General features: G+C 38.7%; 1 protein-coding gene across 2 annotated transcripts; it reads right to left on the minus strand.

The window, feature by feature from the left end:
* Positions 1–26,687: 26,687 nt before the first annotated feature.
* On the minus strand, positions 26,688–202,995 carry lrfn2b (leucine rich repeat and fibronectin type III domain containing 2b). Of its 2 annotated transcripts, XM_067572746.1 has the most exons (8): positions 202,270–202,995; positions 170,026–170,114; positions 169,809–169,884; positions 144,870–144,930; positions 104,709–104,818; positions 91,896–91,994; positions 49,812–51,208; positions 26,688–31,969 (listed from the first exon to the last, which is right to left on the minus strand). In XM_067572746.1, exons 7-8 carry the CDS (start codon positions 51,200–51,202, stop codon positions 30,994–30,996), a joined length of 2,367 nt encoding a protein of 788 aa, XP_067428847.1. In that variant the 5' UTR covers positions 51,203–51,208; positions 91,896–91,994; positions 104,709–104,818; positions 144,870–144,930; positions 169,809–169,884; positions 170,026–170,114; positions 202,270–202,995; the 3' UTR covers positions 26,688–30,993. The 2 variants fall into 2 exon arrangements, with proteins under 2 accessions (XP_067428847.1, XP_067428846.1); XM_067572745.1 differs by lacking the exon at positions 169,809–169,884.
* Between the last annotated feature and the right edge of the window lie 85,363 nt (positions 202,996–288,358).

A 288,358-nucleotide genomic window follows, 5' to 3' on the forward strand; every position in this document is an offset into this window, starting at 1 on the left:
CAGGAGGAGTGGTGGGTCCTTCTTAGCCAATAGTGAACTAGCAAAACAACCTCAAAACTTTAAGCCCCATATAAGTAGGATTTGAACATTTCAGCCAGTAGAGGCATAAAAAATAGTCATCAGAATAATATGAAAGACTGAAATCACATAGAAACTCCACACTTTGAAGCTTTGAAGGTGTTCATGCAGCAGTGAGACTTTTCTAGTTGGTCTCGATGGCAGCTTCAGGGGTTTATGCATGAGAGAAGTTTTCTGCAGGCTTGAATACTTCAAATGATGAGTTTTTTTTTTGCCACTATAAATCAAAGGCTACACAAACAGACAAAGAAAGACAGAATTCTTGTGTTTGTTTGTTTCTTCATTCCCTGCAGTGGGCCTTTTCTGCAGTGGTGGGGTTTCCTTTGAAGTACTTCACTTGAATACTACAATTTTATGCTACTTTATGCATCTACTCCACTACATTTCAGAAGTTAATATAGCACTCTTTATTCATTTACAGCTATCTGACAGCTATGGTTGCTACTTTTCAAATAAATGTTTTACATCTGAGCTGTATCATCATCTTATAAAACATGATGCATTGTTATCAATTACCAACAATAGCTCAAACTAGCTTCACCTCGACCAGTAACATTTCTTCTTTTTTGTTTGTTTGCATGAGTATATTCACAGGTAGATGCACAATTGTTCACTTTAATACAAAAACTGAAAGAGAAACTAGCAAATACATTATACTGTAAATACAAATCACTTTTCTTTCCCCAACCTCAAACCATCCCACCACAACCCCATCCCCTTCTCAAAAACCATCTGACTTACCCCAGCACCCCCACTGATGGGGAAGAAGAAATAAATGATAATAATAAACAGAATATACAGACTTGTGTATCTTCAAGAGTATCTTCCCTACATCCACAGGTTTATCCAAACACAAACCTGTTTAAATATAGATGCAGACCTGCATTTGCAAGTTCACCTTAAGAAATTTGAACAACTACATATATACATATTAGGAGTGTTCCCGAATACAAATACATTATTCGGCAAAGCACAAATAATGGGTTTTTTTACGAATATGTGTTTCATACAAATATTTTAAAAAATATTTGTTAGTTAGAGGTCCGTCTGCAATGAAGCGATGAGTAAAGTTTTAGCTCAGTAGTCAGCACAGTCGTCTATGATCTAGGAGACTCCAGTTCAAGACCCAGTGTGGGGACCTCCTTCATAAGGTAGTTTATTTATGAACACTTATCGTAACAGTTTAATTTTCTAAAATTAAAAGCGTAATAAAAACAAAAACAGGATTTTTAAGCCTCTTTCCACTTTCATTCGAATACAAATACAAATACAAATAATTTTGCTGGCTCAACAAATACAGATACAAATACAAATACTGGGCTTTCTGCACATCCTTTATACATATACACCTATAGATTTACAGTAGGCGACAAGTACAGCTAGTATGTTCTCTCTACAGCATGTATGCACCATGAGTGTTGTGTAGTGATCATCTTTAGTCACACAGTGGCAGTAGTGATCTATTGAATGTGGACTTGTGTGTATTGTAGATGCTGTACACATGTCTGCCAAAGTAGAGGAAACACAGTGACAATATCCACAGTGTGAACAGGATCTGATGATGTCACAGTTTGAACGCTCTGCTGAGTGCTTCTACATATATCAGTTTTCTGCTGTGAGAACACACACAGTGAGGTGTGTCAGTGTCAGCCTCAGTGCCAGTCCATCAAAATTAAACATGTTGCACAACTCTTCTCCAACACCATGCTTTGTCCACCAAAAGTCAGAATCATGGAGGGTATGGCAAGTTTAATAGACTATGTGACAAAGACTGAACAACATGCTTTAAAGGGAAAGTCATGAGCTCCCTGCACTACACTCAAGTCATCCTCATTTACACCACCTATAATATTACATGCAGTGTCTCAATGGGTTTTACAGTCCCATGTTGACAGTGATCCAAGCATTGAAAAGCTCCCTAATAAGACAAACTCCTGAAAAAAGGGACAAATCTTCAGAGAGGCAATTCAGACAGCCGTGACTGCAGCTGGTGGGAGAAATAAAAATAAAATAAAGGTAGAAGCTGGGATAAGGTATTCCTTCTTGTACCCTGCTGTCATCAGAATCTTCACCCCAATAGCACCAGCTCTTCCTTCTTGAACATGGAAGAAATCAATGACTACATCAGTAAACAGCCTGCGTCAAAATAAACCTCTGGCCTTGAGGTTAAGGTAAACCAGGACTGCTTCAGGTATGACTGCTGAATCCAGAATGATGTTAAACAAATGTGTTTGCGTCTTGGGGCTATTGCTATCTCATTTTAATCTCACATAACTGAACACACACTGGTATTCTCATGGTTGCAATCCAGTAAGGGGAATTTGTACTCATTTGTTTTTGATCCCAGACAGCTGTACTTTTTACAAGGTAAAAGTACAACAAGGCTTTTTGTTCTGTTGTTGTTCTGATCACATCCATATGTTCAACATTGACTTCATTCTACACTTGAAGTTACAGACTGGTCCACCTTATGTCTAATTACTAAAGTTATATGCAACATGCAATTCATAACATTACTTGTTGTCAATGACTATTAAGATGAATACATGGAATATTTGGGGCTCTAATAACATGATAAAGAGGAAATCTTTTCTACAGGAAACAAATTTAAATGATGAGGATCATAAAAGGTATTGTAGGGAACGGGTTGGTCAGATGTTCTTCTCATCACATTCAACAAAAAGGAGGGGTGTGATTACCCTAATACATAAAGCTTCCATTTCCTGTCACAGCTTCCTGTAAAGACACTGAAGGAAAGTATGTCCTAGTTAAAGGGGAACTACAAGATGAATTCTGTTAGATTCTGTTAGGAAATGTCTGTGCCCCCAATGTCCAAGATGAAGCCTTTTACGCATCTTTACTTAGTCAACTAGCTGATATGGACTGTACCAATATGATAATAGGGGGTGACTTTAACTGCATAATGATGGAGAGAATCTCTCTGAAAATGCAGAGGCTGGCTTAAATATTAATAATGAGTTTGATCTTTTGTACATATGGAAATATTATAACCCACTTTCAAAGCAATATACATTTCACTCTCAGCCTTACCTGTCAGCATCACACATTGATCATATTTTTGTTTATAGATGTAGATATAGGCCATATTGCCCTTATGGACGTTGCTCCTGTAGTTACGTCCATTCAACCTCTTAGACCCAATGAACATTCACTTTCTTGGAGAGTGAATACAATGTTGCTTATGGATGAGAAATTTATTATGTTTTTGAAAGATAAAACTGACTTATTTTTAGAATTTAATGACAAGGACAGAGCTGACCCAAGAATTGTGTGTGACACTTATAAGGCTTATATGAGGGCTTATGATTATCTCATATACAAACCAAAAGAAAAAAGAGAGAGTAGCAAAGTAACTTGAAATTGAAAATAAAATAAAACAATTAGAGGAAGCGTACTGTGCAACAAAATGAGATGTGACCCTAATTGAACTTAAATCAACTAAAACAGCACTGCATAGTTTGATAACTAGGAAAGCAGAAAAGGATATTCTATTCGTTAAACAAAAAATCTTGGAATTGGCCAACAAACCAAACCACCTCTTAGCTCGGCTGGCAAGGAATGTCCCTGTAAAGTCCTTTATATCAGCTATACAGGATGAGAATAACCAAAGGCAAATAAATAATCGTCATTAATGAGAGCTTCAAAAGATTCTATGCTATTTTATATAGTTCAGAGATTGACTTGGAGAGACTCAGGACAGGTTACTTCTTAAATAACTTACCTGTTCCACAGATATAGATATAGAAGTTGATAAAACTATCTCCACACTTCAGTCAGGGAAATGTCCAGGAGAGGATGGCTTCCCAGTTGGATGAAGGGGAAATCAATAATCTCTTGTTAAGGGTTCTTAATAAATCATTTAAAGTTTCAAACTCCCAGAATAAACTTATAGGGCTAATATAATACTAATAGTAAAGAACAATAGGAACCACAAAAGGCCTTCAACAGAATTTAATTGGAATATACTGAATGTTTGAAGTAATAAAGACTTTAAATTTTGGGTCAAATTTTCTGGAGTGACTTAAGCTCTTATATAAAGCACCTACAGCCTTGGTTCTAACAAATGGTCTGTTATCTGCTCCCTTTAAATTAATCAGAGGCACGGCTCGAGGAAGCCCACTGTCTCCTATCCTATTCACTCTGTTGAGCCCTTAGCAATAGCAGACAAAACAGTAGTAGTACAAAGACAGTAGGAGTAACGATTGGTCCAAAACAAAATAAGATTTTACTAGACGATGATATGATGATATCCTTTTAATGGACCCCACTAAATCATTATCAGCTTTAACTGAGTATAATCGCAGAATTTGGCCTAATAATTATCATTTAATTCATTTATTTATTATGTAAGTGCTGTGCCTCATTTTTTTTCCTTTTATGGATCAGTCCTGTGACATTATGTTTTGTATGTATGCTTTTTTGATAAAAATGGAATAAAATAAAAGTAAAAATGCTCCAGAACAGCTACTAAACCATTAACAGTTACACAGCTTTCCATTAGACTGTATCAGTATAAATGACAGTAGAAAATAACTGAATGCAGAATTTCCCACAATTTTAAACATCATCATGCCCCCGTCCAGTAGTAGTTTATTTTTTGTTTGTACTTCTGTTTGTTTTTTATATATGTTTCAAAATAAAGTTTTTCCAAGCAAATCAAATAATATGATATAGATATTTTGTGACATAAACAGATATAGATAGCAGCTTTGCATTGCACATTACTTCCTGCCTTTTCTCTGGAGACACATCAGCATAAATGTCTTGATGCTGCCTGAGGAAGACTGCCAGGCTTTAAACGTGTTGCAGTTGAGAGTAGCTGCGGATCCTGACCTTTTCTGTACTTTTCATGCCATTGAGTACTTGTATTTGAGCACGTATTGAGCATGTTCAATTCACTCACTTTTTGCATCCCTTCTTTTTCTCTCACTGACTCTCTTGGGAAGCCTTTTCCCACCATTTCTCATCAATTTTTCAAGGACTTTTTTTATCATCCACTGCCAATTTTTTTTTTACAATTCTGGCTTTCTACAATATCTGAGCATGGCAGCTGCAGTATGGTTAGATTAAGGGGAGAATTATGGTTAAGGTTAGGCAATTAAAACACTTTCCTCAGGTTTAAGGAAAGACTGTTCTAAAAAGGCAAAAGTTAACTGCAGGGACCAGATGCATAAAATTCTGTGTAGATTCATGACTAAAACTGTGTGCACACACAAAGCCAGAAATATGCAGATGCGTTCTTTTTATCAGATCCATAAAGCCATATGTACGCATGGTTCTGTCTTATAAATCATTGTAGAACTGGGTGCACATGCATGAGCCTCATTTTCTCTCCCACAATGAGCCATAAATGGATGAAGACACACACTGAACCAGCTGTTTTTATATCAACATGATGCCTCCTCTACCAGTCTGTACACCTGTCAATGAAAGAAACGGGAAATAAAAAGTGCTGTTTCGCCGATTGTGTTGCACCAGCAAGGTTCAGAACAGCTGTCATTACACACGACCGTTACACACAGCTGTGCGACTCTTTACAGTGTCCATATTGTTAATTCATCACCTGGACTGTAAACCAACGTAGGCAGTGATATCTCAGAAATGTCATCAATGATTAGTTTGTAGTGCTCATATCTAAACTGACTTCACAAGGTGTGACACAACTAAGGATAAAATAAAAAGAATTAACAGCAAAATGAAATGTTGACTCCTGTGTAAATGAAAATGATAGAGAGTAATTAATCCTTAATAAGTGCGCCTTATTGATTGGCATTTTACAAATCTCTGTGTAAACACAAAAACCAATCACACAATCAGTGCTGCTGGTTATCAACCTAAACAAACATATTTTACTAAAAGATTGCGTCTCTCGCCTTATATTTCATCTCCACGTCATCACCTCATCCTCAGATCACTTTAGAAAAACGTATACGCTGGTCTAAAGAATGCATGCGGTGCTCACATTCTACTTTTATAAATACCAGTTTATAGAAATGGCGTATGCATGGTTTTTGTGTTTAGGCCCCTGGTCTGTGACAGAACACACATGCTCTGCATGAAAGTCAGACATGCTAAACTCCACCCACCACCTTGACCTCCACACACTTACTGTTCACCTTGCTACACAAAGAACACACTATTTCCTGCTTTGGCAATTAACTGTATGTATATTGAGCTGCCAAAGCACATCTGGCATGAGGTGCGCTCACACACACCTGCAAATATTCTCCTATTCACTTCAAAAAAGGCCCGTACGACAGACAAATTCAGGCTTGCATGTTTCTGTGCATTCTCTTGTCCGGCTCAGCTCTATGGAACTCAGGGAGGATCTTTGTTTAACTTTGACCATCAAATTCTTATAGTCAGCCAAATAGAAACGCAGAAGCACTGTGTTTGAAAGGGAGAACTCTTTATTCTTGCAATGTGCCATCATCATGTTTTGTCTAAAATTACACAACCACACTACAAAATGCAGCATCACTCCCATACATGGTTCACAGTTTGTGAGCACTCTGCTGAATGTTTATTTATCACACACATCAGAAGTGTGACATCACAACTTTTTTCAGCAATTTCCATTTCATGCATTTCATGCTTGAATTTCTGTTTCTGACAAATTCTGAAAATTGGCCTCTTACCAGCTCTTAGAAAAATGGAGAGAAAAGAGCTGCATAACTGTGATGACAAACAACAGCCTTCATAAAAAGCTAAAAACTAAAACCAATGATCATCCAGTGCTACTACTGATCATTAAATGCTGGCTGCAAAAATGTCTGCTCTTCGTTCAAATTTGAATTTTCTGAGTCCAGTATGTCTAAACACACAATCTAGGCCCAAAATGTTCCTTCAGAACACTGCAGTATATGTGACTGCAGAGACCATATTTGTCATGGACACATGCAGATCTGTATGGGGTCTCTTTGTATTGCCTTACTAGGGTAATTTCAGAGTGTATGGCACTACAGATTACATGACTAAATTCCATTCAGTATTTCAATTCAACTCAGTACCTTCAATGATGTGATGAGACATCAGGCAATTGAATTAAAATCTGAGACTTGGAAACCTGGAAACTAGCAAGTTAAATGAGACATTGTCCTTTCTTTAAATTAGGATGTTATCAGTTAGTCTGTCAATTGTTTAGGAAGTTTGCTGGTCACAGTCTAAAACTGTATCAATGGCTTCATCACTGAGAAAATATATTAGAAAAGCACAATGAAGACAGTTAATTGAGGATAGACATCAACAAACAACATGACTATCAGGCTTTAACATTCACATCTTGTGGCCTTCTTTAGTGGATGGAGCTCAGTTGTCATGGAGATGATTTAGTTATCATCATGTGATAACAGGTGGCTGTATATGTGGTAGATGATCACCTCTGATGATGGTCTCTGGTGTCAGATTTGAATGTCATCCTTGATGTTTTCTCTGGTTGTCCAATGACTCCTGCTTGATGACCTTTGACCTCTTCTCAGTGGATGCTGTGAGCCTTTATTGGTCAAAATGACTTTACAAGACAAAGATGTATTCTGATGATCCATTAACATACTGAGTCTGATGCTATACTTTATTAACAACATTTACCCAAATGTTGATTAAACATGTATCTGACACATTGAAATAACACAGCTGTAGAATTGTACATTTGAAACACCTTATCTTACACAAGCTACTTGATCCAAAAAATTAAACTGCTATGAATGAAAGTTTATTTTTTTGCATCAGAGTTTAGCAAATCCATGTTTTCTGCTAACCTGTGGCCCATTTCACCAAATTTGCAACATGCAAACTGCAACTTACAACATGAGATCATTTCCTCTTTAATTAATTTTGACATGTTTAACTAATCAATAGAAACATCATACTTGTGAGCCATGCATGAGCATCCAAGAAGACTGTAGGACTGATCTTGTGAGTGACAGTCATGTGTGACATGGAGCACTGGCACCGTCTGCAATCTTCATGGAAGCAGAGCTTACAAATCACTTTTATGAAATGGACTCCTGGGTGTCTGAATTCAGACTCACTCACCCCGCTGTGCCCAAATAATTGTTCACATCAGAGACTCTAATATTCACTTGTATGTGGTGAAATGCTGCTCTGCTTTGCAGAACACTGTGGTGGAAGAAACACAGCAGAGTACAGACAGGATCAGGGTCATTTTAGCAGATACGATCCTTTAAAATATGCTCAGAGAGAGCCTGGTAGTGGTCCTTTGGATCAGCTTGGGATATTTCTACTTACTAGCTTTTCCAGAGCTTTCAAGTGCATCTCACTGTTTTCCTCAACAAATAGAGTTTGCTCAATTGTCTCAGTTGACATAGAGCCAGTTAATAAATAAGCAAGTAAATAATTAAGCAGGGATAGGTGCAAAATCTTGTGAGGGCTTTTGAACAAGGCACTCAAAAACCCTTTGCTCCTGTGATATTAATGAGTGTCTGATGGGAGATAAAATGTTTTATTACTAATATGGCCCTGACAGAGTAGCAAGTGCACTGTTTAACACTGAGGGCTGCAAGTTTGAGACATGGCACTTTGTTTTTCTCTAAAGGATTAATTACAGCTTCTTTTTACAATCCAGTTACTGTAATCTGATCACATGTAATCGATTACACACAGACCCTGCTGAGATAGCTCTCCACACACAGGACCTCTGGCACAGGGTCTGCAGCTCTCAGTGTTTGATTTATTTGTTTTCTCCCTGGATCTCACACTAGAGCAGAACATGGTCGTGAATATTTCATATTTCACTGTGACAGATCAGATTGCTGTGAGTATTAAGATTCCTTTGATTACAGCTGGTGTGTGAGCGCAGCCTCTGATGACCTCTGGCTAAGCCTTTGATTTAATTTGCATTTGGTGGTTGGTCAGTAACACGCTTCAGCCGTGACCACGTCCCTTTTATCCCAAGTAATTACACTCTTCCATCCTGACCAATTGAATATTAAATGTCAGAATGAGCCGGCTCAACGGGCACTTTGGCACACTTTGAAATACAACATGAACGCTGCAGATCTCTACGGGGTCCCGATTTCTATGCAAAGCGTTCGTTTAATTCTCCCGCCAATTAGTGTAGTGTCTGGTGGCCCCTGCTGCTCACAGATATCAGAGATCACGGCTGCGTGAGGCTCCGTCTGTGATGCTGATCCAGGAGCAGCGCCTATGATGACACAAGCACCATTTCAGTCTGTTTACCGGGGTTAGACCTTTATCTGAAAATATAAAAGGATGATATTTGTCTTTTAAAGCAAACATTCAACACAAAAACTCAGAGGGCTCAAATATACTTTTTTCCTGTTTACAGAGGTGGTTGTGCTGCCTGGGAGGCTCAGCTCAGGGAGAAGAGATATGTAAGAATCTAAAATGAGAAAAATTTAGTTTCACAAAAAAATTCAACTCATCACAAGGTAAATGTACTTTGTGTTTCCAAAGCTTTCAGCCACATCTTCCTGAGTTACTCAGTTGTCATGACCTTTGGAGTTGTGGTCATGTGATAACAGGTTGTGACCCCTCTCTCTGTTCAAAGGTAGTCTAGTAGAAGAAAGTGAAATAAGAACTCCAGGACTTTTGAAGATGCACAGCTCTGAGTCGCAAAACTGTAAAACCTAGAAATTGCAGTTGGAAACAACTAAATTGCAACAATATGTTTTGAGGAAAACTACCCAGATTCATTTTTTAATCAACATAATGAGGCAATGTTGTAAAATGTTCATACTGAATGTATCTGCAAAAAAAAATCATTGACAATGTAATTTGTTTTTGTGTTTGTTTCCCTGAAACAAATGTAAGAAAATGGCGGCTAATAGTTGCATTTCAGCATGAAAGCCTTCATTAGAGCATATATGACAGGAATTCAAGCTGTAGTTTTGACAGTGAAATGATCCAAGACATGAGATGATTCTTTTGCTACTCTTGCACTAGCACTCACTGTGAGTGCCTTTACATGCATGTTAGTATCTTGGTTTGGAGTCTAATTCTGCATATGGTGTTTATATGGAACATGAGAAACTTGGTTATTCATATCTCTATACACATGATTCTAACAGTACCCAGGTTTCTTATCATCTGTGTACAGTTGTGCCTTGATTATTAAACATCTCCTCTCATTTTCTACCAACAGAATAATCAGAAACCTGGATCAAGTGTTTACATGTCACATTATCCTGGTTTCAATCTTAGTAATCTTGGTAGAATATCCCAGTTTCCCAAAACCTGTCATAGGTGTGAGTATGAGGTAGCAGGGCAAACAGGAGGACCCAAATGCAGACACCAGGGCAGGACAGGTTAATAAAAAGGGGCTTTAATAATAAAAATCCAAAAAAGCAGGCGTACAGGTTGGCAACAGGAAGGCAGTCAAAACAGGCAAACAAGTCCAAGACGGCAGGACAGGTCACAGACAGGGAGAGGGTCTAAACCACAAGCAACAGACAATTGGGTAGGGAAATCAGGAACATGGAAACAGGTTCAGGATCAGGTGAACAGGTAACAGAATGGCTGGAATACAAATATACAAGAAAGTAACATTGGAAATCTGGCAGGGAATGGATGGCAGAAGACCGGTATATAAGCTACTGAGACAATGTGCAGCAGGTGAGGATAACTGGGGAGAGACAACAGGTGAGCAGGTGAGAACAAGGCAAGAATGTCTAGCGGCATCTAGTGGACAGGCGAAGAACGACAAAACCAAGAGAAGAGAGTGTGGGGCTGGCGGCAGGTACAGAGGCAGAATATAACATATAACACATTAACATAAATGTAATTCTGGGGAGATGGGTTAGAATTTGTAGGAAGGACAATTGTAAAGTTGCTTGGTTTTAGTTGGACATGTAACTAAATTGAAACAAACGTTTTATTTTATTTTAATGTTTAAAGGATAATTAAAACTTGGGTCTTGTTTTTGCATATTTTAAAAAAAAATTCTATTCATCATATAATTTCTATGTTATAATAACTTTGTGCTCACCAAGTTAATAGCTGAAAATATGGGAACAAAGGGACATCATTAAAAAAAGAAAGAAACAAAGCTCCAGGTTAGACAAACTAATTTGAAAGAGAAAAAGAAAAGAACAACAAGGCAAACAGTAAAATTATTACTCAAACATCCATTTACAAACACACTTCCTGCTTCAATTTTGACCTACTTCACATAGTTGTGCACACACAGTTTTCCTTTGCATTGAGGGATTGTTAGCCACATTTCAGCAGTGTACAGATTCAGTGTCACCTGCTAATAAAGATAACCTGTTCTCAAAGGATGTCAAAGGGCATTTAGAGGAATATATAAAATCACCAACATATATTTAGGCAGGTTGAATGAAGTGTGTGTACCAGCTGGTCAGCATTGTTGACAGGTGATATGATTGTGTTAAATGTGAGATTTTACTTTACTGTAGCTAACTCTAACCCTTTCAGGAGTGACAGTCTGTAAAAGCAGCTGTGAGTCCTGGCTCAGCATGGCTGGAAGAAGCACTAGCTCGCCTACAGTATAATCTTTTATTAGTCTTGGTTTCATTGGAGAGCTTTAGTATCCCATAATGCTCTGACTGCTGTTTTACACACCTTCCACTCAGTTGGGAACACAATTCCATAGAAATAACTGAGTATTCAAACTTTGGTTGGACATTTTTGACTTTTTTTGACATAAAATATTTATCACAACAACATACTAGTTAATATTCATTTGACTAAAAAATAAAAACCTGGATCAGTAAACTCACAATATCCTGCTCAATGATCTGCTTACATCTCTTTTCAAATGAATACCATGATCATCAAGCAGAGTTTCTCAGTTTTTAACAATCAACCAATAAATAGTAATAAATTCATTATTAGAGTTCCTTGTTGTCAAGGCAAATATGTTGTTTTTTTTTGCATATTTAGGATATGAGTTCAAGAGGTGTTCAGACTGAATGTGAAGCAGATTATTTGCTTTATCTGTTCAAGTTAGACTGCTGAGCCACCAAGCCTCTAAAGTCTGTGTTTAATCTCCACAAACAGTCAATATATACCCACTCTACTAAGGCTAACTATAGTTAGCTAGCAACAAAAGCACTATTCATTCCCATGGACATTGTTATTAAGTAATGTAGATTTTAAAAAGTGTACAATTTAGCCAGAGGGCACAGACACAAATAACAGAAGAGCAGAAAAACATCTTTTTATACAACAAACTGAGCATAGGAGCAGCACAAATAAATACAGGACCAGTCAAAAGTTTGGACACACCCTCATTCAAGTGAATGGGAAGGTCCGTCCAAACTGTTTTCTGGTATATATGACATTTTAACAGAGGTTGTAAATAAAAGTACATTTTTCAGAGCCTTAATATAATGTATTTGAAAATATATTTGAATCAAAAATACTTTAGCGCTCACTTTTAAAAGCAAATTGGATCCAGGCAAGACTTACCAAGTTTATATTTATGTATGTAAACATTACATTAACAAAGACATTAACAAAATATAAGTAATCATAAAATCTTTGTTTTGGCAATCAAAGATACTAAAGAAAACATCTTTAAAAGAAAAACAAGTCATTTAAGAAATATCAATCAATCGATCGATCAATTTTTATTTATATAGCAACCAAATCACAACAGTCATCTCAGGGCACTTTTCACATAGAGCAGGTCTAGACTGTACTCTTTACTTTACAGAGACCCAACAATTCCCCCATGAGCAGCACTTGGCGACAGCGGTAAGGAAAAACTTAAAACTTAACAATAGCAGACCAAAACAGATGCACAGGTGTTTCATGGGTGGCTTCACAGAGGGAGCAGCAGGTATAATATCTGTTTTTTATTTAAAGGGAACATATTATGCTTCTTGTGATATTCTGTTATTTATATATTGCTATGATGCCGGTTAGGGTTAGAGAAAAGAACAAGAAAAAGAAGTGAAATCCTACTACTGTTTGTTTCCGGGGCTGAGCAATCAGAACAGTGTGGGTTCATCAGGAGAGCCTAAGGAGATAGAAGCTAAAACAGCCTGTTTTAGACAGAGGCTGAAGTGAGGGGCTGCATAAAGGACTATTATAACATAAATAAGGAGTTTTTGAATTGTAAATCATGCAACGATATTCTAATAAAGCCCCAGATTAAAAATATAGACATAGAAATGTGCAGAATTTGTAAGAAGAAGTTATTTACTGTAGCAGGGTGGAATTTATGGAGTAGTCTGAAAGTGACTTTTCCTGCTTTATTAGTGAGTGGGTACTTGAAGGGCAAAGTTTGTCATTGAAAATATATATCATTGAAAAAGAGCTTGAATCCTCTTCTTGTGACAAGCTGAAAACAGATTTCCTGTTGAGGATGGGATAAAGTAATTCATAAAATCATGAATGAGTGGTTCACACACTGATAATACCAAGAGTCATTTTGAAGTTAATGACACTCAGGAAAATGCATTTTTACAGCTGCTCCTTTTCCAATGATTGTGAATGGGAAAAATGCTCTCTGGGTCAGTGTGAGTCACATCAGGAACCCAGAAGTTGCAACACTGAGTTTGGCCACTATGCCAAAATCCAGGCAAACAGGATCATGTCCCTTCTTTTCGCTGACTCCTTTAATGTTAAATTGATGATCTGTTGCGATGGTTTGCATCATATATGTTGTATTTCATCTGAGAAGAAATACGTACTCATAATAAGATAATGAAGGCCTCTTCAGACTCTCAGATCCATAAACTTATGATCCATCATCTGTCTAGAGATGAAACATTAAACATCTGTCCTTTCAGGTTCTCAGATACAGGTTGAGTGGAGCAGCCGCTTGTTGAACACACTGCTGTTTCTGTCATAATAAGAGAAGGAGGCGCTGCCATCATCATCACCATCATCACCTTCTTCATCATCATCATTATCAGCAAGTTGTTTTTTAGCAGCACTATTATCTGTAGAATCAACTGTAGGGAAAATTTTCCTTTTTTTCTTTATCATTACTTATTATTTAATTTTCTTGCAATGTTAACTCTCCCCTCAGCTACCACTGCTTTGAGAACTGTTAGCTCACATATCTTTGTACTGATAGGGCCTTTACACAAAGAGGAAGTGACATGGGTTGTTTACTGATGACGTGTACATCAGTTGATGGGTTTTCTAGTTAAGGAAAAGTCAACAGTAGAGATATAATTTGGTTTTTATTTTCTTCCAAGTGCACAAAGGGACAAACTGGAGAGAAATCAAACTTAGCCAAAGCTGTTGGAAACACAATATCTTGACATAAGTTTATGTACCACATAAACTCAAGACAACGTCTGGAGAATCAGGTCCAGACATTATCCGGAGTTGCCCTTTCAGGCATGTAGCACACAGCAGGAGATTGTCAGAGGCATTCTCACCTACTGGAAATACTTTGTTCGGTTTAGGCAAGGCACCTGCCTGAAGTGTGCAGGAGGCAGGACATGGTGCAAAAAATAAAACGGCTTTTATTTTAAACGAAATCACAGGAAGTCCTCTCTCCCATTAGCGCTAACTTCATAGCGTAGCATTCAGGCCCAGTCAAAACAAAACAAAACTGCTGCATTTATCCAGTGCCAGCAACATGATAGAAGCCTGAGCCCAATTAGCACGTTGTCAGAATGTATCAAGGATATTTATCATGATGTTTTCTAGCAATTTTACAGTTAAAAAATGACAAGACGGAAATCCTGTTTATCAGGGCAAAGACAAGCAGGCAGGAGATGTCTTCTAAATTGGCTAATCTGTCTCTGGAAAGTGTCACACAGGTCCTGGACAATGACTTTACTTTTAGGAAATATCTCGAAGGTTACAAGCTCTTTATCCCAAGAGGACCCTGAAAAACTCATCCATGCTTTTATTTCCAGTCAGCTAGACTACTGTAATGCGCTGCTCACAGGAATACCAAAAAAGCATTTTAACCAGCTGCAGCTACTCTCAAGTTGTTACAACCCTGCAGATGTCTAGGAATAAGGGGAGCAACACACTGCTGATGTAGTCAGAAAAGTACTGCCATTTATTGTTTGGCAGACCGAAAATAACAAAAGTTACAAAAGTACAAGCTTTCTGCTCAACAGTTAAATGGGAGTAACCACCAGAAAATGGAGACAAGTGAGGCGAGGAACAAAGGAGAAGGGCTATGGGTTGAGCCAAGTCATGAAACAAACAAAACAAAACACACTTCCTAACCCATCAGATCCACACTGACTCACTACAGCTGGAAACAGCTGAAAGAAAAAAAATAAAACCCTACCTAGCCGCACTAATCTTACCTGTCAAAATAAAAAACACTCGAGCAGCCATCCACTCAATCTACAGCCAATCACTAAACTAGTGTCTCAATCGGGTTAACATTATTTTACACACCGAAAGACTCAAGTTATCCTCAGAGCAAACTATCACACGAGTTAGTTAAGTGACAACAGGGAGGCACAGTGGTGGACTGCTCAGGTTAAATCACAGCAACCCTTGGTATTTTTACGAAGCAGCTTTTATCATCTTGAATGATGGATGGGGCAGGCTGGTGATTGGTGGCTGGAACCAGTGATGAAAAGAAGAAGGACCAGCTGAGGACGGGGAAGACTGTGGGCACAAAGACAGGTGAGCGGTTCAGAAGCGTTGACCAGAGGGGAGTCCCTCCGGAGAAGCTGATGACACCCTAATTGACGAAGAAAAGATTGCACCACATCAAAACGTAACAATATGAAGAGCTGTGACCCGAAACCGTAACACAGGTTTTAACTAGAAAAAAGAAATATGACTATATCACACCAGTGCTGAAGTCGTTACATTGGCATCTTGTAAATTTTAGAATTGATATTAAAATTTTAACATTAATTTTTAAGGCCCTACATAGTCTGGCTCCACAATAACTGACTGACATGCTTGCCAGCTATGAACCTGTTAGACCCCTCAGGTCATCTGGAACAGAAGGTCTGGTTATTCCCAGGGTCTCCCAGGGATGATGTTGCTTTTATCTTTTATGCTCCCAGCTGCTATAAGATCTTACCCAATCATGTTAGGTCTGCTCCAACACTAACATCTTTTAAAACCAAACTTAAAACATTTTTAAACTTATTTTAAAGGGGACCTACTATGCTTTTCCTTATCTTAAGTCATATAAATAAGGTTACAATGTTGGATGTTCATATTAAACCTGGCCAAAGTGTCAAATAATGAGGTAAACGTATGTAGAAGTAATCCCTGTGAACAAAGAGCACCAGCTTCAGACTGCTCTGAACACTCAGTTTCCAACAGTTTTTTCTTCTTTCAACCAGAGCTGATGTTAACTTGTGACAGAGTCCACTGCTCTGCTCTGCTCAGCTAACATTATGGCATTTCTGTGGCTTTTTCTGCTTGTACTACTCCTCCCTGCATTATTTCTAACTAATCTGCTGAACACCAAGCTCCAATTATCTCCAGATTTCGTTGTGTTGACTGGTTTTATCAGAAGATAAGCTCTGCGCCGCCAACAAATCTCTGCTAAAACTGTGGATAAATACATTTCATTTCCTATAAATTTACCATCAGTTATCAGTATGTTATTTGGTGATTTAAAAGCTTTTAATTTCAAGCAGAATAAGTAGGAAATGTTGGGTTTTCATTAGCAGTAACTTAACACAACTCTGATACGGCTGAAAATGATCAGCAAAGAGTAAAATGAGGTTGAAAAGTACAGGAATGCAGAGAGAAACTAAACTTCAGACCACAGAGATTCTGTTAGAAGCTACAAAAGTACTGAGAGCTAACAGGTAGGATAAAGATGTCATAAGCAGGTGAACAGAGATGTCCTGCTGTAATCTTTGTTGCTATGGATGTTCGTTCTGTCCACTTGCATATTTCGAATCGGATTTCAGCTCCAACAAGTACAGATGTATTCGAGAAGTTTAAATTTTGAGTAAAGAATGAGAACAAGAAGCAAAATTCAACTACTACAGTTTGTGTGCGCTGCCTCCTGAGCCTCCTCCCGTAGCAGGGAGAAGCTTCCTGAAGTTGGCCAATCAGAACACAGTGGGCTTTTAGCGAGGAGGGCAGAGTGGAGGAGAATCCAAAACGGCCTCCTTCAGACAGACCCTGAACTGAGGGGCTGCATAAAGGGCCAGTATAAGATAAATAAGGAGTTTTTTGAACTGTGAATTATGCAAAGCTACTCTAGTGAAGTTGCAAAATAAAAATATAGACCTGGAAATGAGCATAAGAGGCCCCCTTTAATTATTTTGAGTTTTTAATGGTTTTTAACTCGCGTCTTATTATTTGTCTGTTTTATTTTATATCTTATTTACATCATTTTTGTGGCTGCAGCTTCCCTGGTAGCACATACTCCATGAAACACATTGTATTTTCACCTGGAATTAAATGAACTATATAAATAAAGTTTATATAACTAAAGACTTTGATCAAGAACCACACAGATGATCGTTTGTTCATGTTGTCTTTGTTGAGATGATAACCAGTTAAAATAACCAGTGACTAGACTGTCATGAAATTTGCTGTGGATATTGATGCACTTAAAATTTGTACCTGTTCTATAATGCTATCCTGAGGTCAAACCCGGCGTTCGGTTCCCGCAGCGCCAGTTTTTCTTACCAAAAGTGGCCCATTAGGCGGCTCGGAATCCAAGCATGACTCCAAGTCAGCAAGCCAGGCTTCTTACCCATTTAAAGTTTGAGAATAGGATGAGATCGTTTCAGCCCCAAGACCTCTAATCATTTGCTTTACCAGATAAAACTGCGAGACTCTGAGCGCCAGCTATCCTGAGGGAAACTTCGGAGGGAACCAGCCACTAGATGGTTCAATTAGTCTTTTGCCCCTATACCCAGGTCGGACGACCGATTTGCATGTCAGGACCGCTATGGGCCTCCACCAAAGTTTCCTCTGATTTTGCCCTGCCCAGGCATAGTTCATCTTTCAGGTCCTATCACATGCGCTCATACTACACCTCCCCCATGGTGCGGGCGAGACGGGCCGGTGGTGCGCCCGACCCCGAGGGGCCAAGATCCCACCTCAGCCGGCCCTCACTTTCATTGCGCCATGGGGTTTGCTTCACCCTCTGACTCGCGCGTGCATTAGAATCCTGGGTCCATGTTTCAAGACGGGTCGGGTGGGTTGTCGACATTACCGCAGACCCCTGGCACCTTTGACGTGGGCTGATCCCCGCCCTGGCGACATGACGCGGTTGAGGTGCACTGAGGACAGTCCGCCCTGGTTGACAGTCGCGCCAGGAGCAGGGGGCCCCGTCCCTCCCCAAGTGCAGCGAGCACTTTGTCCACGGCCCCGGGAAGAGGTGAGGTCCGGGCCGCGAGCCACCTTCGCCCAAGTCTTTCCAAGCCGACCTAGAGCCGGTTGCGGCACGCCACCACGGAGGCAATGCACCCAGTGGTGGCCAGCCAGCGCTGGGGAGATGTCCCACAAGGGGATCCTCCCACGCCATCCCTAACCCGCCGGGGTGGATTCCCCCGGGCAGACGGCTAGAATGCTAGCCCCTCTTTAAGTAAGACTCTGGGAGCAGCAAAATCATCAGTATGTTTATTCTGTCTGACACTTTAATTTTGTTTTGACCATTGTTCAAGTGTTTTAAGGTGGATTCTGGCTTGAAAGAAGCGCTAAGCCTCTAGTCTACCTCCCTCTCAGCGCTCCCAGCACAGTCCCTTGGATCTTTTACCTGCCACAGTGGGATTTGTTGGCTGGATATCAGTAAACCAAGTAAGGCTGTTAACAAGACAGAGGAATCCAAACAAGAGGTAAGATGCTGTTCTATATCTTCCCTCTGCCTGTTAAAAGGACAGGGTTTTTGCCTGAGTTTGCTGGCTGGCATCCTGCATCCTGTATTATGTGTGTACCACTCAATACCTGCCATTATGTGAATAGACTTTGTGATGCTGTGTCAGTTTTGTTTAGTATTCTTATTCTTACAGTCAGTGGAGTGTTTAACCTATTAATTTCCCCTTCAGTGGTTTTTCAAATCAGTATCATATTCCCTACCAGTTTGTTCCACATCTTTATTGAAGTTTGTGATGGCTGTATCCACAGCTACACTATTGAAGGTCTAAGGTTTCATGCACTCCTCCACATCATTACCACATGTTCATTCCTTAAAGTTAGTCATATCTTTGCCTTTGAGTACCTGACTTCTGAGTTCTCAATGTGGCTTCTTCTTCTTTGTCTTCTTCGTATTGCTGCCCTCCACAGACAGGGGTTAGCTATTTATCCTATATTTTTGATTACAGGCCAGTCGTGTGGAGAAATTTTAAGATTAAAAGATGTGGCTGATGGTGGAGCCTGGTTATATGCAGAGGCCCAAGCCAAGGACCAGACCAAGAGCTCAGACAGTTCAAGGGGGATCAGGGTTTCTTTGTGTTGAGTTTTAGTTAGTCCCCTGTATGTGTTTATTGGTTTGATCAGCCAGTATATATGTGTCCCTCATGGGTCATTCTGTTAGGTCTGTTAGTTGAATTAATATCTTGTTTTGTTAGGCTTATTTTTCAGTAGAGTTAGGCTATGTTTTGTTGACCTCTTTTTAAAGTTCATATAACTTCACCTCCATTTTTTTGTATTTGTTGAATCTTTTTGGGAAAATAAAACCCAATTTTGAAATTTACTGACTGTATGATCCACAACAAAGTTATGATGTTTACACTGAGTAAATATTCAAACTCAAGACTCCCATGTTTTTTATGGCTGCACCATTCCATCAAGTATAAAGATTTTACATGTGTGGTGTATCATTGTAGACACCTTTCCTCAAAATCCAGCCTGACAGATTTGGGATCTTTGGAAACTTTGGGATCTCCTCTAGAATTTACAATCGAGTTCTGTGGATTTAAACAATGTTTGGGAATGCTCACAGACAATATGATACTTATTGGCTTTTACTATTCAGGAAGTAGTTTCCATTAATTTCTGTGCAGTATGAAAATCATCTAGGAAAGCTTTTAAACTTTCAACATTGTAATGCATTGCAGAACTTTCAAATAACTGTGTATTCACAACTGCAGGATATGGCAAAGATGATGTAACTTCAATACATGGATTTTTAAAATCCAAACATTGATCCACACATGATGTCCACAGTGATGAAAGTTTCAGGTCGATTTCCATATTCTAGGGAAATGAATTCAAACAAATGGCTGACTGAAATGTTGGAAAAACACATTGAAACCTTCTAACCCCCCCCCCAGGCATGCTTTGAAAAATGTTTGGCAATAATTGGTTGGTTGAGAGCTTCCAACTGCATCTCAGTGAATTGCGTACTGAGCCCCCAAAGTCCCAAATGATGATTTTGTTTTATCTTGTGGTTCTGTGAAGAATAATAGTAGGGAATAGTGCATTTGTTGGGGACTATTTTCAGCAGCGGATTAATCCACATTTGGCGCTCTAGTGAGTATTTCTGGCAGCAGGATGGTGTGTGTGGGGTTGAGTCCAAATAAGCTACAGTTGTGTGTTCATGGTAATGAAGGAACATGTCACCCAGTGCAACAGTATGGCTCACTGATGTGTTTTTAATAGTTTTAATAGCTGATATATCAGGCTTTACCCAACAATACTTGGTTGGGTTTGTTGACAAGAAGAACAATATAGAATATCACCAGACTTCTCCTTTGAATGCCTTGTTTAAAAGCTGGATGGTGTTGGCAGGGTGTAAGGTCACATGCTGTTAAAGCCTCTCTACCTTTGCCCTTTGCTAAAAAAGCAGTTTGAGGATTCTTTGAGTTCACTGGAATACCGTCTTCACTCTTCACATCACGTCACAGAAACACCCATGATGACATGCAGTTCCTCAAAAACACAAGCCAAATCCCAGTGCTGTCCTGCTCTGAATTCCTGAGCCCAGTGTCACATCTGATATTAAGTTGTGAGACCTGGTCGCAACCCTCTGGTGACATCTAATCCAGTGTTTTGTTGCACATGCAGCACACGTGTGTAAACAATTTAATGATCTTTATCTCAGGATCATATCAGCAAAATACTGTGTTTTCTCCAAGAGGCTTGTCGGCGCTACTTAGGATAGATTTTTTGCTAAATTATTGGGAATTTTCAGTCCAATCTGTATGATCATTGGCATCACTATAGAAGCAAACACATACCCCTAATTATATGTTCTTTTGTTGTATATGTTTACATAGACATCTCATACTAAAATAATTCTAGAAAAACATCTGTTTATTATAACTTGGATTTTATTTTCATAGTTTTGGCAATCATTTCTATTAGAGGTGATAACATTGTAGTTACATTAAAAGAATAGTTCAGAATTTTGGGAAATACACTTAACTGATTTCTTTCTTAGAGTGAAATGATAAAATGGATACCACTCACCTGTCACTCACCTGGAGTCAGGCTGTAGTTAGCCTAGCATAGCACAAGGACTTTAAAGGATTTGAAATGATCTGGGGCTAAACCAAGTTAGCCCAGGGCTTTATTTATCTTTTTTGGTGGTACCTAACACACCACTCAAATGTTATGTTATGTACCACTGACCTGTTTTAAACTGATTAAATATAGTTAGTACACCACTCACTTTTTCTTTTGATGAACTAAAACCCAACCATCAAGTCCCAAAACACAATAATAACACTGAAATAATGACAGGTATATATGTCAAGTCAGACAGCAACTGTAACTTATGGTACACTAAACTGTTTTTTGTTTTACAGTTTAATTTAATGATTATAGAGGTTGCAGTCAGTAAACACTTCCATGTGTGCAATTATGCCACAACAGAATATACTGTAGTATAGAATGTACTGTTTAAGCAGCAAAACTTACAACAGCTATTTGTATTATAAAGCTGAAAGGACAGAACAAACTTCTGCTTCATTCCAAACAATTCACAGTTTAAACTTGGAATCTGTGTGTGACAGCTGACCCGTGTTGTGCACTAAAAACATAAAACATTAACTGATGTTAGATTCTGATTCATCCTGTTGGCGTGTTGGGAGATTTAAATCATTAATGAAGTTACCACTGCTGGGCCTCATGCATAAATGTGCACAACACCTCTTAATATTGAGACGTGCTTATCGTTTCAGCTGCCATGTGATCACTGCAAGTATTTAATAAACTCAAAGGAAAGAATCTGACACACAGCCATCTGTGGAAAACAAATAGAACATGAGTTGGTCTACTGATGTTTATGCAAAATCCCAGATTACATTCAATGACATGTGATGGACATTTTTAAGATTCAGACATTGATCTAAACACAGACCTGTCTGAATCACATTAATAGTCACTGCACCTGGCTACTGTTCACAGAGAATCAGTTCCACCACATAAATCCCCCTAAAACCACATTGTCCTTTTTATATTTCTGATAGTACACAAATTAAATAAATAAAACACAACATGATGATTAGCAGGCAGTGTGAAAAGGCAACTCCTTTCCTTTTTCACTGGGTTCTGCTTCCCAACATTACCAGTTGTGTGTGTGTGTTTAATCATCAACTTCAGTTTCATGTTTCAGTTAATCTATTCATGTTAAACAAATAACAGAATACAAGTTTCAGTTGAGTAATTTATTTCACAGCATTATGTTTTGTTGAAGGACTTGCTTTTTTGTGTTTTGTGATGGTAGGGCAGATCTGATAATAATCAGTGATAATGAAATCAGGTGTGCATCATTAGGTCCTGTAAGCAGTGAGTGACTGAAATGTCAAGTTGAGGTGGATAAAGCTGTTCTGTAGTTAATTACATTCTATGATATGAGCACTCATGGCTGTGTGTGTGTGACCACAGAAAGTTGTGATTATCAGCAGAGAAATCCTATAGTCATTTTTCAGGGAAATTTAGTCCAATTCTTACAAACGGCTCTTTACTGTGCACTGAGCTGAGATGTTATTATAAGCTGCTCTACAAAGAAATTGAGACTTTAGAAAAAACAGAAAATAAAAGCCATAAGCTTCTGCACCATGAAATTAATTTTACTTTCATAAATCTCATGTTTTGATAGCATTCTAACTGTACATGTACTGCTAAAGACCGAGTGATCCGCTTACTGGGCTGATAGTGAACCGCCACCCCACTGATCTCTTGTAAGCTACGTACTACAGTACATTTCTTGGCCAAAATTCCACTTTTACAATATCATGTGTTTCTGATTTTTTTATTAGCTTAAATGATGCTTTTATTAAAATGAAAGAAATCAATCAGCAATTTATTACTGCTGTGTAAAATGAGCTACTCCACACTTTAACATCCAGACTGGAGATTGGACAGAAGCTACATGAATGTTATTTTTTATTTTTTATTTTTACAAAGCTTACTAATTAATCTCAGACTAGTGTTTAGAGACTGAAAAAACGTCCACATTCACACAGACTATCTTCATTTGTCATCTCTGCTTTCACTGTCAGTGTAAACATGGTCAGTTTCACTCTGTCACTGCAGGAATGGCAGCAGTGCTTGAGAGTGCAACACATAAATCAGCCGGTGGTTTTGTCTATATGCTGTGAAAGCTTTGGTTGAGGTAGGTGAGGGAGGGTGTGGGTTGACCTGTCATTCTGGAAATATTGTTTGTTTATATTCTTGTTTTATAACCACACAGTGTAGTAATACCAGCAGCAGAGAAGAAGAGATGCTGTTTGACTGGAGTGTGTGTAAGGACAGTGGCAGAGCGAAGGGATAAAATGCTGTATAATTTTATAACTTTTTGGACTGTTGTTATTTGCACCTGCAGTTTATGTTTAGAACCCTACCCATGCTAGGGTGGGATATGATTTGATTTTAATGTGGCACAGAAAATCCATGTCACAGTTATTAAAGACAAAAAGTTATTGTTGTCCTTTTAACATGTGTGCACCTTGTCATAATAACTACATTTTTGGTCAAACATGTTGCAGCGTACGACATCAACCAACTCTAAGACATAGTGGAATCAACCTTTGGCTTTTGCCTTTGCCAAGCAGTGGCACTGACAGGTTTACAATACCTGAATGGTCAAGAAGAATGTTTCATTGGCAGTGGTGGCATTTGAACCCACACCTCATGAGAGACTGGAGCCTTATCCAATCCAATATCTTATCTGTAGTGCAGTCAGTGTGGATGTCGTTGGATAAGAAGGAGACAGCACGGACCCTTGCTGTTTGACAACAATCACTATTTTCAGAGGATGGGTCGATCCATCGACTTACCTCCACTTATGTGGAATTTTCAATGACATTCATTCAAAAGAGATTTCCCACCTTCATGTCTTAATCCACAGTTCATGGCCAGAAATTCCAAGTACCAGGAGTTAAAATATGGCAGTGGTGGTATTTTAACCCATTCTTCCAGTGAGACTGCAATTTACATCCAGCACCTGATTACCACAGCTTCTAAGCCATTCACTTTAACCAGTAGTATTTTCAAATGAAAAGCAAAAAGCTTGAAATTCTAAATGTCAATGTCCATAGCTACATTACCAAGGTATAGTGCTGCTATGCAACCATATTGTGCCAGAATTGGTATGTATAATTCATAGTTGTGTCAGCTTTGATGAGCTGTATTTCTTAATCCTGAAAACTCCGATATTCACATTCACACTGATGTCCAGTTCATGATCCAATGGTTATGGGCTCAGCACAATTGTCTTTGTTATAACATATAACTAGGCTGCTCTTTGCTATCAGGATGACATCAGCAATTTACTACTTTTTTTTTTTTTTGGTTATATATGTTTTTATTGATATTTATAAGTATAGAAAAAAGTATGTTATTTACAGTGTTGGTTTTATTTAAAAAATATATTCAAGTTTTTTTGGAAATACACTTTATTGATTTCTTTTTGAGAATGAGAAAATGTATACCACTTTCCTTTCTCTGTATTGTGTTCAGAGCTGAAAGCTGAATGTGGTTAGCTTTGCTTAACATAAAAACAGCAGTAAAAAGCTACCCATGTTCTGTACAAAGTTCAAAAATACACGTACGAACATGGTACTCAAAAACAATTAAATAACAAGTTGTAGAAAGAAATGGAAAAATGACAATCTGGGATTTTAGCTGGAGTTACGTGCTGTAAGTATTTTTTAAAAAGGCACTGTTTATCGATCTGCCCAGCACTTCTGTGCAACGTCTTCAGCTATTGCAAGGGTTGCTAGAAACGGTCAGTGAGCACAAGTACAAGGTTTTGGTGTCTGATATTGCAACTAGTTGTTGTTTGCCAAGAAACAGCCCCAGCATTCAACTGCCACTGCTGTTTCCCCTTGCTTCCAGTCTTTATGCTAAGCTAGGCTAACATGAGAAGTGTACAACCACTCTGGAAAACAAAGCAGTCGCTTTACCGGACGACAGGAAGATTCATCAAGCAAGCTCTGATTCTGTATTCTCCACATTAGTTTTCACCCCTTTATCTACCATGCCAGACCTAAATCAACAGGAGGGTTTCACTTGTTAAGGTAGAAAATGCCCAAAGTCCAAATATCAAGCTATCAAGTCTAGTCTGAAATCTAACTCGCACAAGATTCATGAAAGCCCCACCAGACACCATATACATTCCCTCCACCCTCAAGAGTCACTTCTTACAGACATGAGATTGATATCAATCTTCCCTTTTCACTCAAACCCTTAGATTAGCTAAAGTTATTTGAGAAAACAAAGGTGAACAATAAAATTGTAACCCAAAATTGTAACCATCACAGCTTACAGAGCCACTTCCTGCTTCCACTTTGACCTAATGTACTTAATGTAGTTGTGCACGTAGAGTTTTCTTATACAATGAGGGATTATTAGCCATATGGGAGAAAAAGATTAAAACCTTTTGTAGCTCCAGAGTGACTAGTTGCACAAAATCTGACAAATTGCGAGAGTGATGTCACAAGACTACAAGTTTTAAAAAAGAAAAATATCTGTGGGTGTAGAGTTAGAAAGAAGTGAGGTTATCAGACATCTGTAGTCCTCTCCTCATCTCTGCTGGAGGCTACATTAGCTGATAGAACAGTGAACATGAACATGAATGTCAGTCACAAACACAGCTAACCTCTGCAGGACTTCTTTTAAACTGAGACTGGATGTTTTATTCTTGGCTTCCAGTAGCTTTAGGGATGTTGGGTATCTGAGCTTCAGGCGAGGTGACAGCTCATCAGGATGAGTGACGGGTGCTGGGGTAGGAACTTGACCAACTGAGAACTTAACACTAAGTGGCTAACTACACAGAGCTCTGGTGGTGCTGAGTAGCTCTCTGAAATCTATGTGTCAAAACCAAATGACATAATTAGATTCTTTCAAGCAACTGAATATCTAACCTTGAAAGTTAACCACTATTGAATAATTCATGTTGAAATACAATGGAATTTCACTGTAATATTTCACACATTTTACACATCTATCTGACTTAATATGGTCTGAATTCTTCTCTGTGAAATTTGAAATATGTAGTTTCAAGTATTGCTGAGACCTAATTTTAAGTTTTGGACAGAGAGCAATAATACAAAATTATTGTAATGAAAAATATTTTTAAAATATCCATAAGTAGTAAAATTCTGATCTACACATTCTAGTGACAAATGTGGGTCACTAGTCTTCCGGTCTTTAGAGCATTCGTAAGTGTAATCCTTGCAATGTTAGATAACAATAAGTGTATAAATAAAATAAAAATATATCTGCAAATAGTATGATAATTTTATTATCTATCTGTCCATCTGTCTATGAAGAAAATGCAGAAGTGAACAAAATGGGTGTAAATCATAACACTTCTTAAATTACATCTGGAATTAAAAGGTGTAGTTTGTCATTTTTACATTTTTTTTATGTACAGATCAAACAAATACAACATGTTAGTCAGTAAGCTTTACAGGTGTTAGTAAGTGTATTTTTGACTTTGGACAGAGCCAGGCTAGTCGTTTCACCCTGCTTCCAGTCTTTATGCTAAGCTAGACTGACCATGTCCTGACTCTAGCTCTGCACTGAGCACACAGACATGAGATTGATATCCATTATCTCCTCTCACTCTCAGAAAGAAAGTGATCAGGCATATGTCCCAAAATGCAAATTACATTAGTATTTTGCAACTCCTGTTCACTTTTATTAACTTTTTTCAGTTTAATACATAAACCATTTTGTGTCTCACATTGATGACCACCTTGATCATGTGACCTCCAATCACATTATAACCCAACTGCTCCAGTCATAGGAAGAATGCTTTGACACCACCACACTGTCTCAGAAGATTTTTAGTTTTTATCTTAGTAGCAAAAACAACAAATTTGACCACACAAACATGTTTTATAGCTCCAGGGAAGAAGTGTGCACAGTTGCGCTGCAACAACACAGTGAAGCTGCTCATCTGCACCTCTGCTCCTACTGTTCAGCTCACCTGCAACACATTCCAGCTGGAGTATGATACAAAAGAAATCCAATATACAGAGACACTGTACACACGCAGTCATATCAGAAATATCACAAAAAGTCATTCAGACAACACGTGAGAAATGACAGTATGAGTGTATACACTGGGCTAAACTGTCTCATGGGTCAGTTCAGCAAAAACATGCAACTTGAACACCTGACGATAAAAGCAAACAACATAATACAAACTGTCTGGACAATGAACTTTATAGGTTCATTAACTTATTAAACCCATATTTCCCCCAGATGGTTTAATACCATCAGTATAAATGCTATGAACATCGACCGGTGTATGAGAATCAAATGGAGAAAATGCAATGTTCACCACCAAAAAGTGATTTTGACTATCTTCTTACAAAATGATTCAAGTACAATTGAAAGATGCAGGTATCTTACATCCTTGGTAGACAAAATAAAGAGACTTACTAACTGGAATTTATATATTGGACAGTACAGATACTGAACAATTAACTTCAGCTATCTCCCCCTGCCCCCAAAATGAATGTAATGTTCAAAGGGAAATTCTAGCTTATTCCAAACTTGGATCTTATTTTTGTAGTTTTGACCATTATTTATATTGGTAATAATAACTGATGAGATCTCAGCATACAGCAACATCACTTAAAGGTACAGTGTGCAGGATTTGGTGTTTGTAAACACACAGTATTCAAAGTTGGCCCCTCCTCCCTGGCTCAACTAGCAAATGAGAGAGAGAGAGCCACAGTGATCAAGTAAGCTAGAGAGTGAATGAAGAGAGCAAGTGGCTGGTGAGAATAAAGCCGTGAATCAGATAAATAAAATATTACTTTCTGATTGTTTCACAGCAGTTATGTTCTAAAGCAAAAATAAACATGCCCACACCGCTGCACAACCCTGTGGGAAGGTGCCGCATTGCTGGATTTTGTCTGAATTTTGTGTGATTTTGTCTGTCCGTTGTGGCCTCTTTGCGCTGTGTATGTGTGTAGTTCAGCCCTGCCCTTAGTCAAGCTGTGACACGGACCTGAAGCTCTCTTCATACATCAGACAGAGAGCAGAGCAGAGCAGAGGAGAGAGACGGAGACAGCCATGTAACCTGGTCTCTATGCTACGAGTCCCGACCTCACATCCTGCATGCTGTTACTGGCTGGGGGCTACACACCCACTGCCCAAAGGTTGACGCCCAGAAGCATCCCGAACACTATAAAATAGAAAATACAGGAAGACAGCAGAGTCTCTGCAGATAAATACACAGCTACACACTTCTAGTGGGTCATAAGTGATGATTGAGAGGGATTACTTTTTTTTTATGAGTCTATACATTGTTTTTAGGAAAATCCTGCATAATATACCTTTAAAGATCCCCTCCAGACATGTATTAAAACATAAAAATACTCTGCTTGGAACAATAATTTGTGTCTGATATGGAATTTCTGCAAAAAAACATTAAAATCCTTAAAATAGCATCTACTCTTTCTCCCTCATTAAAAATTTCAGAATCTGTAAATATTAAAATATTGTTCATTTCAAAAGATGTCTTCTATTTCACTGAAAATCCATTCTCAGTCTATGTGCACTGGAGGCTTCAAGTTTCCACATCACAGTTGTGTAAGTTGAATATTGGACCAGGATTGTCTTCCAAACTAGTTGTAATGTCACAAATCCTGCTCATAAGCCCATCCCTTAAAATCAGATTTTCAATGAGCAGAGAGACACCTCCTTCGGCAGATGAATGTGAAAACAGCCGCCTAGTGTCAAACTGTGCACATACATCATTCTGCACAGTGAGGCTAAAACATTCGATTGTAGGAACAATAAACAAAACACATTTTTGAGTGGAGGGGATCTTTAAATGAAGTCTGACACAGCAAGAAGCACGAGCAGTGAGATGATCAGACAGGTTGGAAAGAAAACCTCAAAATTACTTGGAAGAGACAACAATAATAAAATGATTACCCTGTACTTATTATTCTGTATTTGCATTTCCTTATAATCAAAAATAATTGACATTGTTTACACCCACCAGCTGTTGATCAGTGGAATAGATTTTAACTGTCACAGGAATGTGTATCATGTCTTCGTGCATGCACACATTGCTCCATAGCACTGGTAGTGATCAGAAACACCACAGGGTGGCTTTAAACGATTGTGACCCCTCATCATAGTTTATGTCCCTGAGGTGGACATGAATTATAAGCAGATTTCCCTTCTCAGATTGTTTCATTTGAAGATTAAAAAAATAAATATAGTTTCAAATTTAACAGTTGTTTTTTCTCCATTTTTTCTCTTTACTCCTCTTGGGACCCCGAGATTTACCTTAAGACCCACTTGGTGCGTCAGCTTGTGGTACCTCAAGTCAAACACAATGATGCTGTAGTATGATGCTGCACCCAGATGGAACCAGTTCTGGTGATTTTAAATACACTCCACTTTCAAATCTAATTTAAAAATGGTCCTGTTCTTTTATTAAATTGTCTGACTGCTCGTGTTTCTTCTCTCATCCAACTTCACCTTTGTGATGTCACTGTGTTGCAAGATCTCAGTACAATGATTTCATAACTGACAGGAATGATGGCCAAGATGTAATAAACTGTGAATTTCCCTTTAGAAATAAAAATCCTGATTTTGTCAAATGTTTGATAGTAGCCCCTATGTGTTGAGCATTAAAACAACAATAAGCTGGGAAGGGATTTTTATAACAAAACAGGGAATGTATTGTTTGAAAAAATACTTTAAAATTACTTTTTTAAAAAACAAAACAAAACAAAAACATTTATTTTGCTACTGGACCTACTGTAACAAATCTTATGAACACAAACCAAACAGGCCTAATTGTATTGGAGCATCCTCTCTGTCTCTTCAATCATTTGGCATTTTTTTTTAACAATTAATGCTTTACTGAATCTTCACATACAGTACAGCAATAGTTTAAGAAATTATGGGTTTTATAATCTATGCAGTCACATAAAATTGTATATGGATAGCATACAGAATTATTGAGTGACCCCTCAAATATATACTCTGGATAGAAAGTAAATATATTCACATACAACTTTGTCAATAAATCTTTTTCTTAAATCTTAAGGAGTCAAAGCATCACATCTACAGTATATATACTGCACCATTCAGTCAGAGAAGGTTAAACTGCATCAGTAGGTAACTGAAATGAGGATGAATTTACAGTAGAAGATTTTATAGTGTAAGTACTGGTCATGTCTTGCTCATGTGTCAAGGCAGAGGCCAGTGGTGAATCATTTGTGTTTGACCAGCAAAATAAAAAATATAAAACTTTAATTTCATTACATACTTTAAATGTACACAATATAACAGTCCATGGGCATGATGATATATCTCTGTAGAACGGTTCCTTTCAGCTCTTGTAGACATATTTAATCCATCTCTGTACAAAGTGTGAGGCAAAAACAGTCCGAAGGTCTTATTCTTAAAGTTTGTATTTGGCTATGACATGAAAAACCCCTCACCCTGTCTCCCTTAACTCCCAGTGGTGGAGCCAGTGACAAGGGATGAAAATTAATGTGCTTCATGCAGAACAAAGGCTGTTAGACCAGCAGGTCTGTCTTGGTATGGCTGTTCGCTGTCCATTCAGGCAGTGTTTGACAGCGTGACAGTCCTCCATTTTTCCTAGACAGTACTCTCCATCACCCAGTCAGCACTGTCTATTGTGCCCTTGCTCCCCCCAGTGTCCCCCTCCTCCTCGCACTGCAGCAACATACCATTTACAGACAGGCTCCTCTTAGTCCAGATACTGCTGATCCTACGCGGTTTGTTGCACAGCTGAGCGGCGCCAGCGCCTGTTACGTCTCCCATGTCAAAGGACTGGCTCCTCTTTGGCTTGGTGTCCAGAGGTAGCATGAGGAGCCGGCTGAGGCTGGAATCCAGCGTCCGGCCCAGCAGCGGCTCCCTATCTGTGTGAGGCTTCGCTGCCGTCATGGCAGCACTGCTGGAGGCTCCTGCATCTCGGCCCTGTGCCCCCCGCAGCTCCAGCGAGGTGAAGGCCCCGAGGAGGTGGTCCAGGTTGGACCGGGGCTTGGAGGGAGCTGACCTCCAAATGTTGGCAAGTGTGCTGTTGGGGCTGTATGAGCCCCCATCCATGGAGGCTGAGGAAGAGGAAGAAGAGGTGAGGCTGCTCTGGAGGGAGCCACACTTGAACTCCACCACCTCGTCCTGCAGTGTCACTTTGGCCTTGACCTTGGGCTCCGGCTGCGGTTGAGGTTGAGACTGGGGCATGAGAAGTCCATTTTGCCCGAGCCGACCCCCGTTAGTCTGAGAGTGTGTGTCGCTGACGCTGGTCAGCTTCCCCACTGGAGGTTCTGCATCAGCAGCTTTGTAGCGCACCATGAGGATGACGATGAATACGAGCAGGGTGGCCACGATGATGCCTCCCACCACCAGGATCATGGTGCCTCCCAGCAGCTGGCTGGGCAGAGACTGGCACTGAGGGTAGTCGTCCTGCGTGAAGAAATGCGTGCAGCCCACAACATTGGTGGCCGTGAGCGTGGTGGCTGTGTCGTCCCAGGCGGCCAGCACACACAGATCGTAGCGGGTCCCGGACACCAGATTTGTCACCAAGAAAGCTTTGCTGGAGGCCGGGATCATCCTTAACAAAGACAGAGAAAACAATTAAGACCTGCAGGTTAATTACTGTATTAAGATAAAGAGGCCTTTCTCTTTATAACAGCCTTGGCTGATATCTCTTTTAATGACACAGAGGCAGCTGTAAAAAGCTAGAGCAGTGATACAGTAAATGCTATGAATGATTGAGCCATCAGGATCTGAACATAGTACAGATGTAATTTCAGCACATGGAGACTAAACTGCTGCGGTTGGTAATGCAAGCTCTGTTCACCATGCAATTTCTCATTAAAGGAGAGCCAGGATTTCCATTTGCATTCCCTAGGAGTTTCTCTCTGCTGCTAAGTCTCTGTGGTTACTGCATTAACAGACAGCCAACAGTAATTGGCTTTATCGTGAAGAGCCATCTGTCTTGCTGCAGTGAACAGAGGGTCCATTTGATATTGGAGCTCTGGAGCGGTGATAAATAAATAAGTAGAAAACCCAGGAAATGCAAGAAAGACTGGAGAGTGAGGCACATGTTGTATCATTCAGTCCATGATGGATTTGGGCCTGTAGGAACTAACAGGCGACCTTGTGGTAGGAACAACACAAGGGAGTGTGTCAGGTGTTGGGCTATTAAGCCCTGAGCTGTAAGCTGTAATGCTGTATGAACAGGTGTGTGTGTGGGTGTGTGTGTGTGTGTGTGTGTGTGTGTGTGTTCCCTCCCGCTTCAACAACTACCATCAAGATGTCGAGGTGCCCCAAGTAAGACAGCAAGCCTCCACAACTGCCTGAGGCAAGCTGCTCAGCAGCCAGCAGCAGAGGACTGGAGGTTGTACTCCTTCAGTTACACTCATACCTGCTGTTTAAATGATATTACTCGTTCATTTCCAGGCCCACAGTTTCCCCTGCAGAGATTCACATCAGAAGAATAGCACTTGAGTCATGAATCTGGTCATCTAATCTGTAGGCCGTGTGGTAAAGCTAATATGACACTAACATGCCACAAAAATTAAATACCAAGATACTAGAAATGTTCAGTTATATCAGGCCGAGTACATCATGTCAACCTTTATCTCTGCCAGGAAACTGTCAGCTTTGTCTATTTTTCAGCTTCACAGCTCAAAATCATTTGATTGTAAACTGTTTTTGATGCTGTGTCAGTTGCGTATTAGCTCATATATATTGTATAGGGCTGGTTATTTTCATTTTCTGTTTTCCCTCCAAAAAAAGAAAAATCTAGGGCAGGGCTGGATTAACCCGTTTGGAGGCTGTGGGGCAAAAACAGAACACAAAACAAAAAAAAAAAAACAGCTGTGGACTCCTTATTAAACCCACTCCCAACCCTTTAAATACCCATCTGGAACAATGCACTCAGCAGCTTCATTATATTTTTCCTCGAGCCCAAGAAACCAATCAGTACTCCTATATTGGCTGTTTGCTGTGTGCCAATTAGTTTATAATATTATGATCAAACTAGGGCTGTCGATCGATTAAAAAAAATAAACTAATTAATCACACAATTTGTGGTGATTAATTGTGATTAATTCTTTTCCTTCTTAAGACTGAAGCTTGAAATAATGGATATTAAAATGTAAAATAACTGAAAGATAACTGAGAGACACAGATTCTCTCCTGTGATCTACAGATTTCCTAATAAAAGGCCATTAAAATTAGTAATCAGCTTAGAAGGCACTAACTTCTTGTAGGGCTGCACAATATTGGGGAAGAAGCTGGCATTGCAATTTTTCCTGCGATATAAAAAAAATACAGGAAATTTCACCAGATACATGCAGTATGTTATTGATATACACACAAACCCCCCCTCCTACTTCTACCACACTTGGTTCAGCTCTCTGCCACCCCTCCAGAAATCAGCTTGGACTCCTCCACTTTCAGTATCAAACAATCAAAGCAGGCCCCACCAGTCGCCTACCACAACCTGAAAATGAGTGCTGCCTGTTTTGGTTGTTTGATAAACTGATCAAGCGCACCCCTTCACTAGAGCACATAGCAAACTGATTGCGGTGCATGCAGAGTCTGTATATCACCTGCCTGTAAACATGCACGCCACGCGGCTACTGTCACAGATAATGTCACCTGGATGCTAGAGGCAGGCGTTCAGTCAGACAGCTTTTGAGTGTGTGTATTTCCGTTATCAGTGGCACCTCATCCCAGTGCTGGCTAAAAGTTAAATGCTTAAGTAAGAAATGCTTAACACACACAAAACACACACAAAACTGGCAGTATCCATCTGTACTTTAATCTTGCTGGCATATAGATAAATCTGTTTGTTGCTTGAGTTTGAGAGTTTTACCATCCTCAGCCGTGCCAGGAGGCCTGTTTATCTTCCACCACGCAGATTAAGCATACATTTGAACATCATTAGAAATGGTAGATTACATGTAAATAACACAACTGTGACACACAAACTGTGCAGATTACTGTTGTTTTCTCCAAAGATCCGTCAGGCGGCTTATTAAAGTGAAACTTTTTGCCTAAAACTACATCCTTGTCCCTATCCATCTTTAGCCTGTTTGGTTCAGCAGCACGGGGCAGCACACGTCACCACACCCTTACATCATCAGCTGCCACAGGACGTAAACAAAACGCAGCTTAATTTTTTTAACATGTTAAATATTTCAGATTATCACAAAAATTAACATGTTATGGTATTAAAAGTAGATTTAGACACAAGGGCCCCTAAAATGGCGTCAAACTTTCTACAGATAAACTCAGATAAATCCAAGATTATCATAGGTCCAGACTCATCCCAGAATTTCATTTCCTCACATCTTGGTCCTCTTTTATCAAACATTACTAACTCTTGCAGAAACTTCAGTATTATCTTTGATAACAACCTCTACTTCGACCAGCATATTCATTCTGTTGTCCAATCATGTTTTATCCAACAACAAATTTCAAGAATCAGGTAATTTTTATCTGTCAGGAACTTAGAAAAAGTAATTCATCCATTCATTTCATCCTGGTTAGATTACTGCAGTGCACTCTACTCGTACGTTACTCAACAAACCCTCAGTAAACTGCAGCTTATTCAAAATGCTGCATAACCAGGTTGAACAGGAGAGAACACATCACACTGGTATTACTTCTCTGGCCCCCAGTCTGTCTTAAAGTAGATTTTGATGAGAGAGAATGATGATGCTTTAGGCTCAAAGGGGTTACCTCCTGAATATATAGCTGACCTCCTGACCTGCTAGGAGCCTGAATGAAACCTGAGATCCTCTGGTAAGTCATTCCTGGCCGTTCCTTGGTCAAACCTAAAAACGAAAGGTGACAGGGCCTTTTCTGTTTGGGCCCCTCGGGTGTGGATTGACCTGCCAAAGGAGATCAGGGAAGCTAACACTTTGTCTTCTTTTAAGTCATTTAAAAACTCACTATTTTAGATTTGCTTTTTATAAATTTATGTAAAGCACTTTGTAACTTGTTCTGAAAAGTGCTATAGAAATTCAGGTTGGGTAATAATGCAGTAGCCATTTTAAAGACTTATCAATGTACCAATAACAGCTCAGCATAAACTCAGACAACCTCAGTCATCTTTTTGCTCTAATGTCTCGTGCCTCTATTCATGCTAGCTGCTACAAACTACACAGACATTTGGAAAATGGTAAAAGATGTGACGGAGCATCTGTAACGGATACTCTTCTTCATCTTCAAAGACTAAAACATCTTTAGGTTGGTAAAAAGTGTAGATGTCACCATATTATTGACTGAAAGTTGTAGCAACAGGAACTAACTGAGGGGCGGTCTTTAGGATTGCCACATGGTGAATCCAGGGTCCTAGGGCAGTTGCCCTCTTTGCCTGCTTGGTAACCCCACCCGATTTGACTGTTATCAGCCTATTGAATATATGTTGTCATCACACATCTGTCCCAGATATCTGGGCTAGTAAGGGCCTATTAACCTACTAGTAGGTTCAGGAGGCTGATATCACCCATTTATTACAGTGAACCAATGTTGGTGGAGCCCAGTAGGCGCAGAAGGCTTGTTTTCAGCATGTGCTGTCACATTACTGTCAAGTTTCTTACTGTGAAAACAAGACCAAGGCTGCTGCCACTCCTTTTATTCTCACTGGACAATGAAATATTTTAAACAGAGTATTTTTATATGTCTTAATACATGTCTGGAGGGGATCTTTATTTAAAATCTACTCAGATATACTCACGAATGACTTTTGGATTGTGTTAGGACAAAACTTCACTTTTCTTCACTTTTTCCCTCTTGTTTTGGTTGTGATAAAGTTTTTTATCCATTTGTCAGTTTTGAATGGAGTGAACTGTTGAGCTAACCCCAGCACATTTACACTGGTATTGTTAAAATGTCATTGTTGATTAATGTGCACTGTCGCCTATGTATTCAAACAGATAAATAAACAAAGAAATATATTGATGTTTAGAAGACCTTTTGAGTTAAGGTGCAGAAATTTGTCACATGACATTAATATGAGCAAGTATAAGCTGCAGTTTCAGATCCTACATTTGTTTGCTCATTGTTACCTGCCATTTTCTCTCACATTCATCACCAAAAAGACATTTATCTGACATGCAGCAAAGATCACAGATAGGTTCAACACCAGAAACATCTCAACCACTGCGAGGTTGAGATGTTTCCCAATTAGTCACCAGAGCTCAAACAAAAGAAGCTGTTTCCCAATAAAAAAGTTCTGCTTCTCAGACAACTTGTGCTACAGTTCATTACACGATTATAATTGGCTGCCTGGGATTGGGAGCAAAATTCTTTAGCCTAGTGATGCTCCTGCTGTGTGCTGCTCACTCCTGTGTCTGGGTCTAATTGATTTCAGGTTGTCTGCATAGACGGGCTAATTCATTTTAATTCATAGGAATAAAGCCCAAGTCCAGAGAAACCTATGCCCATGCTTATCATGGGTAGATAAAAGTTTTTTCCTGCCCCTTCAGGCTGCAAAAGGCAATTTGTGGAGTGGCCTGCTTAGTTCCTGACGATGGCATGAGGCCACAGCAATAATCAGAGTGAAAGCGGAAGAGAGAGAATAGAAGAGTGGGAGAGGAGACGGAGGAGAAGATGGGCTCTTGGCTTAGGCTTCTTTAAGCTTTGCGAGAGATTTGTCACTTACAGTTTTAATATTCTACAAATTTTCTCAGTTCAAAGAAAGAGCTGACAAAACAAATAAATCACCACTTCAGGCTGCATCTTCCCTGTCCACAACCATTAAACTATGTCATGGCTCTGAAATGTTTTTTCCAGCTACAAAGAATCACTGAAACATTATTCATTATCTCTATTGATTCCTTAAGGCTTTTTTCCCTGGACAAATACAGACAAGGTCATGCCAAATGGTCTCCTGGCCCATTGATTCAGCCTAAACATTGGGGTGCTGCTGGGAAATTTGATTATGCTTATATAAGCAAAATCCCTAATGGCCTCTCACTGGCTGCTTCTCACTCTTAGACTCCACAGCTGTATTGTATGGGATTAATGGGCCGTGACATTTTTCTGTGTCTGGGTCTATACCCTTGAATATCTCCTGGTTGCAATAAAACATCCCCTCCATCTAACTGTAATGGATGAATGCATTAGGAAGAGGACGTCGTGCTGAAAATGGTGCCACCTTAGGCCTGTTTTTTGTGTACACTTTCTGCTTGATGTAACTGTGATAACACAGCACAGCTCATGTAGACCTGCAGCGTGAACAGTGGAGAGCCTTCATGTATCTGGCAATATGCTCTCATTAAAGAGAATAACAGCACAGATACAAGTGCACAACTGTCACAAGACTGGTTCAAAAGCAACAGCTAACGTGAAGGGAAGTTTTTCTTGACTGTATCATTGCATGAAACTCAAAAGTAGTTTGAACTTTAGACCTTCACAATAACTTCAATAACTGAAGCTGAATTAATTTATTTTTTTAGACCAACTGGCGGCAGCAGAACAAGATGAAAACATAAAAACATGCGAGCTTATAAGGCCTCATAGGACACAATGACTGAAAAGTCTCTTCAGTTCTTTCTTTTACTGCACAGCCAAATTATGTTAAGATGATGTCTGAGAAAGTGGTGATTTGTTGACGTATTCAGAGTTCATTCTTGATCCTCTTATACTCCTCTGACCTAATGCTGACAAATCAAAATGACAAAAGCTCATTTTCCGCTAAAATTGAAGTCATGACCTATTTTGCTTTGTGAAACAGAAATGTACTTCCTCTACAAAAAATCCACAGAAGTAATCTCAAACTTTATCAATGGAAACTCTATTAATGTAGGGACTCAGAAATCAAGATCCAGGTTATTCTGACTTGTGACATTTATGAAGATGACTGATCGAAACACTGGTTGCTGGAGTAACCTGGTTAAACAATACACCTGTGTCCTAAAGCTTGTGTAAGGCACACTTTACGGTCTAATGAAGAGATATGACTCTGTTTTCACTAATGTAAAATTGGATTCAATTATGAAGTAACAAACTTTTCTCACCTAAGAATCTTCTGGTTTGTAACTCACTGGAACAGGGTCAAAAAGGAACTCTTCCTATCTGCATTACGGCTAATTTCCTGGACATTCCAGCTGGATTCTAATATATGATTATACACTGATATATATGGCTTACTGACATATTCATTATATATGTAAAAACTGGTATTTTAACAATTTCATGTACACTGTTCAGTTGTGGTGGTGACAGCAGCTTTCAACCATATCACATAGTCTTCATCAACACTTTGCTCAGTTGTCATGGACTTTCCAAGGTCAAGAATGAACATTCAATCTTAACATTTAAAGGAAAACTCTATTATATTTAAACCTGATGTATTTCCCATTAATGTGGCCATTGTGACTCTATGAGTCATGCTAACTTTGCACTTAGCAGCTCTGTTATAGAGATTCAGGGAAATGAGGAGTCACGCAAAACAGCGTATATCAGGGCAAGCTGTGCAAGCCTCCTACAGCTTTCTAAATAAACATGATTTTTACAACAATCATTTTACTTGACCTATACAACCAGCAGTGGTCAACAAAAATTGCAGTGTGTATTCTGTCATTTTATTCCTGTAATTCATAAAATTACAGGCACACACCATTTATCTTGTTTGCTACTACTCCTCTTACAGGAACACAGGCTAAATGGACAATGAGCTACAGCCTCAACATGTAAACAAAGCAGTGTGCAAGTTGCCCTGGCTGTAGATCCCCATGCAGTTAGACATAATGGCTGTTCCAAGCAGCTACTTTCTGAAGTGTTCCCTGAATTTCTACAATGGAGCAAAGAAGCACAAAGTTGGCATGAATCATAGAGTTCTGAACTTTCATGTCTCCATTTAAAAGACATGGGAGTCCATCCTGGTAAAGGTGTTAGGATTTGATCACATTGACACACTTTGATGAGCTGACAATACTAAGTGCTTTTTTTCCCCCTTACCACTGACACTATTAAGTTATAAGAAATGTATACTTGGAAGCAATTCCTGTACATTTATCGCTGCTTGTTGAGGTGCACAGACTCCCAATCACCCACTCATACCTACAAAAACAGCTTGACATTTCTAAATGACCTGGTATGGTGCTGTTTTTGAGTTCTGATCAGTGCAGTCCTGTATATTTTCTAGTATAGAAGCCATAAATCCAAATACAGGCTTTTAGGCACAGCTAATACCCAGTAATGTTGTCCTCGGGAGCTTGCTTTCAGTCCTGACATACGTACAACTCTGTAACAGAGCAGCATCCCATGACATGTGAAACTCAAGCCATTATGTGCTTATACTGTAGAGTTCTGAGAAGATGTTGCAATTTCACTGAAATATCACTGAAGGGTTACGGCTGACGTGTAACTTCCATTACCACAGCACATGAAGAACCATCCCTCTGTTCATGGCCTCCCAGCTCAACATAATGACCATGAATCACCTTTTTATGAGCAGGAATAAGGTGGTTCATCTTCACATCTTACCCAGAGGTGAGTTACATATGTCGTTACATATACTTCTGTAACTTTATGAGAGAACTGTTTTTTCAAGAATAATTTTAACTCAGCATACTTTTTACTCAAGTAAATGTCACAAGCAAAGTAAAGCTTTTAAAATGTGCTTACCTAAGCTGGGCAGCAGTGGAAGGAAGTAACAGTACATTCACTAATTCACTAAAGTACTGCATATAAGTACTATTTTGAGGTACTTGTACTTTACTTGAGTATTTCCATTTTATGTACTTTGTACTTCCACTCCACTACATTTCAGAGGGAAATATTGTAATTTCTACTCCACTACATTTATTTGACAGCTGGAGTTAATTGTATTTATTTATTTTTTATGTTATTTGTTTATTTAACAGGGACAATGGATAGTTACTGACTGTCCCAGAATTTTCTAGATAGCTAAATTTCATCGGCAGTCCCTGGGCAGGCAAATTTGCAAAGGAATTAGGGCAGCAGTGTTCTAATTCATACAAGGGTACAGAGAATAAACATTGCATCATACAAAACTAAAAGCACTTTCCATTTAAAACATTACACCATAGACAAAATGAAATAAAATACTCTATGTTTAGTACTTCTTGGTTAATGGTCACATGATTGGTTGTGTTTCAGCCATGATTTCAATTGTGATTTACAACTAGAGAAGGTAGAGTATTGTCTGATAGTGCTGGGTATTGTGTTCAAAAAGTTTGCAGCTCTACTGTAGAAAGCTGACTGGCTACAGATGTGTGTGCAATTCTTTATCTTTAATCAAATAAGATCACCTGTGCTTGAAACAATATCAGTGATAAAAAACTAAAACAAAACTGATTAGTCATAAAGTCAGTCACTTCTCAAGTTGTTTTTTCCATATACTTTTATACTCTTATTCTAATTACTGTTTTGTTGACTACTTTTCTTTTCACTTGAGTAACTCTAATCATAAAGTAGCAGTACTTTTACCTGAGAACAGTGGATGTACCTCACTCACAAACTTTGGAGCATCTCAAAATAGTGCACTTTTCAGGAATTTAAAAAAGAAAAAAAACAACTTATTTTCAGCTTTACAATGGCACATTGTTAAAAGTCTGTTCTGGTTTTGAATTTTGAAATTCCCTGGGCCCTCAGGCCTTCATTCACCCATCCTACATAAAGGATCACATAGAACCTTTAGTTCAAGTAACAATATGCCAATCATGGAAAGTGGAGCAGTGATAACATTGTCCTCCAGCTCCAGTGTTTGAAGAGGAAACAGCTGACAACTCTTACTGTACCTTTTCTGCACAACAGCGGGACACAGCTAAAACGATTAGGTTGTCTGGATCCCTTCCATCCCAGCAGCTACAGGCCTATTTCCAAACTTCCACTCTTATCTAAACTTTTACAGAGTTGTCTCCACTCAACTTTCCTGAATTCAACTTGGCTTTCATGAATAACTCTGTGAAACATTTTGAGCTGCTTTCAGAACAACACACCACACAGAGACTGTCCTTATTAAGGTAGGAAATGATATTCTCATGGCAGCATGAAAGCTCTGTTAGAATCCCTCTACTGTAGATTTGGTGCAGCTTTTGCTAACATCTTAATTGATCAGGCAAATTCCTGGGTTGTCATTAGGGACTGTTGGTTCAGCTCATATCTGTCTCATGTTCCAGACATCCAGACATCTTCAGCAGACACTATCAGTGGGGCTCAGCAAGGTTCAGTTTAAGGTCTCTGCTATGGAAGCAAATCTGTCTCACCAGATTTTGAATTCAAATCTTCCTATCTTCAATAACTAATTTTCCCAATTACCAGCATCATCTGCACACAAAACTTCACTTTTTCTTTATTGATCATATGCAGCAACGGCCACAAGTAGGACCCAAACCTCAGGGAGCATAGACACTCAAGAATATTGTGCAAAAATGTATTTAAAAGATTATCTGAAGTTAATATGGAGCTACCCAAATGAGTCAAATCAAGTAGATATCTTTCCACGTTACAGTCTTTTTAGTGCCAAAGTCCCTCTTTTTGTTACTATTCTTCCACCGCAGCTCAACAGGGAAACACAAAGACGGAATTTGATGCTAAAAAGACTGTATATGTGTCAGATATCCACTTGATATGACTAACTCAGACTGCTGAAGCCTCATATAAGCTTCACATCAACTTTTAAATGCATTTTCACACAAAATGACTGTGTGGATACACTGTGGATTTTGGCCCCCAACACTTACATTGAAAATGTAATTGAAGGGGATATTTAATGCTTGTTTTAAGCTGTATGCTTACACAACTACTTCTGTCACTTTTCATTTGAACAACTGATTCTTACACCATGAATGCCTTCTAGAGAGAATGTCTGAAAATGTGCGCAGTGATCCTCAACTGTATTATTTATCATTTCAAGACTATAAAGACAAAAAAAGAGTTCTTGCTGTAGGGTGAGGAAACAGTGTATGTAGCGCCAAAGAGGCTATGATGGCAGGCTTTCCAACCTGCCTTTGGGTGTAAACATTCAGAATAGTTATGAGAACTTTTCATTTAGACATGAAAACACGTCATACAAACTAGTTTGTTCCAAGCCTACTGAACAAGGTTAAGGTTAGAGAATGATCAGGGTTAGGAGCTCCCACCTAAGATCTTTTGCAGCATGTCATGCTACTCCTGGCAGTTATATTTCACAAGGCCTTTTAACTCTATTACCAGACAAGAACATCAATACTGGACTATTAGTTTTTATAACATCCAGTGTCAATCTTTTAAATTCTTGCTTTCAACAGTATCTGCGCATGGCAACTATGGTAAGGTGAAGGTATGGGAAAGATTGTGGTTGAGGTTTGGTTAAGTTTAGGCAACTAAAACACTCGCTCAAGTTTAGGAAATTATCATGGCTACAGTCTATGATGGGACATGACTCCGGTCTTATGCATGAAAGTCAAACGCACTACATACCCATCTACGGCCTCAATCTCCACACCATTACTGTCTGCCTGACTACATAAGAGGCAAACTACTTACTAATTAACATTGAATGTCAGCATTGGAGGTAAACTCTGAGGTGGGGAATTGTCAAATGTGAACATGGGGATACTTGTCTGTCTGAAGCGGCTCTAATTATTCATTCTGAACCACTAATGCAGGCTCATTCTAACTTTATGATTGTCAGTCTGTACTGTACATTTGAAGTAGCAGTCACAGTAGCATTAAGGCATAAATCTTTGCAGCTCATAAAAAATAAAGGAGAAACTAGATGGTGTTCAGATTGAAGCCACACATAAATGATGAAGGGAGGAACTGGCTGTTCCTCTGGGAACTTATTATTACAAGTCGATGTAATTTGACATGGGGCTTAAAGAATAGATTGAAAGTGCCAGCAGAGCATTTTAATTAATTTCACTGTTTTGCCACCTGAGTCTTTCTCTTCCGCAGTCCAAAATGTGAAGGTAAGCACATTTGCAATTCACTTTGTTTTTTTTTATATATATCACACTTTAATGTAGAAGGCAGCACACTTAGAAAATCCTGATTTGCAGGGATGCAGTGTTTATAAATGAGCCCTCTGGGAGTGACTTCACAACAGCTGTCATTTCTATAAGTACTGGGTGTGCATATGCTATCTGAATATTTACATAAATTAATAGTGTCTATATTATATAATCTTTCTCCATAATCATATCAATATCATGACTGCCAAATGAAAATAATGATTAAAGTTCTTGTAAAGTAAATTCATAGATTTGTTTCTAAATACATTATACATGAATAGTGTATACAAATAATATCAATAATACTGAATATAATTCAGTATGTTGTATTATGCTTGTAACACACTTTGTGACTAATGTCTATGATAAGCGCTGTACAAATAAAATGTACTTGCTTACTTACTAGAATTAGTAAGTAAGTGAGTAAACATTACATTAGTTTCCTGGACTGAAAAACATTCTTCCTCTATTATTATCAGGATAAAACAAGTAAGAAAATATGCTTCATAATGGAGGGAAATATTGCAAAAGATGGATGGCCGCAGCCCTGAGGCTACAGCTCTAAATATTTTGCTTTCCACAGTTGTGAGAGGAGTAACTGATTTAAATGGCATTAAGTAATTGGATTTTACTCTGTCTGGTTTCACATTCGTTTTGGAGGCTGTGGCAGTAGAATACAAGCCTCATCTAATACAGTTTCATCCCCATCAAATGCTGCTGGATTGACAGAAGCTTTGCCTCCCGAGCTTTGAATTTCCACTGGTTCTGGACTACTGAGCATAATCAAACTCAACACAGCACAGTGCTTACTGAGGGAGACATCAGATGATGAAACAGTGTTGAAGAAGGGAAAATAGTTGTTTTTGCTTGCCGTTTAGCAATTTGATGGACAATACAGACATGGGATGATGGATGGATCCCTTGGGTTTGCCAACATGAGTGTGAAATATTATATGGAACTCTGCAATATACTGATTCCTCTGGGAAGTCTTGCTGGGTGACTCTGTGAACACTGCACTCTGTAAATAGGCATCATTATATGTTTGACCAAAATGCATCTGTCTTTAAGATCTCCAAAGCAAATCATTCTGTATATGTAGTTTTATAATGCACCTTTCATTCAGACTCCATGTCCTTTTTACTATACGCCATTCCTTCCTCATCTTTCAGTAATGAAGATCTACTTAGTGCTGTACAAACATTGAAAAAATATTGACACTGCAATAATGACAACTGTAATTTACAAATTGCACGAAGCTGCTGTGATTTCAAATCAGATGGAAGCTATTTCAGACAGCTTCCTACACAAACTATTCCTGCTGTGAAAAATGCCTTTTACTTAAGGTAAAACAGAACAAATTATCAGCATTAAAGCCAAATAAATTTAATGTTTAACCACCTGGGGGGCAGTGGAACAAGCTGAAAACACATCATCTGATATGTTATAATCTTACATAGTCGTTATGGCGAATGTTTAAGCGAATGTAGTGATGAAAACAGAGCTACTACATCTGCTGCTGTGGAGGATGGAGGACCGTGTGCTGAGGAAGAGGCTAGAGAAGTGGAGCAGGCAGCCGGAGGAGACCACGAGCCAGTAGGAAACCCCTCTGCTGCTATGGAGGAGGATGGAGGACTGAGGTAGAGGAAAGAGAAGGAGTAACACCAACTACCGGAGGAGAAGCACCGGTAGGAGACATGTCAGATCCCTACAGCACTGACCCAGGTCACTAGAGCAACAGAATAGACCAAAAAGTGGGCGCTTATTGGGCCAAAATGGAACCTGAATCTTGCAAGAATAAAAACTCCAACTTCTTCACCTCTGAGTGGCAGTATAAACTACAGAAGAGATAAACGAAATCTGGGGAACAATTTTTAAAAGTAGACTGTAGTCAACTATGCAGCAAGAAAGACTGGGCCACCTCATCCTAATGTCAGTTGAGCATGACATTCTTCAGGCTGTGGATTCACATTCACAATCAAGGACTTTGCGGTGAAGAAGACTGGAAGAAAACACTTCTGAAGGTAAGGCAATATGCTCTTTTCATACCGATTCTTTGCTTGTGATGTTTGCAGGTTTTTAATTGAAAAGACTGATCTTCCCATGTTGCTGCCATGCACACAGGTCTACATGGCTGATGTAACCTAGCTTTGTTTTGACTTATTGTTCACATATTGTCTTACATTGATGAGTTTCATATCCTGTTTACTGTTTAGGAGGGCACTTTATTAGGGCCCGAGCACCGACCGGTGCGAAGCCCTATTGAAACTGAAGGAGTTATTATTATTATTCCTCCGAAACAAACGCATTTTTGAGGGCCTAAACATGCACGAAAACTCATGAAAATTTGCACAGATGTCAGGACTGGCGAAAATTTCGATATTTTATGGGTCTCGAAATAAAGCGGGACAAAATGGCTCGACAGCGCCACCTAGAATTGATCCCCTCGATACAGATTGTCGTAGGAGAACGAAATTCGGTATGCATATGTATCATGACCAGACGCACCAAAAAGTCCCAAGGACACATAGCCTAACTCCAACAGGAAGTTGGCCATTTTGTATCAAAGTTGAAATTTTGCACCGATTTTGTCATTTCCAGCCCGCATACTTTAACGAACTCCTCCTAGAGATTTGACCCCAGGACTTTCAAATTCGGTCCGTATTATCTACAGGCATAGGAGATTAAAAGTTATTAAAACAATTCTCATTAGTCTTTCCTAGGGGGCGTGGCTGGGCGGCGAATTTCGATCCTTCGCCATGAAAAATGAAACGGCTATAACTCCGGCATACATGATCCTAAGAGAGCCAAACCTTTTGTGCTTCATAAGAGTCCCGCCCTGAACGGGTCCATGTGACAATACAGGATATGAGTCATAGCGCCACCTCCTGGCAACAGGAAGTTACATGTTTTACGCTCTGACGCCCTGTGGGCAGCACGGTGATGGAATCCAGCTGAAATTTACTGAGAATAGCCTCAAGACCTTGGAGATCTTATATTATGAAGTTGGTGACCCTTCGTTGAAAGGTGTTGCCATGGCGACGCGGCGAATTTCGATGTGACGCCATGAAATTTCAATGCCTTATAACTTGACTCCACGTGGTCTGATCTTTTCCAAATTTCATATGCTTGTTAAGAGTCCCAATCTGAACACATGTTCAGTCTCATATTTAGCGAAAGTCATAGCGCCACCTACTGGCAACAGGAAGTATCATGCGTCGTACTTTGTCTAATTACTCCTAGGAAATTTGGCTGATGCACCTGAAATTAAGTCAGCTAATAAACAAGACCTTGGTGATGCTACATTTGGCAGCTCATGACCCAAAACTGAATGCTGTTACCATGGCGACACATCCTTCGCCATGAAATATGATACTGTTTTTCAGGGAGAAGGGATTGCTCTACAGTCATGAAACTTGACACACATGTCTAGAGTGATGTCAGCTAAAATCCTATGTGGTCGCTTTGAATGGGCGTGGCAAAATGGCTCAACAGCGCCCCCTTTAAAATTTCAAAATTGCAGCCCCGCCTTCCAGATTAACGTAGAGAGATGAAATTCACAGGGCACATGTATAATGTCAAGACGCACAAAAAAGTCTGTTGACGCCTTATTGTAAGTTGAACAGGAAGTCGGCCATCTGGAAAAACTGGTCAATTTTCGCCTTTTTTTGGCCATTTCGCATACCTTGTATTTTAACGCACTCCTCCTACAGATGTCATCGTAAGGACTTCAAAATCAGTGTGTGTCATCTAGAGTAGTGTATGATCATGATGGTTTGGCCGTGGCGTGGCGTTGAGTTTTGATGTTTCGCCATGACAGAGGAAATTGATATAACTTGAGTGTACATGGTTGGATCTGCCTCAAACTTTACACAACAAGTCACTGACAAAAGCCCTTCGACTGAGCGTCACTTCGACATGCGCTGGGGTGCGAGGGCCCGATCATCGCTGCTTGCAGCTTTAATTATTATTATTATTCCTCCGAAACAAACGCATTTTTGAGGGCCTAAACATGCACGAAAACTCATGAAAATTTGCACAGATGTCAGGACTGGCGAAAATTTCGATATTTTATGGGTCTCGAAATAAAGCGGGACAAAATGGCTCGACAGCGCCACCTAGAAAGTCAAGAAAATTGAGCCCCTCGATACAGATTGTCGTAGGAGAACGAAATTCGGTATGCATATGTATCATGACCAGACGCACCAAAAAGTCTCAAGGACACATAGCCTAACTCAAACAGGAAGTCGGCCATTTTGTATCAAAGTTGAAATTTTGCACCGATTTTGTCATTTCCAGCCCGCATACTTTAACGAACTCCTCCTAGAGATTTGACCCCAGGACTTTCAAATTCGGTCCGTATCATCTACAGGCATAGGAGATTAAAAGTTATTAAAACAATTCTCATTAGTCTTTCCTAGGGGGCGTGGCTGGGCGGCGAATTTCGATCCTTCGCCATGAAAAATGAAACGGCTATAACTCCGGCATACATGATCCTAAGAGAGCCAAACCTTTTGTGCTTCATAAGAGTCCCGCCCTGAACGGGTCCATGTGACAATACAGGATATGAGTCATAGCGCCACCTCCTGGCAACAGGAAGTTACATGTTTTACGCTCTGACGCCCTGTGGGCAGCACGGTGATGGAATCCAGCTGAAATTTACTGAGAATAGCCTCAAGACCTTGGAGATCTTATATTATGAAGTTGGTGACCCTTCGTTGAAAGGTGTTGCCATGGCGACGCGGCGAATTTCGATGTGACGCCATGAAATTTCAATGCCTTATAACTTGACTCCACGTGGTCTGATCTTTTCCAAATTTCATATGCTTGTTAAGAGTCCCAATCTGAACACATGTTCAGTCTCATATTTAGCGAAAGTCATAGCGCCACCTACTGGCAACAGGAAGTATCATGCGTCGTACTTTGTCTAATTACTCCTAGGAAATTTGGCTGATGCACCTGAAATTAAGTCAGCTAATAAACAAGACCTTGGTGATGCTACATTTGGCAGCTCATGACCCAAAACTGAATGCTGTTACCATGGCGACACATCCTTCGCCATGAAATATGATACTGTTTTTCAGGGAGAAGGGATTGCTCTACAGTCATGAAACTTGACACACATGTCTAGAGTGATGTCAGCTAAAATCCTATGTGGTCGCTTTGAATGGGCGTGGCAAAATGGCTCAACAGCGCCCCCTTTAAAATTTCAAAATTGCAGCCCCGCCTTCCAGATTAACGTAGAAAGATGAAATTCACAGGGCACATGTATAATGTCAACACGCACAAAAAAGCCTCTTGAAGCCTTATTGTAAGTCGAACAGGAAATGGGCCATCTTGAAAAACTGGTCAATTTTCGCCTTTTTTTGGCCATTTCGCATACCTTGTATTTTAACGCACTCCTCCTACAGATTTCATCGTAAGGACTTCAAAATCAGTGTGTGTCATCTAGAGTAGTGTATGATCATGATGGTTTGGCCGTGGCGTGGCGTTGAGTTTTGATGTTTCGCCATGACAGAGGAAATTGATATAACTTGAGTGTACATGGTTGGATCTGCCTCAAACTTTACACAACAAGTCACTGACAAAAGCCCTTCGACTGAGCGTCACTTCGACATGCGCTGGGGTGCGAGGGCCCGATCATCGCTGCTTGCAGCTTTAATTTACTATTTGTCTCTGTCCACTGAGCAGGGTGCTGAATTAATGTTGCCATTGGCATATTGTGAAGGGAGGCATGCACTTGGAACTTGTGGTAAGCTACTCAATTAAATGCACTTGACAGCCTGGTTATATGAGTGACAGAACTTTTTGTTTTTGTTCTTAGAAACATTGTGGGAGAAAGCCACAATACTTTACAAGAAAATGGATAAAGTCCAGTCTAAGTCTTTATTTTTTATTTTTATACCCTTGTCTGCAATAGACATTCTGCCTATCAGCTCTTCCTGCACACCTGCCCTTTATTTCCCTAATCAGCCACTCCCTGAACTCCACCTTCACTCATGTCTGCTGTGAAAAAGCCTCATGGCCTTTGCTGTCCAGTTCTTGTTCTGTCTGTCTGTCTGGATTTTGCTTGCCTGCCAGCTCCCTTTTGCCTTTGCTAGCTGCCTACTTGTTACTGACCTTGTTTTTGTACAAAGAACAGGTAAACTGCCTTTTTACCTCACCTACTCTGTCTCTGCATCTTGCTTTTGGGTCCTCACAATTACCAGATTTGTCACAGCAGGCTTACTGGAGCTTTTTCACTAAAAACAACTGCAGCTGACTCCATAGCACTGAGGGGAACTGCAGAGTTGGTGATAATTCTCTCATCACTATGAGCGATCCCTTTCACATAACACATAGTCATTGGATGCATTGGTAATATAAAAATATTAATTATCAATCAACCAATTACATTCTATACCTATTCAGAATTTCCACAAAAAAACTGTACCTATATTTCACATTTCCTACAAAAATATTGAAGTGTTTACCTGTAGATCAGAACCTCATCGTCAGAGCAGTTGTACTGGAGCTGGTACATCTTCACCTTGGGTGCTGACTTGCTCACCATCCACTTGACCAGCGCTGACACAGCTGTTACCTCAGAGACAGATACAGCCTTCTCTGGTTGGCTCTTGGGAGCCCCCTTGCTGATCCTGGTGGTGCCTGTGATGTCAGAGAGACGGGACTTTGGCTGTGCTGGCTGCCCGGTACCGTTGCTAAGGTGGGGGAGCTGGACTATGGACACCTCCACTGAGGCAGTGGACTCCCCGGCAACATTAGCGGCAATGCAGGTGAAGGTGCCGTAGTCCTTGGAGGTGGTAATAGTGATGCTCAGGGTTCCATTGCTGAACACTGCGGTGCGAGAGGAGTTGCCAAGCAGCCGATCATCAGGGGAGATCCAGTGGATGGTGGGGGAAGGATCTCCAGTAGCTTCGCACCTTAGGCTGGCTGTCTGGCCCTCCAAGACCAGCATTCTGTGGGTGTGTTGGGTAATGAGAGGTGGCTGACACACAAACTCCTCCTCCTTTATTTTCCAAAAGTAACGACCCTTAAGTGCAGGAGGGGAGGCACAAGTCTCCAGGTCGTCGTCTCTTTCAAGTCTCCGCAGCCACAACATCTCACAGTTGCAGTGCAGTGGGTTCCCACCCAGGCTCAAGGACAGCTGGGGAGCGTAGGGTGTGGTCAAGATCATCGAGTCCTGGGCGCGGGCAAAGATGGGGTCTGGGGGTAGCTTCTGCAGTCGGTTAGATGTCAGGTCCAGTCTCGCCAGCCTTTCCAGGTCTGTGAAGGTGCCCTCTGGAATGAAGTCCAACAAGTTGTGGTCCAGACTGAGCTGGTGCAGGTTGATCATCTGGCGGACTGAGTCCCAGGGCAGAGACATCAAGTTGTTGTAAGAGAGGTCCAGATCCTCCAAGGCAGGTGCAAGGTCTTCAAATGCCTTGTCATGAATGCGTCCTAGTTGGTTATTGTTGACAATGAGGTGCTGCAGGTTTACCAAACCTCGCAAGTCATCAGGGCCAAGCTCCATCAAGCGGTTGTTGTCCAGATGAAGTGAGCGCAGCGTTTCCAGGTCACCAAAAGAGAAGGGCTGGATGTAGCTAATGGTGTTCCTGGAGAGGGTCAGGTCTACTAAGTCAGTCATATTAGCAAAGTCCTGCTGTGTGATACGGAGGATGTAGTTGCCTCCCAGTCGCAGCTCCACCGTGCTGCGGTCAATGTCCGGAGGCACGAATAGAAGGCCTTTGGAGGGACACAGTGTTCCCAGGGACTCTGACAGATTCTGGCATACACAGTACTTGGGGCATGCATGGGTGATCATCACTGTGGCTCCCAGGACCAACAGGCAGCAGATGATGTGGTCCATGGTAGAGTCATACATAGGAACCTGTGTGAGAAACAGAAACATAAAGACAGATGAGTTAAAGTTAGCATTCATAAACTCTATCAGCACTTCAACAAGACCCCTCAGACCTCAGAACACACTCAGGCATAAAAGAGATTAAAAGATGTGAGATGGAGTCACAGGCCCAACTGTGTCTCAACAGAAATGAGTAAAATGTTAAAATAATTTCCCCAAAACATCTGTTAAATGGAATCACTTTAAACATACCATCATTGCCTCATTTGAAATCTTTATCAGATACCTTCAGGGATCATTAAACTTTTATCTTATCTCACAAGTTCCTGTGGCAGGCTCACAGGGGAGTGTGCCTCAGTTTTAAGTAATCTCTGTTGGATTTGGCCCAGAGGACTGAATCTTTTCCAGTCATCTTGAGGTGTATTGATCTGACAAGACTTTGGTCCAGACAACTGCTGTCATCACAGCTCCAGGCATTAGAACAAAGTTTTGATCCTTGACTTTTACAATCTGCTTAGGGTTTGAAGGTAAGGGGAGACAAAAAGGTGGAAAAGGCAGGAAGAAAAAAACGTAACGAGATAGCAAGAATTGGTTTAAAGGCCCCAAGTTTTATTATTTTGAACCAAAGCTTTAACGATAGTACAAATTCAGTGTTATTTTCATAGTTTTGGATATAATTTCCATCAGTTACGATAACAATGTACTCACAAAAATAATTGCTGAGAAAAAGTAGTCATACCATAAGGTAGGTTGTAAACAACCCAAAAGTCTAGCCAAACTAAAAGTTAAGCCATACCACTTTTCAAAACTAAGTGCACTTGAAAGATAAGACACAGGTAATTTTACCTTTCCCCTTTGTTATCTCCACCAAATAAGTTTGGCTAATCTAACGTAGCCATCGTCTGACTTGTTGCTCTTGCCCCCTTATTTCAAGTCATGTTGCTGCATAATAATTAATCTCAATTAATATGGTTTGGTCAGAGACATGTCCATCAAGGAACTGACCATTTATAGCAAATAATTACATAGTTTAGTGCCAGGAGTGAGAACTGACACTGGTAGCCAAGCAGCTGATGGTGAAACATGACTAGCGCAAGTATGACTTCAATGACTCTGCCTGAATTAACATGGTGCCCTATTATTAGACTTAGGAATGGTGGCCAAAATTATGAAATCAAATCATCCAAACTGTAAAAGTAATTTCCCTTTAAGAAGTCACATATTCACAGGCAGGGTTATGTAATATGGTGACAATAATTACATTTTCATGAGATATAAAGCATCTGGACATTGACTTTTAATTCAAAACAATATAAATTCTATTGTCAAAGCCATATATTTTGTGTTTGTCTTGTACAGTTTGTTCCATAATGGAGCCTGTCAGTTATCAGTTCCCAGGGGACACTGGAACGGTATCTCTCTGGGAAGTCATGTGACCTAGGTCAATTTCTGTGGGTGGGTAGAGCACTCAGGTATAGATTTATGGGACGGCCATAAATTAGCATATCTCAGTGGTCAAGTAAAGTGGGACCTATCATGCATGCCTGCTCCCATGTAACCTCACTTATTTCTGTAAAGACAAAGACGCACCTTCAATTATATTTATGCATGTTTGCACATGTGATAATCCCTCTGAGATACAGTGTAATAACTCAGATGACAGTCAAAATAAAAAGGAATGAGGAGTCAGAATAAATTCAGTACACCACTGTGCACATTTGCGCTTCATTTCATGGGTAGTGTCATTATACAATATTATTATTCAGATTACAAAAACATGCAGATAAACAGCATGAAATAAAAACAGCGTGCTTTCCAATATAAACTGAGATTATCCCTTTTTTCCTTGCTGGTTCACACCCACACAAGTATACACATATCTACATCTGTACAGAGCAGGCATACACTCAGATATGGCTGCACATACCCACACTCACATGTCCACCTGCACATACACTCCATTGCATTATGCAATATTTTTTTGTGAGGAATCATATCTTTGCATTGGGTTGAACTTTCCTGTCAAGCTAGGAATGCATATGCTAATGAGCATAATGATGGTGAGTTTACTATAAAAGCTAAAGGGATGAATAGGAAAAGGTTTAGCCTGTGGCTGACTGTAGGGGCTAACTACCTCAAAAATGATGGACATTTGAATGCAGTTCTGCATGTATTTTGGAACAAGGAATGACAGCGCTTTTCAACAAAGTATAATGTATATATAGCACGAGACATAACACACAAGACACTAATATGACTCACTGGATTTAGAGGGAATTCAGACGGGGAAAAAAATTGTTTGTGACTGCCTGGCAGCTTGTTTTGTGTGTGTTTGTGCGTGTGTGTGCATTATTTGTCCTAGATTCCATTGTTGTAATATAACAACACTGAAAATTTACATTGCAAATGTACTTTATACTGAATTTACCATGTGAGACATTATAATTCAGGAAATTCCACCTTATTGTTTTTTACCTTGGCTTTCGTTAGCAATCGGCCATTATTTGTATACCTGCTGTGAGAATTTGTGGTATTCTTAAGAATTATATTAATACTGAAATGACAGTGAAGTTTGAATAAATGTACCATTTTTTTTTACAGTGCAATGATTTTTCATAAAATCTTTGGTGAAAAACTTACAACTCCTTTCTACCCTACCTCCTTTTTTAAAATTCATATGCTGTATCCTGTGCACCACTACTCAAGATTTAAGGTACACCACTCTTTTTGTTTGGAACAACAAACGCAAAACTTTTCATCAACTGATGCTATCTCTTTAAATCAATATTAGATCAACAGATTGATTTATAGAAGAACAATGGTGCAGATTATTACTGTATCCAAGAACTCCAAACTGCCTGAAACTGTTATTACTATACAATATTTCATGTGCTGTGGATAAGTTATTTTGCCCCAAACTCCAGCCCAGAATAAGGTACATTGCAAATGACCTGCAAAGTCCTTTAGAATCTGCTCAAAGGCCTGGGGAACACAAATAGGAGTGTTCCATCACATAGAGCAGCACAGCGCACTGAGGAAGGATGTTTAGTAAATCATCCGGTCAAAGTCAAGGGCTCTCTGTGGAGGATAGATGGTGTGGAGGTCACAGTGTTAGCAAAACGAGATGTCTCCTGACAAGTCAAGCATGGCGGCCATGCAGGTGGCTCTCTCATATGCTGAGCAGAGCTGGGACAGCAGTAATCAGTGGAAGGCCTTGATGTGAACACTCATCACAGCTCCTGACAGACGCCGCTGCGCCAACCCCAGGGCTGCCAGACTCCAGCCTTCATGCCCTGACTGGCCCACAGGTGGACGGGGAGAGACCGGGTGCAGAATCATTCCATAGCACTACTTATCTGAACACAGGCAGGCCCATACTGTTACAGTAGATAGACTTGGAAATGTGGGTCTCAGTGTTGTCATGATAACCACAATTTCAACACTACTTCCATACTGTTGTAAAAGATTGAAGTTGATATTGATTTTCCTGAACATTCACAACTTTCCTGACTGTGTTGTGCATGCCGAAATTTCATTTCAGCACGAGCTCCAGAGGATATAGAGTCTGCACAGACAGCACCTGAGTTTGAATAGTAAAGAGAAGAAGAAAAAGTGGCAAACTGAAATATACAGAACCACAGTCTGTCTCCTGACAGCACACTGTGGCAATCAATGCAAAATTTATCTAAAAAAAATTCAAATGGGAATAGACTCAGTGTAGCAACAAAACTGGATCCCAGTACACCTACACTGATAAATATGGACACCAAACTACATATCAGAACCACTGTGCCACAGGCATTGCAAAAAGTAACTTTTATCTCTTTTGTGTTGTATCATCACAGTAAAGAACATTTAGATATAAAACTCTGTCTTGGTATCCATGCCTGACCTCTGGTATCATGGCAACAGTAGAGTGTTTCATTCGAAGCTGGAGGAATTCAGAATGCTTATATATGCTATCTAAAGGGTCCAGCTCAGAAAATCCCCTGAGCACAAACAAGTCATCATTACCCCATATTGTTCCCCGTACAAGTTTGTCTTTTCCGAGTACTTCTAGACTGTTCATGAACCAGCATGGGAGTCAAGTCTCTGTAGTACTAGAGCAGTAGAGTACACCAAAATGATACACAAGAAGTCCTTCTACTTAAACACAAAATGAAGCCTTTCAAAACTATGCATCTGACTGTTGATGATTTGTATGAGCGTTTTCTTATTTGCCGTGTTTATGGTTTGTTCTAATTTAGACAACTAAAATGACTTGCTTAAGTACAATTCTAACTACCACTTACAGCATCAAAGATTAGTAGTGAAGACAGACCATATAACATATTAACAGAATTACCATCTCCCTCCATACACAACCACCTGTTATCATATGACCTAAATTTCTTCTTAGGGTATGTGATGACAACTGAGCAAACTTGAGATTGCTGATGAGGACTGTGTGTGTGTGTGTGTGTGTTCAAAGCTCTGGACAAAGCTAGTAAGTTAAGAATCTTTTCTTAAATCTCTTGGTCAAGGTTAGGGAAAGATGTTGGTCATGAATAAAATAAATCAACTTTAACTGTTGGTAGGAGAAGAGAGTAAATTCTAGTCTCTGGTGTTGAAGTCAGCCACTGCATGCTAAAGCATCTACCACAATCTCCTCCCTCAGAGGCTTTGCGGTACCATAACAACATCTTCAATCTACCTCTGCTTTTACTTCTGAGTGAAGACATTATTTGCAAGACCACAAAAGATTTGCTTGTCTTGGTTTGAGACATTTGAAGCTGACATTGTTAGCTGATGCTAACATTTTTCTGGTCAAGAAAATGTGTGTGTCAGTGTTACCACTGACCATGCTAAATGTACACTTTGTCACAGTAACTCGTACAGTTACAGGGTTGAAGTCTGAGAAGGTGGGGTTGATTGAGAGTCGTTGTTGGACTCGGCGTGGGAGGATGTATTTTCGTACCACTGTAGACCTGAAAAGTACCAAACTCCAACATGAATCGGCACAAAAGAGTTCATTCATTTTTAGTCAGGCACTTATCTATTCATCCTGAACCCAATGAAGATAATGGCCCTTTAGGCTTTCAGGCTCCCCCACATTACTGTTTCTCTTTTTGTCTAAGTGACAGGGCCAGTGTGTGCACACACACCAGTGTGTGCTACATCATATGCAATACACTAATGAGAAATGATGATTCAGACATTCATGAGTAATTTGCCTCCATGTCCTTACATCGCTAGTACAAGAATACATCTCATTAGTATACAGCTGATGGTGGGAGGTTTCCCTGTTGGTTTGTTATTTCTCTTCCATATCACAGACAGTATGTCGGCTTTACTCTGCCTCATTCACAGGTGTATAATAGGTGTCTATGGTTTTTCTTTGGAGTATATTTGAGTAAACTCCAAGGATTAAAGACCGGATGATGTGAGGTGATGCACACTCAGTGACTGTGGCAATATGAACCCTGCTCCTGGGAACAAACTCCTTGTTTGTTCAGCTATTTTGTTACTGCTTCTTGTCTAATTCTCTGTGTATTGTGGATGAATTTAGTCCATAAATCTGCTTCTTCCAAGAAATGCTCATGACAGGTAACATTATTGACAGAGACAGAAAGTTAGTGAATGCAAGATGCTTCTAATTAACAGCAGAGCAACAGGTCAAACAGCTAAATCAGCTTCTGAATAAGAGATATTATTACTGGAGGAGACTGTTTTACTAATCAGGAGTCGCAGTGTGTGCCTCCACAGATACATGCAGCTCCCTCTATGAGACTTTGCATTAAAACAGTAGTCAATTAATTTGTCCATTCATCAGTCTTTCACATTATCATTAATTTTCTATTCGTTGACAAAAAAATGTAAAACATTTCATTGCAGTTCTTGTTCACAGGTCACTTTTTATTTAGTTGTAGTGTCATTATGTCATGAAAAAAGGTTGTCAACAGATAGACTCCAGATAGATACTGGATACTAGATAGATAGATAACAGATAGATAGCATTGAGCAGATATTCAAATGGCATCAGATCACAGGAGGAAAAAAACTGTTTATAAAATAATGCATTGCTGTCATAGCTTCTGGACATGTGGAATTAATGACTCAGTTTGCTGTGGGCAAGGTACCCAGATGCTAATCTTACCCTGTTCTATTGTAACAATCAAATGCATCCTCCAGCTTCCACTATCATTGAATGCTTTAAGTGTCACATGCGAATGCTGTTTCACTGCTTTTTCCACTCTAATGAATATTAAAGCACTGAATTTCATGTAATTATAGCGGTCTTTTAACCTTAAATACTGGCATTAAATATCTGCTAATATTCAGCAAAGAATACTACAGCTACTATACTAAAGAGGTTATATGACACTTTTATATACCACATACCTTTGTGCCTTTTCTGTATATTCTGCTGCACTGAGGGTTTTTTGCTGCGGAGGATTCAGCTCGGATGTGACAATCAGACTTATCACATCCACAGACATGAGATTTGGATGTAAGTCTCCGTGTTGAAACGTTTGTCTGCAGGAGAGCAGGCTGCAGAAGCAGGATCAGGGCCCTGATATTTAATCTAATCTCCAAGACATGGCAGACTAGCTCCTATTAGCATTCTGCCGCCGGTGGGTTTTGTGAACAGCTCTAAGTAGCTTTTGGGCAGAAATCTGCCTATCATCTTCTGAAGGCTGCAGACTCTGCAAGACATTACATTGAGTTTGCACTTTAGCAGATGAATGCAGAGTGCAGAGCTTAATAAAGACAGTTGAAGTGTGAGCCTGAGAGGGTGTGACCTGTGGAGAGAAGCTGGTGTTTAGGTGAATGCAGGCTGTTTAGAGCTGTTTAGAGTTTAAGTGCTGGGTACCATTTGTTTTACATTTGGTTTTTGTTTGCTCCACTTTGGTCCAGACTGAAATATCTTAACAACTATTGGATGGTTTGCCATGAACTCTTGTACAGACATTCATGATCCCCAAAGAATGAATTCTAATGACTTTGGTGATCCTCTGACTTTTCCAGTAGCACTACAGGCAGGTTGACATTTTTGGATCGGAATGAAATGTCTATTGGGTTCACACTCATGTCCCAACAGGATGGAACTTTCGATCCACTGATCCAAAGTTCCAGGTCAAAGTATAGATTTGTCCAGTACTTTGCTTTATGAGGAGCAAGTCTAACTTTTTAAAAATATCATTTGGGTGAAGGGTTTTTGGGTAATTGGTTGCCTTGTGCAGCAGAGCAGGAACTACCCTGATCCCTTGACTTTTCATCAAACACCATCGTCAAGTCAGAAATTTAATTCGTCCAGTACTTTGATTTATGACCAAATACCTGCCAATGTTAGCATGCTAATGTGCTAAACTTTGATAGCAAACATTATATAGATTACCTGCTAAACATCAGCAGCTAGCTTCACAGAGCTGCAAACATGGCTGTAGACTCTTGCTGCGAATCCACATCAAAAGCGAGATGTGAGCGGTGCATAAGCACTATGGAAGCATTCTGTCCATTTAAACCACACCAACTCCGGCATCTGTTTGGCTGTCACTGTCTACAGACCCAGCAGTCTGTTAGCAGCAGCTCCTGACAAGCTGAGTGGACAGCTGACTGACAGCAGAAATTTACTGAGCGAAAATAGTTTTCATGTAGGCTCCATGGGAAGAGAACTATTGGTCTGATTTTTTTCCTTACTAAATGTGACGATGATAGACCCTTGTAAAGTTTGATGGTAAGGATGCTTCAGGATGTTCAACCAGTGGGCAGAAGGCAGCAGGCAGGCTAGTAAGGCTGTTTCGTGTTCCATGACTTCTTCAGTGTTTCCGACTACCTAGTAGACAAAGTGCGTAGAGAATCTAAAAAAATACATACACGTAATTAGGATAAGAAACCGATGCTTGCACATTGGAGCTACTAGAGTTATAAACTGTACCTTCTATTTATCTGCAACATTCAAGGCTCACTGAAAACACTTTGTGCTTTCTAAACTTGGAGTCTAAACTAATGAGTCAGGTCTTACTTAAACAGTTAGTTGTGAATCAAAGTTTGCTGGAAGGAGGAAATATAAAGGTCATTGCATCCATCTCCTCAGGTCATTGCATCATATATGGTGGGTGGATTGAACTGATGACATTACCAACAGGCCAAGAGTCCCCCCTCCATAAGGATGGTTACTTTTTCTGTGTATGCCAAACAAGCAGTATGGAGAGTGTCTTCAAGGTAATTTGACATACAAATGCTTGCGTCGACATTTGCACACAATTGTGTCAATCACACAAACCCAACAAGCACATGCATGCACACTGGCTGTGCCTGAGACACACACACACACACACACACACACACACACACCTCTGCAAAGCACTACATTTTGGAATGTGTCACTTTCTGCTGCAGTGCCATTTCGAGTTCTCCCACGTGGCTGTGTGTTTTTTTTCTAGTTACACCAATCTCATTTATCAAAAGTGACAGGGAGGGGTTTTCATAAGAGCCACTCGAGGTAAAGATCAGCTTATTCAGCTAACTAACAGAAAGAAGCAAAAGAAAACACCCTGGCAGTCATTCCGCAGCCCCGTCGCACTTCTGTTAATAACCCCCACAGCTAGTTCAGTGTCTGCTCAGCTGTGCTTCTCGCCTCTCTCTCTCTCTCTCTCTCTCTCTCTCTCTCTCTCTCTCTCTCTCTCTCACTCTCTCACTCTCTCACTCTCTCTCTGTAAAGCAGGTCTGAACCCTGCTTCCAGGAGGCTCTGTTCAAAAGATTAATAATTTCAGTTGGAAGCAGAAGTGACATCATGAAATTACTTTTCTATTGTCTGGCTAATTAACCTTCTTGCTTAGCGCTCTGAATAGTCTCTTAGATTCCTCTTTGGTGTGACAGCAGTACTATGGGGCCGCTCCGCTTCCAAAGAACAGACACCAGCATTTCAACAAAGACACTTTCCTCTCGACAGAGCAGCAGGGCTGCGAGCTGCCCTTTTGGGTGGAAATTTTTACCAGCCACAAAATGACAAGGAATGCTTAGCAATGGCATTTTACATTTTAGACATTCTGCTGGCGATCATGCACAGAAACTTCAATAAGTACGACTGTGAAAGAAACTTTAAAAGCCTGGACTGGCAGCAACAAAAAAAAGAATGTTATAGTCAAAAATGTGTGTTTAGACCAAATACTCTAGAGAAACATGTCCTATAGGGATGTTTCCTTAAGTTTAAAGAAAACTAGAGTTTATTACAAACCTGTTGGACCTATTTTTACCAATGCTGGGCAAGTTACTGAAAATGAGCAATAAGTAACAGTTAGTAGCTACTTCTCTCAAAAAATAATTCAATCACTTTACCAGTTACTGCATATAAAAAGTAATAAGTTACTAGGGAAAGTAACTTGTGCATTACTTTTAAATGTACCACTAAATCATTTCAGTTGACTTTATGCTCTATATGAAGCATATAGTTATTAAATCTGTGTGTAACCAAATTATCTCTAAATGGCTGACCAAGTGATCTGAACCTGATGTTGTGATTATATGTTTGAATTATTTCTTTTTTCTCCCTGAGAAATGGTGTATTTTTTCTAGCTTGTAATGGTGGATATTTTTCAATATCATGATAACCTTGAGTCTCATCTGCTGATTTCAGTCAGAGTTCTGTATCAAATTGGATACAATTGACTCAGAATCTGAACGTAAACTAATTTAGCCTGCTGTATGTCTATTCAGGTTTCTATAGTAGCTAGCAGCACATGCAACAAAATTTTAAGCTCTGTGATTGGATGTTTCTTACTGAAATGCTCCTTGGAAGCTGTAGTTGCTCAAGGACACTTTGACATGATCAGGAACCAGAGCCAGATATTTTCCAATACAGTTGTTCATCTTGGTTTGTACCGAGAGAGTTTCATTTTCATATAAGCCTTGAAGCACTCCAGCTGTCAGTCACCTAATATTGTCTATGAGAACATAAACTGGATGTTTTACTATTGGAACACCTGAAACAGCTCCTCTCACTTTATGACTCTATAGAAAAGGGACCGTTACACACATGACCATGACAGGCTGTGACTTCTGTCAATCAGGCAACACCTTATTTACACTTTCATATATTTTTAATGATTTCAAACAATTGATTTTTTTGATGATTTAATTTTTCAAAATCAACATGAAGCCACAAAGAAGAATTTAGCTATCATTATAGATCTTTTGGCAATGATATATTGTTTTGTATTTCAAGAAAGAATATGAACGCTCTCCCAAGCACTTCAGTGCAGACTTCTAAAGCTCTAGACCTTCATGTAATATTGATAAAGGTATCACATGTGCAAATGTGCTGCCAAATACTGATAAAACAAAGGACAAATGTCAAACACCACTTTAGAAAGCAGCGCTGTGCACTCTGCTCACATCTGAAAATATGAAAGAGCCTCTCCTGTACCTGTAATGCAGCAGCAACCTCTAACCTCCCTCTGTACTATAGATCACATTGCCACAGATCACTGACCTTCATGGTCAAGCCTCTCCAGGAACAATACTGAGAGAGATAACAGACTGCAATGAGAGGAGTCTCCTCAAATGCCAGGGCAGCTGAGTAGAGGGCAACATTCACCATGGACTGTTTACTGGCATCACTGCTCCCTGTCTCTGTTTAGTTCTGTTGAGCTCAGCTCATGTGTGTAGGAACATGTGCAGGCAGGGTTATTTTTGGGAGGAAACAAGAAAGATTTCAAACTTAGAGTCTATAAAATATTGATTTCAGGCTTCAAAAGCCCATGGATGGAAAAAATTTAGATCATATTTAAAAGCTGACCAACTGAATCAGTAGTGTCTCTTTTAACAGAGGAAGAAAGAACAAAATAGTTGTCATTCAACAACTAATTCCAATCTTCCTTTTTCTTCTTTTCTTTTTTTTTCTTTTGAGTGCTTTCTTTGCTCACTGAGATGCCAGAGACTCTTAATGTGAAACATCAGTGCAGGAAGTAATTAGTTTCATTGACAGTAGCTCAACGAAAAAACCCAAACAAACAAAAAAAACCCGACAGCAAATACTTTGTGAATTAAACCAGTATTTGTGTTTACATGAAACACTCAGAGCTGCAGAGTGCAGAGTATGACATAACTGATGCACTGATGGAGTTAGAGCTGTGGAAATGTACAGGGTGCTTCAAACAGAGAGCGTGGCGGATTGTCCAACAGCATCTTAAACCTGACTTCACGCAGCTATTGGACAGGTGTGTGGAGGTGTGAAAATAGGCAGGCCTGGAGCCCGCCCTCTCAAGCTCTTTCTTTGGCTAGACTGCAACAGCGGGGCCAGCCCAACCATGGTTGTCCATGAGTGCCTGAGTGAGTGAGTGAGTGAGTGATGAAGTTACACCATTGGTCAGCCGGATGTGTTGGAGTTTCCCCATTAGCCGTTACTCTTTCAAAATGAATTGGTGTGAGATGATGGAAGCACAGGACAGCAGCGATGCAGAGTGACTGTGTTTCTGCTCCGAGCTCTGACGCTCTCCAGCTCCTATATAAACAGACGGGCACCAGCGTCTTTACCGTCCAGTGTGATCGACTCTTTGGGTGGCAGCGCTGGCAGCAGCCAGCAGGAGAGACGCTCTGCGGTGCGTTTAGATTTTATAACTGAACTAATACCAGGAAAATTTTTTTTTTTTTTTCTGACATTTTCACATCACAAACAATGAACAACAGCATTAAAACATGAGTCTTGCAGGTAAAACATGAGACTCAAAAGCTGTTATATCAGTTTAGTGTGAGGTGACTGCTCTGCAGGTGCGCTTGATTTGACAGTAACTGCAGTTACTGGGTAGAGATAAACCTCCTGAATTTGCAACCAAAAATGCTGTCAAAATACCACAGCTTCCTTAACTGGGAAAGAGGCCGAAGAAAGGTGCATAGAGGCATGAAGGATTTAAAGCAGAATTAAAACACTCAAACAATCACTGTGACAAAAACATTCAATGTACAGTGAAAAACAAGAGACATTCACCGAGTGAAACAGCTGAAAGAGCAGGGGCACTTAATAATAATCAGAATAGTTATAATTCAATAAAATCTGTTTTCTTTCTAATCAAACATCCCAAGATATGAGTGGAAAGTATTGTTCTTGCAACTGCATTTATAACCTTTTTTTTTACTCAAACATAGCTTAACCTTGTCATGTGATATGCTACTTAAGTGAATATTACTGGGACCACTACAGAAAATTGCAGATTAATATTTAATATCCAGGAATTCACATTATAGACACTACCACTGACTATCACTGTAACACACTGGCAACAATTTCACACATCGACCATACACAGTCCAGCCATATACTAGGTTTTGACCTAGTCTTGTTTTTTCATTTGTTCACACCACTACTTCTGTCATTTTTCATGTGTACAACGAAGTACAGCATGATGACTGTCCAAAAGTGTGTGTCATTATCCCTATTTGTATGATTCAAGTGTGGTCATGTGTAAGGTGTAGCCAGGTATAAACACCTTTGCCTTTAGATGCAGTACACAATAGAAACTAGTTTGTTTTATGTCTACCTAGATGCTAACTGTTACAGTATTTGGCACACATCACTTTTTCTTCTTATTAGCCAGCTTAATTTCAAAATGTGACTGTTACTCTTGTACAATACAGTGGACTGCCAGTAAGAAATAGCATCTTTGTCTACAACCAAAAGACCATTCTCTGTTTCTCACTGCTAGTTCTGTTTGATCCATGCAACAGCCCCGATGTGTCATCAACATCCAGCTGTCCTATGGAAGTTGTCCTTTCGCAACACACTCCATTCTCAATCTATTGCTCATTCACTGTGAGTAACTCTGGATAAGAGCATCAGCTAAATGTCAAAACTGTAAAATGTAAATTACAGGTTCAATAAAGCTTCAGGACATTCAAGGACACAACAAGCTTTTTTCCATGACACAACCTGAATACCTATTACTGTACAAGCTGAACATAACTCTACTTTCCTGAGTTTGTGAACACACCTGCAGTGCTGTACAGCACAAACACACATACACCCCTGTGTACACACAAAATGCAAACTTTGACTGCAGATCATCTTACTTTGATATTCTTTACTTTCTGCTTCTCATTATTTATGATGTGCTCCCTGCATTTCTCTGCTGTACAGAAGGGAAGCTCTTGCTCTTTAAGCTATGAGCGAGCCATAACACACATACATTATGCATACAGCTCAGCTCATACATCTCAGCCCCTGGACTCTGAGGCCAATCACATGAGGAGCCAGAGAGAGCATGGGGAGCTGTGTTTGTGGAATTATCTTCCAGATAGGAAGCAGTGAGCTAACTCATTTGCCTGCCAGCATCACTCTCAGCATCCTCCTCCACTATGCAGGGAGCTGTCCAACTGTGAACAACAGTCACACAATAAAGGCTACTAATCAAAGCAGGAAAGGTTGATACAAGAAGTTTCAGCCAGACTTAACTTCTCTTTTAACGTTTTTATTTATTTATTTATTTCTTAATTTAGCAGACATCATTCTATGACTACATACAATGTCGATTATTTTACCTAGAAACATCTTTCCATATCACACAAAATGTATAAATAAGTAATAAAGAAATCTTTACAAAAATGAATAAATAAGTAAGAGTGAAACGTGCTGGCAGAAAGAGCAGCACTGGTATCTGCAAAGACAGCAGTAACGAGACTGAAAAGGTGGAGCTTATTAAAAATAATGAGCTGTGTGGGATGTCCCTCCATCAGCCACTTCAGCTATTGATTTCATGAACCTCATCACACTTTGACTGAACTTTATCACTTCAGGAATATGAAGTATCATTTGAAATAATGTCTTAACACTACATTTTGATAAAGGAAGGATCTTGAAAATTGCATTTCATAAAAACACCACAAACTAATAGCTACACCGTGAACCTAGTGGGTCTGGGACTCCTGGGAAGTTTCCTGCTTTGTTTCCTGGTGATAATCCAGCCTTGAGAAGAACTGCATGAAAAATGTAAGGAATATGCTGTAAACACTAAAATATATATATATATATATATATATATATATATATATATATATATATATATATATAAAAGTTCTAACATCTTTTAACATCAAAACAGTATATTTTAAATTATTCCTACACAAACTTAAAGTTTTAAGATCACCTCAAAATGTGTTTTTCTTCTTGTTCCTTTAGTTGGATGTCGGAGCATCACTGTGATCTTCAGAATGATGTACAGTATATGCAGAGTTTAATTTCACATTCATCTGCTGAAGGAGGAAAGTTTCTTGTGTTCACTTTGAATCTTTTTAATTTTAACGTGTACCTACAAGCAGGGTTTGTGACTAGTTTGGATCCAATCATGGTCCAGTATGCAACTTAACACAAGTGTGGAAACTTGAAGCCTCCAGTGCACAAACACTGTGAATGAGCTATATTGTGTGCAGTAATTCAACTTTTGAAATGAAAAAATATTTACATATTCAAAGATTAAGAATGTTATTATCAAAATGTATGTAAAGTGTGAAAAGTAAAAGCACTCAAAATGCAGAGAAATGGCAAGTACTATTATAGTATATTATGAATATTAATGCATTACTGTGTACATAGCATTTCACTGTTGCAGTTGATTGAAGTGTAGTTAATTGGTTATATACTGTTGGGTGATTTTATTTTTCACAAGACATCTACAGGAAAACAGTGGAAAAAGGCTTCCTAAGCAGATCAGTGAAAATACTACCATCATAAGCAAAAAAGTGAGAGAATTTAATATGCTCACTATGTGCATGAGTACAGACATTAAATGGTATGAAGAACACAGAAACAGCTTGGATCAGCAGCTACTCTGGTTTGCAATGCTTTTCAAGTTTGGCGCTCTTCCTCAGATGCTGCCTGAGGAAGAGCACCAAGTTTAAAACACTCCCTCCCTTTTTTCCCCAAGTATTTATAATAAGGTATCACCATATTTTATAAACTCATATGTTTTGTATGTAAAATCTAAATCTGAAAAGTAACTAGTGACTAAAGCTGTAAAATAAATGTGGTGTAGAAGTATCATGTAGCATGAAATGGGGATACTCAAAATAAGTACAGTATCTTAAATTTTTATATAAGTACAGTACTTCAGTAAATGTACTTGGTTATATTCCACTACTGCAGTATTGTATGACTTTACTTTATCCAACATCACTGTTTGGAGTTTTAATTTTTCATACCATGTAGTAATATATGCTCTACTGTAGCTACTCAATAGTGAATTGATGTGTGTGTTTGTGTTATGTTTAAATTTTTTATGAATATTATATGAAATGTACGTTCATGATGATGTACATTATAGTCAGTAAATGTTGAAACTGTCCTATTACTAGTGTAAATGTTATGTGATGTGTAAAATCTTAAAATTGACTTAATTTTATCTTATTCTAAGGCAAATTTTAATTACAAAAAATTCTCCATTAAGAGGGTTTACTAGAGAGTTTACCATCCTGAACTATTTTTACTGCTGTGATGTAATATACACATATTAGGACCTATAAACCCTCTTTCATCCATTGTTTCTCTCTCTTAACTTCCAACCACTACTACTACACTATCACTTCCACTCCACCCTGCCACTGAATATAGAAACACTGAATACCACACCTCACGCTTGGATCATCCCACACTCTCTATTACTGTGTTATAGGTCAGCCCATTGTTCCTTGTTCACTCACTGAGCTGCCGTTGCCGTCTGCACATTCACAGGACATTGAGCGCTTCAAAAAATGCCCGCCCGTGATCTCTCTATATCAGAGAGCATCCCTGGATTGCCAACTTCGCTCTTATCTGTGTGTGTCAGATGCGTCCTGCATCCTCCCACACAAAAGCCTGGCAGGCACGCATGTGTGCACAATATTTTCGCTTACACTTGAGCACAGTTGGAGAAGATCACATTCCTTTTTTGAATGCAGGATGATTTGCTGAGTGCAAATGACAACACCCCATTTCACACGTATTCAGCTGCAGACATTTAAGCCAAGCAGCAGAATGTGGAGGGCTCACGTTGGCTGACTTGGCAAGCTGATAACTACAAGGCCCATATGGTTGATACTGTTGGCTAGGTTGCAAAGTTTGCAGCAACCCTTCAAACACAGACTCAAAGAGTGGCTCCGTTTGAACAGCCAAGCCAGTGCTGATCTGTTTATGGTGTGATGGTGGAAATGGGCACAGACTCGCCATCGTCATCCTGGTGTCAGGCCAATGTTAGCGGAAATGTATTAGAGAAAACAATTTCTAATACATCTTTTACATTTTATGATCATCAGTGTCCAATTTTAGGGGGCATGTCCTTGAGGTCCACATTTCCATAAGGAAAACTTAGCATGTCTGTTCTCACCAGAAACATGCAGCCCATCATCCCTGATAGTTCTGTCCATATTAGATGATTCTGCGCCTCACAATATACATCAATGTCAACGTTCCCCACTTTACAGTACATTAGCATTACTCGCCTTGTGTTGATGGTACTTTCGGTAACTTTTCTGTCAGCGCACACATCACCTTCATAATTTAGTAGCAAGATGTGAGGTTCCCCCGGATACTAACACATATTTTGAAGACTGCAAATGTAAATATCAGGCAGCAGTAAACATGGTAGTACAGACATTTCTTTCAGTGTGGGAATGAGGTGGGTGGTTTGAAGCAGGTGTACGACTGGGAAACGTTGCAAGGCAGCAGGAGAGGTCACATACACTAACACACACACACAGGCAGGCACAGTGCAGAGAGAGAGACAGAGGGACAATTGGTTCTTGACAGTCTTATTTTTTGTATTTTTTACACATAATTTTTTGCAAATTTTGTGCAGAATTTGGGATGGATTTTTGGTTCTTTATCGATGTAGCTGAATCTCTTACTCTTGTATTGGTTTTCCAATTCATATCAGTTAATCTTTACACTCCTAGTAACCAGGTTACTAGAGTCTGAGTAATGCCACTTACAAAATGTCACTGGCCAGTGTATTTGTCATTTGTCATATTCTGATTGGTTGGTTTCTAGATGTAGGTCGTAGCAGCAGTCACATTGTGAGAATTTGGTCTCAAATTTCTGTTTGGTCTCCCAAAGTTCCGAATTGTCCATCAGTGGACAAGTCTTACAGTGAGGTCTAAGAGGATAGTTTTGGAATGATGAACAAAGATTTGTGAGAGAAATTTCTCTCATAATGATAGACTTTAGTCTCAGACAGCCCAATATCATACAGTGTAAAGGGGCCTTAAGTCTAATTTCATGACAAGTTAGTATACAGTAAATAACATGTTAACTGTTGATGTTCACAAAGTAGGTTCACTGACTCACTGGGTAACCTTTTCATTCTCTCAGGATTTGAAGCAGCAACTCTCCAGTGTCACTTCTCTCAAAGTCACCATGAGACTTTCAGCACCAGCACCTCAGAGATCCAGAGGAAGATGTGCAGAGAATGACAAACACACCATTTTTTACCTTTCAAACCAGAAGTAATGGGCATGGTGGGCAGAGATTGGCAGTCACGGTGGCAATGATGATGGTGATGATGATGATTGTAGTGTTACTGCTGCTACCAAATCCATTCATCCTACGCGGCTCTCACCCACTGCAGCGCTTTTTCAGAGCTGCAGCTGTAGAAACACTGTAATCTCAGTACTTAGACACGAGGAGCAAAAAGCCTACAGTTTTGATCAAAGTGCTGATGTGTAGCTTTGAAACATTAAGGCTATAAACCCCTCATGGGATTTATTATTATCACGGTTACTGGTAGATAATGCAGTCGTTAGTGAAGGGATGACAAATTTCAACATTTGAGCAAGGCACCATACGTAGATAAAAGCTGGTCTTTTCTGTTGTGTGTGCATGAGCCTTTCAACTAACCAAATGGAGGAAAAAGGTATTTTTAGCATTATAATTTAACATTTATATAACTTTTTTTTTCATATACAGTATATTACAGCCTGAGCTTAATGCTTAGCAGCCACAGCACTCCCCACAACACCACATACCATTAAACTACAATGAGACAAGACAGGAACTGTTGTTAACTGGTTTCCTGCAGCTCTCTCAGCGCTGTCAGTGAACCAGGGGGAGGTTTTTCGAGATGATTCTGAGATGAATGCAATCCTCCACAGGGATCCTGTCTTTTGTGGACCATGAACCGTGCAGAGTAGCTGACCCACTTTACACTGTTTACTGTTTGTTGGGTTTACTTTTGTTGAGATGCTTCACAGGACGTTCAAGGGGAGTATTAACGCCCTGGATTGTGGCTGCTTACTATTAAAGAAAGGGATTCATTACCTTATAAAAACGTATCAGGAGAACACAGGGTAATCTGGAGGTAATGAGAGCAATTAAAGCACAATGAAATATTAATAAGGGTGGATATTTCTTCTCTGTACTGTGCCCAGTCAATACAAGTCCCATAAAGTGCTCTTTCTCCTTAGGGGAAACTATGGCCTCTCTCAGTGCAGTTTTCATTCGTGGCAAACACAAGGCAAAAGAGAGAAATTCAAAGAGGCATTAAATGTCTGGAGCACACTGTTCCTCTATAAACACTCTGTAGATAATTTATGTGTGGCTCTCTGCTGTCAAATAAGTCATCGGTGTAATGAAAAGCTGTGTGTGTGTGTGTGTGACCAGCGGGTATAGTTAGCCATGGAAGCATTGAGTGCATGGGAATAAAATGCCATTCTATTTTTCATTTCAAACCTCTACTCATAATGATAAAGACATGTTCTAGGCTAAGCTCAGTGGTATAAAGCAGAGATAGAAAGTGAAGATCTGTATATACACACAGTGAAGCAGGAAAACACACACTGGCAGTGTTTACTATCTCCCCTTACTCAGATTCATATCCAGAGCCTTTATTTTAAATCAGCAGTGAAAGAAAACTCAACATTGATTTTGTATTTTGTCAGCCTCAGCAGAGAAAATGAAGTGTACTCTTTAAATTTAGTGTTCTCTCACAACCAGGATGTGGTTTGAATTCTTGTTCCCGTCAAGGCAGCAACTTTTTCCACCAATGTTAGAGCAGCCATCGTTGAGTAATTGCTTTCATAAGAAAAAAGAAACAAACACAAACATTAAACTGACAAAAGTTTGAATGAAAACACAGAAAGTCTAAGTGATTTTCAAATCTATTGTACTTTTTTCTTTTACTTAAAGGAAGATAATGGATCTTTGGAGATACATCAGACATGCTCCTTTGGCATTTAAGCCTCTGAGTGGATGGGATGTGTTTGTTTGATTGATATGCTTGATCGGCAGATTGAGATCTACACCATTTGGCTTCTAAACTGACCGATGCTGACATTTGCGGGTATATTTTTAAGCTGTCCAGTGAGCCTCAGCTGACTAGAAAGCTAATGTAGGTTGTTGTTCAAAGTCTGAAGCTCTAGGACATGCAAGTGCTAGTCAGTCACAATAGCTGTCAAAGATAGCTAGGTTGCTAACTGAAAATTAGCAGGCTAGCTAGTTATCAATACACAGTGAAATGTTGGAAAAGGTGGGTGAGAGTTCTTGTGGAAGCCAATAATTCATGTTAAATGATGTTTTGATTGATCACCAGGCCCTGCAGTTGGTATTCCGCTATGCCAACATAACTCTGCTGGGCCTTCTGACAGTTGACATTATTCTCTTTCCCTGACCTAACGTACCTTTAAACTGCCTTTGAGTCCTACCTCATCCAAACAAAGAGCAGCTACTCTGCTGCTCTCCTTGGCCTTATATCATTGTTTATTGTATCTGCTTAGGCTAAACTACCGTGGCTGGCCCAACTGGCTTGAAAGGCATTTCCCACTTAGTAGTTCAGTCATCATTCCTGCTTCTAATTACACTGGTCTTACAAATAGTTACTAGTTACATCAGGAAATTTTTCCATGCAGTTCTCTCACCTATTGCACCTTTAAAGTGTCCTTGCATCCTATCCTCACGCAAGCAAAGAGCAACTGGCTCGATAGGCAGTATCATCTGAATTGCAATACAAGCAGTACCCGAATACTGGAATCACAGCTCCCATTAATGTTATTAGTGATGCTGAAACCAACTACAAGTCTTCCTCATTCTTGACTTTGGTTTAATTGATTTTTGTATGCAGCACCTATCCCACTTAGGCTTTGTGGATCTGCACAAGACTACTCTAACTTAAGCTTCATCTGAAAAGCATGGCCTGCTCGGTTGTCTAACGGCCATCACTGTTCATCTAGTTCCACTTGCCTTTCCAAGAGCCAATGGAGCCACTAGTTGGCAACACATTTCTTTTCAAGACACATACAGTATTTGTGACCATGTCTCATGAATGTCCTCATGCAAACCATGTAAAAAATAAATACATAAAAGTTGTGATGTTAACAGGCGGAGATGTGTTAGCTTGGACAGCTCATTAATACTCATGCGATGAGCTGCTGGCTGGCTGCCCGTCTTTATAAGCTGTGTGCTGAATCCTTCACTCTTGGCACCAGTTGTGTCAGACAGTTTAGTTGGACAGGGATCCAGTTCACAGTGTGTTGGACTGTTTGAAGTTGCTGCCATTTTCTCAGCTGTTGGACATCAGTCTGCAGTCCAGTGTTCAGAGCCTGCAGCTCTGTCTGTAAAGTGTGTTACACTCTTTTTTTTTCTTTAGTGTTCCAATGGAATTTTAGCTTGCAGAACATTAAATGAAGCTATGAAATCTTTATGAAATTCACTATTGTTTGCTGAATCACAAAAGCACAGTGGTTTGTGTGTGCTTGTAGGAGGAACATGGTGTAGACACACACACACACACACACACACACACACACACACACACACACACAAAGCAAAGATGCTCAACAGAGTGAAATGAGTGAAAGCCAAAAGCAGTGATGTGTAGACAACCGAGAGATGAGGTTATTAGCAATGACAGTTTTTATTAAGCTACCTGTCTCAAACACACTGGCTGAGACTCCCTCTCGGCTCAGCCTTCTGACCCTTTGATTACACATAGTGATTTGAAAGCACCGCAGTCTGATGGAGGTTTAAATGACATTTTAAATTAAATGTTTTGTTGTTGCTTTATAAAACTCTGCAATGTGTAAACTTTACAAAAATACAGGAAAGAACTGGAAGAACATTTTTCAAGCCACCTGTAATGCCATTCTGCATTTCCACTGGCACTGACACCAGAACTTTGAAAGCTGAGACCTTATGTTGGTCTCACTGATGGTCTCTCCAGCTCTGACAAAGTGCACCTTTGCAAAGCGTGGTTGTGCCGCATACTGTACCATCCTTGTGTTAGTGCCAGCTTACAACCAGACAGTATGTGCTGGAGGTTTGCATTGCTGGTCTTGCAGAGCATACACATGTTGTTGCTGCCGAACCATTGGTGGAGATTTCGGGGGCAGGGCAAGCTGTCATAGGTTGCTTGGATTAGGAAGCTGAGTATAGCTTGTGGGATTTTCTACATATCCGCCCAACTGAAGGCCCTGTTGATGTAGCCTTCTCATGTAGTCTTGGCTTTTTGACGCTCCTGAGCAACTGCAATTGCATTCACCAGGTTCTGCTCCTGTTCTGCTTTGGACCTGAACAGTGTTGTTTCTCCCCAGTCTAGGCTTGCTCACCCAGTCTCTACCCTGCTTATGGCCTGGTCAGCCTCTGCTTGCGCATTCCACTTTCAACTGGTGCAGACAGGTATGTCTCCTTTTGCTACTCGGTGGTCTGATGACTCCCTCAGTTCAAGCACAAGGCGAGCTTTCTCTTGTTTGTACCAACCATTTATCGATTAACGAGTTGGAAATACGATCCATTTTGGTAGCTGTTGAAGAGGGGACTTTGCATGTCTTCAGTGGCCACATCACCTGCTGAAACAAAGGAAATTGATAGCACCACACTTAATATTTTCCAAGGAGGTGGCTTTGATGGATTGGTTGTTAGGCCAGTGTTGGAATTTCCTCATGTCCCAAAAGACAAAGAGAGTGTTGTTGTGTTTGATTCATTTCCCGATTGGCTTCTTGATTTGGAGGGCTTGATTTTCATTCCTTCCCATGATACAACCTTGTCCATCTGCCTCAGGAACCTTGACGTACAAGGAGGATTGGGTAGATGGAACACTCCATGGCTGTATATAGTTGCTGCCATCCTGTGGGCCAGATCCACAGGACGGCAGCATAGGTGAGATCCAGCCACATGACATGAAGGTTGCCTTTCTCTTGCTTTGCATAGGATCTGTCCCCATATCATAGATGAGTGCACAATACATCCAGGGAAATCTGGAACTTCAGCCTTCTGACAACTGGTGTCTATGTAGCTATTGCTTGTCAGGTACTGGGTTATCCTCCTTGCCAAGATGAAAAAGAATATTTTCACCTTCACATTCAGTTGGGAAATGCCACTAGTTTCCATTCAGATGGAATACACTCGGTTTTCCAGGCTGTTTGCAGTCGCTTCCACAAGATCTTCAACAGTTGGGGGCAGTTCTTATAGAGCTTGTAAGGTATTCCATTTGGCCCTGGAGCTGAGGCCAACCTTGCATTTTGTACTATCTCTCTGTCTTCACTGAGCTTGGGCATGGAGATATCAAAGGGCTGTGTTGGTGGAGCAGGAAGTGGAAAATGCCCAGGTGAGCTGAGGTCTGTCACCTTTGCTGGTTCTCCGTACTTCTTCTGGATGCAATCCTCCAGCCCCTCTTTGGAGATATCAAGCTTTCCACCCCTCTTTTCTTACAGCAACTGGCATAAAATACTGGAAGGGATTTCAGAAGAATCTCAAGCTCTCCTTCTCTTTCTGCTTGTCTGCTTTTGGATCCACCCTGCTCTTCTTTTTCATCCTGTGCAGCTTTCCTCCAGTTCTTCTGGAGCTGGTGCTGTGTTCATACAAGCTCCTTGATTTCCCTCCTGCCTTTCCCTCTAGAGCCCGCGGGTTTCTTGCAGTTTTCTCCAGATCTTGCTTTGCACTCCTAATACATGATGTTGCTGCTCAACTTCAGTATTTGCTCCACTTTCCCTTGGAGAAACAACTCTAGCACCTTGCTCAGATCTGTATCCAGCTTTTGCCACTCTATCCGATCGTTTGATTTCAGCCACCTGATTGGGTTGTAACGTCCTGGTTCCTTCGCTTTAGCTTTCTGGCACTGATGGGTATCTGGAAGAGAGATGGATGGATCCTCACCACAGAGAGAGCTCTCTAGGCTTTCTTGACTTCTGCTAGCACCGCTGGTGCCTCTTACACTGTGGTTTTGTACCTGGCTTGGGGTCCCTCTCATTTCACCTGCCGTGGCAGTGCCAGGTTCAATGTTCACTTTGCATTTCATTCTCTCTTGATGGATGCACAGTATTCTGTGTGGTGTGACTTTCTGACACTCAAATGAACACTTTCAGAGGATCCTTTCTTCATTGTCCGTTTCAATTGTTAATATGTGGTCCATCCTATTAGGCCCATCTTTCAACCCACCTCTCAGATGACCTCCGGGTTGTCTTTTCTGTTTTGGTTTCATAGTCAATCAGGATTCAGGTAAATGAGGGGGAAAAATGACTGCCAGACCCAAATCTCAACAATGCATTTTGCCGCCCTGCACATCAAGCAAGCTGATTTGTTGACCCAACTCATGTCAGAAGGTGCGTTCAAAATGGAGAATTTATTTAAAAAAAAATAAAATAAAATAATTACACATGAATATCTCCTAACGATCCTACTGCATGATAGGCATGTTTCAGCCTAAAGAAATGACAGCAGTTCTGCTTATGACCCTTGGTGGACACTGACACACTGGCTAGAATAACAGCGAGACAGCGACTCATCTCTGGCAGCTGTGATGGAGCCATAATGCAATGTGCTCTTCAAGTCTGACCATTTCTTTCATTCAAAATTTCGAGCACTAATGACCTAGCTGCTTAAGGCAAGTTGATCTCTTGCATTTATTTAACAGGGGCAGCAGTGGAGCAAAGGAATTGGTTTATTACTCTTATTACTGCCCTTATATTAATAATAAACTCACAAAAACATTATAGTGCAATTAGATGAATAAATTAAAAAGTTGGACAAATTAAACTTAAGTTAAGGACATTTTTAAAAAAAAATATGTTTATGCATCAGTGAAGCACAGACGGATAGCACAGATTATGGTGATGTGTGTTTTTCCAGTGGCTGCTAGGCTTTATTGCGTCTCGCTTGTGTAGATCCTTCCATTAGTTCTGGAGGCGATGGATTTCTGGTGGCGTCAAGCCATGGCGACCCCAAATCCCTGTTTGTTTTCTCCAGGTGTCTCAGTGACACCAAACCCCCCCACCCCCCAACCTCTCTGGCACACAGTGACTCATTCTGCTTTGCTGCAGGGCCAAATGCTGAAAAATAATGACTCCCTCTGCAATTATCAACAATTATCTTCAGCTTGTCGGTGTAGTGGTGTAGACAGCTGCCACTGGGATCAGTCAGGGCTCTGCTGTTCAGTCTGCACTGAGATACTTGTTCAGATTTGGGATCGAAGATGGATGGAAAGTCAAAATATGAATGACTTTAATTCATTGCACAAAGGCTGCACAGGGGAGTTACCTGTTTAATTGGTGCTGATACACTACAAGACAGTTACATGGTGCAGGACTAAGCACATGCTGCAGGACAAAACAGAACATGACCTAACGCATTCAGTGAAGCAGATCAAATGAAATGTAGGACAGCACACTAAGCAAAAAATACTAAAAGTGAACATTCACTGCTGAGGAACCATTGCAGGGTTGAAGTATTCAAGCATAATTGCAGTTTATTATAATGTTTTCATAGTTTGGGCATTGGTTTCTATTAGTAATAATAATAAAGTTGTCACCAAGCTGACATCACAAAATAGGTCAATTAAACACACTTTCTGCAAAGGTGTTATTTTAAAAATCTTCCAGCAGCCCCAAGGGCATAGTCTGTCCCATTTCTGGTAGATGTTAATTGATGGTAACTTCACAGCAAAAAACAAACAAACAAACAAACAAACAAACAAACAAACAAAAAACAAACCCAAAAATTTTAGCATTGCCATTGTGATGATTAGCAGGTATAATGTGTACCATGTTTACTGTCTAAGTTTAGTGTGCTAACAAGCTAATATTTGCTAATATACAGTATACACAAAGTACAGCTGAGGCTGATGAGAATTCTATTAGTTTTGCAGATATTTGAAAGCCATATATTTGTAAGCCAAAGTATTAAATTATTCAATTACTTTTTTGACCTGCTGATGGTGCTAGATGAAAGTCAGAGAATCACTAAAAATATTATAATTAGTGGAACATGAATGTTAGCAGAAAATTTCATGACATTCTAACCAATAGTTGATACTAGATATCTCAACTTGGACCAGCAATGATGACAATTTACATTAATGAGGAGCTTGATTTAGGACTTTGTGTGTGAATGACTCTGGATTAAATAAACTATTTTAATCTTAGCTTTGTTTTGTCTGTTGTGTGCCAACAGCTTCAGAATTTGATTTGAAAAACTGCTGAAGTTCTCAGATAAGTAAAATTTAGGTCAAAAAGTTTGTCGCGTGACTGTGAAACACTGACTCTTAAATAAATGATGATGATGCTGGTCCCAAATGAAAGGTTTGAAAAGACAGAGTGTTTTTTATGGTATTCAAGGGAAGCAGCTTACCTTCATAAAGATTTAATTTATAGCTTGAAAATTCTCCAAAATGGTTTAAATATAAAGCAGGAGATCGTCTGCATATAAGGATAATTTATGCTCTTCTCCAGCTCTCAGCACTCCCTTAAAATATGCCTCAGGACAGAGCTTAATTGCAAGGGGTTTAATAGCTACAGCAAAGGGAAGTGGGGAGGGGGGCAAGGGCCAGCCCTGCTATGCACCACGATAGATTGGGTAATGGTGATTTGCACTCGTGCCATAGGGGAAGAACACAATAATTTAATCCATAGTATAAAGTTTACACCCAGTCCAAATTTAATAACGGTATGATATGAAGTCCCACTCTACCTGATCACAGTCAGTATTTCAGTTTTACCATAAAAAAACTAAACTTAAAATAAACTGAAACTAAGCTCATATTGCCGTTCTGTGTCCACATATTTGTGTTGTGTCTGTTTCTTTTTCTCCCTCTCCTCTCCTCTACTACTGCATTTTTCCTCACATATTCACACCCAGCTCTCTCAACATCAGCTCCTCAGATGTAGACGCAGACGCAGACGCAGACGCAGACGCAGACGCGGCTTCATCTCGACAGACTGCAGCTGGCAATAATATCTCCTGTGCTGGTATGATTATAGAGGTTTCAGACAAGACAAATTCCTGTTCATTAGTTATACGTTCATTTATATCACAAGCATTCTGTTTTTGCTTTTATCCAACATGACTCTGACTTACAAACACATGGAAATATCTTAAATTCTTAATTCTAGAGCATTATTATAACCAGTGGTAGGGAGTGGAGCATCAATGATGCTAAGACTCTGGACTTATTTTGTGTCATAAAATAACAACTGTACCAAAATAACAGCTTGTATTGTCCATATTAATGTTTGAATTAAATTCCACTTTACTACAACTTTCTAATGACCAGATCTAGTGCCAAATTCAGGTCAAATTTTTCACTGAATTACCATTGGGCATCATAACTGCGAACATACCTCTAACACAGTCACAACTGCATTTTATTTTAGTGCCTACATGGAGGCAGAGGGTGAAAGACAGCAATGTGAAACATATATATGAGCTGTGTCTGTGTACATGTATGAGAGAGACAGAGAAAGAAAGTCAGAGATAGAGAAGGAGAGAGTGGGAGAGCGGGTGGGCCTCTCCTTTGTTCTGTCTGAATGCCTCTTCCAGCGTAGCAAGCGTTTATCCTAGTGCCCTCCCACTCGTCCTCTGTCTCTACTTGGACACGCTGCTTGCATTAAGATGGAGGGATTACATTTCTGCCTCCCTGTACATGACTGACAAACTTCCACCTCAACAAGCATTTCAATGTTTTCATTTTCTGACAGCTTCAGCTCTTGTTTGCTGTAAAACTGGTGAAAAATACCAGCAGTCAGATGTAATCATTTCACTTGTTTTCAGTGCAGTTTGACTCACCTGGGGAATTTACTTCATTGATGTTAAATTGTCTGGAAACAACTGAAGCTTTCTGCAATGTTTCAAAGTCCTGTCATGTGACTGTACCTTCAGACTGTCCTCTTTTACCTATTTTAGTATGTTTCCTATGTGTTTTTTGAAGTACATTATATTGTATCCAGTCAAACCATAACACAGACGTCATACACAGACTCCTGAAACCAGCACAAATTACTCTTTACAATGATAGCGGTATTTTGCATGTTCATTGATGGCTGATTAACATCAATAAATCTGCTTAGATATTATATACTGTAAAAGAGACATTTCATATAACTCATATAACATATAACAGATTTTGCCTCAACATCGTCAAGTTTAGATATTTTCTTCAGTATCAAAGTAATCCAGTGATTGATGTGATCATGGAGCAGCTATAAAGGCTAAAAAACATAGGGGTCACAGCTAATTCAGTTTCTCCTGTTTAAATTACCTGAGGCAAAATGGGAACTCTGGTGGGAAAAAAAATATAGGCCTGACAAAATCCATGAAAATGAATGTTTCTTTTGTTTAACACTATCAATATATTCTTGAATAGTAAAGCTCAGAATGTCCCATCATGGTTCTTCCTGGAATACTGAGCCTCTCTTCTATCCATTCATGTACACATATTTTCCCTGTGTTGAAAACCTGTGGACATAGTGGCAAAAAGCTCAATGGTTTCATACTTATACTAACTTTCCCAGAACATGCCCCAACCCAACTTAAGATGTGTAGTGAGTCTGCCATAAGCATATAAAAAAGGGAGTGAGTCCTATTTTCATAGTTTTGTCCAAAGCTTTTTTTTTTTTTTTTAATTTTTAAAAATTTTTATCACTAAGAATAACATCATTCCTACCGTGTTAATTGCTGAGATCTACAAAAACAGTGACATCAAATCAAACACAGGCAGTCAAATGACTGAAATGATGATGATGGCAGGTTAGAAGAAAACCAACAGTTATCTTAATGTTGCTAATAGTCTCTCATTGCACTGGAAAAGAGTTTGGGTAGTAAATGTACCAATTTCCTTCGTTTTGTCTTCTTAATTAGTATGTGTAACCTGGTGGTTTGTTTACAACCTGTCTGATTGTCTGACTGCTTGTTTTACTTGGACCTGTTTTAGTGATGTCATCGTGTTCCACAAAATGAAATACCCAGGTTTGACTAAAATCAACTTAATGCAAAGTTAACTCACTAGCTTTTTCCAGAGCTTTCAACCATATTCACATCCAATTCCAAAGACCAAGGCTTGCAATAACTGAGCCATCTCCCTGACAAGTGAACAAACTCTTTCCACTCATGAGGACCAGCTGGGAAGTGGACCTTAAGGTAGTAACTGTTTCCATGGTTAGAAATGACCTTTCATGCTCAAGGTTGTATGAAACTGGAATTTACCTTTAAGCCAACAGCACAATCAAGTGAAAGATGTTTTTGCATGAGCAGCAGAGGCCAAAGTCCTGCAGCTACAACACATCACTGCTGGCATTAAGTAACTGATCCTGTGTGAAAGAAGTGGCACCTCACAGATGAAACAGTGGAGTAGAAACTATTATTTTCAGAGACACAACCACAGAAAAAGTGTCATGCTTTAAAAAATCTATTTACACAGCTAGACAAAGCACTTCCAAGACCTCCATTTGAGTTAATGAAAAAAAGCTGTACACCTTTAGCTGTGCATTGTTTACACTGTGCTCACCTTCTCTTTCAAACTTTTGCATTATTGACAGGGTTAGTATTAGATAATGATGGTGAAAACTGCAGGTTTCTGTATTTTACATAGAGAGCTCAATATTATTTCATAAAACCAATTCAGTTGACAAAATAATGCACACAAGGACATACTTATTCCATTGTAGTTAATTAAATTTTACTGCAGAACAAAAGCCGCCTTGAATACCGAACTCAAACCTCTGCCGCATAAACAAACGTTTTAAACGAACAGTTTGGGCCGGCCCCAGAGACAATGAGGAGGGAGACTGAGGTTTGTTAATACTGATAACACTGACTGTGTTGTGGTTTCAGTTGGGGAGAACACGAGAATATCCCAAGGATACCTGCAGTAATGATGTATCTGTTTTGGACAGTAATGATAACACTGATTAAACCAACTGTTTATGTATTGCTCCCATTGGAAAATGAGACTGAAATGTGATATGGGAATATCACCCAGGGTGAAAACAAATGCAGCCACAATATTTGCTGATTCACTTGGATGATTAGAGGAGGGAGGAGGAGATGTGTGTGTATGTATGTGGAAGCTCTATAAAGCCTTTTCGAAACCAAGCAGATAAAACCAAAGAGGTATGGTGGTCATACTGTCATTTTTAGTTCCTAAAGTTAATGAGGTTGTATCATTAACATATCTTCTACTGTGGTGTACAAAGCAAGACAAAAGAGATGTCCAACTTAGGTTTATTTTTTGCTACAGCTATCACTTGTTTTGTAAATTACATAATGTCCTGCTCTGTCTGAGAAATAAATTAATACTCAAATGATAAGATATTTTAATTTTTATATACATATGTTAATAATTATATTGCTCAGGGTATGATACTTTCTTTTACACTAATTACTATAAATTAGTCTGACAGATTTACATGTTTTACAAGTTTGTTCTCACCGAACCTGATAAAACTGCCATAGTTAACGATAACCCGTCAAATAGCAATAAATTATGTAAAATAACTGGATCACACACCATGTCATTGCAAAAAGTCTACATTTATGTTTCTCTTGGGTTGAACCAGTGTTCCTGTACTGTAACATCTGACTCATAAGGTGAGTCTGTACAAAGTGCACAGAAAATTTACACAGCACATTTTGTTGACATTTTAATGTCTGCCTGGGGCAGTAATTACAAATATGTAAGCTCATTATGACACAGTGAGAACACACAATCCCTTGAGGCTTGTCACTCCTTGGGCGAGGATATGCAGTATATATTTTTGTTTGGTGCCCCTTGTCTAAGCATTAACCCGTTGGAACACTGTTGGTGTTGCTGTCTACATAGACAGAAAAAAAAAACTTGCATCCAGCCAGACTAAAGTGGCAACATTATGGCAAGAAGATTGACATTTTAAAAATTGTCAGGATTCACATAAAGATACCCACAGTACCCCTCACAGTTTAATATGACAGATATCTCTAATTACATTCTGACCAGTAAAAATGACAATTAAGTTGTATGGAGAATCTAATTAAAAATATCTACAATTCAATTTTGACTACATAAAATGTGAATTCCAGTAAAGATTCTACTAATTCTACTCAAGATCACTTAATTGTCTTTTTGGGTATCTCAGACTAGGCCATCATTAGTCAAGATGCAGTTGCTCAGTTGTGGATATCTTAAAAGGATATGTACTGAGACTGAGTTATTGTTCTGTCTGGCTAGAATGCACTTGCAGTTAACTTGAATGACATAGTAATTCTGACTGGTCAAAATGCATTTATACATGTCCAAATGTAATTAAAGATGATAAAGTGAAACCTATTAGATGTTTCCAACTAGACAACACAACACAAATACAGCCACAAAACACAGTCAGTTCTAAATGGTGTGGTCCTTACACTTCAACACCACTCCTAACAAAACACTGTCCATCCTCAGCTGTAAGCCTCACTTACCAGTACAAGTGTGTTTATACTGTGTCTATGTGATCCTCCTGGCTCAGCTGTCAATCAAATACGTAAACTACCCACCAAATCAGAGGCTTGGAGAGTAAAGGAACATTTATCCTGAAATAATTTTTTTCTTCCTTTCTGTGCTAAAAACACATACATTTTAAAGTCACTTTAACAATGATTTGTGACTGTGTTTTGTGACTGATCTGTGTGATTGTGATTTTGGTTGGACTTGAAAAGAACAAAATACAACCCACACACACACAAACATACTTACATGTCGGTAAGCAACTATCTCATCCCACTGAATCTCATGCAAATGATGAAATTTGGCTCAAGGTATTATGTAAAATCCAGTCTGTGTGCTTATAAATGTTGTTCTTACCATGCTATATTTTATATCTCACTGCCTCAGTAGTTAGCAGCACACTGTAAAATGGTCCGACTTATTAATTTTTCAAAGCTAACAGCCATGAAGAGAGCAGTGTTAGTAATTTAGCTGTACCCTGACAATGGCCTGTGTGTACTCATGGCGGTATAAAAAAGTAGGCTGGTATTATGCCAGTCAGACACACTCAGTGTTTCCATATGGTGGTCCCCCATGAGGGAGAACATATCTGCTGCTATGCCAGACTGCCTCTGTGATCTGGTCCACTGAGTACTGAGGCTGCTGCTGTATACGGCTGCTCTCTCACTGCAGTACTGTTCTTTTCACATCAGCACTTCATACCATATTTTGTGCATACATGTTCATGTGAGGTCCTTAAAAATGGCCTACTGTAGTGGTCAGTATTGTGCAAATATTGGTCTTTTCCTACCTCAATTACAGAAAGAACCAAGGTTTTATTTGAAACGTGTATTAAAGACAGATCCTTATTTTTTAAACTTATATTTGGTCATATTTCAGTAGAAACTTCCTTTTTTCTGATGTGATTATTTGCTGTTGATGCAAAATTGAACCTTCTTCCACATTTACTTGATGTTTTGAGAAAATCGGGATAATGCCCATTTCCACAGCACCAATTCCATCAGTACAGTAACAGAGTTACTTCCTACAGATGTTTCACACTGAAAGCCTAAGGGAGGGATTATGCTCTGAGCCTCTGGAAGGCTTGGTGCTGTTTAATTTTAATGACAACAGCTAACCAGTGAATGAAAAAAAACCAGCAAATTAGAAGCAACAATATCTAAAACTGCCGAAATAGCTGCTTCATGTCAGTCCTAGAGGCAGATGACCATGTGCCATCACTAATTGTATTATTGTTTTTAATTATTTCACCAAACTGTTTCACCATATAACTTAACAATTATTAAAGGTGCACTATGTAAGATTTGGTCAAAATTTTTGTTTGAAACATTAAAAAATCAACTAAAATTATCAACAGAATTTGAAGAAATAACAGTTTTGTCATTATGTCAAAGACGTCTATGTGTTGTGTTGCAGAGATATCTAATGAAGTCAGCATGGTAACCAGCTAACCAGTCCTGTCTCATAATACCATTTTGTGCCTTAAGGGTGACAGCAAGTTACTGTAGCGTCTAGTTTTGAGGCAGAATGAATGCTGTTGTAAGTTTCACTGTAGGACTGTTAATATGTCACTTCAGTAAGTTTTAATACTTTTTCAAGCAAGAAATCAACCATTTAGATTCCCAAAATGTGGTCAGTTTATCCAAATAACGCCTATTTGGAAATTTGCGCTGACGTTGTCAGGAGATGGCTGCGGATTTATCAACATATCAGTCCTGCTGCCTTCAGATGCTGCAGGGATTTCATGAACTGAAGGAGAAGTTCTTCATATAGTATAAACAGCTGTGACAGCAGATACTGCAAGAATCACCAACATTCGTTTATAGATCAGTGCAAACTGATTTACTGACTTTACTATTTTAACCACATTAAACATTATTTTCTGTGCCGATTTTGGTTGGAGTATTTAATTAAAAAAAATTATTTATATTTTAAGCATTAATCCATTATTGCAGCACGTCTGCAGCAAGAATGTAGTTTGAAACACATGCCTGATAAACTACACTAAACTAAACTATATAATACATTAAACTATCAGTAGTCTATGTGATGCCCACAAAAACAAAGGGATTCTATGACTTAAATAATATACATACAAATAAGTTATTTTCTGTTTGTCTTACAATGAATACAAAAACAAATTTATGACCACCACATCAGTATTGTTCAGGTTGTCCATTTTATGTTCTGTTATGATATTTTATGTCAGTGGGAGTAATACTATTTTTCATTTCTGTTGCCGGCCTGCACTGTAGCTACTAGTGCACCGCCAGTAATTTCAGATAGACTCTAAGTCATTTTGTTGTGGAACTGAGCCTGTTGATAGGATTCAAATCTGGTGACTCTGGCGGCATTTTCACCCAGTTGATTCCCTTCGATGCTATGCAAGCTGCAGCAACGGTGTGCTTTGGATCATTTTCCTGGAAGAAGTGATGATCAAACCCAAAATGTTTATTTTGCCAGCACAAAATATGTTTTACACTCCATGTCAACTAATTTCACCATTTACACTACATTTATGAAAGAATACACTTTCATTGTGTCAGTTTGTCCCTGTGTGTTGCAGTACCAGACTGTAGGCTACTCTGTGACTATAAATTATATGCCTTGTTAACAGCAGATCAGCTGCACAGATCTGAGTGCAATGCACACCATCATACACACAGTTATTTGTTTGTGTATGTCATTCATTTCCCACATATATTGCTTTCATTTCATGCAGTTCTATTGAATAATGCATCTTTTGGCGCTTTCATGGCACAGAATAGACATATGATCAGTAATTAGAGGCATGTCTCTTTCAGCCTTCTCTTGCTTGCTCAGATACCTGTATCAGTATTTTACAAAAAGGTTCCGCAGAATATTTTCAGGATCTTATGATAATAACAAGTGCTTCACTAGAAGGCTGCTTTGTATGGGAAGCATCCTCCATCATACACATCAAATATGATAAGAACAGCTGATCAATCAACGGTCAATCTGATCAAGTTAATAAAAATGTCCAGTGGCACTGGGCATAATCACTGCTCCTCCTTGTGGATAAATAAAACATTGCAACTTGGTTTTTGTGCCTAAACATAAAAAATGCGGTGCAGACACGCAGGCATAAGTGTCCAAATGAAGTGTATTGAATGTGAGCTTAAACCTGGACAGGGTTAAGAGCATAAACAGGGATTGGAAGTTTGTTTCTCAAATGGACTTAGTGGAATGTCTTCACATTGCCATTAACTTGTTAGCAGAATTGATTGTTAACAGGGTACAAGTGGGTATCCTGCATTCAAACAAATGGAATAAAAAGAGCAATCCAATAAAAACAGTCAACAAGCTGACAGATGATGGTCTCGTAACAGGCTGTTGGTGAAGAGGCATTTGAGGTAATGGTGTACACACCCTCTCTTCTCCCTGCTAATGTAAGTGTTTGCAATAGATGATGTTGGCGTGTGAAGAAGAGAGTCATTTGTATTTCTAGCCTCAGAAGTGGTGCCAATTAACCTTGACAGAGCACCTTAGCCTGATGGTAACACTGATATTAACATCCTCTTCTCTTCCTCCTCCACACAGCAGACTAACTGAAAGCTCTGAAAGGAACAGACTGGAAAATTTTCAGCAGACTGGGCTTTAAAATGTGTGTTTGCGTATGCACCCTGTATGCTGTTTGCATCCAGTCTTATTGTTTATCATGATGCTTACTCACTTACTATTTTAGCTGAAAAAAAAATAGTCATTGCAATAGTCTTGGTAAAAATCTTGGTAATTCAGAGCACTGATACCTGTAAGTGAGTTGATGTCAGAGAGCTATGGGTAAATCATCTTTTGAATCCACAACCTAGCTTTCATTAGACATTCACATGTAAAGCATTTGTCTGTTTCTAGAGCTGCTTATGCAAAAGGATGAACATGTGTCAGTGCCTACATCAGCAATATTAAACACAAAAAAGGTAACTAATAAGTAGTACAAGCCTGAGAATAGATGCAACAAAGCTATTTCTGCATCCCAAAAAACATGTGAGAAACAAGGTTAAAATACAGACTGAGGATTGAGGTGGACTGGAATTCTTCTGATGTGAGCAAATTAGAGTGAGTAGAGGATGAGGATGTGGGAGAGCATGGGATGATTCAGTGGGGAGAGTAGGAGCTGAGGCTATTAGACATGGTTCACAGTCTTATCGTAGGATGTTGAGCTGATATTTTTGGAGGGGAGGTGAGAAAGCCTGCTATCAGCCCATTAGAGGGACATTAACTTCTTTTAATTAACTCACACTGCACAATTTTCACCAATTTATTAATTTAATTAAAGTTTTAACACCTAATATCTGCTTAAAATTAGAGGTGCAAGGCAAATTAACAGGATATTAAAAAAACAACAACATTGTATTGATTGCAGCAAGGCGTTCATGTCAATTATTCAATCAGATTTCATGGGAAGAGTCTTCATATATCTCTATTGTGGTTTCTATACAGTATATGGGGGGTCTGACAATAGAATTGAACAAAACGTTAATACCATATTTTATTTGATTGCAGTAAGGCATTCCTGTCTATTAAACTCTATTTTAAAAATATAATAATTGTTGGTCCTTCCTTTACAGTATACAGGGGTTAACTTCATAGAACATGTGGCATTCACCAATTTTCTCGTACTTAGAATTCTCTCTTTGGCACAACCAAAATTCACAAATGATCCAGACTGGATTCATATTTTCTAATTGTTTCAGCTCCATTATTACAACTACTGACACTGATAAATGTGTCTGCTGATTTCTGACAGCAGGACTTGAAACCTTCAACATCAGATTCTTCTTTTTACTCTTTGGCAACATTTAGAGCAGGAAGCCTTACATGACGATTTTGGAGGTGTTGATTATTCATATGATAACAGTTTCCTACTTAGGAACAGGTGACATTCATCAGTGCAGTAAAGACAATTTGTTGAATCCGACTTGGAACACCCATATGAGAGATTTCGGAGAAGAATATGAACATGTAGAAAATGCATGAGGGGCATTGTATTGTATTTTAATTCAGTAAGGTGTTTGCAGGAAGGTGTTCGGTCTATTTAACTTATTTATTTGTTAGGGAACTCTTCATATACCTCTGCTGTCTTTCCTTTATTATATGGGGTTGGACAAATTAACAGGAACACCTGACAGAAGAATGGAACTAAACTGTATTGTATTTGATTTCTGTAAGGCTTTTCTGACATTTCTTTCATAGAATAACAGGGGTTGTCCACATAGCTCTTCTGTCACTCTATTGGCTGAGCGCTACTCGAGTTGTCTGATGAGTAAAAGAGCTATCTCCCTGACCTTTGACCCCTGCGCCTCCTGTGGAGCTCTGCCTTTTGGGGCCTGAGCAAGGTTTGCTCCACCCTGTGGAGTTGGGAAGGGTGACTTTGATCTGCAGGAGCTGAGACTGCTACAGCCGCAGTAATTCAGAGAGATGATAGTCTGCAGCATGAAGGCCGACAGCCGTAATACCACCTGACAAACTGAATCAGTTTATCAGCGAAGCAAACACTGCATCAAACTAAGCAGTAGGAGTCCATGTTGCTGAGATTTGCTTGTCACTCGTCTTGCTCTTGAACAGGTATGAAGGGTGACAAGCCAGCTTAATATAAAGCAGGTCATAGAAAGCAGTAGTGCTCAAGAGTACATGGGCTTTTGAGGGCTGATAGCAAAGTCAATATTATTCCATGGAAGCTGTCATGTATTTAGTGTTCCCCGCAGAAAGTGTCTTCACATGAGGGCAAAAAGGGCCAGTGCACTAAATCAACTCTAAGAGTTGTACTTTGATACTTTTAGATATATTTTAATTATTACCTGACAGAAAAATATCTGGAACTGTTGAATCTATTGAGCAGGCATAGCTGCTGAGATTCAATCAAAAATGATAAAAGCAGAATTATTGCTGGAAAAAATTAAGTCATGCATTATAATATCAAACTACACACACACCCCTGAGTTTAAACTCAAGCTCCCTTAAAACTGTTGACTGAATGTGTTGAATTTCCCTTTCAAATGTCCCATCATGTCATGTAGGAAAAGCTTAAATCTAGTTATTAAACCTTGAGTCATGAGTGTAAAAGGAGGCAGAGGAGCACAGGCAACAGTGAGAGCTTCACTTTGGTCTTTTTAGCATCAAATTCTGATATTTTAGCTCTTACAGTTACAGTACTTGGAGACATACTCTGCCTGTCAGTAGGCACAGTCAGGTGCAGATTTGTATCTTTTTTAAATGAAGATTTGAATCAGACAAAAATACATTCATGAGTAGCTTCATTATTTTAACAGTTCTGTCATGTAAGAAGCGTTATACTCAGTGGACCTTATACACCGGCAAACTGATTGGTGTAACATTTGAAAAAAGAGAGCAGCACACCGTCAAGAAAAGTTGGACTGTATATGAAATGAGATGTGTGGGTGAGTGGAAGAGAAACCTCTGATCCTTCATTGATTTCAACAACTCATTTGCATCAGTCCTGACTGGGAGATGCAGATGAACTGAAAGGTGATTTGAAAAGACTTTTAAAGCCTTTAGCCAGGAAAGTTGTACATTTGGGGATGCAACTCAATACTTGGAAGGTGTGCCTGAGACTGTGTACTCTTGGCGTGGTGTGTGAAATCCTCATATTATCCGTGAAACGTAATCAGAAGGAGTTCAGCCTGGGAACGCTCTGAATTTCACGGGCAATTCTCAGATTGATCCACTCTGCTGCAATTGCTGCTCAGGCTCTTTAGGGATAAGAGGACCTAACTGAAAGAACATGACTGAAAAAATACATAAAATCCTGTCTGTGGGAAATTTCATTGCCCTGAAAGAGAAAATGCAGTTTCATTCTGAACCCTCCCCTCTGGCTTTTAAAGAAATCTGAAACTTCAAACAAACGCCAACATTATGAAAGATCATTGTTTTTAATTCAGGCAAAGACTGATTAAGTGCTTTTCAATGAAATTCTGTTAAATAAATATAATATAATAATGTAAAATCCAAAACATCCAGGACAGTCTTTCAAAAAATTCTGAAATTTGATTTATAGAGACTGTCCAACAGATACTGTAAGACAGTGTCAAAACCTAAATATATGAGCTATTTGTACATTTAATGAACCTCTAGCAGCTCTTCGAATTATCATTCTTGTCTCTCAGCAGCAAATGCAATAGTAGTGTGATGTTGTTATGGAGCTACAACACCTTGTTGCATGTCAGGTTGCATGGATCAGTCAACAAATACACAGGACCAGCAGTGAACATATTCCTTTAACCATGACCACTGTCATTCCCTAACCTTAAAGCGTTGTAGTAGCCTAACCCTGACTATATGTGGGACATAGATCACCTGGTTTCCAGTCCTGCACTCTGTACCTCGACCACCTTCCTATGACTTGTGTGCATCCTTCATGACCCTTCTCTCAACCGAAGTTGTCTGGTGAGGATTGACTTTCACAAGAATAGGTTCCTTAATGTGGGTTGCCATCCAAGAGTCTCATTGGTTGTACTATGGTGCATGTGAGTGTGATGTACCTGTCGCTTACTCCAAATTCACTACTACTACTACAAATTTACTACAAATTAGCTCCACACCTGGTTCTCATTTCATCAACAAGCAGCATATGTTTTGAAGAGAAGAATGATGACGATGGAAAACTGGAATGATTAGATGATCGTACCCGCCATGTTCATTTTATGTATAAAGAAGTCTCCTTTAACACTTTGCAGACACCCAGTGCAGGCACAAAGTTGAACTGTTTAACAGTTTACTTTAAGTTGCAATCAGAAAATTGGTCATAAAAATCTCAAGTGGATATTTTCCTCAAGTTATTCAGTGTGGACTGTGACTACAACTCTAACTTCTCTTCTGAAAAGACACTTCCAGTGAATGTGCGGTGCATTCCACATCTTTCTATGAGCTCTTTTATTTGACTGTGTTGCTCTTCGTGGCCTCCTGTCTAGATTGATTTGCTGTTTGAGAGCTGGAAGGTGATGCATGGCTGCCCTCTGTGGATAAAACAGGCTTCTGCTGTCAATGCCTTTAAAGTTGAGCATCTGTCATTCCTAAGGACATCTTTGGATTAGCTTGAAGAATGATGAACCCCATAGAGCTCCCACAGCACTGATACATCATGGCTCCTCATCAGCTGTTCTTCTACACATATTCCTGCTTCACTGCTTGAAATGATTTTGATACTGTTGTTCTGGGGCCTCTTCAATTCTATTTTTCCTCTCTTAGTTATTTCAGCTTTATTTAAATGCAGCAGCAGTAACTACATTTTAAAAAAATTAGGAGAAGTAAATTTAGTTGGTAGAGAAGTTGGCAAGAATTCACATGAGGTCTGTTTGACTGGAAATTAGGACACATCCAAACAGCTCAATATCTCAGGGGAAATGTAGTCTAAAATACTAAGGACATTTTCCAGCTTCTGATTTGGGCAAGAAGCCCGTTGCAAACATTGATTTATAAAGTACAAAAGCTGCAGACTCTGGCCCTTCCTATGGCTCCGGCTAAGCCTGAAGATGGTTTTAGTTACTGTTTCCTCTTTTTAATGCAGCTTTTTGGGTATGTGAATCCCACAGAGGCTGTGGTTGGCCCCCGCAATCATCTATCCTGTGGTCAGCTCTACCAAAGGAGTGCACTGAGGGTCAATCCCAGCTCAGTGGGGTCCAAGATGGTGGTGTGCCAGATAAAACAGAAAATTATGGTGTCTGATTTGCAAACATTAGATTATATAAATGAGACAATAAAACACTGAAGCCAGAATAGGATCAAATCCATATAGTTCAGGCAAATTTAAGAAATTCCCTCAATAATTTTAGCATTTACTGTGTTAGATTTGGATTAGTGCGTACTCAGTCCCTTTCCATTTTGGGCTCTCTGTGACCTTTCCTCTAGAGTCACCATCAGGACAAATCTATCAGGTTTGTATCAGGACTGGTAAAGGGTTCAGTATGACTGAAACAAATTGGATTGTACAAAATGTCATCCACATAGTTCAACCTAGTTTTGTAAAGACATTTGTGGTCCCCGCAGTATGTTGACTGTTTTGACAAGTTCCAAAAATTGTCAGCCACAACTCCCACCTATTCAGATGTCAGAAAAGTGTAGGCGAGGTGGTTCACAAGCTATTAGACAACCAGACAAGCATACTGTTTGCCAATTTTAGTTTCTCTTTAGCTTTAGCTAAGTTAATTTTTCAATAAAATACATCTTGGTCACAAATAAATTTCCTTATCAACACTGTTTATTTACACTATGTGTTTATGTAAAAAAGAAATAGAAGCCAACATATTGTTATCAGATTTTTAGCCAGACTAGTAGTGTGGTTTTCGTAATGGCAATGTCAACCAACCACTTTTGTCCAGACTGAAATACTATTGATTGACCTGCCTTAAAACTTTGTAAAAACATTCATGGTCCCCATGGGATGAATCCTAATGGCTTTAGTTATCCCATGTCTTTTGCTCTACTGCCACCAGGAGGACAAAATTTTCACTTAGCCAATGCAATATCTCAGCGTCTACTGTATGGATTGCCATGACATTCCCATCAGCCTCAGCTCTACTTTGTGTTTAGTAGTAATTAGTAAATGTTAGCATGCTAAAGTGCTAAACAAAGATGGTGATCGTGGTATAGCTTATACCTGCCTAACAACAAATGTGCAATGTCATCATGAAGACTTTAGTATGCCAATAGATGTTAGCATTTAGCTCAAAGCACTGCTGTACCTAAGTACAGCCTTAGAGAGCTGCTAGTGTAATCACCAAAAAAGATAAGTCACGTCTAAACTCTCATATAACAATATCAGTATTATCCTCAAAAATCCAGGATCGGTATATTAGCAATCTGTTGTTCGCTCTATGAACCACTCTTGTATTGGTGGATGTAATAGTTTACAGCCTGCAGGAGATGCTAGGCAGGCTTTAGATGGTTAGTCATGTTATACTACAGTCCACAACAGAAGGCTCCCTCCCCAGGTACGTACTTATACAGTATGTCCTATTATGTTGTATGGGCACAGATAGTGGGTTTGTTTCTCTGTGTTTCTTGCACTTCTTACCTGCACTGTGCTGTCTCTCTGCCATAGGTTCACTCACGGGCTCAGCCCGCTAATCACAGTCTCCACGTCTTTACTCCCACACCAACAGAAAGAGACGACCTGGAGAACACAGGATGACAGCACACATTCAGCTCAAACATGCTCTGTCACACAAAAACAAAAGTCACACAGTCAGGCATGCAGGCTCTAACAAGCACCCTGCAGAAACTCATACTTAAAGGACCACACTGGTGTTTTCATATGTTCATTTGTTTCATACCACTTTACACTTCTACTGACCATTTTCAAAAGTGCTATAGTGATTTTAATGTGTTTTATCTGGCTAGATTATCTATTTTAAATTAGATAATTCCACAGCTGGATTTGAACCGCAGACGTTGCAGTTATATGGCTAATGGGGCGCACCCACTACATTACTTCTAGCGCTGGGCATCGTTTGAATTTTTTCAATATTGGTGCCAATACAATACCTGAGTTACTCAGAACCTTCAATAGCAATATAACATGGACAGGAGAACCATAATTCCATGTTTAGAGAATAAAATTTAGAACAGACAACCTGTATTACAAACAGGGGGGCATGGAATTTAAGTGGGTGTTTACCAGTCAGAGAAGGTCCAATGAAAGACGCTATCAAGTTGCATTGTGGGAAGTGTAGTATCTAATGTTCTTGACCCATACTAGAGACTAAAAGTCATGATATCAGCCTGTGCTGCTTTGATTTTGACCATTCTGTCCCCCATCTTGCAATACTACATTGCAGAAGTGCTCCTTTAACTATTCTTTCCTCAGCATATACATCATATATGCAAGCACCCATTAACATACATGCAGAGACACACACACACACACTTTTACTTATGTCACTTTTGGGGACTTACATTCATTTCCTGAGACTTACCCTAACCCTAACCATAACTACTACTTGCCTAACCCTAACCCTAACCTTGACCACTAACCCAAAGATCAGCTCCCACCCCCCCCACGCCACCACGCCCCTCACACGAAAGTTAGGCAGACATCATTCTGCTTCCACCACACACTCTGTACACTTCAAGAAATAAAGTGAAACTGGAAATAGATGTAGGGCTCAAACTGCCTCCTGTCCAGCCATGATTAATAGTATAACAACATGCTCTAGTGCAGGAAAACCCTCCAGAGATGAGATCCTGTAACACTAACGCCACTGTAACTAGTCTCCATGGAAGCTCTACTGGGACTGAGATGAATGTTGATGACCTTTGGTTCTTACTGCACTGACATTTGCAGCTAATTTACACATTTTACATTTTAGCTATATGGCACACTCCTATTCAGAGTGAATTGATGCTAGAATTGAATTCAGTTACAATATACTGTAAGGAGTGTACTGTATTTCCTTCTCTGTTGTGATGTCTGATCCGTTTCCAGCTACACAACCCCTTGTACCATCTGGGTTCACAGAATGTGAATTTGACCGATGGATGCACTCGGAAGGGATTTGTGACTCATCATTTTTCCTCTGGCAGTGCTCTGGCTTGGGAAACGGAAGAGAGTGTTGTGTTGTTTCGAGGAGGTATTTTTTTTTTCCTTTTAACAGCTTTCTGTCTTTGGTGAATTCACACAGAGCAGAACAGAACAGTACCACAGGCAGACCTCGTGTCAATATCTGCAAATCCTGTCTGGGAGAATAAGCCGATGAGATGCACTGACACGGCCGCCTGATCCCACAATCATTTACAGAATGTAAATAGGATGCAAGCAGATAGTCAACCTGTCAGCGACCAGCCTCATGTCATGACATGTGCATTTGCATATTCATCCGACTTGTTACAGATGAGTGATCACAACCTTCTTTTTTCTGTGTAGTATTAGTTTCTGTCAGTTCCAAAATAGAAAGATCAAGATCAGCCATCTCATGCGAGGTCCAGCTTATAATCGAAAAGTCTGGGACACAGCTTCCAGGAGAAATGTGAGTAATTTTATAGTTTTGTAACAGTGATTCTTTAAAAAAGGTTCTGAGTAAAGAACAAGAGCAGTCCACAATAAGTAAATAATATTATTCATTACAGCAACATGCATTACAGCAACTAAGCACACAGTGAGATCAGTTCCTATGTTGGATATTATCTAAACCCAGTGTTGTCTACACTGATGCGTGAAATCACACACTTAAAGCTATATGCTACAGCTCCATGCATAGCGATTCTCTCTATGGCCAAAAGTCTGGGGTCACCCCTGTGCACATAATAGCACTGGTTTGGGCCTCTTAGTTCCTCTGAAGGGAAATCTTAATGCTGTATCATCACAGATATTTTAGATGACACATTCTAGATGGACTCTGGTCCATCTAGAATGTGGAAATACAATTTAATCGAGACTTTGAGACAAAATTTCAATGTCATCTGTTATCTTTCAGCCACTGGTAGTTACAGTTTCTGAGTTCTTTGTTTGAGGTAGAGAATCAGCTTGAGTAAAGTAAAATGCCTTCAAACTAGCTGATTCAAAGAGAAGAGAGGCTGATGGTGAGAACCATGTGTTTGGACTGAGAAATGTGTGCTCATTCTTCCCAAAGGAGTGCTAGTGTACTTAATTCGCCATAAAAACAGTGGCTATTGTGAAGAATAGTAACATAAAACCCACTACCACATTAACAATATCCCCAAAACACAGATGAAATCATCATTCCCAGCCACCAGCAGAATATACACATATACAGTAAATACAATGCAATGAAAAAACTCAAAGACAAACTCATTAATGAATACTTACTCATACTCCAACTGGCCATGTTGTGCCCAAGTTTAAGCACTTGTTTAAACAACCCCTTGATACAGAAATATCTTTGTCTTACATGGCTCTGGAGTTTATTAGAACTTAACAACACTCTTTTAATCCACCCTCTTTGCACTGTAGACATTTCTCGGACTAAACATTTGAGTATGTCTGTTGCAGACAACAATGTCTGCAACTTTATGGCAGTTTGAAGAAGGCACTTTTTCAACATGGCAATGGTACTTGTATCTTTTATTTCAAGTTTTGTATTTTGCTACATTTTAATTTGCATCAGTTTCAGTTTACATTGTGTGTAAAATGCCAGTCTGTTGGTCCAGCACTTTGGTCCAGACTGAAATAACTGAACAGCTATTGGATGGATAGCCATTACATTTTGCACATACAGAAGACTTTTCCTCTAGCATATCCATGAGTTTGACATTTGTGGTTTTGAGTCAAATGTCTCCCCAATTATCGGATGGACTGTTTCACACATTAATGTTCCCCTCAGGGTTAACTGTAATACATTTTAATTGTACAAATATGACCACATACTTCCAAAACTAATGACATTCAATCAGCTTCAGCTGTACTGTGTGTTTATTACTGATTAGCAAATGTTAGTATGTTAACACACTAAGATAAGATGCTGAACATGTTAAACATTTTTCCTGCTAAACAATCAGTATATTAGATTGGGATTGTGAGCATGTTTTCATGCTGGTGTTAGCATTTAGCTCAAAGCACTGCTAGCGTGGCTGTAGTCAGTAGTAGACGGTAGTGTGACAGTCCACTACCGGCCTAATACTGTAGATGAATGTCAAATAATCACAAAGAAATGTTGTAAATTCAACTGAATCGCCTATCAATTCTCTCTGCTTTAGAAATTAGATGAAAGTATTGGACTGACCAAATCTAATGCCATTAAAATTGGTGATCAACTCTGTAAAGCTTCATCAGAGCATCCACAGAAAACAAGACTTGCACTGTATACGTGTACAACTTAATTACCTATTACACCTAAAAACAGGTCTGCTTTGTCATAGTTTTCAGATAAAGAAAATCCACCATTCACACACCTTTGCATTGTCAAACCACATTAAACTGGTGTTTAGCTGATGCCTTTGGTATTAAAAGTTCAGAGAGTCTGTTTCAGAGTGTAAAAGTCCTATAATCCCACAAATCACTGTGCAGAGTCACAGTGCAGGGACAGCGTTTCATATCCTGCAGTAATGAAATGTGTGATCAGACACAGGAGCAGGCAGCGCTGTATGTATGTATGTACGTGTGTTAATACATGCGGCTCTGTGGGAGGCTTTTGTGTGAGAGAGTTTCTCCCAGAAAAGCTAATCCACCCCGACAGAAAATCACTGCTGCACCAAAATGTTTAATAACCTACTTTCCATGATTACACCATGGTACACCTGCAAAGCTCATTAGCTTTAGGTTATCAAGATGAAAGATTCAAAGGCTTTTTATAAGTCAATTAAAAGAGATGAAAGATAATGAGTTTGATGGAAAGGTCTAATAGGTTTTCTGTTATATGTCTTATTGAATAGGGAAACACAGTTTCAAAGGGCTCAGCTCCCAGTACAAAGGGAGAGAGAGATGTGCATCTCTTTTTCAATTAGGCTGATGTTTTGTTTTTTTTTACTGATTTTCACAGAAAAATACTTTGGGTTTTGTAAAAGATACCTTGGTTTATTGATTATCATTCGGATTTTATATTCCCAGGCATTAAAGCGTTGCTGTGTTTACTACTTTACTGCTATCTTGCTTTAAACAAGATATGTTGATACATGTTTGTCTCTTGGGGCTTACCATAGCTGTACACACTCTCTGCAGAGATCACTCAGTACTACAAACCCGCACACTGGACTTGACCTGACTCGCCTTGACTGCTGCTGTTACCAGCTCTCGTACAGACTAACTGCCCTCCACACTTCTGTACATCAGCATCAGACAGTAGACTAAGTGCCTGTTAGCCTGTAAATACTATTCCTGCTTGTTGAGGAGTTTGGCCAGACTCGCTGCTGCAGTTTGGTGATGGTTGAACTACTTATACTACATGTTAGAATGCCCTGTTCTCTTGTGGCCTAAAGAACTCAACTCAGAATACTCAAAACATCTGAAATATGAGGTCTGGACTCAGTATACTCCCAGGAAACATAATGCTCGAAATCAACAAGTCCTCCACATTAAACAATAAAATACACTGTTGGTCCATGCACTCCAGGATGTCACAGAGGTGTTTTCTGATGTGACGTCCCTATCAGCAGTAATCAGCAGGATGACATCAATCTATGCCCTCAAAAACAAATCACCGTTGAAAGATAAATATGTTTTATGATGTGACAATGCTATGGTTAAGGTCTGATTAGGGTTAGCCACTACAAACAGTTGGCTAGGTTTAGGGAAAGATAGTGATTTGGGTTCATATACATTGTTTTGGGGCAATTGCATTCATGACTGAACCTGTCATTTTTTTAATGGGCATACAGGCTCCTTGGAATTCCCAGCACTAGTCCAAACTGTTTTCAAGCACGTTACTAGCTTCAAGCTAAGCTAAATTAGTTTGCAACCAGAGGTCTCCTGACCATGGTTCAGTGCCACACAGTTTGGGGACAGTGACAGTAAAAAAACACTCCAGGTTGAAAAATGATGAATAGAAAATACTGTGACAGTGTGACAAATAGTGTGACATTTGAAAGTGAGAGTTGATGATGATCTTGCAAAGTCATTGGCGATGCCTTCCACCAGTCTGCTTTTATACTGAGCTTACTTTTTCCCCTAATAATGTAGCAAAGTACAATTGCCATCTGCTTGTTTCATTCATTGGACCATTAAGCCAGATTTTGAAGTGAAAACCTGTGCCAGCACATTTTGTACTGAGCTGTGATGTGATGGGTGCAGTTGGATCTTAAAATGGAGTATGGTGGTTTTACCATAATAGTCTCTTTGATAAACTCTTGAAGCTTTAACTTCTCAGACAAAACTCTACAATGGTTCAAATATTTTCGTTGTAACTGTGAAAAGTGTGTTGTCCTCCAGAAATCATAATAATTAAAGAGTAAACAGGAGTTCCACAGGGTTCTGTCCTTGAGCCACTTTATTCAGTTTATATTTAAATGATTTGGAAGGATTATGCCACGGAGCATGTGCAACACATGTATGCAGATGATACTGTTATATCTTATAGAACTATGTTCTTAATTTCCACCCAGCTGTAGCAGGACTTATTTACAATATGTTACAATATGGCAGTATGGATTGAATACTAATATTTTATTCCAGTGATTGGCCCTTGTCAGAAGTGAATACATTACAACCAAAAGGACACAATATTGAGCAGCTTTCAGAGGATAAGTATCTCTGCCTATGTAAGATTCCCATCTAAGATTTGAGAACATGTAAAAATGGTGAGCATGGTTGTAAAAACAATCTTCCATACAGGGGTGGGAGGTGGGAGGGTTACTTTAAAAATGTATTCCAATACAATTACTAATTACCTGTTAAAAAATGTAGTCAGTAACCTAATCCAAGTATCACAATATTAAAGTAACATAACTTGATTACTTTCCATTACTTTTGGATTACCTCGATACTAAATATGCAAATAAAGACGGAGAAAAGAAAAATAAATAAGATGACTTTTACTTAAGTGTATTTTAAAATGTGTCCTCTGCTCAGTGTATTTTAGCTGGACCAGCCACGGACAAGCCCTGTGACCGCGGGTGTCCGTAAGTGAGTGGAGAAGTTACACCACTGATCAGCTGGCCAAGTGTTGGAGTTTCCCCATTGGCCGTTGCGCTTTCAAAATAAATCATTGCAACCGAGGACAGCAGCATGACGCAGAGTGTTTCCTTCTCTGAGCCCTGGCGCTCTCAGCTCCAGTGTTAAATACAGCAAAGTCAGCTAAAGTCCTCATTAAACAGACATGTACCAGTGTCTCTGCATCTCTTTCTCTACCATCCAGTGTGATCAACTCTCAAGCTGACAGTGCTGTCAGCAGCCAATCAGGAGAGATGCTCCACAGTGCGTTTGGATTTTATAACTGAACTAATACTATTTATTTCTCTGATGTTTTCACAATGATGAACAACAGCATTTAACACGAGTCTTGCAGGTAAAACATGCGACTCATGTAGGCTGTTCAGTTTAGTGTGGGACGGCTGCTCTGCAGGTGCGCTTGATTTGATTGTAACTGCGGTACCTGGGTAGAGATAAGCCTCCTAAATTTGCAGCAAAAATGCTGTCAAAACATTTGTTTACAATTTCCACTGCATGCACAGTTAAAGCACCTCAAATAACAATCACTTTAACAAAACACTCAGAGTGCAGAGTAAAAAACAAGAGACATCTGCAGTGTGATGAAACAGATGAAAGAGCAGGGGGAGTTAACAGATAATTAGAATAGTTATAATTACAGTTAAAATAAGTTCTCTTTTAAATCAAACATCCCAAGATATGAGTGGAAATTAACATTTATAACCTTTGTGTGACTCAAAGGTGCTCAAACGTAGCTTAACCATGTCATGTGATATGCTACTTTAGTACACTTTAACAACAAATATCACTGGGACCAATACAGAAAAAATCAGATGAACATTTAATATCCAGGTGTTCACATTATAGACACTACCACTGACTATCACTGTAACCGTCTGGCCACAACTTTGCATATTGTCCATACATAGTCCAGCCATATATTAGGTTTTGACCTAGTCTTGTTAAAGAAAAAAACTGCTTTTCATTGAGGCATATTAGGCAGTAGCCTATAGACCTACAATGAAAGTGAACAGCACATGATGTGCATTACAGAGAACATTCTCAGGGAAAGCCTCTGATGAAACAGTGTTTGGCCCACTGGTTGCGTGAAGCTGTCACAAAGGCATATTTTATGTCACAGTGGGGGAAGACCCCATGCTGGGTATTCATGCCCACTCTACAAGAGCTTTGTCCTCCTCCACAGCTATTCTCAGAGGAATGGTACTGGCAGACATATGTACAGCTGCATCATTGGCTCCACTATGTCCTTTTATTCGGTTCTATATGCGTGATATGTCTGAATTTTCTCTAACTCATTCAGTTTTGAACATGCTCAGTAACCAATGTCAGCTCTGGGCATGTTATGCACACACAGTCATTTCGGTGGAGAGCCATTATGTGCACTACAAGCTATCATATACTCAAGCTCTCTTTTAACTTATTTGTCCGAGTCTTTGGGACTGCCACAGTGTGTAACGACCGTCCCTGCCTACTCTCCCAGCATAAATTGGTGTGTGAAGTGTGTGTACATGCGCCCGCTGTGTGCACCTGTGCATGCCATGTAGTATCATCCTCTACTCATTCTATCATGGATCACTGGTTATTTTGCCCTCTTGTTCCTGTTCAGCTTATGTTTAGGGCTTTTACAGTACATGGCAGTATATTGTTCGTTGTTTTAAAATGTATTTTAAAATTGTAATCCTGCTAATAATCTCCATTTTTACTAAATGAATTAATAATCTGATTATATCTTTTTTTTCTGTAACTTTAACAGAATACAGTTACCTTTTTTGTATCCTAATTATGTGAGGCCATTCCATGTATTCTGTTACTCCCCAAGCCTGCTTACATACATTTAGACTCAGAGACTGTTTACTACACCATGTAGTACATTACATTAACATTATTGTGAAACTTTGTGGTAACTGAAGATGTATGTATAACACTTTTGTTGTCAATAGGATGGTGATAAGATGTCACCGCTGCCATCTTCTTCATAAACAAAATATGTTAAGTTTTGATCAGTGCCTTAAATTTGCTGATATTACTTATTTTGGATGTAGTTACTTTTTAAAAGTCAGAATGATTACCCTGATTATAGTCTGTAATTATTTTTTTGCAACAGCAGTGATGTTGCTTTGTAAAATTGAGCACATCTATTACCCTCTTTATTGTTCACTTCATGTTTCATCACACTCTGAGGAGGAAGATAAAACATCTTTTTCTCTGTCTTAGGGGAAAAAAAAACAAAAAAAAAACTTCCTTTGTCTCAGTCTCATTTCCTCTCCCCACATTTGGTCCTTGAATGCACCACATAACAATGAAAAATTCAGCAGTAGGTGAGAGGCTCTTGTTTTTCACCCCACTTGAATTATTGCCTGCTCTAATACACATTCCACACTGACGCCTCACATTTATACTCTGTCTGGATATATATGCTCATTTCCTTTGCATAATATCTCAACTAATGGGAAACTAATGGAAGCATGATTCCTGAAAGAACATGCTTCCTGTTTAATGGCTAGTGGCCCTCACGATCTGCCAGTCATAGTCTGTCTGCAGGGGCTGGCAGAAATAGAGCAAAGTGGAACTATACACTCCAACAAGACCTGACAACAGCTTATTTTCTACATAATAATGGTGCGGTCTTCATTTTACACAGTTAACTGTGTGCAACATGTAAATCAACAGTTAAATCAGACAGTTTTTGAGTTGTTGGAAAGTGTATTGTCTCTTTTTGATGTAGCTAGACTAGCTGTTTCCACCTGCTTTCACTCTTTGTGCTGAGGTCGGCTAAACACATTCTGAACCTTTAAGTCCTCTTATCTGACTCCAGGCAATTGTAATCAACAATTTCCATAATCAGAATCTGAATAATTTTAAGTTTGACTTTCTAGTTTCCCTCCACCAGCAGAATTTAATAGCACTGCATGTTACATTGGTAAAAAGGTTAGAAACTGAGCAGGAAGGGTAAAATGAAAGACATTCTTTAATAGCTTTTGCTGGTATCAACTGAAATGTATAACAGCGGAACACTGAATAATGAGAAGCGTCAAAACCAAAAGTGTCATGTCATTAGTTTTCCTTACTTATCGTTTTGATCAGACATTTTCTTCTGGCAAACTTGCTGTACGACAGCTTGTGTTTAGACAGCATTTAACATTTGAGAACTTTGGCGTCTTTGCTTTAGTAGAAAACTGTGTTTTATATTCCTGAGCATGATCATTCCAACTCCCTTACATATGTTTGTATGTCCATATTCTAATATACATAACACCATTACAAACATTATTGAATAAAATACTGTTGAATCCTTAGTGTGACTGGACAAAGTCACAGGTATTGGGGAGTACTACTGCATATGTGAAAAAAATTTAGAGACACAGAGTCTGGTTATCTGGTTATATCTCTGGTTCTGCTGCATCAGTTTTGATCAATGATGTTTTAGGAGTGCAATGCAATCAGTGTAGTACTCAGGTTCAGGTTATGGAAAGATTAATTACAAGTCTGTGACAGGGGGCAAACTCATCTCCTGTATGAAAGTTAGATGTGCTACATGCCCATCTACCCTTACTTTCAGACTTGCTACAGATAGGGAACTCTTCTTCCTGTGAGATGCTGAATTGTCCGATATGGATGTGATTCCTAGAAATGTTGTCATTTAGGTATGAGACTTGTTGGGGGGACAATGTTCCGATGTAATACGACAACAATACAAAATGAGTGGTTTTGGAGATTTGCAGAACACTGGCACCAGTGTGCTGGATATGTCAGAAAGTTTAGTTGGCACTGCCCCATGAAACAAGATGTGTTTTTGGATTTGTTACTGACCCAGGCATGTCATCTCAAAGAGACAGCACTGTGCTGGTACGATTGATGTTTTTAACGAGATGTTTCACACAGTGCAGTGGCTTTAAACAGCTGAGTCTTAAAATACTGTTGAGATAAAATGTGCTAAAACTGCTGTGAAAATTTCAACTACTTAACTTTCTAGAAACAAGAAACCAACATGTCTGGAAGCAAGAAAGACTCATTTCATATTTCAGCCCCTTTTCACTTGTTTTAACATAGGCAAGAAAAGATGTTTTACATGCATTACCCATGATTTCTAGCAAACACCAGTAAAGAGCGGTGCTTTTACTGTCATTGTAAGGGGACATTCCAGTTTTGTGCTGTTTGTCCCCAGCATGTCAGCCTGAGGAGACAATTCAGAGCTGACATTTTGGGGTCAGTGTGCAACTTTCCTGAGAAAAGTGTGCTTGCTATGGTCTTCCCACCGCTAAAATATTTATCTTAAATAAAAGCCAATCCCCACTGATCTGCTCCCAAGCAGCCACATTACACACACCTCTCCTGGAAAGCCATTGTAAATGGCAGAAATAGAAGCAAAATTAAAACCGGCATTACAGTTAGGGTCCACATCCTTGGTTGCAGATGCTATTTTTACCACCCCTCTGTTCTGCCATGTCCCAGACCTTCACCAACCTCACTGGGTGAGCTGGGCACTTCATTATAACAACACAGCCAGTTATTCTCAGCCACTAGGCCTCAAGTCTGTAATGTGACTTAAATTGGTAGAATCCGGTGTAAATGAGGGAAGAGGCAGTCTGAAAGTTAGACTGCCACCTATTTGTGTTTGTGAATAACCAATCTTTTCTGGTCCAACAGGCTAAAGTTGTGGAATTAAAACAGTGTTAAAATTCAGACATTAAAATGTCATTTCTGGTAGGTTTATTATGCTTGATTTCAGCACTGTTCAAACAGCACAGTGACACCATGGCCTCTCCTGGTGTTGAGGCAGTATTAGATGTAAACAGTGATACATTAATTGGGATTTACATAAGCCTTGTGTTTGTTTTGTTCTCTACAGTAGATTTTTGAAAAAGTATGTAAAAGTTTTGATGTAAACTATAAAAGTCAAACTTAAGCTTTCATCAGGAGGCCAAATATATTTGCTGGTGGGGCGGATTTAGCCCAGGGGCCACTGTTTGCCTACAACTGCTGTATGGATAACTTGGCTCAATGGGGGCATCCTGGAAAGATGGTCATAATTAGCAAATGCAGTTAGTTAGACAATAAATAAGCTTGTGCTGTATTTGCTCCTCGTTTAATGAGTTTTCAGAGGTTTTGCTGAGTTAAGAAAGATTTATACTTTTATGTGGAGGCAACAAGTGTCTCTATGTCATCCTGGGTTGCTTGCGTTTTCTCCTGAATGTTTCTGATACTGGTGGAGATTGTTGATGGTGAAGATACATGAAGCAAAGACTCAGTAATCTACTGCTTTTCACTAACACACAGATAACAAAGTCATCTCCACAGCAAACCCTCTGAACACCACAGTCATCGCTTTCTATCACAATTTGGCCTCATCTTGTGCAATACATCAGTCTAGTGTTGTGATGGTGACATCAGTGGGTGAAATCTGTGTCTCATTGTGCCAACTCTAAACTCAGCTTTAGCTAAATAATTTTTTTATGCAAAACCCATCTGCTCTGGGTTGCAAACAGACCTAAAGTAAATAGATCTAATTTTGTGTCAATGTACACAACAATTTTCAAGGGTCTTAAGTTAAGCTAAATTCTGTATTTTGTGTAGGACCCCACTACAACAATGGTTAATATCAATCAATCAATCAATCAATTCTTATTTATATAGCGCCATATCACAACAGAAGTCATCTCAAGGCACTTTTCACATAGAGCAGGTCAAGACCGTACTCTTTAATTTACAGAGACCCAACAATTCCCCCATGAGCAAGCACTTGGCGACAGCGGTAAGGAAAAACTCCCCTTTAACGGGTAGAAACCTCAAGCAGACCCCGGCTCTTGGTGGGCAGCCATCTGCTTTGACCGGTTGGGTTGAGAGAGAGAAAGAGAGAGTATATCTCACTATATATATATATATATATATATAAAGTTATGACAGAATTATGTGACAGAGAGCATCATCAGCAGGGGACTGTGGTCACACTGCAGCAAAAATGATAAAGACAAAAAAAAAAAAAAAATATCCAACACAGCTGTCACTGAACATCAACTGAAGTTTTGCTGAATCATCCAGTATTAATCTACCTATCTGAGTGACACTTCTTAAAATCAGACATGTCAATAACATGATCTTTTAGTTCAAGAAGATTAATCCATATCTGCAAGCCCTTGTTTCAAAATTCTAAGAACCTGGCCTGCTTCATCTTTAGCTATGACATCTGTGAACTCCTTTATGGCTTTATGTGGTCTCTACAGTCACATTGTCTTGGTGGCGAGCACATCAGTGGCTGGATGAAATACTCACAGTGAATAGGGTGAGAATTATGAGGTGGAAGAACCACCTGAGGTCAGGACTCCATCTTCACACCTCTGCAGTGCCTGGAGCTCAGAACTCATCCTCACCATCATAACCTCCTATGGGAAGACAGACAGAGGACACGTAAGCAATCAATCATTGTCTGGGCACTCCAAGACTCCCAACTATAATGAATATATAGTGTTCCATGAACTTCTGTCTGCACGCAACGAGGTTAAACATTTCAGACACTGTTCATTGATCTAGGGGAAAATCTCCTCTGTTCTGCTTTCACTCCACATCCTTTAGCCACAGAATGAAATGACAAACTAGAAAACACATTTGTGGCAGAGTGTATAATGTTGGATATGTGAGAGTATCTAAACACATATGCCTTGATCAGTGACTCCTAATTCTTCAAACTGCTTGATAGTCTACAACTTCTAGTATAAACTAGTAAAGCTGTGAGTAGGTTTAGATTCAGATAGCTGGTTCCATTTGGACCTGGTTCCCGGTTCCAGAAATTCTTATTAAACCTTTTATATCTCCTCCGTCTAGATTGAGCACAGAATAATGTACATAATGTACATCCAGGTAACTTCTTACCTGGATGTTTAGAGCTTCTTATTTTTAGCTGGCACCAACCATAATTTTTACTGGTTAAAATGACAAACATCACATCAGCTGTAGCTAATTAATGCTAATTCTGTGAGTAACTTGACAAAAGGCCAAAATTTAACTTTTGTCTGTCATCAACACTCTTATGCCTATACATGCTGAGAGTTATTGATCACTGTAATTGTTCTTATTGTCCACTGTCCACTAGGACTGTATTTGCAGTCCTACACATAATAAATCACTGGATTAAAATTTGACCCAGTTTGGGTCAATATAGCGCACAAACAATACCGGGTTAATGCATTTTTAATGACTTTTAGTGTGTATTATGAGGCTTCAGCAGTCTGAGTTTGCCAAACCGAGTCTTTTTTGCAAAAAATCCCCCCTTTGTGTTTTTGCAGACAGTGTTTGGGGGTACAAGCTTGATTTGTCTAACTCAGACTGCTTAAGCCTCCTATTAGCTTCAGCTGAAAGTACTGAGGTGTTTCTTCACAGAGCAAAGTCAGTGGATGGTGTCCCCCACCTTCTACAATGTAGTCACTCTATGAAGATCACTTTCATGGCCAGTATGGAAGAAAAGAATTATTAGAGCCACCAATAACTCGTTCGATCTACATATGCTTTGTGAGTATAGTATGCTTACTTTGTCAGGACTTTTACACCAAAAAGTAAATTTACAGCATTGGGATGCAATATATGTGATGAGGACCCTTCATTCAAACAATGCTTCATAATAAATGATCTAACATCCATGCACCTCACTTTTACATTGCATTTATGGCCTTCAAAAGCAGTACAGTGAACCTAAATCTACAAAATTTCCTGGTCAACAAACTGCTCAGATGTCACTCGTATAGGTGGTGATAAACAATGTGGAAACAATGCTGTGGGTTTGTTACACACTTGGTGAAAGGTTTTTTTTCTATCCATTCTGGGTGGATTATACTTAGTAGCTTTTAGCTGTTTTTCTTTCCAGTTTGTTCCATATTTTATAATAATTATATACCAGCAGCCAATTCTCTAGAGCACCTCCACAATGGTGGCAACCACTGTTACCATTAGTGCCTGTTATTTGCTGTAATATCACAGAAGCAACATGAATTCATCTGTTTTATTCTGCCTCCAACAGCAGATTTAATCAACAGCTTATTTTGCTTCTCGTCACCAGTGTCTGAAATATCAGATTTATATAGATTTATGTGCTTTTACTTTGAATCATTTGTGTTGCAGGACAGTGAAGAAAACAATGAGTCAACTTGTAGGCTGGTGACAGATGGTGACTTTAGTAATGCTAGAAAAAACATTAACTTTAAAGTTACTGATATTTTCAAAGCATAACAGGACCTTAGCCATTCAGATTGTTTTGTTGTTGTTGTTTTATCTTGTTATTTGGCAGCTAATTTAAAGAACATAATTATATGGCCTCACAACATTAAGGCTTTTCAAACTCTCAATTCAAAGCCCTGCATCAACCTAAACCTCAAGGCTACAGAAATGTCAAGGTTGGCTTTAAGGAACTTATTTTCATATCTGTAGCCATTGGTTCTATTGGTTATGATAACAAAGTAATTGATATCACGAAAAATAGGTCCAATGGGGCAATAAACACAAGCAGTCACACAACAGACAAACTGTAAACTAGCTAACAGTTTAGCCAGGTTAGGTGCCGCTTTATAGGTAAAACTGAAATTTTATACATAAACACACTTAAAATGTTGCTAAAAATCCCTCATTTCTCACAACTACAAGTTCAGTAGGCCAAGTTGAAACAGGAAATCAATCTGTTAATTATGATAGATGTTCAATGAAATAATTGCATTATTCAGCTTCAGCCTGATTGTCTGATAGACACTGTCAGTCTGATCGTTGGACTGCTCGTTTTTGTTTCCACGTTGAACCGATTTTAAGCAACATCGCCATGTTTCCAGATCTTTGCAATTACTATGGTGAGTATAATGTTATAATGAATGTAAGAACTGATAAAACACAAAATCGTAACAAACTGTAGTTTGTCTTTGACTTCATTTCACAGTTTTCTGCGATCTGTGATCTTCGCTAAGTCCTAAAATAAGTGGAAAAAAAACACTTAAATATCCATTTTTAATTTTAAATATGAAACCATAGTTTCTGTACATAAAGTAACATGCTTGCAGCCAAATCTGTCAAAAACAGTTATGCTGGCAGATCTGAATTCTGCATTGTCTGCAGTGACTCCAAACTGAACAGTTGAAATACTTTGTCACAGCATGAGGCATGAGGGATGCTTCCTGTGTTAGACTCATGCTGGCTCCGTTAGTGCCCAGAGGGTCTTCACAGGAGCTAGTGACATCCATCAGAGGGCAGGGCAGGCAGTGATTCACACTGTCCACATACAACAGCTCCAGCAGTAGCAACCAACCTGACAGGAAGAACAAGAATTCCTCTTTCAAGCATCAGGAACCAGGGGGCCATCAGTCACAATGAAGTGAGCCATGCTCATTAGGTCCTAAAGCTACTTAGTTCCCACTAGTTTAATGCCCACTGCAGCCCTTGCTCAATATGGATTATGATTTCTGATCACATTATTCTCACTGTTCCAGAGAGCAGTCGATTCTCTAATTACTGCATTGAGCACTGAGGCCATTTTCATCCTTACTACGCATTCAAAACAACTCAATACAATTAATCGTGGCTGGGACATTTAGTCGGCTTTCGTTTCAAACCTACTTAATGCTGACAATCAGAATTAAGTCTTTTGTGCGGAGCTGTTAGACTGACTTCAGCAGAAGCCTCTATCACGGGACTGCAGGAGCACTGATGTCTGATTCTCTGCTCCAGTTTTGTCTCTATGTACCTCTCTCGCTCTGTCTCTCTCTCTCTCTGTGTTTTGTCTCCTATTTCTCTCCCTGCTGCTTTCTTTCTCTATAATATTTCTTTTCATTCTGGTTTCTTATTTCCTCTCACACCCACCAAACCATGCTGGCACACACACCTATACACTTATACACTTATATGAACACGTTTCATTGTATAGGCACCTATATGTCTGTATCCAGCCTTGGGAGCAGTTTGCTTGAAACAAAGTGCTTGTTGGATCATTGAACAGCATCTGAGAGCTCACCACATTTTTCCAACATTCAATTTGAGGGATTTGCGTCTGATAACTTTTTGAAATCAACAATACAATAAGCATGCCTATTTTACACAGTACGCCAGTTGTGTGGAGGTGAGAAAGTAGGCAGGGTTTGAACTTGTGTCTCTGGCTCTCTTTATTATTCCATACTTCTGTCACTATTCACCATGAATGCCTTTGACAAAAGACTATATGAAGGCCAGTTGTCAGCAAATAGCGAATCATGGGCCAAATCCAGCTCCAGCAACAATGCTGATGAAAGCAGAAGTTTTGACTATAATAGTTTACATCAAACCTTTTATATACTTTCTTACAAATGTACTGAAGATAACAAGATAAACACAAGGCTTGTGTAAATCCCAGTGAAAATAACTTGTCCCATCTAATACTGCCCCCACACCAGGAGAGGAATTAAAACTATGGTATCACTGTGCGGTTTGAACAAAATTAACAATCAACAAAATTGCTGAAATTAAGTCTAATAAACCAACCAAAAATTACATTTTCATGGCAGTTGAACAGAAACAGGCAACAACAACAGAACTTTCAATCAACCATAAATTAATCAGGTCACTATTTGTCATGTGTGAATAACCAATAAAGTACATCTTTAGTTTTTAAGTGCAACACAGAACATATATTCAAGTATGAGTCATTTTTACCCAAATGAGTATTAAAATAGGTTGTATCTCTTTTAGCCCTCACTTACTAATGTGAAACATGACACCTGCTCTAAACAGCGTTATTAGTCAACTTTATTCTTTAATGAAATAAAATACATTTTCTGCCGATTAACGGTCCCCCGACAAAAAATCCTGAAAAAACTGGCCCAAGATTGAACCGAATTGCTGGCCCCGGATAAACACCTCCATTTGTTTTATTATCGCCCCTTCAAGATGTCAGGCTTTTCACCTCACCTTCCAGTGTGGCCATCCTGAACAGGTGTAAACACTTTGCATGTATGAACTAGTTTCTGTGGTATGGTTGAAGTTAGAGTAAGATTGTGGGTATAGAAACAAAACTATGGTTAAGTTGAAGTAAGAAAGGGCACACTACTTCCTGCATTGGCACTAAACATTAGTACTGGTGCAGAATCATCCAATATAGATGTATTTCCAAAAGAAACTGACGTTCTGTAGCAGTTTCCCAGGTTCCAGACAACAGTCTTCACAAAAATGGTCACAATTAGTGTGATTGAGGATTCCCTGTTCTCTGTAAGTAGAGCACAACGGGTTCCTAATCAAAGTGACTTGGGCCCTCTGTGAGACACCTCAGAAAAACAGCTAGCAGCTGCTCTGCTAAGCAGCTAGTGAGTACATCACCTGTGTGCCATACTGCCAGCTCCCCAGTGAATCACTGTGGCAGTTTTATTCCTGTTAACTTATCTGTCCATCACACCAACAGTGTATAAAGATCTACTGAGACATTCTGGGACCATTAGAAGGACAAATAAGATGAGGGTCACATGATTGATGAACAAAGCTTTCAGCTAACTTCATTGTCATATGGCTTTACCCCAGAGGGCATCTTGACAAACTAATCAGGCTGCTGTAAATTCTGTAGTGCCAGTGTAATGCCTGTCTTAAAGTCTGAGCCAACAGAATCCTTGTTGTTTCTCAGGCTGCTGTCTGACTGTTAGTGTAACCATCACCCAGTGACTGAACAGTGATGTCACTGCTTTATGATAGTACACTGGTTTGACTGGCTATATGCAAAAAGTCTACAGTATTCAGAAAAAAACATGAATTCAATTTTAGTTTGACTTTCAAAGAAATACTGCTCTCATTTACTAACTAATTATAATTGCTTATTATGTTTTGTATATATGGTATTTACAGCGATTTATCAGACATGATGAATCAGTGACATGTATATAAGGGAACTGTTTTAATATTGATCGTATTAAAAGCCTAGCAAGATTGTGCCCTTTGAGCATTTGGAATGCTTTAAATGTGAAACATCCACAGGCAGTGCAGTGTTTTACTGGTAGTAGCTTAACGCTAACAGAAAATTCTGAAAGAACAATATTTATGTTAAAAAGAGAAACAGAACTGCAGAATCAGTGCTGAGGTGTAGTGTAGTGTACATCACACTGAATGTATCAAGACAACAGGTAAACATGGAGGAAGTGTTGAATTAGCATTTACAGCAAATTAAAACAGGAGCAGATCAGAAAATAAGAAGACTTCCTTTTAAAAAAATGTGTGATATAATGTATTTTTTTGTGATTACATATTGACCAAACTAACAATAAATGCTTGTCTCAAATATTGAGGCCTGGTTCTCTGCAGATGAGACCACTATTTAAGACTTCATTGAAATTACTGCTGTTTCGTCTCACCAATAAATTGCCTACAATACATTTATCACATGAAATTGCTATTAATACATCCTGCCAGTACCCATTAGCTGCTAAAGGCTACATTTCGTGTTTTAACTGATGATTTATTGCGTTGACCTTTGTTGTGAGAGTTGGTGACCATTTCTATTCCGAAACAACTGTCCTGGTAAAGTTCATACAGTTAATTTACATTGTAAACTTATTTTACATTTGTCACTGGGAAAATATGAAGAAATTAGAGCCAGCAGCATCAGCACTATATGTCTTCAGACATCATACACATGCCACACGCTGCCATCTCACCACTGAATCATGCTCCACAGGCAGTTTTGTTCATGAAGTTCTTCATAACACTGTCCTCCAATGGCCTCTTTATTTGGTTTAAAAAATGTTGCAAAAACAAACAGACACAATCCTGCTCAGAAATATCATGCTATAAAGGGACCCTGTGTGTCAGTAAACAGTACGGTGGCATGATCATTATGTATTGTGTTAAATGACAAAACTTGCTTGCACAGGCACTTGTGTACAAACAGAACAGCACAGTAAAAATATCTTAGTCCGACGAATAACTGCATGCTTTGCCTTTTTTCATTATTTCTTTATTAAAACATGGCATTTCTCCTCTAGCCTTTTCCCTCTATAACCCATTTGAGAGCTGCAGTGATGGAGCCAGTCTCAGCTGGCTGCTTCCAGCTGACGGTGCACTCACACCCTGCCAACTATATTGGTAACGGTTACCACTTTAAAATAGGGAAGGCGCTCAGCGGTGTGGTGTGATGTACTCTGTAATTACATGCAACCATTGGCTAACTGTGAGACAGAGTGACAGGGCCACTGCTGCTGTAAAGTCTGAATCAAAATATCTATTACAGTCAGGTACAGAGCAAGCAAGAAGCAAAAACATCTTCAAGAAATGACCCATCTACTCTCTAGAGTTAATGCATCATGATTGTTTCAGTAGATTTTGCCTTAACTAAGTGTTTTACTTGCCAAACCCTAACCAAACCTTACACCATAGTTTATTTGCCACAAGTATCTTTGCTTAACCTTAAAGAACGGGTTCACATTTTCAAGTTTGTCTAAAACAACAGTCAGGAGCTCAAATGAACATTGAAACAAGTTTTTCTTGCTGTAATCATTCCTCCTGTTCATACTGACCATTAGAAGATCCCTTCATAATGCACTTACAATGGAAGTGATGAGGGACAAAATCCACAGTCCTCCTTCTGTGCAAAAATGTATTTAAAAGTTTATCTGAAGCTAATATGAAGCTTCAGCGTCCAAATGAGTCAAATCAAGTAGATATCTTTCAATGGTACAGTCTTTTTAGTGCCAAAGTCCCTCTTTTTGTTACTATACTTCCACCACAGCTCAACATGGAAACACTGTCCGAGGAAACACAAAGAGGGAATTTGATGCTAAAAAGACAGTAAATGTGGCAAATATCCACTTGATATGACTAACTAAGACTGCTGAAGCCTCACATAAGTTTCACATCAACTTTTAAATGACTGTGTGGACACACTGTGAATTTTGGCCTCCATCACTTACATTGAAAGCACATTTGAAGGGGATCTTTTAATGGCCAGTATGAGCAGGAGGAACGATTACAGTGAGGAAAACCTCTTTCACTGTTCATATGGACACCTGACTGTTGTTTTAAGACACACTTGAAAAATTGTGAATCTGTCCTTTCATTGCAGGTCTGTGACAGGACATGAACTCGACCTCAACAAGACCATCCACCACAGTTGTCACTGAATTTTGTGGTGCAGGATTGTCCAATATAGATATTATTCTTAGTCTTGTCTCTGAGCCATGTCACAGCAAGAATTCATAACTCTATGATTGTCTAATCTGACACTGCCGTCATCTCAAAAGACAAATATAATGTTCATAGTCTGATCCCAGCCTTAAAAACTTGTTCTGTCACATAGTGAGCTCCTCTAGAGTACATGATTGCAGCAGTAGCACAGCAGCACATCCCAGTATGGCTGGTACAAGGACAAGAGGACCTCTCAACATGCATAAGATAAGCTGTGGACAGTAGACTTCAGCACATTAATCTCTGCAGACTGCATACTGTTGTTGCACATTTTTGCACTGGGATTCATCTGAAAATTATGCATGCAAGGCGGCATGTTCCACACTGAGCAGTACCACAAACAGGCAGACAGTTTGAGGAGACCTGCAGGACTTCACAGGGTCCACTTTGTCAGCACAGTTCACTGAGAGCTCCTTCTATTAGCATTTGACCTTCTCTATGACGAGTTGGTTCATGAACAGTGCAGTTCGCCAATTAACTCAAATGAGCCATATTCAAATTAAATGCACTGAATGAAATAAACGCTTTACAACTGCAGTCACATAGAACAATATCTGGGATCCTGCCCTCCGATAATAAACTCCAAGCTATTTTAAGACTGGAAAAAAGGAGATATGGAGCAATTATTTTTGGGTGCAGACAAAACCGCATCAGCTGACATTAATTAGCCGACAACATTCGCTCATTAATTTGTTTGAAGCTTGTACTCTAAAAACAACACAGCAACTTTGATGTAATCCAAGGCCTCTCTGGGAAACCGCATAAGTGAGAGGCTGTTTTGATTGAACCATAGGAAAAAAATAGGGAATAACACGCAAGGAGATGATGCAGATGATAATAAATACGTTAAGCTGAGTGTCTGATATGAGTGCAGAGAGCAGGCTCTGACACCCCAATGAACAAAACCCCCACGGGTGTCTCTCTCATGCCTCATATTGATTCCCATCGGCCACAGGGATCGGCATCCGCCAGACAGTGTCAGCCACTCGGCTAATTGGGAGAAAAACACGGGCGAAGAAGCACAGACCTCATTGTGTCTTTGATCCATAAAACATGATGAGTTCAATTCCCATCTCTCCTTTCATTAACTTAATCAACATGCCAGGAAATGAATAAAACATTCTGCCAGAAAATGCAAAGTGAAAACAACAACAGGAAATGGCTTCCTGTAGTGCATGTGCATGCACGGGCTGCCTGACATTGAAGAGGTCTTGTTCAGCTGCAGATGTGTTTTTGTTTTTTTTTCTCTCTCCTTCATTCCACACAGAGCTGAGCTGTGGCAGCAGCCAAAAGGTCAGAGCTTTGACCTAATAACTGGAAGTCTGCCAGTGTGTCTGAGGACAGTGAATGAGTGACACTCTCCCCCTCCCATCCAACAATCATCAACACCTCCAACAGTGCATTTAACCCCCAGCTGCTCCAGGGAGGCTGTGGTAGGACTGGGCAAATGTCAGTGTGTCTGTCTCTATCAATTAGAAACACGGTGTCTGTAGAACAGCAGACATTGTTGAATCAACATTCAGGTTTGTACATTCATATGTGATAAGTAAGTCATAATTCATTATCCCTCAAATACTGTATATTGCCTGTTAAATGGTGTAAAATTAACCACTATTATTAGGAGTAGTAGTAGTAGTAGTAGAATATAATTAGATTTCATAGAGGCTTGTGCAGGAATAGCATTGCAAGTGTTAGCACTACTAGCATGCTAATAGCACTAGTAGCCTAGTTGTTTTGATAGTAGTTATAAAAGTAGCACTAGTTGCACGTAATGAATGAGAGTGGTAGTATTAGTATCGGTGGTGAATATAGTAGTACTGGTGGTACTGTAGTGGTGGTACTAATATTAGCAGGAGTGGTACTAATAATATTTATTAGCAGTATTGTTACATGTAGCACTGGTAAGAGTAAGTGGTATAGTATACTTTAATGAAGCATGTTGCATGTTGTAACTTACATGTTAATGAGTCAAGGCAAAAATGCTAACAAGTTAACTAGTTAGGGTCTACCTTACTAGTTAACTAGTGAGACTTGAAATGTTTACTAGTTAACTAGTAAAGGCCAAAATATCCACTAGTTACTAGGTCATTTTTGACCTTATTAAGTTAACTAACGAGTGCCAAATTGCCACTAGTTACATTAGTTAGGGTATTTTGACTTACTAGTTAACTTGTAGCACTAGTAGACAACACAACATTAACCAGTTAACTAGTTGCACAAAATGTTAACTAGGAGGTGGGAACGGGGGCGTACAAGGAAGCAGCCTATTTTAAAACAACTGGTTGAAGTTTTGGCCAAAATGGGGCTGATTGGTTAAGGAAATATTTCACAGAAGTTCAAATGCAAACATAGCAGACGCTGTCCTGAGACATATTAGAAGACAATGTACTGTAATTGAAAGAGGGTTAGGGTTAGGTTTGGGTTAAAACACAGCACTTTTAATGAGTGCTATGAAGTGCACAGGTGCATGGAGACCATGTGAGTAAAAACCTTTAAATATGCCATAATAAAATCCATCTCAGGTGTATTAAAATCCATAAAATTAATTTGGTACACTTACTCTGGAGGGACAGGAGAGAGATTGTTTATAAAACTGCTGGCTTCCCATAATTCATCTTTTTTATTCAGCAATTAAACTAAAAACAAGCAATGTTAAAATAGCAGTTTTCAAAAAAACAAATAAAATATAAATAGAGAAGAGATTTCATTAAAATAGGAATATATAAGAGCTGTAAGTCAAAATAAGAGGTAAACTTGTTTAAAACACTCACAAAAAAAGAGAGAAAAAAAGAGGAGAACACACCGTGGGTTAGTATTAAAAAATAAATATAAGTGCTATGAATAAATACGTTATTTTAAACCACACTTAAAACTGTAGTGGATTAGTAAATTCATAACATGGGGAAGGAGATTGTTTACATGGGAGATAAACTGCTCTAAAAACATTTGCTCTGAGATAATTATGATTTGTTTATTTGAAAGAAGAACTTCCCACAGGTGAGTATCCTTAATAATAGAGTAATTCATTTTAAAAGGAGGGTTGTGTATATATAAGATATGTGTACGCAAACCCTTTAAAGTGCCAAGTTTATGCAGGTTATCACTGTCTGGTTTTATAAGTTCTGTAAAAAAAAGTGCATGCAATAGAGGAATTAAGTGCAATTCATAAAATGTAAATACAATAAAATCAAACAACTATTCATACAAATAAGAGAACACACATTCAGGTAATCATAAAATAGTTATTTTTAATACTAAACAGTAATGAAAAGCATAATCAATGGCATTGTTAAATTATTGCGACCTTCTCCTGGATCTGTGTGTGTTAAGGAGAGAGAAGGTGAGTATAAAAAGGGAAGAAGAGGGACGGATATTCTCACTGCAAGTGAAATCTCCATTTGGCTGCTGAAAAAAACTTGAATTAAGGAGCCCTTGGCAGGTAAGTAGTGTTAATAAAGATAATCATTGTTATTGTTAATATTTTTCAGTTAAGCCATCCGGTTCAATAGTTTTTAAAAATCATATCCATTTCCTTTACTTTGTTTTTTAAAAATGAGGGATATTTCTTACAAGTGTGGTGTGCTTTTATTTTGAAAGTTTGATTGACAGGATGAGAATTTTCTGCAGGGTGAGACATGTCTGTCTTGCTCACACCTGTGTCATCAAAATTAAAAGTTTTGCGCCGATTCACTTGAATTTCAATTAGTAAATTGAAAACTCTTGATGAGTTTGTGTGTAAAACAAATTAATTTCCTAATTTTCATCAAGTCTATTTTTAGAAAAGCAAAGACTTTTAACCCACATGACCTGGTCAAAGTTTGATTGACATGTGTATGGTCAAGTGTGTAGAGACAAAGAGTAACTGCAGCTGGACACAGAAAAATACTCATATATTTGAATGGAGAGTGTGAGTGAACCCACACCTTTTTGAACATTTACTGCTTCCACATAGTTTTAGATACAGACGTCATTTGAACTTTAAATGAGTCACGAGACTTTGACCTACAAATCTTGAATTTACATGTTTTTTCTATCTTTTATTGTTTTTGAGATATCAGAGTGTGAGTTTTAAAGTCTTTTCTCGCTCCTCCTGTGATTTTATAATGAGTGTTTATTGCGGAATGTTTCACAGCACTGAGGGAGTGACATCACCAGGAGCAGTTGGAGAGGAGGATTTTAGAGTACGCCTTTTGTGAAATCTCCTCATAAATCCCATTACTTTGGCCAAATCTTACATTAATAATTATACCTTTTAGTAGAGAATTTTGTGGGGAATCCATTGATACAGGTTTGAAAGTGGTCAGACTTATAGTTTAGACATCAGAAGCCTCTGTTTGACACAAAGTTCATGCCCATAGAGATAGCCTCCCTATTGTTTTACATTGTAAGGGTGATGTGGCACTCCAACTTTCAGGGCTTATAAAATCCAAACCGCTCGAGTTATTACAACAACACATTAAAACAACTTTTTTTCAGCATAGTGTCATAAGTCACCTATTAAAGTTTGAAGCCGATACCATTAACGCCCTCGGAGGAGATAGCGTTTGTTCGGGGGGCAAACTTGGGGCAAAGTCTTATTTTGAAAGGCTAATTGCAGACTTCCTGTTGGATTTAGGTCAGGGGTGTCAGCATATAATTTGTAGGTCTTGATGAGTCGAATAACTGAGTTTTGGTTTGATCTCTCTACAACATTCCTACGGGCCATACCGGCCTTTTCTATCTGATTTGTTTTTTGGATACTGTCCTGAGATCAAATGTCTAGGAATCCAAACAAGTACTATTAGAATCACTGTTTTGTAAGCTTAAAATAGATATGGCTAACATGTGTCAAACTAGCAGTCAAGCTAGTTCACATGAGGTGAAAACATGGCTGGTGTTACTGGGACGGTTGTAACGCCTTGTTATAACCATCCCTTAACCAAGTTTCATTTATATTTTAAAAACCTAAAGGCCTACATAAACTAGATAGATAGATAGACAGCAAATCAAATGTAAAATGTCATACAATTGCATGCTAAGTTAATGATAATCAGTTGCATGCTAATAGTCAGTGGAAACACATGTGCTAAATATCAGAAAGAGGAAGACAGACAGGGGAGTCCCACTTCCTTTGCTGGAGAGGGCTTCAGATGGCATAAAACGGGCAAATGTGTGTTCTACCGATTAAATAATTTTCTTACATTATAATTTGATGGCTCTTTTTTGTCATGTAGTGTGAAAAAAGTTATTCATTGTTTAAAAAAAAAACGAATAGCCACAATAACATGAATGATAATTAATGTTTTTCATTTTGAGTATTTGACAGATTAATTATGTATATTTTTGACATGTTACAACCATCCCTGGCATGTGTTACAACTGTCCCTGTGCACTGGGACAGTTCTAACAGTGGTGTGACTGTATTTAAATCAATTTCGCAACGTGTACATATTTCATAAAACCATTTAAATACATTGTTTCAGTAGTTGACACATTACAGTTTATAATATAGCAAATGGACTGTTCTAGTTCCAATGTTTTTTGATTTATTGGGAAAATTGAAAAAGTGTTACAACTGTCCCTGGTCTCCCCTAGTAGTAGTAGTAGCAATGGTAGTAGCAGTAGCAGCAGCAGTAGTAGTAGCAGGAGAAGGAGCAGTAATAGTAGTAGTAGTAGTAGCAGCAGCAGTAGTAGTAGTTGTTGTTGGTGCTGTTGTTGTTTTGTATTAATATCAGCAGAATGAAGGCAGGTTGAAGGTCTTCTGTGTCGATAGTATGCACGGAGGTTTTCACTCTAACCAAAGTGAGAGAGCTGATGTCACTATGATTAGGTTCCTTTTCACAATGTGAACTAAAAGAATGAAATTAGATCCTGTTGTGTTTGAAAACCTGCAGAATTCAAACACAAAGGCAGAGACAGAGGCATCTCCTCCTGAGATGTAATCCTGAACCAGTAGGGGGGAGTGTGGCTCCTGAGTCAGGGGGCTTAACTTTTATATAACCCCTGAGCACACAAAGTAAGTCCTTAAACCCACACTGCTGCACAATGTCAGGATGTAGACTGGTGTGTTTAACTTACTGAACATTATATCTCTGCTCTACTTCAGAGGAAGAAAGCATCTTGTGTCACAAAGGTAAAAGTGAGTATACTGTCATCAATGTAATTAAAGGTCTGTCTACCAGATTTCTCACTGCATTCTTACACAGTTGCCATCTAATATGCACATACTAGTTTGTAATATTTACTGGTACATTACCATGACTGTAAAGCCTACTGAGTAAGCACAAGACAGAAAAGTTATTTTTAGAGAATACAAAAAGCTCTGTTTCTATTCCAATTCACAGATGTAGAGCAACAAAGCACATTTGTTGGAATGTGTCTCATTTCCCTAGATAATGGAAATCATTATAAGTCCAGACTGCTCTAAATACCAGTGAAGTGGAAGGACATTCAAAGCAATGCAAGTGAACTGAGCAATGTGTTCCTCTTCCATGAGCTGATTAGTTCCGGTATAACAATATCACTAACATGATACCAGATTCCTGTAATATTCTGTTTTTTTATATCCCCTTCCACACAGAGGTCAGAGGTCAGAGTCAACAGCAAAGCTGCACCACTGGAACTGGTAGGGATTCAGTGTGGATCTCAGCGTGCTGATATGGGGTCTTGGACGCAGTGTAGTCCAAAAGACCCTCTCACTATTGAGTGTGCCACCTCACTGCCCCTGCTGACTTTCTGCAACATTAAGAGGAACCTTTTTTGAATGTCTTTCTGCTCCTGCGAGAACAAACAGTGCGAGGACAGGTTAAAAAGATAGAAAGCAAACAATTAAAGCCTGGGCAGGAGATGTGGGCATGCTCTGCTGCATGCAAAGCAGCTTATAGGATTTGAGAACAGATTGAGAATGTTTTATAGATAAATGAATGAGAGACATACAATAAGACCATGCTCTAGTGGAAAAGAGACACTTTAATCCTTGCACAAATATGTGCATGCCACAAAGCACAGTAAAAGATAGATGCTTGGAGATCATGAACGTAATCACTACCACTCTACAACTGAACCATAATGTACCAACAGGAAGCCATCTGGAGCCCTCAACCTGTGGTCCCTTTGATTCTTACTCAAATGTACACACCTGCAATGTATGGAAGCTCATTTTTGCAAAAAACAGAGTAAAAATAGATGAAAAGTCATGAATGTATTGTTACTCATGGCAAGTCAACATTATGAGTTATTAGTTATCATTTTGACTTTGTAAGTAAAACAGATGTCAGATTTGTCACTAAGTCAAAGTTATAAGATACAAAATTATATATGGAATTATACACAAAAATAGAATTATGAGTCCCAAATACATGTATCTGTAATGATTAGTAGATTTATCAATTTGTTTTCATAAAAAGGTTATAAAATGTTTAAATTTAATAATTGATCAATTTTTTGGATGGTTTTTAAGCAACAATGCCAAAAGCTATTTGTTGTTTTCTTAGTCTTCCATAATAGTAAATTAAATGTCTTTTGGTTTTAGATGGTTGGTCAGACAAAGCAAGCAAGAGACTCACAAACAAATCTGTATTATAATATTAATCATTAATCAAAATAATGGTGAGTTGCAGTTAATAATTATAAAAATAAAATTACTCATGGTTGAGATGTAGGTTTTTTAAGATACTTTTTTTTTCTAAATCAAAGGTCTGAGATAATAAGTAAAGCCCAACTCACAAAAATAAGTAAAACTTTGACTTACTAATTAAAAATTTAAATTATGAGATAAATTAACTGTCAATCACTACCAGTGACTGAAAGAAAACTATTGATTTTGACTTAACTCCTCATTTTGATATGTGATAATTCTGATTGAGGTCATGATTTGGTATCTCATAATTTTGAAATATTGGTGGAAGTCAAAGATATGAGGTGGTAAAGTCACAATTCTGACTGTTGGAGTCAAAATTATGAGACAGCAAGTTCAATTTTCAATGTACTATCTCATGACTTTGAATTTGACATCCTTTTTCTTTTTCCTGGCATTAATGAGCTTCCATAGTTTGCAGATGCGTACGCTTGAATGAGAATGAACTGCACATTGTTCTACTTTCTAATCTGTTACATAAGCCCCTCATTACAATGCTATACTATCACACAGAAACAATGCGTTGTCCTTGCTACTACAGCTTGACACCTTGTTTCCCATATGAGTTGGAGGAAAAGCTCTGACTCTGCCAAGTGAAAATAAAGATAAAGCTGTAATTTATTCCACTAATACTTTGACAGCTACACCGTATGCAACCCTTTTAGAACAAAAGGCACGTCAAGTCACATTTATCTATGAAGCAGTTTTAACAAAACAAATCCATCATAAGGGGCTTTACAGAGTAATGAGCGACATGACAGGAGACAAACAAACAAATCATAAGATGCAAAGCTTAAATACATTCACATGCTCACACGTTTGAGAATGTGCACCACCACGTGTGTCCGAGACAACTTCCACTCCCCCCTTGAGGAGCAATTAAGAACTTCTCTGCTGCAATATGTGTCACGGAGAAGGTGGGGCACTTCAGCACTCCACTTAATGTGTTAATATTATGCACCAACCTACAAAAAAAGTATTTATTTATTTATTTGTGTGAAAGGAGACTTTAGTCTTGCAGTCAAACTGTTATCCTTTCAAAAAAAAGATCTATTTTCCCTCATTAATCAACTTAGATTCTACAAGAATTTCCTGAACAAATGCAAATGAAGAAGCAAAGTTGTTAATGCCTTTGATTAGCAGCTAATGCTGCATCTGTACTGCTGGCTACATGTGACCTTACTGACAACCTGTACCATACACTACAGGTTGATGCTATATACACTCATGTGTAAGCTTAGCCAGAGCATCAAGGAAGGTGATAAGAGGCAGACTCAGAGGCTTGTTCAATTACTAAAGACAGTGATTAATACAGACCAGTGTGACCAAAAAACAGGTGTTTTTTAAACAAAGTTATCTGAACTGGCTTAACTCAGGAAAACTCAGTTCAACAAACTTAAGCAAACCCACTACTCTAAATTTATGCATGCACGCTGTAAGGACATCCTCTCATTTCTCCTCTCCCTCAAACCAACAACTCCCCCCTTATATAGCTGCTCCAATCTATCCAGGCAGAACCATGTTTCTCACAGCGGTGTCCCTTCGCTTATACCAACAACTGGTATATGACAATGTCACCTCTATCATTTAACACTGTTTACACACACACACATCATCCACAGCATAGTCTTTACCATAAGCCGAAATAAGTACAAATCACAGAAATACTAAACCCAACATTTAACTAAATACAATACCCCCCCCCCCCCCCCCCCCCCCCCCCCAAATAGATAGATTTTTTTTCTTTTTTTTTTACTGTTGGTGAAGAGTGTTCTGGCTTTCTACAATGCTTTCAAATAAAGCCTGTCAGAAGCCATAGACTTCCAACACACTCATTTATCTTCTTCTTACCGTAAGATGATTTTGCTTGTGTGTTGGAAGTCTATGGCGTCTGACAGGCTTTATTTGAAAGCATCGTAAAAAGCCAGAACAAAGTTGAAAAACTGTTTCTCTGCTGCATCTCTTTCCTTTGTCGCAACTGGTTCAATTAACCTCTCACTGCACCGCATGTACACTACATCTTGGCTGATACCAGTCTCAGCCAATCAACCATGGCCAAACTATGCCAAAAAAAAGGCTCCAATAATTAGCTTAGAACAACGGGAAGTTAGTTGTTGTAGTTTGATTTGGCCAACTTATCAACACGGTCAGCAGCTGCAGCAGCAGCTCAGGGGGGTACTTGAGCTCCTTCACCTCTGAGTCATAACTCAAATCTGAACACACAGACATGAAACACACATTTTTAGATTCAGTGTGATAAACACTTTCCAAGTATATCATTATCTCCAGGAATTGCGATAAACATCCATAAATCCACTTAGAAAATATGCTTATTGAATATGCTATTACTCCAGAACTTGACTGTGAGAGTTGTCAGACAAAGAATAATAATTGTGGTACACTATCAATGTTTTTAACATTATAAGGCTCAGAACGTCCCATCAACATGTTTGTCATATCCCTGGAACACTGACACTTTCTTCCTTCGCAATGTCACACTTTGCAAAACCCATGACAAGAATGTTATCTTCTACCATCTTTTGTTTTCCCCACTCTACTGAAAACATACACAACTGGGAATTTAGTGAACCATTATAACCATTATTATTTATAATTTTTTTGTTTTTTTAATGCAATTTGTGGCAGACTGTGCCAGGATATCACTGTTCTGCTCTGTAACTACATTATACAGTGTAGGAGTTGTTTGTAGTGCTATCAGCATGACCAGCAAATCGTGACAACATGCAGTAGTAAGAGTCAAACTCTGACAGAGTCTAAATCCTGAGCTTCACGGGTTGCCGTCCAGGCTTTGGACCGGCTCCATATGCAGTGGCAGATGGCTGCGCACTCTCAGCAGCAGACTGATATCCACACCTAGGCTCACTGCAGGTCCTGGGCCAGCTAGCTGCTGCCATGCTGTTAGTAGGCGGGTGATAGTCAGTTGGCAAACCAATGGCAATGTGATTCAGCTCAGTCATCAGTAGATCACATCAGTGACCAGAGGCTACTGTATGTTCAGTTTTGTTTACAGGGCTGAACTGAAGCAGCTATAAGGGGGGTCTGCTGTACTGTAGCAAATCCCTGCTGCACTAATCAACAGGTGAGTAGGCTATTTATATTTATAACTTCACCTGTGACTGGATTAGTAAAACTTAAAGTGCTCCTTGTAAATTTGTAATTGGCATCATTTCCACACTTCCCTAGTGACATACTGTATGTTTTGCAACTAAAAAACTGAGCAAATCAAGGTACTTTTTTTTACATGAATGCAAAAATCCTCTTTATCAAATATTACCAGAAAGCAGACCTGATTGATTTCTCACAATGGTCAGGTACAAACAGATATTTTAAAAGAATAGTGACCTCAGTATTAATGATACAGCAAAATCTCTGATGATTGACAAATGTATATCATCTCATGGTATATATTGTCATATTGCCCATTCTTACTGGCTATCGTGTGCTGCAGAGGTCTGCACTGTGGACAGTGATAACAACAAATGGAGAGGTAATGATGGAAAAAGTGATAAACCTCCTTAATAAAGCACAGCACAAACTATCTGCAGGCCTTAATTTCCCCAGCTGCCAAGCTCCCTGTCTACATTTCACTCAAATGTGTAATTCAGATAACAGTGTGGCCCTTCCTTTTAATTTTCCAAATGAGAGGGAGGAAACGAAGAAGGTAAGGTTAAAAGCAGATAAGGATTGGGTCTGAGGCCACAGGCAGCACAGTTGAGAGTAAGATGATCAAGCACAGTGGACTGGAAGTTACCAGGGAGGATATCTTTGCTTTGTAAACAGCCCCACCTCTCCGTCTCTGGGAGGCTGAATATAGCCATAAAACAGCTGTGGTCTGAACAGGGGCACACCCCCCAACACTCTCTGACAAACACATTACCCAGCACTACCACACACACACACACACACACATGGGTGGCATGGAGCATCTGCAATCCACCAATTGTTATTCACTGCAGATTGCAACAGCAACACATTAGCTGTGTTACCAAATAAATCTACATGTCTGCAGAGATGGCAGATCAAACCACAGGGACTCATCAACCTTGGGAGCAGAAATAAAGCAGAGATAAAGGTGAGTAGCCCATTTGCTCTGTGGCAACACAAGCTAGAGAACGGCTGGCCGCACCCATTGGGCATGTCGGACACGTCTACTTTGGCAAAAAGCAATCACAGACTCCGTCCAATGATTAAAACAAAGATGAGACTTTGTCTTTGCCTGACCCCATCCACTCTCTGCTCCTGCTAATGGGATTCTCTGAGCCTCAGGACAGGTGTGGAGCTGTAATGAGTGACAGTGCTGCAGGGGAAATATTTGTCTGGCACTGCTCGCCTTCATCCTCAGAACCCTGATGAGGCTATACACACTGCCTCCTGCAGGGGCTTCTCTGAGGGTACTGTCACACAGGTTCACTTTTTACACAACAACATGAAACGGTGCCCCAGGTGTTACCTGTGCATTGTTGCTTTAATCATGGCAGAACACTTTTCAGCCTGGAAATAGCTGGTCTGATAAGAATGTGCTCACAAAGTTAATAGCTGAGATCTGGGAACACGGTGACATCACCAGTCAAGAAACATCAACAAGACAATCAGGTTGGAAACAAACCTCCACCGAAGCTGTCCATTTTCAACATCTGAGTATTGTGACCATACACCGCAGTATAGAGGTTTTATTTTCCCAGAGTTTCTGTATTTAGACTCACTTAATACAGCTGCTTCTACCATAATCCGGATGAAAAAAAAGAGAGATTACTGATCGACATCCTCCCCCACACTGAGACCAACCAACACAGCAGACTGGACAGTGTCTGACAGCCAGCATGTTCACTACAGAGAGGCTGCTTTGTTAAAGGCCTGTCTGCTCTCCTGCTGCTCTTAGATATGTACAGTATGTATGTACAGGAAGTGCTGCAAACTGACCTCTTTGGATTAGATAAATAAACAGGGCAGATGTTTGCAGACTGCATCAGAATTGACTATATACCGATTTGTCTCCAAAGAGTCACTGAACTGAAAAAGTTTTGAATTCAATCATATACACTGTATATGGAGAACATTATAAATGTCTGTAAATAGGAAATGTAAACACATTGCATTAATGATGTCCTATTGCAGATTTTGAGGTAGTGATCCTTCATATTTATGTATTTTTAGCTAGAAAAACAGTGAAGCAATGTACCAGCTGTGGCCCTGACTCAGCTCAGAAACAAGATAAAAAAAACATTCTTCATATATACATGTATGTATGGGCTGAAAACATACAGTGAATCCTCAATAAAAGAATACAGCATTTGACAAAAATTTGCAAGAAAGCGTAAACTAATTTTAAATCCATACAGACGGGTTATACAGAATTTAAAGGGGACCGTAAGAGATTTATTATTAAGACATTAGTGGTTACAATTTTAAGAAGAAGAAGAGAGAAGAAGAATTTTTCAGAAGAAGGGCAAAAAAAAGCCAAAAGAAAAAGTACACTGTTTGAAAGCAGGTTCATCTCTCTGCATCACTTGACATACCCGTGTAGTGCCATCACTGGGTTGGAGAAAATATGTTGTGTAATTCAATATTCTCAAATTGTCATTTCATATTCTCAAGTTTTGATCTAAATTGTTGGATTTGATTCTAACTTTGCATGTTTTCTATTCAAGTTTCTCATGAATGATATGAAATGCAATATATATACATCCACTCTATGTAGTGATATACAGGATACAGTACAAGTATGGAGATGTGTTGCAGCAAATGCTGCTGATCCTACTGGCCAATGTAAACTGGAGGTTTATTGAGGGTATACTCCTGGATCTCTTCTAGGTTAATCCAGGCCAGTTACAGGTCACCCAGTTAGTGAGATTAAATTTATCCACCGTAAACTGCTATTTCCGCGTCACTCTGACATTAGAAGACACTCATGTACTGTAAGCTGCAAAAAATAACTGTGAAATCTTGTGTGACTGTCTGCCACACTATTGGGATAATGTTGTTATGTATATATATATATATATATATATATATATATATATATATATATATAAAACACTATCTTTTTAAGTTTCTTGATCAAGTGTACCTCAGTGGTGGCTGATAGAGAAAGGGAGTATTCTTTGACTTTTCCAATGGAGATTTACAACTACAATCTTATTTCCCTAAGCTCTGTGTGTGTTACTGTATCTCTGTGGCTAGCATTTGGTTTCTTTCTTCTTTATTTCTATCTTAAATTCTGATGGATTTGTGCTGTTTTTTTCATCAGCTCATTGCCTTGTTTACATCTTTGTTTTCCACTGATGCCATCCATGCTAAAAATGTACGCTCTCTGCACACTGTGCAGTGTTTTAGTGAAATGGCTCCCCCAAATTGCAAATGTGAGTTGTACTGTGGGATCTGATGGTTATTACTTTGACCTGCTTACTTGTTTCCTTTATTGTTCTCTTTGTAGCTGTAAAGTGTAGTGCAGTGTTTCTTCATAACATGCAGTTTTAAATTTGATTTGAGGGTCCATGCTGACTCACAGCTGTGTGTGTCCTCAGGAAATGCTTTATAGTAATTGGCTTTAAAGTGTTTGAACACCATGATGCCAAACACTTGAAAAACCAACGCCACGGACGCTGCTTGTATTTTAAGAGGTTTGTTTGCTTGTGTTTCAAACTAGAAAGGAAGAACTGACACAGATTCACGTGTATTGTCTTCTGCGTTTGTCGTTGTAGTTTGCCTTCTCTGTTGTTCACACCCGTATACACATGAAGATGTAGAAGAATATGAGCATCAGTTCAGACCATGTATTGCACAGGGAGGGAGACTGTCTACCAGATGAAAAAGCAGTCTCTTTGTTTTAAGTCACATGAAGCAGTGTGTGTCATCTGGAGGGATACAGGAGAATGATTTAAATCACTGTTTCTCATGACTACTAGTCATCCAAGCTGTTATTGAAGGAGGTGCATGCAAGATAAACATACAAATAAATAGGTATGTATTTTGTATATACATTGCTCTGAAAAAGATAAATTTAAATGTCTTCAATTCCATGACAACTGCTGATGAAGATCAAGTGATATGATCAAATGTTCCAGAGCAACTACTAAATGGACCTTAAGGCAAGATTGTTTTCTAAACTATGTATATCTAGATTTCATTTACATTTCATTAAAATATCAGATATATTCTAATATGATTATTCTTATTGTTAAAATTATCATTATTACAACCTTAAAAAGGCTTCTCGTGTCAAGATTAAGTAATCGATATTTCAGTATTAAAATAATGTCGACAACATTTCTCTTTTGCACTTATATGTGACAAAAATGAATCAAATGACTGCACTATAAAGCTGGGGCCAGTCAGTGTTTCAGCATAGGAATAACATGTACAGTGTGGGAGAATGGAGGGTAAGAGGGACCCAGCAGTTTGGACTTGATGTCTAAAAGGTTGCAGTTGAGGCGTGCAAATCACATAATGTTGTGCAGCAGGGGCCTGTTTCACAAAGGTGTTTTTTGTGAGCACTGTTTACACACAGATCACAATTGTGGCAGCGTCACGTTTCACAAATTGCAGATAAACTTTGCGAGTCCTTGGAGGCTCATGCCTTTTCATGCCTGTGTCACAGCTATGGTGTCTGTTTTTATTAGCAAAACATCCCATGTTCCATCATACAGTGCATATATTGTTGAAATGCGCCCCTGGTGTTGCACATCTATTCAGTCAAACATGTAGGAGACAGACAACTTAAAAAAGTGTCTGAAATGATTGTATTCAGGGATTTAGCTTACAAATCACTTTTCACACTATTTAGTCACATTCAGATTAGTAGATTAATTGGTTCTTGATTGAAAGAAAATTAATCTGCAACTATTTTGATAATCAATTATTTTCAAGCAAAAATGCCAAAACATTTCATCGTTCCAGCTTCTTAAATGTGAACATTTTCAGCTTTCCCTTGCCTTACCATTACAGTAGCCTGAATATCTTTCAGTTGGTCAGACAGTACAAGACATTTGATCACATCACGTTGGCCTGTAGGAAACTGTAATGGGCATTTGTCATGTTTTCTGTGTCTTTGATAGACCAAGCAATTCATTCATAATTGGCAGATTAATCAATAATGAAAATCGTTAGCTGTAGCCCCCCTCAGATCATTAGTACGTCTCATACAACTGACACATTGTGTCATTTAATTTGGAGGACTTGTCGAACATTTATGCTCTCCTCACTACATGCTCCATCTAACAAGTCTCCTGCCCTGAGTATCTGTGACCTTTTTTTAGTAGTGATACACAGTTTGACTTGTAATCCATGGACTCTAAAGTTTACTCATGGGTCAGGTCCTAAATATATGCTGTCAACTGGCAGTTAAAAGATACAAGAGTAAAAGCATATTTTATATGGTATCTTGAATGCACTGCTGAAGTGTTGTGGTCATGCAAACTGTTGCATATATATAAGTGTAGAGAGCTAAAGTAACAGCCGCTACAGAGGTTGATTTACTAAACCGATAACAAATGACCATCATGGCCACAAAAGTGTTTTCAATTTAGTGGAATGGTTAATGTAACTCAAGCTGCAGATGGGCGCAGCTGCAGTTGAGTTTATCTTAATGCACTAATGCCTGATGTTGAGATATTTAAGACACATATTGCACAAGTCTAGAAAGCAGCAGAGTGTAAAAGAATAAGTGAGCTGGAAATATTGGTAGAGGAAACCAATAAACATATTTTTGAACTGCTATCACTCCCTGTGGACTCCACAAGACTCCAGGCTGTATGGGAGGAAGTGTTAGAATGTAATAATACTGTCAGCTCAACAAAAGGGTCAGTGATGAAATATCTGTGGAGGTGGTGGTGGGGATGTGGGGTGGTGATGTGGTTTTGTGATGCTGAAAAGACAGCTCCTTTAATATGCACTTTACAAACATCTCTTAATTCACAACAGTCTTTGCTGCTGTCACTAAAGTGGTTTTCATTGTCATGGTATAATTGCTGTAATGGAATTGATGATGTGAAGGGTTCAAACCTCTACTCCACATCTACTCGCTTCCTGTCAGATCAGATCTTTAACAGTACTTCAAAGGTTCCACCTGCTGCTCCCAGACACAACTGCCTCTGCCACAGGGGTCAATCAACAACCATAAATCAGCTTCAGTGGTCATTTGTGTACATTTCTATTCCCTCCTTCTATATTTTTTCCCACTTTACAATTCATACCACAAAACACCTTGAAAGGAAATATCTGTATTTTTCAACCTGGACCCTAGTTTCCCATCTTTTTGTGTCTAAGTGACTAATGGGAACAATTTTTGAAATTGGTTCAGTATTGAGTGAGAGCGCTTCAGCCAGCAGCCGCTAAACAGGCTGCAATGTAATCCTTTGGAGCAATAGCACCCCATCAATATACGTCCATTAAAAGTGCTTGTTTTTACCACTGACAGGCTCAGATTGTTATTATGAGTGCCTGACAACATTATGGAAAGGACCAAATAAAATGTTTTTCTTTACCTTTTGCTTGATCTGGTCTGTTTGTTATTGTGTCACACCAAGTCTCACTCAAAGTGAAGTCTTGCTCTGAAATCTCACGAGAGTTGAGTTGTTGTTCAGTATTCAATATTCAGCCGTGACAGATTTGGAGAGAAGCGTGCCGGGAGGAGTCTGTTGTGTTGGAGCACAGAAAGCATAGCTTAGTGTTTTCTAAAAGAAAGTCATGGTTGAATATTAAGCTGATCAAGTGAAAGGTAAAGAAAATCATTTTACCTCTCTGTATGATCCTTTCCATAGTGTTGTCAGACACTTATAATAACAATCTAAGCCTGTCAGTGGTAAAAACAAGCACTTTTAATGGACGAACATTGATGGGGTGCTATTGCTCCAAAGAATTACATTGCAGCCTGTTTAGCGGCTGCTGGCTGCAGCGCTCTCACTCAATACTGAACCAATTTCAAAAATTGTTGTCCCCATTAGTCACTTAGACACAAAAAGATGGGAAAATAGGGTCCAGGTTGAAAAATACTGAAGTTTCCTTTTAAGATACACATTGCATGAATCAAAGTTTTTAATGGTGCTGCTTTCCCGTCATTTTGCCAGCAGATAATCTTTGTGCAGCTTCTTAGTCCATATAGACAAACACTATTTGACTTTTATTGCATAAAAAAGGTTATCCTGGAGCAGCCTTCCTTAACCTCTTATAAGATGTCAGGGGAAGACATTGGAGCAACAGGTCCTCCACATTCAATAACAAAATATGTTTTTTCTCATTGCCTTAAAAAAACACATTTCGTGCAATCTGATCAGCAAGACAATATTGTTTGTTTCAAAAATGTTTGAAATGTTTTCTGATCTTACACTACTATAACTGAAGTTTGAGGAGGTTTAGGCAAAAATAACTACTTGATTAGTGTAAATATGACTCTTGGCTGTTTCTTGCTGACACATTTTCTTTTAACCATGACCAGTTTGACAGTGTGTAATGAGAGAGTTGTCACTCCCCTCAGTTTTACGGAGCTTTATAGTGAGTTTCAGCTCATTGTTAATCTGTCCGGCTGCTACTTTATTGTTTTGGTTAACTCTCAGTGCTCTCATAGCGTCGCTTTGGGCCGCAGCAAGCAGCTGTTTTCAGAGAAAAAGCTCCAAAAAGCCACTGTACACTACCTGCTCAGCAGCAAATGGCAAACACACACAGTTAGCTGAAGACTAACTGGTGAACATAGTGGAGCATTAAGCAGCTATAGAGCCAGATATTTCCCTCAGGAGTTGGTAGAGAGCAAAAACAGAGCTAAAAGAGAGTGAATATTGGACTTACATTCACCAGGTGGACAGAAACACAACTCCAGTTGAATGATAATGTTGCTTCGTAACTGCTGGATGTGGAAATAAGCAACCATTTGCTAACAAGTTCAACATATCAACTTAAAAGGTGATAGTATGTCAGTCTTGTGTTCACAACTCGTTTCCACTGAAAACAAGTGGACAAAAAGTGAGTTACTGCAGGTTTAACCATGTCATTTTTATCAATAAACCTAACCAAACCTTAATCACAGAAATCAGATCATAAAAAGGTTTTATTTTTACAGTATTGATTTGTGATATTTTGGAAGGCAGTGACTAATATGGGCGTCAAATCAAATAATGCGTGTGTGTGTCGTTCTGGAAGCCAATTACAAATGATCTATTTTGTGGTTTAATTTGAGGACTTGTTGTAAGAGCTAAGTGGTCAAAGGGCACAATCAGGGAATTAATCTGCATGGAGGCATTCTAATTCTCAAGCCAAACAACTGTTTTCCCCCTGTGGATACTACGAGTGTGTACGAGTGGTTCTTACATGAAGCTCATTGCATCCAGTTCCACTTATTAGAGCAAAACTACTGCAGAAATCTCACTTTGTTTAGACAAAAAGGCTGAGATGTATCTGCATCCTTTGACACATGAGCTAGGTCCCTTGTTATCTTCTCCCATGCAGCCTGGGTAAAACTTTCCAACTTTTTTTTCTTTTACATAAGGGTATGGTACTTTTTAGGGTCATGATGCCCCCAGTAGGGAAAATAAACAGATACAATAAACTCATGTGACAGTGGCAAAACAGTTAAAGACAAAATGAGGCCAGGAGGAACCAGACTGGGACACACTAGTTTGGAATAGTGTGCAGTTTTGTTTGCTTGGTCTGCTATGAAGAGCAAGAATTTAGCTATCCATCTGCCAATTAGGTAGCCCACATGCCTAAAGGGAACACAATATATATCCATTATGTGTGTTCACATGAGGCAGCGGATCCCCCAGGGTTGTCTCCCTTGCAATTCATTACTGCGATACGCAATCCTTCCCTTGGGGCAGAGCCAACACTATTACCCTGCACACACCGTATCTGCTTCCCACTGCTGATATCACAATCTGTGAAACTCAAGGAGAGCTAGCGGTCTTTCACACGCACCCTCCTCCCTCACAGATAAGCTTTCATTACACCAATGTCATACTTGCTCTTCTTATCCAGACCCCCTCTAAGTACACTGCCTATATGTGAACATATATGGCCTTCAACCAACTACTGTAGCTCACACTCACTAGCTGTCACCAGAGTCCCTTCGGATATGGCTTAATTTCTGTTTTATATCATTGAATTCATGATTTTTATTGTATTGTATTGTATTTTATTGCATTTTTTTGTTCACATGCCTAATGAACAATGAAGAAGGAAGTATTCAGAGCTTTTATTTAAATAAAAGTACCAATACTACACTGTAAGATTGTGCTTAAAATACCAAAAGTAGAGGTACACTACTCAACGAAGTGGTGGGCTGGGGTTGGGGAGGAGAATGTAGAATATTTGCTTCTGAAATGCTACAGTATTTTTTTAAACTTGTATTCAGGATGTGCTGGTGTTTGACCTATTTCTCACACATTAAGGTGTTGAGATAGAGTGTTTTTTTTTCAGTTGTTAGGTTGAGCAGTATGTTCTTTAGTAGTAATTAGCAGTTCCTCCTTTCTTTTTGGCTGGCTGGTAGTGGGCGGGGCTTATCAATTAACCCGGTGACCCAGGTATGATAAGGCTTCTGGGTAGCAGCATCTGAAAGTGATTTCGGCACTGAACAGCTGTGAGAGTGAGAGACTCAACACCGGATTAACTTTTGTCTTTAGCTGTTAAAACTGCAAGCCGTCTACCTCCAGCTTTGTTTCGTCTTGGGACCAACCACCACCAACAAAAAAACTCGAACAAGAACTGTCTACTGACGCCATCTGGGCTGGCCGCTCATGTGGAGCTCTTGGTTGGAGCTAGCTGCTGTTGCTGACTGGAGGTAAGCCCCACACACAACCCACTGCCAGCCAGCCTTGTTTTTCCAACCACCAGAATGAACTTGTAGACAAACAGAAACCGAATTGCTACTCTCTGTTACACTCTCATAATACAGTAATGTAATCTCATCACAATTTCAGGGGAGTCACTAAGTAAGTGGCTTGATTATTCAAACTATCTACCCCAAAACAGTTAGATATTATCTCCTGTGCATGTAATATCGTAGATTTATACAAAACAATACCATCTACTGTACATGTACTGTATATGAGTATTAAGCCATGGAACTGAACACATTGCATCTTGCTGGTGGGATAGAAGGGCTGTATGAATATATGAAACTGAATTGAAAAATCACTGATGGAGTTAAAACATTTAAGTAATGCATTTATGAATCACTATTGTACAATAAGGTTTATAAGCAGGCTAAATATAAAGTACAGCTGCAGATCTGCTGCTGTGGTGGTACCACAGAAGAAGAAATGCTGACATAACCCATCAACCACCATGGGATAGTCCACTCACTTCCTGTTTATGTAATGTATGTAACAGAGGCAAACGTTTTGCACTCTCTCATGCTGTGCTGGATATGACTTTTATGAAAAAGAGAATAGAGAGTTTTCAGGTTATTTACCATTCCATTCGGCAGCCATATTGTCTGTTCTTATAGCTTTGTAGCAAAAGCTACAGTATGAGTAAGTGGATGCATTTGAAAATAGTGTATATGTTGGCTGTCTCAACACAATTTGACAGACATGGCACATTTATTTAGTAATAAATGTAATACTTTCTAAAGTGCTAATGAAAACATAATGTCAACACGTTGGCTAGGTATGTAATGGTTCACACCTGATCATTGCTATTTTGTAAGTAAGTAAGTAAATAAATAAATATCCAATTTGTGTAATAAATTATGTAAAATCAAAGTATCAACTTTAGTTGAGGCTGGTGTTATTTATCTATCAGCAAAATCAAACACTAGCTGTACAACTTGATTGGGCTGTCTCTTCACACATTTCTTTTTAAAGCAGCATCAATTTATTTCATTAGCAAATTAGGGGGCAGGCTGTAAAACACATATAGTATCAAAAAAATTGATATGATGAACATGTCAGCAAACAGCTTTCTAATTAAAGAATATATTGTATTTTCCACTGAGAATAAAAGGAATGGCAGTCATTTTGTTGTTTTGCAGAGAAACTTGAAAGTCATGTGACAGCATATGCCTGATAACAGGCCTTCTGCGCCTACAGGGATCCACCAACATTGGCTCACTCCTGAACCTACTAGCAGGTTTAGTAGGACCCCGATAGCCCATATATTTGGGACAGATGTGTGATGATCCATATGCTGATAACAGTCAAATTGGGTGCTCTGGCTGCTAAATGCTCCACTAGCTAGTCGCTAACTTTTTCTGTTTGCTGTTTGGTGCTGAACATGTACAGTGGGTTTATCAGAGCTCCCTCACTGAAAACAGCAGTTTTCAGGCTGTAAAACCAGAACAATGAGTTGAAAGACTCTGTAGAGCTGAGGTGAACTGAGCTGTTAATAATTATCTATGAGTTCATCACTACAAAGCAGCTCCTTTCACATTACACATGGTCTTTTGATCAGTTGTTCACATGGAAATATTGATTAGTGAAGCATTAAGTAAAATATAAAAAAAACTCTGATGTATTGCAATCATAGCTTTTGTTTTGAAACTTGAATCAGGTGTGATAATTTCCTCTCAAAATTTCATAGTGAGGTTGTGTAATATGTGCTTTTTAGAGGAAGGCAAATAAAATAGGAAGGATACAAACATTAGTATAAAAAAAGTAAAAAAGAAGGCTGATATAAATGAGAATATAATTAGAAACAAGGAATGACTAACACAGAGATAATACATAGCCAAAAAGCAGAGTAAAAGAAGATTTATATAGTATTATGTTTTGCAATGAACAGCAATGTTGAGATAAGATTCTGTATAAATGGCTTTTGAGTCAAGATTAACACACATAAACAGTGCAGGAGACCAAATACCAAGTGGAAGAATGTGCCAGAATTGAGGTGCCAGGTTTACCTTGGCTGAAGCCAGAAAAACACATCTGGGAACTGGGGCGAAGCTTTGATTGAACCAAAGAGGGACAAAGCAGCAGCAAACACCACAGCTCAGTGAGATGGGACACTTGTCAATCAAGGCAAATATGACCCCAAACATAACCTGCTTAAGGTGTGGTCAGACTGAAATTCATTCTTTTCATTTCATTTTGAACTTTGACCTGTGAAATATATAATGCATGGATTGGTAATGAAGAGAGAATCTGCAGATTAACACAACTCTCATTGTGATAAAATATCAGATACAGTACACAAAGCCAAAAATGATTAAACCCCACCCACTTTTAATGGTTTATGGCAAATCATGTGATATGATTGAAAGCTCCAGAACAGCTACTAAATGGACCTTGAGATCTCAACTGCTGTTTCCAAGGTCAAGAATGAACCTTGACTTCCATTCCATCCATCCATTAGTTTCAGCATTCAAACATATACTGGCCACCACAGAAAGTTGGACGAATAGATATTGTCATGTGACTTATTAAACTAAACACACTACATTTAAACTACATTATTTGAAACAGTTTCTATAGATTTTTAACATAATTTGTGCACAGACAGTTCTTCAGCTGACCTTTATGATGTCACTATAGATACAATGGTGATGTGGAGATTTGTGAGTCAAATCCACAGCTGCAGTAGGGAGAAAGAGTCAGGGTTTGGGCTGCAATGAATAACTTGGACAGCGCTGTTTATTCAGGTAAATCTGCAGCAGCACATAGAGATTGGAGGCCCTGGTGCACTGATGCTTATGAAGATGTATGGGTAAGTTTCCCCTGGGATACACCTGCTCAGGCAACACAATCTCTTCTAAGCAATGACTCTGCAACAGCTTTTTTTTCTCTGTCTGCTGCTGAATCTTAATCACAGTCACTGAAATACAGGCCAAGTGCTAAAACAGTCTGATGGCCTTGCAAGAAAACAATGTACATCACAGACAATCTGCATAATGTACATCTGTTTTTTGATTACCTTGCAGAGCAAAAGATATAACATAATGTATCTTAAATAAGAATCAGGACCATGGGAGCAACTAAGAGAACTACTTTTAATGTCTGTTGATGAAGTTAACTCTTTTAAATTCCCTGAAACATGAAATAAACTCAGTCATATTCATCATTGAGCAAGCTAACGGCAATATTGCAGATACACAATGTTTAAAAAAGAGGGGAGCGAGCTTGAGTGCCATGACTGAACTTTGTACACCAAACAATTGTTTTTTGAGAATTAAACTTCTATTTATTACTTATTCTGATCACAAATGTGTTATTCAGCTATTCAGTTAGAAGCTATACCAGCAAAAAGGTGTTAACTTTGATGTGCCTGTACAGGAACGATTGGACTACAGGACATTTCAGATGGAAATCAGTTCAGTGTAATGGAATCACTGCAATCAGCAGATCTGCTTGAAGTAAATCTGCATCAATCTTTCAAAAACGTCTAACTGTGGCGAACCCAGACATGCAAAAGAAACGCACAGCTAGAGAGTCCAAAACAGAGGAAGCTATCATGTTAGCTGTGTTGCACCACCATTTATACAACCCACCTTTGCCAAAGTATAAAGTGCTCCAAAAACAGAAAGCATGGTTTGTAGTCAGTTACGATACAAGAGTTGATGGTACAAATATTTGTATTGTTGTATTGAATTTGAGTCCAGTTAACAATCAAGCTGGCTTCCTAACTGGCAGTTAGCGCCAACTAGATTGGAGAGCTGTTGTGACTGAAAAGTGCTAGCATGTTCCCACCTGGCTAAGGTGTTAGTGGTTAGCCACTGCAATTCATTGAGTAGCTCATGAGTACTTCACTAAGCTTGCAGCACCAACTATTTCCATTACTATTTATTTTGAATTGAACCTCAGAAAACATACAGATGCCTCCCAGCACCACTCAAAGATTCAAAGGTAGCCCAGTGACAGGTTTATCCAAATGCTGTCTGACGCATATAAGCATCAACCTGTGTCACAATCACTCTCATTTCGATTCTACTCCACTCAACTCATACTTGACGGTTATGATCAATGGCTTCACGGGCTGTGAGGACTTGAAGAAGAGTAACGATGTATTTAAACACATTTCTGGGGAATGAACTTCTTCACTGTGTGTCATTGTAGCAGCGATGGGAGAAAATGCTGCCCAATCACAGCCAATTGTATCAATTACATGCTCAATGCAAGCATGCCTGCAAGCTGGAGAGAGGCAAAAAAGCCTGCCACTTCACATCATTTCAATCTGTGAACAGGGTCCCCTAAGGTTAGTTATCTCTTCTACATTGTCATCACCCCTGTGTCTGTTACATATCTTCAACATGCTTGGGGGGGGGGGGGGGGGGGAAGAAACAATGTTTTGTGTTCCTACATTCACATTTTTACATCCACTCAAAAACAGACTGCAGCCACTTAAGCACTAATGCAGGACATATACAGTACAGTAGATGCAGCACAAACACGGAATGGAGGCCTTCTATTAGTGAGTGCATGCAAATATCTTGTAAATTATTAATAAGTTCTTGTGTGGAAAAGAGTGCCCTCGTAATCAGAAACGTCTGTGGACATGAGGGAATAGGAGATGGGATTTTACAGTCCACAGCGGTGCCTTTGATCACAGACATGAACTTAAAGGTGCTGACCTATACACTGTTATTACTTTCCACATCCTCTTTATGTGAGAGCTGCGACTGGAGGCGGCCAGCAAGTACAGTATGCAGCATGCATCAACACACAGCTGTAGTCTGATGAGTATACACTCTCACAGCAGCATGGAGAACCTTCACATCTCTGTATAGCATCATCAGGCTGGACGCTCTATGTGGCCAGAGACCATAACAAGACTCTATGTTCCCTGTTGTGTTCTTATGCTAAACACATTACTGTGTTCTTATGCTAAACACATTACTTGCCCTCTATGGATTATGTACGGCAAACAAATACATTAGCTGCCCTTGAACAGTTTCCCCCCTGTTCACAGTCTGTGAACACTGTAGTACTGCCAGTCCTAATCAGCACTGTGGAGCCACAATGAGAGAGCATTATCTGCACGGCAACAGCAGCAAGAAACAGAAAAGTGAGCTGAGAGCTGAACAAAGCCTCTCTCCTTATCCTGACGTCCACACCTTAGGTGTTTTTTTAGTATTTCAAATAAATCTGGTATTGTCCTCATTGACAGCTGCTTTTCCCAGTTGGAAAAACAACCGAGCCAATCAGAGCTTTGTAGGCGGGATTAAGAATCAATCAGACTTTATTTGTATAGCACTTTTCAAACAGATACAATACAATAAGCAATACACAAAGTGTAAGAATGGTGGTAACACTTTATTTCAACCCCTCCTATTTATCATTAGTAATCAGCACATAAACAGTAATTTATAGGAGGCTGCTTTATAAACAGATAATGGATGACAATGTGGTAAAACACAGTTGTGATAATGTAAAACATGTCTTCATAGGAGTTATGATTGATAAGTTCAAGCCAGAAAAATGGCAACAAGTGTGGAGGAGAGAGGAGTCAACTGACCAAAATAACAAGTCTTATGTCAACAGATTTCTTCAATCACTGCAAAAAACATTAACTGCTACTGGCTATAGCTTCCACAGCATCCAGGTCAACTGAAAATGACGTCAGTGGGATATATCACTCACTGCAAAAGACAAGCCACTGACATGATGTCTGACTGAATGAATGAATTCAGTCTGATTATCAGGCTACTGGTTTTCAGCTTGTTGCCATTGTGGAAATGACTAAATACAAATTTGATTAAGGGGGGCCTGGGTTGATATGATGTGCAATAAGCTCTGGAAACCACCATGGCTGACTATGATAAACTAGACACCTGTCAACCAAGCACACCATGTTTTCTGTTAGCTTGAATATCTCCTTTAAAGAACAAAACATTTTCCAAGTTCTAATCCTGTGCTCTTGTGTTAATTGTTCAATCATCTCTTGATATTTGCCAAATATATTTAAAAAAACCAAAAAAAACCAAAAACAATTTCTTTGCAATTATATATCCATATATATCTATGGTTGAGGTCTAACTTGTTTGTGACTAATTTTTAAAGATGTATGTCTTCAGGAGGAACCATTGGGCTTGGGGCTGAGAGGGTAGGGAAGTCAGAAAGTGTAGAGAGAATAACTAACATAATTTACTTAGTTTTAGTATTTTCATGAGATTTGTTGAAAGGAACAAAACACCAGACTGATCCTTTCATGCCCCAATACAAGCCTGTAGACCCCCAACAACAACCATGAGGAAATGCAACAACAGTACTACTTTTCTCAACCTGTATGAACTGTAAGTGATATAAAAAATGTCACATTTTCTCAATATAGGTAAGATATTCATGTAAGAAGAGTTGACGCTGGCGTGTCTGCTGCAGTGATTCCAAACCAGGGGTACAGTATGCGTACACTATCAGAAAAGTCAACACTGATACACCTAAAGTAGCAAATAAATGGTTGAAATGTCCAGCTTCTGCCACTCCAAATGGTAGGAACCAAGAGATCAAGCCTAAATATGACTAGCTGCAGGATCAATACATCTTGTATGGATTTACATGTGTGAAGACTCCACCACAGCCACTGTGTTTTATCTGTGGTCAAAAACTATTGAACAGTTCTGTGAGCAGGTCTCATCTATAGAACAATGAGCACAATGAGGGGTACTTGAGCTCTTCTGATAGTGCTGTGGGGGTACGCTGGGGAAACAAAGGTTGGGAATCACTGCTTTAATGAACAGGTAAATCACCATGACAAATCTGGAATAATTAGAACCTTTTGCCCTTTTGTCCTTGTCACTGGACTAGAGAGCAAGCTTTGAAACAACTTGCTGAAGTAATTGAATCATTAGTATTGATCAATAATCCTATTACCACCCTCTCTACCCACACTTGATGTACCATGGTCATTTTGCAATATAAGGCAGTAAAAACAGTATGACTGAGAGTGTTTGGTATGTTTGCCATATGCGGCACCCTGCACACTGACTGGTAGCAATCAGCATGCTGTGCTTTAGGATTGTAGGTCAGCAGCAGCAGAAATCGATTGAGCTTAAAGACACAGTAGCCAGGTGTCTGTTCTCTCACCATAGGGGAAACCGGTCTTTGGGGAACGTGCTTTTAATGAGGCCCTCTGTCAGTGCGACACCTCCGCTGCCACAGGCTACAGGGAGTGTTCACGCTGCTGCCAGTCACCTCCGAGTCTAACCGACCTTCAGCAGAGCAGCCAGAGGGACACAGACAACCAGAGGAAGTCAACTGAGGAGCTTGGTTTGCACACCGTAAAGAACACATTAAATATTGACTAAAGCTGGAATCCTGATCAGAGCAAAGCGCTTCTCTAACTACAGCTTTTTATTTCATCCTCTTATAGTAATAATCTGCAGCTTATTTTAGATAAATAAATGCACTTCGCTGCTTTCTGAAGCCCCTTTTTTGTTTACAGAGGCAGCAACATCCTAGTAAGAAGCTGCCATTTACTATTAGAGTTTATTATTACAGAATGTTGACCCAGAGTTGTCAGTCAGCAGCTTCAGTCTCAAAAACATCAAATACTCAGGTCCTATTACAGCTTTTTTCTCTTTCTGTTTTATCTGGCATTGTCATCTCAAATAAAAGCCAGTATTCAAGTAATGTCTGAAGTCTCAAATGATAGCCTGGAACAAATAAAGGCTGCTTGCTAAAGGCTGAATAAAATACACTGAGGGGGATTACCTGTAGCGCTGACATGGTTTCTACAACACTACTAATAATTTTCACAGTACTAATTCCATCAGTACAACAGGGTCAGCTCATACTCACTTCCTCTCTGTGACAGAAATGTTTCTTTGACTAAATAATTCCACTCACTTCTACTTTGATGTTTTTCAGTCACCATTAAGCTACTGTCAATGAAACCCATCACTTCATGCAGATGTTTCACATTAAATGCAGACCTATAAAGGAAGGGATTATGATGTTTGAGCTGCTGAACGGCTTTTAATGTGAAGTGTCAAAAAAGGACAAAGAAGAAGCAACTGGAAATAAATAGCGTTTAAAAGAGAAAGTGAGTATGATGTGACTTTTGTTGTATTGACTGAAATGAGTGCATTTGGAATGTATATTATATTGAATTTAACATGACGATAGATAAACATGGTGGAAGTGTTGAGTTTGCATTAATAGCAAATTAAAATAGGAGCAGATCAGGAAACAGGGATGCTTCTTAATAAAATATTGTATGATATAATATATAATAGAGATGTAATACAAGGGGGATTAGAAATAAGGTTTTGGTTCTTCCTACGGGTGACAGAAATAAAAGCCTTGACCACTATTTGAAAAGTTATGATATATAGAAGCAACATGGTACAACTTTTAAACCTTCATAATTATCATCACAACCACTACGCCCATTGTCCCAATGACAGGGGCTACAAGCAGATTCAAATTCATTACAAGTAAAAGTCCTGTATTTAAAATGCTACTTAAGTAAAAGTACATCAGTATTATCAGCTAAATTTACTTAAGTATTAATAATAAAAGTATTAGACCCTGTGACTGATATATTTAATACATTTAATGAAATATATTGTTAATACTGAAGCATCAGTGTGTAAGCAGCATTTAACTGTTGTAGCTGTTTGAGGTAGAGCTAGTTTCAACTACAGCGCCAGTCAAAAGTTTCGCCTTCCCATTCACTTGAATGAGAAAGTATGTCCAAACTTTTGACTGGTATTGCACATTACATACAGTTAGCTGGTTTTGTCCAGTGGTTCCTAACCTAAAGGCGGGCCCCTCCAAAGGGTCACCAGATACAAATGAAGGGTCATGAGATGATTAATGGGAGAGGAAAGACGAACAAAGGTCTGATACACATTTGAATTCATTTTTCCGACTTTTCTCAAATCTTTGCTTCTTTGTGAATGATTGGACAATTTTCAGTTATTTAGCTACTGGTTTAATCTTTAACAATGTAGTGTAATTTATGAGCTCATCATATGTTATTTCATGTAAGATTTGTAATCTGAATAATAACTAGTAACTATAGCTGTCAGATACTGGAAATGTGTGTGGAAACCGCTCATGGTGATCACATCCATCCGTGTCAAATTGATCACCATAAATGGATGATTATTATAAGAGATTTTTTCCCTTTCTCTTCATTTTTCATTGACATTGTATATTTATTACATGAATATAAAGTAATTAAACGGGCAGCTTCACTATTTACTGAATTTTATTGACTGTTTCTAAATACAGAACAGCTGTTTCAAATGCTTGTTGTTTCGCTGCTCCATCTCATTGGCTCGATTTTGGTGGTTTGTCATAAGCTTCAAGGAGACTACATTTATCATTGAGAGACTTTCTTTTCCCCTTCATGATTTTAATGTGCACGCAGCACCAGCCTCAGGTAACCAACAGAAGCAGACGGGTTGTGCGTTTAGGCCGCCAGGGTAGGGTGAGAAAGTTGAACCAGAATCAACTTTTGGAGAAATGCAACCCGTAACGTTGCTTTGTCACAGCTGGCAATCAGGCTGATTAGAGCTGTAACCCTGCCATGAGGGAGGACAAAGACATTTCTAGGAAGAGAGGATGACATTTCTCTTCATTTGATAATGTTAAAAGTAAAGTTAGGCTTTGCTGATGGCTTCCCCACTCATTTTAAAAAAGACAAGAGAAAGAGAGAGAGAGAGGGAGAAGCAGTGGTCGAGCGTGCTAGAGAGTGGATGAGGAGAGTGAGCAGTGGTAGTCAGAAAGCCGGTGAGTGAGAAGAATAAAACATTATTTTCTGATTGTTTCATGGTGGTTACAAACAAACACACCCACACCCTGCACCTCTACACAACCCTATGGAGGTACGTTGCAAGGCCTGATAATGGTGCTGCAGCCGCTAAATAAAAAAATAAAATAATAAAATAATAATAGAATTACCATAGTTTTACATTTTTTCCCATATGTTTTCATGTATGAAAAGACCCAAAATGAACACTGTAAGAGGACTACATGATTACTATAAGAAAATTATTTAAACAGCATTTGTATAGGGATGATTCTGTCCTGAGCTTTTTGATCCATATAAGCGGTTGATCACTGTAACTGTGATCACTATAAGTGGTTTCCACTGTATTTCCTTGAAATGTAGTGAAGTGGAAGTATAAAGTAGCATCAAATGGAAATATTCAAGTAAAGTACAAGTACCTCAAAAATGTCCTTAAGTACAGTACTGGAGTAAATCTACTTAGTTACTTTCCACCACTGCATTTTAAATGGCAATAACTTTTTCAGCATTGCTCATCCCTTTTCATTTCTTGAATACACCTGATGGCAAGACTAAAACAACACAGAACAGACTAACTTTGACTTCTGGGAAATGACTTCAGAATGATGACTCGTTTGAGAAAACATTCAGTGAAAAGAACTGTAACTACTCAATCAGACATAAAAGGACACACTCAGTGGCAAAAGATCAAAGATAGTTCAATTCCATCTAACCAGCTGCATCACATATCAGTCCCCCACTCTGTGTGTTGCTGCTGTAGGGTGAAGGGATACTGAGACCCCCTGGAATTGCATGCCCCATTGATTAAGAAGCATCCCATGTCATTGCATTCAAGAATACAATATACACCCATGACACTTGGCCAAGAAAACCTTTTTGATGTTTGTAGATGGTATAAATAATGGATTGATGACTTGTGGTGCGTCACAGTATGGGTTCTTGGGGGCTCTGCTGGAACACAGTCAGTAATCTCAGCGGATCCTCCTCCTCTTGTCTCTGAAAGCTGTCAGATGATCAGGGAGCCTGCACCGCGGCTCTTTGGCAGGGATAAACAACAACACAAAGCAGCTCAATGAGCCCTGATGGGCCTTTGGCTGTCAACCAAAAGAGCAAATTTAGTATCACTGTCAGAAATACAGATGTCCCGTTCCTCTGCTCCGCATCTGTATTTGCAGTTTCCTCATGGTATGCAAATGATATTCCGAAAGCCTGATTTGTGTTTGCAGAAATCAGGAAGACAGTACACAAAGTTTCACACATTTCCAGTAGATGCAACAAAGGCTATAGCTGTCATGTGGATATAAAAAGTGAGCTTCTCCTGTCTGCTTCCAAGCACAAGCACGACACTAACCGAAAACTGTCCAGTCACCACAAGACCACAAAACAAGCCGAGCCAGCCGCATTAAGTTTTGTTGGTTCTGGAAGGGCTGATGTGACCTCAATCCGCTGCCTCGCTGGCTGCCTACTTAGGTCATGGTCATCTCGGCCTGTAAGAGTTTCTCCTTCATCAGGTCCGGCTAAAGCCTCACACACACTGCCCATCAGTGGTGTGGATTAGACTGCTAACTGCTAGCAAATGCCTGAGGCTGTCTCCTCACACTGAGTCATGAGAGGCCGCAGCAGCTCTGCCCAGCTCCAAAACACCACCTGAAAACCCATTAAGTCCAGAGTTTTGGAAGAACTTATCATCCCTCACAGATAAGCCCTCAAATCCAGCACTCTGTGGAGCATTATAAAGTCAGGGCATAGCTTCTAATTCCTACACGAACAAACTTAAGTCTGGAAGTGTTAACAGAATTAACGGTAAGATCCTAAGTTTACTTTGAAGTTCTGCATCCAACGTGCAACTCAAATCTCATCCAGCACAGTAATGATCCACTCAGAGTTTTCAAAGTTCTACTAAAACTCTTCTTGGTCCATGTTATCAGAATGATAAGTAGTCCCCTTTAAAGAAAATATGTTTTTTACTGCAAAGTTTTGCCCATTGTAACTGTCAGCTGTAATAACTTTTTACTCACCTGTTAAGTGGCGAGATGTTTGTGCAGGGACAAAGCTTCACAGCAGAGTTCAGGGCCATCCCTGTAAGAACAATACACCAAACATGAGCTATCAGGTTATAAATAAGTCCTGTTTAACCCAACTAGAAAAGGTTAACAGCTAACAGCAGTTGAAATGTCAGATGACGGCTGCTTTATTTTATGAATAACTAAGTGTTTATCTGTGAAGTGTAAACGATTAAAGCAGTCAGTGTGGAAAGCAGCTGGAATCATGAGTCAGCACTGAGCATTACAGTAGATACACATACTGTAGGTCAAAGCTGAACCAGAAAGTTGCTCTGCAGATTGAATACTTGCATCAAAAACCAACATTTTGTATTTATTACACTTCCAAATAATTGGATTAACTATTACCTATTAAGTGAAACTGAATGGTTTGAACCTTGTCAGATGGTCCAAGGCTGTGATTAAGTATGCTACTAATAATTATTTTCATTATCAATTAATCTGCCAATTTGTTGTCGATTATTCATCCTTTGGTCAATAAAATAGTTAACAATGCCACACAATTTCCCAAAGTCCAAGTTGATGTCTTGAAATTGCTTGTTTTATCTGGCCAACAGTCCAAAACTTAAAGTTATTTAGTTTACTATCATAAAGGCCAAAGAAAATCAGCAAATATGCCATCGGAGAGGTTGGAACCATTGAATTTTTGGCACTAATTTTTGGCACACTTTGGCACTTTACCTAAAGACAACTTGTATTATTATGCACTGAATTTGCAAAATAGTATTTCATTATCTTCTGAGTTGTTTCAGTTTTAACCAATAAAAATGATACAACACTATGAAAAATCTTCATAGAGAGGTGCATTGTCCCATCAATTGGGGCTATAAACAGATTCAATGGTCATGAAGTGGGTTTGAACCCCTGGACAGGCTGAGAAAGAAAGAAAATACCATTTAAAGAGAATGTGTGTCCTTCTACTTTTCTTGTTTTCCCTTAAAAAAAACAGACCTATACCTACCATTTGTCCTGGTAGTACAACACAGTTAAAATGTGTGGATGTGGATGACCTAATTTTTGACTTGGCAAATCTCAATAATTCAAGTCACCCCTATTTGTTCCTTGTTTTTGTTTTTTTTAAAATACAAATCTGAGTAGCTTACAAGCACTACATGCTTTAAAACAGTGTTGTACTGTTGTAACTAATTACACATGCACAACATAAAAGCCAGCTTGTACTCCTCCAACCATGAGTGGCCAGATATTGAAATATAAAATGTCTACAAGCGACAGTCAATCCTGAGAATGTTTTCTTCTCTGCCTTAAGATGCCATTGTGCCTGTGTTGCATCTCTCCCCGTCGGGGCCTATATATAGGCCACCGCCTGGGAAATGAATAAACATCAGCATGAGCCGTGCCGCTGCCTGCTGACAGGGCTGTCCTCAGTCACTCAGGTGGTTTGACACTGCTGCCACGGCGACGACATCTCTACTCTGCCTGTCAACCTCTGAAGCTGCTTTAAAAGAGTTGCTAGTCTGGCTCAGGCGTGTTTATGTGGGGAATAATGAAAGTAAACATCTTTTTAAAATGTGCATCACAGGCCAGAGAAAAACATAAACAGTGAAATGGTGAATCTTTATTTCTGCTCTATCAAACAAATAGTTTACAGCCTGCTAATCATTAAGTATGTTTACAATGCACATGAACAGACAAATCATCAAATCATGCAAACATGAGTCAGTTATAGTTTCCACAGCTGCTCTGTTATATCTGAAAAGTCAGCTTCATCTAACAGGAGAAAACAAGAATATAACAAATAAATATTATACTATTCTGTTTTTGGATACACACACATGAGTCATTACATATGTTCAGACATATCAATACACGTATCATGTATCATGATACGTGTATTGATCAATCAATTTTTTTATGTTATATTGTTCATTCCATGATAATGTTAGTCTAACAAAATAATTAGAAATACTATATACATTTCTGTATTATTATTAATGCATTAACCCTATTCAGTTTTAATGTTAAAAATAAAGGATAAGGCTGATTCTACCTTCAAAAACAGTCCTGCCTTTATTTGATGTTCAGCATTCTTAGGAAATATAATGTATCATGGAGATACACATTCATCTTGGGAACACATCTGGGATACAATTCTAAACTCAAGGTTTACTTACTAACTTTTTCTAGACCTTTCAACCATGTTGCATGGCCGCAGCAAATGGAACTTGTACCACATGGATTGATTTTCCTCATACTGTTTTTAAGTCCTTCATGGGCAAGTCCAAGTCAAATTAAAGTCATCTGAGACAAGGCTCAATCACAAGTCTTCATGAGCCAATTCCAAATTGAGTGTGAAAACTTATTCTTAATCACTGGAACCAGTAGTTTGAGAAAACAAACAAATGCAATTTTAATTATTTTTCTTGAGCTTTCAAGTCTTAATGGTAAATGGACTGTACTTGTATTCCGACCACTCAAAGTGCTTTTACATTACGAATGACATTCACCCATATTCATCCTCTGAATAGTACAGGGGCTATCATGCAAGGTCCCAACCTGCCCATCAGAGGAAACTAACCATTCACACATGGATGGCACAGCCATCGGGAGTCATTTGGGGTTAAGTATTTTGCCCAAGGACACATCAACATGCAGACCGGAGGAGCCGGGAATCGAACCGCCAATCTTCCAATTAGTGGACGACCCGCTCTACCTCCTGAGCCACAGCCGCCCCTAGCTATTACAATGATATGAATACATTTGCTTTCAAATCTGTTTTTCATTGTTCTGGGATCATTTGGTCAGGACTTGAGACTTGAATGTCTTAAGGGATGTGTCACAGCAGTCAAGTCCAAGTCCTCATTTTTTGTGGCCTGACACGAGTCCAAGTCTGAAGTCTGGCTGCATAATGCCTCAAAAACTTCCAGCACTCAGAGGGTTAGGGTGGCCTGTATGTCCACATATCCAGGGCACAAAAAAGTCAAAAATGCTGAAAATGCATGATATTAACTGACAGCAACCCAAATACTTCAGAGCTTAAAGTTGGGGACAAAAATGACATTGTGAAAAGCCATGGGGACATGTCCACTCAGTCCCCAGTGAAAATTACACCTTTGATTATATTATAAACGTATTGTGAATGTCACCAGTGACTCATGTGTTCACATACAGTATTTTGTACGTGAAAATAAACATTAAAACATCTGTATTTGCACAGCTATCAGCAGATGCCAATGAGAGCAATGAGAGCAATAGCAACTTAATTTTCTTTGCAGCGGTGTCACTAAGACAAATACCTGTGTACGCACTTGCCGATTCTCTCACACTGAAAGTGACTGATATACCCCTGTAAGATTAATGAATCCATTTGCAACTAAGAATTTAACTGGAGAGAAATTTGCATGCATACAACTCGCAGGAGAAGCCGTGACGAAGAGCAATGATTTGGTAACTGGTTGAAGTAGCTGACAAGTTGTTTGCACTTATGATGTATTACTAGCTGCAGGGCAAACAAGTGTCTGCGGCTGACTTGGGGAGAGGCTCCAAGCTTTTTCTGGGCTTCAGACTAGAGGGAGCAGATCCACTTAGCTTTCCACTGCACTGCCTCCTATTGCTTTGGCCATTCAATTGACAAGCAGCCAGCCGGCAAGAGCACATTAAGTTTTAATCTGAGCGTGATGCATGCTTATTATTCCTGACGGGCCGAAATGAACTTTTGTCACTGGCAGCCACACAGTGAAACAAAGCAAAAACAACAAAGGAGCAGGGTCATTTTGAGGAGGGGTGGGGGGGTTTAGGTTGCGTGCACATGTACAGAGTGTTCTTACAAGTCTTCACTCTCACTTTTCTCAGATCAGAGCATGTAGGAGGGGATACTATGACTGTTGCTGTGCTGTTTCATCAGTGCCAGCTCGAGCCTAGGTGGAGCCCTAAGCAAGATATGAAAATGCTCTCAAGAAAACACTGAATCTAATTTAAAAACAAAACAAGTGCTCCCAACTGAATGAGATGGAATGAGCTCAAAGAACAGCCAATCACATCCTCTCATCCTCTTGCTCCAAATATTGTTGTACAGATTTTACTACACAGCATCCCAGATATGCTGCCAAGGGCAGATGAGGTTGAATTTTTATTTCAGTGTGTATATGATATGCACAAATTCATTGTATTATATGTTTCCATAACCAATGTGTCTTCCCTGTGCATTGTCTATATAAAGTATGTGTTTTAATGGGTTGATTATAAAAGTTGCATGTGGTATATAAAATCAAGGTACATTTACATAAAATAAAAGTATTGCCTGGCACTGAGAATGCCCCACGATAATATGACAGAAGTTATTATTATTATTACTCAGGATAAATGGGGATTATAGATTTTGGAAGGAGGAAAAACAAAGCTGCACTGGCCTCTCTGGGTTGAAAGACAAGCAAATCTAGTAAGCTGGTGAACATAGTCGATCATTTAGCAGCTAAAGAACAAGATATTTTTCTCAAGACTTGGTGGAGATCAAATCCGGGGCTTAAAGGAGAGTGAATATTGCACATGACTCTAAATGAATACTAATGTTGTTCTGTGCCTACTGGATGTGTAGAAGCAACTGTTTGATAAAAAGTTAGTTATATCAGCTGTTTAAGGTGAAAATATGTCAATGATGTGTTTACTGCTTGTTGTGCTGCCCCCAAGAGGCCAAAATAAAATGAACACAGGTTGAAAGTTAAAAAAAGGTCAGCTTTATTCCAAATGTGTTCACTGTATAAACTTGGAATCTGTCTGGATCAGTTCATCATTCTCATGTTAGTTCATCATGATTGTTTGCATTAGCTATATTTTGACTAGCGACAGTAGTTGTAGGACTGTGTTGCTTTTTTCCTATTTTACCCTTTACCCTTCAGTATAGATGAATGTCTATATGTGAGTTAAAGTTGGGGCTGTATGCTCTCAGCACAAAATAATTACTTATAGCTTTCGATTGATGTAGAGGTATAGTTAGTAGGGGTGTGCCTGAATACAAATACGTTATTTGGCAAAGTACAAATAGTGGGGTTTTTTTACGAATATTTGTTTCATACAAATATTTTAAAAATTATTTGATTTTGGGAAGAAAAAAAAAAAACATGTTAAATACCAGCGCACAGGTCGGTTACATCACTATCTCAGGCTCTCTCCTCTGCGCCACTGTTATGTTTATCAGCAGGTCTCAATGAGGGGAGTCACATCCACCTGCTACATGATGCACATTTCCTTATTTGGACATCACTCCTGGAGTTGGGGGTGTTCCCCAGAGATAAAGCTGAACTACTGACACAAATGAAGTACTCCCAAGGGAACACTTCATGAACACTTATTGTAACACTTTAGTTTTCTAAAATTAAAAGCGTAATAAAAACAAAAACAGGATTTTTAAACCTCTTTCCACTTTTATTTGAATACAAATACAAATACAAATAATTTTGCTGCCTCAACAAATACAGATACAAATACAAATACAAATACAAATACTGGGCCCTCTGCACATCCCTAATAGTTAGCGTCTTTCTCCTCAAGAAATGCCATCATATGACCCCCTGGAATAGCTCATAAGTGTGTGAAACAGCTTAGTTATCATTAGATTCTGGTACTGTGTATATTTAAATAATTATTAAAAGATACCTGTGCAGTAGAGGTTCTGCTTACATTTAGCATAGTGCATCTGTAAAATTAGAGACTACAGATGCGATACATACTGTATAATCCTCCTGCTTTACGATGGCTACATGAATTTAAAAGAGAGAAAATAAAGGACTTATACTTTCTACAGACTGTTGTGAATCATATTATTGCAAAGAATCAGCCAGTAATGAGCCAATAAACTCACAAACTCTGCCCCGGAGGCTTTAAAAGTTACTCCCTATAAGGCAACAGCAGCCAGCTCTGTTTGACTGGATATACACTACACATCGTTAAGAAAAAGGGAAGTGATTAACAACTTCTGCAAGTGTGCTAAAGCTGTCAACTTCTATTGGCAATGGTACACCCTGACAGAGCCCTAATGGCTATAATTACATTGGAGAGGAGGGAAAGGAACAGTTCTATCAGGCACATAAACAAAATCTAATGATCTCCCTAAATAAAAACATATTAAATGCCCAATTCATTCAGTGAATGACTTTCTGAAATAACACCTCAATCAGGACAATCAAACTGAAATTACGTACTAATATGAAATCAGCATGGGCTGTTGAGCGCTCCAATTCTGCTCTAAATTCATTGACGATATAAATATAAAACAATCATTTTGATGTTAAAAACAGACATCTCCCAATGTTGAAGACAGAAAACTGTGCTTCTTTTTTTTTACAGCTATCAATTCTCAATGCATGTAACATTTGTTCTTTGACATACTGTGTTTTCTTCGGAGATAAAGTGAGATGAAACTTTGATCACTATCGCAGGCATAGTAGGTCACTGTAGCAGTAAACAGTAACAAGCTAAAGCACAGAAGATTCTTGCAGAAATTAGCAAACAGGGATTGCATGTGATAGTTTTACTACTTCAGTGTGTTAAGTGGGAATGCATGGAGAACTAATGATATGACATGCGTTCACGTGTATGATATGAGATAAATGTTTATAATTTTGTATGCATTTCAATTCCACCAAAGGCTGCTGCCTGTGAACATAATTTGCTCCTTTGCAGCACAGAGGTGCTTCAGGGGAGTAATTAGGGGGTTAAATGCCTTGCTCAGGGGCACTTCTGAATGGTTAATGAAGGAGGGAGAGTTAGCGACCATTAGGGTTGAGAGTGGTGTGCGGTGTACAGTTCTTCCCTGTGGCTCATTTTTTTTGCTAACAAGAAAATGACTGTCCCAATTCAAAATCCAGTTATGTGAAGTGACTGTTTAACTCTCTCCCTCACCTTCAAGAGTGAAGTTTGGCCAACAAGTCATCATACCTAGTGACAAATAGGTTGTTTGTAACCATACTATTCCTTGGAATCCCTGGGAGCTGCCCAACATGGGGGCTGGGACCCCCGAAGGGTCGCAAAATAAATCTTAATGGTCATGAGGTAATTTAAGGAGAGCTCAAATTTACACATAAAGGTCAGTCTATTGCTCATGATGGAGCTTTGTCATGTCTGAGAAAATGATGAAACTTTGTTTTTGGGTGAAAGAAAATGCCAGCTTAGTGTGGCATGCGGGTCAGAATGGAGAGAAAAAGTGTTTTCAAATTTATCCGGCTTAGCACGGACATGCTCTTAGAGTCATAATGCTGTATCTCGGCCTCTGCTGCTTTCATTTTGACCTTTTTTTGTCTTTTCAGTCTCCTGTGACTGTCCCTCTTTTTGGAAGTGAAATACTAAATTGCTATCTCTTTAACAAGATAGGAAATAAGGACAATATTTTTGGCTAGACCAGCCACGGACCAGCCCTATAACCCCTAATGTCTGTCCATCACTGACTGTGTCTACAGTGCGTGCGTATGCTGAAAGACATCACGACTGACAGACTGTTAGCATGCTAGCATGCTACTCCTACGTAAACATGTGGGTGAGACCATATGTTTACAGACATCTGCAGATAGAGCAGGGGGAGTTAACAGAGAATTAGAATAGCTATAATTAAAATAAGTTTTCTTTCAAATCAAACATCCCAAGATATGAGAGGAAAGTATTCTTCCTGCAACTGAATTTAAACCCTTTTTTGATTCAAATGTTGCTTTACCATGTCATGTGATGCTACTTCAGTACACTTTAACAACAAATATTACTGGGACCACAACAGAAAATTGCAGATGAGCATTTAATATCCAGGAATTCACATTATAGACACTACCACTGACTATCACTGTAACACATTGGCCACAATTTCACACATTGACCATACACAGTCCAGCCATATACTAGGTTTTGACCTAGTTTTGTTTGATCTTTCCTTGTGAACTACTGGATAGTTTTATCTCTACAGGCCTGTAAAAACAATTCAAGTGACACAATCTGAGACGGAAACCTCACTCAGTGTGAGTCCACTGCACTGTTGAGTAAAGACGTACTTTATTGATCTCTGTGGGGAAATTGATCCTCTGCATTTGACCTGTCCTTTACACAAACACTAGTTATTCAGGTCACATTCAGGAAGAATATAGATTCCATCTGTTGAGATGAAAAAGTTTTGATACTAAGGTTTTACATTCAGTTACACTACTGATTTAACTGTCCTTACCAGATTTGTGCTGTTGCCATGGCTACACATGCACAAAAAGTTTTAATGATATTGTTTTTCATGTCTCTTTATCTCTCTCTGTTGTCTCTCACAGACACATCATAACTCCTGTCATTATTCCTTATGATCTGGTTCAGATCCATGTCATATTCTTCATATGAATTCACTACTTCTGAACTAGTTATGTTTGAATAATGAACTTTCTCCTTTATTTGAAAGTCATTTTTCTAAGCAATGAAAATGATTTATTAATAACTAATGTTTTTGAGACAGTTTTGTTTTTTGTAGTTTATTTATGTACAGTATAATTACAAGGCTAATTAGATGCTAATATATATCAGGGATTTATGTTTTTTAGATTAGTAGGTTTATTGAGGTAACATGGATTCACCATTTAGAGTTTTATAGGCTTTATAGTTATGGTGCGGGGAGAAAGCCTCTACAGCTGTACAGAGGTGATGTGACCCTGCAGGATCCAATGCTGAACATCTTATTTACTATTATTAGCTGTCACAGCTTAGTTCCAAAACAGTGAGCAGGAAGGACATTTTGGGATTTGTAGGTACTGCTGGGTGGTACAACAAAATCAGAGAGTGTGTCTTTAGGCTGGCCTTCACTCTGAATCTTGCAGATACAGAGCTGCACTCTATTGTTACTGTGCAGGATATGGAAAATGTCAATTTCCATAATAATGCAAGTGCTCATCTGCAATATGAAGCTAGATAAAGTATGCAGATGCTGGGAACTTCACCTACTTTCTCTTGCTTTTGATGCACTGTATGTGTACACAAGTCTACAGAGAACATGGATTTGCAAAATCCGAAACACACAGCCAGCGGCGTGTCAAGGGACGCCTTTGAATGAGATGCAGCACGTCAAAAGAACCATGCAGCATATTAACATCATAATATGTAGAATATAAAGTGAGTCTGGAGAGAAGCCCTGATTTCCGGAGTCTTTATAGCTGATCTCACCACCTATAGCTCACCCGTCTTTTCTAATGCTTTGCAGTGCTATCACCTGACAAGACAAGAAGTCAAGGTACAGGAAACAGGATTCTCCAAGTGGAGAGCTTGTCGGATGAGGGAAAACAGGTCGGTTTGGTACCGCACTGCTGCACCTCCTACAAACTGCTGGTGTATGCATTTACATAGAAAATAACAGACTGCCCTCTAGACAGTTCTTACATGGCAGCCGTGGGTTTTAAAGACCCCGTTTACACTTCTTATTATGTTCAGATGATCTGTATCTGGACATTTTATCTGGATCAGAGAAAACTCATGTTAATGCACGTGGAACAGTTGCAATTGAGATGGTATGCTGGCGAGCATGTTGCTTGCCTTCCACCTACAAACAAGGCCTATTTTAAATTGTGTATTTTTATATAGGAGTTTGGTATGAGCGCAAAGGCTGTTCAGTTGGGCCTTAAACATACATTTTCAGTTCTGTAAGCACCACAGTATCTTAAAACCAAGACTATCTGCATGATTAGATACCACAAGAGGAAAAGAAAATGTGTATTTTGTGTGATTTAGGTGAATCAACCCTTTAATGGTTACACTAGTGAGGGTGAGGGCACTTCAGTGATTCCTGTGGTACTTGGCAGCCACAACACTATCATAACTGTAATAAGAGTGAGAAAGCGGCTGTGTGTTATTACAGTGCTGATGTGTGGCATTTACAAAACGTTTTATGGCTCATCATAGAGCAGTAACATCTATAACACATCACTGAGCACAGAGTGATGTGGCTGCTCTCACTTTACCATGTGGAGCTTCCAAAAGTTGTGTGCAGGTTCTACACTAAGCAGTGACCTCAAGTGACAATGCTGCAATTAAATAGGAGCACACTAATGCCTGAAGCCTATTCATGCCAAGTTGATCTGATTAGCTGGGCTAAATCCAGGGACCTCCACACACACACACACACACACACACACACACACACACACACACACACACACACACACACACACACACACACACACACACACACACACACACAGCTCTACCTCCTCAGAGGCACCCTAAGAGCAACACTGTACTACAAAGACATAAACGTGTTCATATCTGTTGGCAAACACTATATGCAGGAGCCCCATGGGAAAATCCAGCTGCATATATTTCATGCACTGCTTCATCAGCAGCGTCTTCACGTGCACCCTGGGAGAAAAGACACCTCTACAGCCGACTAACTGTCAGTGCTCTGATTCTACAACACTGCACAGCCATGTTTACTGTACAAATACTCAAACGGATGATTCCATGTGTGAAAATGTTCACCTGCTAAGTCAGACATGACATTTTTTCTTTTTCACCTGCCTTCATTTCACCTGCACACATTTGTCATATATCTTTGTTTGTCCCACCAGAGTTTTTTTTTGCTATTGTTTTTGTATTCCTTTCACAGGTCTGTGTGGAAATGCAGAACCAGATTTGGGGCATTCAGTACAACCAAAGTGACTATAAAAATGGCTTCCCTGATCAGAAGTTACAGAAGCTCATGAATGCCTTCATGCAGAGCTCCCTACTGTTGGTCTGATAAGCACAAATAGATTGTTAATTCTTAATTCACCATTGTAACTTGAAAGAAAGAAGAAGAAAGAAAGAAATGAATACAACAGGTGAGATGACATGTAGCCTGAATGAGCTCCTTGACAGTCCTTGTCACCTGTGCTAACTAACCCTTTGCACCAAAGTTCATACCCCTTTATCTCAAAATCATAATTCTGTCAAACACACAGACATCACACACATGCTGTAAAAAATCAGCTGAACCTTCATTTCTCTGGTATCTGTTAAAGATCAGCATCATAAATCCACTTTGAAATCAGAGAAAAAAGAGACACTTCTTATAACTTGAGATCTTTGTTCAAAATCATCAAATTTCTGACTTTTTCTCCAGGAAAAGTAACCCAGTCTAACACAGACTTTGTTTCCCAAAAATGTGACATCACAACTTGATATCAATCAGAATAATGTCACTAAATGTATTGATACTTTCTGGCTGATATAGAACAATTACAATCAGCAAATCAATCAGAGTGATCAAATCCATGAAAATTGTTTTTTTTTTTTTTTCTATATTGTGTTTGTTTGGCAGAATCAATACATTTTTTGACATTTCTAAGACTCTGACAAGAACTTGACAGTCTCTTCTGTCCATTCATATATACTGTATTGAAAATATCTGGACGAAAAATTACAAAAATTACATTTACAAGTCTGCTAGAGTATGTATAGTACTACTCACATGCAAAATGATGGCATTTCTGAATAGCCTAACTGTCCTGAAAAAAAGGCATATGTGGGTGACACATATAGTGACTCTGCCATAAGATAAACTTAATTGTCCCGTTTGGGAAATTTTTCTTGGGTTCAGCATTACTGCATCACAAAACACTTACCTCGAAAACATACTTACATGCATACCTTATATTATTCAAATAAAAATCAAAACAAAAAAAACACAATAAGACCATTGACATTCATAAAAACTACTACAGCTTAAAAACCAGGAAAATAATATTGCACTAGTGGCAGGATATTGCACATTCAACATATGACCAACAACTGAAATGTTGCACATGCTAGTGTTCACACCATCTGTAAAGTGCTCTGTGACCATGTATCGTTCCTACAACACAGTATTTGAAGACTGCTGTTTCAAAATTTCAATGAATGATGGGACAAATTTGTTCGTTCGTTATAATATTTCAGTCTGCATTTTGGAACTCTGAACCATCAGAATAAAGAAATGTGAGAAGAAATTTGGAAAGTTAAAGCAGTAGCTAGTTTTGCCCTTACTCTACCTCCAGAGACAAAGCAGAGGGAAAAAAAAGCCTGTTATAACCTCGGCGGAGTGATCACGGCAGCAAAACGGAAATACAGAGAGAAGACAGAGACACAGCTAAGTGATAATGACTCACATAGTATGTAGCAGGGACTAAACACAATATTGGACTTTAAAGGGAGATCCAACTGCACAGCTCTCGTTGCTGCCTCCCTCCTGGACAAGCTGAATAGTTTTGTCAGGCAGCATTCCAGGCCAGGTGATCAGACCATGCACAGCACAGCTGGCTGGTGTGTTCACGGACATATTCAACCTCTCCCTGTCCATGTGTGTGGTCCCCTCCTGCTTCAAGTCATCCACCATTGTTCTGGTACAGAAAAAAAGCAAGGTAACATGCTTAAATGACTGGCGTCCTGTTGCCTTCACTCCCATAGTGAGCAAAAGTTTTGAGAAGCATGTTAAAGACCTAATCTGTAGCATGTCACCGCCCACCCTGGACCCTCACTAATTTGCTTACCAAACAAAACAGATCCACAGACAACGCCATAGCCACAACACTCCACACCACCCTCACCCACGTGGAGAAAAGGAATTCTTATGTGAGGATGCTGTTCATAGACTATAGTTCAGCATTCAACACCATAATCCCCTCCAGACTCCACACCAAGTTCAGGAACCTAGGACTCAACCCCAGCTGGATCCTGGGTTTCCTGTCAGGTCAATGCCAGGTGGTGAGAATGGACGCCAGCACCTCTGCCCCTCAACACAGAAGCCCCCCAGGGCTGTGTCCTGAGCCCACTCCTCTACTCCCTGTACACCCACGACTGCATGGCCACGCACAGCTCCAACTTGGTAATTGAGTTCGCCAATGATACTACAGTGATAGGCCTGATTACCTGCAACAGGTAAGCTGTAGAGAGAGTCAGCGTTCACATCACCGAGGACCTCACCTGGGACGAGCACACCAGCCATGTGGTGAAAAAGGCACAACAACATCTCTTTCACCTGAGGCAGCTTAAAAAGTTTGGCATGGGGCACAAGATCCTACCGGCCTTCCACAGATGTACTGCCCTCAACCACAAAGCGCTGCAGAGGGTCATGCGGACAGCCCAGAGCATCAGTGGATGTGAGCTTCCCTCCATCTAGGACATTTACAATGGACAGTGTGTCAGCAACACCCGCAGGATTATGAAAGACCCCAGCAACCCCAACAATACCACAGCCTCGACACTCAGACCATCAGGCTCCGGGACAGTTTTTTCCACCAAGCAACCAGGCTTATGAATAATGGACACTAACACTAACCTTTGTGTCTGTGAAACACACACACACATAGCTGTGCATACATAATCATGCAAACAACTACATATACATATGCATTTATTAAGGCAGGACCTGCACACAGACACAGCATTTTATACACACTATACATTATTTATATTATCTATATTTTTATTGTATTGTAATTTTAGTGCTATATTTACTGCTGTTTCTCTTGTTATTTTATTGCTATTGTTGCTGCAATGTCAAGGAAGCAAAACCCAAGAACTTTACTCTTGTGTACTTGTAAAATGGGATGTAACAATAAGGAATCTTAAACCTTGACTCTACTATTCCTCTTTCACAGCAGGCATTCTGACTTGTTTCAGGTGTAGAAACACAGGTGTTAATGATGAAATTAAGGATAATTCCAGTCTACTCAAGTGTTCCAGTAAGCCAGCCAATTAACCAGCATGCACAATATCTGAAAGGTAAATGGAATGCAGCTGTTATTTTAAAAATTAAAGTATTGGATTGTGACCCTTTAAATGAAAACTACAGTCTATTACATACAGGGTTTTATTTTTTTTATAGCTGTGGCCATCAATTTTATCGGCTATACCAACATAGTACTTCAAGTTTTTGCTGAAATCTGGGAACATGGTTTTCTTTTCCGAATAAGTTTGACTAACCATTTAGTTTAGTTTTTTTTCTATGTGTCTGTGATCATTTGACTGCGGATTGTCCGTCTGACTTCTTTTTAGTGATGATGGACAAATCTATGAAAATGCAAGAGCAAGAGCCAGGCTAAAAACCTGCAAGTTTTTTTTTTCAACCTCACAAGTTAATGCTATTTAGTCCCCTGAGTCAGACAGCACCCAAGCTGTGTATTTATTTTTTAATCGTATCCGCCAGCTATGAGAATGAGTCATCACACTCTGCTCTCCTGCAAAAATCTGGATGGTGAGGGATGGAATATAACTATAGGAAGAATATATATGCCTGTTGATGGTGCTGTTAAAGTGATATTATGTTGCACCCACACACAGGAAAAGGCATATAACTCCTCTATATGCATGCACATACAGTACAAGTCAAAAGTTTGGACACACCTTCCCATTCACTTCAATGAGAAAGTGTGTTCAAACTTTTGACTAGTACTGTATGTGCATGCATACACACCAGCATGCACACTCACACACCCCTAATTTCTGATTTCACAGCAGCCTGTCAGGTCTTTCTCTCAACATCCATCCTCTCCTGTGTCCCAAAGCCACCCAGAGAAGCACTCATCATCAGAGATGGCAAGTCAGTGCTTTCACACCAAATTGGGTTACATTCTCACCCAGTGCAGGCTGCAGCCTGGCACTCCACACTCCTCTCATTTCTCAGAGACGGAGCCTGTGTGCTCTTATTAAGGTGAATAGAACATCAACAGAGAACAAGAACGGTATGGTGTGTAACATCCTGTACACCGTCATGTATATTATACATAAGTCGGCAAGATGGAGAAATTAAAAAAAGAGGGCATTTTTCTGCTGCTATGTTTTATAGCATCCACATTTTCAAAAAGATATGAGTTGGATGTTGACGTGAATGATATTTCATTTGAAACTGGTCAAAGAGCACAACACCAGATCTAATTGCACCACTGAAAACATGGGACATGGCAGGCAAAGTGCGGTGATAAAGAGATCTGTAAACAGGCAAGGAAGCACACTACTAGGGATTTGCAGAGAGTCCAGTATTTGTATTTGTGTCTGTATTTGTTGAGGCAGCAAAATTATTTGTATTTGTATTTGTATTCGAATAAAAGTGGAAAAAGGCTTACAAATCCTGTTTTTGCTTTTATTACGCTTTTAATTATAGAAAATTAAAGTGTTACAATAAGTGTTTATGAATAAACTACCTTACGAAGTAGGTCCCCAAACTGGGTCTTGAACTGGAGTCTCCCAGATCATAGACGACTGTGCTGACTACTGAGCTAAAACTTTACTCTTCACCTCTTTGCAGACAGACCTCTAACTAACAAATATTTTTTTAAAAATATTTATGTGAAACAAATATTCGTAAAAAAAACACTATTTGTGCTTTGCTGAATAATGTATTTGTATTCAGGCACACCCCTACACACTACAATCTAAAATATCAATGTGTTGTATATATGCATTTAGATTTCCATTCATTTGAACTAAGCAGTCAAGACACCATGACAAACAGCCCCAGACAGTGTCCATATACTATACTTTTGGCAATATAGTGTATCTTTCAATGGAACCAACACTGTAGTTTGTCTCTTATCCCTCTCTCATCTCTCAATTTCATCTAATAAAGTGCAAATGTTGCAAAAATAATTTCTCTGCCAAACATAACCGTCTGCCAAACTGTTCACACACAATGTGGTGTGTGCATGGCAACACTTCATGTAGCACCAGGAGTTTCATTCCAAATCTGTGTAAACCTTGAGCTACAAATCTCACGTAAGATTTTTTTCTCCTTTGGGCTTGTGTCTGTTAAATTCTCAAATGAATTAATTCTCCATGCAATGGACTGTGTGCACAAAGTTGCATTTGTACATGAAGTAGTGTATGATAAGACTCTAGTTTGCCTGTATATTCACAGTGGAGGCCGGTCCATAGAGGCAGAGGAGGTTGATCCTTCTCTATTTTTTGAGAGGCAAGAGGGAGATCAAAATATTAAAAAAATTGGTTGAAATGAACATTATCAAATCTCAGAAATTCTTTCATGATAGAAAGAAGAAGATGTCAGATAACGTGAGTCAGATACAGCTTCTCTCTCTCTGTCTCTTTGGTCGCTAATTTCATCTCTGATGGTTAAATGTCTCTGTGTGGCTGTTGTGTGAATTTATCTCCTTAACAAGAATGCAGCAGAGATCATATAATGTTCTGTAGGTAGTTTGCTTGTTGAAGTTATAGTGAGCTGTCTGGATTCACTCATTCATTTAGAATTGATCCAGTTTTTAATTGAGTGGTTGTTCAGTCACCTGTTGATGTTGTGTGATTAGTGAATGAGTGTGCAGGAGGTCTAGCTGCGGGCTTGTGACAATTTCATTAGTTTAGCTGAGCCGTATATTGAGTAATAAGCTTAAAGTTACTAGAATAACGAGTGTTAACTAGTGGTGTAACGGATCGCAGTTGATCCGTAATCCGTACGGAAGTTCAGAAGCTTTGTGATCTGTTGCACGCCTACTGTTAACATGTAAGCTTTGCAGACTATATTTTGTATGTGGTGCATATAGATAAGAGTGTGTAAGTCATGTATTTGATACATACATTAATACTTTCTGATGTGAACCTACACTTTTAGATCTGTGAATGTTTTTAGTGTTCAATCTTTCTAGTATTCAGCACTGATCTGAACCTGTATTACATTATAAGCTTTGTGCTACTTTATATATTTCTGTAAACTAAGAAAATACATAGGAAACACATGTAAATCATATGATATGTTGTCTATTTTTGATGAGAATATAAATCTGTTGTCACAATAGAAGAATACTATGAATCTGAATTTCACTTTGTTGTCACTTTGTTTCACTTTGTAGAAACTATATGTATATTTTTGTTTTTGAAAGCAATTGATTTATTGGCATATAAAATTGCCCCTCTGCCCTCTGATTTCATCGGATGGGGGACAATGATATAGTTTGATGCAGTTTGTTGTAAGATTCCATGTTGGTTTTCTTCCTGTCCTCCCCAATTTTTTGAGTCACCAGCCGCCACTGATACTCTACTGATGTTCTTTACTGATATCAGCAGCATGCTCCTGGAGGAATATGTCCATGGGGAGAAACAAAAAGTATATCACAAACTCTCTATCTAACAAATAATATCACCAATATACCAATATGAACATGTTCGAGGGAACAAACATGGATACAAACAATTTTACTGTTGTTGAAGGTTTAGTAAGAGTGTTTTGTTGCTACAGTAAAGTTCATAGAATGTTCAAAATACAAATGGTTTATCTTCTGGGGAGCATTAATATTCACAGCAAATCTAATGGAATATTGGAAATAGTTGTGTAGATAATTACACAATAAGTTAACATTAAGGCCATCGGTTTTAATTATTTCTCCTTTGATTCTGATAAATAAAGCATTTTTTTGTCAGTTTTTGGTAGCAGAAGGCTACGGAGGAGCATTGTGTTGTGGGTGGATGTGGCGCGTTTGACTCCTTTTATGGTTGTCTGCTGTCAGTGGGCTTCAGTCCATTTCAAATTGCCACTGGCCCACCGCAACCAAAATCCAAACGCCACCATCTCTGTTAAGAAAAGGTGTTTTTGAGGCCTGCGATTGTAAAATGTGAAGTTGCTCATTTAATTTTATATTTCCAAGAATGTGTGGCTGACAGACCCGGTGGGGAGGGAGGGGCATTAGTTTTCACTTTTTGAAGGACATTTCACTAACAAAGCTGAGATTTATTTCTTGCAACACAGTGGCGCTGTTCGTGGTGCTGAACTGGACAATGGCCAAGACCCTAACAGCGGAAAGGCAACTGAAAAGGCTCATTACTTGACTCAACAACACAGGCAACAGTCTGAGTCTTCCGTCAACAACATTATGGCCTGTCTGCACTACAGAGTAACCACACTGTTAGTGATTAATCATTTTTAAAACATTAAACTGGAACACTGTGGGCTTGGTGGCTACAGCCTACAGCACACTGTGAGTTACCACATCTGATTCAATGACATCACGTATGCAACAGAACAGCTGTATGAAGGAGAGGCAAGGCAAGTTTATTTGTATAACACATTTCAACAACAAGGCAATTCAGAGTTTTTTACATAGAGCAGGGATATTCAATTAAAATTCAAAGAGGTCAAGTTAGAGAAAATTTCCTCAAACAAAGGTCCGGAACATCATAAAGTCTAATTTGTGTTATGAGTCAGTGCCATATATATTTTAGTAACCTAGTAGTTGTATCAACAACAGTTCAATACTATTTCAATAATAATTATTGTCAGTTTTCACATTTAACTGGAGGGATTATTAATAATAAGTACTCTAATAATAAATGAATGTTCTTTTCTCATTTCAGTAAAATACAGGCTGCATTTAAAAATAAAATACATAACAGAGAGCTTTTGAAAAATGTGCATCTTAAAATAAAGTGCTTTGTTTTAGTAAAATTAAATAAAAAGGGTAGCTTGAGTTTCCCTTTTTCGTCTTTTTTGTTAACTCTATTTCACATCTTAATAGTCTCAACCAATTTTATACAATCTCAACACATCGTAACACTCGAACCCTTTTCTCTTTCTTTCCCTCTTACATCCCACTAACCCACTTTCTCTTGTTCAGTGAGATAAGCGAGCTCTAGCTTGTCCTGCCAGGATTTTAAGTCTGAAATGTGTTAAGATTCTGGTGGATTGATCATACTGGGCTGTTAGATCGTTTATTTTCTGTGCCCTCAGTTCAGATTCGAATGGGTATGTTTGCTCAAAAGATTTGTGCTTTGTCTTGTAGTGGCGCTTCACAATCGCAACGGTCTTGGAACATATGAGACATACTGGTTTTGAACTGCCTGTGGGAGGAATGAGTATGTAAGATTCTGTCCATTCTGATTAAAAGCTCTGTTTTCGCTGGCTAATTTTCTCTTTTCAGAGCACGCCATGTGAAATTACTTTTCTCTGACTCACTCATTTCTTCAACTGTAGTCCCTCGTCTCATCTCTCCCCTGTGTGTGTGTGTGTGTATCTCACTCGAGTCGTAATGCTTATCGGAATGCACAGATTTGATTGACTGAGTAGCATCGCATGAGATGACTTACAATTCATGCAACTCGTCTGTGAGTTTCCTGGGCCGCTAAATCAGTGCTGCAAAGGCTATAAAAGCTGCGCCAGTTAAAATAGAAACAGTCCATCAAAATTTAATAATTATCAGACACAAAACACTAAAACAAACACAAAAAATAAAAACTTTGTCTACTCGCTGTCAAAATAAGAGAGCTCTTGACCTCAGCTATCATGTGAGTATAGTCAACAACTGGGGACACTATCAAATATGGGTAAAATATGGTTAAAATATATTTCTCCCATTTAACAATTAGATGTTTAAAATCTGATTACACAAATGTGTTTACCAGCCCCTTAAACTCCTCAGTGTACTCTCAATTCAGTATTCACAACTTCCAATTCTAGGAAAAACACTAATATTTTCTAAAACCTACAATTCTCTAGAGCCGTGCCATGCAGCTTGATAGAAATCAGCACCACAGTTGTAGTTTTTCTGGTTTAGGGTTGTAAATAGGGTTGTAAAAAGATATATCTACTGAATATATCAAACATCTAGTACAGCTGACTAGTATTTACACTGCATCTGGATGATTGATGTTAAGAAAAACTAAAGATGTTGGTTTATTTCAGATATTTTAGCCAAAACAGGAATCAAACATGCCAAGTCTGCTCACAATACAATAGACCCACACGGTGACCATTTTCCTCTGACATCACGCTCAGGGTGGGAGCCATACAGCTCCTCCGCTCAATCTGGACCATCTGGACTGCTACTAATGCCATGCCACTAACACACTGTTAGCTTAGCCTGTTAGCACCTGCTACTGCCAATGTTATTGAGAAAAATACATAAAACAGCTTGCAAGCTTATTAAATGTGCATCTATGGAGCTGTGTGAAAGTTAATCAGGCATCCTTTTTAAGAAATGGAACAAAACCAGCTCATGCATCATGACAGACAGGCTGGAAATAAGGCTGAAATACATTAGTTTGAAAGTTGTGCTGAGTGTCATGAAAAAAATGGAAAATTCGTGTCCATGTACACAAATGTATAGATTAAATTTTGTGACTATTTCATGAACTGCCATGACACTGGGTTGAAATGAAATATGTGCAATGACAGCATCTTTGGATGCATATTTGGATGTAGACGGAGCATCATGATGTGCTAAGAGCTGCATCACTACACTGTAAGTCTCTCACACCTTGTACACTTTGTGTCTTTGACTAAACTAGAGGATTCATGACAGCAAACATATAGCCTTTATTTGGCTCAGTTAGACCTGGGTTTGTATTTTATCATAATTGTGCACTGAGATAAATCAGCACTCACTGATTAAACTGCTATGGGGCCCCTGGGTTAAAAAACAACTGTGGACCTGTATTGAATGTTCAAACAAACTCCCTAAAATAACTTTGCCCTCGATGCCAAACATTGTTTCTACAAGGGTTTCTGTATGTCAGCTAGTTTATAATAATGTGATACAACACATATTTGTTTAACCTTCCTGTTGTGTTACGGTAAAATTGGACAGATTTAAACATTTTCTCTCTGAAAAATGTTGTTCTTTTAATCTGACTGTCATAAGACTCCATGACTTTGTCCAAACATCTAAACACACAAAATACATTTTGATAATTTTCATTAAATTTTGAGTCTTTTATTTAACTTTTGTACACCTGTGGTGTTCTTGGTCAAAAATGAGCGGTCATTAGAAATGAATGGGTGAGACTACAATTAGTGTATAAAACTACATAGTAATTGTATTGTGACTGTATAAAAATTATTCATAACAATAATCATAACACATTACACAGCATTCTATAATGACTTATAAAGTCAAGTATCATAATACTTCATGATTGCTGGTCACTCACTGACATTTGTTTTTGCAAGGATCATAGTGTATTATAATTCTAATAGTTGTAATACATTATAATCATTTTATAATGAATTATAATCACTGTTATAATGCATTATAATGTGAATATAAGTTACTGTAAGTGGTTATTGAATGTTTTAAGTAAAGTGAGAAAAATATCATTGGATCTATGTGTAGTGAAGAAGGGTTCCCACACTGGATCTCAAACCCTGGTCTCCCAAACCACAGATGGTTACACTAACCAGTCAGCCAAAGAATTAAGCTATTGGCTAAGGGCCAGCATGTCCAATCATCCATGGTCATTGTTCTCTAGAGGGCACAGGCCTGCACGGTGACACTATGCAACAACACACAAAACGATGTAAAATTAATGTATTTGTTTAACGGGTCATATAAGAAATTGAGTATTCCAATTTGACACAACTTTTTGATGATAAGCAATGACCATGGATGACTAGGCGCACTGGCTCTGGCCCCCAATGGCTTAATTCTTTGGTTGACTGGTTAGTGTAGACAAGGGTTTGAAACCCGGTGTGGAAACCCTCCTACTACACATAGATCTAATGACACTTTTCTCACCTTACTTAAAGTACCCAATGACCGCTTACAGTAACTTAGAATCACATTATAATGCATTATACAGTGATAATACATTATAAAATGGTTATAATGTATTACAGCTATTAGAATTATAATACACTATGATCCTTACAAAATAAAGGTCAGTGAGTGACCAGCATTTATGAAGTATTATGATATTTGACCTTATAAGTCATTATAACATGCTTATATATATATATATATATATATATATATATATATATATAAAGCATTATGAATGAGTGCTTATAACTATAATTATACAGCGCTATAAGCAGATTATAGCTAATGCTTTATGAGTATGTTTATAATGCATTATAGAAATGGGCTCCATAGAAAGTGTTACCAAATCTTTCCCCCAACATGTGCATGAGACCACACAAAATGTAACTACCATTGATTGACAGATTGTGAATATTTTAATGTTTGTTGTTATTGTTAGTAATACTGTTATTTTTACTGTTGTTATTTGTAATATGTGTAGTTTTGAGCCTATGTCCTTTCTTTACTAATAAAATCATACTGTCAGTTTTGACTGGGAACACAACAGATGTTATTTTGTACCACTATTTAAAAAAACTGAAATGGTTTCAAAACAAATGTCTGTATTAAACTTTGACACAAAGCAGTTTGTGATTAATAGCACAATATGTTTCATCTGAGTATTTGTTATATTCAAAATAAACTATACATTATGCTTTGTTTTTTTACTGAAAAACCAGTTGTATGAGCCCAGGTCCATGAGGCCTACAGAACTTCTAATGTTCACAAGAACTTAACTTCATAAAAAGATCTAACACAACATATGATAATGATAATGATATGATATATTATTATGGGTTTATAATCAGTTATAATGGGGTGGTCATTTTGGACCAGGAACACATTAAACGAACACAGCAGGAGGGTTAAGTATATATACCATGTGCGCATTATATGAATTGAAATGTGTTCAGACTAGACACAGAGAGCCTTTACAAGACAGAGCATCAAGATTATGTAAACATGGTACACCCTCAGCATTTTCTTATTGTGTTTTAATGGTGCATAGTATAAAACTAGCTAGCAATTAACTGAATTACTATAGTAATTGCCACTCACACGCAAACTTATTTTTTAACAAAATGGTGTAAATGTTAGAATGTGTAATTAAAATGGGGTAAAAGTGCATCTGTTGTAAACCAGCTTTAGAGACTGATGGCAGCAACAGCTATTTAGCTACCTGCATGGCTTGTAGGAGAGAAGTGGTGGTTGTTAGTGTTGATGAGCAGCTATGCTGACATCTCCTTACACTGAGAGCTGGTCTCCAACAGATGAGGGTCTCAACTTAAGGAGCTAATTTTAGATGGCAAAGGGGCTTACAGGAGTGTTAAAGCAGCGATTAAATTAGTCCTGAGATCTCAGTCAGACTGGACACTTCATTTACACTATGGTGCCTTCATTAACAGCACTATCTTCAATATATCTTAACCTGAGAAATATTACAGTCTTTCAGTCAAGATTTCTGTAAGCACATGTGGAGTTAAAATATCCTCAAATAGCAAATTACATTCCCATTAACATCAGAAAGATGTAGTATTAGTATGCTGCTTTTTCAAGCTAATGTTGGCCTTTTATTGCATTTAGTGAGTTAGTGTGTTTTATCTATGATGCTCAGTAAAGAGTGCAGTTTGTTTGGTAATTATCTATTCTATTATTTAAGGATTTACATGGGGAATGGTCTAAATAAAGGTTTGTCAGCCTTTACTCCACACTGCTGCATTGAGTGACATGTTCCTTCATCACTATGAAGACACACACTGTAGTTTATTTTGACTCAATCCCACACATACCGTCCTGCTACCAGAAATGCTCACTAGAAAACCATTATAATAATAATTAATATTACAAATTTACAAATTTCCTCCTGTTATATTTAATGTTTGTTAAAAACTACAGTGACCAGCTGTCTTAGGAAATGACTGAGGAAAGTATTGGTGGTTTTAGTCTTTTCATGAGATTTGTTGGAAATAAGAAAATAGAATAACACCTGCTTTACAACAACTTGAAAACTAATCGCTGGAGGGGGGAGAGGATTGGTACTCCTGGAGAGGTTACCAGTCTGTCACAAGGTTGACTCATTTAGACAAACACACTCACATTCACTCCTATGGATGTTTCAGTCTCCACTTCACCTACTGTAATCTGCTTGTTTTTGAACTGTGGTGGAAACCAGAGCAGCCGGTAGAAACATGCAGAACCTGCAATTGTGAGTGAGATCCAGTTGAATAAGTAGACAGTGCTAGATCGTATCCATGATATGTGTGTGTATTCGTCCTGGCCAGTCAGTCAGGCCTTTGAATGGAAGCCTATTTATACACTAATTCAATACAAATGGATCCACTGTGGAGCCACAGAGTACACACACACACACACACACACACACACTGCCAATTTAAAACACATAGGAGTGGAGAGGATGGTATTAAATGCTATTTATAACATGACCTGCTTTCTGCAGGCAGATATTCCACAGTAAGAGGGACTGAGGTACATTGATGTGTTTAACCAATTTGTATGAGAAAGTAGGAAGTGTGCTATAGTGGTGTTAGCCAGCACTGGGCACTAACACATGTATTAGACTTTATTGTTTACACATGGAGAAGAACATTGGGGACATAATGATATATTTATAACCATAACCATGCAGAGCAATATATGATTTTTTCATGTTTCAGCTAATTTCCTAATATGGACACTATGGACACTTATGTTTGTCATTTGTGTTGACTGTAATTTTTAATGTACGTTTTTAAATGTGTAAAGGAAGACTAGCTGTGCTTTAGGGCACAGCTAATGGGGATCCTAACAAATAAACAAAGCTAAAATTCAAAATTACATTCAATACCAGCTTTTTACAGTGTTATTTTTTACTTAATTAAATTCTTCAAGGTTGCCTTAAAAAAATGTGCTTTTAGTGTAAGTGATGGAGGTACAAAATCCATAGTGAGTCCACACGGTCATTTAGTGCAAAAATGCATTTAAAAGTTGATGTGAAGCTTATATAAGGCTTCAACAGTCTGAGTTAGTCATATCAAGTGGATATCTGACACATTTACAGTCTTTTTAGCATCAAATTCTCTCTTTGTGTTTCCTCAGACAGTGTTTCCCTGTTGAGAAAGAGGCACTAAAAAGACTGATCTTGCATTATAATGTGCTTCCTATAGGGAAGTCATTGCACCAATATGGAAGAGTTCTCAAAACAGTTGAACTTTCAACAGCAGCGCAATTGCAAAGAAGACTTTAAGTGTCTCCAGATATGAGCTTACACTGGGTGCAGTAGGAAAATCCCATTCAATAGCTATGGTGTGCTTTTTTGGTAAAATAAGGAAGAGTGTGACAGCTGCCAACCAGGTACTTAATCTAGGTGCAAACAAAGGTCCAAATGTGAAAAAAAACAACTCACTGGAGTCTAGTCTCTCTTCAACCACCACATTTCAGCACTTCATCACCATGTTTCACAGAGCAGGTGAAAGCAAAGCCTGTATATACACACCACAAAACGATGGAATTTTTATCAGTCATGCAATGAGAACAGGATGGCCTCTACAGGATGCCACACCCCCAACTCAGAAACTTCAAAATAAAGTTTCTCAAGAAAAGGCTCATTTGAGATGCTTTACCTGGGACGTGGATGAGAGCAGGTGTCTGCAGCTGGGGCAGTGACAAAAAGCTGCAGTCAAGACAGACAGTTTTCAGCAGCCTTCCCAGTCTATAAAGAAAGAAACAGACACATCTATCAGATCCTGAAAGAATAAAAGGTTATCTATTAGCTTAATTCATCCAACTTTTACTCAGTCACCAATGATGCTGTGTAAATGATAATGTATTAGATTATTTCAAGTAATAAGACATGTACAAAACATCAGTCTCATTCACATGCAAAAATACATAACTTCAAAGCATCATGTCATCAAACCATTACACATTGTACACCAACAGAACAGCAGTTTCCTGTGTCAATATTATCAGTCTATATAGATTTTATTTGAAGAATCCTCATATCTCACATGTTAAACTAAAAGTTCTGTGTCACCTTGTAATAATTACAAGAATTAAATTTGTCATTGTATGTTGAATGTTTGGAATTAATGTATTCTGCATCTGTGGTGATAAAAGTTGTCATCAACCACACAACACTTGTGTGGTACCATCTGAGAATACGGAAGACATGTAACTAAAAATTAAAAACAGATAATAAAGTTAAAAAAAATCTACAAAGCTATAACTATGTAGTATAGTATAAATTATAACTATAAAAACTTTAATTTAAAAGTCTTCATTATGTCCTCTTAGATGTGGGCCACTTTACCTGTTTATCATCACATCTGTATGTTGTTAACTATTATATGTGCAGGACTGTATCTCACAGCCTGACAACACCAGCCCACAGTTTTCTTTTGCCTCACTGTAGACTGGCTGCAGCTCAGTGGGACTTTGCTTGAGGCAGACGTCATTTCAAGTAGGATGTACATGACTGACAGATCTGTGCTTCACTCACACATAAATACGAACCCTCATACAAAAATACACCATCCACTGTGCTGTCATTGGTCTTTGCTACAGAAATGTAGGCCATTGTTATAAACAATCCATCTCAACAGGTTTGAAGGTGAGAAATAGGAGTTACAGGTGGCGAGTCATGTTATCATCTAAAGATGCCCCACAGGTTCCTGGCTGATCCTACTTCCAGCTGCTGGGCTCAATGAATACACAGTGATGTTTTCCAGGATGAAATCTTGTATCAAAACTAGGGATGTGAAGAGAGCCCAGTATTTGTATTTGTATCCATATTTGTTGAGGCAGCAAAATTATTTGTATTTGTATTTGTATTCGAATAAAACTGGAAAGAGGCTTAAAGATCCTGTTTTTGTTTTTATTACGCTTTCAATTTTAGAAAATGAAAGTGTTACAATAAGTGTTCATGAATAAACTACCTTATGAAGGAGGTCCCCACACCGGGTCTCAAACCGGAGTCTCCCAGATCATAGACGACTGCGCTGACTACTGAGCTAAAACTTTACTCATCGCCTCCTAGCAGACAGACCCCTACCTATTTATACACCCATAACACAGAGACAGCACAGTGTGTAACATGTAGGGAAGAACTTCAAGGGTGATTCTTGCTTTGCACTTTTTATTTATTGCCTATTTTTTACAACCTAACTTTGTGGAAAGGAGAAGAGGAACAACAGGTTATGGAGAGTCCATTTGGGACTTACCCCTGATAGACGTAACAGTGGAGCAGAGGAGAGAGACTGAGATAACGATGTAACCGACCTGCAAACTGGTATTTGACATGTTTTGTCATTTTTCTTCCCAAAAACTTTTAAAATATTTATATGAAACAAATATTCGTATAAAACCCACTATTTGTGCTTTGGCGACTAATGTATTTGTATTCGGGCACACCCCTAATCAAAACCTGAGCTTATGAAATCAGGTCTGACTTTATATCGATACTGCACCAGTAGTCATACCAAGGCATGCACTGTAGCAGCATATAGTATATACTGTGACATAGTATTTGATGGTACCAAAAAAAAAAAAAAAAGTAGGAATGGCTGTACATATACTCCAAACCACAAACTTTAATCAGATAGGACAACATTTTGATCCTACTCAATCTTCATCAGGTCAAAATGTTGGTAGCACACTCATCCATGCACACCAATAGACTGACAAGCTCTATGATGACAGGTGCGGTTAACCAGCCAACTCGCCAGGGGTGATAAACATCTCAGAGCAATGAACAATTCAACACAGTGGAGCAGGGATACAAAAGCCATACTAGGGATGAATAAAAAAATTGATTTTCCAATTTGAATTATCCATAGTCAATTCTTGAAATCTAGAGATCAATCTTTACATTTGCACCTTTACTCAGTAAACATGAGTACAGGAGCACTAAATGTTATATGTATGCATCGTTTACTTGTTGTAAATGGTTCAGTCAGGGCTGCATGATGGGTTGGGGGGTATTTAAATATTCATAATGATGAAGTCTTTGCTAGTGATGCAGGTCTTTTATTATTCCAGCTCAACACGTAGGCCTAAAAAATATATCATGTTTTTGTCTTTTTTGCATTTGCTCAAGAAAAAACTCTTTTGTCTATAATTTTATGATCAGGAAATGTGTTGACAATTCAGCCTGTAATGTTCAAGGAAATGAAAGTGTTGAAGAATTTAGATGTGATTTAATTATATCTGATGTAATTGAATCAAGAACTAAATTGCATTGAATTGAATTTGAATCAAATCCAGTTGAAATTAATTAATTCTGCACTTTGTGAATCGAAATCAAAATCGAAATTGAAATTGAATCAGGAGATCGGTGGCAATATGCATCCCTAGGCCAGACATTAAAAATATCACAAATATCAAACATCATAACATATATCTCATATATTAAACAGATTCATCATCACATACATACCAAGATCAACATCACACATGTTCAAAAATATACTGCGATAAGCTAGAGGAAAGGCAACCTTATATTCTTGTAAAAAGGGGTTTTAACACCATTCTATAAAGTATTAACTAGATCAAGTATTAAGAAAGAAGTATTTGATGGTACAAAAATTGTGACTTTGAATTAATTAAAGGTATGAATTAGCTATTAAGGGACAGAGTGATTTAGCATCGAAATTTCCATAAAGTTGGGGGACTCGAATTAAAAAGACAACTGACAAAAGCAGCAGAGGGAGAGGTATCCTGACTTTTGAGGCCTTGGTACTATATGCTTCACACACACTAGTCGACGGCATATTTATAATATATGCTGTATATCATCATTTATCTACAGTATATGTCTGAAATCCAGCATTGCCCCAACATTTTACATGTCAAATTGGCTTTGACTTTTCAAATCAGTGGAGTGCTCCTTTAATATTGCAACTGCAACAGTAGTTTGGTTGAACATGACACAGAGCCAATATTTACAACAATATTCAGCTTTGATTATGACCAAGAATCTTGTCATATTTTCAACTAGTATACTCATCCACTAGGTTGTAGGTAGTTTGGTTGCATTCTAATTAGAGGCCAGGACAATCTGTTCATTGCAGATATATCAGTATATTATATATGACCAAATTCTCATATCCTGATATAGGTAATTTCATATCTCGATAACAGTACCTATTCCAATATAGCAAATCTTAATTCAATGAATAAACTGTTGGTCCGTGCATAGGCCCCAGCCGCCCTGTTTTCTGTCCATCCTTTACACAGATTTAATTAAATTACTCTTCATGGCTCAACTCACGTACTTCAGCTGGTTCACTATCTCTCTTGTGTGTGGAGCACACACACACACACACGGAGGGTGAACCATAGGGAGCAGAGGAGAGTAGCGCGACCATAAATGACAGCAAAACACCGCAGAGACTCTCACATTGAGCTGAAATTAAATGACTGTACATAAATTTGGTAAATAACATGAATAAAACAGTCTCTACTGTGTTTTGCTATCATTTATGGTTGCTGTCTCACTGCTTCTCTCCTTCTCTCTGTGCGTGTGGGGCTGAGCCCTACGTGTGTGTGCAGCGCAGCAGAGGAGAGACAGACAGCGGTGGAGAGTTGGAGAGTTGACGACAACTAAACTCGTTACGTTACTGTAAGTGCAATAAAAGCTTGCGAGTAAAAAGTCAAGAAGAGTTATTTATCAATGTAATCTGTGCAAAAGATGGACTCCAAATGACAGAAAAAAGAGAGTGATTTGTGTCACAAAATAAACGATAGAGCATAAAATGAAACGATAAATGTTTTTCTATCCTCACACGATATATATCGTCATATCGCACAGCCCTATCACCAAGCACTTTATTAGGAGCACCTGTGCAAACTAATGCAATCCCATACAACAGCTCTGCCATAAATTCTACTTGAAGAAAGCTAATACATTTTCAGTTTTTGTTGACATTGTCAGAAAGGTGATAATTCTACTTCCTGTTTATTACGAGGTCTTAGTGGGTAGTGGTGGTGTACTGAGGTGCATTATGCAATAAAAGTAGAATTTATGGCAGAGCTGTTGTATTGGATTGCATTAGATTGCGCAGGTGTTCCTAATTAAGTTCTAGGTGAGTGTTTATTGTTTGGGCTATAATTGTAATACTTCTGAATGTGAGAGCAGGAATACAACTGATGGCAGTAGTGAGGAAGACACATGATTTCAGCTGTAGGGAAGAGTTATAAATATATCCAACTTTTTGGTTTTTTCCATGTTAGGATGCCTCTCTCATGTATATTGGGCATTTGCAGTGATAGTGTGTACCAAGCGTGTGACACAATGAGGTAGCAGGCAGATTAAATTGGTAATGAGGTTACACACACTTATATAGCTCATGCTGTTCTACATGAGAGACAAATCATTGAAAGTCTGTGATCAAGCTGAGAGGCTGAAGAAATTTGTTATTCTCAAAGAAAACATCCCTGTTTTGAAAAAATATTATGACCACTGGCGTTTTTGCAGCACAGAGCCTCATAAGTGCTTATTAATGTTAATGGGACAAAAATAGCAGAACAGCAGGCAAAACGATCCAATGGGAACACTGACAATTTTTCAGCAAGAGGCACAGAGGTGATGTGTATTCCCCTGCTGTTCCCCTCCAGCCCCGGCATCTTTGTTAAATCTGGGTTCAATTCAGGAAAGATTCACTTCATTTTTAAGCAAATAAAAGTTATAAATATTCCATTGGAGCTGTATGGAAAAGGGCTGAAAGTGCTTTGCTGCTCACAGGGATCATTGGTACAAACAAAAGTTATAAATATTTGATTTGGAGAGTATATGAAGAGGTCTGGAAATGCTGAGCCGATTTTCCTGCACGTCATCACTTTTCATGATTCACAATCGATTCAAAGGCCATTTAAGCACATTAACAGTGACTGGTCCTCACTGAGACTGTTAGTCTTTAATAAAACACACTGTGTGTCTTCAGGAGCACTTAAGTAATTTGTAATCAACATAGCCACAGGGTATATGACACAATTATTCATTAAGTTGTTTTTTTTTTCTCTCTCTCTCTCTCTCACAGAGTGCTGGGATGACTTTAATGCAGTGAGATTTAATCAGCGAGGACTAATTTAATTGCAGTCGGTTGGAAAATACCACAATCTGATATGTTAATCTAAAACCATGCAGGCTGGATATTTTTATTCCTTTTTTGTTGCACAAAGGGAAGGGTAACACATAAGAACACAGGATGTGCGCAAATATCCTTTTTCTACACCAACTTTACAATACCATAAATCAAATATGATGAAACAGGCAATCAAGGGAGTAGGTATGAAAAGATGAAATGACAACATGAAGTAAACCTGGGTGTTAAAAGTTTAATTGTATGGAAGCCAAGTCAAGAAAAGAAAAAAAAAGAAATGATGAAAAGATGAAAAGTTAGGAATGATGAAAGTAAAAAAAACACTTGTGGTAAGTAAAAAATAATGAGATATGAAGTTATAATTATAAGATAAGCCACAATCATGATATAGAAAGGCAGCATTTTAACATACTAAATCACAGTTATGGTATTATGTCATAATTGCAACATAATTACTTACTACTGTAAGTCAACTTTTTGACTATTTTTGTTATGAGATACTCAGTAAGAATTTAGATTTTTCTTTATCCAAATTATGATATAAATCAAAATTATGAGTAAGTTAGTAGGTTCAAATTTTGTTAAATTAAGAATTATGATACTTAGTCATAATTAGTCATAATTCAGAATTATTATGTACTAAGTCAAAACTTTTATTTTGTAAATCGAAATTATGAAATAGTAAGTCAGACTTTTAAATACTAATTTTGAGATAGCAAAATAATGATTATAAATTGATATTTTTTTGTTTTGACTATCCCATAATGACTAAGCATGAATGTTTTTATTTTTGCCACTCTTACATTTCATATACATTTCATGTTCATGTTTCGTGAAAAAGCATGCTTATGACATGCTGACATTTTTACAGTATCACTAGTTTCAGTTTCAACTTTCTGTCTTGGCTAGTGAGGAGGGCCCTTGCTGGGCCTACATTAGCCAGACTGTGTTTTCAGAGATGTTTTGAAGCCGCTGGCTGGGTGAGACCAGTGTCATCTCAGCTCCTCCTTATCCTCCTGATTCCTTCTGGACTAACAGTCTGTCTGTATAAGTGCAGGAGCGTACACACACAGACCCAATGACCTGACCTCAAGACATGAAGGATGTCAGGAAAGACTTGGAACAGAACTGAAAACCTAGCCTTTCCCCACCAGTCACGAAGAGAAAATTGACAGTTGGAATTTATGACTTTGTTTTTCTTTTCAGATACAGGCTACACCAACTGGAGCCTTCTCTCTCACCCCACAGACAACCTGAATGAACTGTTCCCCACTCACTCCCTTCTATTAAGTTGTAAATTTGAGGGAAGCCCACATTCTTCTCTGAGTGTGTCGCTTTCCTCTTCTGTTTCTTTAATGCACAGTAACTGTCTGAATTGGTCAGAAATGCCACTAAAATGTGTAAAAATATGTATCTGGACTTATCTTTGCATTCACTTTTGATGTGTTTAGAACAATTTAATTAGTTTATTATTCATACTATTAAGCATCCCCCCATCCTTGGAAGTTTGAACTCCCAAATCGAACTTTCCAAGTCCTCAACCCTCCCACCTGACTGTACTGTAACAAAATAATCTCAACTCAAAGCTCCACTAACTTTTTTCCCACAAAAAATAACCTCATTGACAGAGAGATGCAGTAAATGATGTTATTCAGTCTGTAATGTAGCTATAATAAAAATCTAAACTGTTATGTAGCTTAATAAAAAGACAGACATGAGAAAGAGGAGGAGAAAAAATCTGAAGACTGACATTAAAAAACACATCATAATGCAAAAAATATCACAATAAAATTAGATTGTGAGATTATGATTTTTTAATGTCCGAGTTTTATTTTTCAGTGGAACTTGTTTCAGTGCCAATACAACTTTTTCCAATACAAGTGTTTCAATGCCAATGTTTCCTTTTTCAGTTCAGGTTTTGTTTTCAATGCTAAATTTTATTTTCAATGCCAAAATTTAACTGTCGATGTTCCAGCCCTATATCGGTCATTCAAAGTCAAACCAATATATTTGTACCCAAACAAGACAATACAAACTACAAACAACCTGTTATTTACACTGTATTTATCAAATTAAATGTACTGCTGCTCTCAATCGTTGTCTGCTCTGCATTCATGCTAAAAAATTGAAGGAAAACCGAACATAAAGTGTCTTAGTAAGGTGTTGGGCCATCACGTGCTGCCAGAACAGCTTCAGTGCTCCTTGGCATTGATTCTACAGTCTCTGAGCTCTACTGGAGGGATGAACACCATTCTTCAAAAAGATATTCTCTCATTTGGTGTTTTGATGATGGTGGTGGAGAGCGCTGTCTAACGCTTCTGAGTCATCATCTTTATCCTATGATGAAACATTTCTATCCTGATGGGAGTGGTCTCTTCCAGGATGACAATGCCCCAATTCACAGGACACGAGGGGTCACTGAATGGTTTGATGAGTATGAAAATGATGTGAATCATATGCTATGATCTTCACAGTCACCAGATCTTAACCCGACTGAACACCTGTGGGAGATTTTGTATTGATTTACAGTGATCCTTCGCTCTAAGGGGACAAGTTGACCCAGACCATGCCAACAAAATACCCCCCAAAGCACAACAGAGCCACCAGATCCCCTCAATGTATGGGTCAAGCATTCAGACTTCTACTGGTTTTTCCTTTAATTTGTCACCTGTCTATATGCCTCCACCTGTCACTGATGTAGTGTTAGTAGCAATTAAGCTAATAATCTTTCTCTACTCCTTACAAAATAATTGCTGTCTTAACATGCACAGCGCATAAATTAACCAAAATCATTCTTAAGTATAAATGCTGTCTTTAAACATGCATCAGATTGTGACTGGTGTCTTTGATCAAAATAAGAATTACACAAGGTCTGCAGTAGCTTCACAGAATGGCTCTCACCCATTTACCCTGTACTGGCGTGTGCTAATAATGGCTAAAAGGCAACAAAATGAGCTAGAAAGTAAAAGATATCGAAAAAAAGAAACACTGCCATTATTGAATATCTCCACTTTATACTTCACAGCACTTCTGCTAGGAGATATCCGGTCTCTTCTATTTCTGAGGGAAACACTGTACTTGTTCTTCTACTAGCCTACATGTGTTGTCAGATTCAGATTTTACACACAGAACATATGATCAACAAATAAATTATGATGCATTGTTATTGCTTAAACTACTCAGCAGTATACTGTATAAAGCAGTTAAAACGAGCTTCACTTTGAGTGAATGCAAGTACATTTTACTAATAATAACTCTGTATGTTTACTCAAGTTAAGACTTGAAGGCAGGACTTTTAGCAGAATATTTTTATAGTTCAGTATTAGTAGTTTTACAAAATGATCTGAACACATCTCAAGTCATTGTTAATACAAACATTCTCATTTAGAGAAAGGTTGGAAATAAGGCAAAATGGAGACCCCATGCCTGAGTTTGCCTGGGGCCCCCAAATCTCTAAATCTACCCCTGACTCCAAATGAATGCTAATGTTGCTCTGTGTCTGCTGGATGTGTAAGCAGACAAACTATTTGCTGAGACTTTAGCCATATCAACTTTATAAGGCCATAATATTTCAAACATGTGTGATGTTTGTGGGGTAAAAGAAGGTTATTGCAGCTTTAAAGAGAACAAAGATCTTTAGGACCTGAGTAACAATATTGAATTCATGGAAATTATAAAGCATTACATATTTCACACTCGGGTCAGTTGTATCTTTATGCAGGTGAGAACAGTTACCGAAGAAATGAATGCTTTCCAAAATGGCCACCACAGTCTGCCTCATGTCATCCTTCTATTCACAAAAAAACAAAAGAACTAAAAAACTTCATCAAGAGGAATAATGTTTCCTTCTCTCTGCTCTGCAGTCAGGGGTTCACAGAGTGTCACCTTGCAGTGTATCTGTAACAGTGTCACCTACCCACTGTCACCAGCTATACAGAGGTGGCACTAGATAGGAAATGCTAGAGGAAAAGGACTATATCCTTACCCTGGCGGTACATTGTGCGTGCCTCTAATGGAAGCCAGCTGGGCCATGTTTAATGCATTGCACTGCATTAGTGCTCTGTGTCCTTCTGACATCAGTTTACCTCCCTTGTCACCCTGAGAGCCGGGCCCCTACAGAGGTTACAAGACTCATTTTAACCAGGGGAAGAAAAGGGAAACTGAAGTAGAAAAAGGATCACAGTGTTCTCTTGCTGAGATCTAAAAGCTGAACTGATGGCTCGCAGTTATAGTTTCTGTGATGTATGATTTAGCAAGAAAATGTTCTTCAGTACCAAGCTTTTGTTTCACTTTGTGTTTTTTTTCCTGTACATTTCATAAGACAAATGCATGGGAGCCACAACTATTAGATTTAGATTTACAGACTAACTACAGAACTGCCTACTGCACTGTTCTTTTAAGTCTGATTCAGAGACTTGACTATAAAGTCCCGAGTCACGTTTACGTTCCTAGTCCATGTCCCAAACAAAAAAAAAGCTGGAAAACAGCAATCATCATGCCAAGAGGCTGGAGCACCAGACCAAGTGGGTAATTATAGACCAATTTCTATTCTACCTGTTTTTTCAAAGGTCCTGGAAAAATGTATTGCAGAACAACTGGTTGACCACATTGAAAGAATTTATTATCCTAAATAATTCAAATTTAGGTCAAAGTACTCAACAGACATGACATCAAGAGCTCACTAGACAAGAGTAACGTAGTGGGAGTGTTGTTTTTAGACCTTTAAAAGACTTTTGACACCATGAACCATGACATACTTCTGAACAAATTTAGCACTTTCAATTTTTCAGAGCAAGCAACCGGCTGGTTTGCATCATATCTCAAAAGTAGAGAGCAACTTGTTAAAATCGATGCAAAACATTCAATCCCCTGATCATCCAGAATGGTTATTCCAGAAGGCTCAAGCTAGTTCCTCCGCTTTTCAGCTTATACATAAATTATTTACCAACATGCTGTAAAAGAGCTGGCTGTCAAATGTACGCTGATGACACAATCATTTATGTATCAGCTAAAACTCCTCATGTTTGCAGCAGAGACATTAACAGACGAAATGGAGGGTGTATCCCAACGGCTAAAAAACATCATCTAACCCTGAGTCTGAAAAAGGCTGTGTCAATGTATTTTTCCATGAGAAGGAAAGCAAAAGATAAACTTACGATTAAAATAGATCAAGAGGAAATAAAGAAAGTCAGTGATTTTAATTTTTTTGGTGTCAATTTGGACTTCCAACTCAAATTTGATAAACATGTTAAAAAGCTTTGCAAGACAAATCTTTAGAATGATAAGACATTACATAATCCTTAAAGCAGCTCAAATGTTCATGAATGCCATGATATTTTTACATTTATGCTATTGTGTTATTGAATGGAGCCAGGCATCACAGTCAACTCTCAAACCCATTACTTCACTATACAAACAAGCACTGAACATAATGGATCAAAAAACAAATTAAATGGCACCACTGCATAATTCTGAAAAAGTACAAGTTACTCAGTTAAGACAGCTTTATCAAGTTTTATTTTATCATATTGATTTTTCAAATGTGTGAACAATCTCGTACCAGCCATACTTTGTCCATATATCACAAAAATAAACATGTATAGAACTGCCACTAGGGGATCAGCACATGGCAACTGCAATGTGACACAGAGCAAAAATACTATCAGACAGTCATATTTATCAGTAAAAAGGATACATTTTTAGAATGCCCTACCAACAAAATATAAAAACACAAACTGATCTGAAAACATTTAATGAAAGGGTGAAACACTGGCTGAAACAAAACCACACCGGTGATCATTGATCACTGATCATGCACTTGTGTACGCACTAGGGATCTCAGTTTCGGTTAATTTGGCTTTCAACAGACCAACACCCATTAACTGATAATTAACCGGTTAATTTTTAAGAAAAGTTTTGACATAGTTTTCGTTTGTGAGAGTTGTCCAGCAGTCGGTGGTCAGAGCTAGCGTTAGCTTGACTTTTAGCTCATCCTTCTTCTCCTCACAGTATTTTTCAGTCCGTTTAGTCACAATAGCTCTCGATGGCATAACATAATCGGGCTTGGAGTACAAATATAATTAATAATACAAATATAAGACGACCCCAATAATAAGATGACCCCCCTTTTCCAACAGCTGGTTTTGGAAAAATAACATTACTTTTTGAATATAACTTAAGTCATAGTATAGTTAAATACTCACACACTCTCTTGCCAGGCTCTTGGAAGTAGTAAAAAATATTTTCTCTGGCAATTAGCATTTATACAACTGCCTGTTTGTCTTTTTGAGCTCTTTATCATCTGTGAAAGCGATATCTGGCAGCTTGACATATTCCGTTCCTGCTATAGAGACGTCGGAAGACGCTTTGGACTCTTTTTCACTCATCATGAATTTATTTCTCAGAAAAACATGTTAAATGAGCTTTCAGAAACTCCTGCAGCTTAAACTGGACTAACGAAACACTTTTAGTGCTGACTGACTCTAAAACACTCATTATAAACAGACTTTGAGACACTCGCTAGCCTAGCAGCATTAAGGCTACAAACTAACCCATAATGCAACACTCCATGAAGAAGTCGGTTTAACATCGGCACTTTATCCATTCAAAAAGAATACCTGATGTTGTGAACATGTTATTGTCTAGCCGTTAGCGGATTGTGTATGCAAATTAACCTACAGACCGATATGCGTAACCGTCAAAAATATTCTCGGCGGTTAACCGATTGATGGTTAACTGTTAACATCCCTAGCATGCACACAAACACAAGGACATGTACACACAGACAGGGGAACAGACACACATTGACAAACATACATACATACATACATACATACATACATACATACATACTCATGAAGACTACTTGCATGGATGGACACCTATAGACATGCTTATATACGCATATTGCCAAGAATTAGGGATCATACACATGTGCACACATATACTTACACAGCACATGTAAAATTATTGTATTGTAATGTGATGTAAATAATGTAATTTTTGTATGATCATGTCAAATGTATGAAAATGTCACTATTTATTGTGTTCTTAATTTAACTAATGTACCTTTTGTAATGGTGATGATGTGTTGCGACCATTTTTAAGTAGAAAAGCCTAACCAGGGACAGGAGTTGCATATTAGCCTTGGCTAGAAATCCAATATGCAATCTATATCATGTTATTGTAACCTGTTATAATGTTTTTGCTTTGTCCCTGACAAATAAACTAACTAAGTAAATAAATAAATAAAGTCATCAGGTAGTCATCACAAGGTGCTAAAGACAAAGTCAGGTTCATCACTCAAGTCTGACTTGAGTCCAAATCATTTGTTTCCACATCTCTTGCAAAATAATTTTTGCTTAAAGAATCATTGAGGGTTTTTTTTTATTTGTTTTTTGTTTTTTTGTTGTTGTTGTTTTTTTGATGACATGGGGACATCACTAAAAAGAAGTCAATAAATTCTAATTTTAATAAATAAAAAAGAACAATAAATTATTACTCAAACTAACCCGCCTTGTTGAAATTTATTGTAGTAACAGAAATTACAATGTTATCCTAATTACAATGTTATCCTAACAGTTAAATAAGTCCCATGTTGTACAAACCTTTAATGCCATGTTTTAAAGCTGTAATTGTCTTGTCTTTTATATTAGCTGAAAAACACTTTGAGCTGTAAGTGTTGTATGAAAGATTCTGCAAAAAGCTAATATTTTTTTTACTGATAGAGGAGCTGTCAACACTTCATCACATTTATTATCACCTAGATGGACTCACAAATCCATGTGTTCTGACATTGTTCTTCCCAGGATTGTGTATTCATACACAGCACTTACACAAATCTACACACAAACTGTGAGAATGTACTGGTGATGGATGTCCATATACAGTATTTCTATCTCTGCCACAACAAAAGACAAATTGTTAAAAGGTGTGAAAAGCTTGAATATTCAAACTGAAACATACTTTAAAACTTACATCACTACATGACCACCCTAAAGCAGTGGTTCTCAAAGTGGGGTCCAGGGACTCCCAGGGGTCCTTGAGGGGGTTCCAGGGGGTCCACAGCAAAAAATTGAAAAAAATGTTTTCACTATAATTCTATCTATAAGTAACACAATGACAGAAAGTATGACTATTTTGGTATTTTGAGTTTCATACACTTTCTGTAATAAAACATCTAAAGGCAAACATCAGATGGGGGACCCTGGGACAAAATCTTATCAAACGGGGGTCCGTGGTCTAATTTGTGTCAGTTAAGGGGTCCTGAAAAAGTTTGAGAACCATTGTATTAAAGTATAGGATACAGTTAACTCTGCCTTGTAACTAGAATGTGTTCAAAGTGAATCTGTAGGCATACTGATCTGAACTGCATCAGATATAAACATGCGGACTGTAATTCTGCTGCTCTGATCCTTCATTTACAGAATTAAACACACAGTGCTGATCTGGGCCAATCCAGGAGACTGGCAGCCAACCCAGGCTGGATGGCAGGCCACTGCATGAAGGGGGAGGGGGGCTAATCCCTGGGATCGTCATCAGTGATATGTCAGCAAAATGCTCAAATGACTGTGTCAGAAACGCTGCTGGACACCAACTGTAATGTGGGCCAAAGGTACAACAGCAACACTGCCAAACAGATCCTGAAGGAAACACTGCGGTCAGCTCTACAGTAAACACTGGAATCTGAAGTACACAACAGTAACCTTATACTCTCCAACTGTCCTCCATATATTAATTACATACATGAGAGACATGCAGGCCAACCCCTGCACCTTGCACGGTACAGCTTGTTTTCACAATGCAGCTGGAAGGTTGGAGGTCATGGGTCTGGTTCATGTCACACTCATCACTCTGCTGCTCTCACTTTCTCTTATTTAACAGAAGTACTTTTTTCATTCACTTATTATTAGCAACCACTTCCACCTCCACTGTTTTTTTCAGTCAATGTTAAGCTGCTCTCAATAAAACTTAACACCTCCTTCACATTTTGAAACACTGATAGCCAACCAGTAAAGGTAAGGCTGGCAGACCTGACATGTAAAACACAGAAGGAAATATTTAGTTTCATTGACAGTAGCTTCAAAGCGAATTGAAAAAAAAGGCAAAGTAGAAGTGTCAGGAAATGGTTGAATGGTGAAAACTGTCAGAAAAGAGAAACTCAGACTCAAAGAGCAGCAGAATGGTGATTATGACACAACCATGCTGTACTGATGGAAATGTAAATTATACTAAAATTATCAAGACAACAGCTAGACATGGAGGTAGTATTGAGGAAAATTAAGAAATAAAGACCTGTCTCTGATATAAGTCACTATTTGAGAAATTAGGGTAGATGTGATCATTTGTAATCATTCTCAACATCATGATCATGTAAATGTGAAAAGTTCTATCAAGGAAAATGAGAGGGAAAAATATAACTCAAAAGCACATGCCATAACAATGTCCTTGAATTATATTAAATGATACATTGAATGTTGAAGTCTGTTCCATGTCAGCAGGAACCATGATCATGAAAATCTGACGAGGCACAATTCTGAATTTCAAAGGGGGCCATTTGAGAGTGATGCTCTGAATGCTACCTCAGGTCCAATTTTCACACTTAACACTGTTGTTTAGCATTTCAATGCTAAAAATGCAACCAATACAATCAATTTTTGAAATGTATGAAATGCATGTCCTACTTTCAGCAGATATGTTTACCCAATGGGCCTAAGTGCAGAATGGAAACACTCAGAGTGGCTTCTACACTGTACAACACTGTTGGAGTACAAAAGAATGAAGAATCACTTTCAAAAATATTTTTACTACACAGGTTTTACAATGTTCCACAACAGTCCAATATAATGTTGTTTTTATTTCATGTGTCTTATTTCATATGATTAGGAACAAGATGGTAACAAAAAATCCATGATTGATTTATTATTTGTATTTAAAATTGAGCACTTTCCATCATAATTACAGATGCATAACTCTGATTATGAGATTGAATCCCACCTCTTATGCTGTAGCCACCACTGCAGGAATATTGTGCAGTGATGCGAGTGTTTGATAGTAAAATGATTAATTTAGGCTGTTGGGCATGGTTGGTAACATTACAATGGAAATATGACTTTAATTAAGATTGCATTATTGTTTACAAAGATGGTAGGAATAATGAGTGTTCACAAACATTAAAAAATGTAAATTCTCAACAAAAAAAAAGAAAAGTAACAGTACACAAAATAATGTCTCAAAGAATAGCCATGTGATTACCAGCACAAACAAGGTGAATGATGGGTAAATAAGGGGTGGCTAGTGGAATTATCTGAGCTATATTGACTTACGTGGTAAATTCAGTATAATGTTTAATATACTGCATATTTTATACATTACTGCATGAGGGCGAACTAATCCCTGAGACCATCCTCAGTAATATGAAATGACTGTCAGAAACGCTGCTGGACACCTACTGTAACTTTATTAATGCCATCAATTTAACAAAGACAAAAACTCATACTTTTAAGTAAAACGATATGTTTGTGTCCTGTTGTTCAATATGTTACCTAAACATTTTCAGTAAAGATTAATATATGATCTTTGTGTGTTAGCTACTGTAAGAATGTGTGTAAATGTGCTTTTGTGTATACAGATAGGTGACAAATTAAAGGAAAAACCAGTTCAGGTCTTAATGTTTGACCCCTACAGTGAGGGGATCTGGTGACTCTGTTATGCTTTGGGGGGCATTTTGCTGACATGGTTTGGGTCCACTTGTCCCCTTAGAGGGAAAGGTCACTGCAAATCAATACAAAGTTGTTCTGAATCATCACTTTTATCCTATGATGAAACATTTCTATCCTGATGGGAGTGGTCTCTTCCAGGATGACAATGCCTCAATTGTTCACAGGGCACGAGGGGTCACTGAATGGTTTGATGAGTATGAAAATGATGTGAATCATATGCTATGGCCTTCACAGTCACCAGATCTCAACACAAATGAACACCTATGGGAGATTTTGGACTGACGTGTTAGACAGCGCTCTCCACCACCATCATCAAAACACTAAATGAGGGAATATCTTTTTGAAGAATAGTGTTCATCCTTCCAGTAGAGTTCAGAAACGGTAGAATCAATGCCACAAGCACTGAAGCTGTTCTGGTGGCAAATGGTGGCCCAACACCTTACTAAGACACTTTATGTTGTTTTTTTCTTTTATTTGTCACCCGTCTGTATGTATGCCTGTTTGTGTCTGACTTAAACTTAACGTTAGTCAACAATTAGATATTTGTTCATCCCCCCTATCACACTTGTAACAGTGATCAAATATTAACATGAATAGTGTCTGTAGTCTCTAGAATATCAGAAAATAATACTTAAATACACAGGTTATTCTGTACATATGTAGCCTATTTAAAGTTTTGGGGGTATATTTAGCCATTAACTCAACTTGCCCCAACATCTCTAGCACGTTTTACCCCACAACCTCCATTTTGACAAAACTGTTTCACACAGTGGCTCAGGTCCACATGCTAAGTTTATGAGTGTTTTGTAGCTTACACTGACTTATATTAACATGTAATGATGTCCAAAACGTATTTTAATTAAGATACAAGACTGATAACTTTAGTAACATGATGAATTCACTTGGCACAACAAAAATCAAAGAAAAAATAAAAAGAGACACAACGGATCAATTTTACCAGCCTGCACTGCAGGTAGTCAGCATGGATAGTATCGTTAGCATAGCCATGCCATGCTGTGTGGAGCCAATAGACTGTATAAAAATAAGATGTAGCCGCATTGTTTCTGGTTTAACAGCACCATGCTGGGCAGGTGACAGGTGTGTTTACGGTGTTTGTGTGTTCTGAAAGATGTCATGGCATGGATATAAAGTCACACAGCTAATGGACTGTTAGCCTAGCATGCTAATCCTACGTAAACATATGGATGAGACCATATGTTTCAGACATCCGTAGATAGAAACAGATGAAAGAGCAGGGGGAGGTAACAGAGAATTAGAATAGCTATAATTAAAATAAGTTCACTTTCAAATCAAACATCCCAAGATATGAGTGGAAAGTATTGTTCTTGCAACTGTATTTATACCTTTTTTTTGACTCAAATGTTGCTTTACCATGTCAAGTGATATGCTACGTCAGTACACTTTAACAACAAATATTACTGGGACCACGACAGAAAATTGCAGATGAGCATTTAATATCCAGGAATTCACATTATAGACACTACCACTGACTATCACTGTAACAAATTGGCCACAATTTCACACACTGACCATACACGGTCCATATACTATGTTTTGACCTAGCCTTGTTTTATCACTGTTAAGCTACTGTCAATGAAGCTCACCACTTCCTGCAGATTTTCCACATTAAAAGCCTGCCAGAAAAGGCAGGGATAATGCCACAGCCTGTAAATACATAGTGAGGTGTGACGTCACCAGTTGGTTTGTATTGGAGCTGGTTTGAAGCCCAGAGTTGCAGCTTATGGTGGGCACCATTTTTTCCATTTTGAGCCAAGACCTAAGGAGTGCAGGGTGTTGCCTTTCATACTCTGGAGACACGCCCCAAGACACACCCAAGCTAGCTTACTGAGAATACACACTTGAGCTAATGTTAGCTACTTTAGCTAAATTGTGCTGCCAGGGCAGGTATCATAATCAAGTAACATTAAACTTAGTGAAATATTGCAACAGTAGTCTGACTCAGTGCGAGTCCCAGAGTGGGGAGAGCAGCAGGTGAGCCAACTGTCAATCACAGCTGTCAGTCAACACTCACAGGGCAGACATCAAAGGTACTTACAATCTTACTAATGGAGCAATAATTTTCTAAATTACCACCAGCACACTTATTAGAGAGTCTGAATTTAAAGGTTGAGACCATTATGACTCATTGGAAAAAATGACTGACTTAGTATTTCTATAGAGAAGTTTAGTTGTATTTCTGTGAAAAAGAGAAACTCAGAGCAGCAGAATGGTGACATGACTCTTGTTCTGACAGAATTGGTGTCTGTCTCATATATAAGCCTGTTCTAAAAAATAAAAATCAGTCACTATTCATATAAAGACTATCACTAGTTTGTGTTCGCAGTGAGCATCACTATACTGTAGGGAACTGAAATTATCTCCCGACCAAAGAAAAAAGAAAAAAAAAAAAAAAGAACAAAAATTGACTTTAATCTTCTTCAAAGATCCTCTGACCCAGTGACTAGTAAATGAGTGTGCTTGTGAAACACCAGTGTGGGTTTTAGCATTATTGTGCACATGTGGCACAGTGAGAATACCAGATGCAGAACACAGGCCCACACACACACAGCAGCATGCCATGAATAGCCCTCACACGTGCTCTTTGCTGTGCTGTGCTGTACTGTACAGTATGTAGGTTGATTTCTTCCTCCACCATTAGCTTCACTTCAAAGCCTTTTTTTGCTGCTCCAGTCCCCTGGGCTCCTCCGTCCTCTTTTCAGGGTTTGTCTCACATCACCAGCTATGCAGTGAGCAGATCAATTACACAATGCATCTGTGTGAGCAAAATAAACAAGCTCTAGCACTCCCACATAACACTTGGTCATTAGGCTCACGTTATACCACAGGCTGAAGAGAGTAAGCTTTTTTGCAATTACACTATTAGTAGCTTGAAATATGATGCAATGCTAAAGTGGAAGAAGTCTGCAAATTCTTGCTTTCTTAAAAATCATGAGCTCGTAAACTGGACCTGCACATCTGAAGGGCTACTTGCTGGAGCCAAGTTTGTAATGTGTCACTGTAACTATAAGAATATAAGAACCAGGCCAAACACTTCAAAACATGTAGATGTAGATTTACCTCAAACTGACATTTGACATTTTTTGCTACTTATCAGTCGATACACTGCTACCAATATCCTGTATCTGTGATAATCTTATATCAGCTGATATGTCAGCCAGGCTGGTAAGGTAAGTAAAGGGGTGAGGGGTTCGAATTACCTATAGTATTACCTCACTCACCACATTCAGCCAGTGTAATGTCCATTTCCACAACACTAATTCCATCAGTACAAGAACAGGATCATATCATACTCACCACTCTGCTTCGCTCACTTTTTATTTTCTAAAGGGGACATATAACGCACATTTCCAGGTCTATATTTTTCCCTTTTGGGGGGAGTTTTTCCTTATCCAAATCGGGGGTCTAAGGATAGAGGATGTTGTATTGCCATACAGACTGTACAGCCCCCTGAGGGAAATTTGTGATATGTGATACTGGGCTATACAAAATAAAAATTATACAACAGGTAGTTCCGACCAAGCAATTTGATTGGTCAACAAGACATTTAGAACATGCTCAAATCAGCATGATAGCACACCTAGCCGGGCTCAATGAAAAATGCCTCATCACTAAAAACATTACTCCGCCATTCATTAGAACTATAGACCATGACGTCACACTAACAACAACAGTCACTTCTGGTTAGACAACTGGCAGATGATTTGAATTGAGGAGATATGTGAACTTGGAAAACTGGTTTATTTCTGTTGTCATTTTCATCCGTATCTGTAACGTTTGATTATATACAGTTAAACACAGTGGTCCGACCTATCTGATGTTTCTGCTGTACTTATTTTAAGTACTTTGTTGCTTCGCTAGTGTCTTCGGTTTGTTTTGTTTTGTGGGGATCAGCAGTAAAACCCAGAGTAGACATTTGAGTTTTCTCTCTTTTATGTTTGTGAAAATGGATTGAACTGAACTGGTTTGGGGTCGTGGGGAAAACAAAACGGATCCTTTAACAAGTGGATTGAACTTTGAGACTGTGGGACTAGTTACACACACAAACACACACACACACACACAAATTGCAAATCCCCCACTCTTTATCATTACCCGACACCCTCATACACAACAAGACTTAACCATTTCCCCCATTTGAGAGTATATCTTAGCTTCCACTCCATCATGGCATCCTCCATCAGCTGTGCCAGTGAGTCAGCGACATGCCTCTACTAGCTAATAAAATTGAATTGAATTGAATATGTGTGATATTTATTCTGTTTGGGGAATCCCACGATCTCTAGAAAGCATTAGCTCAAGTTGGCTGGCTGACTCAACAGAGACTAGAAATCGTCTCTGTTGCTAGGTCATTACTAAGGATCAGCCTGCTTGCTGGAGTGGTAAACTAGGTTTCATTACATTTCCATGGAAACACAGATAACACTAGCAAAAAGGTTTTTTTTTATTTTAAGAGCGAATTGCCCCACAATATGGATCCTTTTTGTTGTTGGTAACTGTTATATAATCGCAATATTACTTCAGTGATGCTTATGGAACTCATGCCAACAATGATGGTAAAGCACACCCTCTTGTGTAATATTGCTTATTTGACTTGACTTTATATCCTGGGGCTCTACTGGAGTATATTTGTATGATTTACAGTGATTTATCTTATACTGGCCCTTTATGGAGCCCCTCAGTTCAGCCTCTGTCTGAAATAGGCCATTTAGCTCCTGTCTCTTTAAAGGGGACCTATATTCTTTTCTTTATTTTCAGTATATAATGTTAAAATTTCGGATGTTGATGTTAAAAGTGGTTAACGTGGTTGACTCAAATAATGATGTAAACGTATGTAGAGGTTATCCCCGTGAGCAAAACTCAAGGCTTCAGACTGCTCTGAATGCTTGGTTTCCAACAGTTGTTTCTATTTTCAGCCCAAGCCGTCATCGGCTCGTGACGGATTTCTTTATATGGTCAACTGCTCCACACACATTGTGCAAGTTCACTGCTCCGCTCCGCTGGCATTATGGCATTTTTTCCATTGTTTTGAGGGTAGTGACACTGAGCCATGACTCCATTACACAGCACAGCAAAGTAAAATAAGTGGTTCACCTGTTGGAAGTGTGCTGGTCGTCTGCAGCTCTTCATCAAGTATCATCATCACTGTGGCTGATTCTGCTTATACTATTCCTCCCTGTATTATTTCTAACTCATCTGCTCAACAAAGAGCTCCAGATATCTCCATATATTGTTGTATCAACCGTTTTTTAGCGCTGCTAACAAAGCTCTGCTAATTCGGTGATGAACATGTTTAATTTCTTGTAAATTCTTCACAATAAAAGGCTCACATTGTTTAGTCATTTAAAAGCTTTTAATATGAAGTAGTGAACCAAGAAATGTTAGGTTTGCATCAGCGGCAACTTAACACGACTGTGATACGGCTGCCCCTCAGCAGGCTTCTGGAAAGTTGGCCAATCAGAACAGAGTGGGCTCATGGGGAGGGGGTCCTTCAAGAGACAGGAGCTAAGACTGCTTGTAAGAGACAGAGGCTGAACTGAGGGTCTGCATAAAGTGCCAATATGAGATAAATAAGGAGTTTTTTTTAACTGTGAATCATGCAAAGCCACTCTGGTGGAGTCCCAGAATAAAAATAAGAGCTGGAAATGTGCATAATAGATCCCCCTCCTGATGAGCCCACTCTCTTCTGATTGGTTAGCTTGCAGCTCCAGAGGCTACGTAAACGAACAATAGTAGGATTTCACCTCTTTTTCTCTTTATTTACTCAAAGTGTCAGCTTCTCAAATACATGTGTCTGATCCAACATTATGAGAGTGGACAACATGCCATCAACAAAGGCTATAGAATGGACGGCTGTTTGTGAGCATGCAAACAATGTGACGTCATTGCGATGGGGAGGTAGAGGTAGGTTGAAGCCCTGGCTTTTGACTTGCAGACCTGTTTCTTATATAAGCTTGTTTTAAATAAAAGCCTGGTTCTTCTCTGCAGTTGAGCTAAAGATGCAGGACTCTATATTTCAGTCTATTCGAGTGAAATATTCACTGATCTAAACATTCTGAAATGTCATCCTCTCTCCTGCCATCGACTGTAAACAGTAGGAATGAGAACGTTAAAAGTGGTAACACTGCTAACACTGTTATCAGTTCCCCTTGAGTGCCTGCTTGTGTGGTATGAATCTCTGGAGAGGGAGGCATTAATTATGTTTTAACAACAAGAGAGGGTGGACACTTTCAGACTATGACAGTGATTAGTTGTCACAGACAAAAATGAAATGTTGGCTTAAAACAGGGCAATGCTGTCAAATGCTTTAGAGAGGCAACATTATTCTGGGGCGGGCGCTCTGGCTCCCTAAGGCCTGCCCGTATTCACTCACAAATCCTGCCAGAACACACTGAGTTTACAAAGGCAGTTTATAGAAATAGTGGCTAAAAATACCAAGAAACTCCAGTGCCAGGTTTTATAAAATAAACCTGTGTGTGTAAGTGTGTGTGTGTGTGTGCATAATGAGAGGGAATAGGGAATCATCTGGCTGATTGGGCAGTGGCGGGACAGAGCTCCATTCATTAGGGAGCAGGAACAACACAACAGAGACCCTGAGAGGCACTTGCTCTGCCAAAGTAAACAGGATCGGCTTTTTATTCAATCTACCTGTTTTCCATTAAGTTAATTAAGGTGCGCTGAACTCCAGAGACAAACAAACAAAAGTAAACGCATCCCCTCTTCCAGGCTCAGGCGCTCAGCATGCAGGAGAGGCAGAGGCAGGTGAAGAAAACAACACTAGGCCAGTGAAGGCTCTAATTGGCTCAAGGGCCACAGTGCAGTGAGTGGCTTCAGGTCAGCTGCAGCTCACCAGCGCTGACACAGTAACCCTCTGATAGGCCCACTAACGAAGGGGGAGGAGAGGGAGAGGATGGAGGGTCTGTTTGTGCGATGCCAAAAAAGACACTTTGCTCTTTCTTCTTCCTCCTCACTTCCTGCTCTCTGCATGCATCAACCTCCCTCAACTTCTCCTTGCCTTTTACCTCTCACTGGTTTTATTCTCACATCTCCCATCCTCACAAGTATACTGTACATGCTGAGCTTAACATGTTTGCAATAGGCACTCATTCACTTTACACCTCTGACAAGTGTTGAAGTGGGTGTGTTGTTATTTACAAACAAACATGGGGATGTGGCTTTGCTAGCATTACAGATATTTGATATATGCCAAACCCTTCAGACACCCAGATCCCCCAAAAGTCCCTGGTTTACTGTGTGTCATATTGGCCATTTGCTCAAGATTTGCACCACTAAAGTAAAACATCAACTAAGGCAAGTCCTGTATTATGACTTCATCCTGTGGCCTTGTCGAAATCTAGTTTGATACTTTTATTGTTCCAGGTTATATGGTGTTTACATGGTGCCTTACATGGTGTAGTGTTTACTGTTCACTTTCTAGAGTGAACACTAAAAAAAGTGACAGCGTGAATGGTCATCTGTGTTCAATGTACCAAATAAAAACTTCAATGTGACATGGTGGGGGGTCAAGAGGGGCCTGTTAAAAAGTTTTTGCCCTGGGGTCCCCTGGCAATCAGCTAGGCATCATCTCATTTGGTATACTCCACCAGGGAATTCATGCAAAATAAGGTAGGTGACACAGCTTAAACTGTTATTACATCTTTTTAAAGATTTGATTCACCTTTATTGGATAGTTGATAGAAGAAGGACAGAGAGGAGGCGTGCAACAAAGGTCCTTGGCTGGAATCGATAAAGTAAAACATGTTGTCACTTAAAATGTCATTAATATGACCCCATAACTGGATAAATATTTAACTTTTCATGCTAAAATGGCAGATTACAGTCTAGCTGTGTTTACAAGAAGTATGAACAAAGCAGAGTGCAAAGCCTTTAAACTGTCACTATGCAGGTGGCTTAACGAGTGGCTTAACCAGCCATATACACCTCCAACCCCAAATCAGAGTGCAGAGTCCAAGAACAATGCCTCCATGTCACAAACTACCAAAACGAAACGTTGACATAAATGCATGTAATGGATTTTCCTTTTCTGCCAGAGCAGCAGTAATAACAACAGGTCACCTCTGGGCAGACGCTCACATAGCTTAACCATCAGTCATATCAAAACTGTAGGATATGCTGAAAAACAGAGGATCACTGAACTACAATGAAGAATTGTTGTTCTACTAAAAATATTCCACTGACATGTGGAATATGGAATCTAAGGAATATGGAAGGATACCATTGAATATTAGGATCAACACCATTTTAAGATCTGTGTTTTGAATCAAACTTTGTTTTGATATATTCAAGAGCTATGCCGATTAGTTGATTAATTGATTAGTCATTTAAGCAAAAAGACCAAATATTTGCTGGTTGCACCTTCTCAGATGTGATGATTTGAAATTCTTCTGTGTCATACATAGTAAACTGAATTTCTTTGGATTTTTGACTGCTGATCGCACTAAGCAAGAAACACTAAAAAGACACTATGGGTCTAAGGAAAAAAAACAGTATATAAACAGCAAATAATAATCAATGATGCAAATAATTGTTAGTTGCAGCCCTAATAGATTCCTGAGAAGTCATCATTTATAATCATGAATTAACTCTAAATTGATAAAAACCTTAACCAAAACTAGATGACCTTAAAAACTTTTTTTTTTATTTTGTAGTTCTTCTCTCATCTCTCCTTCTTTTGCCTTGAAGTTTGTCACCATTCGTCTCTACATGGCTGAGGAATGGCAATGAATTTCTGACCGCCAATGCAAAGTAAAAATTATACAAAGGCCAACTGGAGCAGTCATAAATCTGATGGTTTAGAGTGTATCCTTTCATGGCCACATTTGAAAGAGCTGACGGAGGTCTTCTCTGACTCAAGACACACAGCTCAGTGTCTCTATTTTCATATCTCTTTACCCTCCTGGCCATTTCAGTGTCCCACAGGGGCAGCTCACACAGACGAATACTGCAGGTTATTTACTAGATAGTGGAAATTTAAGAAATAGCAATTGCAGCCAGGGAATAAGCTGCTTATGCTGAATGTTCACACAATGAGCAGGCAGAGCCTCATGATCTATTTAGAGCCAGAGGACAGTGGGATTTCCGATGAGAAAAGCATATTCTGATTAGAAGATGACATCTCAAAAGCTTTTCTCTTGACCGATTTTTCTGCCGCAGTTGTGTGACCTCATTTCAGGAAACAAAGAGGGTTTCTTGTCAGCCTGAATAATCTGATTTGAGAGGATCCTTATGTTACAGATACATGGCGGTGAGGGGAAGATCAAGTGACAGAAACAGCAGAGTGGAGGGTGGAGAGGCTGTTGTGGTAAACAGTGAGGATGCGCATTTCTAACACGCAAATTTGGTCTCATACATTCAGTTCATAGTGTGATGTTAGTTTCTTAACAATATAACAATATCCAGACAATCTGACACTATTACAGTTACTGTTTATCTTTGGGGCTTATTGAATTTTCATAACTGTATTTACTATTCCTGAAAATATTAGTCAACAAATCGATTCAGTCAGTCTTACAAAAATAATCAGTTACAACTTTGAAAAGTTCACTCAGCGATAAGAGTAAAAATGATCAATTCTTTTTGTAGCTTTTTAACTATGATTTATTGTTTATTTATTGTGCATTTGGGTCTACATTTGTTTTTGTTCTTTTTTGTGAATCATATTTTATTTAGTTTTCAAAAAATATTATAACAGGGTAAAGTAGACCCAAAAAATCATAAAGAAATAAAAAGCCTCATGAAAATATAAGTGCTTATATAAGTAAGTATATTAAAGGAAAAAGACACAAAAAATATTTTTAAAAAGCAAATAAAATAAGCAAACAATTTGACATAATCAGTTCTTAGATATTTAAGGTTCTGAGTATGTATCTGTGTGAGTGTGGACAGCAACTGAGGACCACTCAGTTCCATTGTGTTCACCAAAGATACATATTATTGTGCATGTATAACATTAATATTAATCTACGAACCAACCGTGTAGATATTTAGAAAATATATACGTACATTTACGCACAAGATCTGTGTTAATGATTAGGTGACCAAAAAATTATAAAAAAAGGAATAAACACAGAGAAGTAAAGTCACATTAAGAGAGCCATCAAAATTACTAAATCATAACATTTTAATATTTAATAGCACATGAAATTATTTGGATTTGCAATACTTATAACCTTGGCAACAACAACTCTTGCTGGGATCCATAATCTAGTCTTATGTAATGTGTTGCATATTTCTGTATGGTTTGTTATTTTGTGTGTTTCTTTTTTTCTTTGCAGATGATTCTGTTCTAAGTATTCTAGGAAGCTAAGAAGTATTATGTACATAATTTAAAAAAAATCATATTTTCAAATGCAAGAATTTCTCCTCTTGTATCACTAGTAATATATTAAGTATATCATATAGTACAACTAAAGTATAATATATAGAGTTTATTTTGACAAACAGCCTCTGTCAGTCATGTGGTAGTGATCCCTTGAGAGTCACTTTTTTGACTTTTATTTCAAATTTTATAGATTGAACAGTCAGAAAAATATGTAACTAAAAATGATAAAAGATAATTTAGAATGAAATGTTGATAGTCAGGTCCCTGATGTGTCCGTTGCACTGTTGTATGAAGACCAGACCTAATCCTCTCTGGATCTCGAGTGTCTGTGAGCATTGTGGGCCTGAGGCCAAAGCCCCTGCTCATTTATTCATGATTTCTGATCCCTTCTCGTATGGCCGTCCCAATCCTGGCTCTGACAGGTCAGCACTCACAGAGCCAGACAGCAGTCCCTCAGGACTGAGCTCAACAACATGCCAGAGCCTCATTTCCTGCCTCTATCTTCCATTCCTCCTCTCTGTGCCAGAACTTTGGTACTGGTGGCCTCATACAGACCTGCTTCACTGTGTTTACAGAGGCTGAGGTCAGTTCACTCTTTATACACTGGATTGGGACAGATCATTTTAGCTGCTGTTTGGCTTCTGTTGATGGTAGTGTGTGCACTCTCACTTGTCCTATTTACACAACAGGGCAAACTCTGTCTTCTCAGTGGAGTTGGACTGTGTCCCAAAAGTTGGGAAAATGTAAATACAAACGCTGTATTAACAGATCCATCATGTAATCTACAAAACATGAACAATAATGACAAATGCCCATCATGAGATACAACAGAGCTTCAACTGAATAGAATGCTGGCATTTTCACATCAGGAACTTTCCCAATGGACCAGGAACCTTCTGAGGACCTCAGGAACTAAACCTATGTTTTGACTAGAGGAACCAGGGACTAAAATTAGTTCTTGTAGGAGAGTCCCCAAAAAAGTCCCAGGCCTGGGGGTAGAACTGACTTTTAGTTCCTCTGTTTCCATAGTTTCTGGAACTTTTTGATCAAAAAAGGGCTTAGGAGAGTTCCCAGTGGATAGTTCCTTGTTGAGTTGAGCCTTCATTATTTTATAAAGCAGAAATTTTACGTATCTCTTTGTAAAACATACAGAGCACTGCAGTTTTCAGTCTCCTTTTCCACCTCTGCATGTCTCTTGCGTATTTATTGATTACATTTACAGAAACAGTGAACACAAAGAACAACAGGATGACTCTGTGTTGCTATTCCTTGTGTGTGAAAATTGCGGTTCAAACATGCCATGGCTTTTTTTGACGGCATAATATATGTCATCTTCATGGACACACAAACTCACGCTGTGCAAAAAGAGCTCTTTAGTTCCTGGTTTAGTTTGTGAGTTCAGTCCAAAAACTGCTGAATGACGTAAACAGAGAAAAAAAAATCATTTTTGTAAAATTATTTTACAAGGTTCAGAGTTAATTTTAATTGTCATTATACAATGCAGGATTGCACAATTGTGGCCCCCTCCATGCTACACATACAGACAATGTATTTAGAAAAATATATATTTTAAATTAGAATAGAATCAAATAAATTTAACTAAACAAATTGCAGTGCTAATTCAAATTCAAAACACTCACAGCTGTGCAATAACACAGCCATTTAAACATGTTGAAATCATTGCCCCTTTCTCGCTGGAGACCCACCTGGAGACCCTCCCACTGGTGTTAGTTTTGAAGGAGCACTGTGTAATCCTTTGTGCACACTGGAGCAGGAAATGCTAATCTTACCCAGATGGTCATGTGTTAGTTCAGGCAGGTGGAGGGCATATGGACAACAGACCACTAACCCAAATGCTGCTTCCGCCACCTAGGAGGAGGCAAAGAAGGTTTGGCATGCTGCATGTTACTTCCTTCTAGCCAGCCTGCCAACCACACACACACACGCACTGTCCAAGGCAGATCACTCAGGAGTATGAACACTAGACTCTCATACATATCCACTCATGCAGCTTTTCTTGGAGAAAATTGAGGCTGAAGAACTGGCAGGCATGACTATATAATCCCAGCTTTGGGGATGTTCACTGAGAGGCAGAATCGATGGCAAATGAGGGGACAGTGCAGCCGTCCATAGCAACAGATGAGAGTCTGACATCAGGCCTCATCCGGGGAGAGGGAAGTAGATGGTGCAGAGTCCCGCTGTGCATCGCCCTTTCTACCTCCAGCCTTTTATTCCTTTCAGCTGTAACCGACTCAGTGACTGCTCCTTTACTGACCATCACAACAGTAGGTCAGACGAACTGTGACATTAAAGCAATGCTGGACCTCAGGGCACCACAGAGGCACACACTGCTCACACTAGCAACAAAAGTTTGTCTCCACAAACCAAACCTTATCATCAGCAGTAGAAAGAAACATAACAAGGCCCCCTCTTACTTTATTAGTCCACTAATTGGTTGTTGGGGTCTTTGTTGGATCAGAATATTTTTTCAATTATTTCCTTTTTATGGTCTTTTTATAAGTCATTAGCCGTTACTGGAAGGTGAAAGTCACATCTCCAGCATCACATTAATAATAAGTAACAGGTTTTGTACATTCCTGATTGAGGAATTCAGGCGGCAATAACCAAGAGATCAAAGCTGTTCGAGTCTGGCCTATGCCATCACATTCAACCACCTCAGCTCCTTCCATATTCTATCACATTTGCCAAATTTGTATTTTTCTGACCCTGTCACCCACTGTATAAATTTTAGATTATACAAGTTTTTTTCCCAAATGAGTTTTGAAGGAAATGTAAGTGCTGTCTGGATTATGTTTTTTCTAAAGAAGTGCTTGATTCTTGTACTGTACAGAAGTCATAGGTCAGTGGTCGGGGTAGAAGATGGTTTTACAAAGCACAAGAATTTGAGTACCTTGTATTGTTAGGTTTGGAAAACCAAAGGACCCTGGTTAGGCAAAGCTGGTTGTTTTGGTTAAATACAGAAAAAGTAACACACCCTGTATCAATGTTCAATATTTGACCAAGGGCGCCATGTTTACCTAATCCTATGCAAGTGAGTGGCCTAAACAATAAAAATGTAGCAATAAAACTTGAATCATGCTTTAGCTGGCAGAAGAGTCAGGAGCTGACAAGTTAGTTTACTTACATAGATGAACCTAAAATATTCACACCTGAGAGTCTGGAAGCAGTGAATTTTTCCCACTGTTGTGTAAAAGACATAAGCTAAACAATTTTATCAGTCAAAATAGTTGCTCATATAATTTTCAAATCAAAGTCAATCAAAGCTTAATTTATTATTTGTCTAATCATTTAAGCTTAATAAACCCATCATATTCTGCTTTTGTGGGAATAAACAGGCTGTTGATCATCTCCATGGTGAACATGGGGTCAGACATACAAACTATGATTCATGTGTGTACATGACTCTGCTGCACTGTCATTTAAACCCTGCTGCCACTTCTATGAGCTGATGACTCAATGGGTCTGGACTCAACCTGAGCACAGCTCCTGTCTCCTGCTGCTCACAGTGATTGGACTCTTAAAACACATACAGTAAGATAGTGTTAAGCAAACAAGCTGTTACTAATGTTGCTCTTCCATCTCCTCACAGGCTGCACAGGAGAGGAGGTGGAGGCTGATTCAGAGAATGACTGCGGGGACGGATGATGAGCAGAGATGACAGAGAGTAGGGACAAAATGAGGAGGATGTTGATGGAGCGTGAGGTATGCTATAGTGTGTGTTCTGGCCTCAGTCAAGACAGAGACGCAGCTCTTTGCTGGTCCCTATGGAGCTCAGGATGGGGCTTAGTGTACGTCAGCCAAGAGCATGGTGACATATGTGCCATTATTTATAGCCAGCAGATCCGCTGAGAGGCCCAGGGGCTGCTTAGAGAAGGTATTATTTGAGAGCCCAAAGACCAACCTGGCCACCACTGTGCTTACAGGACATTAAGCAGCAAAAAAGAACCCACAAACACAACAGATCTCCTCTCAGGAGAGGTGATAATGCTGTCATCCAAACAGTATTACAGCGCAGATAATCGTCTGTGAGCTGGGACCAGTATTTACCAGATCCCCAGTGATGAGCAGGAACAATAGCATGGATGTAAGATAGCAGGAAACCGGTTTCTCATTCTGACACGACATTTTCTGCAATGTTGGAATATGACAAACTAAATAACCCAGCTCCCTGATGACATATTTCATGCTTCGCAGTAGAGCATTCTTGCTCATATCCCATTTAGTGCACCAGTGAGGTAAAGCAAGGCATAGCACTGACAAATTTAAGCTATGATTACTGAGGGATTAGCAGTTTCACTGTGGCACCCGGCCTGGGAACTCAGTGATGGACGACGAGGTAGATTAATGTCCCCTCTGTGTCCCCAACGATCAGGACAGTGCTGTGTGCTCGGCTGGTCTCTTCCTGCAGCTCAGCCACCTCTAGCATGACACCAAAATATGTGTTGGATGGGTTAGTTGGTAAGTCAATTAGGGTATGGCTGTAATCCCCGTGAGCCAAAGGTCATCTCTTAGTAGACAGTGGGATTAGGACCGGAGGTTCCCTCGCTTGGCATGCTACTTCACCTGAATCCACGCTGCCTGCCTTTATATCCCAATCCTCTGCAAGCAAGCTGCAGCCCTGTCAACAACTTCCACCCATCAGCCCCCATCTGTGGCTGCCTCACTACTGAGGGCAGGTATACAAGGCCATGCTCCCCTCTACACACACACACACACACACACACACACACACACACACACACACATACACACACTTGGTTACCTGATCAAGCAGCATGGGAAAAGTCAAGGTCGTGAACTGTGAGTGTCTCCACAAAGGAGACACACACACATTCACAATTTGTAGCCCCCAAGGCCAGAACAAGACAAGAGAGGAGAATCTAATTCTGAATGTGCACACTGTTCAATAATCGAGCTGCAAACATGATCAAGCTGGAGATTGTCCTCACCTGCTACAGTTTCACCTCCGGCTGCCTTTGTTGGCTTTTAATCAGCTGATTTGATCATTACAGGCATTGGAACAACTTCCATGTGCTTTCACAATCCATTAAGACTGTATGCTGCTACAGTGCGACTGTCTGCCTCTGCAAATATAAAAACACTCTCAGAGGCTATATGAATATTGACATATGATGCTGACTAAACACTCCAGCTGTATTTCATTTGTCTGGCAGCAATAAGTTGAGCTGAATGAAAGGACAGCTGGGAGCTGTTGTGAAGCTGAGAGGCGCTGTGTATCTTTACTAGAGAATCTCTTATCATACAGTACTTTAACAGCGGCGTGGGATCCTGAGGGGGGGGGGGGGGGGGGGGGGATAATTGAAATTCTCAGCGATGATATTCCACTCCATTTGATGAGCACTGCACGGATCCCCGAGTCCATTTGAGCTAAACTGGCAGTATGATATAGGCGGACCGGATACGGCGAAAAGATAATGGAAGCATCGGATTCAGAAATAAAATGACACTAACTAACACTCAGAGGAAAGTGTCACATTAATCGACTCCCTGCTGCAACATCTGCAGACAGCTACACATGTATTATACCTGTCTGCTACTGTCTGTACAGTATTATAAGTTACACGTCCACATCCACAAAACAGATTATTAAAGGACTCAGTGTCGCTCAATGCGACTTCTTACCTCTTGTATTGGGCGTTTTCTAACCGTCTCTCTGTCCAAGAGATGCAGCAGATAATCAAGGCATTGTAGTTTTCACTTTATTCCAACACCGTTTTGTAATTTCCATTTCCAGTCTTGCATTCCCGTAAAGTGCCTCGCCTGGTCACTTCTCTCTGCTTTGCGCGTAAAAACCGACCGAGGCGCGCACCGCTCCGCCGCTCATAGCCCGGTCTGACCACACTACAGGCGAGCAGCTTCACTGGCTTCTCGCATCGATCAGCTCCAAATGTGATCTATTTTAAGTTTGAGAAGACAGACAGGTATGAACTTTCATGGAGTCTCTATCCTGATACGCGCTTAAATAAAAATCCACTCACACCGCGCTGATGGTAAGAGAGAAGATGATATCCAGTCAGAGCGGAGGAAAAATCTTTTCTTTTTTTTTTGCTTATTCTCTGGGCTGTTGTCTGCGTTTTGATCTGACTGATAATACCTGCAGCCTGTAGTTCTCTCAATGCACTGACTGCGCCTTGTGTTGACGGCGGAGAGAGACGGCAGATGGACTGGAACATGTGACACATTTAAAATTCAAACACTGGGCGTTTCATATCACACTCAGATAGCTCATTAATAACAGCAGCAGCAGCAGCACGTGTTTTAGAAATGATGATCCTGATGATAATGATGCTGAGAATATTCCTGACGAAAAAACACTGCCTCATTGTAAAATAGGGGTTAAAAATTAAATATCACTTACTTACAAGTTTATAAGATGTAAGTAATGGCTTCAGTAATGATTAATGCATCATTTATTCATGCTTCATGTTGGAGGTACCACTCTCCAATAAGGCAACCTAAAGAGTGGCGAAAAATTGCTCATTAAGGATTAATAAATCATTTATTAATGCTTTATAGAGCAGTTATAAGCCATTAATAAGAGGACATTTTGAGTTGCCAAGATGTGAAAAATCTCTGGCTGGTAAATCATAAATAGTCAAGTCATTAGTAAATGCCCATTAATTTCTCACTTTGTTAAATGTGGAATCAAAGAGAGGCCGACATAGTTTACATTTTTATAGCAAGATGAACTGCTAATTGTGAAAATTAGCCAATGTTGAATACTTTATGTTTAAATCCAAATAAACTAAAATATTATATTGTAAAAGACATCTTAATCTTAATTTTAATTTATGTGGATTGATTTCACTCTTTGAAATCTCCAGGAAGTAATTTTAAGTTTTGCAGTTTAAAAGAAACAGATTTTCTTAAAGTATCCATGTATCACATGTAAAGTATCACATGTCTGATAGAATATAACCTGATAGGACAGTTTGATTGAGCCTTGGTAGCCTAGATCTTCCAGCTGTTATTAAGGTTCAAACCCTGATGGGGTAGAACCCTACTGAGTTTGTGCCGGTTTATTGTTATTTGTCTTCTGCTGCAGTGGCTCAAATTGCTGTGAGCTAAAATAAGTGAGAACCATGAAACTTTGTTCAATAACTGGAAATGATGTGCATGTGTTTCCCAAGAAATATGAGCCCAATCAGCCAGATGGTGGCACTGTAATTAAGGCCCGTATTCAGACCAAATGAGGTGGTGCAACCCACCGCCCCAGGGGTGAGTGGAGGTGGTTGGGGGTGTGTGCATGTTTATTTGTGCTTTAGAACGTAACCGCTGTGAAACAATTAGTAAATAACATTTTACTGATCTGATTCACCCGCTTTCTCACTACCAGCGTTCCCTCTCTTCAGTCACTCTCCAGCTCGCTCGACCACAGCTGCTTCTCTCTCTCTTTTTCTCTCTCTTTTTTAAAATGAGTCGGGAAGCCGACAGCAAAGTCTAACTTTACTTTTAACATTATCAAATGAAGAGAAATGTCCTCCCCTCACTTAGTAACATCTTTGTACTCCCTCATGACAGAGTTTACAGCTCTGATCAGTCTGACTCTAACCAACACCAAATTTGGTATACAGCCTTGGGGGACTGAGTTACACAATTCTACCATAAATGCACAAGATTGGTCAAAAAACATGGCCGCCATCAAACCAAAATATCTTCACAAAGGAGAGAATATTAGCCATAACTCATTAACCATTTGTCCAGTCATCATAAATCTTGGTACATCACTTCAGTCCATGTCTGGGAATAGGTCTACCAAAGAATTTTGAGCCCGACCCATATGGGGTGCCACAAATGCAACAAACGTGTATCTGAAAACCTGGTGGACAGAATTTCACCAAAATTGGTGTGCATGCAAGACTAGAAACATAAATTGCTGTTTACAAACAAGAACCAATAAATCTGTCAAGCAGAGTAGCTTTCATATTAAGGCTGCATGAAACTACATAAATTGAACTAAAAGATGACTGCAGCTCTGAATAACATAACTAATGTTTCAGTTCACTTGAGCACTTAGTTCCAACAAGAGTCATTGTCGTCCTTAAATTTAATCTGCAACCTCTCTTATCTGTCCCTCTTCCCACTCAGTCCAATCTTAAACAGGCAGAAAAGCCTGAGGGCATCTGGTGGACTGGTGGAGAGACATAGAGCCAGACTGGGACAGAACCATAACAACAAGATGAGCCAGATATCTTCATATGCAGCAGACAGGACATTGCAAACTGCACTGTGCTGCGCTCTTCTGAAACTTGGCTGAATCCAAACATCCCAGACTTCACATTACACAAAGAAGGTTTTTCTCCGCACCGGGCCAACCACACTGAGGACTCAAACAAACAGAAGGGTAGAGATGTTGTACAAACACTAAAAGTCTGTCACAGTCATGCTCTACGGAGTTAGAGTCACTCACCATCAAGTGCAGACCCCTCTACCTGCCCCAGGAATTCTCCTCCATCATACTGATCACTGTCTATATTCCACCACAAGCTGGAGATGCTGCCACGTTATGGATGTTAAAAACTCGCACCCAGATTCAGTGCTGCTGATACTAGGACACTTTAAATATGTCAACCTGAAAAAGACTCTACCAAGGTTTAAACAGCAGATCCACGTTGCCACCAGGTATGACAAGGTGTTAGACCAATGTTACATCTGTATCATCTCTGACGCACTTCATTCCATGGCTTGGGCACCCCTGGAACTGATCATAACATGATTTTTCTAATCCCCAAGTATCATTAAAAATTGAAACACAAAGCAAAAGCTAGGATAGTAAAACAATGGTCTCCTTAGGCCATGAAGAGGCTCAGTGTCTGTTTAGATATCAAAGACTGGTCTGTATTTAAGGAGTCATGCCATGACATAGATGAATACATCAATACCATTATATCTTACATCCATTTCTCAGAAATTGTGTGCATTACATTCAAGACAGTGACTGTGTTTAGTAACAACATGCTGTGGTTCAACAGAGCGGTTAAAATGTTATGTAGCAAGAAAAACAACGCATTCAAGAGGGATGATAGAGAACTCTATAAATCCACAAAATATGAATTTGAGTGGTCAGTGTGGAAGTCTAAGGCCAATTACAAAGTCAAGCTGGAGGACAAGCTCCAGGATAAGGACAGCAGAGGTATGTGGCAGGGAGTTTGCGTACAGGGCCAATGGGTTGGTGGATGATGCTGTCTCCACCCCATTTTGCAGCATCTAGAGGTGCCTGTCACCTACGCTCGAGTACTGTTCATCGACTGTAGCTCAGCTTTTAATACAATCGTACCTACAAGGCTATATAATAATCTTTTGCAGCTAGGCTTACACCAGTCTCTATGTCTCTGGGTCTTGGACTTCTTTACTGGGTGGAACACAGTCTGTCAAAATCAACAATAGATTTTCTAACTCATTGACCATTTGCACAGGTGCACCTCAGGGTTGTGTCCTCTCACCTCTGCTCTACTCATTATGTAATTGATTAAAGAAGAGGATTAGGACAGCACACCTAGTCAACTGACTTTAATTTTGAATTGCCACACGGACGTTTCGGGCCAGATGCCCTTCCTCAGCATGTATGATGGCAATCAACACATTCCATGACAGGTGGACTTAGTAATAGACATCCACAACTGACACAACAGGTTCATCCTGGCAGAGGGAGCTACACATATGAGTCATCATAATAAACAAAATAAATTAAATTAAATTAAATTAAAATAAAAACGACTGATGTCCAGTTCATAAGAAGACCGAAAAATAAAAAGACAAATAGAAATCAAATCTCATGCGTGTGATACATCACAGAGAACATAAGAACATAAGAAAATATATAGATCATAAGAAAATATCTTGAGTTCATAAAAGGAAAATGAAATCTCCTCTTCAGTCCATTAAGAATGAAGGTATTCAGAGAGTGTGTTCGATATGTTTCCCTCTACAGAAGAACTATATCTATAAAAATCTATAGAAATCCAATAAACCCAAAACCCAAATCAAATTCTGTTCCGTTCATAAAAAAACAAAATAAAAACTATTACTTCTAGTACTACTACTAATCATGACAATAATAATAATAATAATAATAAGAAGAAGAAGAAGAAGAAGAAGAAGAAGAAGAAGCAGAAGAAGAAGAAGAAGAAGAAACAACATATTTGGTATTGTATGTAATCCTGCCTTTGACCTTAATCTCCAAACCAGATTTCGGGTGGATGAAATGATTACCCTTAATCATGGCATAACAATGTACACAATTATGACAAGAAAAGTTACCATTGGGAATCTGAGATAAAAAGTGCATGTGACTCTAAATCAGTGTTCACTAAGAGATCACGTAAATTGGAAGACCTCTTAAAAAAATACCTGGATGGAATTTGGAATGCACTCCCAATAAGGGGGTCACTCTCCAAAATATGCCAGTGTTTACTCACTACTTTTTGGAGTGACTTGGAGATGGAACTGAATGTAGAAACTAGTGCCAAGCCCTGAGAAGACATCCCTCGAGGGCTTGGTTTCTGATCTCTGTATAAGGCGCACTCTCTTAAGATGCTCATCCAATAATGTATCCCCATAGCTCCTACACTTAAAATTATCACACAAGACTTTAGCATGTGACTTGAAAGAATCCTCCAAATTACATATGCGTCTGATCCTCAGTAATTGATTATAAGGTGAACTTCTTTTTAATGCTGGTGAGTGAAAACGTAAAAAAGTGAAATGTAAAAAAGTATTTCTGTCAGTTTTCTTTTTATATACTTCTATGTGTATGGAAGTTCCCACTTTTTTACCAAAACATCCAAAAAAGAGATACATTCAAGATCAAAAGTTAATGGATTCCTTCCTTGAGTTCATATATGCATGGAATTCTTACCACTCTGTGGTATCTTTAAGATACGAGGGCAATGCATATACCATGTCTTTAATGTGTGCATCGACATACTGAGGAAGTGGCTCTGTAAGAGATCCTATACCAGATACAATTGGTTGACCAGGAGGATGTAACAAGTCTTTATGAATTTTAGGAAGGGTGTATATAACCGGTCGTATTGGATTATCTTGAACCATATATTTGTACTCCTCCTCATGGATTTGTCCCTCATATAGGGCTTGTTTCAAGATAATTTCAGCTCCAACTTTAAAGTGGGGTCTGTATGAAGAGGGATGTATACATCTCTATCACTTAATTGTCTTTCCAGTTCTTTAATGTATAAAGTTTTATCCTGAACCACAATGGCTCCACCTTTGTCTGTGTGGCGTATAATGATGTCATGATTATTCATCAGCTCAGCTAGTGCTTTTTTCTCTGACTCCAAACGACTCGAGGGCAAAATTTTTCCTTTACTGTCTACACATAAGTCCATAACATCCCTTTCCACTAGCTGACAAAAAGTTTCCACTGATGGGTTGTTTACCTGTGGTGTAAATGTACTTTTAGGTTTAAACACTTTTTTACCAGTGGAAACAGTTTGTGATTGATTCATGCTCTGATAGGAAACAGAGTTCCCGACAGAATCCTTCATCTAAAAAGCCTTCAATTTAATAGCTCTGAAAAACGTACATAATTCTACCCTTGCGGTGAAGGAATCTACTACTACAAAAGATCCAATGATAAGAGGCTGCATTTATCATTACTTGGCTCATGACTGGATATGTTAATCACGTTGGATTCTCCCGGGGAATCCCTTGGGCAAGGCCTTTTCATCCCCCTCCTCGTTTTACTCCTCCTCCTATTGGAGGTGACGATGTCGGGGTGGGCTTTCTTCTTGGACATAAAAAATGCAGACCTGAGGACTCTGTGTCAGTGCTGAGGCCCTCTGATGACACACTGGTGGAGGCATGTCTTGAGGCTAATCTTGTTGTTCCACCTGATAACCATGGATAAACTCTGCCATCCCTGTAGTCCAGAGCATCCCGACGATATTTGGCCATCTTGCTTCGTTCCAATTCATCCTTGTATGTTTCAATCCTTTTATCACAGTCCGCGCCAATGTCCTTCAGTTTATCTCTTGAAAGTTTCTCAGTCATTTCTTGCTGTAGAGTGGCTATTTCAGAGCATGTTTTGGCCAACTTCTCATTTTCAATCACCAACAACATTAACTCCAGTGAGCATTTGTTTAATATAGCGCACCACTTTTTGCAAAAGTCTGTATTCTCTCTTCCCAAAGTGGGTTCCTTATTTATTCGTAGGCCCCCTGGGATCCTACTATTGCACCAGTATTGGGATAACACTGTACCATGAAGTAGAGATCTTGTTTCCCTCTTCAGAAGCTGCTCCAAGAGTGTAGAATATGTCTCCATACAGGCACCTTGAGAAAACGGAATCTGCGGGAACAATATCTTTCTGGACTCAGAGTCCGAGAAAGTGAATATTGTTGCTCTTGCTGCAGTAAGCCTGTTGACCTTGTCGTACATCATTTTAGTGGAAGTCTTTTTATTTTAATTTAATTGAATTTATTTTGTTTGTTATGATGACTCATATGTGTAGCTCCCTCTGCCGGGATGAACCTGTTGTGTCAATTGTGGATGTCTATAACTAAGTCCATCTGTCATGGATTGTGTTGATTGCTATCATACACGCTGAAGAAGGGCATCTGGCCCGAAACGTCCTTGGTGTACTGTCCTAATCCTCTTCTTTAATCAATTTCAGTACTTTAAGGATTCAACTTTTTTGATTTTGATTGTGAGTTGAGCGCATTGTATTATGCAATTTCTACTCATTATATACCAATGATTGTGTTTCACACTCTGACACTGTAAAGATGATTAAGTTTGCTGACGATACAACACTGATAGGACTGATTTCCTGTAATGATGACAGTTTATAGGAATGAGGTCTCTTCTCGACTCTACTGGTGTGGCAATAACAATATGGAACTGATCATCAACAAAACTAAAGAACTTGTGGTGGACTTGTGTAAAAATCAGGAAGAGCTACTACCGACAGTCATCAACAACCAGGTGGTAGAGAGAGTGGATCATTTCAAATTCCTTGGGACTACAATCTCCTCCTCCCTGAAATGGGAAGACAACGTCACCAACATCCAGAAGAAAGCTCACCAAAGGCTATTCTTTTTAAGACAGCCAAGGAAATCTGGAGTGTCAAGGGTTGCAATGATATAGTTCTACAGAGCAGTAATAGAAAGTGGGCTTACTTTCACAATAACTGTATGGTATGATGATTCTACAGCTGACAAGAAAAAACTGCTGAACAGAGTCATATGTACAGCTTCAAAAATAATTGGCTGTGAACTGCTCAACATTTCTGAACTATACCACAACTGCATTCAGCAGAAAGGACTCCTCACACCTGGCACACCCTCTATCTCCCTTCAGGTAAAAGAGTCCACAGTATTAAGACCAGCACATCTCACTTCCATAATAGCACTTACCCTGAAACAATCAGCATCCTAAATGCCTCACTGGTTGTATGAACAAGCACATGCACTACAACTTGTCACTTTAAGGGCATAGGTCATACAGTTGCACTAATTGTATTGTAATTGTGGCAGTGTGTGTTCTGTGGACACTTCTTGTGTGTACTGTGCGATTATATGTTTGCTGTTGTTAAGTACACTAAAACAAATTCCAAAATCAACTGTAAGGTTGATATGGCAATAGAGTATTGAATCTTGAATCTACATGTATGTAATTAACATGGCATGTTCTCATGTGAGTATATACTCTATATGTGTGAATGTGTGCATATGCACGTATATATTATGCATGCATATACTGTATGTCTGTTTCCATGTGAATGTGTGTATACTGCATATACATAAACATCATTTAATGAATATGTATCTTTTTCATGCATTTTCTAAGTTTTGTAATGTAAACAGGGTCAGCATAACATGCTCTGGCTTGCTTTAATCTCTATTTGACATTAATTCATTATTTAATGGCTGTGTAAGTCTGGTATTTTCAGTTTTTCATTTTATTATTGATTCTTTATTATTCTAACTCTAAGGTCCAAAATAGTATCGTGATTTCGATGTCTTTCAATTTCCGAAAAGCCATCTGGTCTGCAGTTCTAAGCATTGATAAGTCATTAATAAAGTCTAATTAAATCTCAAATATGCATATTTGAAGAAAGATAGAAAGTCATCAGCAATTCCACATGTCATTCAGGTCATTCATAAAGGGTTTTTACAATACATGTTTACGATACAATACAATTAATCAAGTCAGCAAATCTAAATATTGATAAATAGTAAATAAATGCAGCTGTTTTACAGAAGGTCAGCAGTCACCTGGTCCATTGTAGGGGCCTACTTGATGAACCAAAGAGCTAAAAGACAAAGCAAATATGATGGAAGGAGAAACATCAGCCAGATAGATTGTTCACAACACGGCAATCCAAAAGTTATTCTAATAATCTGATCTGTAAAGCATTTGTAAATTATTTATTAACATTTAATAAAGCCATGAGTTATAAATTATAAAACCTTTGTACTGCAAGATACTAAAATGGTTCTTTACTATTTTATTGTGTGAATTTATTGTGCTCTCATCTTACTTCATATGTGTTTATGTTCAAACATAAGACTTAATACTGCTAGAGTGTTTTTCTGAGTCGTATTAAGAAGAAGGATGATGATGTTTACATCATATCAAAGCCAGCTAAATCAATCTGTTCTTCATATAATGTCAATAACAGAAAAATAAAACCATCATAAAGGTACAGGAGGACAGGTGTGACATTAAAAAAGTGTATTAAACTTTTCTTATTGTCCAAAAACAACTTTTTAAAATACTTGGCAAGTTATGTATTTCAAAAGATTAGAATGACAGCGATGGTTATAATGATAACTTATGAACAGCACAAGGAAGTAAACATCTATTCAGAAGAGAAAACATCTAAATGAGAAAAAAAGTACTTGGACAAATAAACATTAAACCATATTTTTTTCCACTGTGTGAATATGAAATGAATGTTCTCAACGTATAGTATCTGCTTGATGGATTATGAAACATCTTTGTACGTGAAATTGACATCTCGGCCTGAGCATGGTGATAGAAAAAAGCTAATGGAGTATGCAAAACGGAAAAGCTTCATCCTTTGGCCAACATGAATGTACTTAGAAAATCTTATGGAATTCTGCCATATAGACTTTTATATGTATTGTGAAGAAGGGGAGATTGTGGCCTGCTGCAGCTAATGGACAGGTCAAAGGGTATAAAAAAAAATGAGGATTCATCCTCCGTGATCATGAATGTGTCAGCAGCAAACTTCATGAAGTTACCTTGGCATGAATCTGATGGTGGCACCAGAGAAAACATCAGGGGAAAATAGCTACAATCATTTATCATCATTTTATGGGTACTGTAAACAGTCACAGCAAAATTCATTGTGAGCTGGGATGTAGTTGTTAAGTTGTGTTGTTCTGGACTGGAAGTATTGGATGAAATGAATGACCAAGCAGCTGAGTAACATCAGCAGGTCCTGATAGTGTTGAGTCAATGGGTTGGAGCAGCTTTTCTGTACCTCTTAGAGAAGAAGTCAGTGAGACACATCAAGTCATACCAATTTAATTTGTATAGCCCAATATCACAAATCACAAATTTGCCTCAGGAGGCTTTACAATCTGTACAGCAATGTAACATTCTCTATCCTTAGACCCTCTATTCAAATAAGGAAAAACTCCCTAAAAAACCATCTTTGGGACCAAAAACTTCCATGAACTAAACACTTATATACATTGTTTGTCATTGTCTTTAAAATGCCAAACAATGACAATTACAGTACCTTGAAAATAGCAGTTTGACCAAATAATCTTAACTCAAGGTCCACTTAGGTGCTGGCGCCACATCACATGGGTCTTTATCACTGCATGGATTACACTTAATTTGCAACCCTGTCTCCTTTGATGACAACTGAGCTATATCCATAACAACTGAGCAAACTCCATCCAGTGATGAAGATAGTAAGGTGCAGCTGAAAGCCCCTCACATCCATATTTAACCAAAACTTAAGTATAGCAACAGCAGATCAGAAACCTCCAAAAAAGGATGAAGCATTTTGCGGTGGTGAGTTTTGGAAAGCACTTACAAACTACTACTATTTTGTTGTTTAATTTGGAGGTAGTAATTTGACTCCTTGTTAATATAAGAAATTATATATTTAACTTGTGAGCAGCCTGAAAACTGAAACAAAATGGAAATACAAAATGACAGTGCTGCAGCTGACACACTATGCATATTCAGGCTACATGGCAGACAGCTTTTTTTAGCTGTTTACATCCATTAACACATGTGATAGATGACATTTAAAATGTTTCCTTTTAAAAACTGTATCATTTGAAAGAGCATTTGTTTGCACATGTTGGCTTGCAAAGCACTGCCTGCCTCCTAAAAAACCACAAGAATAACTGGAGGTTTTGAATGGTGCAAAGTCAAGAGCTTTGGTCTTGTACTGTGGGAGACTGTACGGAGGTCCCAGCAGCACCGGCTGACTGTGAGAGCTAATCTCTAATGCACTTTCATTTTCACAATAAACCGCGTAGAAAGAGAGGAATCACTGAATTCCCAGGCTCTCCTGCTGTGGATTCTGAACTCTTTGAATAGAGTGCCACAAAAATGTGAAAGCTCTTACACAAATAGAAAAAGTCTAAGCACTCAGAAATCCTGCTGGAACCTGGAGGGAATAGAACTCTCCACATCCACACAGCTCACTCCTCTGAGCAAGGCATGATTGGAGTTAAGTTGTTATAATTTGTCACCATCAAACCTCATATCTTGAGCGATTGCTAGTTGTCCATATTCTCTATGAATTCAAGGATATGGAAGAAAGGTATTGTAAAATCTTCATGCTTCAATCCAAAATGAGGTATCTGTCAATCAAAAGCTCTGTCACCTACTCTTCTTGTACCATTATGCCGTCAATTATTCAGAACTATGATAGATTGGAATGGCAGGTATATCACTTTTTACATGCCAGACTCATGTTTTCTACAATACTTTGTCATGAATGTATAGTAAAGTATGCATATTAATTAATAAATTCATGCCTTTCACGTGGCACTTCAGTTTTATTCTTTCACTAAGGGTCACTCAGATAAATCATCAACTACTCTGATTTCCAAATGTAAAAGTTAAAGGAACAGTTTTGGGATAGATGATAGATGATTGATATCAATTCCATGTTGTGAGTGTATACCATATTCTTTCCCCATGGGGAGTCTCCCGGTATGGCTTGGCACACCTCTCACCCACAGTGGGATTTAATCTCTTGTTCTGTCATTTAAAATAAATAGATAAAGATTTTGTTCATATTTTTTAAACAATGCTTACCCAGCATTATAGCTAGTCATAGTGGGTGCACAGGGGTAGCAAAAAACATAACCATTTTCTAGTAGGATGTGCTCCCCTTCTACTGTATCTAAAGACTTGGCCTCATAATGTTTACTACCAGGCCGCAAGAAAAACCATGGACTTCATGCAAAAAACACCCGTATGAACAGATTTGTTCTGAAGAGGCACATATGAGTGATTCAAGCTAATTTGTGGCATTTGTACTGAGAATTTTCAAATGGGAATGAAATTTAGTGGTCCAAAAGATATTCCCTCATTTGGTGTTTTGATGATGGTGGTGGAGAGCGCTGTCTAACACGTCAGTCCAAAATCTCCCATAGGTGTTCATTTGGGTTGAGATCTGGTGACTGTGAAGGCCATAGCATATGATTCACATCATTTTCATACTCATCAAACCATTCAGTGACCCCTCGTGTCCTGTGAATGGGGGCATTGTCATCCTGGAAGAGACCACTCCCATCAGGATAGAAATGTTTCATCATAGGATAAAGGTGATGACTCACGAATATATGCTATGGTCTTCACAGTCACCAGATCTTAACCCGACTGAACACCTGTGGGAGATTTTAGACTGAACAACTTTGTATTGATTTGCAGTGACCCTTCCCTCTAAGGGCACAAGTGGACCCAAACCATGCCAGCAGAATGCCCCCCACAGCATAACAGAGCCACCAGATCCCCTCACTGTAGGAGTCAAGCATTCAGACCTGTTCAAGTAATTCCTTTAATTTGTCACCTGTCTGTACATTTCAGTAGGTGTTAACAGTGGCCTACAGTGTAACATCACCTACTGCAGGCTAGAATAATCTCTCCTCTAATATCTCTGACTGTCACATTACTGTCTCTCATATTAGTCATGGAGCGCTTTGCTTTAGAAAAAAATGTTTTTAACATCTAACTTCATGTCAAAGCATATCGTCTTTATTTCTGTCAAAGTACAGCGCTGCTCTGATGGATTCATATTTTCTAGTTGTTTCAGCTCCTCTAAAAAGACTGACACTATTTCTGTGGTATCCTAGCTATTTGAACTTAATAAGTTGATAAGAATACTTATCTTGTTTAATACTGTTGTAGAATAATAAGCTTTATATCTATTGCAAATGAACAGTCCAGTAGGTGGTGATCTTATACTGTTTTTAGGGTAGATCTAGAGTTAGACCGGAAGTGAATGCTAGCCGAGACATGTGTGACTAACATGTAAAATGCTACACCAAAGAGTTCAGTAAAGTTTCTAAAAGTATAAGATGCTGAGGACATTCAGTTCTTTTAGAAGATACAATTGCATTCATTATTTATTTTTTGGTTAATTTCACAGGGATAGTCCACAATAATAAACATGTAAATAAAAAACAATGTAAATGTATCAGAGTTAGCCAAGAGGTTATTTTTCAGGGACTACATCCCTGGACAGATGTTAAAGAGTCATCCTGAAAAAAAAAGAATATAAGATTTAGAATTACAAAGTTATTGAGATCATTTATAAGCACGCAGAGCAATAAACACTGATATGCTTGCTGATTTCTGGCAGCAGGACTTGAAATTTGGCAGTATGAAATTCTCTGCACATTTGCGTTTCTTGTCTATCAGTCCCATAGTCAGTTTCCTGTCAGATTCTTGGAAGTGAAGCTGTCAGAATGATTTTCTCTTGACAGTTGGCAGTTTTCTGACAGTTGGCTTGAGGTTTTCATCATCTATAACACTGGTAATTCTTGCCTGCTTGACTGGTGATTCCCTCTCACACCTCCCCAGTGATCAGTGGCTTTGTTCGTCCCCCCACCCCAGAAGACTATTAAAACCTGCTCACCCTCTCATTTTTCATCTTTCCCTCTTTCTTCCTGACCCACAACATACATGCTATGTGGATAGGCATGTGAATTTGCAAACATTCTCCCCACTAGACCCCTTGTCTAACTGTATCTTCTAGAGATGGAAATGAATCACTTTGGTGATTCTAATCACTTTGACCAGTTCAGTTTAAAGATTTGTAGTCACTGAATATGTAGTTTGTTCACATTTTTCCTAAGCTCCACTAATAGATGAACAGAAACACCCTGATGGAGAAAGAGGAAGACTAAGGGCTTCCTTGGAATATAGGGTATATGTTTTTCTATTAGCAAGATTTAAGGACACATAATCTGGAGCTTCCCATAACCTGAACCTGAACTTGTAGAGCAAAGGTGGTCAGATCTGCCTTGCTTGTCCATTATACTTTACAAACTGGGAGGGACTGGCTGCAGCTGTACGTCATTAACATGGTGACAGCAGGACAGACCAAGCAGCAGGTACCACGGCTTAAGGCTGAAGTACCTTAAAGTGCCACCGACAGCTGCTGGATGCTTCCTCCAACTGACTCCCATTCAAAAAGCCTCAACTTCTGTCTTGAAATACTGGTGGCACTTTATTTAATGGTACACTAATAAGATGTAATAAGCCGTACTTTGTATCAAATTAGATAAAAACCAGAAATAATATGCTCTTTATTAGACAGTAAACAAACACAGTTATACCCTAATTAGACACTATACACATAAATTATCTAGTAATCAGAAACCGTATATAATGCCGTATTACACCCAAAATATATTATACTTTCACACTGTTATACCAAATTATACTCTAGTTAGAAATCAAATAGGATATCCTAATACACTATTAGACACAATTTTACAAGATCATAGTCTAATTAGAAATCAAATACAATGCCATATCACATCTAAAATATGCTACAGTTTGATGCTATTCTACCCTTACTACCAAATTATGCTGTAATTAGACACCACATTTAATACTACCAACATGGGCCTATGGTAGCTTAAAGCTATAATATGTAACTATTCTGCAAATGTCTAAAAATGACTAGACCTATGTTATATATTTTGTTCAGTTGTGTACTTACATTATTTGGTACAATGTATGTTTCTAATGACATCATAATTTAGGTATAAAGTGTCTTATTAGAGTATAACTATGTTTGTTTACTGTCTAATAAACAACATATTATTTCTAGTTTTTGTCTAATTTGATACAAAGTACAGCTGATTACGTCTTATTAGTGTACTGTAAAATAAAGTGCAACCCAAATACTATAGTCAATAATTTATTTAAATAAGTCATTGAGGTCTCAATTTCAAAATTTTGGCACTCTGATAAGTGTTCCGGTGGTCATTTTAGAAATTATTGCTCCATTATTAAGATTTGAAGTCGTGACGTAGTTTTGTCTGCCATTTGGGCATTGATACAGAGTAGGGGTCTCTGGCACAACTTCACCTACTTCCAAGGTGCATGGAGGAGGGAAAAAAGTCTAGAGAGATGAGAACCCCAGCAACACTTGTAGTATGAACAACGACTTTATTAGTTGACCGACGCGTTTCAGCTCGTGGCCTTCATCAGGGTCATCATAAAACACATTACAAACAGCATTTAATTAAAGTAAGTTCGGTATGAAAAAAGGTAAAAAAAAAGTTAAAAAAATATAAAAGACAACCAATCATATACATCCAGACACATATCAGCCAATGGGGCATCTACAAAGATGGGTTGGATATATGGTCATGTATGGTCTCATTTGGGCATTGATTGACAGCCATGGTAGTTGGCTCACTTGCTCCTCTCCTTGAGTTGGACTATTGTTGCAATATTTAACTAAGTTTAATGTTACTTGATTATGATACCTGCCGTGTTAGCACAATTAAGTAGCATTAGCCCAAGTGTGCAGCGCTTGGTGCTACCAGTAAGCTAGCATAAGGTTAGGTCTGAGGTAGAAGGGCATGTTTCCAGCATTAATGGAAACACCCAGCAATCCTTATTTGGAAGTTCCTGGCTTCAAACGGAAAAGATGGCACCGACCATTGCCAGCAAATCTGGGCTTCAAGCCGGCTCCAATGAAACTGGTGAGATCACACCTCCCTACCTCCATCTTTATATATAGTCCATGGGACAGACATTGTCATTTTTATGCGTTACAGATGTGTTTGTTGTAGATGAGAAGTGACAACACAGCTGCTTAACCAAACACAGGCAACAGTCCTGCAAGTCCCATCCTCTGCAAGTACCTGCAACTTCAATTAGAACCACCTCCTTAAGGGTGCCAAAATTTGAGTGCCAAAGAATATGCCAAACTTGCGGGAAACCTATAAATATTCAGGACATACAACACCAGTGATTTGGAAATCGCAGTGTTGTTTTTGTTCATAAGGTTGCATATGTGCCTACAAATGCTATTTAGTGGACATCTTTACTTAATGCTTTTCTGACTGTTAGAATGATGTAGAATAGAGCTTTCCATTAGGGCTGAATAGAGGGTGAAATCACCTGTAGATGTTGGTATTTTCTGCAGCACTCTGCTCAGAGCCCCTGGAGGCCCAGACTGTGGAGGGTACTGGGCCTGCATGTAATTCTATGCAGATAGTATTACACTTCCATCTCATTTTTATCCATTAACAAGACACTGGACACAGAATGCATTTTAATCCCTTTTACCTATCCTCAGAAGATGCTTATGAGGATCCATATGCAAAACACTGAGGTGTCCACAGATGGCCTGTGGGACGGCAACCTCCCCGCTTTGCATAAGCAGTCAGGTATCAGGCTGACAGTGGGGCTCTCATTTCCAGCCAAGTAGAATTAAAGTGAGGCCTGCTTTTAGAACAGAGCTCCTCTGACACCGGGAGGGATAGGGGTGCACTTTTTTCAGGCGGCTGTTTTTCCAGGCACCTGCCATGGATGGAAGCTTTGATGGAAGGCAGGACTGGAGTGGACTCTGGTAAAGAGATGCCCAGGCCTTTCAGAGCAGAGGATTACTCAGAGGTCACTTCAGGGCACAGGATTTCATGCTCCCCACACAGCTCAGAGGTCAGGTCAAGACACCAGACAGCCATGCATTTGGCCGGTTTATGAACTATCCGGATCCCCACAATCTCCTTTCTCTGTGCATTAGAATGTAAGCCTTCTCTGCGGCCTTAACAATACACCACTATACCATGTCTTAGTCAGTTAAACCCACCATCTGCTTTGTATAATACCACAGAGCTGAGGACAAGATCAGCTCACTGATCCATTAGCACCAGTGCAAATAATGTCCAATAGATAGATGAGTATGGAAGGAATCATGAGTTTACTGAAGATATGGGTAGTGATGGCCATTGACAAAGTATAACTGAAAAGCATTTGAAAAATTGGTTTTAAATTTTAAAGCTGCTCTTGTGAATAGTTTTATAATAACAATAAATCAAATGACTGTATGTAATGTGATAAATATCTCTGGAAGTGATGAACCCACAGAGAATTATCACCAACTCTCCAGTTGACCTCAGTTCTATGGCGCTTTTTAGCATCTCTCTGTTCATTATTTTAGTTTTCCAGCAACTAACTTTATTGTTTTGGTTCATTCTCACTGCTCTCATAGGTTAATTTTCAACCACAGCAGAAAGTTTAAGTGAAAAAAGCTCAGATAAATCCACTACATCCAGAGCATCAAACAGCAGACAGATAAATTTAGCTGGTAAACCAACTTGGTCTCTTCAATCGGTGTACAAATAACATGACTTTACACTTTTAAATTGCATGCAGTGCATACGCCAAAGTCCCGTTTTGTGTGCAGTTGATATGCCAATCCTTCCCATTAACTTCTGTGGAGAGCAGATGCATCCCCAGTCTCACAACAAAACATGAAATAGCTACATTGGTCTGCATCCATGTCACATGACTGTCAAATCACTGACTGAAGTTTCTTTCATTGCAGCAGAAAACAAAAAAAATGTTGTTGATGTTGATGTTCTTTTTATACTCAGTGGAAAAAAGCATTTTGATAACATTTCTAGCAAGAAATGTGCATTTTATTTTCATAGTCTTCATTCAGTGAATGTATATGATGTTTAGTTTGTCTGTTATTATTTATACTTTAGATTATGCATTGCCTTCAACCTCCACTGTTACATAATTTAATTATTTATGCACATGTCACATTTAATTGTTGCTCTTGCCACCTTCATGTATTTCATACATTTCATTTCTTTGTCTATAGCACAGTCCATAATTCCTTTGTACAGTCAATATTTCATTTCGAGTTTTATATCCCATTTCAAAACTATTACCATTCCATTCTATAAATAGATTTTATGATTTCAATTTAATTTTAATATTACTTTATTTCATTATTATTATTATTACCTTACTTTTGTCTATTTTTATTCTTCTGTGTTGCGTTTTTTGGGAGCAAATGCCAAGACACATTCTTTTTATACTTGCATTGGCTAATAAAACAGATTCTGACAGATTCTGACTTCCTCCAAGCCTGTAGTAAAGCCTTAGATTGTCAGCAGCATTGTAATCTCTGGAGGTGACTCATTTTCGTCACTATTTCCACTGAAAAAGATCAAAATCAAACAAACAAACAAAAAGCTTCATTTTATAGGCTGAGCCTTCAAAGTGCTCTCTGAAACTAGGCCTGGGATGTCTTGCTTCCATTAAATGAGAAAATTAAAAGTTTGTTATAGAGTTTAGCCAAATACATTGTTGGAAAGGTCTTGACCGACCTGGAGAGTAACATATGTCAGTATGAAGATTCTACATGGCTCCTGCTTTGAGATACTGACCTTTGAACCTTGACCTTGGTGCATGTTTGAAGGCTTATAATTAGTAACAAAAAGGGGCTGCAGACATGGAACCAACTGTTATAGAGAGCTCTTGACCTCAGCTATCGTGTGAGTATAGTCAACAACTGGGGGCGCTGTCAGATATGGGTAAAATATGGTTAAAATTCATTTTCACCCATTTAACAATTACATATATAAAATCTGATGACACAAATGTGTTTACCATCCTCTTAAACTTCTCAGTGTACTCTTAATTCAGTATTCATAACTTCCAACACTAGTATTTTTTTTAAAAATTTAATTCTCTAGAGCCGTGCCATGCAGCTTGATACAAATCAGCACCACAGTTGTAGTTCTTCCAGTCTGAAAAGTAGGATTGTAACTAGAGTCGTAAAAAATATATCTACTGAATGTATCAAATATCTAGTACAGCCAAACTAGTAATTACACTGCATTTAGATGATCTATGTTAAGAAAAAGTAAACATGTTGGTTTATTTCAGATATTTTAGGTAGTATTCTAGAAATGGGGTTTTGGGTTGGTGTTCAGTGATGGCAGGAGATATGCAGTGCTTCAAACTGTGTTAAAGTGTGTGTGTGTGTGTGTGTGTGTGTGTGTCTGTTGCGTCCGCAATCAAATTCTGGACATCAAATTTAATTCATCCCTAGGGCACTCTAAAATCTCTGGTTTTTTTTGAAAGAACATCAGCTAACAGTTAGATAAAATAACACAAATACCATAAAAGCTCAGAAAACTACACAAAGTAAAGACAATGATTCAAACAACACCCATCTACATGGTTCCAGGAACAGCAGCGTCCATAACAACCACCATAGCAACAATAGAAAGACTGGAAAAATCTTCGTAATAACTGACAAAGTAAACATCATACACATTCACTGAACGAAGATTATGAAAATAAACTGCACATTTCTCACTAGAAATTTTATCAAAATGCATTTCAATGCTGAAACTATCTTAAAATATTCCACTGAGAATAAAAGGAATGTCGGCCATTTTGAATGATAGATACTTGACAGTCCCATGACATGGACGCAGACCAATGTGGCTATTACACATTTTAATGTGTGACTGGGGCCACATCTGTTCTCCGCAGAAGTTAATGGGAAGGATTGGCATATCAACTGCACACAAAATTGGACTTTGGCATATACACTGCATGCAATTTGAAAGAGTAATGTGTTATTGGTACGCTGATTGAAGAGACCGGGTTGGGTAAACATTGAGTATTGGAATTACATTCATCAGGTGGACACAAACACAATTTTAAAGGTATGCTAATGTTGTTTTGTGTCTGCTGGATGTGTAAATAGGCAACTGTTTGTTAACAAGTTCACCATATCAACAAAAGGTAATAACACATGACACAACACGTGACATGAAATAATATAAAAATTAAAAACTAATTCAAAACCTCAGCAAAGGTAATACAACTGATGTTTTATTACTTAATTGAGTCCCTCCACCCCACATCCCCCTCCCATCCCCCCACCCCAAGTTGAAGTACATGTCCTCACCCTGCTTTTCCATAACAACACAATTAGTCACTGCCATCTGAAAGCTAAATGTGTTCCATGTAGCTGTAAAGTATGAGCTCACATAATTCAGGAAAAATTGTCGAAGATGTTTAGTTTATTCTAATCACAGAATTAGAACTGATACAGAGACAAAAATCAAGGAAGGAAAATGATTGTTTAAGTTGTCACCAGGTGGCAAGTGGTGGATTCTATTATGGTCCAAAACAGTCTATGCCAATGGTATAGATTCTACAGAAACATTATCTTCTGGATATTTAGTCACAATAACAACATAGCTCTAGGGATAGTAACATGGACCAGCCCACCAGATGAGATATTACTACTACTATTGGATGGATTGGCATGACTTTTTGTACAGACATTCATGATCCTCGGAGGATGAATCACAGTGACTGCAGCCACACAAGCTGCTGTGTGTAGGCACAAAGAGGCTTTCAGCTAAATACTAACATTAGCACGCAGAAATCCTCACAGTGACAATGCTACAGTAACGTGTTGATGTTATATTTATTTATTTACAGGACCATGTACAGTGTTAAACATACATGTTACCATTTGATGTACTGTACCAGAGTTAAGTTGTAGCTAATTTTCATCTGCCGTCCCTTCGGCAGGTCACAAATAAAACATATAACAGCACAATAACAAACAGTCCAAAGCAAAAAATACACAGGGCACATAATACAAAATACAAAGCTACACACAATAGCACATCACACACACCCACAATGTCAACTAGAAATTACCAGTTTATACTTGTCAAATTAAAAGCAAGATTATTTGCATTCATGATAAGACCATGAGAAGAAATTTAGATTCAGTGGTTACAGAGCTGAGTAGTTTTTAGAAGATTTTTAATTTGGTCTTGAATGTACTGATGGAACTGCAGCTCTTCATATCATCAGGTAGGGCATTCCACTGAGCTGTGGCTTTCACAGAGAAAGCTGACTGCCCAAATACAGTGCAATGAAATGGTATGGTACAATCTTTCATAGAGGATATTCTGGAGGATCTAATAGAACTTACTGAGCAAGTGTACACAAAATCATGTAGTGGAGGAGGGGTCAAACCATTTAAAATGTTATAAACTAGGCACAAATTTGAAAACAATCTAAAATTCTCAAAGCTCAGTAAATTGTAAAATTGAAAAATATACCTTTTCTCTTGTTTACATTTAGACTCAGACATGACTGATCAAGCCAATGTGTGATCCTTTCCAATGCAATTGTTAGCTTAGCAGCTGCTAACTCAGCTGTTTTTTCATGTGTGCACACAACGGTGTCATCTGCATACATTTTCAGTTCTACATCATGACACTGTTGACGGAGATCATTAATATATAGGCTAAATAATAGGGGACCTAACACTGACCCTTGTGGAACACCCATTGTGCACTTCATGTTACTGGACAGTGCATCACAAACTTTGACACATTGTATCCTATTAGATAAATATGAAGACATCCATGCCAGTGCTCTGGGTGAGAAGTTAAATTAAGAGAGTTCGATATTAAAACATCATGATTGATTGTATTGAAAGGAGCTGTGTTTAAAAGACAAGTTATCTAAATGAGCAATAGGGGGAGTTAAAATATCTTGCTGTGATTTGACAAACATGGTGTCAAATTGGAAAGCATCTCTACTTTTGGAGCTTTTCAAGGAGCTGATGATTTTGTTTACTTGTAACTCATTAGTCTCTATCAGTTCAGAAACCTGACCTATAGCATCTATAGGAACAATATCCAGTTCCATTTCGTACATTTTTTTCCCGACTCATATAAAGACTCAAGAGGGGGATCTGGCATTAAGGCCTGTGGCTAAAACACTTCCTAGTTTTAGGACTGTAAGCTGTTATGCTCTAGTTAGAGCTGAAATGCACTGGCTGAAGAGTTGTTTGGCCACTCACACAGATGCTTTGGCTCTGGGCAGCTTGTTTTAATCTAAAAGGGGTGGGTGTGGAGTCACACAACACAAACTAAGAAATATAGCAATAATATAGTTTTGCTGGGTTTGATGTTGACATTTTTCTGTACATATCCACAGTGTCAGCTTTAGCCATGTAGATCATGTTGATGTTCAGTCTGTGGGATTGGTAAAGAAAAAAATAGTCAAATGGTTTAACCTTAAAATTGCCTTCTTTAAGATTCAAAGCATACTCCGGGGTATTTTTAAAACTTAAAAAAAATCCTTGACATAGAAAATTTGAATGGAAGTCTATGGACATAACTACGACTTCAGATCTCTGCAGTATTTCCAACTATTTTTTTGTGTGTGTGCATTAATCAAGAGGGAATCTAAAGAAGTTCAAAGTGTTCAGAGTCTGGAGTTCACAGTCATCTGTGAAATTGCATTGACTTTTAGTAGTGAAAAACATCTAAGAGTCTGAGAGGATTTCAAACTCCCCCTCAAAAAAAGTTTGAAGTAATGCCAGTGGAGCCAGCTTATCGCTCTTGTACACTTCCAGAAACATAGAAACCTCAAACTCTCCCTGAATCCTAATGAGGTCAGAGAGGCTGAAGCCTGTACATGTAGACATGTAGACTTCAGTACAGAGTCAAGGAAGGCCTGGTGAAAGATGCTGTCCAGTTGCATCCAGTGCTCTTTGGAGTCCAGTGTTTATAGAGTTTGATTCATAGAGACTTCTCAACCTCTGCTGCTTTGATTTTGACCATTCTTATTTCAATCTTCTTGTAGGCCCCCAGCTTACAGTAATTGTTCAACATTTTGGGAAATAAGCTTATTTGCATTCTTGAAAAGAGTCAGATGAGAAGGTCAATACCACATTCATGTCTGTATGGTAAACATAAAATTACAGCCAGCCGTTGGTTAGCTTAGCTTAGCGTAAAGACTGGAGACAATGGGGAACAGCTAACAATATGTGCTTACCACCACCTCTAACACTTACTGGTTTGTTTAATTCATAACTGAAGTGTAAAGACCATAGAGTCAAAGTTATTGCTGATTGCTAGCTCTCAACAGCATTGATTTGTTAGCCAAACAGATAAGTTATAACCAGCAAACATTGTTCTAATGTTAGCTACACTAACTTGGAGCTCAAAGGTAATGTTGAGCAAAGTTATAACAAAATTATTAATATTACCCTAACATTTGACGGCTAAGCATCTGATTCCATGCCAATCGAGTGTAAAGCAAACACACAACATGTTAACGACAAGGAGAAGTGCTCATCTTCACTCCTAAATCTCATTTCATAATATCTCAAGACAAATCCAGCAAGCCAGCTACGTTACAATCTACACAAAAAGTGAATCCCAGGCAAATCAACACAACAGTAACATCAGCCACATCCTTGACAGCAACATAGAGCACTAACCAACCACACAATCAGCCAACATATTGTTTTTCAAGGCCAAGGACATGTTCACCTCATCCAGCTAACCCAAAATTAGCCACCTTGAATCCTGCAATCAATCATCATATATTAACATCACTTGTTGTCAGTTTACCTCATGCCTCTACATGATTTTCTTTTCAGTAAAGTAAATAAAAAGAAATCTATGTCTTGATCAGACAAAGTAATCCAGGTGGAGGAAGATTTGAACTTCAGCAGTTCAGCTCAAGTTCTTTCAAACTCTCATGTGGTCACATGATGGTTCAACAAGCATATGAAGACCCCGCAATTTATTTGGGTCTAATGCATGAATAACAGTAGGCCTACAGTAGCCTGTATTGTGAATGATGAAGAATTGAGATAGGTTTTCAATCTGAGAAACTGGTGTAGTTGAGATGAAACAGGACTAGACTTTGAAATGCATACAATGCATACCATACTTAAATATTATTGATATGTGAAAATAGGCTAATGCATATGCATACATGTGTTCACATGTTTTGAAACAGTGTAACAGCTAAAATATATAAAATAAAGGCAAATACAAATAATAAATGCAACCTAATAGGCCTAGTGATTAAAGAACTATTGTTATTTCACAGAAGTTCATGTTTTTGTTCTATTCTGTAATTGAAGCTTTCCACAAGAGAAATATATCTCACCTTTGTGTACAATTTATGATATTAATAAATATATTAATATATTACAGTGGATGTGTTTCTCTATTGTGTTTCTGATTGTAATTGCCTGCCAATAAAGGCCATAATATTGAATTTATTTAGGATTTCTACATACAAGATATTGTTTAATGTAATATATTAGCCACTCAGAATACCAAAGACAGTTCTTACATTTTAAATGAAGGCAAAATTGAAAAAATAAAATTATTGTCTGCAACATAAATGCACATTCATGAGATTATCTTCATGATTATGAAAGCATGATTTGTTCCCTTGGAGCTATAATAATCAAAATTCTACCAGAATCATTTTTTTTTGTTTGTTTTTTGTTTTTATTCTAGACAGACACAATTGTGTTCTGCTCATTATTTTGAATAGAAAACAGTATTGGTATATTGGTTGAAAAATACAAGGATTATAAAGACAACATAAGACTCTTTCACCATAGGTTCCAATTACAGCATGTTTAAAACTGGACCCAGGTAAGATGTCTGCCATATGGTTCCATTCCAGAATGACAAGTCATTATGACACGTTGCATCTAGTGTTTTATAACTATGGTAAAAACAAAAAGTTGTGGTTTTATGGGGGGTTATGTGTGGGACTATTTCTTGGCCAGGAACAGTGGCATTGTCGAGAGGTATATATGTTCATAGTATTTCTAAATGTTGCACTTTATACTGATCATATTTAACATTATAGCATCAGTTGTACATTGTCTTTCAACTTGCAATTTCAGTTAGATATAGATAATATAGATAAAGACGCTATGGTAAAAATGCTTCTAAATCTATCCAGTCTGGCAGAGTAGAACATGATGTTTGTAATAATATCAAACTTCTGATCTATTTCACTTTTACTGAGTAAAATTTAAAGTGCCCTGGACTGAATTTAACTGTGGGTGAAGGCAAGTTTCTTATTTGAGATTTATTTTAAATTCCACTAAAATGCAATTAACAATATGCCAGGACATTTTTTGCACCATCTCTTTTATTAAGTCACCCTCATTAAAACACACATCAGGACTATGCCATGTTTTATTATGCAGCTGCTGCACTGTGGCCAGTGCTAGCTCTAGATTGATGTGGAGGCTGAGGTTGACTGACCCAACACTGATAGGAAACATTAGTCTGTTTTATGTCTCCTTCTGAATGTCACCAACAGCCACCATTCTTCAGCTGGTGTAACAGTGACAGAACATGTGCTCTGATGGGGGCAAACAATGGGAAGTTAACATGTTGGGAGGATCGGCACTCCGCCCTAAGCCATTTTAAGCGAGTAATAACTGCATCGTGCCACTTGGAATGAGATGGCAGGGTTGTGGGAGAACAGCGGGGGACTCTTGAGATTTAGAGGGAAATCCCCAAATCCAAACCGCCCACTGATTACAAAGCTCTGCAGGGAGGTTGGCAGTTCAAAGGCCCAGCAGAGCAGTACAGAGCGCAGGGTACAGGCTCTTTCATCACAGTGTTAAACAAGGAGGGAAGGGTGTAAAATACTATCGTTGCCATACAGTTGACATGAACTTAGTAGTGTTTTAGTCAGTGCTGCTGTCCATGGTGCTGAACACCAGAGTCTGAGCAGTGTCAAATCAGATGCTCTCCGTGGTGCTGAAATATACAGTTTAGCATATACAGACAGGTGACAAATTAAAAGAAAAACTGGCACAGGTCTGAATGCTTGACTCCTACAGTGAGGGATGGTGGCTCTGTTATGCTGTCAGGAGCAATTTGCTTGCATGGTTTGGGTCCACTTGTCCCCCTATAGGGAAGGGTCACTACAAATCAATATAAAGTTGTTCTGAGTCATCACCTTTATCCTATGATGAAACATTTCTATTCTGATGGGAGTGGTCTCTTCCAGGATGACAATGCCCCAATTCACAGGGCACGTGGGGTCACTGAATGGTTGATGAGTATGGAAATGATGTGAATCATATGCTATGGCCTTCATAGTCACCAGATCTCAACCCAAATGAACACCCATGGGAGATTTTGGACTGACATGTTAGACAGAGCTCTCCACCACCATCATCAAAACACCAAATGAGAGAATATCTTTTTGAAGAATAGTGTTCATCCCTCCAGAAGAGTTCCAGAGACTTGTAGAATCAATGCCAAGACTGAGGAACACCATTCTTCAAAAAGATATTTATATATACATATACACACACACACACACACACACACACACACACACACACATATATATATATATATATATATATATATATATATATATATATTATATATTTTTTTTTATTTGTTTGTTTGTTTTATTTTGTTATTTTCAGTATGGGATGACTTTATTTTCTGTTTGACATCTGCAGCTCTGAAGGAGCTTTGTCAAGTTTGAGGCTGGATTGAGACTGAACATGAAGCTAACTGAGGCAAAGACGCATCTGTGCAAGTTGTTTTAACTTGTGACAAAATTCCCTCGTACCCAAGAGCTTTATTACTACACTTCATGAATGCACAGAGACATGATAAAAAAGAAGAGAGACCAGAGTAAAATAATAGAAAGGGATAAAATTCCTGATGACTTTTGCGATCAGTCAGAGGCTGAGCTGTCAGCTGTACAAAAGCCTCTCGAGGGATCACTTCGACCTGTCAGACCCTTCTGGGCAGTGGCGGTCTAATGAGAAAATGCTTTTGGTTGCTTCATTCGGACTTGCACTCCCTGCTGTAAACTTGTGAGGATGGAAAATCAACTTGCCTGGTAGACAGCAAGTCATATTTTTTATACTTTACATTCTTTGGCAGCAGGAACAGCAGTTTGTTAGGAAGAAATAGAAGATGTCTGTAGTGTGCATAAGCGGTGGTGAACTCTGTCCCCATTTTTAGAGTGAGAATAGACTAACTTAAAAATCTGGTATTATGACCTTTTTTGACTCATTTTTTGTGACATTTTATTCACCAAAACCTGTATAGATTTCTAAAATCCACCTTTCCCTACAGCCCAGATTCCCTTCTGTCCTCCAGCAGGCTGTTTCAGAAGCAATTTACATAAAATCGCCATTATTAATGAACATTTACTCTGATTGGCAGGAAGTATGGTCCCTCATTCACCCCCAGCCAATCGGAATACAACCTAATGAATAATACAGCATGTTTGCCTGGAGTAATGTCTGCAGCTGGAGACATAAGACAGTATATAGGGGCCTATGAAGTGGAGTCTGATCCTGAATGATCCTGAAGAACCTTCTGTTTCACAGCTGAGACTTCAAAAGGATGTTTCAGAACAGTGAGATCGTGTCTAACTTTAATGACAAAGTAAAACTAGCTAACAGTATATAAAGTAGTTGAAACTAGCTCCACCTCCAGCAGCTACAACAGTAACATGCTGCTCTAACACTGATGCTTCACTATTAATAATCTAATGATGTCATATATAATAATATATCAGTCAGAGGGACCAAACCACTACTTTTACGGCAATACCTTAACTACATCAAGCTCATAATACTTATATACTTTTACTTAAGTAGGATTTTTCATGTAGGACTTTTACATGTAATCAAGTATTTTTACATTGTTGTAGTGGTACTTTTACTTAAGTAAAGGATCTGAATACTTCTTCCACAACTGGACACATTATTGTTATCAAAGGGACATGACAGGTTGAAATTAGATGTATTGTCCCAAAAAAACAAGTTGAGAATATAGCCTCATGCAAGACAAAAGACTCAAACTTGTATTAAGATGTTTTTGTATGAAACATTAGAGCTATGAAGCTAAACATAACCCAGAATAAGACAAAACTGCTAAAAGGCTATTGATATTTACTTACAATAATTCAAAAAGTTAGACTGGATTTTAAATCTAAATACGAGATTATCTCACTTATTGAGTCATTTAGTTTTCTCCCTCATGTCAGTGAGAGGTAGAATTGAATCGATTCGACTGGACTTGGCTGTGTGTGACATGAAAACACATTTCATTCATCAAACAGCAGCACATTAAACAGTTGATTTATTCAGTTCAGTTCATGTTTAAAATAGAGAATCAGAATTTCTAAGCAACAATTATTCTGTTAATGAGGATAAGCTTCCATGCTGGTCATGTGACCCGACTGATATTCAAACATAGACCAATGAGAATGGAGGAAAATGACTTTCCAGCAGGTGGGTGAGCTCTCTTCATTTTGCCTTTGCCTTACTTGTGAGTGCTACAGCTTAATTCACTGTGAGCAGATGGTTGCTTCCATTGATGATTTTAATGAGCAGTGGAACAGATGTGGCAGGTGTCACTCATCTGCTACCAAAAGACACATATGAAAGGTTCAGTGGAGCTGTTTGAAGGAATGTGCAGGTGATTATTACTGAATAGAGTAATAGTCTGCTTTTTCTTTTTTTTTCTACATAGTATATATTCTTACTTTGATTTTTGTATATATACATACCGTATATTTTATCATGTAATATGATCAAAAACTACTAAATGGACTGGTTTGCCAGCTGCTGTTTCTAAGGTCAAGACTGATCTTTCAATTTTGATTTAAGAATATTGTTTAACATTATGTTCTGTTAATTCATGTGCACAAATTAAGCCATTTGAGAATAAAAAATGTAAATTTGTGCGTGCAACTTTGTCATTTGTGCTGTCAAATGTATGTCATGCACATGAATTAGCTTTAACCATACAATCCATTATGTAACTGTTGTATTTTAATAAGCTCTAAACACTCATTGCTGTGTTTTTTGTGAACATGAGCATGTCAAACAGTGTGAGTGATGATGCATTCTTTTCTTGATGCATTCAGCCTTCCTGGTTATTCTCTTTATTTCAAATGAAACAGTTATTGCTGCCTTAAATGTGTTATAAAAAAAAAAAATCACATCCACGCTACTGAGCAAGAGAATTTAGAAGAACAAATGTAAAAGCTTTCCTGCAATAGACATAGAGTCAGGATTTAGTTACATAAATCAGTGATGGAGAGCAAAGCAGGCATTTATTCATATAAAAACGCCATAGATTACCATAAATGACTGTGGTTCAGGTGATTGTGAGTGTGTGTGTGTGTGTGTGTCTGGTTAAGCACTTACTTACGTGTGCTTGTGGATCTGACAGTAAATCCATCCTCTGGCACAAACATATAATCACACACAATCACTGGGAGGCTGGAGCTGACCCAGAGAGAGCACACCAATCACCCCTGCCAGCCCTGCTCTGGATTGGGCTTCATCCTTGATAATTTGGCTCCCACAGCCTCTCTTTCTCCCTTGGCAGTTTACAGCCTCAGAACCAGCACGATAAACAAGTCCAATGACAGCAAAGGTGAGAGGAAACACGGTCCTTAGAGAAGGTAGCTTTGGGGATTTTTCTTTATTGCTGTCTTCCGCTTTTATTTTACACAGGAGATTTCAAATAAACCTTGAAGGAACACTATCTGGCTGCCTCCTTTGTTTGTGCCCACTGTCTAAACTAAGCAAAGGCCATCACAGAGGTTCCCATCTCCTTTCTTTTGTTTAACACCCAGGTTTTTCTAAGTCTAAAATGCCTTAGCAGAGACAGTAAACAGGTTATCCTACTTATCAACTCAGTCACTTAAGTTGATCTATCAGACTTTGCAGTTCTGGGAAGTGGCGGGATCAATGGCTGATAGGGATGAGAAGCTAATGGGGTGGACAGACACAAATTCGTGCATCTGACACTGGCTTTGCATTTACTAATTTGTCCCATCTGTAATTACCAGCAAATCAGGTCATTAGCTGACCACAGTAGCCTGACAGAGCTGCTGGAAATCCTCATGTGCTTAACAAAACATTTCAGCTCCAACAGTGATTAAAGACCCGCTGCTGAGAAATCAAAACAAGATTTCTGCCTACTATTATTCTCAAACTGATTGACAAGTCTGTTAATACTCAGACTAAAACTAAACAACAACTATTTCTGGGTGTAAGGTTTTGATGGTGGTGAACCCTTGCAAAGTGGAAGAAAGCCAACAGTATTGAGGTGTGCAGTATGATGGAGAAATGAGCAGCATCAGTCAAGCAGGGATTCTCCCCCCCCCATACACTATACTGCTTTCCCACCTGGCAGATCTACCTACGGCCTCTACCAGCACCCATATACAGTGAAGGGCACATGGATACTCTCACAAGAAATTTAGAAAATATATTTATAATTAAACCTTACTGACATTTACATATAAAAAATACAAATGACTATTGCCAAATACAGATTAAATAAAATGCATAATAAACTGAAGAAATACCAAACAAAAGCCAAACTTAGCACAAAACCCCCCCTCTCTCTTCCTTGACTACTTGGTTCAGTCTAACAAGGTAATTGGCATCCCTGGAGTCCTGTGGCTATATTCTCACGTGTGCACACCATGAAAACACGCCCCCAGGTAGACCTCAAAGAGAGAGTGATTAGGAGGGCTTCCCAAAATAAAAGCACAAAATAACAAAAAATGAATTTCCTGTATTAGTTTATTTTGTGGAACTTTACAAAGTCAATGTGCATGTGTGGGTTTTTTCACCTTAGTGATGGGGATGCTTTCCAGCTCCCTCATACTGGGGAATTTATGTTTTTGAATCATTTAAAGTTATAAAGATTAAGATTTTTATAATATCAAACCCCATTTTTGATCCTTTTTATGTTTTTATTTTGTAAGCATCCTCTCAGCTACACTGTAAGCAGATTCACCAGTTGCTCTTCCTAATGGTATATGGTAAACAAGCAAAGAAGTCTTGAAGTCATGGAAAGAAGTAATCGAGTTAGACAAAATACTCCAATCTGATGGTGCTTTAAACTTAAAAGCATGTCTCCCAATTTCTTTAAAGATTCTAGGCACAATGAAAAAGGATGTTGAGTGTGTCTGAGTTAATATGATCATCTGAATTGAACTAAAAGCTGTTTTAAGTATAAAGGATAGTTAAAGTAAATGCATTTAAAAAACAAAGAGCAACCAATGAAAATGTCTTGAAAGTGAAACAATGATGCGTGTGGTAAGGACCTCAGGACAAATCTAAAAATATCATTGTAAACTACATTTAGAGGATGAATATGTGTTTCAGAAGTGTTTTGGTATATGATAATACCGTAATCAATAATGGGAAATAAGTTGTTGGACAATTTGTCTCTTGCTTAGAGTTAAACAATTAATTGACCGATCCAGAATTCTGAGACCGGCGACACAGAAGAATAAAAATAGATTAAAGTAAGGTAATAATATTAATAATGAAATAAACAAAGTAATATTAAAATTAAATTGATTTTTTAAAATATAATTACAGAATGGAATAGTAATAGTTTTGAAATGGGATATAAAACTTCAAATGAAATATTGACTGTACAAAGGAAATATAGACTGTGCTATGAACAAAGAAATGAAATGTATGAAATATATGAAGGTGACAAGAGCAACAATTAAATGTAACATGTGGCAGTTGAATGCAATGCACAATGTCCAGTTTGATGAAATATATGAAAGTGACAAGTGCAGGGATTTAATGAGGGATGTAAACTATAAAGTCTAGTCTGATAACCAGCCATGGTACAAGATTTGATTAACACACACACACAATGTTGGAGTGCTCTATTGAATGACATGGCTCAATGTTAATTGAGAGATAGTGGCATTTGGAATTGTGTTGCAGTAGGGTTTTTTGTCAGTTTTTGAGAGTGGAATGCGACAGAAGAGCATTCTGTTGTGGGGGGATTTGGCGCGTTTGAGTACTGTTTTGGGTTGTCTGCCATCAGTGAGCTTCATTCTACGGTGGCCGACGAGAGCAAACATGCTGCAACTTCAGAATACACATGCAAATAGACAAAACACAAGCAAATGAAGAAAACGTCATCAATTTGACAAGACATGCACAGCATTTAAAAAACACGCTGCAAATACCAGAACACAACACATGAACAAAACGCGCTGCAAATACCATCTTGGCAAGATGTATACTGGACCACGATTGGCTCCAATCTAATTGTGATGTGATGTGAGGTATATGTGATAAATTGAGATTTAGAGGACCAATAAGCAAAACTAATTTTTGAGTTGAGGGGGAATTTAAATAGTTACATTTGGTGGCACAAAAAGACACATAAGAACTTAGTTAAATCAACAGTACTAAAAGCTTAGCACATAAGAATGAGGTTGAAGTGGTGGAGGGAGCTGTGACAGCAAACACTGTTGGCATGAGTGTGTCAGTGTGTGTCAGGTTATAATGGCTACACTGTTCAACTCTATATATATCCACAGAGAAAGGTCCGGTTGACCAGTAGATTCTAACCCTCTTGCTGGTGGTGACTGTGAGTATTAACCACCATGCCACCATGTTCATTTCAAACGTACATTTTTGTAAGTAAAAGAGTAAAACAACATACTGCATATTTGCATATCTGATTGGCTCTGATGTTTTCCATGTGAATTTTCCATCTGTAACTTCAACCTCTGTGTGTAATAGGGATGTGCAGAGCGCCCAGTATTTGTATTTGTGTCTGTATTTGTTGAGGCAGCAAAATTATTTGTATTTGTATTTGTATTTGAATAAAAGTAGAAAGAGGCTTACAAATCCTGTTTTTGCTTTTATTACATTTTTAATTTTAGAAAATTAGAGTTACAATAAGTGTTTATGAATAAACTACCTTATGAAGTAGGTCCCCAAACTGTGTCTCAAACTGGAGTCTTCCAGATCATAGACAACTGTGCTGACTGCTGAGCTAAAACTTTACTCTTCACCTCTTTGCAGACAGACCTCTAACTAACAAATATTTTCTTAAAAATATTTGTATAAAACAAATATTCGTAAAAAAAAGCCCCACTATTTGCGCTTTGCCGAATAATGTATTTGTATTCGAGCACACCCCTAGTGTGTGAGTCATGAAAATGACTGACTTTAACATGCACCTGTAGCTGAGAACAGAGAAGACATCTATCCATACAAGTGCACATTGTGCCTTAGTGATATTTGATATTATTTCTGTAGCCTCAATTTGAAATGACACAGTATGACACAGTAAACATTAGTTCCCTGTTGTTTACTTTGTTTTTACAGATGATGTTTAATAAAGCATCTAACTTGTATATACACTAGGAGAAACTATAAGGATTTTCCCTGCATATCAGTGCTCTAACACCTATGTGCCTCCTTAAAAGGCACAGTAAAGGTGAATGACTGGGTAACTCCGCTGAAATTGAGTTGATTGATTAGGAAAAACTGCAGCAGTTTGAGCACTGTGGTGTGTGAGGTTTAGGTAAAGTGCCGGATCATTTATAGAGGGATTAGTGTGCTGTATAAATCTCTCACACAGCATTAAGCAGACAGGTTCATTAATTATGAGGCCTATCAGCAGCATGGACCATCAGATGCACTAACCTCTGTGGTCAGGAGTAGGCTGACCCACTTTCCTGACAGAGCTTTTTATCACCTCGTTTTTCATCAGCTCCACTGCCTGCCCTGGCAAGCTGGACTTTGTCGACTGTCTGAGACTTGATAAATTGTTGGAGGGCTGCTGATATTGTGCTGTGAATGAGTGTGTGTAAGTGTGTGTGGCAGGGTCATGGGGGCACTAAGCCTGACAGGCTGACAGATAAAAAGGTAGAACTTGACTGATTGAGTGACATTGCTGAAGGGCTGTTTTGTGTAATCCCTCCTTCTGGATGATTATCAACACCTTTGTAAAAAAAAAAAAAGGTGGAAAATACTGAAGATTCTTAAAATCACATGAAAAAATATGTAAAAGATGAAAGTCTTTTGTAATGGAATTGACATGGTATGTCAGACACATGTCTCATATTTAGCAATAATATTGACTCTGTAGTTGCTGAAATATTATAAGAGAACCTGGCTGCAGGAACATTAAATAACAGATGAAGCCAGAAGTGCTTTTCCTGCATCTTTGTCATTTCTCATTTTAAATCTTAAAATAACATTTAGAATTCACTTTAAAAATCATTAAACATTACAAATATTCAAACAGAAAAATTAAAATTGTTTTGCATCAATATTCTACTTAGTCAAATTTGCTATTTTTGACTATACATATACTTACATATGACTATATAAGAACATATACTGTACGGCTGTTGTATAACTCTCCCACTCTGTGACCTATATTAATCTAACTGCAGCAGGAAAAAGTGCAGACACTCCAACATGCATATATTCACTGTCAATTAAAGTAAAGGTTCCTGTCATCCTTTGAGCTTATATAACACTGAATGTAACAAATGCCTGAAGAAGAACCACTTCCGCATGTCGTCTCATGACTTCCTGTGTATGGATGATATTTGTGGTTGTCCTCCCATGTGATCTCTGCCATAACGGCTGCCATGTTTCTGCAGCCAGGTGTCTCTCAATATTATCTAAGTCTGCCAGAAAACTAAACTTCCTGTTTCAAGGCTTTTTTTTAACTTTTTTGTTAAGACACTTCTCATTTCATCATTCATACATTGACAGTTTGATTCTGCCTGTTCTGGATTCTACATTTAAGAACAACAAGTGATGCAAAATAATATTATTTGGTATTTAATAAATGCATCCCAATTCAGAGGGGTAGAAATGCAGCCAGTACAACAACAGAAGCTGTATCAAATATATAACATTATCAGTGGATATGCTTCTCAATACTTGTGTTCTCAGATAACGATGGTCTCTACTCAGTATAAATATAATACGAAGGACAGTGTGGGTTCTTATGTAAAGATCCTTGAGTGAATAATATAGCAAGAGGCTCCCTTTTTAACACTGCTGCTATGTTGTGGAACAGCCTTCAGTTACACATCCAGTTGTTAAAAACATAAGCAGCTAATACTAGTGACTTATAATGATCTTTTCAATGACATTTTTACCCTAGCTATCAAACTGTCCTTGTTGTACTGAGGTGATTTGATGTGGCTGTTATTATTTTGTATTAAAATTGTGGCAATGTGTTTTTGGGTTTTATGTTGAATGTCTTTTGTTTTTAATGTTTTTTTTGTCTTGTAACATCCTGGGACCCTGTTGGAAACAAATGTTTTCACTTAAACGTGTTATCCCATGGATTTACTTTTATCTCTGTAATCCATAAGTAAATCATATCATGTTATATCATAACTTCTTGAGCTTTCATTCCTTTAGTTAAAAAAATAGAACTGAGTGCATTGCATCCAAAGCATTTGTATTAATGAATCATAGCTGCTGCAGTAGTGCTGCATCAAGACACAGATCCCCAATAGGGGTGTGCCCGAATACAAATACATTATTCGGCAAAGCACAAATAGTGGGGTTTTTTTATGAATATTTGTTTCATACAAATATTTTTTTTTAAATATTTGTTAGTTAGAGGTCTGTCTGTCTGTCTGTATGATCTGGGAGACTCCAGTTTGAGACCCAGTTTGGGGACCTCCTTGTAAGGTAGTTTATTCATAAATACTTATTGTAACACTTTAATTTTCTAAAAAGTGTAATAAAAGCAAAAACAGGATTTGTAAGCCTCTTTCTACTTTTATTTGAATACAAATACAAATACAAATAATTTTGCTGCCTCAACAGATACAAATACTGGACTCTCTGCACATCCCTAATCCCCATGTGAATAAACAAGAGGGGCGCAATTTTTAAAAAATATTACAGGAAAATTGTAATGTGTGCTGTATCAAGGAAAGCATACAAAAAGACACATTCTCATCTATTTGTATGGTCATTTGATGTGTTTATTAGGATGTCCAAAGATACTAATATTTTTAATACTCAGTTTCAGCTTTACACTGTAAGCATAATTTAGTTGGGGGGGATGTACTCAGTTACAGAACATGCCACCTTTGTCACTGTCCTCCTTCTTTTTCTCTCCTGTTGTTATCAGTATACTCATCCCTGCCATCATAAACAACCACAACAGGTTAAAAGTTCACAGAGAGCGGGGACATCATTACACATCAATTTCAATTTTCTCCAGGTGAAAGATAACCTCTTTGTAAACGCTGCCTCACCGTGACATTTAGTAGCAAACAGTTCCAGTCTCACCTGCCTGTCACTGGAAGCTGATGCACTGTGCAGACTTTGCTGAGCGCCAAGTCATGCAAAAACATGCTACAGTATCTACAGGGAGGGAAACTTTAAATAGCCAATGCATATAAAATCCATTCATATTGATGAGTGTGTCAATGTGTACTCCAGAGACTTGCTGCTACTGATTTGTTATTCACATTAGCACTGTCCATTTACATGTATGTCATAGTCAGATGATATGCAAATATAATTTAATAACATCTAATCACCTAAAATGGTCAACTTTGTTCAAAACTTACTTCAAAACAGTAATGACCACACTGCAGGTGTCACCTGCTCCTCTTTGGTTCAACGCTGAATGAAGACACCGACAATATTTGTATGTTCTTGCTGGTTCTGATGCAAGTTTAATTCAGTTTTATCACAAAGGCAATGATCAAAGCAAGAGGCATGAAAACAGAGTGGTTGCCTCAACTCAGACACCTGTTATGAGTTTAGAAGAATATTTTTTTACATTTCATGTGGATTGTTAGCAGTCTGGTTAAACTAAAGACAGGTAACTGGCACTTGTCCTGTTTATTGTGACATACTGTGTAGAACAGGGCAGTCATTGGAATATATTTATTAGCAGTGGTGGAAAGTAACTATGTACTTTATGTACAATTTTGAGGTACTTGTACTTTACTGGAGTATTTCCTTGTGATGCTACATTATACTCCACTACATTTATCTGACAGCTTTAGTTACTTTTCAAATGCAGATTTGACACAATGGATAATGTAACAAGCTTTTAAAATACAACACATTGTTAAAGATGAAACCAGTGGTTTCCAACCTTTTTGGCTTATAATATCTTATAAAAAGCAGTGTGTAGTCGGGGTTACATTTCAGATGTCTATGTGTTGTTAACAGCTTCACCAAATAGTGATTTTTCCCTCTAAACTTCCACCCAATTTGACTGCTACCAGCCCATTAAATAGGTGTCATCACACATCTATCCCAAATATCTGAGCTAGTAGGGGCCTACTAAACCTATTAGTAGGTTCAGGAGGCTGTTGTCACCAATTTATTTCAGTGAGCCAGTGTTGGTGGAGCCCAGTAGGTGCAGAAGGCTTGTTATCAGGCATATGCTGTCAGGTTCTCTTTGCATAAAAAAAGAAGCTGCTATTCCTTTTATTCTCAGTGGAAAATTAAATATTGTACGATAGTTTCAGCATTAAAATGTGTTTTGATAACATTTCTAGTGAGAAATGTGCATTTTATTTTCATAATCTTCATTCAGTGAATGTATGATGTTTAGTTTGTCAGTTATTTCGGAGATATTTTCACGCTTTCTATCGGTGGTTATTATGGATGCTGCTATCGCTGAAACCACGTTGTTGCATGTTGTTTGAAACTTTGTCTTTGCGCTTTCTAATCTCTTCAACGAACAGTTTGTGAATGATTTATAATGTTTCCTAGTAGGACTGCTCTGATCAGAGAAGCATGGCATCTATGTCTAACAACTATAAGCAGTAAACACATGGTATACACTTCCATAGTCTACAGCACTGTGCTTCAAACATTACTTATTGATGATCTATAGGAAAGTTACAAGTCAAATCACTATAATTGACATCAGCCTGATTTTTATCATCTAAATATTTCAAGCTGTGACATTTCCATGGCAGCTGCAGATGTTGCACACAGTCCCCATACATGTTTAAAAATGAATTAGAGACATGAAGCTCCATAAATTATAGATAGAAACGTGAAAGATCATCCACATAAGGATGATCTGCTCTTGATCATATCTAGAGTGGTCATGTGATGTCTGTTTAATGGAAACATTGTGCATTTAGGCTTGGTAGCATCAGATATTTACAGTCTGCAGACTTTTAATACCTGGACTTTGATGCTGAGTGGGCAAGAAGTAAAGAATCAAATGTGGCTTTGTTCTGTCATGTACCTGTACACATAATATGCATCACTAGTGGCTCCATATTAGCTGTAGTGAATTCCAGAGTGTTGAACCATGCATGTGAGCTTTTTAAAAAATCATTTTCAAAATTTTTGATTGAGCAAATATTCCTTGAACCAATGTCTATACTGTTCTTATATGGGGGAGAGATGTTAAACCATTCCATAAACCATTCAACATATTAAGATCTCAGGACCGCCCTGAAGACTGGAGTAGTTTATGTACTAATAAACTGTAACAGAAAGCACATTTTGAAGGAAATGCTGCATGTTTTCTGTCAATATAACGAGAACACTTTGTTAATTAATGTATTTGGCAAGTCTACAAAATGATGATACTGAACATATGAATAAAATGTTCACTGACAAAATACAGTATTTCTTTTTATTTCTGACAAAATATCCAACCTTGCAGTATAATATAATATAATAATATAAATATAATGTAGTGACTACAGCATTACACTTTTTATGCTTGTGTTTAGACACCAGCAGCACTTGGTTAAAGTTAGAGATAGATCATTGTCTTGGTTTAATACAGAAAAAAGTCTGCAGTGACTTGAAGCATGAGACATGGCAAGTTTATTAACATTTAAACTAGGGGTGTGCCCGAATACAAATACACTATTTGGCAAAGCACAAATAGTGTTTTTTTTTTTTTTTTACAAATATTTGTTTCATACAAGTATTTTTAAAAGTATTTGTTAGTTAGAGGCCTGTCTGCAATAAGAAGATGAGTAAAGTTTTAGCTGTAGTCAACACAGTCATCTATGATCTGGGAAACTCCAGTTCGAGACCCAGTGTGGGGACCTCCTTCATAAGGTAGTTGTAACACTTAAATTTCCTAAAATTAAAAGCATAATAAAAACAAAAACAGAAACAGGATTTTCAAGCCTCTTTCCACTTTTATTCGAATACAAATACAAATAATTTTGCTGCCTCAACAAATACAGATACAAATACAGATACTGGACCCTCTGCACATCCCTAATTTAAACAAAACCACAATCTTTCAGTAACCTTAACCAAAGTGCCTTTGTTGCCTAAACCTAAATCTCTGGTGTGAATGTCCTGCATTTTGTACAACCGCCAACCACTCCAAACACCTCCCAACAAGTACCAGCAGTACATAACTGTAGCGCTTCTTTATCCATCCACCTGCTTATCAAAAGTGATTATGTGATTATGTAATTATTAAAGATAGTGTCAGGATTTGAAAATATTTATTAGTTATTAAAAATGTCACTTTTACCAGCAGTACTTCGCTGTGAGTTTGAGCCACTTTCATTTTCCTCATTTACTGAGTTGTATTAACACTACATGGAATAAACGTCCTCCAGATAAATTCACTCTTATTATCTGCCAATGACTCTCAAAGTAAATGACTCTGAGCAAGACTGTCGACAGTTTTGGGATACGTGTGAGATTACACGCATGACAAATGAGTTTTTGTTCTGTTCTTGGTTCAAGTAGCTCTTTAAAATTCTCTAACAGCCTGCTGCACAGTCTTAAGAGGACTGATTATCCTGTGATTGTTGACTTAAGCTAATTGTGACAGTTTACAACAACAGAGCTGATTATAATTCAGGAGCACTGCCTTGGTGATTCAATCATGCTTTTGCAATCCCAGATGTGATCATGGTTCATATTTGAAGAGACATCTGAATCTTGGAGTCTTTACAGTGAATCTTACAGCAGCAGTATAGAAAAATGTAGCAGCACAGCGATGGTGAAGCAGACAGTCCTCTGAACTAAATTTCTTCTTCCTGAAGCTAATGAGGGCGGAGGTGTTGAAGAGGTGAAGCTATCACCTGTGAGTCCAGCTTCTTTTAAACAAAGTGCTCCCTTGCTGCTCTTCAGAACACTGATGCTTAGATATAAAGCTTTGATTCATCACTCCTGAGGGCCCAGCAGATTCCCCCCCAGTGACCAAACCTGAAGCCTGAACTTAATTAGTGAAAATGGGATCACTGCTAGGCAGAGAGAACAGAGCCGCACTGTGATTTAGACTGATTATTGGGAGCTTTTTATATATTAGAAATGTCATTTAAGGATCAAATAATGAGTTATTTCAAGGTTTAAAAGGCCTGACAGGAAGGTCTGTGTCTCCACACTCAATCCACTGCCTATGTTGTTGATGAATCTATGAATCCCTTGGACAATTGCAGTATTTTGATTTCCATATTCTAAAGAAATACATATATTTAATAACTTTATTTATGTAGCACTGTTCTAAACCAAGTTACAAAAGGTTTTACAGCAAAGAAACTGAGTAAAACAATGAAATGTAGTTAACTTGTTAACTTAGGTTCGGGAGCAGAACCACACCTCAACCACACCTCTAATCACCAACTTAGCCTACTTATACCGGGTCAACCCATCCTACCCTGTTTGTCTCAGATTTCTTGACCCACCCACCCTTTCCCTTCCCTTCATCCTCCTACCGTCATCCCTTCATCCCTTCATCCTCCTACCTCATCCCTACCCTCATCCCTTTATCCCTTCATCCCCTCATCCCCTCATCCTCCTCTCCCTCTTCCCTCATCTCTTCCTATGCAATCCGGTGCATACCTCTCCCATGTCTCATTCTAGGCACTGTCTGAGGGCCAGTGATCAGCTCAGGTGGAAATATGCCTAAGACGGAACTCCCACACTGAGTCTCCCTCCGCCCGGTCTTCAGTACATTCTCCCACACCAGCCTAACAGACAACATCTTCTTTATACCTTCACCCACATCCATTCATCTATCCTCAATATTCAATACCACCTGAATTCCATTAAACCTTTAAACAACATTTTTTTGTGGCATGGTCCTTGCTAGTGAAGTATACGCTAAGAATCTGACACAGACTGGAAAAATTGACAAAAAAGCTCATTTAAACTAGGAAAAGGCTTTTCAATTAGTTCTAATCACACACCCCCTGGTGGTGTAGTGGTTAGGATTTAGCGCTCTTATTGCCACAGCCCGGGTTTGATTCCCGGTCTCCATTTAAGCACTATACCAGGAATCCATAGAAACATTTGGTGTTCATTTTGTGCTGAGTTCTGCCCTCACTGCCTCACTGCTGCCTGCTTCAGAATGTAACTCCCTCCACCTCCCCAGCCTCCTCCTGCATTAGCATTCAGTTTGTGATGTTGAACGTTTCTTTTCAATGTGTTCATGTTCATCAAACATTGTGTATCTCAGGCTCTGCCAGGGGGGTTTGTGAGCTCAGGGACAGTCTGTGTCAACCTGCTCAGATTTGTTCCAGAGCATCATATGAGCAGAGCCACAGCACTAAACTACAATGCATGTTGTTGCAATAAATGGTTAAAACCTAAATGTGAGTGTCCTGACGGAACTGACATTGGGTGGCTGTAGCTAAGGGAATAGAGTGGGTCGGTGTTTTAATCCCTGACCACCCTAATCCTTGTCCACATGTCCTCAAGTCTAGAGCAGCACACTGAATTTCTCCTGAACAAATCCAATACTTTGTACAGCAGAGTCTACTGAATCAATGTCAGGTATTGATAATGCACAAATTAATACTGCATTTATAAGTGTTTCATTTGGCTACCAGGACTATGGAGGGTGATAATTTATATACATAAGGTGGGGAGGATACTAGCAATACAGTACCTTTCAATATAATGCAATCTAATAAAATGTAATATTTTACTGGATTAGACATTAGAGTGTACAGGTAGACCTGATAAATTGGTAACACAGTGATAACAGTTACACAAATGCTTCAATAAACATCAAATTGATTGAAATTCACTATTATTATTAAATGCATTAATAGTATATTATCAGTTATGTTTCCATATGAAATTATATTCTACAAGAGAAAACTATAATTTAATCATGTAAGTTTTAGTCTACTTAAGCTATGATACTTTACTATACAATATACTGTAGAATTTCTCTCTCTCTATCTCGTGTCTGGAAATGGTTTCATTAATTTATTTTTGATCCACTTGTTGGAATCAAAAGCCTCATCACAGAGAACTAAACCAATTATTTCACAGGTTGGTGCAGTGACCTAGCCACAGTCTGCAGTGTTTCCCAAAGTCTTCATGTAGCAAGGTCCCACAGAAGGCCTGTGAGCCTGCAGGCCCTCGCCTCAGCTGAGCACTCAATTCATTAGGCTTGATCAAACTGTCAACTGTGCAGCGGTCTGAAGCCAAAGCTCCCAGAACACAGCCCAGTGAAGGTCAGGAATGACGAGGATATCAATTTGCAGACAGAAACTGAGGCATTCGGCAATCTCACCTCGCTCCTCTATTCCCTGCTCATCATCTGTCACTGCAGTGAGTCATTGTTCAGTCGTTTATTTTATGGTGATACAAGGGCAAAAGTCTGTGCTGGACTTCCCCTGTGATGCTCTGCATGTTGCACTGATTCCATGCAGTTTGGTGTTTGACACACAATAACGGAGCTGTTTCAGAGGGGTGCATGTCTGTCTACCGTCCCGACTCCCGCCCTTTTTCTAAAGTGAGCCAAATTGTGCAAATATTGAAATATGTCCAAATGTTAGATTTTTGTGCTTTTGGAATATATTTTTACCCCTGTCCCTCTAGGAATAACATTCATTTGATCTGATTATGCAACTCACAATTTATGCCCAGTGTTATTGTTCAGTGCTATTGCAGGAAGTACTGTGTTCTTCATATTAGTAAGTACAGTTAGTGTGTGGATTGCAGGGTGGTGGATAGGTGTGCACTGTAAGACTTGCCAATGACCAAAATCTTTCCCTATCTCTGAGCTCTTATTCTAAGATGAGCAAGTTAGAGGAGGATGCATCAGAACAGGAGGAAAACTCATTACACCCCCTCAGATGAAGCTGAAAATTCACATGACAATGACATGACAATGTATTTGTAATATGAAGTGATCTGAGAAGTCTGGACAGGCCCATGTGACTTCTCTCATGCAAAGGAGATTCCACCTTCCCCAGCAAACCAGCCACAGCAGCATTCGTAAAAGCTGTGCAGCGGACTGAATCGATCAGCTGTCCCACAGCTGAGCAACTCAGGGGGAAAGAAAAAGAGATATGACTTCTGGTCAACATGGAAGGACTGCAAAATAAACACCATTTGCTGGAAGTGAGGAAAAATGCAGATTCAAAGTTTCCATTTTTTGTTTGCATATAGATCACTTAACTAAATATTTAAAAAAAACAGCTCTCAATATAATCTAACAGCAGCACAAACTACAACCTCCAAAAGCTGAATAAACAGCTCTCTAAAACAGTTTCAACAAAACTGGTCAACAGAACCATCATGGAGGGATGATTTATTGCGAGGCTGTTGTATAAGACTGCTCTTTCTATACTGTGAAGGATAGAATATGCAGAGTGATAGGGACACCATACAGTGTGAGAGAGCCAGTGAGCACCTGGAGGATTCTTCCTATGTGCCAGAAACCTCTACAGTATATATTATCTCATCTTTGTTCCTGCAAGCTAGGTTAGGATCGATACATTTCTATTGTTTTGTGAGCTCACACTCTCTCCAGCACTTATCTGTGTCCTCGTCTCTGCTGTGGATAAAACAACACCCAGCTTCATACACAGTTCCTACAGACAGGTTTTTACATTTGCTAAGGTATAGATCTGTGGCCGGCAACCCAGGAAAGTGTTAGCTTTTTTAATCCGTGTCTTCTCTCAGCAGCAATGTAATTAGGATTTCAAGGTAGTTTTCATTAAACTGCCTGAAATCAGGTTTGTAGTGATGGCAAGCTTAACCCCAAAGCAACCTCAAGAAGAGTGCTTCATTCCGCCTGGATTTTCCTGGCTGTTATGGTAGAATGTACTGCCGTTGTATAGACACACTGCTAACATAGCATAGACAAAGGAGATTATTCACTGGGATGTCATTATTAATTAGTACATGTACTGCTGTACTCTCTTACTTAAGCCCTTGGCTTATTACACCGTTCATCAAGCCTAATGAAGCACTTAGTGAAATACATTGCTCATGCCAATGTTAATAGAGACACTTCCATGAAGGACTTGACCCTTTATGACACATAGCTGTACAGTTAGATTTGGTGGAAAATGTTCTTTTTAACCTTTATTTATCCAGTGATGTTTCATCGACGGCAACATTCTGTTTTTCACACTCACAGTCACACACATTTACACCTGGAAGCTGCTCAGTTCAAGGGTTCTTCTGAGAAAACAAATCCCCACTTATCAACCATGTATGACAAAAACATTATATCCAGCCAACAACAGAGAGTCAAGGGGAGGGAGGGAAGTAGTACATTTACTCGAGTATTGTACTTCATTGCAATTTTAAGGTACTTATACTTTACTTAAGTATTTCCAAGCTTTTCAGCTTCTAGAGTAATAGTGAGAAATGTCAGGTTATAATGTCCACGCTGTGCACCTGCATGAATATGACTGGACATTATTAGTCAGCTAGTTGCCATGCAGCTGATGAATGAGACAGAGACTGTGAAGCATGAGTTAAGCAGCACATGCATATTGGCTAATACAAGCGTGACTTTAGTGCTTTGCCTGAACTAATGCTATGCTTCATTTGTTTATGTGTGTTTATGAGTGTTTTGAGGACTGTAAAATCTATGTATCTACACAAAATACATTCAAACCCATATACAGAACTTTTAGTCATAAAAAATCTACCATTGTCTGGAAGACTGTTGTTGCTAATTGCACTTCCATTGGCCTGTGTGAACATTTTGTTCACAGGTGGAATCTCTGGCACCACTATCACCACAGTGGTGACCTAGCACAGTGCAGCTCATTGAATAACGAGGCAGCAGTTTAAGAACAGTTAATACCTGCTGCTACTTTCAGGATAAAGTAGTTTCACATTTCGCATTTCTGAATTTTGAAGCTAAACACTATGAAGTCATAACTCAGTCAAATCTGAGGTCACAATGATCATACATATTCTGTTGGAATTATGTGACTTACTGTTTCTAGTTATAGAAATATGCATTGATGACAATGAGCTTATTTAAATGATTTTTTAACAGAGCTTGTGACAGGCCCGTACAACAACTAGTAGCAACAAAAATTCAGCAACAGTGATGATTCGAGTCTGTCACAACCAGTGGAGGCTGGTCCATAGAGGCAGAGGAGGTTGATCCTCCTCTATTTTTGAGAGGCAAAAGGGAGATCAAAATATAAAAAAGAATATTTGGTGGAAATAAACCATTACCGAATCTCAGTATTTATAAAGTATTTTTTCTCTCTTTGGAAAAAATCCATTGCTGTAATTCTGTTTAAAATGCTTCAACAGCGACACCTGCAGGGCAGGAGGAGAAAGAGCAGTGTGTGTGAAGTGGTGGTGGTGAGGGCGCAATTGGTGGAGGTGGAGTCGGGGACAGAGGAGGACGGGTGCCTGCCAAGCAGCAACCCCCGGGCCTGTAAAATGAAGCCAATGCGGAAATGCCAAAAACTGCAGTTCCTTGAATGGCCACTTGAGGCTGGCTCCAAAAGCGAGTCAATCCCCATAGACCCCCATGTTAAAATGCCCAACTTTACAGCAGAAATAAACATGTTTACAGCCTGGTACAAAAAACGGTTTTGGTCTCTGTAGCTAATTTCTCCTTTCATGACAACCGTACGGGGGGTGAATTTTTTTATAACTCACCCGTTTAAATTTTATTAAGCCGTAAAGTTATGCATAATGAAGGACATGGCTGCTTTGAGTGACAGGTCCGCCAGCCGCTAGGTGGCTTGTTTCAGCCATTCGGCCCGCCTCTTCGCCCATTTTTGATTGGCTGGGAGTTAGACAGCGTCACGCACTGCCAAGATGGCGACGGCTGGAGCGGCTCACTTTGAGCTTCAAAACCGCTCCTCAGAAACCAACAGGTGACGTCACGGTAACTACGTCCATATTTTTATACAGTCTACGATGCCTGCTGACCTCCCCAGGGCGGGATCTCTTACATTGGACTCAATGTATTTCATTTTTTTTCATGCTAATCTGTGATTGGCCAAGACACGTAAAATGACACTCCAAGGGAGGACATCCTCCCTTACCCATCAACAAGCAGAATGCAATATTGACATTGAGTTGGTCCGATGATAGTTTCCAGATTTCATCTTCAATTCTCTCCACTGTAAGGCAGAGTAGCAGCAGTAGATAGCTCCTCGCGTTAGCCAATGTAACAGTTGGCTTATTGTAGCAGCCTGAAGGACTCTTTATACATCCATGGAAGAACTGTTAAGGACTGTTGTTAAGCTAACGGGAGAAATTATCTGGATTGTGCAGCGCAGCAGCAGCAGGACGCTGCTGGGGAGGCTGGAGAGAGAAGCAACCGGAGAAACAACCAGGAGAATTAGCTTGTTTGACATTGTTGCTAATGATATCAGACTGGTTAAGCAGCAGCCATAAAGATAGAAAGAAGAAGACATCAGATAACATGAGTCAGATACAGCTTCTCTCTCTCTGTCTCTTTAGTCGCTAATTTCATCTCTGATGGTTAAATATCTCTCTGTATGGCTTTTTTGTGTTTTTTATCCCCTTAACAAGAATGCAGCATATATATATATATATATATATATATATATATATATATATATATATATATATATATAAAATGTGTTGTGGGTAGTTTGCTTGTTGAAGTTACAGTGAGCTGTCTGGACTCACTCATTCACTCGTTTTTAATTGAATGGTTGTTCAGTCACCTGTTGATGTTGTATGATTAGTGTGCAGGAGGTCTGGCTGCTTGCTTCTGACAGTTTCTTTAGTTTAGTTTCATTTTAAGCTGAGCCGTATATTGAGTAATAAGCTTAAAGTAACTAGAATAACAAGTGTTAACTAGTGGTGTAACGGATTGTAGTTGATCCATGATCCGTACGGATCACCCCCCACGGTTCGGCAGGCATATGAACTGCGGATTAATTGCAAAATTTAATGTCTCATTTAAGACAAAGTAAACAAACTGCTGTAAGTACAAGTCATGGACAGACAGCATGTCGCTAACATTAACAGGGATTTTGAAGAGCAATGATCAAACCAGCATCTAACGGGTCCGATGTGACATTTGAGTTATGTTTACCTGCTGTTTAATGTGCTGCAGCTGAGCAGCTTATTAGCATCTAGCTGCTAACTGACGTTAGTGGCGAATGTTTGTTATCATCAAGTTTTGATGATGTGGACAGAGGCTGTTTCATTCACTGTTTAAAAGAGGAAGGTTTCATGCCTAATATTGCAATAGCTGAGCATTTAATATTTTATATATTTTATTTTATTTTTTATTTTATTTTATTTACTTTATTCAAACTATAAATTTGAATTTCACTTTGTTGGCAAAATGACACATTTGAACCACTCCATGGCTAAAATAAGCACTTCTTTGTTTAGATACATTATGAATATGCTAGATGTATTTAAAGAAGCAGCCTTCTCACCACTCAGGGGTTTTTGTTTTTTAAAGCATTTCATCAGGTGGGACAATGATATAGTTTGATGTGGTTTGTTGTAAGATTCCATGTTGGTTTTCCTCCGGTCCTCCCCAATTTTTTGAGTCACCAGCCGCCACTGGTCACGACCAATCATTTCTCAGTAATAAATCAAACTTTAGTCTTCAGAAAATGCACAGATATGAATTCCTTCAACTTAGCATGACAATATATAGATAAACAACTTACATTCATGCAAATCATTCATTTATTTATTTGTGCATTTGTTTAAAATGACCACAGGTTTGGCTAAATTTAAAAGATATGTTCATGTTACAGTGTATTTCCCTTCTGGGTGACATCCTACAGAAATATCATATAATAATAATCATTTTTCCACATCTCAAAGAACGTAGGTTTACAGGAAGAATGACAGGAAGAATGACTGAAAGGTGTGTTGGACAATGGAAAAGACAATAAATTCTGGTTCTTCAATAAAGATTTGCTTCACTGCCCCACAGAGATTAGCAACATCATCCTTGTGATCCAGCTATAAGCTGTAAAATGATGTGATGTGTGTGATAGGGCTGTCTAAGATAAATCACACAGCTAGATCAAATTATTTACTATTTAAAATTCTACATACATTTAGGTTATTGTTGAAGCTGCACGAATGGCTCGTAAGTGTTTTCTTTCTATGCACATAGATTAGTGGTAAATATCATGAAGAGCTATTATTAAGCTGTTTATTCATTTTGGCATCATATTTTTGCATATATAACCTAGATAGCTCGGTCAGCTATATTTTCTGTCTGCACACATCATCATATTTTCAACAGAAATTTAAGAAAAACAACAACGCACTTTCTATTGGAGCAATCTTTCTCCTTGCTTGAAAGTTAGTGTAGGAAGATTCATCAATATCTCTCAAGTCCTGTTGAGGTAGGGGTGTTGTGGACTCCTTGGCAACATTATACTCCCTGTTCCCATCACCCAAAGCGTGATGGGAAGTGTAGTGCCAGAACTCTGAACTGGTTTATCCCAAATAGAACTAAAACACATGAATATCTTTGTTTCATTGACAGAATTTGGCTCAAAATATCCTCAACATGGTTCTTATATATCTGGAACACTGACACTCTCCTCTATTTAAGCAAAAAAACGACAGCAATTCAAATTGTATATAACTTTTTTCATAAAAGATGCATACTAATAATGATATGCAAATTCTTAATAATTCAACCCTTAAAGTCTCTATATATCATCAAACCACAAATAAAACCACAATAAAAGTAAGTTATAAAAATCAAACAAACAAACAAAAAGCAGGATATTTCAAATTACCACTTTTAGTTATACCCTACCTAGAATCTACTTAGAACATATTTGACCACAGTTTACATAATAATTCATGTCTGGGCAGTTTCCTCTGGAAGCTCATAGTACTGTGTCTTACACTTATAGAAAGTGTGTCATCAGGGTTGCAATCAGACTCCTGTAGTTCCCGGAGCTTCTCTCTGTGTGTACACTGTAACTTGTGCACTAACATCAGCTGCGATCTCGAATGAGCTCCAACATCAGTTCAAATGCTGGAAGAGTACAAGCAGGGTGTCTGGATACAGGGCCAAGCAAACAGTGGAGCCACTAGTGAGTAATAGGTTAGTTCAGCCTCTCCTTCATGTGGAAACATGAGCCGTCCCCAGGCAGGATTTATGAGAGGAATCTGCTGGATATATTGATGCAGCTACAGGATACTGTAGCACTGCTGTCGCATGGAAACCATGTATCTTGACTCAGTCAACTTCGGAGGTCACAAAACTGTCTAATCTTCAATTTGACAGACTTTTTAAAAATGGGCTTAAAGGAACAGTTCAACATTTTGGAAAATATATTTGCTTTCTTAAGAACACCAATATCAATTTCATGTCTGTGTTTTAAGTACAGAGCTGGCAGTATGGTATAGTAAGCCTAGCTTAGCATAAAGAAAACAGGTAAACAGGAGTAGACAGCTAGCCAGCTAAGCCTCATCCTAACCCTCTGTCTAAAGTTTAAAAATACATCTACCAACAACCTGATAGCTGTCATAAACATGTTGTAACTCATGTTTTTTATCTGTACACAAACAGAAATGTGAAAATTACTGACTCAAGTTGATGTAATGATTCGTGCCTAATGTTTTCAAGTGGAATCATCATAGTTCAATTTATTTGACTGAAACATTTTTCCTGAGTAAAGGCAAATCAGTTTACCAGAGTTGGCAAACTACTTACTTAATCTATAATAGAACATATTCTTATTTATGATGTGACTGATATAAGAGTATGGTGTATTATTTTACATTACCATGCTCTGGAGTCTCTGCTGTTAATCTAAAGCAATATGAGGTTCAGTGTTGTGACTGAGGACAGCAGGAAGAAGCTGGATGTTTTGCCACCCACTTTTCAATTGATGAGCATAACATGAGTCACTCTGCTACATCCACTCACACTGGGAAGCGGATGATCAATTGTGTGCACATCACTCATGGTTTAAGTGCATTTATCCTTAATGACTAACAATGTAATGGGATTCTGGAAACACTGTAGAACACAATATTACCAGGAACAATGCAGGAACAACCACATGAAATGACAATTATATTTTGTTGCCCCATTGCATGTTGGGAGGTTTGTCTTCATGCCTTCGTTGGGACACTAAAATATCAACTCTCTTAATTTTGGGTTGAGTCCCTAAACATCAATTTAGTTTAATCCTAATAAGAGGTAACACTTAGGTCAAACTCTAAAATTAAAAATCGTAAAGGGATAGTTTGGATTTTTGAAGTGGGATTATATGAGGTACTTATCCATAGTCAGTGTATGACCCTTTAAGAACCAACCAAACTGGGAGTTAAGATGTTTTCCCAGCACTACAGCAACTGAATGAGGCCAGCTGGTCACCATGCTAGCAGACACAATGGTGATCTCTGAAGAAGAGACTAATAAGATGATGGATGCCTTGCTTGCTCAAAGCCTTACTGCAGGTAAAGAGGAGAGGCCTGGGTATAGATTAGAGGGAAAAACACTTCTTGCATTGTTCTTTGTTCTTCTTGGCAGGTGATTTACAATGGAAACCTGAGCTATTGTGGTACGGGGGATTAGTTTAATTGAAGTTGTGTGAGTATCTGTCATCATCCTAACACTTGCTGAAGTCATTTGGATGAGGAAGGATTGTCATGAAGCAGCTTTAGAGTTTAACAGTACATAGGAGGCCTGTGATTTTAATAACAGAACCTCATTGCTAAGCTTGGCCCTGGCTGCAACATGCTCACCTCTTGACACCTACAGAGAATGTTTAACCTTATTAGATACAGGAGTACTTGGAGGAGATAAGCACAGAACTCAAAGCAGAATTATTCATAGATGAACTCACTTTTAACACTGGAGGCCCTCAACAGTTTTGTTAACTTTTATAAAGGTCTTCATGCAGGCATAGTTTTTCTTTGTGGGCAATAGGACTTACAGGAGGCTTTTGTGTCTAACCCTCCTTTTATGTTGACCGTGATGTCTGCAGGTCACCTTTCATGAATGGTGGAAGAAGTATTCAGATCCTTTACTTAAGTAAAAGTACCAAAACAACAATGTAAAAATACTCCATTGCAAGTAAAGGTCCTGCATGAAAAATCCTACTGCAGTAAAAGTATAAGTACATAAGTATTATAAGCTTGATGTAGTTAAAGTATTGCAGTAAAAGTACATAAGTATTATGAGCTTGATGTAGTTAAAGTATTGCAGTAAAAGTAGTGGTTTGGTCCCTGTGACTGATATATTATTATATATGACATCATTAGATTATTAATAGTGAAGCATCAGTGTTAGAGCAGCATGTTACTGTTGTAGCTGCTGGAGGTGGAGCTAGTTTACACTACTTTATATACAGTTAGCTAGTTTAGTCCAGTGGTTCCCAACCTAGGGTCGGGCCCCTCCAAAAGGTCATGAAATTATGATTAATGGGAGAGGAAAGAAGAAAAAACAAAGTTCTGATACACAAATCTATTTTCAGTTTTTGGACTTTTTCTCTAATCTTTGATTTTTGCTGAAATATTGGATCATATGAACATTTATTGAAATGAAAGCATGTGAGAAGTTTAGAGGCAAAAATCACTATTTGGTGGAGCTGTTGACAACTCATAGACATGTGAAATGTGACCCCGACTACACACTGCTTTTTGTAAGACGTCAAAAGCCAAAAAGGTTGGAAACCACTGGTTTCATCTTTAACAATGTGTTGGGACAAAACAAGACATTTGAGGATGTCATCTTGGGCTTTTAGAAAACAGTGATCAATATTTTTCAGCATTTTCAGACATATTATGGACAAAACAACTAATTGAGTAATTGAGAAAATAATCGACAGATTAATCGATAATGGAAGTAATTGTTAGTTGCAGCTCTAGTTTGCATAGACGTTTCCTGTATCTCTGCAGACACATAATTACTCAACAAAACAGTGAAACCAGCAACATGCGTGCACAGTGCAGGAAATACACACGCTGTAAGCAAACACGTCATGTGGAGAATAATAAAAAGGGGATTATACTGGCAAACATGATGGAATCATATCTATAGTGAGTGTAGGTGGACTTACCTTTACAAAATATCAGACTAATAGAGAAAGTGAACATCCTTTAATTACATTAACAGAAGACTTGAATTAATTATTTGTCTGTTTGTGAGGGTTTTTCTTTTTTTTCAACATAAAAGAAGGGTTACATTCCAGTCAGCACTCCTGATGACAATGTTTATTTAGTCAGTGGCTGACTAAGCGAGCATAAAATATTGTGAAAAACTGTCAGATTTCTTCCATTATGGAGGGGGTTGTCATACCGAGCAATGCAGTAGTAGCAATGCAGGAGCCACAAGCAGGCAAGCCACACTGGCTCACCTTGATCATGTTAGCAGCTGACAAAATACAGTACAGTCGCCAAAATAAAATGCAAATCACCGACATGTTTAATCTCTATGTTTCAATATGTTTTATACAAGGCATATCAACATTTCTACAATACATATCATAGAGAAAGTGACATAGTTCTGATGACATCTATAAGAGCTTGCTTCCATGTTAGGAGGAGGCAGGTTGGGTGGTTGGCTAGAGAAAGCTGCAAAAGCATCAAAGCAGCAGAGACTGCTGTTCAAGACCACTGCTCACTTCCTGCTTCACTGACAAAACCAGGTATTTTAACCCAAACCATGAGTTTTTCCTAACCCTAACCAAGTGTTTTTTGTGCCTACACCTAACCACACGCAATTATTCAGCTGATAATGGTCATTTACTGCAGCGCTGAATGACACGCTAAAAGCTTAAAATGTAATTAACATTGAAATGTAGAGATTCAACATATCTGTGGTTTGCAGAAACATACAATGCAAACATTTTATTCTGGCAATAGGGTTGCGTAATAAGGGCAACACATTCTCCTGGCTGTTGGTGTAAACATCAGTGTTAATCATTAGACCAGTAGATTGTGGACTCCATTTTCTTTTTAAGTTTCCAAACAACAAAAAAGCCAATCACACAACTGTTGAGGCTGACGTTGTGACTCTCTAAATAACCCCAACTCATGTCGCTTGTATATGACTACACATTTGTTAGACAATCCAGTGACTGTCATGACAAAGCACTTGAGCCAATCCATTAGCTGTGATGACATGGTTCTGTTGTGCTGGCAGGGGGGGCACAACTATCCCCTGCTGTGAGACTGCAGTGGAAAAGCAAACAGAACCAGGCTTGTGGAAAAACAGCATAGGCCGCGTTGTGCTTCCAACTGAAATACAGTTCTGATTAACACCACTTCTGACTGGCTTCTTTGCCATAGCAATGGCAATCGAGGCTCATGGGTATTGTAGTATTTACAGTCATCAGCCATGCCAAACTGACTGACCTGAAATAATTAAGACTCCCATGTTTCCATGTCTAGGCACATTGATGTCCATAAAAGATAACTTTTAAATGGGAATAAGCAGTAGGAGAAAAAAACACTCTTTCCCCTTTGTAATTCAAATTGGCAGTATAATAGTTCATAGTTGATCTTTGCACGAGAGACTCAACAACAAAAATAACACTAGCAGAAAAAAAGAAAACATGAGGAGGAAGGCAAGAAGCAAACAACTAAATTCCCAAAGATAATATCATCTTTTCTTCTCTACAGTTATTTCTGTCAAAAAACAAGCTGCTGCTGGCACAGTCTGGACATATTCATGCAGTATGTTAGATGATAATGATGATGATGATGATGACTGTGGCAACACCTCTTTCTCTCATGATTATGATGACAAAGAAACATTCTCTTCTCAAGCTAAATACTTTCATCCATACACAAATGACACATCATTAACTTACTTTGTGGATTTAAGATTCAGTTACTTTTTGAATTGAAGATTCGGTTGAAGACACCTTCATTATGTCGCCTTGTCACAGCTAAAATATAAGATATAAGCTGGGGGAAGGGAAAATAAACTAATAAAAGCAGTATGGAGGAGAACAAGTAGGAGATGTTTAAAAGACTTCAGTTCCAGGTTTCTGGACATGTACCCTCAAAAACAAGAGTACTAATATCACACAGAGTAAGTCAGAGTGGCAGTTGTTTCAAGAACCAGCTGGATTTCCTGGATTTTCAGGGCAACCATGTGTGGCTGGAAGTGTGGCTGATCCTTGGAGTGGGTTTGAATAAATATTTTCCTATTATCTCATCAACCTACTTGGATGTAGCTGTGGACTTGCTGGACCAACAGAAAATTAAGATAAGTCTCCCTTCCTACAAATCCTTTTTAAAAACACACAAACAGAAACACAACTCAATTAATGAATTGTATTTTTCTTAACATTCTGTTGTTTCTATTGTATAATTTTGTGGTGGATGTAACAAGCTATCCAGGATATCTCATCTATTTACATGTGTCTATATATTTAAAGTCACAGGCTTTGGATTATGACTTCTCTCCAACTATTATTATTTTATATAATAATAGTTGGATGAACCTACACTACAAGGGAATATAAGGGTAGCAATCTGGAAACTTAAAAATAATGTATACTATAGGTAATTTTTAACTAATAGGTCTTATTCTAATACTACGGGGTATAGTATGACTTACTGAGCAACAAAGGTGTTTAAGAGGAAATAGAACTGATACTACTTAACTACCAGTAACCAATTCATGTGTTTATTTCTAAGCATACAGGTAGGTTAGGCACCAATGGTGTTGTTTTTTGTCTTTTTTAATCAAAGATGCATGGTAACCCAATAAATTACAAGGAAAAAAAGAACAATTACCTGGCAATTTTCTATAACTAAAATGTAATTGCTAAAAAAATGTTTGATTTTTTAAAATAAGATAATAAATTATGTATGCTGAAATTACAGCATACATACAGCAATTCACTCAAGACTGAAATTGCTAGCATCAAGATAGAAAAAACAATATATATTACATAAATTACAAGAAGGTTTTCAATAGTTTTTTTTTTTTTTTTTTTTCCTGCACATGTGGTAATTAATGTAAAACTCAACTGCTTGTGCATGGTCTTAAAAGTCGATGGAAACAGTTTCCAAATAAAAATCCATGTGGTAACATCATAAATAATATGTAAAATATTGTGAAAATAGAACAGTAATTACCCATAATGAACCAAGTGTGGTCTGTAAATTGATGTAGCAGCTCCTGCTTCATCGTAATACAATCATTTTCATCCAACAAGACATTTTCCACTGACTTTTCCAGTCTTGATGCTAGCAATATAAACAAAACACAGCAAATTGCTGTGCTGTTACAGGTTATCGTATAAACACATAAATAACTTTTATAGTTATTTATTTTCAGGAAATGTGTCTTACCTCTCTAGTCTAGTTATTTTTAAATTTCATTTAAGGTATGGACAGATTGGTGGGTGATTTAATTAGTTTCCTGATTAATTAAAAGAAAAACAACAAACAAACAATTAAATCTATCCTTATAATAGTATGAGCTACTGACTATGTTTTACGTCATGTCAAAGGACAGACATAGGGTTTCCTGGTTATTGATTTTTAAAAGATCTTAAAAAGATTGTCCCCGGGGAGAATTCAGTTATTGGCTTTCCCGTGGAACCACAGTACTCCCTGGTTTTTATGGCATTCAGTCTCTCTTTTCTGTCTGCCCACACTGCTACATGTCCTGTGTAAAAGATAAAGCACTGACGGGGACACACAGCTATAAGGTTTCCATGCACTTGTGTGAAGTAGAAATAGGTTTTAGCTTATTAGAAAAGGGGGGGAAAAGATATCTTATCTGGACCAGCAGATGAAAAATTTCAAAAACAGTACCAAATAATCAAATGCCAAGGTGAATTTACGCAGCTGTCTGAATAGTGGATTGCATTGCATGAAATCCCTCTGGGAAACAAGCCAAGCCAATTGGCATTTATTGGGAGTGGAGGATATCGGAAGCTGCAGCGCTGCAGTGAATACCCAAGCAGGTCGAGGCCAAGCCAGCGCTGTGAGAGTGAAGAGACTGTGTCAAATAAAGCATCTGGGGACTTTAGACTGGGGCAGCATGGAGACGAAGCTCCTGTTTTTCTTCATCACCCAATTATCAAGGCAGAGAGGAGCGCAGAGAGGCACGGTAAAAATAGCAGACCCTAGCTTGTTCTTCTAGGCCAGCACAGCGCTGTCTCCGATTACTGCTTAGCGACAGCCAGCTGATTAAGTGTTTCTGCATCTGGGCTTTGAAGAGACAGACAGACAGACAGAGAGAGAAGAAAAGTTTCAGAGTAAGAGAACATTTGAATTTAAAATGAGACTGTTGGAGCCAAATTAGAGGACTGAAAACAGGCATCATTCTGGGCAAGAAAACAAGTGGCGCTTTTAGAGCAGCAGGAAATGAGAGCAAAATGGAACAAAGAAAAACAAGGCAACCACTTCCTGACAAGGCAAACATTGTTTGCTTGTGGACTATTATGTGTTGAAGGCTGAACATGGAATACATTACTCCTTGACAATGGACAGTGGTACACATAAAGCAGCCAGTGAAAATCAAACTTGGTTGCTGTCGAGTTTGAGCCATCGCGACCAGGTATCTGTCAAAACAACCACCTCAGAAGAAGAGAAGATAACCTGACTACCACCAACCGAGTCAAAAAATATTCCAGATTTACTGGGTTTCGCCGCACATACATACTGTACAGCCAGGCAACTCACACACACACAGACCCACACATGCCCACGACATACGCACACACTTGAATCAGTACATTTGAAGCTGGCCTGATTGGGTGGTGCCAACAAGCCTCCAGATTTTTTTTGCACAAAAAGACAATCAGCACACAGCATGAAGAAGAGATTGAATCAGTTGCTCTGTAAACTTTATTGCACACCAATCAGTTTTTATAATCCAGTGAGTTTTAAAAGAATAACTGTGAGCACCAAAATAACCCAGAAAACCATAGAAATCTGGCAAAATTAATAAACCTTGGATTTTGATAACATGGACATTTTTGAGCAGAGGAAGATGAGATAAATCACCTGGTTTAAGGTGAGACAGCTCAGTCTGTCTATGTTCATATTTACAGAAAGGCTTAATAAACAGATTAATTCAGTGATGTGTTTGGCAGCTGTAAGTCATAATTAAATTGGATATATGTATGTCACAGCAACATTCTGGCTTTGGATAGAACATACAGCATTTCATTTAATTATCTGATGAGCACCAGTGGCTTTTATGTCGTTGAGTCTGATTTGTTCTTTCTGCAGTCATTTTATTGTCAGTGTCACAGTCAATACATTGTAGTCAAATATCTGCATATTTATATTTACAAAATGGCAGAAATTTCATTAACCTGAGGTATTGGGGGTCAGGGGTTTTGCTTTTTGTGTTTTCATGGTATAAGCCTGATAATCACATCACCAATAGTTATTATGTGAAATGGATGGTAAAATGTAGAAAATCTTATGAAACAATGTTGCATAAGGATAATAATGGTAGAGGTACAGCAGCCCTTCACAACATGAACTAATTTATCAATTTATGCCTGAATTTTTGTTCATAAAAGAATAAAATGGATATATAGGATTTATAACACTTTAAAAAAAGGGCCTTTGTATGACTTTATGAAACCAGTGTTTAATCCCTAGAAGGAACTGTCGGACGACACAAGAAAGTCAAATATATGAACAGACAGATTTAGCTCACAGTTAAAACTCACTGCTTTGACATTGTGTCCATTCCTCTGGTAACTTTTCTTCTGACATAGCCACCTCACAGTATGATTTCCCTCGTGGGTGCCTCAGTGTCCTATGCTGAATTCACAACAGATCTTACAGGCCAGGCCACATACACACACAAAGGTTGTCTCTGAGATTTCTGCCTTCATCCCTATACTATTGAGATTTTGAATTGGAATTTAATGTGTGGAGCGCACAGCTTTGAAAAAAAAAGATTTTTAATACATTCAACAGCTTCTCTTTTCAGACACAGTGTCCTGTTACTCTGAATAACCCACAGGACAAAAGATTTATTTTGGTGGAGGCAGAAATCTCACAGGCATAAAACCTACATAGATAGACACTATGAGAGGGATTTTTTTTTTTATTAATATTTTAATATTTTTTCTCTGTAATTCGGGTGAATCTTTAAGAGAACAAGAAGCTCCAAAATGCTTAAAAATAGCCTTGTTAATAGATTTTTTTTAGCCTTATTTGGTCTAAGAAGGTTTTCCAAAACATTTGAAGTAGCGGTAGGAAAAACAATGTTATTTATGTAGCACATTTCATCACAAATAAACTGAAAGTACTAAAATGCACACAGCAAGTAGAGTACAGAAGAATCAATAAGATTCAATAAAATGCAACAATGAGGTAAAGGACTTGGACACGACTTCAAATCACAAAGACCAAATCCTCCTTTATGGTAAATATTCTGAAATTAGATGCATCAAAATAATGTTCTAATGAAATTACATTTTACTGTGAAATCTAATATATTTATCAATGCCAATCATTTTAAGCAAAATGACTTTCATAAATGATGTGTAAAACCAACCAACCACAAAACAAATAAACCCAGTGTAATCGGAATTATAGATGTGAATAACCAGCTAATTCCACCAAATAAACACTAACATAATTGCACCATCCAAACATGAAGCCATGATCATCAGCTACAGTACACTTTACATTGTCTCCTAGTGCTCAGACTGAACCTCCAGTAGCTGATGGTGATGGTGTGTGAGAGGCATCGTGTTCAGCTGGATGTAACATGGTAAGTGACCTTGTCTGTCCCTGCAGACCGTGGCTCTTCAGACATCACATCCGCCTACAACTACACATCATTTAAATTAATGCAACATGTAAGCTCACACAATTAATTAACAATTACCTTAATTGTGAATTTGTATTTGTGAGGATTTGTTACTCTAGCAGTTGTGTTTTATGCAGATGCAAATTAGCTGGTAGCTAAATCTGGTGCAACACATCTCTTCTCCCCGAGTGAGATGAATCTTTTCCTTTGTACATTGGCCCTGACAATAAATGAGATAAATTAGCTGTGGTTTTATGAGTTCATCAACAACAGTTCCAACCCTTCTCTAATGAGTTAGGATGTGGTTAGATTAGCTTAGCATAAAGACTGGAGGTATGGGAAAACAGCTAGCCTGCCTCTACCCAAAGATCAGAAATAAACCTGTCAACAACCTCTAAAGCTCACTGACTAACACACTGTATCTTTATTCTGTACATAACCAGAAATGTAAAAATGACAATAGTCAAGAACAACAGCGGGGTGCAATGACTGTGTGCAACTTCAATCAGTCGTGTTGCCACAGTGAAGCTACCACATTTGGAACCATAATGCCTGTACATTGACCAAGACCAAAACTTGTGCTCACTGACTGTATCTGGTAACCTACATTACAGGGAGACAAGCAGCACAGAAGTGCTGTGTGGCTGTTGATTTTCAAGAAATAGTTCTAGTTTGTTACCTCCAGTAAAACCACAGTTGATTTTGATTTTTACATTTCTGTTTATATTTGGGTTAATTAACATCATGTTAATCGCTGAGCTTTAGATGTGCTGGTAGGTGTATTCTGAACTTTGGACCAAGCCATGCTAGCTATTTCCCACTGCTGCCAGTCTTTATGCTAAGCTAAGCTGACCATATGACATGAGATATCCATTTTCTCATATCTCTCTCTAAAAAAAATGAAAAAGGGAGTTGGTGTACTATTCCTTTAAGAGAAAACTATTAGGAACCTTTAATGCTTGTTATTAGAAATTCTGGTGGTAAGATCTCAGAACTCAGATGTTTTAGCACCCATACAGCAGCAGAGAATTTAAGTCAAATTATTTATGTTGTCTGTATTTTAGGATGCTCTACCTTTCACTCCATCACTCACTGTATATAGATCTAAAAATTCAGGGATAAAAATCAATGTTGGGTTGACTTTCTAGGCAGTGATCAAATTAATTTACCATATAAAGTCATAACTGACGAACACTGATAAACCCCTTTGCCTCTTTGCAGGACATGTCAGCTGTGAATTTGAGTTAGCAAACAACAGGACTGTTGCTGTTACTTTTTATTTTGGGTCACAGGTTCTCCCTGCTCTCAGCCTAATGAATGATGTTTGATAAAGAACAACTGTTGTGTGCTCAGCTGATTCCTGAGGTAAATGTTTACCAACTTCAGTTGTTGAACATGTCCTTGAGCTCTCAGTGCAGAGAAGCAATTAGCTCTCTGATTAAAAGTCCATCAGAATCAATGAGCAAGCAAGTGCATCCAAGCAAGAGCAAAGCTGTCAACACTTTAGTCCCATTGAGAGGTGAGAGAGTCCAGGGGAGTTGGTGGCAGTGTCACCTGCCCTGCAGTCCAATCTCAGCTTTAACTATCACATTCAGAGCAGGAAAGTCAGCAGAAAACTACATAAAGTTGTACAGGCTGAAGTGGGCTATTATCCAAGCCCTGGGGCCATGTTGGATGAGGCAATGTCCCCTTAGGACAGCAAGCCACAAGAGCTCTCAGCTGATGCATGTGGAGAACCCTTCTGGTCCAGGTGAATAATTATTCTGAGGAGGCTGAGTCTCTGAGGGAGCACAGCATCAGAGACAGTGCAGAGCTGGAAAGTGACTGGCCCAGATTCCAGAAGTAAATGTCCCATTTATTTTCTCACTGCACATTTCAGAAAATGCCTGTGCTAACAGTTTTAAGCTGAACCAAACCCTCCAGCCTCCAGATGAATTATGGCCTTCCAACAACTGGCTCAGGTACAAGACTGTATGTAATATTTTTGAAGCAATGGTTTTGTCACAGGTAGAACTGATTTTGTTTTGTTTCATTTCATTTTGCTTATTCCTCCACTTATTCTTTCAGCCCATCAACTACCGACATCATCAGCAGAACCCCGCCCCCGTCTGCAACCGTGAATGAACAGGATTTAAAATGTCACTCAAATGTTATTTACTCAGCATTTATATGTTTGCCTGAAACTCAGGTTAGGCTACATGACCATTTCCTTCTTAATCGGTTCCCAGTAATAGTTACTTAGTGTAATAGTTACTTAGTGTAGTGTGTTTGTTCAGTGTGTTGTTACTATTGTAGCTGTGACACCAAAGTGACACCAGTAATAAATCAAGTACCATCTCTGCACAAATGAAAGCGGCAGCAGAAAGATCTGCGCTTGTTGTTGTATAGCAGCTTTAAAGGAACAGCAAGCATTGGAGGAACAGGAGCAACAGATAATGAGGAAAAAGGAACAGCTCAAATTGGAAACTGAGCTAACTGCATCTGCTGCTAAGTTTTGCAGGCTTCGGATGGACAACATTCCTTGCATGCACAGACAAATGGCATGAACTCTTATTTTGAAAAGGAGAAGAGGAAACTGGCACCATTCAACACTCTTAACCCTGTGGCAAAGGATTATGAGCCTGCAGCATAGAAAACAACACAGCAAAAGGATTGATCATTGCCACAAAGCAAACGTCCAGCAACAGACATTAGACCAAGCAAACTGAAAGGCATGTTTCAAGTGCATCAAAGCGAGATGTTGATACATAAGATCAAAAGCATTGAGAAAGATCACAAGTTTTGCAACCTGGTGCAATGACTGCTTGTGCAAATCAAAGTAATAGGCAACATATGAATCATCAACAAAATGATCAAATTCCATTTGAATATGTTGTCACTATCATGCACAAGCAAAATGAAATAACAGCTGCCCTTGTTCACCAGCAGCGCTTACAGTTTCTGCCAACATGAGACATTCCTACATTTGAAGTAGATCCGTTTCAATATAAAGCTTTCATTAAAGCATTTGAACAAGGAGTGGAAGACAAAGCTAGCAGAGCTGACTGCTTGTACTACTTAGAACAGTTCAAAAGAGGACAGCCAAAGGAAATAGTTTGCCAGCATGTGGCTACTGAACTACTACATTGTGGCAAAGGGTCTTCTACAAGAACATTTTGAAAACAAGCACAAGCTTATTACTGCATATATAGAAAAGGCTTTAGCTTGGCAAACAATACAGTCTGAGGATGTCAAAGCCCCACAATCCCATGCTTTATTATTGTGCAGATGTTGTAATGTAATGGAAGAGCTTTGTTACATCGTAGTTGGATATGCCGACCACGAGTATGGTTGTTTCTAAATTGCCATTCAAACTCAGGGAACGATGGAGAGCTAAAGCTCATAATATTATAGAAACCTCCAATAACAGGGCTCATTTAATTGATGTGGTTGTGTTTCTTGAGAAGCATGTGAGAATTCTTTCTGACCCAATCTTTGGAGACATTGAAGATGTATCACAAAATACAGTTGGCTTAAAACCTTCCAAAGTTTGAACAAGTTTAAGCTACAGTCAAAGAACAGAGTGAAAGGAAGTAGTTTTGCCACTACAGTAACACCAATGGATTCTGTTGAAGATAAAATACGTAGCTCAAAGAAACAGGAGAGCTTGTACTGTCCTTACTGTTCATGTGCTCACCTTTTAGAGAAATGCCAACAATTTAAAAGGCGTTAAACCATCAACTCTCCCTCAGACATGGGGGCGTACAGGGGCTGGAAAGGATCGCTGTATTCTTTCCATTGTTCCGATGCAGGTCAGGTCCACAAAGGGAAATTAGGTCATACAGTCCAATGCATTTTTGGATCCTGGTAGTTCAGCTACATTCTGTTCAGAAGATCTCATGCAGAAGTTGAACATTACAGGAAAAAGAACTAATTTTCTCTTGAAAACTATGGGACAGAAAAAGGTTGTTCCAGCATACTCCTTATATGGGATTGAAGTGTCTGGTCTTGAGGGAAATAACTTTTATCCTCTCCCAGAGGTCCTCACACAGAAGCAAATGCCAGTCACTGCAGACAACATTGCTACTTTTGCAGACATGAAAAGGTGGCCTTATTTGTCAAAAAATCATATCCCCAGCATAAAGGTCAGTGTTGACATGTTGATAGTAAACAACGCTCCAAACATATTGGAACCTTGGGAAATTGTCAACAGTTGTGGAGATGGCCCATACACTATGAGAACAGTGTTGGGATGGGTCATCAGTGGTCCCTTAAATGGAAATGGAAATGGCAGCAATCTTGACATGGAGCTTCCTTCCGTTGTGGTGAATAGAATTTCTGTTTCTAACTTGGCGCTCATGCTGAAAAATCAATAAAATCATGACTTCGATGACATGACCTCAGAGGACAAAGAGATGTCTGGAGAATACTTCAGATTTATGGAAATCATGAAATCCTTTTCAACACAACAGAATAAGAGGTACTGCCTGAAGTTGCCCCTTAAGAAACCTGATGTCCTCCTACCAAACAACTTTGCAGTGACTAAGTAAAGGATACTTGGATTAAGGAGGAAGTTGCACACGGAATACTCAAGCTATCTCAATGGGGTTATTGATAAAGATTATACAGAGCAAGTACCTCAGCAGCAGTTGCAGTGTAGAAGTGGAAAAGTGTGGTACATTCCACATCACAGTGTCTATCATTCCAGAAAGGGTTCTCCACGAGTGGTGTTTAAATGTGGGGCCACATTTAAAGGAACATCGTTAAACAGCAAACTATTGCAAGGTCCGAACCTCACCAGTTCACTGCTTGGAGCTCTCACTTGATATGTTCCTATGTTTCATCAGGTGAAGGTTGCAGAACAAGATAGAGATTTTCTTCATTTCTCTGGTGGCCAGAAGGAGACTTCAGCAGAGTGCTCCAGGACTACAGAATGACTGCTCATTTGTTCGGGGCTGTTTCTTTTCCCAGTTGTGAACTGCTGACGATCAATAAGTCTAACTTTTATGCTGAAACTGTTCAAGCTGTTAAGCAAAGTTTTTATGTAGATGATTGTTTGATGAGCTTGGGCTCTGAAAAAGAGGCCATACAAATGATCTCATTGATCTCAATGCTCTCTATAAAATGGGTGGTTTCATTTTGGAGGAATGGATCAGCAATACTCAGGCAGTGTTGCAGACAATTGCATAGGACCACTGGACAAAGGATCTAAAGGACCTGAATCTGAATAGAGATAATCTTCCAATTGAGAGGGCTTTAGGTTATGGTGTGCCAAGTCAGACTTCTTTAAGTTTAAGATGGAAGTGAAGCAGCAGTCTCTAACCAGATGTAGCAAGTTGTCCACAACCAGCTCAGTGTACAATCCTTTGGGTATTTTGGCACTTTATCTGCCAAGATGATACAACAACAGCTCTGCAAGAGAAGCTGTGGATGTGATGATGCAGTGCCACCAAATATTTTAAATTAGTGGAATCAGTGGTTGTTAGACAGTGAGTTGCTGGCATCATTCAAGGTGGATAGATGTATCAAGCCGAAGGACTTTGGTGAGCCCATACACAGCCAACTACATCATTTTGCTGATGCCAGTAAAGATGGCTATGGTACTGTAACTATAATTTATATAACTAACCCTCCCTATTGCTCATTTAATTAACTTGTCTTTTAAACACAGCTCCTTCCCTGATGACTGGAAATGTGCCACTGTCACGCCTGTTTTTTAAATCTGGAGTCCGCCTTGAAGCCAGTAACTACAGACCAATAAGTATACTGCCAGTACTCTCAAAGGTTGCTGAGAAAGTTGTCATTAAACAACTGACAACATTTCTTAATACAAGCAATTTTGGTCTACATTGTATGCAATTTGGCTTAAGAGCAAATCATTCCACTGAAACTGCTACCTTGCACTTAATAGAGCAAATTAAATCAGGGCTTGATAAAGGAGGAGTAGTTGGTGCTGTATTTTTAGATCTGCGTAAAACTTTTGACAAAGTCAATCATGATGTTTTAATATCGAAACTCTCTAAATTTAACTTCTCATCTAGAGCACTGGCATGGATGTCTTCATATTTATCTCATAGGATACAATTTGTTAAAGTTGGTGACACACTGTCCAGTAACATGAAGTGCACAAATTTGAACTTTAAGAAACATGTTAAAATCAAAAAACAATTAAAACCATAAAGTACAACTTAGTAAATTTTAGACATATTAGATATTAATGCATGCTATGATTCTTTCCCATATGTCTTACTGCATCACATGTTGGGGGCAGACTGGAGAAACAGCCATAAGACCTATTGAGTCCATTTACAAACAAACTTAAAACTCTCGACAAAAAGCCAATGCATTTCCATCACTGTAGGGTACTGGAGAAATACAATTTACTGAGCCTTGAGAAGTTTAGATTATTTTCAAATTTGTGCCTAGTTTATAAAATTTTCAATGGTTTGGCCCCTCCTCCACTATGTGACTTTGTGTACATTCGCTCAGTAAATTCTACTAGATTATCCAGGATACAAGATTGTACCATACCATGTCATCACACTACATTTGGGCAGTCAGCTTTTTCTGTGAAAGCCACAACTCAGTGGAATGTCCTACCTGATGATATGAAGAACTACAGTTCCATCAGCACATTTAAAACCAAATTAAAAAATCTGCTAAAAACTACTCTCATGGTCATGGTCTTCTCATGAACGCAAATAATCTTGCTTTTAATTTGACAAGCTTACATTAGCCATTTCTAGTTGCCATTGTGGGTGTATGTGATTATGCTGTTATATGTTTTAATTGTGACCTTCCGATGGCACTGCAGATGAAAATTAGCTATGAGCTGGTACAGTACATCAAATGGTAACAGACCCTGACCCTGATCTTTCCTCTAGCATCACTCTCAGGACAAACTTTACATTTTTAGCTTCACTTCTGATGTTCAGAGTGAACATGAAGCAACTTTTCAAACTTCCAATGTGGTGCTCACACAACTGTGACTGCTGGACTGTTTTTGCACTCTTTATTTGCCCTGTCTAACAGCCACAGTACCAACTGTACCTTTAGAGCCTTCCAGCAACATACACACCAAGCAGTGTGTGTGTGGAGTGTCTGTGTTCTTGTGTGACAGCTGAGCATCTGACTGATCTCAAAATATCCTCAGCACTGCCATTTCTTCCACTTCTTTTTTTTTTTTTATTGTCCTTCAGATGCCTTCTCTTGTCTCTGTGCAGGTATTAAATGAAATCATAAAACCCATTGATAAGAACATATTTTTGACTGGAGATGAAACACACAAATAATCCTTGATTAAAGACTAGACCAGTGTTACTGATACTGAGGTCTGAGGTCTTTTTTTTTTTTTTTTTTTATTGTCCAAACACTAGAAATGCCAAACTCTGGTCATCTGGATCTGGCTATCATTGGGAATTGTACAATTAAATTATCTCATCTTTACCTTGTGTACATTTCTACACTCATTTTTCATGTTAGCCTTATCAAAAGTCAGTGGAATGAAAACCTCTTTCCTAGTAATTAACTTGTTGGCCCTCTCTTAGACCATCAAAATCCTTTGTAGTGCAAATTGGATATGTGAGTGTGTGTGTGTGCGTGTGTGTGCTCTTGCTTACTTTTTGTGTAGCCACGCCAGACACTTCAAGCTGAAAATATTTTGACTTTTCAGAAAAGACTACACTTTTCTGGTTAGGATGATGCTGTCATAGACATAAAAACCCATATGCAGCACTCTTTTCACAGCATGAAAGCACTTCATCTCAGCACCCTGCAAGTGCTATTCACTTTGAGAAAAAGAGGCCTGGTGGACATTCACCCTAAAGTGTCTCACACCTTTAAAGTTACCTAGTAAGATCTGACCATGATGATGTGTGTGTGTGTGTGTGTGTCTGTGTGTGTGTGTGTGTGTGTGTGTGTGGCTGCAAACAGTTTCATGTATTTATGAAATGACCCTGAAGCCTTAAAATAGAATTCTGTGCTTTATGCATAAACAGTGAGACAGTTTCCTCGTGAACGATGATCATACATACAAATGGGCCAGATATAGGGCCATATCCACAAAGAACGGAATGCGCCCACTAATAGCACTGTGAATTGCGTAGCATTTGCACCTGCAATCTGATCTGTTTTTAAGGTCCTATTCACAAAAGATTTTTCCCATAAAGTTTTGCAGCTGAGTGCAATTTGCTCTTGTTTTGTGTCTGATTGAGTGAGTGGAGCAGTTTCCAGTGTTTCAGGTTTTTCTCCATATTTCAGCACAAAGATTGGTCCATAATGAAAACTGCAGAGAGCACAAAAGACTCAAATTGTGTCTTTAATTAGCAGAGGTGCGCACTCACAGAGCTCTCCACAATCACAAACAAACTTTCATCTATTTTGCTTCTTTTACTTCTCTAGTATTTCTCATCTGTAACATGACATACTGAAATATAAAACATCAAAGATATTAATGTGATTCAGGCAGGTCTGAAACGTGTTAGATTAATGTCTGAATATTACAATAATGTCATTCCGGTGTCACTGAACATCAGAACTGATGTTCTGTTTGTTGCCCACAGCTGGCTGCAGCATCACACAGCAGCTGAAATGATATGTGTGTCTCCAAACTGAGGCTGTGCACATTTACACACGTGGCACAGCAGCGGTAACATCATTAACAACAGATCATTCAGGATCTGACAGTAATTAATGTTCTGTGTTCTGCTGCACATCTACACCGGTCAGCTGTTACACACACATTCCATGTTTATACAGTGGAATTGTTTGTAATAAAGCAGCTCTTATGGATGAATCCTTAGCTCCATCAGAGCTGTCAGGACATTTTTATTTCTAGGTAGCTGAAATGTCCGAGATAAGCCTACCACCTCAAACCCACTGTAACCCAGACCAAAACCTAGTAACATTTCAGGGAAAATGAAGGAATGAAGGGACAGCTGTGTTGTGAATGAAAGCAGTAAAATTGCAGCGACAAACACATAAAGGGTTACGTCCATCTTACAAAAGACGTTTTCACGTGGAGTGAGTGAACCAATTACAACGACTCTGAATAGTCTTAAATAGAGTGGACATTTCTATTTTTTTAATTTTTAAATATTTTAAATAAAATGTTCACTATTTTGTTTATTCATGTAACTTACTGTATTCCATTCATAAAGCCATATCAATTATTTAAAGACGCTGAGACACGCTCAAGATAATTATTCAAAATCTTGAATCTGAACATATATGAACATAAATATTATATCCAACTATAGGTATATATGTAACATTTGTTTGCATTTGTCTGTTAGTAGTGGGCCACTAGTGCATTACTAGTGTGGCTTGTAAGAGCCTGATGTAACGGTCATGCGCATCACATTTACAAATCTTATGCCTTTTTTAAAAAAAGCTTTTAATCATTATTGCCAAGAAGTAACAACATGCATGAAAACATGATTTAATGCAGTGAATGAATAGAGAGACTCGGATACTAAGTTACATTCAAAGCAATTTCCAGTCAAATGTCCTAAACTGTTCACAACCAACCTGGTTATACTTATAGTGTGTTAGAGTTGATTTGTTTTTATTTCTTCAGTGTTTATTGGGTTTGATAAGGCAAACATGGCATAAACTAATTTCACTATTTCAGCTGAAAGGCAATATTTCAGACAAGCTTGATGAATGTCATGATAACTCCCTTCACTGTGATATTTTTGGTAAATCCCCAGTAGAGACACATATCTTGCCTACTCATGCCAAAGTGTTTTTATGGCAAAGTTTGAATGGGAGTTTTCTCCCTAGCTGTCCTCAGAACTGTTTCAGTTGTCAAACCTCTATTGTTTACATCCTTCAGAAATCTGCTGGTAAAAACCAGCTTCAAACAGACTGTTGCGCTGCTAAGAAAGGATGAATTACCCCAGTGGCAACTGCAGCCAATGGGAGCTCAGATGTGTTGTGCCTGGTTAAAAAATCCTGGTTTAAAGCATTCAATAAAACAGTAAAACAAAAACATGGACTACATTTTGAAGTGCATATGAGACAAGATTAATTTGGTAGAACAACTGAAAAACACCACAAAAGCAGTATAAGATGCCAGGGTGGAAACTAGCCCATAGCGTATCATTTTAATGAATGCTCTCGATGCCTCTGTTCTGCGTTTCCTGGGAACTGAAACTGATCACCAGCTTAGAGAGAGTAGTGCTTGATTTGGCAACAAGAAATGGTCTTGATTTATACTCTTGATAATCTGCAGCCTGGGGCTTTGAATGATGAGTTTGATGGGAAAGTTGTGCTACAATCCTTGATGCTGCTTCATAGGTATACATTATATTTTATATAACAGACAGCTTATTATGGAAGCTTATAGGGGACTATATTAAAATAATTATGTAAACTTGAAAATGAAAATGTAATTCCACAATACCAACCTTTTTATTCTTCTGCCAACTTTTTGCTTGCATATAACTTTTACACAGTTCAAGCTATAAACACTGTTCTAAATGAAGTTGCTTGTGTTCAGTTTTTTGATACCATTGATAGTTTTTTCACATTTAATTTAATCAATTAAATCCAGTAATTTTCAGCTGAACAAGGAAGTGACATCATAACTGAAGACCTGCCTAGATGAGAGGACTGACAGATTGTATTTTCATTTTCATTTTGACAGAGCTAGTGTTTTGTGTTTCAGACTCCTCAATTAAAAGTGTGTTCATGTAATTTGGTGAGTGTGAAACAGGGCACTAGAGGAGAAATGTTAAAGACTGATGCATGTTATTTGCATTTGAAGCCATACAAGACAAAGTAATCAAGATGCAGTTACCAGTAGGGATGAGGCACTGATGTAAAAAAAAAAAAAAATTGAATATCTTGTGTGGAGTTGTAAGGTAGCCCAACTAACCTGTTGGATAGCCACATACTATGTGTGCAATGGAGAAGCAATAGAGGTGAAGGGGTCAGCACATTGAGTAGGGTCCCTCCTCTGTGGACCATGAATGTCCACAATAAATTACCAGCCATTAACTGTCTGGTATACAAAGCTGAAAGTTTGGGGCTGATGCAAGAGGGAAAGCTTATTGAGTTCCCAGAATGGAAAGGTTCATCCTCTGAGAAGCATGAATTTGCAGAAATGTTGAGCATGCTGTTGCTGTAACAAGTCAAAGCCATTAGGAATCCTCCTTTGTGAGGATCATATCTCTGTTAAAACCTGGTTATAGGGCCAGTAGTTGTCCAGTCTCCACTACCAGAGCAAAAATATGATGGAGCCTAATATGTTGCCTTAACTACTGCATGTATTTCTATGCCTGGTTCCAGTCACACTAATACACACAAGACATCAATATCCTGGCCAGGCAACCCGCCAAAAGCAGGCATGAGGGTGGCTGCCAAGAAAAAAAAAAAAAAAGAGACTGCACCAAAAGCACAATTACACAATGGCTCTTGTTGAGTTGTTCAGAGGAACACACTTATAACTAAATCATACTCTGACTGCTGCACTCTTGACAGCAACTGCTAGCAGGGTCTCCATGTGGGGGACTTGTCATCAGACAACCAATAATGAAAATAGAGGAGGTGGGTTCAGCAGACTGAGTAATGATGTTGTGTAAAGGCTGGATTCCCTGTCACATGAGACTGATGGGAAGTCTTCTGTGGATCCTTGTCATAGATCAACAGCTGCTCATGGTGCTGAGGTAAAATACTGAATCAGGTGATCATTGTGAGTCCCATGCGCTTTGAAAGAGACCTGTTTGAGAGTTTCCTTCACAAAAGTAAAGGTTTGAGTAACCTGCTGCAGCTTTGCATTGTTTGTTCCACTAGCAGTGAGGTGTGATGGTGGTGATGTCTGTTCTGTCAGTTCAGCAAGATATCTTAATGCCTACCAGCCAGATTGATTTGAAATTCCAAGTGAATATTTATGTTCTCAAAGAATGAATCCTAATGATTATAATGACCTCCTGATCTTAAATCTAAGATCACAGTCAGATCAAACTTTCCTCTTGCCAAACACTTTCTTACATGACATGTTTATCTCTTAATAATAGCTGGGTTTCCATACATATCGAAAGTTTGCTGTGGATATTTATGATTCCCAGAAGATCATTTCTGATATCTTAGTGATAACCACACATTTTTAAACACTGTCACCATCAGGAATTTGACATTTTAATCATAACTTGGCTGTCCTGCTAGCGCCACTCAACAACACAAGTCTGAGCAGTTACGAGATGGTGAAAACTGACAAATCTATTTCTGACAAACTAAATCAGATGTATTTTTTCGGACTTTCTTCTAATGTTTTCTTTTCTTGCTCTGCTTTGCAAACACATGGGTCACAGTACCACTGTCAAATATGTACAACAGAACATTCCTGGTAGGTTTCTTTGTTAGATGACTAGTGTAATTCTAATGTTTACATAATTATCAAGATGATGGAATGATTGTTGCAGTGGTAACTTTTCACAGTTGTAAAATTGTAAACTGCTGTTCAGTTTTGGGTGTCTGATGAATGGATATATAATTCAAACTGGACCTTAAGCATTTCCAGTACTCCAGTACAGTAGCAACACACTCACACCAACACACCCTGTTTCATTTTGATTACACAGTGTGGCATCCAGCCTGAAAACCTGCTAAGTCTTGTCTAGCCATAATGCTCATGCAAAATACCCAGCTCTTCTGTTTAATCCCAACAAACTGCTGCAGCTGCGGCTGGATGTTTAGAACAAAGATGTTTTTATTGGTAGTGTTACATTACAGATGGAGAGTAGTGCTGCAGACAGTTATTCATATGACAATGTCGCTGGTTGTTACGTAAAAGTTCAAATTAGCTGTATGGTCAACTTTATGGATGATTTGGATAACATCAGAGACTACAGTATACACGCTGTGAAGATCAGCTGTAGGCTTTAATCTGTTTTAACTAATCCACCATGATACAGTAAAGAACACAGAATCATCATGGTCATGTGATCATTAATCTCTTGTGTTTAACTCATAACATAGAACATCATTTTTCCTTGTTTTCACCTGGGAAAAAAACAGATGGAGTGTGTGTGTGTGTGTGTGTGTGTGTGTGTGTGTGTAGCTGACAGAATAGTACCCTCAAATGTAAACCTCTAAACTAGGTGGGGTACCATCAGCTCATAGATTATATAATGTCAAGCCTGTAAGCTCTTCTGATAATGCATTAGCATATACTACAGTACAAGCCCACTCTGACTCAGGTTGATTGCTATCTAAGCTATTATAAACTACTCTGTCTGTAATCACACTGTGGATAATGGTAGTCTGTAGTAGTAGTAAGTAGACTGTGTGTGTGTGTGTGTTGTTATCCATAACATCTGGCTGTATGTGTATATAACACACAGGTGTATATGAGTAAAAAATACTTTTTTTGCATTCAAGGTGTCATTATTGGAGAGAGAGAATAATGTAGTGTGCATGTACAGTATGTATAGTGTACTGTAGTGTGTATGGATATGTGTGTGCAGGCGTGTGTGTTAACCACAGAGGTCACTGGGAATAACATCAGTATCACGTATATGTGTTTCTTGATGCAATTATGTCAATTATGTCACTGATGCCAGTGATGTCAGAGATGTTTTGGCTGTTGGCAGCTTTTATCTTTTAAATCAATTCTTCTATTCAACAATTTACATTTTTTACAAGCAGTATGTTCCAGACCTGATCTACCTGGCTGTAGCTACAGCCCATGAAGGTCTAATAGTGGGCGGGAGATGTCAGGGCATGGCACAAAGCTATTCTTTGTTCTCTTTAGCTTAGCAGATGATAGAGAGGTAAGTCACTTTTGGCCTTTTTCAATTCAAATCACCTCCAAAACATTTTTGATATCAGCTACCCTGTCATCATATTGTCTGTGGTACGGAGTGGGTAAAATCACATTATCTCATAAGTTAAGTTAAATACTTTGGTCACATGATAACAACTAAACTATCCAATACAACTCAGAAAGGTCCATTTGCTTGTAAAGAACACAAAACATGTTTTTCCAGTTAGTTAAAATAGCTCCTCCTCAATGAGCTATACCTTTTTTTAAAATGCTGCTTAAAATAATGTGATAATATAAAAGTGCTCATTTGTTTACTTTATAAACTTTTACATTATCACTTATTACATTTTGCTGCTAATTGTGTACATTTACCTTGGTAAGCTTTTGAATGCTTGTATTGCTACTTTTCTGTACAAAACAATCTTTAAACCTCTTCCACTACTGGTTCTCTGCTTCCACATCTAAGCTGCACCTGCAAATACGAGCTTTTCCACAAGACAATATACATAATGGATTTTTTTAATGTCCATTTTTATTTGGTTGTGTGCAATAACTAATGACGATAAAAATTAAATGTTTAGCCCTGTGACAGGAAAGGTAGTGACAGGAAAGGTAGTTTTCTATTGAAAATATAAGTTATTTATCATTAGAAAATAGTTTTATATCACTGAGTGTAATAATCATGATTATAGTTTCAGCTGTAATCATGCAGCCCTGTGATAATGTCTCTACATCACTGTGTTTAATCAACATCTCACCTGAAGCTTGTGACATCCAACACCAGTGGTGGCGACCTGGTCCACAGTCCTGATTTCATCACTGAGGATGAACATGGATTATCATTTCTGCCACTATGAAATGATTTCTGCTGGTCTGATAAAGAGTAGCCCTGGAGACACACTCCTTTTTCATACTTACTCCTGTACTGTAAGGTTCATCAGTGCAGCCACCACTCCTATTCCTCCCACTCTTAATCTAAATGGAATCGATCTCCTCTGCACAGTCAAAGACTTTGCCCCTGAGGTGTTAGGACCAGTGACTCCACCACTGTTAATGCATCGTTCATTAATTACTCTCTTTTGACCGCAGTGTGATGTGTGTAGCTCTAATGTAGCTCTGTACCTGTTGGGACCTGACACAAGCGTGCAACTAATGCTAATGACTTACCTTGAATTACTATGACAGAGAACATCTCCGTTATGCCTGTTACTGCTGGCAAAGTGTAATAGATAGTACCTTCCTGCAAGAAGTCCTATTTGTTCTGCTCTCTCTGTTTGATGGCAGGCACCCCAAGGTGCTTTGCTGCCTGACTGGAGTTTAATGAGTGCCTCATCCCCGAGACTGTGCATGGCATTTGCTCCTTACAAGGAGTTTATTTCTGGTTCAGAGGTCATTGTGTGATGGCTGTCTGCCCTTTGAGAACATAAAAGATAAGCATCTGACATTCTGAGAAAAAAAATAACCTTTGAGGTTCCAACTAAAACAAGTAGAGGGATCAAATCAATGAAATGGGGTCTCTGTATTTTGTTCATTTGGCCTAGACTCAGAATGTCCTATCATCATGGCTCTTGTATCCCTGGAACTCTGACAATCCCCTCTATCATTCATATATGGATATGTGCAGTGGCGGCTGGTGAAATTGTTTTTCTTTTTTTGTTGGCTGGGGGCAAACAAGCAACGACAGTAATGCAAGAATACAAGACTGAATGTACACTAATTGTAAAAAGCCATTTGACTGACGTGCATGTATCACCAGTAGGGTGTGCTGAATCACCACTGCTTAGCTCAGCAAAAATTGATAATACAATACTGTTAAAGCGTGAATTTGAATTATATGTGGGTTTTTTATCAACAATAATAAAATGTGAAAACCATCCAACCCCCACAAAGCAATATTTACACAAAAAGCTTACACATGACACACATTCCAGTAACATTAGCTACTAGCAGTGATAAAGCTAACACAAACTACACAAAGTTAGCTTTACAGGTAGTGAAAAAGTAGCTGAATGTGTCCCAAACCATCAACCAGCAGCACAGAAGTGAAGCCCCCCTCACACAAGTAATGTTAGCACAAAAACAATAAAGTAACATCAGTATGAAAACCATAATGTAACGTTAGCATGAAAACAAAGTAATGGTAGCATATAATTCTTGCAGTGTGACTGCTGCACAGGGCAGATGTTCATAACATTAGTATTGTTAGCTCTCTGAAAAGCTAAAAATCCATCTGCGCACATCTCACTGATGGCGTTGCAGAAACCCATGTGTCTGTAGGCTACCAATAAAAACGGGAGTGTCCAGGGCGCAGAGAGCTGCATCCTGTGGAAACTCTGAAGCAACCAATTAAGAGTGCAGCCTCACGTCACCTGCTTCTCAAAAGTCGAAGGACCTACGACCACAATAATTTCATTGCATTCATTCCCGGGTCAAATTACTCTGCAGTAGTCATGGGTATTTATCAACCTGATCTCACAAAAATATGTGAAATGACCACGACCTCTTAATACCGCATTCCGTGGTGGTGGCACGTAATGGGTTAAAATTACGTGCAGGTACCATGGAAATAATGCCAATGTAAAGTCAATTAGGATCCTTTGTCATGGTGGACCCACGAATTCCCTGGTTCAACAACGTCACGCAATGGGTGGTGGTTAATGTTGTTTATAGTTCAGAAAACTTTTATTTTATCGCTATTTTTATCGTCACTTGACTGAATTTATTATAGTGCCTTAGTTATGATTGTTTGTTCTCTAAAAACATTGGTATTTATCGGCTCCAGCTCCAATCGGCAGTGATGGAAACATGACACCCAGGTTGACATGTTAATTTGCTCTTTCATCTGTTTCTATCTGTGGATGTCTGTAAACATATGGTCTCATCCATATGTTTATGCATTGTCTCTCTATAATTGCCTATTTTTAGCGGGTTTAACCGCATTTAAAAAACCCATATATGAGCTAATTTTGGTGTAAAAATTGTATTAGGTGCAGTTCAGTAATGGGATTAGTTTGAGATCAACATCAGTCTTTTAATGTTGGTTCTTTGGCATGTATTTGTGGCATTTCGGAGTGCATTTCCTTAACCTTGCTATTATGTTGTGGGTTAATTTGACCCATTTCCTCTTTTGAGTTGTCTGAAACACTGGTGTCCTCCCTGAAATTCTTTGACTTTTCCTCATTTATGATCACGACCTTTGGTGTAAAATGTGGACAAACTGTGTTGTGGAACGTCCGTGCTAAATTTGTATACAACAATGTCTGCAGGTCAGTTTGACCCGGATGCTTTCATGTAGGTAAAAAGTTGCAGACTCAAAATAAAAATGTGTCTCTCATGTATATTGTTGATATGACTGGTTTTATTCTACTGACTGGTTGTGATTGGCAGGTCAGGGTAAAAATTTGCTGTCCCACACTTTTTGTCCATGCTGCAACAGATTTTTACCAAAGACAGATGTTAAATTATCTGATGGAAGGCTGAAACATTTTCCCTTTTATTTAATCAGGGGAAAACCAATTGAGAGCAAAGCTCTCATTATCAATAGTTCTCTGTGCCTACATAATTACATTACACAGGGAAAAAGCAGAGACATTAAGAAAAACAGAAGCATTCATTCAAACATCATTCAACATAAGCTTAACTGTTCTAGGGTTAAAAAATTGTCTAATTTAAGGGAGTCCTGAAGCTTATCGTACCTATGAGGTGCATAATAAGTGAATGCAGTTTTTCCAATTTCCATATTCATATAAGGGATATCCAAGGTAATGCATTCTTGTGAACGAGTACGGCATCCCATATTTCTAAGTCATAAAAGTGATGATGAATAAAATGGTAGCTTATTAAGGATGGCTTTGTAAATAGAAATAAGACATTATTATTCCCTTCGAGTGGTAAGTGATGTCCACCCTACCTTCTCATAGAGGATACAATGATGGGTTTAAAACTGTCACCTGTAATAAATCTAAAAGAACTGTGATACACAGCATCAAGGGGTACGAGGGTATGGACAGCAGCGGGCATGTAAATTATATCTGCATTGTCAAGCACTGATAAAAATGTTGCCTGTATAATCTGGAAACAGACAACAGACATTTACCTGTAACTCTGCAGGAGCATAATTACTCAACAAGCATATCTGTACAGAGCAGGAAATAAATGTAGAATAAGCAAACACTTACATTGTGCTCATCATGTGGAAAATAATAAGATGAGGGGACTGATAAACATGATGACATCATATCTACAGTGAGTGTGAGTGGACTGTAAGAATGTCAGTTTGTGAGAAAGGAAAAAGTTATAGTAAAAATTTAGTGTAAACATCGAATGATCTCATATTTCTGAATTGTGAATTCTATAATGCAATATTGATTGATATGAATTGCCTGTTTGTGAAGGTACAGGAGGGTTCATATTCTCTGTGTTTTATCCTTATAGACCACTATAAGAATCACCTCCCAGTATAACACAACACAGATGAACAGTACCACGAACTACTGCTTCCAAAATAACCGTTAAGTTCAGTGTCAAAGTTCATTCTTGACATTGGGAACGTCCCCTAGCTTTTTTGCATTGCATCTCTTTGTCTTTAAAAGTCTCTAAAAGTTTGCTGAAGTTTCATATTACATATGGTGACCAACTAGCAGTCTGTATCAGTTTCAACAAAAACTGAACATTAGAACTTAGTGGTTGGAAATATGGTCAGCTGGACTGGAAAATCAAAAATCTGTAACCAATGTCCGTAATTGCATGCGGCTGTATTCTGCAGTGTTCTTCTGAATCACCTGTGTGTGGATATCAGGTATCTTTATCATACAGTGTATCCAGTTTATTTGCAGTTTAGCTGTGTTTCAGCTGTGATTGTTTTGCCTCAGCAAGCATGCAGCAAGTTCCAGTTTGCCATCTAAACTGCAGCTCAGCTAGTCAGATGCTAAATGACACAGCAGCAGTGACTTGGTGAGTACTAAGTTCTCACTTCTTGTAATAATGGCCACCACAACAAAAATATGACTAAACAGGAAATCCACAATCTGCTTTCAATCAGTAATCATTTTTTAAAAAAGCCAAATGTCAACATTTTCAGGTGAAGAACATCCAGGTTTTCCATACTCCTAGTGATACTTTTGAGTTCCCAATGCTTCTATTGAATTCCCAGATATCTCATGCTGAAAAGTAAAACTGCTGTTATCTCCCTGCATGAGAGCCTTTAATGGAATGACATGAATTTAATTGCAAGGTTTGTTATAGCTCCACGCTTTACATGAGAGTGTCATCAAGCTGTGTCACATACTATATGCATGAGCCAATGGGACTCAATTTTACGCTCTGACAAGCTCCACAGTTAAATGTATATGCAGAAATTATAGTTCTTGTTACGATTGATTTCTCAGAAGTGGACATGGCAGATTGATTCTGTGTCCCTTACAGTTAAAGATGTAGTGTGCAGAATTTAGTGGCATCTAGCCGAACAGACTGGGCAGAAATGGAATAGAATATTCATGAAATTAAGAATCGTTGTGTTTTTGTTATCCTGGAATGAGCCCTTTATATTTACATAGGGAGAGGGTCCTTTTCCATGGAGCCTGCTATGTTGCACCGCCAGAATGGACAAACCAAACACTGGCTCTAGAGAGGTGAGTTTTGTGGCCACCGTAGGTTTTCCTACACACTTGGAAGGGGAAGGGTAAGGGTGTTCAGTTGGTTGCAATCTGCAACCTCACTGCTACAAGCCACTAAATCCTACACACTGGTCCTTTAAGCTCAGTCGTGATTATTTCTATCACCCTGTAAAGACAATGACATTAATAACAATCATATTACACAATCTTCACAGAATGTGACAAAGATATGGAAAAGCAGTTGTATGTCCTTCAAATGTATTGGGTTTTAGCTTGTTTTTGTTCTTTCTTTTGCATTGCCTCTTTATTTGACAGACAATTTGACAACAGAGAGAGAGAGAGAAATGACATGAAATACAAGTCCTTGGACAGACTCAAACCATGGGTGTTACTGGGTGCCCAGTGGAGGAGCTTTGTAAACTGAGAAAATGACCCTGATGATGTCATAGTGATGTCACCAGGGTCATCTCAACTCAGGGTCAAGATGTTGTTGTTTACTAAGCAGGGAAAATCTAATGAAAATGTACTATTGAGTTGCACTATGGGTAATGTAGGACCCAGATTTTTAGTGGAGCTTGATCCATGCTAGGGATATCTCAGCCTCTGCTGCACAGATTTGAACTGTTATTTTCTTAATCTGTCTATAGTAGTATATACTGTATATAAGTCACCCTTACATGTGTACATGCACAAGACATGCACAGTATACTTCATGTGCACGCATAGCCCATGTGATATGTGGTTGTCTGGCCTGGCTCTTCAGGGTCGTTAGCAGTCACTTGTCAATCCCGTCCCATCGTCTGCGTACTCCAGGAGGGCTTTGATCTGTCTTAAATGTAGATATGTTCTTTGTTTGGTGTCTGGTCAGGGCAGCCAACTGGTCCTCACAACTAATTTATAGCTATGTTTGAAATGGAGAAAGAGTCCTTGGTTTGATGTGGGGGGGTGTCTTATGGAAGGAATGTGGATCTGAATAATATATATAACTGAATGATATATAAGGTTCCACGTCCCCTGAGGAAAGTTATTCTAACCTGTGCCACCAATGATTTTATCCATGCTTTGTGTGAAATAGTGCTGAATGTGTCAGATTTTGTAATGGTATGCCAACTGAGTGGATATCGTATCTCAGTTAACCCCACCTCATATGGTTCCTTGAGGTTGATAGGCTTTCAAGCTTTGTTCTGTGATTCCATGTTTTGTTTTGAGGGTACACAGTTAAAGACATGTTGGAAAATACTTAACAGCATTTGCATGAAGTATATAAGCATCTTGTTTGAATAACCAATCTTATACTTGTTCCCTTAGTGGTGCTACACCTGTACTGTCTCTTATAGAAGGGCAAAGTTTGTTAATACCTCCAAAAGTACCAGGGCTGGAAGGGTCATAATATACTTTTTTAAATGTTCTATCCATTGCAGCTCCTCTGTATATCCCGTTTTATTGTTTTTTTCCTCTAAACATTTTATTGGTAAAAACAGAACAACAAGATGTTATGTGGTAGACAAACTCATTTGTATGAAAAATATCTTTCTTTTTAACATTAACAAACAAGTTTAACACAATAAATATTCAAATCATCTACAAAAATGTTTCACATTGGGTTTATTGTCTTTTTTCCTCTACTGCGATTGTTGCCAGAGATAAACAGCATTGGTAATGACAAGTTCATCTGTATTCTTTATAAGAGTTTCTCGAATTTCAGATAGTTGATAGTATGTGGTGGTGGTAGAGGCTGTGACAAATCCTTTGTAGGTTCAGCAATCTCCACCATCGTCTCATGAGGTTTGTCTTCTCGTTCATGAGTGCTGATTCCTACAGCATCCTCTTCTGCTTCTTGTGTTAGGAATATGAGATTCTGTTGTTCAAGACATTCAGCATAGTTTTCCAGCTGGCTAATCACTAATCGCTCAATTCACAATGGCCACAAGGGCCAGACGCTCTTCCTCAGTGTGTATACTGGCAATTGATTGATTGATTGCCAGTATACACGCTGAGGAAGGGCGCCTGGCCCGAAATGTCCATGTGGCAATTCAAATTAAAATCAGTTGACTAGGTGTTCTGTCCTAATTCCATTCTTTATTCAAAAATTATACATTGAAATTAAACCCAAACAGAAACACAAATAGTCACCTTTTTCACCATGTTTTCACTGCTGATGGGAGAACATCTTTGCTCCACACGTGTTAGCTTGAATTATTATTTTTCTCTCATCAGTACTGTATGTTGTAACTTTTTTTTTTTACCTTAGTTTGAATTTATTACATCATATAATAACATCTATTCTGTCATAGCTACTCATTAGTGAGTTTGATATTTTTCTCATTAAAATTTACCTCTGCCAGACACATGATGTCAAAGTGCTATATGACATAGACATTTATATGATTCTTAATGGACTCTGGACTTAAGTTGTGTACTGAAGAATTATCCAGTATGAATGTAGAGCTTGCAGACTGGACTGCATTTACACTCCATCCTTACAGGCTCAGCAGATAATACCCAGCAAGCATTAGACAGTCCAAACGGCCACTGGTCATCTCCTGTTACTTATCTGCAGTGATAGAAACTGTCCTTTGACAGGAGCTGTCCTGAGCATTCAGATAATGAGCTCATAGGTGAGGCTTCCTGCTACGTGGTCTCCTAGCAGGCCATGGCTCCACCCCTTAGTTTGACCTTGTCAGCCTTCCCCATGTTAATCCTCCTTGCAGGTCAGAAGGGGTTGGAATAATCCCATGAAAGACACTGGCTGAGGATTATATAAAGCCCCATCTTCAGCATTTTATTTTAATCCCATACTCATAAAACAGAATTGATAAAGTTCCAGTCTCACAGTGATTACCACCTTTAATCAACAGTGGACACACATGTACATAGAGAATGTTGTTGTATAGGTGTTACACAAAGATGTTCCAAGGCATAAGGTAACTGCTTTAGTTTGATACAGTTTTCAAATTACACATTCAATTGGTAAATATTATATGTTTAAGAAACTTATATATTCATTTCCTGAATTTATTTTTTATGAAAGTAGTGAATGGCCATGTTTGCAATTATTTTTTAATGCCTTTATCACAAGTTAATTATTTCATTATCTCAAGAAAACAAGCTTTGTCATCTCAAGATGATGCGAGATCATCACCATTATCAAAGAAAAGGTTGTTTCCTCTTATTACTTGCTTATCAGAGGTCAGGAGTGCTATCTAAGCTAAAAATGTCAGATCAAGGAATGCCTAATATTAATCAACACATCAGACTGTACTTCAGTCAAGGTCTAACATGGGCCAAGAGCCACAAGGGGTCTTAAGGGGGCTTAGCCCCCTCAGTTGTATTTTTTGCCCCCTTTGTTTAAGCTTATGTATCTATAGAAAAATAGCAAAACCAACAAAATTATTGGCCAAGATCCATGTGACTATTGCTTATCTGCTGTTTCAGAACAATGAATAGTGTTTCAGAACCATTGACAGGGGTGTGTGAACCTCATGCAACATGATTGATTATTTTGTAAGAATTCTGCTGGTTTGGCATGTTGAAAAAATACTTTGCCAGTATTAACCCATTGTCATTAGAAAACAAGCTTTATTATCTCAATAACAAAATAATTAACTTGTGATCTTGAGATAATGGCATTAAAAATATAATTGCAAGCACGGCCTTTCTTGGCTTCCGTAGTTTTTTGTGATCAAATTCATTTTATTTAACTTTTTTTTCAGTAATGGAGATTAGATTAAATATAACAGCAAATCATCAGCCTCTACATATGTCTGTAATACTGGACATAGATTATTCTGACATAAGCATACAAACATGATACCCTTGTTTATCCATGTACATTATGACATTCATCAACTGCTCAACAACAGCTCTTTTTTGCTCCTCCAGTCTTTATGGTTTCCCCTCCTCCCTTTCCCTACCCTGCATGGCACATGGGTAAGGCAATCCAAAAACAACCAAAACTGCAAAAAACAAAAAAAAACAAAACAATTGTAAGTGCCATAAACTACCACAGAAAAACAATATAGACAATATATCCATGATATTATGAACATTTGTGTACAGACACAACATTATTTCCCATCTGGGTTATATAGATTAATTTAACTTTCTCCAGTGCCTTGGACAATGTGTCAATTGTATTTCCCTTCGCACCATTGGTTCGAGCTATTGGGAGTTCCAGATAGATGATGTCTAATAATGAGAGAATCCACTGGGAAATCTGAAGTTTGTTTGGCAACATTAATTTCTGTGTCATCATTTAGAAGTTAAACATTAAGTAAACTAGGAATATGAGTTCTGCTTACATCAGATAGCACATGTGCAACTCTAGACCAAAAGTGCTTAACATATGTGCAATCCCACATTGTATAGGTTCCCTAGTTTGCTTACTCTATTCTCTTGTAATATTTTTTCTTCATGTGTATGAGTAGTATTGTGCAGAATAGAATAGAAACAGAATATTTTGGTCTCTTTAGCCCTTTTCAGACCTGGAGTCTGTGACACTGTTGACTTCATCCATCTAGATAAAGTAATGCCTTTTGGTGTTTCAAACTTAGTGTACAGTAGGTCTGTGTTATGTAGAGCTTAATGCTTGTATAGCATTTAGCCTCTGGTATGAGAGCAGTGTCACTGCAGTTCTCTCCTCACATACAGCATCAGTGTTGGTTGAATAAATAAATGAATAAAAACTGTGAGCCATGCTACCTAATGGGTCCCCTAATATATTTTCTCATCAATTTCATTATTTTTATGAAATAGAAAGCAGAATTCTCTCCCTGTAACAAACAGTAATAAACAGTTTCTAGTGCTGGCACTAATACTGCTGAAGAACAAACAATGACAGAGATGAAAATAGTATACTTTGCAAAGATTCAAGGCTAGCAGCTAGACCACTCTGACCATACAATCAAACACAAACAACCTTGCTTGTAAACTCTGCACTAATTAACTATAAATGAAAACAGATTAAGCATTTAACAGTCTTAAAGCTTAGTTTCAGGCAAACAAGACCAGTACCAGAGAATAGCAGCATGTCACAGCAGGCCATTGCTACTTCTTCCAACTTACCACTAACAGACTGCACCACCTACCTTTCTATCAACCTGCCTGCCAATAAACACTTCATTTCACTGACAGACTGTGTGGACAATAACAGATTGCTACTGCCTCAGTTTAATCAACCTTGTACATACAGTATATGTGCTACTATATGGAACATGCAGTGATAAAAAGCTTAAACCTTGAACATACAGTAACTGCAGTGTAAATCACCTTTATGTAACAGCTTACATTGTGTTCATTAAGGTGTAGGAGAAAAATGTTCCTCCTCAACTTAGTCTGTAAAAGAAATGAAAGTTGACACTTAAGACAATTGCTCATTTAACATAACTATTAAAATAACAGCAATAATGTAAGTGAGCAGCAGGGTAGATGCTCTTCTTAGATCATCACAGCTCTAAGTATTCTCATCCTTCTACTATAGGTAGATCATTGAAGGATAGGCTTACAATTTTTCAACTTTGTCCTAAAACAACAGTCAGGTGTCAATATGAACAGTGAAAGAGGTTTTCCTCACTGTAATCATTCCTCCTGTTCATACTGGATATTAAATGATCCTTCAAATGTGCTTTCAATGTAAGTGATGGAGGCCAAAATCCACAGTGTGTCCACACAGTCATTTAAAAGTTGATGTGACGCTTATATGAGGCTTCATCAGTCTGAGTTAGTCATATCAAGTGGATATCTGCCACATTTACAGTCTTTTTAAGGCCTTTGCACACCGGGGGTGTTTTTTTTCGTGCTTGTTGCGCGTTTTAACTTCACTTCAGTTTTCACACAGCAAATAAAAGTATTAACCAATCACAAAGCGTAATCTGTACAGACAGCTGTTTATTGCGAAGGCCCACATGGGGTGTTGAATATCCTGCTGTATATGTTTTGAACTTATTTATCGCATCTAGATTGATTGATCAGCTCCCAGTCTGTCTGTGAGCTTGTCTGTTTCACTGCAGGCAGGCAGGTATGCTCACTTGCTACAGTGGGTGGAGAAATAAAGCCCATGAATAAATACATTAATGTACCATGTATCATATGCATCATCACCATGTATTTATAAATACAAACACTGTGGATTTCTTATTGTGGAGCCAACATGCAAACTATTTTGGTCTGATTAGGAGAGACGGCATACATCCCACTTTGGATGGAGCAGCTCTCATATTTAGAAATATGGCTGAGTTTATTAGCAGACCAAAACCATGACAACTCAGAGTTGAGACCAGGAGGCAGAGTTGCAGTTTTACACGCTTCTCTGCACCTCCATTCAAACAGTTACCCACCCAAAACTACATAGAGACTGTGACTGTACCCCGACCACCCAAATCAATTAAATCTAAAATAAACAAAAGAGGATTCATTCATAAAAACCTAAAACAAATGAACACCACATCTGCAAATGTACAACAAAATAAGAGAATTAAATGTAGACTCTTGAACATTAGATCTCTGTCATCTAAAGTCGTATTAGTAAACGATTTAATGTCAGATCATCATATTGATTTATTTTGTCTTACTGAAACCTGGCTGTGTCATGAAGAATATGTCAGCCTAAAGGAATCTACTCCTCCCAGTCATATTAATACTCACATTCCTCGAGACACTGGCCGACGAGGAGGAGTTGCAGCCATTTTCAACTCATTCAAAAGTCTTGTTCTTAGTCTCTCTCAGCCAACCTGGAAAACTTTAAAGCCAGTTCTATTTGTTATATTGTACCATCCCCCTGGCCCGTACTCTGAATTTTTATCAAACTTAGTCCTTAGTACAGATAAAGTAATTATAGTAGGTGACTTTAATATTCATGTGGACGTTGATAATGATAGTCTTGGCACTGCCTTTATCTCATTGTTAGACTCAATTGGCTTCTCTCAGAGTGTAAATAAACCAACTCACCCTCGATCTTGTGCTGACTTACAGCAACGAAATTGAACATTTGATAGTTTTTCCACAAAATTCTATTTTATCAGACCGTTACTTGATAACTTTTGAATTCCTATTACTGGATTACACACCATTTGACATAAACGTCTTCACTAGATGTCTATCTGATAGTGTTGTAGCTAAATTTAAGGAAGCAATTCCATCAGTATTGAATTCAATGCCATGTCTCAATACTACAGAGGACTCTTATGCTAATTTTAGTTCCTCCCAAATAATCTTGTTGATAGTGCTGAAGGCTCACTGCAAATAACACTTGACTCTATCGCCCCCTTAAAAAGGAAAATAATAAAATATAAGAGGTTAGCTTCATGGTATAATTCCCAAACCCGCAAATTAAGGCAAACATCACGAAAATTGGAAAGGCTTTGGCGTTCGACCAAACTAGAAGAATCTCGCTTAACCTGGCAAGATAATCTTAAAACATATAGGAAGGCCCTCTGTAATGCCAGAGCCGCCTATTACTCAGCATTAATAGAGGAGAATAAAAACAGCCCTAGGTTTCTTTTCAGCACTTTGGCCGAGCTGACAAAGAGTCATAACTCTATTGATCCATGTATTCCCATAGCTCTCTGTACTGATGACTTCATGAGCTTCTTTAATGATAAAATTCTAACTATTAGAGACAAAATTCACCACCTCCTGCCCTCAACAGGCACGGAATTATCCACAAACTCAAGAACCTTAGCAGCAGCTGTGAAACCTGATATATATTTGGACTGTTTTTCTCCAGTTGACTTTTCTGAATTAACTTCAACAATTTCTTCATCTAAACCATCAACCTATCTCCTACACTCCATCCCAACTAGGCTGCTTACGGAAGTTTTACCCTTAATTAGCACTTCTTTACTAGATATGATCAATGTGTCTTTAGTAACAGGCTATGTACCACAGTCCTTTAAAGCAGCTGTAATTAAACCTCTTTTCAAGAGGCCTACTCTCGATTCAGGTGTCTTAGACAACTATAGACCTATATCTAATCTTCCATTTCTCTCTAAGATCCTTGAGAAAGCAGTCACCAATCAGTTGTGTGACTTTCGACATAACAGTAGTTTATTTGAAGATTTTCAGTCAGGATTTAGAGCGCATCATAGCACAGAGACAGCACTGGTGAAAGTTACAAATGACCTCCTAACAAAGGGCTTGTCTCTGTATTTCTCTTGTTAGATCTTAGTGTTGCATTTGACACAATCCATCATCAATCTGCATCTTCAGCTCCAATCTAGAGCTGGAATTATGTTTCTGTACCTGCCTGTGTGAATGTACAGTACATGTACTGCAACATTCACACATGC

The sequence above is a fragment of the Thunnus thynnus genome, chromosome 18 (genome assembly GCF_963924715.1).
Source record: "Thunnus thynnus chromosome 18, fThuThy2.1, whole genome shotgun sequence".
Taxonomy (NCBI): domain Eukaryota; kingdom Metazoa; phylum Chordata; class Actinopteri; order Scombriformes; family Scombridae; genus Thunnus; species Thunnus thynnus.

Coding starts and splice junctions, on each gene's coding strand:
- lrfn2b (XM_067572745.1), bottom strand. CDS start 51,202: ATGTATGACTCTACCATGGACCACATCATCTGCTGCCTGTTGGTCCTG. Junction 31,970..49,811: donor GATGAGGTTCTGATCTACAG/GTAAACACTTCA, acceptor GTCTTTGTTAAG/GATGATCCCGGCCTCCAGCA.